Source organism: Scomber scombrus, chromosome 17 (assembly GCF_963691925.1).
Source record: "Scomber scombrus chromosome 17, fScoSco1.1, whole genome shotgun sequence".
NCBI classification, from domain to species: domain Eukaryota; kingdom Metazoa; phylum Chordata; class Actinopteri; order Scombriformes; family Scombridae; genus Scomber; species Scomber scombrus.
This window is the reverse complement of record NC_084986.1, coordinates 15707047-15929628: the sequence shown is the minus strand read 5'-3', so window position 1 is coordinate 15929628 and position 222582 is coordinate 15707047. Positions and strand designations below refer to the sequence as shown.

Here is a 222582-nt window from a genome sequence, read left to right as displayed (position 1 = left end):
CAGACGTTTGTATTCAATTACAGCCCCGTTGCATTTTCATTAGGATTTCTATAAGTCCTAATTTTTTCTTCTCAGTCGTTCTACTTGTAGTAGAGGTAGAGGAGTTGAAGAGGCAGTGAAGAATTGCAGACAAGCAAGAGGTAGAAAATAACAGATGCAATGTAATTATCCTGTACAATCCATCATCATGTGACATCTTATTTTAACATGACTTACTGGTAGATGAATTGCTTAAACTTCAGCTTAAAATTTCAGTCTGAATCTCTCTTTTCTGGATAACAGATGAAAAAGGGTCCAGCAAGAATCAGTCGAATGAGTGAAACCATGATTGATCTGATAGTCACAAACAGACCCAGAACTTATAAACGGGCCTCTCTGACCATAACACGACCCTGATTATCAGAAAACAGAGTCTACCAATTTTTATGAATGAACATGGGCCTGCACTCCCAAAAATAAAACGCCTCAATTTTAAAACAAAACTCTGATAAAAAAACACTCACAGACCTGACTGAGAAATGTACGCAAATATTTCAATGCAAGTAAAGAAAAGTCTCTATGCTGACTGAATAATGATATTCACCAGTTAATGAAAAAGTGACTACTCGCCACACTGACTACACTGACTATTTTTAAGGGTCTGAGAAATATGGTGGTTTGGGAAATGTGCAAGGTGAAAACCACATACTTTACAACTGATTGTGGAATCTGAAGGAAATAACACCTCTCTCTTGAAACACCTGAACAGTCTTACTAAATTCAAACCCAGTCAACGAAAGTCAATAATTGGGCTGGAAGTAAAATGGAGTGATTAACAGTGACAGTACAGAAATTGCAAATGGATTTAATAATTAAATCATTCAATCAGTGGAGGAGCTTGCTGAAAAGTAAAATCACCATGAGTTTTTGTGACAGAGTCATTGCAATATTTCTATATTAAGGTGGCTTTCCAAGAGAAAGTGGCTAAAATCATCAATAAATGACGTAATTTAAAGGCAAAGGATCTGTTTTGGTTGAATACTGCTCTCATCAAAACACACAGCTGATATATCTCTCCAACAGAACTGATAAATTGTGTGAACCATATCCAGAAATGTTAAAAAGAATCTTTACTAAATTAAAGCCCAAGGCCAAGGTTCACAAAATGAGGATGAAGGGAGCAGCTGAGAAAAGAGGAGGAGAGCATCAGGGGAAGTAGCCCTTTAAGCGTCCTAGTGTGTTTGTCCACAGTTTCTCAGCAGGGGTGCCTGTGCACACAGACAACTGCTGCCTTTAATTAGGAGCCAATATTTGGCTGTTCATTTACGACTCACAGCAAGAATCCAGCTCCGCTTTGGATTCGCATGAGGCCGGAGCACAATACTCGTCTGATTTGTGCTGGCCAAAAGCCCAGCACAGGCTGGGCATGTACACTTCTCCTCCATCTCAGATGGGAAGTTCAGAAGTGGATGCAACCTCACTTCCCTTTTGTCTTTGATGGTGAGCAGGAAATGCCAAATTCACTTAAACCCTCAGCAAAAAAAAATCTACTCTTGACAGTTTTACTCAGCAGTTTCTTCATCAGTGTTATCAGTGCTTATCATACAGCAGTGCTGTCTGTTCACCGGGACAAATCACTGCTGCAGAGCAGGGGTCAAAAAGGGGCCAATTCTTTCCTGGTGAAGGTAGCATCTGAAAAGATAAAGAGAGATTATCAATGAAAGGAGGCTGTGGTTTAATGAGACTACATACTGCTAGGAGAAATGTTGAGGCATGGGGGTGGTAGTATGTTTATGCTATATAGGGCCAATCTAAGCTATATTAAATGTCATTAATGAGATGATGAAATCAAAGCCAATCTCACAAGTCAAGCTTTGGAAAAGGTCTATCTATGACACAACAGTCCCTTACATAACTGTCTTCATTTATAGGCACATGCCTACAGCTTGCAGTGTGTCTTGGCTAGTATTATATAAGATGAGGAAAACACTTGTGTAAATCCTAAATTTGCACTTCCATATGTTAGTTACAAGGACAGTGTCCATAGGCGTTGTCTCTTTGTCCTTGCTCCAGAGTAATGGTGCATCCGTGTGAATGTGTGTGTGTGTGAGTGTGCGTGCTCATGTGTGTATGCATGAGCTCACATGTGTATCCCTCTGCATTTTTTTAGTGCTAGTGCAGCTGACTGGACCATAAGATGGCAGATGTGTGAATGTGATTCATAGCCTCAGAGGTCCAAGTGAAGCCAGCAAGCCAGTGAGCCAGCGAACTATAACTGTGAACCATCATCCTCTTGACATAACCACTGTTTTTATGAACGACAACACGGCTGGCTATCAACTGGCACAACACAGTTAGCTTGAATGCTGCAGAATGCTAAAATACAAAGAGTAAGATGGGGCATGTAGAGCATGTAGTGTGGACAATGATATGGGTGGGTACTCGTGGCTGAAAACTGTGATGTTTTTCTAGTTACCATGTCATTATTATATGATTTGTATGGTTTGTATGGCGAAACACTAAAAAACTATTATTTACTGTAGTTGAAACAGCTTTTGATATTCTGTTACTGATAGATGTTGATTGGGTTTTGTCTGATTGCACCAGTTGCTTTAGTAAATTATCTCTTTGCATTCCCAGTACATGGTCTGACATTTTCATTGCATACCAGCGGACGAAACAAATGTGGCAGTAAGTGTTTTTTTCTGGGGATTGAATGTGTGGGAATATATAATTTAAGGATGAATTCTGCTTCCAGGTTTTGCTCTACCTAGGTACCAGATCTGACAAACACATAGGGGCCACTTGAAGACCTTTTTGCTTTCTTGTAGTTCCAGTTCTTTATCCATGGTAAATCCAACAGGATGCACAACTAACCACACCTACTTTTACCTGTTACTTGCACCATTCCTCCATCGCTTATGCAGGTCCCTCCATTCCATCCATCATTTGCAAGGTGCAGGCTATGGCTTAGGATATATAAAGGCAAGCTGTCAGTGATGGTATGCACTAAGCTACCCTTTCTTGCAAATGTATGTATTTGTGTGTTCATATGTGTGTCTTAATCAGCCCTATCTGGCCAAATGCCATACCAGTGTTTGGAGTTAAACAAGCTTGGCGTGAGCTGCCTGGAGGAAAAGCATCCTCCTCCAGCTGAACAGTAACTACAACCCACGTGGGTCCATCCTGCAGTGTAGGATAAGGTCTAAGGTCATTTCACTGTTGTGTGTGGTTATATAAATGTTAGTGGCGACTGGAGGCAAGAGTCTGGTTTGCGTAGTGAAGCCTCAGTAGAACTGATAGGTGCTGACAGAGAGACCTGGCCTCACTACTGGGATGGCTGCCTTTGCTACTTCAGAGCATCTTTTTCTATCCATGTCTCACTCTCCATTGTATTTATTCTCCCTTTTCTGTCTTGCTCCCTCCACTGTCTATTTTCCACATGTCTATAGACCCTTCCTTCATCCTACTTTACATAAGCTGGAGCTGCACAGTCAGTGCTGACTGCGTCCGTTGAGGCTAATAATGACTGCCAGTTTTGTTGTCATCACTATGCCTGAGGGCTTGACCAGGTTTTTGGCTGGACCACAGGAACCAGCCCAATAAACGTGAATGTCTGTCCCTGACTCTCTGACTGAGTGATGAAGTTACACCATCGGTCGGCCCAAAGTTGGGACAGCCAAGTATCCCAGAATGCATTTTGCACCCACTGGCAGTCATGGTAGATTTTTGCCAGGCCAAATGCTGCTGTAATTATAACAGTAAGGCTGTTAACATGTCACTTTATTGAGTTTGAATATTTATCAGGTGAGAAATTAGCCATTTAGATTACCGGTATGTGTTCAGTCCAAAAATAAGTCCAAATATTTGTAAATTTGTTACAATGTTTTCAGAGATGTGAGAAGCCACTGACTGGGTGAGACCAGCCGGTGATCTCAGCTGCTGGCAGCCCGACTTCTGAGATGATCGGCTCGTCAATGTCCATCATCTTCCCACAGAGAAAATGAACCAATGAACTAATCTGTGCAGCTCTTTGATGATTTACCACCGGCTCTAATGTCTCCACAGCATTTTGACATATGATGTAATTCCTTTTGGAAGATAAATGTCTCACAGATGAAGACTAATAATTGCAGCTGCCACATTAGTTTGTCTGAATGTGAAGTGAAGCTTCATCACAGTTCAGCCATATTCTGGGTTTTGACCTTGTCTTGTTTAAATGCAGATTCACAGTGAGTTCAAACAAAGGTAACATTACAGTGAAAGAGAGGAAGAAGGAGCCAGGCAGTTTTTCAGCAGGCCAGAGCTCCAAATTGAAATTTCCAAAAACATCATGGATCAAGCGTAGGATCCATGCGTCCATGCATCCATACCTGCTCATTTCAGCAAATCACCAATCTAAAAATCTGCTAAAAGGCATTTAAAAAAACTGTGCTGTCATTAAAAAGAAGGAGATGCTGGAATGTCCTATATATGCCATCTTTAAGACTCATCTCGAACAATGGCTCAAGGTAAAGCAGGACTGTGATCACTTTTAACCGGATATGTGTACAATGTATTTTATCTTTGTCTATTTTTATATTTCTATTTGCATATTGTTAAAACTCTGTTTTTTGTTACCTGCCAAGGGACGACGGATGTAAATTAGCATTCTTGCTAACTCTGGCATGTTTACATCTTGTCTTTTACACTGATGTTTATTAATGTGCTCTGGCTCTGCCAATCACTTTAATGAAGAGTTTTTTAAAGTAGGGCAGCATGTGTTTTTCCAGCCCTTGATCAGGGTCAAAAAGGACTCAGGAGTTTCCTGAGGCGGGAAAAACTTTTAGTGGTGAGTTGGCCAAAGCATTGTCAGATTTAAATGATGTATATGTGTTTATGTACAGTAGAAAACAGTCAGATGGGTAAACAAACTTTTTAAATATGGATCTCTATCTAATAAGTATCTGGAGTTGCTTCTGTAGTGGTGAGGTGAACAGATCTCCTGTGTGGGAAACAGGAAGAGGCGGGCTGTGAGCAAGCTGAGTAGGTGTCGATCTAATTGCAGCAGGACTGAGAGAGCTCTTGGTTAAAGGGTGATGCAACAATGACTGTGACTAACAAGGGCACAATGACTCAGAGATCCTCACTCACACCAAAAAAACATACACAGAGGTGCAGTGATGAGGCGGACAATAGACAAGCCAAAGTCTGACTGACCAGGATAGATAACAAGAAATTGTGTCGGAGCAGTGATAACAGCTGTTGTTGATTCTGTCTCTCTTTTTGCTCTTAGTTGCAGATTTGTGTATACATACATACATACATACGCATGCACGCACGCATGCACAATATCACACCACGGTCACTTTTGGGGACATTAAATAGACTCATTCACCACAATCAGCTTTTTCCCAATTGGGGACACGATTTTTGTCCCCAGTTGGACAAGCTGACCCCAATTACCCCAGTACTTAGACTAAAATGTGTCCCTAAAAGTAGCCTATGACAGACCACCCATATAAACACATGTGCACAAAGACACACACGCTCATACACACACACACACACACACACACACGTCAACCTCACTCGATACTGAAGAGAACGCTTGGAGCTTGAAATATGCCCACTGATAAGAGGAATAAAATAGAGGCAACCAAGAGTAGAGAATTAGCTGCCGTAGCTGCAGGAAGAATTGGATTTGCTTCCCTTTCGAGATGTGTCGATTGGAGAGACAAGCAGGAAGCTTCACAATGCCTTTGACGGCCAAACGCAATAGAGAGAGAAAAGAACCGAGAGGTGCTTTTGTCTCCATCCTTGTTGTCTCATTGTCACCCTTATCGCCTTCCCCAGTGACGATTCACCACAGCGGGCTTGATTTCATGATCAAATCTATATGGACGAGTGGGATATGTGTGTCACTTTGGTGTGCGGAGGACTGCATTGTGTCTCGATTGTGATCCTCTGGACTCACACACATACACAGTATTCATTCTCCATCTAAATATAATGCATTGAATCATGCAGACACCTTAAGTAACACTCCCCCACAAAACAAAAAAATCTCATTCAGCTTCATGGGAAAAACTGCCCGGCAGGCACTGCAAATGGGTGTCTTTATCATTGTTCGATATAATGGCAGAGTAAGTGGATGACCGAGACTTTAACTGAGTCAATCTTCTATAGTGCTGTTAATACAAGCTTGTTAGGCCACATTTTGTCTTCTTTAGCCCCCTTCACTCCACAGAGATCCATCCATTCCTCCCACCACAGCTCTCTTTAACATTTACATGCAGAGAATGTTCACCAACCATTTTGCCTCGCAGTGGCATTTTAAAGCATAGCTGTCAGGACTGTGTGTCGGTGCGTGGGGTTGAGGGATGGTGTGGGGGTGGTGAGATACCATGAGACAAGGGTCACATGACCTTTTTGACCCTTAATGAGCATGCTGTGTCTATAAATTGGAAAAGGCCCTGAGGACAGTGACCAACCACTGCATGCTTGCAACAATGGCACCACCTATTGCCCTAATTTTATATATATGACGATGATACAGGGATCTGTGTAGTTTCATCCCAAAAATAACAGAACTATTTAAAGGTGTTTCAGATTTATATTTGACACAATAATTGCACTTTTATGGAATTCAGACTGTTTAAAGATGAACTTGGTCAAAGCTGCAACTAATGATTATTTTCACTATGAATTATATTCTCAATTAAGCTATTAATCATTTTGTTGATGAAATGATATCATATACAATCATGTTTCCATCAATACAGATTTCTTGAATTCTAAAATTAATATTGATATCAGCCTCAAAAATCCAGTACCAATGAGACTCAATTAGCAATGTATTACAATACAACTTCTGACATGCTTGCCTGTGTGTGCATTGAACTGAAACATCAAACTTACCACATGCTTAGTCTCATGAAAAAATTAATTTTTTTTTGGCTGACCGTAAAAGAAACAACAAAGACTCGATCAAACCAGGGTTTTGTGTCATCCCAATGGTCAGCCTTGCTGTTCTGTACCCACTGGCACTGCCTCCGGCCTCCTCAAAGCAAAGGCACCTTCACTAAGCATCAACACCCTCGTCTGCCAGCACTTTGTTCCTAAAATCATCTCTCGTGGACAGATACAGCCTGTGACATTGCACAAAAACTCAAGAGACAGCCTATGAGAGGTTTGCACAGTTGCCCTGGGCACTGTCGGAATGGTCCAATTTATCCCACAAATCCTCCTTGCTTCCCTTCTTGTCTTTCCTCCTCACACATCCATCCCTCCGCTGCTGCCAAGTTCCACTCAGTTGACTGAATGGTTGTGAAAAGGTTGTTTAATCTGTTTCTGGAATGGGATTGACGCTAATCTATCAGCATAGTTTTCTGGGACACGTTGACTTCCTGGGTGCAGGGGACTTTGTCTTTAACATAATTATAGATTTTTTTTTGTTTTCTTGTTCTTCTGTCTGTAAAAACTCAAAAGTCAAAGATGATGGCATTTTAACATTTTTACCGACCGAATCTTTTTGAATTGACATTTTTTGTGATCATTTATTTGGTTTACGGCCAATTTCACAAGACGATCACCAGTTGAAAAAAGAAGATATAATTTTGTCAGTCGTTGTTAAAAATGGCCAAGATATTGTCAACACCTTTTGAAGAGAGAGATTTAACAGATTTTTTTTTTTTTTGTGCCTGTGTTTACACATTTTCTCCTTCTTCAAGAGGCAGTGGTGCATGAAAGACCGAAATACACTTTGCCTCCAAGCTGTATCACCAGACTTTAAAACCACTGTGCTCTATTCCTTCTCTGACCGTGATGTATTTTTAGATGCAGATCAAAGGAAATTGATAGAAAAACAATTTGTCCAGTGTTCTAAATTCGTGACTTCCCATCAGAACCGTGTAGATACAGTATATGTAGGTGATGAAGTGATAAAAATGAAAAGGTGAGTGCTTAAAGGGCACTGCAGACGTAGAGAAGCTGGATGCCATGTCTTGCAATTCATGGCTCTTTACACCCAAGTGTAATTGATTTTGACATGTTCCTCTCTGGGATAATTATAGCAGTCAAATGAATGTGGAACAGCTATACATAGTACATTGTAAAGTATTGAATCACAACACACTGTATTGCAATATTTTGAAAAAAAATTGCAGTATCAATGAGGCATCACATCCTAACCCCCCCCCCCCCCCCCCCCCCCAAAAAAAAAAAAAACTCTCATTTTTATCCTGCCTCCCTGCCCTGAAACACACAGCCCGGGCATTGATCTCAATGAGAGAAGATGATCGATCTCTCTCTCTCTCTCTTCTCTCTCTCTCTCTCTCTCTATCGCTCCTTCTCCCCGATGCCACCCACTCTGCTTTTTTCCTTCTTTTTCTACTATGCCTCAAGCTCCCTCCTTCTCTCTCTCACTCTCTCTCTGTCTCTCTCTCTCTCTCTCTCTCTCTCTCTCTCTCTCTCTCTCTCTCTCTCTCTCTCTCTCTCTCTCTCTCTCTCTCTCTCTCTCTCTCTCTCTCTCTCTCTGTGGTAGAAGCACCCCGCCAAAGCTTTTGGACAACCTCAATCTCTGCACAGGATCTGGAAACTTTATTTCTAACATGCAACATGACTCCATATAAACATTAAACTCTCTGCCTCTCTTTCATGCAGAAATTACATCAAATATTACACATGAATATACATACAGTCATCAGTGGTATTGAGTGTATGGAGAGACTGGGTTCATCTTGTGTGACAGAGCGCAGTCGTATACTCTTCAGGGACAACACCCTTCCAATTTCCTATTGACTTCCAAATGAGGGACGCATGAATGGACAGCTCAAGTTTCTCTTGGCAGACATGTCCATTTTATTGAAGTGTTTTGTCCTCCTAACAGAAGCTTGTTGGCTGGCTTAAATAGCACTCCTGTGGGCTTGTGAGTATGCACGCTTGCTTTTTTTTGGTGTTTTTTGTTTTGTTAAGTTTTTTTGGCTTTTCTCGCATAGGGTTTTCAGTTGTTTCGAGCTTACAGGGGGTTGTTGCAGTGGTTAGTTTGTGTGCATGTCCTTCACGTCTGTATAGACAGCAAGGAGTTGGTATAATAAAATTTCCCTCACAGGCAAACAAACGCAGCTGCACAGTGCGAGCATGCAGACATTTATTATTGAGCAGCAGGCTTTCATTATTCATACCAGTGGGTTTCTGTGCACTCAGCAGATAAACTTCTTTGAGTCTGTTTGTTCATCAGACACTCAACTCATTGATGCCGGCACACAGATGTCCATGAATATTTAGTTTTGCATGTCTACAGTGGGATAAAGCATGTTTGCTAAATGAATGTCTAAAGCAATCTAATCTTTTTGTAACAAAATACAATGTGCGCTGTGTCCAACTACTCACTCAGTATGAGGTTCATCATTGATCATGCACTGAAAACAGTGTAGTGGACAGTACACCATTGTTGAGTCTCAGTGATTTCTATTCATACGCATGGAAACTATCTGAAGGGAAACTTTTGCTGTCTTTTCAAAGAGTTGTACGAACAAAAGAAGACAGTAGTGTTTCATGGCTGCTATGGCAGTATTACAATTACCATATAACTTGGCGATACATGCAGAGCAGTTTTTGTTACATTGTTATTGCTAATGATACAAATAACATGGATTGAAATGTTCCATTTTCAGCAATCAGCATTGCAGTTGTTTCTTTGTGTTTTCCCGGAGCAACTCCTGAAAATTGTTTACAGCTGGCAGCCGACATTAAAACAACCCAGAAAGGCAGCAAGTCATTGAAAACTTGCCATCTGAGTACCTGAGTACCATCTGAGTGCCAGTGTGCCAGCATGCTCTCTTTGATCAGTGCTGGCTCTGTCAAGAGGAGAAGCAGGTCGAAGTGTTAAATGACTGCTGCGCTTCACACCCCTGCTTGATGGGGACCGCTCGCTGTCTTCCATTTACATGAAAACTAGCGATGGACAAACTACAAGGGTGGACCTACTTAGCTCAGGCGGGGGAAACATAGAGAGGAAGTCTCCAGCATGAAAAAAGCTTCACACTCCACAGAACAGCGTTTGTTTATGTAGAAGTTAGATGGTGTTTCAGAAAGAATGTCATGAGAAACACAATGCAGTCAAAAAACGAGTGATTGAAGCAAGGAAATACGTTTATCATGTACTCATATCAGAAGCACTCTGTAAAGTTTCCCACCACTGGCAAACATAGTTAGCATAGCTGTCTGAGCCCAACCAGCCGCAGGTGTATTTTTAGCCCAACAAAAGAGGTCTGTGTTTGGATGTTACAGCACCTCACTGTTGAGAGGGCCTGTGAGGTGTCATCTCACTGAAAGGTTGCCGGGCAGGCTGGTACAGTATTTTAATTGGCACAAAGACACATTGGCACACACCGTTATATGTTCTGCCAACGTGATCTGCAGTGTTGGGAAGGGAGGGAGGTCGGGGGCTCAGGGGTTGTACTCTAACGGGGGGGGGGGGGGGGGGGGGGGCGCGGATGTGTGTGTATGCGAGGATGTTTTGGTGATATTGGTTTAGTATTTGCATAGAGCTTTGATGAGAACTTCTGCCAACCACTCAGAAAACTGCAACATGTTCGGGGTGTTTGTGCGTATTATTTCATTCTGCACATGTGCACTGGGAATCTCTTGCCATGTAGAGGAGCCAGCTCTCCTCTCCTGTCAGTTTTAACAGTTTGTTCCCACCAACAACGGCAAAGCATTAAAACCTGGGTTTACTCAAAATGAACAAGTGCATATTACGTCTGAACAGTCACTCCCAAAGGTGAGGCTGCCATCATAGAGATGGGCGAGGTGCGATAATTTGTCAAATGTTGATAACTATGCCCACTTTTGTCAATCTTCCTTATTCATTGTAAATACAATACAAAAAAAGTTAAAAGAATTTCAAAAAACAGAACTTGGGAGACACATTCCTCTAATGACAGCTGACCAGGTAGGTCATTGTCAGTCACAGCCCCGTATTCAACGCTTCAAGAAGTGCTTCACTTCCTGAGTTACGTTGCAGGCCTTCTTCCTTTCAGTATTACTTCAAAAATCTCTGTCTTTTTCATACTTCCCAACGACATCTGATTCAGTTGTATCCACAGAGGTACTGCAAATTCAGCATTTTATTATCTTGTGAGTGTGGCCAGTTGAGCTGTTTTTAAAAGGTATTATAGATGGAATTCAAGCCTGATGTGCTAATGAAAGAGAAAATAAAAGGACAAGTCACATTTAAGAATGTATTACTGCCTTATTGGCGTAACAAAAACATATGAGCTAGATATTATTTTCCCTATTGTCTCTATAGTCACAAAAAATGTCTTCTAACTAACTAAAAGGAAACAGCAGCCCCGTAAATTAGTTCTGAGTTTGACAATGTCCATTTCTTTGTTTTTCTTCTGCTTTGTTTTCTTTGGAAAATGAGCTGTGCGAGATGTCCTGCACTGCATATTTACATTGCTGATTTAAACCAGCTGCTGGTAAACTTTGCCAGTTTGATCTCTGCTCCTTCTGCCATTGGCTGCTGTGGCTCCTCCAGCTTCCCTGATTTGATGTCTCTGTGTTTTTTTTGTTTAAAGCTGTTCATACTGTTGGAAATAAAGTCCACAGCTGTAGTGCACAAGTTCCCGGATCACTAGACAAGGGCAGAACATGTTCAGGATAATTTAACATAGAGAATACACTCATCTACAAGCTGTGTTGGCTCTGAGGAAGAATTGTTTGGGAAATAATTTACCACACTTTTTTTGTGTGCGCTACTAAATAATGGACACAGGGCTTTTGCAGCAGGTGAACTGTTGATATCTTAGTTAGAGGATGTAAATAATAAAGGGCAAACCTGCTGCTCCTGTGATTGCATTTACTGCACTTACTGTACTAATGTATTCTGCATTTTGTGGCAGCACACAGTATGTGGGCTCTTGGATAGAAGCAGACACTTAATCTGTACCGTGTGTTGGATTCTGTTTCATGGTGATCCACCGAGCAAATCGGCTTGACTAACGGTTCAGACCATGAATTTTACATCACCTAATGATGAGATCTCTCTTGTTTCACAAGGCCGAGGCCATTTCACTTCACTTCCAACCAGCTCCCTTGCCGGTTTACTGCTGTTGCTTTCTCTGTTGCAACTTTTGTTCTTTTCACAGTTCTAGTAACTGTAGTACAAAACATGGGGTTTATAGAGTTATGGTTTTTTTGGACACATAATTATATTCATGTTTGAGATGAAGTTTTTGTTATAGGGGACATATCATGCTTTTTGTGATTTTCTATTATTTTTATAATGTTGTAAGGTGTCATGTTAAACATGGTGAAAGGTCTAAAACTTGAGGTGAACATATGTAAAGATGTTCCCTGAAAGTCACAAACTAGAGTACCGTTTGCAATATTACCTCTATTTCCTCCTGGTGGTTTCACTTCCACACTCTTTGTTTCTAAGGTTGTTGGACGGTTGTAATTGTGTTGTTCATGTTGTCCACTCAAATATTTCATATCAGATTGAGTCTTGTATGGATGTATTTGAGAAGTTATATATACTGTATTTCAAATGAAAAATGGGATGAAGAAGTGAAGCCTCAGGAAGTCTGCTGGTGGGTACAACCAGAACAGAGTGGGCTCATTGGAAAAAGGGCCTTAAAAAAGACTGTTGCTGAAATTGCCTGTTTCAGACAGATAGCTGAGTTTTTTTTAACTGTGAATGAGGCAAAACTATAGCAGTGGAGCCCCAGAATATAAATAGAGACCTAGAAATATGCGTGATACAGCCTCTTTAAAATAGCCTTTTCTTGCCTTCTTTGTAGAATTAATCACCCTTTCCTTATATAATTAACTGCAAAAAATTAACAGGAAACACGGGTTGCTTTTGTAATGACTGTGTGTGTATTTAATTCTAGATCATAGTGTATCAAGGGTCTGGTGTCTCTACCAAGCCCCCTAAATAAAAGGCCCCTTGACCTGCTCCGTATTGAGAGGTCCGTGGCTGCATTGTGTGACAGTGTGAGTGAGTAAATGGTCCATTAGGATTCATTAGAGGCTCTAGTTGGACATATTGTCCTGAGTGCAATGAGCCGCACCAGTGGAGGCCCACTGCTCTTCACTGGCACGTGCCGTCCCTCACCCTGCTTTCTGCTCATACAACAATGGATGAGCAATCCCCAATCTCTCTCTCTCATGTTGCATTCATTCATCAACTGCTATCGCTCCTTTAACACATCACCCCAATCTTAGCCCATTCATTCCTTCCCCTCACCCGTTCCTCCTGTCTTCTCTTGGGATATTACAAAGTGACCAATGACATCCCACTGCAACCGTTGCCATGGTGATGGGTGACAGCGGGAAGCACCATCCAAGATGAATGGACCGTAAAAGTAGGAGGACAGTGGTAAAGGGGTTTGCAGAGAGGAAAGAGGCTGGCTAGCCCATAGACTGGATGGAAAAATAAGGAAGGGGAAAGGAAGGGAAATAGCAGGTATGTGAAATATTTCTTTGTGCAGTGGTCATTCCTGATCATTTGATATTCACATGGGCTGCAGTGATATCCTCCTTCTGTTTTACTGGCGTGACACAGTCAGCGAAGGAGGAAAAACTAAAGGGAAAAGAAAGTAAACGTATGGAAAGTGCTCCTGTCAGCTGCCCTTTTCATTGAACCAGGATAAAATTGACATTGTAAGAGTTTAATTTTCTCACAGTTAGCTTTGTCAATCCTGTCATCTTCAACCTTTCTTTCCAAGAGCAGCTATTGTGCTGAATAGTCAGAAGTCTGTGTCAATGTAATTACAAGGAAGTTATAAATGCCTCATACGCTTTCAACCCGATAAGCCATTGTGGAATGGCAGCCGGCTACTATAAATGTCTGTGAACATGATTGTCTATTAGCTAAATGTGAGAATGGTCTATTTGTTAGCCTAAAAAAGAATCATTGTGAAACAGCCGAGCTGAAAAGGTTTCTGCTTACTCATTTTCTGTAACTCTATTCTCTCAAAACAGAGCGTTTTTCAAAGTGATGTTTGAGCTTAAGTTTGGTTGCTTTTAAATCTCAGCCCTGCTGTATAAATCTGTTGAGGGAGAGTAAATAAACACCACAGCTGCATGATATGTGGAGAAGAGATATGCTGTGTGTGAAAAATATTTAACCAAGAATATTTTGGTTAATATGCAAACGTTGTCCGCTAAAGTCTTTATCTGGGCTGTCCTGAAATGCCTGTGGTTGTGCAGATATGTAAAATCTGTTCACCAGATGATCATACACATAGCTTTAGTCAAACCATATCAGCTTAAGAGATGGCTACTTTATTTAGCTCTGTGTGGATCATTATGTGCCTCATATCAGCATCTGAGTCATTGCAGTTGCAGACTTTTCTTTCATGTAATTGATTGTCTTTCTGTTTGGTTAACTACAAATAATGAACTACTCTGCATCACTTCCAGTCTGAGGAAACTCCTGTCACATTAAGAATACAATGTCTCTATCATTTACTGTCTTGTCACACTACCCTTATTAATTAAAACACCTATTGTGCTGCATAAAATGTCTTTTGCTGAGTTTCAGTCTCATTTCTGTAAGGCTACATATCTTGTCTTTCTTGTACTCTCACTCAATATTGGACCAGTTTCAATAACCTTCATCACCATTAGTCACTTAGACACAAAATGATGGGAAAACAGGGTCCAGGTTGAAAAATCTTGAAGTTTCCCTTTAACTCCTCACAATGAACTTCCTGTATTTGTCAGGTGGTGGAGTAAACCTTTCATTTTGTGATCTCTCATTAAGTTATGTGTGTTGGTGTTTATTAAGCCCATTTGCCCATGCAGAAACCTGTTGTCTAGTGATTCCACCTTGTTAGTCACATCTGATTTTATGAATTTTAAATGAGTTTAACTTAAGCGTCCTCTGGTCTTCATTTCACAGTCTGTCTCTTTCTAATTCTCTCTTTTGCTATCTATTTGCTTTTTCCTTTCTCTTCCGATCAGAACAAAGTTAACGTGTAAGCGATTTCTCTAGAGAACCCATGAAAAATGACAACACTTTTCTCAAGGGAACAGTGCTGTCATATGTCATCATGTCATAGTATAGTATAGAAACCTCTGTGGACAAATGCAGCTTGTGTATGTGTGTGTGTGTGTGTGTGTGTGTGTGTGTGTGTGTGTGTGTGTGTGTGTGTGTGTGTGTGTGTGTGTGCATGTGTGTGTGTGTGTGTGCACGTGTGCGTGTGTGTGTATGAAGTATGTGAGTGCGTCTGTGCAGAGAAAATCCTCCCTTCCCTCCTGTGGACAGCAGTCTTGAATTAACGTTGATGTCCAATCATGGAGGCTAGCATATGTTTGCTGCAGTCATTAATCACACACACAAACACACATTTTTTTAAATAGCATGGGAAGTTAACTGTGTTTACCCGCTAATAATGTGCTAACATATATCATAAACATGTAATTGAGCCTCTTTTACTGTTAAAGAAAAGAGCTATCATCCTAATTTAATGTTTATTGGATTCATTATGTAGATAAACTTTCTTGCAACCATGCAGATCACAACAGGAGCGTCAATAAAGCCTACTCTGAGGCTTTCAGGCTGGCAGGATCAATACCATCACCTAAAGACAGTGAAATGATAAATATATTTATCAGTTTCTTATCCTGTGTCCCTGCATTAATCATTCATTTTTCTTCTTATCTTATCATCTTTAACCCAGGTGTGGTTACATAGATCTACCCAATCATCAGTGTGATTTTGGTGTGACTATTAAAGCACACTTGAGCCTTAAGTCAAGGGCAGCAAGCAGAGTAATATCTTAGTGTGTGTTTGGATATCACCTGGCAAGAAAACTAGTTTACATTCCCCCAAACAATGCAGCTGAGGTCCAATTTATTAATTCTGCCCCAATCCTCCTCCCAAATCACGCCGGTGTGTGGGAGGTGTATGGAGGTCAACACTGTATTGGAAGAGCCATGCCCACTTTGAGCAATCCAATCACGTCTGTAAGGATTTAATGTAAGTAATCCTTCTCTTATCCAAATCCTGCCCACCAGTTCAGTTTCACTTGAAAATAATGTTACGTTACTGAAGCTAAACATGCTTTCATTTCTGTTTCACTGCTACTAAAACAGCTATTTCTATGTGGTTTTATGTAAGGGGCTTATAGGGCAAGTGCGAATGATGATCCCCTTTCATGTACTCCTCAGTCATCTGTCAAGCATTTGGTTTCTCTCTTTTTTTTTTTTTAAGTCAGTTGTTTGTCTCCCATCTCTACCTAAATGGTTGTTTCTCTGTCTGAGTCATCTTCTTCTCTTTTTTTTTATCTGAAAGCTTCATGTCCCACCATTGTTTTTTCTATTTTATTTATCCTCTTAGACAAAGCATCCTCAGAAATAACTCTTTGGACCCACTAGGTAGAGGAAGGTTGTTAAGGACAACACATGCCTTTATGGAGAATGAGGAAGGAGAGAAGCCTTGAAGAGAGAGAGAGGAGGGGGGGCATACGGAGGAGGGGTACAAAAAACAGTGTGAGCTTGCCAGCAGATGCATTTGTCATCATCATCTGTGTGTGTGTGTGTGTGTGTGTGTGTTAATAAGCTAGTGTGCATGGACGGCTGAGGAATATACAGGGTCGTGATTGATTTTAATTTTCATTTACTTCTCTATATCTCTTTCTATGTCCTGTCTGTACACCTGTACCCAGAGACAGGTGCACCCTTGAAGCACAAAATATATTAAACTCTCTCATAAAGTACCCTGATTCGGTGAATACATACATTTTTGCCTCAGTGATTTCTGAGAGGAAGAATATATTAACATTTATCATTTTCAGTACTTCCCTCATCTTTGTGTTGTGTACACTACTTGCAATACATAACAGGAGAATGTTGTTCTCGTGTGTGTTTTTAAGTTGAGATCCCTGTACTTACAGTGGATGTTACATTACAAAGTGTTTGGCCTGTATGTTAAAGGTCAACACTGTAACAACTGAGTTTACACCTCTACCTTGCAAACGGAAGCTCAAGGGTTAACCTTACATTGCCAAGACTACCAGAGGCTGTGAAAATGTCAGCGAGCATCGGGTCAAGAGGTGGTCCCAATCAGGAGGGTTGGGGAATGTGTGTGTGTGTTTGTGTGTGTGTGTGTGTGTGTGTGTGGTGATGAGACTGTTGCAGGATATTAAAAAAAAAAATCCTAAAAGAGTAGAGAGAGAGAGAGAGAGTGTGTTGTTATTTTAAAGATGGGCAGGGATTTGGTGCTGTGTTTGGGTTTGCGGCGGTGACATCGCCCGCAACACCTCCTTCAAACTGACTTTAACAACAGCTTTGAGAGGTGCAAGCTTCTAATTCTTTCCTTTTATGGGCACTGATGCCCCCATTTAGACGCTTCAAAGATGAATCACCTCAACAAAGCCCTTTTACTGGACTCTCTCTCTCTCTCTCTCTCTCTCTCTTCTCTCTCTCTCTCTACTCTCTCTCTCTCTCTCCATCTCTTCTCTCTCTCTCTCTCTCTCTCTCTCTCTCTCTCTCTCTCTCTCTCTCTCTCTCTCTCTCTCTCTCTCTCTCTCTCTCTCTCTCTCTCTCTCTCTCCTCCTTCCCTCCCTCCCTTGCCTCTAACCATCCATAGCTGGGCCACTTCCTAGAATAGCTCTCCTCGCCCTACATTTTTATAGATACCGTCAATAATCATGTTTATTTCCTCAGTGAAGGCAACACCAGTAAGAATACAGCAGGATATTAAAGAGCACCAGATGTCAGTTAAAGTTCAATCAGCGCTTTAACGAGGCCTAATCACTGTCAAGCCCATTCAATCAGACAGTCTGTCTGAGCACCTGGTCTCCACATCACTACACACACTCGCTCTAATTATAAACAAACTACAGCAACGAGACATGGTGTTGTTAGCATGATTAACTAGTTTTGTCACAGAGGGAGTCAAGCTGCTAAATGGTGTCTTGCTCCATGCATTCCTGCTTTCTTTTTCTCTCATTTCCCAACTGTCTTTTCATTAAATGTTACCTTAAAGATTGTGTTGTTTAACTTATTACTGACAATTTTTGGCAGTATTAACCACGCTTGCGTCATAGCTCTATGGATGGCAATTTCAGTCAGTCCAAATCCAGACTGAAATGTCTCAACAATCATTGGATGTATTGCAATGAAATTGTTATGAAAATTATGAAATTTGCAGTACCTAGAGAATGAATACTACTGATACTGGTGATCCCTGACTTTCACTCTAGTGCCACCAGCAGATTGACATTTTAGTTTTTTTAGCGAAATGTAGCAACAACTACTGAAACATGGTGCACACGTTCACGTCCCTCGCAGTATATATTGTAACAATTTCAGTGATGCCTTCATTTTTAATCTAGCACCAGTACTTGCTACATTGCAATACTAATAACAATTTAAAGGTGGGGAATGTAGGGATTTCTGCAAGCATGACATTGTATTAAGTGCAACAAAAGCATGCATAAGTTGTATGATTGCTGTAAACATATTTTAGTTCTGGATCATTGCAGCATATGTGTCATTCTGTATTTAGCCAGCTGTCTTTTTGTCTTTTTTCGGTATTGGTGTGAGTTTCAGTATTGAGACGGCATTAAGTAGCCCGAACACTGAGCAGCCTTAATTCCATTAGCATGGATGAGTGGGCAGACAAAGTGCTGAGGTACGCTAGCCAGGTTATGCATGATGAAAAGGACAAGACACTGCTAAGTCAGGGAAACAGATGAGGTAATATGGCTCTTAGCAATGTCAAAACATTACTTCCCTGCTGTTCCATTACATTTCATATTTAACTATACTTCTCGCAATGAATCCCTTCTCCAGGTGCCCTTTAACGTGTCATGTTCAGTCGTATCTCTCTCCAACCCCTTTTCTTCTTTGCCTCACTCTTTAGTTGTGACATTTCTGTTGTGGCATGGGGAATGCAAGCTGTTTTATCCTTGCTATCTGTCTCTTCTATTGGTCTTCTGTTCGGTATTTTAGTAGGCAGAGAATTTTCATGATCTGTAACAAGGCTTGATGCACTAATGCAAGTTTTGCCCCCTCTCCTTTCTTCCTCTCTTCTCTTCTCCATCCAACTCCTGTAGGTAGCGGTGACGCAGCAGAAGGATGCCGTTAGTAAAGCGCACCATTGAGCCCAGGCACCTGTGCCACACAGTGCTGCCAAGGACCATCAAGAATGAGCTGGAGTGTGTGACTAACATCTCCTTGGCCAACGTCATCCGCCAGCTCAGCAGCCTCAGTGAGTAGAAGAGGGATATACACACACACACGCACACGCACACGCACATGCACACACACGCACGCACGCACACACACACACACACACACACACACACACACACACACACACACACACACACACACACACACACACACACAGTTATTTAAATGGACACACACAGCACACATACTGCTCACTATAATTTGATCAGCTGACCATTCGGCCATTATATACGGAGTCAGCCGTCTTTTCAGTCAGTTTTCATTCTATTCTGCCTATTTACTGAGAAATATTTCTACATTGCAGATATTACATGAAAAGACTCAGAAAACTATTTTTGACACATTTGATAATCCTCAGCACTCAAAATTGGTTTTCATGATTGCCTGCATTTAAGTTTATGTGGATTTAATTATACATTTTTGGAAAGACTAGTAAAGAGGATAAATAAGATATATCTTTTATGAACTTGTATTAGTTTTAAACACTAAAATGTACAATCCTTGAAGAAATACAGACATATTAAATATTTCAAGAAATTGCATATCATGGCAATTGTTCTTTTGGGATAATAACAAAGCCTGCAATCTAACAGATTTAAAGGATTTCAATATATTTGATAACTTTTCAGAATTATAAAATCCACTGCACAATTTTGGTATTCTTTACTAAAGCAAATTTAAAAATCTGCTTCATTAGTAATGACTTAACGTGGCATATTTTGGTTAGCATAGTCCTAATATAAAGCTGCGTTCAGGGGAAGGTAAGCAAAAACAGTATGTCATGCACCATATGGTCATGACTCATGAGCTATGTCATAAATTCTCTCAGATTTATAGAAGCTGAAGGGCTCTATTTTCCTGAAATAGGACGCAGGCGCAGATCCAAGTCTTAATTTCTGGCGTGTGGCACGTGTGGGTGAGGCCAACACAGTTTTGCAATTTTCACAACCATCAGCACTGGCGCACTCTGGGCTCAATGTGGAGGAGAGACTGAATACATTATTAGTGGGAAAATGCTTTATGTGCAGGTGGAGTCGAGGCAGGCTTCAATAATGACCAATCACATGTGCTTCTCTTATTCCTTTTAAACACAGCAACACGTGAAACGGGGGAGAAATGCTGAGTGAGGGAGAGAAATTAGTTCACCTCCGTGAAGCTCTTGAAGCCCCAAAATATACAGTCAGGACACCCCAAATATTTATATACATAAATTAAAATATGCTGGCAATTTTACAATGAAATTAAAGCTGATGTGTTCTAATGTGTGCTGCTGCTTATTTTGATCAAACAATTAATATAGGATAATTAATACATTTAAACTCCACAGTTTTACTCCTTCTCTGCATATTTGAAAGTTCTCATTTATGTTTTTAGGTGGATATAATATCCTTAAATAAGCAGATACAAAAATTGGGTTTGCAAATTTGCTGTTTAGTGTTTGAAAAGCGCAAAAGAGAACACACACACACACACACACGCACGCACACACACACACACACACACACACACAGCTGTCTACTGCTTATACATTTTGAGACTTCACTGTAAATGGCATAACTGAAAACTCACTGTAACAATCCTCATGACATGACAGAAAAAAACATTTAGATTCTCTTACTAGAGTTAAGTGTTACTTCAAATTATTTTATTGTTAAACTTGGAGTCTGTGAGTAACAGTTCCCCAGTCTGACATTTAAAAAAAGGCAGAACATTAATTACTGTTAATCCTGACTGATCCTGTCGCTGCATCGGAAGATTTAAATAATTAATGACATTTCTGCCGCTGCGCCATCCCTGTGTAAAATGATGAATAGTCCGTCCCTGAAATCAGAGACTGTAGATTAAACACACATATCATTCCTGCTGCTGTGTGATGAATACGTATTTCTGAATTCTCTTCATCACTGGATTATTCTCATGAAGATGATATTATTGGTTAGAATCTTCCTTAAGAATAAAATTGTGTTTTGATTTATCATATAAATCTGCCGTAGATGAAAAAATGTCACAACTATTATTTGCTATGTAAAGATATAGCGAAGTAATGGCATCCTGAGCAGAGAATAAGTCAAACTCACTGTGTGTGTTGTAGTCTGAGTCTCTCAGTTTTTTGTTTTGATAGCCAGTCCAGTCATGCATGCATGTTAGTGGACGAGTGCCTCTCTTTCCTCCCCACTGCCATCTCCAACATGATGGCCAGATCACAAATGTTCTCAAATTACAGCTAAACAGTACACTACAATGTGTTTCTGCAAACACCTGAGGCAAGAAAAAGGCAATGTAGGAACAGAATCTTGATCAATGCTTGATCGGCACTGCCTAGTTTATCAGTTTGATCTGAGTTTTGTTTAAAAATATAAAAAGCATATTCTGTGCCTGTGTGCGTGTGTTTTTTATGTGTGTTGCAGGTAAATATGCAGAAGACCTGTTTGGAGAGCTGTTCAATGAGGCCCACACCTTCTCTTTCCGGGTCAACTCCCTGCAGGAGCGCGTGGACCGCCTCTCTATCAGCGTCACACAGCTGGACCCCAAAGAGGAGGAATGTGAGTACCATAGCCACCCACACACACACACACACAGACACACACACACACACACACACACACACACCCTTTGCCTCTTTCTTTTAAACTTTACCCCTGAGTCACACCTTTACCTCTCCAGTTTTCATCTGTGTTGCTGCACTAAATTGGATGTGCACTTGTAGATGTGTGTGTGCGTGTGTGTGTGTGTGTACACAGTGTGCTCGTCCTGCCCCCCTCCAGTGTTAATGGCTGTTATTAGAGGAAAAGGCAGCTATTAAATGGTATCATTTTTCATCCCCAGTAGCACAACTTATATTAGAAACCTTCTGCCAGAGTTTTGCTTTGGCTGGATGCTCGTTTACCCACTAAAGGCCTTTTCTTTGTAGGGAGAAATTGGATCTATGATCAGGCTATATCTGTTGTGAGCAAATAATAAAAAGGAATGCGATAATCTGCGGGTGAGGGGAGGCGGGATGGCAGGGTAACGCAGTTGGAGGAGAGTGCAGTGGGTGCGAAGTAAAAAGAGAGAGAATCACAGCAGTGTAATGCCATGCTCCAAGGCGCCGTATCGATTTCCCATGGACCAGCAGTGTGTTTACGGCTTTGCACAATGCTACTCTAACTGTTTCCTTGTCACTGAGAAGGAGACAGTAAAACGCTTGCTGGGTTGTACTCGCACTGCTTATGGCTTTTCCGTGAATGCAAGCAAAGGCTTTGTCACCATTTTTACAAGGCAATGAATCGCTTCTTAGTTTTGTGCAGAGTCGCGAGTTTGTGTTTTAAACGCCTTCCAGGTCAAGATAACTCACAGATTTTTCATCCTGATCTTCCTTTTTGTTCTGTGCTCAATTTGTTTCCATTCTCTGAGTTGCTATGCACCCTGTCATATTACCTGTCCTCCTCCTCCACCTGCCATGCTCTGACTATTTTTTGCTTCCTCTCCCTACTCTCCACTGCTTTCCCCTCCTTGTCTTCACCCTGTCCACATACTGTAGCTGGGCTAATTCAATAATTGTGTGTTTGATCTGATTGTGAAAGTCTATGCAGGGTGTCTCTGGTCACTGGTAAGTGAGTCCAAATTATCCTTCAGAAATTGATGGTCACACACCGCCTGACATACTCTTTCAATTCTCCCCACCTAGCGTGTCTGAGTGGTGTTATTGCGTGCTCTGCCCAACGACACATGGAACACTTTCTGTTTTTCTCAGATCTTAACTTCATAAAGAAATGATCAACATTACTTTGGATAAGAGAAAAGAAACAAACATGTTCACCTAAGAGGTAAATTGAAATCGCGCCAATTTTATATCGAATTTAGGAACAGGAAAAAGCTATTGCAATGACGCACATTGAACATAGTTTGAATAATGTCATTGCTTTGCAAAAACAAGTAACTATAGCATTGGTTTCAGAGTTTTTCTTAGAAAAGTTGTTAAGTCCAGTGGGTGTGGCGTGCGTGCACAGTGTAGCCGAGTGAGACGTCTGTCCTCCCTCCTGCTCTCTGCTGTAAACACAAATAGCTGCTAGCGAGCAGCTGCTCTCATGTCTCTCTGGGTCTCGTGCTTGTTTTCAGCAAAAAACTCTCCCGCTCAGCCTGCTCTCAGATGGTAGCAGTGTTGTTTTCGTCAACGATGACGAAATCATTTCGTTGACGCCACTTTTTTTCACGACGATAACGAGACGGTGACGAGATAAACATAGCTCTCTGATGACGAAAACATGACGAGACGTGTGTGAGTTTTCGTTGACGAGACGAGAATGGACGAAAATGTTAGTGTGTGATCTGTCAGACGTTTAAAATGCATGACATTTCTCCTTATTGTGTGTGTCAATTAAAACCTAAAAAGTATCTGCTGCTGCCTACAGTCCAACCTTGTTTGGTCACGCCCACCACCTGGCGTGCAGCGCACAACGTGCTCAACACGTCACACTGTTGTTACTCATCAGACAATGGACCATGATGGCGGCGGCAGTTTCAACACATGGGCTCGGTGGTCGCAAAGGTACAGACGAAATATGGGTGTATTTTAAATATAACCCAGCAGATAATAAAACAGAGTGTATTGTGAAGGAAGACGGTGACAAATGTGGCCACAAAGTAGGCGGAAAAAATACGACCAACCTTAAGCGGCACCTTAAGGCTCGCCACAAGGATATTGTTTTATATATTTTTAATACACAATCCTTAGATCAGAAATTTGAACTTATAGATCTGCTGCTATTTTCACAATTTATGTGTGACACTGCCCAACAGCAATCTCCAATACTTATTGACCTAAATTAATTTGTTAAAAGACTATACTTATTTTTTCTGTTTTTTTTTTACTAAAACTAGACTAAAACCCTTTTGAGTTTTCGTCGACTAAAACTATCACATATAGAAGTGACTAAAATGTGACTAAAACTAATAAGCATTTTAGTCCAAAAGACTAAGACTAAGACTAAATCTAAGATGCTTGTCAAAAACAACACTGGATGGTAGGTGGTTTGCTCCGGTCCCTGCAGCCTCACCGTCACTCTCACTCTCTCACACTCTCTCTCTCTTTCTCTTTAAGTGTGGAACACATTTAAAAATACATTTTGTTTAAAGTCCCCAATGCTTAGGCCTGGCCCAGCAGGCTAATGGGCTTGCAATACACTGGCGGAAACCCTGGGTTACATCGGGGTGAAGGAGGGAGTAATTTTATAAGAAAATATTAGGAGAAATAGCGTATGATTTTCATATGAACAAATAGATCAGCCTGACTGGATACTGATCCAGTATCCTATGGCTTTAGGGCTGGCAGCGTAACTAACTAATTTATAGAGGGCTTTCTTCCTATTAGCTAAAGTGCTATCTTCTTCCTCTTTTGGTTGCGTAATGGTTGGCATATTTCCTTTGTGCCATAAATCGAGCCTTTATTTTGCTGTGAGATTATACCTGCTGGCAGACAGAATTGCATAGTGAAAGTGAGGCTAATAGGGAACCAGTCTAAACCACAGCGGTGTCATTATTCCATAATCATTACACTGTGCAATCAACATTTAACTCATAATGATAAGTTAAAGCAAAAAAGTTAATTAAATACACTTCTATGGAAGCACTTCGGGAAAAACCCAAGTAACAACAAAGACATTCATTGTATCATTTTGGCTGAAGGCTACTTGTTCATATTCCTGTGACACTTTAGAGTTCGTGTTTGTGAGCGGTTGTGTACGTCTGCATGTGTGCATGTGGTCCTCGGCTATCTCTACTCATAATTTTGCTCGGCTTTCCCTTTAGCCCGGAGTATTGGCTTGAGAGACAGCGGATAAGGATCAGCTCAGTTGCAGTTTAAGTGTGTGGTGGTGGGGGGCAGCCGAAGGGGTGGAGAGTAAGAAAGATGGAGGGATAGAGGGATGGGTCTGTAATACAGGGCACTGCAGCAAAAGCAGTGGAGTGTAAAAGGATTGTACCGCAGAATGTTCTGGGCCAGGTTTAAATGGCCTCATCTGCAGGTTACACAGATTTCCTCCACAGTTCAACTCCTCCACACTCATCTATAACCAAATGAAGTTTTCTTGTATATGTAAAAACTCCACTGTACTCCACTTTGTATTCATGATCTTTATTCAGGAGGATTTGTGAAGTCTAGAGACTGTAATGTCAAAGTAGTTCAGTAGTATGTGTTGACTGCTTCTAAGAAATGAAAAGTCAGATGAATGTGACAGTGGTGGGAGGGGTTTCCCGTGAATGCTACCCTACATCCCCCCACATCCGCGCTCTCTCTCTTAACGCTCTCAAATACACACCACTGTTTAAAACGTATGCTTTTAGCTCAAGCATATGACTTGCCTTGTAATTGTCCGTGTGGGTCTGTGGTCGGCAGAAGAGGAGGAGGAGGAGTGAAGGAGAGGGGAATGAGTGCAGGCTGGAATGGACCATAAATCAGGACTGTAGAGGGATGAAGATAGGAGGATGGGGGTTGGGTAGGATGGAGGAGAGTGGAGCACACTAAGTATTTTAAAAGATACTGCAACAAAACCCTGGACTAGTTTCTTTGAGGTTCTTTGAAACCCTTCATAACATTAAAATGTGGTTACTAACTGACAGATACACTATTGTACTTTCATGTCATTTCATGGAAGTAAATTGCTGCAGAAATGGTGTCTGATTCATATGTAAGTTACATTAAGCATATTAATAGGGGTGGACAATAGGAAAAAAAATATAGCTGCAATTATTACACCATTAATTTAAATTCAGTGTTTATATTTACTGAAATATGAATTGTTATAAAAGCTCAAATGCATTGGATTCCCATCTATTTAAATATTGGTTAATAATGAGTACATAACGAGTGGATAAATATATTAAAAAATGCTTGCCAACATGAAATTGTTTGCTGAATGGGATTATGTCATACTATAGTTAAATGAAGAAACAACACATTCTACTAATTCATTGTCCGGCTGTACATTGTTTCTGTAATCTAGAGCACATTGATATTAGATCAATAGAGGGATAATCACCAACTGTGAAAGGCAGCAGCAGTGAAGTGCTGTTATTTCCTGAGATCATCACAAAGGGGCTGGGAGAAGAAATGATAGCTGAACATGAGACACTTTATTGTAAAAGAACCCTGACGTATAATAAAACATTGATTACTATTAATTATTATTACAAATGCTAGCCGCAGAAATTCTGAATAACTATATATTCAAACTTTAACAGATGTCTAACAAGCACCTTTCATAAAGGAATACTTAATCAATCAGTTTATCTAACAAATAAAACACTGAAAATGACAGAAAACTGGAGCTATATGGTTTTAATTGGGCAGCAACACTAAAACAACTGACTGTTTTATCATTCAAAGGCTATATTTAAAAGTGCGTTTACATATCAGACATACTGTATGTGACGAATGGAAAAGTGTGACTTCGGTATCGGGTATGAAAATGAGTCACAGTCGGGAAATATCTGCACCTCTCAGCTCTGTTTGGTGGCTTACACAGATATGAGTCATTGGTAGACTTCCAGGATTCACACTGAAGTGAATTATGTTTTCAGAGCGGAGCATTAAGGACACTGAATGTAAGATGGTGGAAGACATGAAAGATGTTTAGTTGAAGGTCAGAGAGATGTGTGATGGGTAGATGGCCAGAATGATGTATGCAGTGTCATTGGTGGTGCAGTGCTTGAGGTCAAAAGTGCTTCATCACGTGAATTTATGCACATTCAATCTGATCCACACACACACTCACCTTGCCCATACCCTTCCTACACCAAAGCCTTTAAAAGGGTATCGCCCCTCACTTTGCCCTTTAGGCCTCGCTCACCACTCCCCTTCCTCTTTTCTCTCCTGATCGCTAACTCCCCTCCTACACCTCCTCCGTCTTTGTTGTCCTCTTCAGCCCTCTCTCATCTCTCTGATTGATCTCTGCTCTCCCTCCATCTTGCATGGATGCTATTTGTGTCCTGTCAGGCTCTCTTCCCCTATCACTCTAGCTAGCCAAACTAATGGCCTGTATCCCCTATTTAATGTCACAGTTATATCACCACATTGGCTGCAGGCCATTATGGAAGGCCACAAAGCCACCGTGAGTCCCTCTGGCCTCTTAACGGTTTCTTTATGTACTCCATAGTCTCTCTGTTGCCCTCTTTTTCTATTAGTCCTTCTGTGTCTCTGATTCTCCCTCTCCACATCCAATAAAGAGTTTCTTTTCCTTCTATCGCCAATTCTTCTTTCTATGAGTCTCTCACAAGGCATTTTGATCTTTCGGTGTTTACAATCTCTATTTTCCTTAGATTTTGTCTTTTTCTGCCTTTTAACCCTCCTTCATTCTTATTTTCTCTTGCACTTGCTCCACTCCTTTCCTTCCCCCTCCATGTCTCTCTCTCTATCTCTCTCTCTCTCTCTCTCTCTCTCTCTCTCTCTCTCTCTCTCTCTCTCTCTCTCTCTCTCTCTTTGTCTCCCTCTATTAAGGTCTATTCAAATAGACTGGCAACACTTACCAAAGTGGTACCTGTAAGTAAAAGGCAGACTATTAAACTACAAAAGAGATGAAGCCTCTCCTTTTCTCTGAAAGTCCTACTTGTTATTTGCAATCTTTGTTATCCTCTGTGATTAGAATGGAAAGACTGTCATGGAGCGGTGAGATGAGATTTAAAGGCACTTTGAATTTCAAATGATCTGGTTTACTGATGTTTACACACATCTCAGAGTCTCAGCTCGTGTGGCGGCGTGTCTTCTTACGAGATTCAGTGTGTTGATGTGCTTCCTTTCCCTCATATGTGCACACTGTACTTACATTTCTCATTTACACATTTGGTTAGGCACAGGAGTGACTGATAATGGTCTATGTCATGTTATGCAGTGTCAATAAATATCGTAAAGTACATTTTCTAGATAAACATTTACACTGTTCATGTATAAAATATGGTTAATCCAGCCTGACAAATTATGGTACATTTCTCTCATGTGGATTCTTGCAGCTATGTGCACATGGAAATCTGAATTTGAGCTTACGGTAGTTTATCCAAAAGCACCATTAAGGAAGACCTGCGAGCAGATGTAGAAAACACTGATACAACTTCTGAGGATCTTTCTGAAGTCCAAACCAAAATGGTGATGATATGCGTGCAGTTCCTCCACAGCAGTAACTCACAACACAACTGTGAATACTAATACGATGTCCCAACAGTGATTGCAGACAGAGGGCATGTATTCTGCAAAGTGAAGTTCTTTTCACTTTTAAACACCCTCTCTCAAGAACAACACAAGGCTTACTATGTTTACTCTTGCACTGCTGCACAAGACTGGTGATTTACAATGTTTAGCAATTCAAGAGGGAGAACATTCGGCTAGATTCTGGGACAGGGAGAGGACAAATGAAACACAGAGGACAAACAATAAAACAAGCTAAAGACAGGAGGGGTGGAAAAGAGATGGTTCAAAAACTGAGGGAAAAACATTAGGAAAGGGTGATTTAGGGCTGCAAGAGGAAGCAAGCAGGAGGGGAAATATAGGGCAACATTTGCATCAAAGTACAACAGAAGAGAGAGAGACTTGCCTGCATGCTAAAAGACAGCCTGGCCTCTGCCTTTTCTTATCTACAGTGCCTGTGTAGGACTGCATTTCTATGAGGCAGGGGGGATGAAAAGAGGGAAGAGGGAAAACATTGTTTTCCTGAAACTTTGAGGGAAGCTGAAGAAGACAGGTGTGTGTGTGTGTGTGTGTGTGTGTGTGTGTGTGTGTGTGTGTGTGTGTGTGTGTGTGTGTGTGTGTGTGTGTGTGTGTGTGTGTGTGTGTGTGTGTGTGTGTGTGTGTGTACTTCCTCACCTCTCTTTGGTTGAGGGTGTCTTAGCTAGATGCTATCTGTCTTAGAGAAAGATATGAGAGGGAGAGATAAACTATCCAACACCCATTTACTGATAAGAACCTTGACAGTCCGGGATCAGAGGCTGCCACTGCACACGGTGCCACACAACCTGACACACACACACACACACACACACACACACATTCACTCACAAATGTGTACACACTCACATTTTTCTCATTAGCTTAAATGTCTTCTCTAAATGGGTGTAATTGGTAGTTCAGCTGAATAAGTGACATTTTGTAATTAGGATGTAGAACATCATGTTAGGATATCCATCTGCGTGTGTGTGCGTGGGTGTGTGTGCCCACATTGATTAGTGAAGTGTGTCTCTCTCAGCGCTCAGTGTTGCTTGGCAGAGGTTTATAGGTGCCTCACTCCGCATGGTATGCACTCTGACACACACTTCTGTAGTGCCTCTCTCTTGTTTGTCGCTTTTGCACCTACTTGTCACACCATCTGACAGCCCTCTGCTCTCCCTAAATGCACTGGGGCAGCAGAGCACAGTGCTTTTGCTCAACATAAAACACTCAGCAACACCAAATTGACACTCGCTGGTTGGCCAGTGGCTACTTCTGGCCCTGGCAGGGTGTTATGTGTCTAAAACGGTCTACTCTGAAGATCTGTTTTGTACATTTGCGAGCAGTGAGAGGTGGAGTGTTGACATCAGCTCCAGGTGTACTTTCCTGACCTTCGCTCTAACCTTTTTGTGGAAAATGGCAAACCAAAAAGGGAAATATCCCACAGGGATCACTAAAGCATCACTTTAATGTTCATATCTCCTTTACCACATCATCATCCCTTACCCTCTCTAATCTTCTCATCTTGGGGGGAAAAAAAGACTTCAGCTTCTTAGATCTCACTATTTCTCCTACTTACCCCTGACATTTCTCTCCTCTGTGATCACAGTGATCAGTGTAATTGTCATGCCACTGTGGCTATGTCTTTGATTTTTTTTGCCTTCTTATCATTAGTCACTTCTTATGTTGCTGAACTAAAAACTCAAATTTGCTTTATTGCACTCCCTGATACAAACATGAATTAAATAAAGGATCATTCTGTTTTATTACAACTTTTGTTTTGCATAAAAATTCTCATTGGTAATAATAAGATTGTACTTACCAAGTTAATTACTGACATATTGGAATGCTACAACATGCACGACTAAGTCAAATTAGGCAAAAAAAGATTAGCAGTCAGACAAAAATGCAGGTCTTAATCAAACCTCCAGGTTAGTCAAATTTAGCAGAGAAAAATAAGGCAAATAGTAAAGCTATTATCAAAACTGTGTTGTGATTACAAACATTGCAGTTTACATACTCACTTCCTGTTTCAACTTTGGCATACTGTGTTACCATAGTTGCATTTGTGTAGTTGCATAGTTGCATCTTCCTCTGTAATAAGAAGTTATTAATGACATTATTGGTGTGCTCATGTTTCAGTCTTAACCTAAATAATCTAAGACATTCTTCATCACCAGTCATCTGACTCCTCATGTTTATTTGTTCCTTAGTTGTTCAACTTTGTGGCACCAGTTTTGCATTGTTCTCAGATTTAGTCCCTTAAATTAGTTTCAGTACATTATCATAAGAATTGAAATGATGTCCCGAGTTGTAATGCTCATGTTCCTTAGCATTCTAACAAAGAACAATGACAATTTTTTCCAACACTGAATAAATAACTAAAAACAATTAAAGCTATGGTTGTAAATATTGGCAGCCTGTTTTTCTACAAATAAACAAACAAAAAAAAGATGAATAAGTGAATCCAGTGAATCCAGTGAAACGCCCTTCTTTAGAAAAAAACGCCCTTCTTTAGAAAAAGCACGAAGAAGAGAAATGTATGTGGAACAATGCCAGTGAGAAGGACAAGCAGCAAGTACGTCTATTGTTCTTCTGATTCTGGGAAATATAATGCTAATTTCAGTAAGCCATAATACTACCTTTAGACTAACTGCAAATCTTCCTGAGTCACAGTCACATTTATCACAGATACATTAGTGTACAAAAATCATAAATACTGTCCTTTAACACCTCTGGCTGAGACCAGGTTTCTGCACCTCTCTCATGTGATTCGTGGCTCATGCCTTTACGTTTTTCCTCGTAAAAATCACACCGTATGTTTATATCTGTTTTTGTTGTTTCTCTATATCACTGCCCTCCTATTTATTTCTGTCCTGTTTCCATACTCCTGCCTTAGTCTTATTTTGTCCCTCTTAATATTCTCTGGTCTCCTCTCTGTCTCCCACAGTGTTACTTACCAAACCTTGGCTCGCTGACAGTGTTTGTTAATAATGAGACGACTGTGCCTTAGGTGGCTGGCCCTTCTCTACACTGAGAGTCTGTGGAAGTCATTAACCAGCTGTACTACTGCAATGTAGACTAGTGGATGGTCTTATCTGGGCCTTTTTATAGTACAATGACAAAAATGTGTCCCATTTTTTGATGGGATCTGTTGATTTCTGTCATTTCTGGATATAGTTTAAGTGTTGGACTCTATGCTATCACATTGTTTTGTGTGTGGTAGAAAGGCTAATAACAGAAGACTATAACAATACTTTTTCTGTATGCCACATGACTTTTTCAGTCTTCCCCTGGGCAACAGGGAAGTGTATCCATTTGTCACTCCCTCCTGTATAATTCAGATCTGGTTGCAACGCTTTGGATTTCTGTCCAAGACTTGCAGTTTCTTCCCTGCCCTACCAGATTGAGGGCTAGCATTTGTGTGGTTTGTTTCTCTCTTCCCCTCAGCAATTTCACCAACCTGTCTTTGTGAGTGCTTCAGCTGTGCCACATTGATTTTCTTCTGTTATTCTTCTTGCCCTCTGAAAATGTCAGCTGTTCCTTTATGGAAGAAGGTCAATTATTCCCAAAGTCACTGACAGACGACCTTAACCTAGCTTAGCCAAGCCGAACCATTGTGTAGGTTTTGCTTTCAGGGGGAAATAGAAATTAGCCAATTAGGACAACAATGTAGCGTCAGCCCGAGAGAAGATGATTAGTGGCTTCTATTAGGTTTAGTACTCCGTAATGTTGAATGTGACTGTTTGAGTGATGATGTCAATGTCGATTTTGATGTTAATAATGATGAGATGATGGTAATCATTGTGTTCATGACTACAGACATGAAAGAGACAGAGAGTCTGTTGGTTGGTATGTGTTGGTTGGTAAGGATACATTGTGGGAAAGTACAACCAAAGAGCAAAGAGAGTCTTAAACTGAACCTCATTTTCTCTCAGGCATATTTTACAAAGAATCTGACAAAATGATAATAACCTTTGATCTTCTCCTCTGTCCTCCCCTTTCTCTCCATCCTTCCATCCGTTCTGCAGTGTCTCTTCAGGACATCACCATGAGGAAGGCTTTCAGGAGCTCCACTATTCAGGACCAGCAGCTGTTTGACCGCAAGTCGCTGCCCATCCCACTGCAGGAGACCTTCCAGGCCTGCGAGCAGCCGCCGCCTCTCAACATCCTCTCCCCCTACAGGTCTGGATCCATGTTTTTTTCCTATCTCATGCTGCCCTGGAAAGACATTTTCAGAAAATGCTTAAGGGTTTACTGTGTATTATTGTGCTATTTATTTTTTGGGGGAAAAAAGTATGAGGAACACATTTCTCACAGTGTATGCTAAAATTGCATGAAAATACGCATTTAACAGCCTATTTTGGAAGTGAGATTTGTGATGAAGTTGTGCAATTGTTCCATTTTAATTAAAGAATGTGAAAACTACACGTTTGTGTTTGAAAGCAGCCCAGCATGACTCTTAACTACATCTACTTTTACATATATTTGTCCCTTTCCATGCTCTGCTGTCATTTGTGTTTTATTGATGGGCATAAAGAGAGACTGATTGCTGCCCAGTGTTTTAACACAAAGAACCTAAGTAGCCTAAATTCTGTCTGTTATTTGGCCTATTTATTAGTATTAAACTCCTGCCTGCAGCTATAAAAGCTTTTATTAAGCACAGCGGAGTGTTATTGATGGTCACACAACGCAACATAGGAAAGGTATCCTGAGCTTGAATAGCTGTAACCTCAGATTTAAAAAAAAAAACAACCATTGACTAGGTGTCAAGTTTAGAGTACGTTTGTGTGAATAATAGCATGCATGTTTTCAAACCCTTGCTGATTGCAGAGCGATGTGAAGATGCATATTACCTAAAAAATCTCTGCTAGTCAACACTCCATCCGTCTCTTTTATTTCTCTACCTTCTCACTTCTTTTTTCCCCCTCTCGCTCGATGTTTTCCTCCTCCAGCATCTTACAGGACCTGTGTCTGTCTAATCGTGTCAACCCGACTGAGCCAGTTGAAGGAGGTTACAGGCCAAACACAGTCTCTTTATTGTGTGTGTGTGTACTTATAGACACACACGCACACACACACTGTAGGGAGACAGGTGCAGGTGTAGGCTGTGGTATTTATATCTGTCGTGGGTGTGCTTTTAACTTCTGGGCCTTGACATGGCCTAGACCAAGCAAGAGGCAGGTGTGGGTGTCTGACTCATTGACTTTATTTCCCAACCTTATTCTAAATGTCTTGTTTTGTACCAGGTGACGGCTTCACCTCAGCTGTTATCCAGACAAGAAGATTTAACGCCCGTAGTTGAATTAGACATAAAAACCATGTTCATTGTAAGCCTGAAGGTCAGTGAGTGCATTCACCTCTCCCTCGATAACAGCTGTTAAGTTCAGCTATGTGTTATAGAGGACAGTGAATGGACAGTGTATGTGTGTTAATGTTAAGCTGGACATAGATGTATTAAAGCTCATAGTGTGTAGGCTTATATGTGACTCTTTCTGTACATCTGGGTTTCCTTTGTAGCCCAGAACTCAAATGAATTACAGCTCCCAGAGTTGTTTTGAACGGCATGGAGCAGCTGATTGAGCAAAGATTTCATTGTTCCGATTCTTAATTTAAAATACTGCCGGTTTTTTCATGTTTACAGTCCCTTCTCCCGTTTCTTCTCTCCCTCTCTCTTGTCCTCATCCCTCTGCTTGCTCTTACTCTCTCTCCTCTGCTCTCCTCCTCGCACATCACACCAGGAGGCTCCCTGGGACACCTCCCCCTCTGAGCACAGCTGCTATGCTTTCTCTCTCCCTATCTCTCTCTTCCTCTCACATACACTAAGCAAACACACACACACAAACACCCACCACAAATATGCACGGAGCGACTACCATGCATAATGATTTACATGATTTACACAGACACTCGAATGCTACCCGCAGTGCGTGCGTGCGTGCATACACACACACACACACACACACACACACACACACACACACACACACACACACACACACACACCACAGTAGCTCTCTCTTCACCCTTGCCTTATCCCATTGTTGAATTCTATTTTCTTCCCTTTGTTGTGTTGCATATCATTAAAGTTTCTGCTCTGCCTTTTGAAGCTTTTCTTTTTCATGTTCAGACTTCTTGCTCTTATCGGTGTTATCATCAAATAATTGCCTCCCATAGCGTGGCCGACTCTGAGTGAAGTTCAAGTTAGGACGACTGAATGGTCAGAATCCACCAGATATTTTTGGGTAATGAGTTTGAAAAGGAGACCTGAAATGCCCTTTCACATGGCCTTCAGACCTGTCTAGAAATGAGTTTGCGAAACACTGATAGTCTTCAGAGGAGATGTAGTTAATAGGTTGATTTGCATAACATATGTATAGTGTATTTTTACTAGTTTGCAGGAAATATGATTAAGGAAAGAGGTCATTCTAATTAATAGTGTGTGATCTTGCTAATCAAGCCATATGTAGATTGCCGTTTTTGCACATAGGAAATTGCTGTGTAATTCTGTGACTCAGATTGGCAGACTTTGTCAAACAGGATTGTTTGTGTTGTCCAGTCAAGTGGCTTCAGACCACTATGTACAGTGTGTTGATCCTGACCATAGTCTGTAAAAAAAAAAAAAAAAAAAAAAGTCAGTAACTGGTTTGTGGACTGCCGTTTTGAAGCCTCAAGTTTAAAACCAAAAGTCACTATATTTGGATTAGAGGTTGGAGCTGACCCTAACGCTAGCTGCCAGCTTGGTTAGCACGCTGTATTTACAGTCTATAGTTAACTGCAGTAATGCTAATGCTAATTTTTGCTAGTAAAAAACATGCTTAAAACTTCAGTTTAAGCTTAAGACTTGTGATTGAGACCATGAACTCATTAGAAAAACTGTTTACTGAGGCAATAAATAGAGCCGATACTGGATTTCTGGGGCCGATGCTAATACCGATATTAGGGGGTAATAAAATTAACTATATATTGACCGATAATCTTATTTATGCAGAATATATACAAAGGTTTTTTGGTTGTTGTTTTTTTGTTGTTGATGTTTTGTTTATTTTCATCCTCTCTATGCCGAGCTGAGGCAGCTCAGGAGCATGTTCAGCCACGTGCCTCACACTCAAAGCGCTTCAGGGCTCTTTCATACCATCACAGCTCCCATTACTAATAAGACTGAGGCTGTCCTTACTGTTTAATCCCAGGAACATTTCACACTTGTATACAGAATAAGGAATTTATGTATATTGCAGATTATATAGCCTAATTACAGATTATTTTAGAGATTGTTTATTTTATTAGTTTTTATTTTTTGTAACTTTTTTATTACTTTTGTAACTCAATAAAGTATACTTTACCGTACCTTACTTTTACAGTTTAACTATAAACTTTATTGTATAAAATGACTTTAGTGCACTGAAACAGTAAACTACACTAGGAATTTAATAATTATGAATAAAATAAAATTAAAAGGTGTATCAATACATATCTTTTATCGGTGATAGGCCAAAATCGGTCGATTATATCGTCATTTTCTCACAGACCTCCATACAATATGACTTGTTTTTGCAACCAGTGGAGTTTCCCCTTGCTGGTCATTAGAAAGAATGCAGATTAAAGGCACTTCGGCATTGCCTTCAATTTTTAACCAGGAGCTACCTGCTTTATCCTAAATAATGGGTCCAGAAACTTTACCTGCTTCCCACCACAGGAGCTATGGGTTAATTTTGCTCTTGATTGTTCAATGTGGAAAAAAGTCCTTTCAGTGTTTCAGAAACTGTTCATAGGGTTGAGTTTGAAGGGATGGATGTTGCCGATTGGTCAAGCACAGGCATTATTCACAAAATAAGGAAACAAAAAATGTAGTCTTTGTAAATGAGGATGTAATTGAGGAACACTGCAGCCTTCCAGCCTATTACAACATTGATGAGTTGTAAATAATGGTAAAAGGAAGACATTTGGAAATCAAAAAGAAGTAAGAGAACGGCATTAGCAGAACAATTGCAGGATATTTCCCTAATATTGATATTTAATTACATTCTTGGATAGCATGTGTGGGCATTCATGTATGATAATTTCCTTGTCAAGAGAGACCTGTAATGTGATAACTACTTGTGTCTGTCAGAAGTTCTTTTATGTTTCCCTCCATGTCATCATGGCACTGTTTCCCCTAGTGACCATGAACCACAAAAGCATCTGTAATGAGAGTGAAGGAGACAGAGAGAGGATCAGAGTTGAGAGAGAATGAATAACACAGGGTGTTAGCTATTATTCATGACAAACAGTCAACAGATATGATCTGTTGATGGAAAGGAGACTAAGACAGGCAGCGTCAAAGAAAATAAAAATGATCAACACAAAAGGTCAAATGAAGAGGAGAAAGACAATTTCTGGCAGTTCATCACTCTCATCTGCCCGTTCTTTATGTCGAGCTGAAATTATTATGGATTAGTTGATTGACTGGCACCTAATTTGATAATCAATTAATTGTGTGAGTCATTTTTTAAACAGAAATGCCAAATATTCTCAAAAGTGAAGACTTTCTATATTGAAGACATTACATTGATCACCTTGGGAAATTTTGTGACATTTCATAGGCCAAATATTTAATTAGTTTGTCAAGACAATGATCAGCAAATTGAACAATAATTCAACCAATTTTTTGTTACAGCCTTACCTTTTTATTAAGGCAAAACACTCATTTCAAAGTGAGCTGATTGTAGGCCAAATACTGTAAATAGTTTTATAGAAAAGGAGTGAATTCAAGAAATCTTCAGAGGACCAACGAAAATATAACGAGATTTATTTTGTCTATCCGCAGGGACGATGGGAAGGAAGGTCTGAAGTTCTACACCAATCCTTCATACTTTTTTGACCTGTGGAGAGAGAAAATGCTGCAGGACACAGAAGACAAGCGGAAGGAGAGGCGGAAACAGAAGGTATGTGTGGAAAATGACAAGCACACATACATTTTACTTGGAGTTGTTTGTGATGAGCACATGAACACCGAGAGCGAGAGTGAAGAAGAGGCTTCCTGTAACCTCCACAGATACAGATTGATGTGCGCTGCATGAATGAACTTGATAGATTCACAGGTCTGGCTTCATACAATGTAGCCTAATACATTAATTAGCCACCACTCATAGATTAATCAACTCTTCCTCCAGTCAGTCAACCCACTTAGTTATTACTTGTGTAATCATTAATTAATAGGAGCAGCTGCTGGTCAATTGCCCCCGCTTCTCTCATGGAGAGTACTGTGCGTCATCTCTTTGCCTGTACAGAAACACACACAGACACATAGCCTCATGAAGAAAATCTGTGTTCACAATCACATGCAGCTGATGTTGAACGCACACACACACACACACACACACACACACACACACACACACACACACACACACACACACACACACACACACACACACACACTCACACACACACACACACACACATTAAATGAAATAGCCTGCAAAAAATCGAGGGGTTTCCCACCCCCAGTGTCAGGAGCTCTAATCAGCACCAGCTGGAATTTCCCTGCGTGGGAAGCTGGGTGTGCTCCACATTTCGCCCCCTCACAGTCAATCAAAGATGGTAACAGTCATGTCAATGAGGAATAAGGACGGCGATATTACCAGCGAGAGTTCATGTGAATGAAGAGGATGTAATTTGTCGGTTATGAGGTTTTTAATGATTGTGGGAATGGTGCAGAGAGGATGGAGGGCAAGTTCAGCCAAAAATGAGTTGAGAGGATGGAGAGAGATTTACTTTTTTTTTTTTATATGCTAGTTTTGTATTCATCAGCCTTACATTAGTTCAATAATCAAATCCAGATTTTGAAAATGTAAAACAAAACATAAAGCTCATTTGCAACAGTAAATAGACCATATTTCCATCAGCGGGTTAGGTTGATATGACCGCTTGTAGCCGAAACTCATTCCAATGATTTCATTCTAATTAAAGCCCCGGGTGGGTTCAGCTTATAAAGCCATGTTCATTTCCCTCTTCGCCACACTGGCAGTTAGACAGACCCCATGGAAAGGCCTATAAGACATTCTCAGGGAGCAGGATGGATTAGAGGAATTACGCACACATATTTGTTGATTTGTGCAATCATCATGGCTCATGAAATGGTCTGAATGAGGATCAGGGCAAATACAGTGTGGAGAGTTTATGTGTGTGTTGGTGGAAAGCGTACAGAATCGGGCATTGAAAGGAGGCTGGAAAATAAGTTTTACATAGACATACAAATGCACAAATATGTAAAATTGAGTGTACAATACTGGTAGATTTACACCTCGTCACTTAGCCTATTGAATGGTTTTACCTTATCATCGTGTGTGCTGCTGTAATTATGTATATCCTTTGTGCTCTACCTTATTATTTCACCAGAAGATTACAGATTATCACCCATATTATACTTTGTTTCTAAATTGTAATATGAACACACACTCAAACAGACAGAAAAAGACAGACACATACAGGCATGGATGTGCAGTCTGATCCTTCCAAATGGTCGATGATCTACCATGCAGCTGCAGTGATGACGACCTAACAGGGCCTGCCACCTGTCAGTCAGTGTAATGCTATCTGAGATTGACTGCCAACACAATGTTCCAGTTCTCTCTCACTTTCTCTCCTCCCTAATGTCTGTCATGCAGTCTTTTTTTTTTGCTTGTTACTTTATATTACTCATTACGACTGCGCAGCATGGTTAAAAATCAATATAATAATGCTAATAAGAAAACTGTGCATTTTCACAACCTGGCATTGTGTATGAAAAGACAACATTCTTCAAGTAATAATATCTGTAAATCACTCTGAAGCATTCATTTAGACAACAGAGCTTAAAACAGCACAATCTTATGCCATCATATCATCACAATACAATACAATTGAAAGTCAGTGCTGTATTTTCAAAGTCAGTACATTTTCATTATTCAGAAATATCCAGCCTTATTAACCTGGGTTTCCAAACATTCTGAAAAGCAAAAACATTCAAATCTTCTCCACAATATAAAAAAAAAATAAGCAGAGGAAACAAAGCTGATACCCAAACAGTATCCATACACAACAACTGTAAGCCTAAAAATAACTGTAGGTGTACATGCAAAGCAGCCAGGATTTCTAATGTAGGTAATTAATTGTAAAGTAATTAACTGGGAGATGCCTGACATGTTTAATAGAGATCTGCTCTTGTCTTAGGGGAGCTTTGTGTGTCTGACTCTTCAAAGATTTCTAAAAACATCACCCCTTGAATCCACTGAACCAGGAAAGAGTGTTTGGATGCCTTCCAGCGAAAGGCAAAAGTAATTTGCTGAAGCTGGTGAGCAGGGAGACCCAGTTCACGCGTTAAGGTCAAAGTTTCTTCTTACAACGTAACAAATCAAATATTTAGTCCAGCGTGTTGAAGGATGAGATAGAATGATTCAGGGAGTGAAGCCGTGGTGAGGAAATTCATAACAGACGTACAGTTTGAACCAGAATAATGGAAGCAAGGTCAGACTTTAAAACCCTTTTTTAAGTCTTGTTTTGAACAGAAGTACATGGATGTTAAATACTTCTTCACTTCTTTTGTCCACTTAAAATAGGTCCACTTCTCAAGAAACCTTGACGTTTTCTCATGTCAAGTGTCAGTGTTCAGCATTGTATCATATATTATAGAGAATAGCTCTCATTTGCAAGGATTACAATTCAGAAATAGTCTATGATGTGTTTCCTGGAGGAGGATGTGCAAAATTCATAATGCAAAGTCAAAGTTTTTTTGTGTTTTTGTTTTTTTTTACATTGTGAAACATGATGTAAAAGCCTGTTTGAAAAAATAATGACCGACTCACATCTACAGCATCATAAAAAGGTTGCTTTGGAGTGTGAGAGTTGAAAGAAGTGGTGATGAGAAACTACCTGAATGTTTAAAACAAAAATGTCAGCTGAAATGAAACCATATTTTAGTTTAATTCTCCACTAACACATTTTACCTCTTTAAACTGGCAGCTGAAAAACGAAAAAGAGTGTATTATATTTTCAGTTTGGCACTTTTTGGTTGACTATACAGTATTTATATTTAATACATTTATTTGTATTCATAGTACGACTTTAATTCATCTCTACATTACCAATAGTAATAGTTATTCTGAAACCACATTTACACAATGACACACTACAGTACACACACAGGCACACACAGATTAGCAGCCAATGATAAATGAAAAGCAGCACAGAGCAGAGGGAAGGGAACAGAAACCTGCAGTGTCCTAATCTCATTAGCTCCTGTGTTAGCCTCTGCCTCAGTGGATTAGCAGCAGACTTTGCACTGAGCCAGTCAGTCTCAGGGAGATGGAGAGAGTGCGAGGGAAGTCCTAGGGACTTACTAGAAAAGAAGCTGATGAGACACAGAGAGAGAAAGTTGGCAAGAGAGGAGGAAAAAGAGCATCTCTGCCTCTCTTTGAGATCAGTGTTTGAGTCCACGCTACATCGCTGTTTGTCTTTAGAGTCGGAATCCCCTGTGGAGAATCCCCTTCGGCTCTGCCTCCCCTCCTATTGTCTCATTATAGCACTCACAGACATCCTAATGGAATATATTGACATTAAAGTTGCAGACTGTTTTTCTTATTTGGCCCAGTCTAAAAGTATCGCTGCCAGTCCTCATTAAAAACCAGTGGGTGTTCATCACAGACAGTATAAAAAACGCTTTCTTACATTGTTACAGGTGACTGGTGAAGAAATCTCTCCCGACTTCTAAAATGAAATAAAAAGACTGCCGGGGCTTACATTTGCAAAGGTGATATCAGATGTAGATGATGAGAAAACCAATAAAGAGCACATTTTTTCTTGTTATGCCTGTGAGACAAACCTGTATGTACAGGTTATAAATATACAAAAATTAAATTAAGTTGCCCTCCCCCTCCCTACAAAAAGAATATAAATATTTTTACACACCCCCCCCCCCCTTCTGTGGTTGCCATGGCAACTACTTGGGTCCATTCAAGAGATAGCAGGCTTTGAGCAGTGTAACGCAGAGATGGACCGAGACCGACACCCTGAACGGATCCCTGCTAAGGGCCACAGCAGCTGCACACATCCGAGGCTGCACCACTGTCGAAACAGACACACTGGGGGGTGGGTGGTGGTGGGGGTGTTCATGGAAGTTATTTGGACTAGAAAAAGGATTCTGTTTCACCTCAGTCTGATCTCAGTGGCTCCTGTGCAAAAAGATGAATTACTTTCATCCAGAGCGCGGTGGACCTGTATTGAGTATTGGAGCTGCGTATAAAGATCTTTTACTGCTCAGACACAGTAGAACATGAGGGAATTCATTTTAAAAGTTGACCTTTCATCTTTCAACAATTATGATGCTTTGGCAACAGTGGTCTCAGCTATCTTTAGTATATTGCAGCAAGTACATCTTAGGGTTACTGTTAAAGTCATGTTTACAAAAACCATTATCTTCCAGCAAAAGATTGTACATGTTAAATATTTTATTTTATTATAGCCTGTCTTGTCCACAACACAGTTACAGCATGTACCAGGCTTAATGGTTGTTTCCAACCAGAGAGAGATGCTCTCTTGAACAGCAGATTGTTTTTTCGTGAACAGCACCTTTTGTACACATAAGAATTAAGAGGTATGTTTGGAGTGTTGTAAATCATATGCAACTCCTTATTAAAGCAGCGATTTGCATCACTCCTGTGATTTCAGTATGCTTGCCTCCATCCTCTATTGGTCACCTTTGTATGCAAGAAGTTTGTCCATCTGCAGGACAGTGACAACAGTTATGAAGAAGATAACATGAAATTTGAATCATGGTTGGAGATGATCTTCCGTGACTTTGCAGTTATTGTTATACATGGACTATTTGGATGCTTTGCTCCAAGGGATGGGTTAATCTGTTTTGATGACATCAAACTAGATTTAGATCACAATGTGCTGGATGGTTTGTAATGAGCTAAGAAAGTAGACAGGATGCTGCATATGCACACTTCAAGACAGGATTTATTCTGCCAGTGTGCTAATAACTCATCTTATCATGTTGTTCTTATAGTTTGTCACAAGCAAGTGCAACTGTTTGAGTGTTTGTTAGCTTGTTATTACACATAACATTTAAAGTTTCATTTTGAAACATTGAAAGTGAGGCAAGACTGTAGTTTGGAAATGATATTCCGCGATGTTACTTTGGGCTTATTTATGTTTGGTGTGACAAAATGATATCCAGCCTTTGCTGTAGATAGCGCATTTGCACTAATGCTCCTCTCTTCCACAAGTTACATACACTATGTGAAGTGTCAGGACTGACGTGCACTAAAAGTAAATATAGAGGACTGAGAGCTCTATGTTATATCTTGGATACATTTTCCATTTTTATACAGTTTTCACAGTCAAAAACAGGGTTAATGTAGGTCATTTATAAGTTGTTTGAAAACATTTGAAGGTGTAATATTTTGTGGTGTTTTAGTGGCCCTGGCAGAAAAAAAAACAAACAGAAATACTGACGTAGGATATCTCTTCCTCTGTCTTCCTTCCTGTCAACCGTTGCTTTACAGTTTCTTTTCTAAATCCCAGTCTAACTCTGTCTAACTCTGTGCAGCTGGAAATGCCTTATCTTGTGTGTCCCAAGGGCCTTATAAGAGTCCTCTCTGAAACCCCTCCTCCCTTCCTCACCCCCCCAGAGGTAAGACTTTCTCCCTTCAAGCACCTGCCCCCCCCCCCACCCATCAGAGCATCTGCTCCCCACACAGTAGCCTGCAGCCCTCTAACACTAACTGATGCTCTGATACTAACAACCCCCCCCCCCCCCAAGTACCTATCCTGACTGCATCCCAGTTCTGTACTAGAGGTAGGAAACCAGGAGTCATTATACCTTTTGTCAGTAATCTTCCAAAAAGGTACACTGATTTCAAATGTAGTATTTTTTGAATTCTCACTAGATGTCTGACTACATGTAGCTCCTCAGTACATTTTTGCTCACAAAATACTACTATAATAGTTTTTGACATAATAGCTGCTAACATGCAGTTTTAACTGAAGTGGGTCGCACTAGAAAACTCTTAATTTATTTATGCCTAGTTAGTTTCAGCCAAACCTGAAACAACTAGGTAAAACATTTGTAAAATTCAAAATGAAGTCAATGACGGTTGAATGCCTTAAGCTGCTGTTCACAGTGTGTTTTGGCCAAATTTGTCTGTTCACACCTCAATATGTATGAAATAGGATAGGATACTATAAGACTGAGGAATTTGGGACACAGCCATGAATTAGACTCTTCACTAACAGCAAGAGATCTCACACCTCATATTCGTCATATGTTTGCTAGGTTTGAATGAACTGCACATTGCTGAGTGACAGGAACCCTCTTCAGCTGACTTATTTGCCTCCCTGACATCCTTTTGGTGGTAACACTAACACTAATTTCTTCCTCTGTGTCGACTGGATTGCTGCTACAAATATAACTTATATATATCAAAACATAATAGTTTCTGATACACATTTTCTTTTCTGTTATTTAAAAGTATCCAGCACAATACTTGATGTCACTGTGAGGCTTCATAATAATGCAGGATATCACAATACTGCAGTCAAACTGACTGCACACCCATCATTTTGTGTTCTTTAACTGCCCAATGATTATCTCATAAGAGGAACAGTCATTTCAGAAGAATGTACAACGCAAATCGAATAGATGATCAGCAGCAGTGGTGTGTGTATTGTGTTAAGGGTTTGTGTTATTGTCAGCAGCAGGGTGGTCCATTGGCCCTGCGCCTTTGCGGGCCTCCCTGTGGGGGTTATTTACGCACACAGCCGCAGTTCTGCTGAGTCTGTCACATTGAACATGCACACAAAACTACACCTGCAGGTACACACAAAAAAACTGTTCATACAGTACAAGTGTGTTTGCATATATGCACACAGGCAGGCACATGCGATTGCATTCTGTACACAGCATTAATCTGTAGCTACTGTATTACACAAACACACATACACACACATTACTTACTCACAGCGACACTCTCTCTGCCAGCACCAGTCCATTCAGATGAATGATGGCGACCTAGCAGAAGCACACAGCCTTCTGAAATTAGCGACATTTATAAAAGCTGTGACACACACACACACACACACACACACACACTACAGGCTACACAGTCCCTGTTTCTCATTTTCTCTCTGACATAAATACAGTGCACCCCCCCCCCCCCCCCCCCCCCCCCCCCCCCACACACACACACACACACACACACACACACACACACACACACCCCACCCCTGTTTACGCTTTGCTTTTTTCCCCCCAAGACTGTTGTCACATCAACATTGCTGCACTAAAGCGACACTCTGTGATGTTGTGTTGGACAGATGGTGGTTGTCTGGTGGCATTATGTGTTTGACTCTGGCTCTTTACCTGTGTTTCCTTCCCATGTTATCAGCCAGTGAGTGTGATCACTTATTATTTTGCTTTAATGCCTCTCTAAATATTGGCATGACACGATGACTGCAAACCTTTCAGGAAGTCAGAAGCCAGTTGAAGGAAAATTAATTTTCCAAATGATGTAGCAGAAATTGCAGTAGATTTTGAGGGCTCAGCACAGTTTGAGGAAATGTCAGTAACTTAAAATATTTGACCTTCTGACGCAGCTCCTTCAGCCTCCGCAGACAGCGTTGTCAGGACACATTGCTTAGTCATGTTTGGAATGAATGATATTCAGTTTGTCAGTCCAGATATATGAAAGTGCTGGAGGAGAGTAGCAGGCGGATGGTTGTCTGGATGTGTGTGTGCTTGAGCGCAGAGGCTTCCCCTTAGCCAATGCCTCATCAGGGGTAATGGGCCATGATGAATCAGAATCTAATCAATGTGCATTAGCATTACGATTTATCCCTGTGCTCGCTTTCAGCGGTCTGGCAACAGCAGTGGACGGGCAAAATCAACTTCATTTAGCCAAAGCAGAGGAGATGCTGTCCACAACCCACGATGTGTTGAATCAGCCGCCTGTTGGCCAGCATGTTTCATTTGAAGACCAGCTCACACACACAGAGTTATTTAATAAGCAGCATAGCCACCCCAGAGAATGTATGTGACATAAAAGAAATGAATTAGTATTGGTTTTAATGGAGAGTGCCAGAGTCGTAGGCTGGAAATGATGAAGGAAATAAACGCATAAACACAGGTGTGTACTGTACACACACATACACGATCTACGTAGTCTGTCTGCTATACTAAAAGAAGCTAGAAAGCCATCAAGGGGAAATGTTTGTGCAAAAGCAGTTTGCAGAATGTGTTAAACTGTTTTTCCATATATTGACTATACAAACAAATTCCATGAAAAGACCAAAACCAACAATGATTTGATTCGAACGCAAGTGTTGCCTATGTAGCCAAAGTCTCATAGCTTATTCCTCTGTGCCACATTCATTATTTAGCTTCTTTTTTTAATGAAAGTATATATTCATGACAATTTTTTATAGATTTATATCTTCAGGATAAAAAAAATGTGCTGCGGAAGTCAGAAAGTTTTGAGAGGCCAACTAAGACATTGTTGTTTTGTTCTTTGGAATTGTTGATAATGAAAAATATATAGAATGATGTCAAGAAAATGTGCTGATACAAGTAGAAAATGTGTTTTTATTTAGATGTATTATCTTACGATTGCATATTATTATGATGATATGAATGCATGACGTGGTTCTGGATAATGAAACTAATTGAGACGGTGCTTTCATGCATACTAGTATTTAGTTGAACTGTACAAATGCCTCCTTCTTCATTTTAGTGTCCTTGTTGTTCTTCTGCTTCAATATGCCATGTATTACTTTGAGTTAACTCACATGTGTGTTTGTTGTGCATTTCATTCCTCACTGTGTGCTGCTGTGATAGGTTTGTTTCATACACACATGTAGAAATACACCTTTGTAGTATATCCTCTGTTCCAGTGAGATCTCTCCCTTTGTACCTCAGTCTTCTTTCTTTCTGTGCCGAAGCTCGGCTCTGTTTTTTATCCCAGTGTGTGTCTGTGTGTGTGTGTGTGTGTGTGTGTGTGTGTGTGTGTGTGTGTGTGTGTGTGTGTGTGTGTGTGTGTGTGTGTGTGTGTGTGTGTGTGTGTGTTTGTATGTTCAACACTGGACTGTGTGTGACTGTGTTGCTGTGCTCTACCTGCATTGTGACGTCGCAAGCTGTGCACGTTGTCATTTTTTTGTTTAACAGCACTTTTCTTTTCCCCTCTTTCCCTTTGTCCCACTATGTCCTCGCCACCCACTGTTTTTTGTCCCTGTTGACTATATGCTGTGCAGCGGTGTTGTGCTCAATCCTGCGCCGTGTTGATTTTTTGACCCGCTCCCCTCACCCTTGGTGCTTCTTTTGTGGTTTTTGTTTTTTTTCTTGTAGTTGCAGGACCCCCGCATGTATGATCAGGTCTATAGGTACTTAGACCTTCCAGGGCAGGTATGTGAAAATACAGCGATTATTTCAAAACAATGTTTGTGATTTCTGCCATAGCAGCTCAGTTTCTTTTTTTTGTGTGTGTGTGCTGAAAGTCAGTCATGCTGAAGTTTGGGAGGTACGGAGTGCTATTTAACAATGGACTTGAGTAAATGACTTTCATTAGATGCAAAAAAAACTTTCAAATGTCAACTTAGTATTACTTTCTGAGTTCCACTTGAATAATAATTTTTCAGTCCGTTAGCGCTCCTTGTTCCCAAACTGGTATGATAGTATTTACTTTTCTGTGAAGTGTTTTATTGAATCCTGCCTCTTAAATGTGTGTGATATTCCTCTTCAGCCAGCTAGTTCAGGACAAACCATCTAGTTTAAGAATGCAGTTGTTCACAGTATGGAAACATCTAGCTGCTATGTATAGTCAAGATGAACAGTGCAGGAATGAGGCTTTGGTGTAATCTATATAGATCTTTATATGCCACATGGACAGTTGAATAAAAATGGTATAGAAGATGTAAACTTTTTGATTTGGTTTGTGTGTTTGGTCTATTTAAATAGTCAAAATGTTTTTCTTTTTACCTCTAAATCTGACAGCAAATTTCAGCCAGTTGTGATAGTATGTAACAGGCGATCACTTTCTGTTTTGTCTGATAAAATGAATGAGATTTACTCAACAGCAGCTAATCTGTCTTCTCTCTCTTCCCCTCTTCTTCTCATCTCTGTTCACAATTTTCTTTCTCTCCATCCCCAAACTATCTTTTGTTAACTCATCCTTTTTTTTGGCCTGTACTGTTTCCCACATCTCGCTCATCTTCCTATTCCTTCCAACCATTTCTTCCCGCACCATCATCACCATCGTCTCAACACCTCCTCCCACCAAAGCTGAAGGCAATAGACCGTCCGCAGGAGCCGGAGAAGATACCTCGGGCACCACACGATCGTAAAAAGGAGTGGCAGAAACTGGCACTGGGTGCAGAGCTGGCACAGGACATACCCGACGACAAACACAGAGAGGCCAACGGCTCCGCAGGTTACCACGACAACAGGTGTGTGAAGGTGGCTCTCCCAGTGTGAGGTTACGCCACATTTTAAACCTGTCTCTGACCATGCCAAAAACATTTAGGTACTTCAAAGCATATAATTACAATTTCTTAATCTAGGAAAGTCAACCTATTTAACTGCTATTCTGCCTGTTAGCAGTTCACATCAGGTGTCTAATGATGAGACTAATTTGCACATTTACATCCTCGTAACCATGGAAATACAGAATGTGTAATGCCTGATTTAAAAGAGCATTGAGCTTCAATAATACTGATTGGATGAACATAGATTTTTTTTTGCAGGATGTAATCACTCGGATCAACAAAAATAAATTGTGCCCATTCCACAGAGAATGGGCTCTTACAATTTACACCTCACTGGCACCAAGGAAACAACAGCAATGATTAAGGTCCCTCACAGTTGTGATTGCATTTATTGTGCCTCAAAGCTCCAATGCCACTCTTATTCAATCATTTCAGCCACTCAATGAGATTAAAGCTAAAAGGCAAAAAAATGTGAATTAGTGCTTTTCTTAGATTTGTTAGTGCCATAAGTAGTTGCCATAAAGTCTTTTCTCTGAGCAAAATTGAATATAAATTTAAGGTTTTGAGTTCATCTAAAATGATGTGTTTGAATGCCTTTTGGTGTTGTGGTCAAATAGACAAGGAGTGCATGATGGAAAGCACTACCAAATGTCACAAAAGGGGGGAGCTGGGATCTGATTGGCCAGGGGAGACACAAGGAGCAGGACAGGGCTAACGAGGAAAATGCAGGGCAGGTGTAAAGAGGATCACACGAGGAAAACACTGTGCAAACTGAAAATCAATACCCCGAAAAAACACTCTTACGAAACCCAATTATAAACAAGCAAAACCAAATGACTGAATACAATGATGGAACCCAAATGAGACTGGAAACCAAGAGAAAAAGAGTCCAAACAAATGAGGCCACGACACCAAAGAATCATCTCAGTTATTTTTATGGCTAAGCCACTCATACATTCACAGATCTCTGGTGACAGACAGAGCAGAACAAAATGTGTATGCCATGCTTTTAAAAATCTGAATAATCGTGTTTTTTGCATGAGTAAAAAGCTATTTTCTGTTTTTTGTTTATTGTTCTTTCTGTATCGAAATATCAGATGATAAATCAACAGAGAACTGCATGATGGCACACCGAAAAGTTGTAAAATGTTAATGTTGTCCATTCACAAAAAAAGAGTTTCAGCTTGTTGAAACAGATCTCTGGTATAGGATATTATATTGTTACTTTTAGCTCAATTGATTTTGAGCGGCAGGATTGTACAGTCTTCTTTTAAAATTCTTTTCACACTGAGTTGTATTTAATATTAAGTGGGCACTTACATCCTGTATACATGTACACCACAATCACTTTAAGTCAACCTCTGTATAATGACCTTGTTAATTCATTATCAGTGTTGATTTTAATTGTAAAGTTTCACAGGGTGGCGAGATGATTTACAGGTTGAGAAAGAAGAAGAAAAAAAAGGTCTGCAAAGTAATATTATTGTAATTTTTCTGACTTTTCAGAAGGATAAGAGGGAAAAGTCACCACTCATTGGCTCATGTAGATGTTTATCATTTTAAGGAGCCATAAAGTGATTAGAAATCATCGGTGTATTCAATATGTAGCATGAGCATAATGTTTTATATTTCCGCTCTTAGCTGATTTATTTTGTCTGTGATACAGTTATGACAGAAAAATGAATTTATGCAGGTTAGATACGACTGAAAGTGACAACAGACACTAAACAAAGTCCAAAGTCAGCAAGGGGAATTCAAAGAGTAACCTAGACATAACGTTGGATAAATGACAAGTGAGAAAATGAAAACCCCTCTCTTTGCTCAGGGCTCCCTTATACATGGAGCAAATGGACGGACCCTTCTCGCTGGCGGCGCTGCCCTACACCCAGATGAACGAGCTGCTGAACCGCACCGGGGACAGAATGTATTCGCGGCCCCACGACCCTCCGCCACCTCCACCTCCCATGCACTCCCTGGGAGAGATCAAGCCACCTTCTGTGATCAGGTGAGACATGCCACAAAACACAACACAGCTCTCTTTTTTTAAACTTCCTTCTGAAACTGTCGGTAATAGTTACTCGGTAAAAATTACTTAAAATCTTTAGTAGCAGCAGCGATAGCAACAGCGCTCACATTTGCATGCCAGAAAGTTAGCTTGCCAACTTACCTGAAGGATGAAGAAAATCCTGCTCAAATTGATTCAAACAAGTGTGAAAAATTGTTTATGATTAACGTTTCACACAAAAATGCATTCCCACCTCATCACTTTTTTTTTTTTTAATTTTATCTCCTCTTTTCTCTCATGGATCAATTGGTCATAGCGAGCGGCAGCCCATTACTTTTTTTTGTGTGTGTTTATTCTGTTGAAGAGGGGGGAGGATTGTCTGCTCTGTTAAAGCTTAGCAGACAGAGAAGAAGGGAGGGATGGATGGATGTATAGATGAATGTTTTGCAGATGGAGGGGGAAAAAAGAAAAGACAAGGAGAAGGGAAGGATCAATAAAGAGTTAAGGCCACTGAGCGTATTACAGGTTGTTATTCTGCTGCACACTTCTGCTGCATATGTCAGCGTTCGAAGGGATGGAGAGATCAGAGGGAATGATTAAAGCTATGGCTGCAGCACCGGGAAAATATCTCATTGATTTTTGCAGAAGTCCTTTCAGCTATTTTCTCTTTCTACTCAAAACCCCTCTTTTTCCCCCACATCTTTCTCTGTCCCCCTGTTCTTATTTACTTTTCAATCTTTTTCTGACCTCTGGTTCTGGTGTCATGCTGCTTCTTCCTTCTTTTTTTAACTTAAGTCATGTTCCCTATCTCCTTTTCTCACTTAAGTCTCACTTCATCCCCTTTAAAATATTGGTAGTGATAAAGCCTCAAGTGTGCTCAGAGGAGATACTCATATAATTTCCCTCCTCCTCCTCTCCTCCTCCTCGCTGTGATTTTTGTCTGAAGCGATTTTCTGTGTAGGAAGAAAATTTACTTGTGAACATGTCGGCCTTTGTGTAGCAATGTCCTGGTTAGTAGCTCAATCCACCCATACATCCTCAGCATCAGTGAATGGACACGTTAATAACATTCTCTCTCTAATGTAAGAGTTCCTGTCAGATATAGATGCTCTGTGCCTTTAACACTCCTCTCTGATTAACACCGACTCTCATTTGGCAGTCTAACATGATGCATCTTTTGGCACGTTGTGATTTGCAGTATTTTCTATTTTGCTGATAGAGTTAAGAATCCTCTGCAGAGGCATCATCACTCCATCCGAACTTCTAAACCTCTCTGACAGCACTAAATGTAAAAATCTGCTGTATATATGATCACTTCCACCAGTATTAAGTCTCCTTAACATCCAGTTTTCTTTTTTTATTCCCCTTTTCCCCTCAGGCACCTTTTAAGGTTGAAACCAATCATCTTATTCAACCCTGTTTGACAGTACAGCATACACTCTACACTCTGTATTTATTTGTTTGTGTTTCAACTCTTTAGTGAAATATTCAAAGCCAAGTATGGATTTTTTTTTAGTGCCGCATCATCAAATAGAAGCGAGATAACTTGTGCATCGGTTGTGCAAAAAACCCCCCCAAAAAACAGGTTTAGCTGAGTTTGTATGGTTCAAGAGGTCAAGGTGAGCAGCAGCTGAGCCTGATGTACTGCTGCACTTTTTTCAACTATAATTGCTTTAATCGTCTTTTAAAAAATACCTGAATCAAAATGAATGTCTTCTTCTGCAACACTCGCAAAATGACCGTGATGAGTTCACTCTGTATTTCCCTCACTCTTATTCTTTCTTATTCTTAATCTCCATCATGACCTGCTTTATCTCTCTCTTCTTCCCTCCAGCTCCAGTTCAGGTTTTTCCGACAGCAGACCTCAGTCTCCAGCCCGGACAGCAGGTCTCAACTCCACTCCTCCTCCTCCGCCTCCACCACTTCCCCCTCCACCTCCTCCCTTACCCTCCTCGGGCATGCGGGGTACACCTCCTCCCCCCATTCCCCCTCTACCACTCCAGCAGCACCCCCCGGCCATCCCGCCTCCCCCGGCCCCTCTCCAGATCGCCCCAGGGGTGCTCCACCCGGCCCCTCCGCCCGTGGCGCCTCCTCTCCACTCCTCCTCCCCGGCCCGTCTCCAGCAGGTCCTGGACAAGGGCCCACTCATGGGCTCTGCGACCCATTCAGACGGCACCATCCTTCCACCTCCCCCACCGCCTCCTCCTCTTCCTCTCCCAGGGGCACGGAGCTCCTCGCCCTGTCTGTCAGGCCCGCCACCTTTGCCTGCCTTCCCCTCAGCAGGAGCCATGGCCTCCCCACCAACCCACGCCACCCTCCACGATGTGGGGAGCAAGAGGCACCATCCCACCAATCTGCCACCCATCAGCGACGCTCGCAGTGTGCTGTTGGAGGCTATCCGAAAAGGTGGGTCATGTTTCACTTGGAACATTCCCCTTTAAAGCTGCACAAACTCCTTTTTCTTGGACATAGCAGCTGTTTGATTTTCATCATCAAATCATTATTTTTCTCTGTTGCCAGTAGCTTTAGCCAGCAATGATGTGAGACCTGTTTTTTATTCCTGAATGAAGCACTATGTCTACTGTTTACTCTAACCCTAACCCTAATCCGATTATTAAGTTTGATTCCTTAATTGTTTTATTTGCCAGTGACTCTGTCAAATGAGACACACAATTCAACATATATGAACAATGACAATGTGTATTTTGAAAGGAGTCATCCCTTGTGATGACCACAGATATGGATCATATCCCTACAGCGCCCCTTAGCGTTAGAAGCGTTTTAGCTCATTGTGTTTTGGTGTTATGGCTGCATCTTTACTGTTTTGGTTCACTCTTATTACCATCGTCGTCATCATTTCCAGCCACAGCTGTTTTCAGCAAAAAAGCTTTAAAAATCTATAGTAATGTACCTGTCCAGCAAGTGAGCTGAACATAGTGGAATATTTAGCAAGTACAGAGACTCCAGGAGTTTAGAGAGCTGAAAGGAGAGAGAATATGAGATTTGTCGTGTATAATTAAGCCAGTTTTCTGACAGGTTTCAACTTTCTGTGTTTAATCTGAAAATATATATCACAGAAAGACATTTCACTCTGCTGCATTCCTACTGATTGTGATTTTCTCTGATTAGACTGCTATGTTCTTAGGTCACACTTTTCAGAACAAGTCAATTATTAGTTCATCAGATACTAAAGACTTTCCCTGCCTGTCACTCCTTTTCCCTGCTGCAGGCATCCAGCTGCGGAAAGTGGAGGAGCAGCGAGAGCAAGAGGCTAAACACGAGCGAGTCGGCAACGACGTGGCCACCATCCTGTCACGCCGCATCGCCGTGGAGTACTCCGACTCCGAGGACGAGTCAGAGTTTGACGAAGGAGACTGGATGGAGTGATGGCAGTCACGGGGGAAGAGAAAGCAGAGCTGGCGGCAGAGGACAGACATGTTCAGGCCCCCCCGCCCCCCAAAACACACTTCTCCTCGCCATCAAAAAATCCTCTCTACCCCGGAAAGAAGAGAAACATTGTTGTTGCCCACTCCTCTGTCGAGCTTTTTTATCTCGTCATATCTCTGTTTCGTTTGGTTTGAATCTCCACGTCACCCATCGTCGGTCTTTCTAGTGTTCCAAAAGACGCTTTTACATTCATTCTTTTCTGCATTACCACACAACCTTGTTTCTGCTGGATTTCCTGTGAAGAAATCCTCCATGTTTACTATTGTTATTCATGAAAATAACTCTTTTGAAGAACCACTTGTTTTTGTTTCTTATCTGTATGTCAGTGTTTAAAAAAAACAAAAAAACAAAAGAAAATAGAAAAGGAAAAAATGATGGCATGTTGCATCTATTCTTAGTTCTCCAGCAGTTTCGCCACCTGGTGGCTGAACGTTGCATTGAGTGAATGCTGTTTATTTTACCGTCTTTTATTTACTTTTTCTGCTTAAACATTTGCAGTTTTAACAGGCCAGTAGCTGCCAATACAGACCACTTGATGAACATTCACTCAGTGTGAACACCAGCTGCGATTTCATCCTGCTGGCTTGTCTTTCTTTATCAGGACTGACTTTAGAACAAGCAAAAGATTGTGTTGGTTCGTCATGTGATGATTGTCGTATGGTTGTGGTGAAAATGAAAAAGGGGAAGCACACGGCTGTTTCAACCACATGTGTGCGTATCGATTCACTTACATCTTAACCTTTACCCCAGGGAAACGTATGCCAAGAGATTGGGCTTTTTCGTCTGTCCAGGTTCTGCAGCTTCCTGAGGAGTCACGTATGCTCCTGTTGACATCAGGAAATGTCAGAGATTAACACTGAGCCATTTAGCATTTTGAGCTCCCATCCTTTTCTCACGTTCTTCGCCACAAAAACGGACACAAGGAGAGATGAGATGCTGCAGATGTACATCAGATTTCCTGCCTCTGATGAATATTCAGCACGCCAAGGACTTTTGAGAAGGTGCCCGTATTAATGAGAGTCTGACCAACACCAGGTACAAACCACTCAACACCACTGAAGGCAGCTTTTCCCTCAGATCCCCCTTTACTGTGTACCTGCCCACTAACGAGAAGCCTTACATCGTTTGGTTCCGTCGTCGTTCATGAGAATACACTTTGCGTGATACTGCCTTTTTTAGGCCTAAAAGAGAAGCATACATTCTGCCTTGTTTTGGCTCATTTCAAAGAAAATGTCTGCCATCTTTTCCGTTCGTTCTTTCTTCTACTTGCCTTATTGTTCGTACAAAACGTATCGTTGAGTTGATGAATGTATTGTGCTGTTACTACTTACTTGCCTGCGCTTGTATGGATTTGCTGTTTCTATGTTTGGGGGGGAGGGGTTAAAAGGGACAGGGGGACAGAAACCCTGGTTTGAGAAAAGAAAAAGATTAGATCAATACTGTATACCATGTAACTTATGTAACTGTTGACTGTAACAGTTTGCTTGAATTAATAAAAATCTAATGTTACGTTTCAGCTCTGAATGTTAGCAGGTTTATTAACTAATCCAACATTCTTCTATCAGGATAAAATGATCCTGCTTATCCATTTAAGTTGATTTTTTTAAAACACAGTTACAGAATTGATTTTGTTAATCTTGGATGAAGTTATCTTTAATATCACTTTGCTTATATTTTGTCACAAAGACGACATGAGGAGCAATTTCTTTGATTGTCCCGATCACATGATTGCATGTATACGAGGCACAGCAACTCCCAACTTGCACTAAATACAAATATTTGTGTCCCTCTTTGTTACTGGTATAATTATGTTTAATATTGTACTCCACAATGTTTCCAGCATTGCTCTTAAACAATTAGTTATGAGATCATCACACGGCCAAATATCAACAAAGTATGTTTAGTAAACAATCAGACTTAAATACTCAACTAAACTTAATTAATACTTTAATTAACTTATTAGAATCCTAAATAAATTTGATGTTTAAATCTGAGTTTATACAGCCTGCAAGTACAATTAATACATTTTTGTGTTAAAATGACAAATTCCCCATTATAATATCATAATTAAATGAGATGTTTTCTGGCTTCATTGGTCTTTTAATATTTGCAACATTTTTAATTTTTTTTGTTTGTTTTTTTGTCATTTATAAGTATAATAATAACCTACATTGTCTCATCTGGAATCATCATATCTCTAAGAAAAAGGAATCATTTGTGTTTTTTTAAAAATGTGTCCGAATGGGCCTCTAAAATGTTTAGGATCGGTTTATTGGAGGGATTTTCCTTTATAATCTACATCTGGACCTTCCACAAAGCACCACGATGTCTTGAGCTTGAAGAACTGAAGAAACTTTCAGAGTTCAGAAACTCAGATTGAGTTTGCTGGATAAAGAAGAACAACAGTTTCAGGTGCTGTCACACTTTCAGTCTCACTTTCTCCTTCTGTTCGTGAATTTCTGATTCTCATTTTCCTCCAGTTTGTCCTTGCCTTTCCTTCCACTTCCTCCTCTCCTTTGTCTCTTTCTTCCCCGTTGTCTCTCCATACAGAGGATGCTCCTGGAGTTTTCGTGTTTGTTATCCTGTCACTCTCATTATAATCTTATTTTTTGTCCTGTCACTGTTTTATCCCCTCAGCCTGCCGTTTCTAAGACGCTCTGGGCATTTCATCTTTCATGTCAGGATGGCACATGACATCTGTGCCTGAAAAACATGTCAGCTCTGGAGCTGCATGGATTATAACTTCTGCACATTTTGCAGCTCTCACATTGTAGTTTGCAGCACACTGTTAGCAGGAAGCTTATTAAAAGTGTGAGAGAGCGTGTGTGTGTGTGTGTGTGTGTGTGTGTGTGTGTGTGTGTGTGTGTGTGTGTGTGTGTGTGTGTGTGTGTATGTGTGTGTGTATGTGTGTGTGTGTGTCGAAGGGGAGCTGATGAAAAAGAGATTTAATTACCAGATACAGTGTTAGTCGTGCTGGGATAATGTCCAACTGTTTCACCTTGGAGGAAATTGCCTGATTTGTTTTCTTTCCAAGATTAAACTGTAGTCAACAGACGTGAAATAGCATTTGTAAATAATCATCAGCTGCTTGACTTTAGTATCCAGCTAATGGCTTTTTCCACATTGGACAATCAGTTTTATAGCTTCTACTTTTGGCACAGTATTCCTCCTACCTGTTCTTACAAGTAATTTACCGTAAAACAAAAGCTAAAAATAATACTACGCTGCCCTAATGCTGGTAGCCGAAGTATTCCTCTTCACTGTAATCTACACAGCGGCAGACAGCTCATCAGAACAACAATCACACAGTGGAAATCATTTGTATAGAAAGTCTTTTGTGAGCAATAAACTGTATTTCACTTTTTAAAAATATTTTAATTACAGACGTGGCTGAAATTACCATTGCATTTTATATATGAAAATAATGCACCATTCACCCTGAACAGTGTTGAAATTAAAATATTTTTTTGTTAACGGTACATGTCTACGTTTGGTTTGCAGTGGAACAAAAGAAAGTTGTGAAAATAACTCATGTTTACTCTACAAAGACTTTCTGAAAAACTTGGATAAACTTATTGGTATCCTTTAGAAATTGTAAGAAATAATGGATTTGTAGTGATACTTTAAGCAGACTATTGTATTTTAATTAGTATCACAGGTGTTTTTAATCTTATAATCACTCATGCAGCTCGTTAAAAGGAGAAAATGACTCACTCTACTGTTTTGTGCCATCACATTGAAGATGGAAAACAAAAGGAAAACTAGAGAGTGGTTTGAATACATTAGAAAAGGTTACAAGACCATCTCCATAGAGTTTAAAGTTCCTGGGACCACTGTTGCCAATTTTATTAAGAAGTTTAAGGTCCATGGAACTGTAGCCAACATCTCTTGCTGTGGCCACAAAAGGAAAATTGGCCCAAGATTGATCAAAAGGATTGCTTGAATGGTTAAGATCCAAGCTGATCTTCAAGTTCAAGGTACAACAGTTTCAAGTCACACCATCCGTCACTATCTGAATGACAATGGGCTCTATGGTAGAAGACCCAGGAAGACCCCAGTTCTAAGAGCGAGACACAAAAAAGCCAGACTGGACTTTGCCAAAATCCAAAGTTGTTGACATCCCACAGTCTCTCAGGGAGAATATGCTTTGAACAGAAGAAACACAATTAGAGCTTTTTGGTAACTCACACTAACCCTATATTTATAGAAGAAAATAGGCGTTCAAGGAAAAGATCATCATATTTACTGTGACACATGGTGGAGGCTCAGTGATGTTTTGGTGTTGCTATGATTGAAACCATATATTTCTGTCAGTTTGAACTTAAAGCAGAGAAAATGTATTGTTTTTTTCAAGGTGAAAGAATACCAATATATTCAGCAACATATGTACCAAATGCCAGTGATTTTCCAGTAACAGTGATTTCTGTAACATGCTAATAAACACAGACACCCACATCTGCTGATCGTCTCTTTATTTCACAGTAATACTGACACCATATTCTACTGAGACTATCCTATCGAGGTGTTTGAAAGATGTGCAATGTCTAACCTAAAAAAAACGGAAACACGTGTTTTAACACTGAATAAACATAGCTGCACCCAAAACACTAAAAAAAAAAGTAAGGCATTGCTTGAGAAGCAAGTACTGAAATATATTATAGCAGAATACTTCAGTCAAAAAGCCTTTTATATACAGAACTGTTTACTACAGATATGATCTACAGCTTTACACTGTTAAACAACAAAGTACTAAATAAAGTATAATTACTGTCAAGTTATTATTATATCGTAACCAGTGTGTAATCTTATTGTCATTTACAGCTACTTAGCACTGTTAGTAAATACCAGCGTTAATTATACACTCATACACAAGTGTGTAGGACAATATATCTGCAGTTTCAGAAAGCCTGCAAGACATTTAATGCAAGTAAGATCTATTTAAAAAACAAATACACAGAAACAACACTGGCAAAACTAGTTTATCTCTTACTAAAAGTTACTACTAAATACTCTATTGAGTAAGAAAATGGATATCACACTCTTACTGTAGTTATTAGTGTTGCAGAGTTTAGGAGATTAAAAAACATCAAAAAACAGGTTTAATCCTGCTAATACACATGAGTATGCAGTGCTAAGTAACTGAGTGATGAACGAAGACATCTAATAACTGGAGCATAACATTGTTTTACTGTGTAAGGCTGTGAACATTGATCCATCTGTCTTTTCAAGGGCTCGTGTACTCTGTGGAATTTATACCTTCAAATCTGCTCTCTTGGCATGATTGATAAAGAGTCAATGATACTGATGTTAGCACATACAAAAGGATGAAATCTCTCTTTTAGTCTCTCTTCACTTAACTCTTAAGGTGTTATTCTTCTTTCGGGGCAGATCTTTCTGGATCTGGCGGGCCCGTGTGCCCAAGCCCAGAGACTGCAGAGACTCTGTGACAAAGCGCTGTGTGGGAGAGACACACAGCATCAGCAGCAGCTTTGCGTCGCCGCCTGGTGGACAAGATAGAGAAGGACAAGAGATGTTAAACTATAAAATAATGTATTAGATTACACACAATGTGCATTTTACATTTTTCAGTCATGAACAAAGACATTTTCAAAAAGGATTTCACAGTGTTAGTATGTATGGAAATACCGATATGTGGAATCGCAACCCTTCCCATCAGAAACAGACCTGAGACACATGAGGCACAGGTGAAAAGTATGTGTGCGTGTCTCACCTATGGCGTCCTGAAGAAGGTGGGTGAGTCGGCTGTTTCTGTAGGGGACATGTGGTCTCTGTTCGGCCAGAGCTCCCAGAACGTCCGCCAGAGCGGAGAGACTGCGGTTTATACAGGACACCTCCCACAGAGCTGCTCCCGACACTCCAGACATACCTGATACACACACACAATTATATTATCTTAAGCCATAAAGACCAGCAGACGTTGCAGTTGTACTTTGCTCCTCAGTCAACATTTCCTGGGTAAATAAAGGTAAGAAAAACAATAATTACTGTTCCCTCTTCTTTATTAGCACAAAACTAACATTTCTTGTGGAATTATCATTTGATATTTAATGTTTAACTGATTGAACTTCAATATCCCAAAACACGTAGCAAAGTCATCAACCTCAATACCGCACATCATATTGACAATACAAAACGATACAAACTAAATGAGAAAGGCAGATTTGTTATTTTGGTGATTTAAAAGGATGATTTTAACAATCTTTTTTCTTAAGAACTGAATCAACAGAGTAAAGATGTGATGCTACTCAACACTTGAATTCCATTTTTGGCATCATTACCATCTCATACATGGCTAAGACTCAGATTTTGCAGTTTGGTCTGTGGAGATCCTGCAAGTTGCATTCTTAAAGAACACTGTACCCATGTAATTACAAATTTAAAGTCTGCCACCACTCAGAAATGTGTTTGCTTATTGGTACATCACTTAAATGTTTGAGCTTTACTGTGCAGAATGATGTATGTACAGATTTGACAGTAGAAGGCTGTTTTCACATTCATCTGCTGAAAGTGAAAAGTTTCTCTGCACTGAACTTAAATCTTGCATGTACCTTTGAACATGATTTGTGAGTTCACAGTGGAAGCTAATCTTAGACCAATATTCAACTAAAACAAGTATGATGGGAGCTTCCCTCTTACCGACACACTCACTCCCTGCCAGGTCCACCAGCTGCAGCTTGGTCCTGAAGGGAGTCTGTGACATGCTGTTTCTGGGGGAGGGGCAAGGGGAAGTCAAGGGGGAGGGACATGGAGAGGAGGCGCTGCTTGAGAAAAGATGTTCATCCGATAAGTGGCGGGCGGCAGGGTTGGCACGCCGACATCTCGGACTCCACCACTCTTTCTGGGTGGTGCGCTGCATGTCCTTCTTGGCACTCTGTAGCCTGCGGGCTAAAGGAAAAAGTAGTAAAGACACGGTGATGTATAAAAAGGTCTAAATGTGGAGGTCTTTGAGTGAATGAATGCATCTCACCCAGGGCCAATGCGTTGGGGCTCTTGGAGGAAATGGTGAGTGTGACGATGAGGTGAGAGCGAGAAGAGTCAGTGTGGACGAGAGTGGGACAGTGAGCCCTTCGTTTTAAAACACTGCCGATGATCTGCATCACCTCAGAAGCGTTACTCACAGGCCTGTGAGACAAACAAATAAAACATGCAGAGACAGTGGTTAAAACTGGAATTGTATTCCTTAAAGCTGTTTTTTTTTTCAGAGAAACATTAACACATCCCTGTAGCTCTATTTTGGTCTCCACCAAAAACTGAGCTCGCTAGATTCTTCAACTGCTCTCTTCCCCTTTGCCTGTCTTTCACTTGGTGCTGGGCAAGCAGCATCCAGTGAATTTATTAGAGATTTTTTAGCTGAAAATAGTGTCCTGCTCCTGCTTGAAGTAAGGTCTATGAGACCAGAGTTTGCAGGACAAAAAATCAAAACAATGAGCTGAAAGGAACTAAAATAATGTAGCTGAGTCTCTTGAGCCATTGTCAATATAAGGTCATTAGCAGAGCATTTGAAGAATTATCTAAAAATTAATATTGAAATCCATGATACCTCAAAACTAACAGTCATTTTTTTAGTGGAGTCTTATTTCGAACCAGACACAGCTTCTCTTCAGCTCTGGCTGTACTCACGCGTATGTCAGAGAGGTGACCTGGCTGGTACCAGAGGAGGTGGTGATGACATCGCGGCGCTGGCCTGCAGCGTTGCCCTGTTCATCTTTGGCCAGCAGGTCGAACACCTCGTTGTTGTACACCTCCATCACTGACACCTCCACTGTGTGGCTCTCGACAGGCTTCTCAGAGATCAGCCTGGGTCACACACACACATGCCACAACAGATAAATAAGCATGGACAGGTAAAAAGAGAAGGAAAGGTCAAAGTTTCAACCAAATTATATTCCCTTTCACCTCACAGTGCATTATGGATTAATGGAATTAATTAATTACATTTCTGATTGATTAAATGACACAATAAACCAGATCTACTGTGGCTTTCAGTTTTAAATAAAGCTAGATGAAGAGCACAAAAGCTTTTTTTCTTCTAAATTTCAAAAAAAATATTAAAGACTTTTCTCCCTCAGTGAATCTGTAGTCTGTTACCGAAAGAGCTCAGCAGCAGCCTTGGGTATGATTCCCTGCTGTGCCTCCTGCTGTGTCACTGAGTGTTCCTCCAGCGGCTGGAATCCCATCATGGTGTGAGTTTTCCCGCTGCCTGTCTGCCCGTATGCCATGATACACACATTATAGCTGCAGAGAAGGGAGGCAGATGACAGTCAAATGATGCTAAATCCATGCAGCTTTGTCATGCTGTTTGTTGTGTATTTTAAAAAGTTTTCTCTGCATTCATAACCCACTTTCTCACAAATAGTTTTTTTTAATGAATATAGTGATTTAAATTATTTTTTGTAACTTGTGACGCTCACCCATCCAGCAGAGATGTGAGGAGTGGTTTGACTTCCTCAAACACAGTTTCCTGGCAATCCTCTGGTCCATGCACCCTGGAGGAAACACAGTCATCTCAGTGAGTTTTCATCAAGAAAAATTAAAATAAAATAGAATAATGCAAATTTCCCTATGTGTTTATTTTACCTCTCAAACTCAAACATCTTGTTTTGCACTGGTGTCCCTGTCTTTATACAATTCACCATCACTGTGTCCTTAAAACAACAAGAATAACGTAGTGAGAACACTGAAGCAGGCCAACAACCAAATAAAATCCAGCGCTAAGAGTACGAAACTCACATCACTTGTCGCATAGACCACTTCCTCTGATGATGCAGGCCTGAAGGAGACCAGGATTGGGTTATCTTCACATTTATAAGCAAAAATGTTTCATATTTCAATTATGATACAGTATTTTTTTAGCGTTGGTATATGACCCACCCTGATCCAGAGGGGTGGGACTGGACATGGTCGAAAGGCAGAACCGGACGCACCCTACAATGAACCCTGATGTTCCCTCTCAGTTCCTGTGGGAAAACAGAGAAACAAATTGGAGGAAGATCAACAATACTGGCATCAGATTTGCTCGCCCACCACCCTGTAGATAATTACTTCTTCCCTACATGACAAATAAATATCTTTCCTCACCACCACTGTGTTGTGAAGCTCTTTCCTCCTGTGCCTCTCTGCTCTGCATCTCTCCCTCTCCTCCTCCAGAGAGCGCTCCAGAGCTGCCACACGAGCCTGTAAGTCTGGTCACGGAGAACAGAGAGTTGATTGAGCGGAATCAGTGTTACATGTGTTTCTAATAAATCCAAACAATATCATAAATATGGATTGCTTTTACTTTTGACATCGTTAAGTCAATAATATGTTTATTTTGAGACAGTTAAACAACAACAAGAATGAAAAGCCTCTACACTGCATTAAACATTGTATTCCACCAGGTCAGAACTGGCAGCAAAACTGGTGCAGCACAGTGTGAAACCTGAAGCTCTACCGTGTCTTAAAGCAGACGACAGAAGTTGTGAATGAAAATCTGTCTGCAAAACAGTCTACTCCAAAGCCACGGGCACCTGTTCTCTGATGTAAACCTTTTGAATTCAGGCCAAGTCTTTAATCCTGGAGCACACAGGTTCACACATACACCTGGCACAAAACACCTCCATTCACAAAAAGCACTGGCTGAGACGTTGACTGACTAGGTCGGGTAGGTTATAAATATCATTGAATAGAACCCTTTTTTTGTCTTTAAAAGATTATTTAAAACAAAAACTACTTTCAAACTTTGCACACAAAAGTAAAAGAACAGCTACCTCGAACAGGCTGGGTTAGAGAGAGGAGAGGAGGGGAGGGACAGTGTGATAGGATTAGCAGCCAGCACAAACATCCTAATTAAGATACAGTCGGCACATAACCTGTAAGCCACCTTACAAGGGTGGAAGAGTGAGTAACAGTATGAGCCAGAAAATTTGAGACAGGATAAAATTCTCCCTTCAAGTAAGCTCTTTAAAGACCCTGGACCTTTAACTTGGGAATGTTTTTCTCTGAAGAAGTCCCAGTATGTTGATCTAATTTGACATTCTTTAATGTGTCTTTGGTTCAGATTCTTACCTTGAACCTCATCTGCACAGTGGCCATTTCGAGTTAAACTGGCTTGTCCCACCTTCTCCAGAAGCTGCTTGCTCTGCTCTTCCAGCTCAGTGGCAAAGCTCAAATACACTGCAAAAACCTCACTCAGGTCCTGCTTCACAGCCTGCCACAAAACCAAATACACACACACACACACACATAAAACACACAGAGCAAATATGAAGTGTGAAGTTTATGTGTATCTACTGAACACACACACATACGTGCATACACAGACACAGACACAGACACACGTTCCTCTAAGTGCATTTGTACCTGGACTCCAGAGAGGAGTTTGGTAAGAGTCGCCCGGGTTATCTCCTGTGCTTCCCGCTGGTGCTGATGATGGTTTCGGGCCCGGGTTCCTTCTTCATGGTCCCGACGCAGTTTCCCCAAACACTGAAGAGAAGATCAACATGCTTATTCTGCACAACTTTGTTCTGACTTTATGCCAAACTTCACTATGACATTTTTGGGAGAACAGTTGGTTTGTCAGCTGTCGAGTCGTTAAAAATCATAGAAAATTACAAATTTCTTTTATAGATTTTTTTACTCAAATGTGCTGATAAACACTCACAATGTTAAGACTGAAGGTAACAGGCCTTACAGTGTCTCAAATGTTAAAGGATGAGAACCTGTACAGTAGAGTCCCTGTTCCTACACAGTTGGTAATTGTGTTATTCAGCATGATAGCATCCTTTTTTGAATTATCTGGGACTACTTATGGTACTTGTTGTAAAGGATGTGAATATAATGATCAGCTTACTGTCCAGCTTCAAATGCTGCACAGAAAGTGAATCAATACACTGCTGCTCACAGGTGTAACTGAGCTACATTAATTACATGAGATCCAGCCACCTTCCTGAAACAGTGGGTGTTAGAGGATAATATATGACCTTATAATAATTGGGTTTAGGTTATAATTATTATAATTATTATTATTATATATGACCTTAGATAAGTCCTGTCCATACCTTAATCACTTCACGGAAACTGCTGTGGCTTCAACCATTTACCAGACCAGATCTGGCTAAACAATGAGCATTCACCTCAGCGAAGAATAAACTAATTAAATGACAGAAATAAAACGTGTCCCAGCCATGCAGGGTAGACTTTTGGCCTAAATGCGCACTCTCAGCTTTCCACATAGCTGTGGGGCTTAGCCTACAGCACTGCAATCAACAATTAACAATTACTTTTAGATACTTAACACAACAGGTGCACTTGTCTTTTGATTTCAATCATCATTCAAATCAAATCTTTTTGTCCCAGCAGTGAAAAGCAATAGGATTAAAGAACATGCGGACACATTTACAAACAAAACCCATGCTTATCTTGTCTAATTTTTTCAAAACAGACCACACAATGGCTATATCCTATGTCTATCCTACAACTTTTTTGCGTTTTACTCCGTGTGTCTGTAACAGTTGTGTGTTAGCCTTGTTAGCCTACAGATACTTATTCTACGCTTTAAGTGCCACTCTTTTGGCACATTGGCTCGTTTGATGTCGTTTCTGAGGCTTTCCATTTGAAGTTTACAGTAATATTATACACTAAACTTTGCAGAGCCAAATTCACCGGGTGCGAGCACAGACTGTACTGTATATAGACGTGTTTACTATGCACTTGCCGTCGTCATGGAAACGGGAACGCCATATTGGTTTGACGCAAACGGCACCAATTGGCTGAAGAGTCGTACCGTAGCAACGCCGTCACTCTCGACCAATGAGAAGCGCGTTTGGGTAGTGACGGAGCACAGGTGTACTAAATACCATTAATGATGTCTCTACTACATTCAAGTGGTCCAGTAAGTCCTGACAGTGAGCCAGCATACACAATAATAATAATAGGACACGGAGATGGCATTGTTAATTAATGTTATTAATTTCACCTGTGCTTTTCCTACAATGAAAATAGCCTAAACCCAATTAAGCCTAGTCATCTCACTTTTGGCATGCCTACTAACATCCAAACTAACCTGCAGTTAAAGTGACATTACTGGGATGCTTTTCGTCTATATCATCATATTACACACTCAGAACTTTGTACTAAAAGGTTAGTTAACCAAAAACCTGATTGTTGGAGGAAATAAAGTATAAACCTGCGGATAAATTTAAGGTGGGAGCTTGTCTAGGTGACACACGCATCAGTATCATCAAATGCAATTCTGAATACTTTACATACAGCAGTACTGTAGCAATGTGTAAAAACCTGGTGATGTCTAACACACACACACACACACACACACACACACACACACACACACACACACACACACACACACACACACACACACACACACACACACACACACACACACACACACACACACACACACGGAATAAAAAGTCATTCAGATAAACCCCAATCACACAAAAGAGCCATTTGGGAGGTCAAGTACTTAATTTAGCGGGCAATGCTAATGTATATTAAGATAAAATAGAGTCAATGAGTATAATAGATTAAGGGTTAAGTCTGATTAATGAATGGCAGAAAGCTTCTTACCTCGGCTAGTCTTAAATGAAGAATAGCATTCTCCGTCTCCAATTCAAGTATCCGCTCCTCTTTACTCTGAAAATGCAATGGAAAAATGACAGTATGTCTCAAAAGTAGTTATAACTTCTGGTTATGAAGCTGTATGTTTGTTTTTCAAAAACTACTTGGAAAACATGAATGGATAAGCTACAGTACAAGTCGCTCTACAGTCTCTGATACACTAATAATAAGGTCATATCCAGTAGTTTAAATGGAACTTACTCTCAGTTTGTGCTCCAGCAGGTGCACCTGATGTGCAAACATTCGATCCCGATTTATAAAGAGAGGCATTTTCTTTCCCCCTGAAATAAAAGGAGATAAAAGACAGGAGAGTCTGCAGCAGCCTCGTCTCCTTTCCTGTCTCAGATGATCAAGTCGTGTCCTCTCAGGTCATATAATCCGATTAGGAGCCAGCCAACAACACCTCTCTCACTTTAAGTGCTTACCTGTGTGCTTTACAGAGGGGAGGCTGATGAGAAGGACGCTCAGACAAACTACATGATCATTATGACAATTTATGACGAGAAAATAGTCTGCAAACAATAGATCTACTTCAACATGTCAATTAATTCATGCAACCATTGTCATTATTCGTTTGTCTTCTACAAACGAATAATTTACGTCTTAATGTAGGCACACGCAGGTGGCATGCTGTGACAGTAAACTAACACTAGAGGTCAGCACAGTTCCTGAGGACAGATGCGTGAAAGGGAATGAATGAAACGATGAAGAAAAATACTTCCGTGTAGTCACAGCTTCTCTCAAGCGTGACTCATTATTGTGTTAAAATGGCTAAAGTAAAAGACAAACGACGAGAAAAAATCAGCGTCGCCACTGAGGTGAGAAGTTGAAGGCATATGTGTTTGCTTTATGCTACTTAGTTGCTCTCTACTTTTAGCGAAGTTATACTAATGTTCAACGTTGCCTGTACACTCTCCATTCATTCATTCACTGTCATTGTCTGTTTTATTACATTTTTTGTATTTCACCCCGTTTTATATGTTCAGATTGACCGTCTGGAGGATCGGCGGGCCCGTTGCCAGGACAACTTGGAGAGGGCGGAGTACAGGAGCAGAAAGGAGAAGCTCTCTGAGAAAGAGAGGTGAGCACTGAGGATGAAGAGGACAGAGATGACGATGGCACTGATGCTTCAGTATTAATCATCTACTGATGGTCCTATATAATAATATATCAGAGGGATCAAACCACGGTGCAATACTTCAACTACATTTTACTGCTAATATAAATGCACTTTTACTGAAGTATGTTTTTGTATGTTTGTTGTATCTGTTGTTTTTACATTGCTTAAGGATCTGAATACTTTTTCCACCACTGGTTTAAAAAAACCCAATGAATGACTTTCTCACTTTTTTTGTTTATCCAGAGAGTGAACAAAACTTATTTGAGTCATTTTTGTCCTTTCTGCTCTACAGGCAGGAACTGGATGATGAAATGGCAATTATGAGTGAGAGGGTTGAAAAGTTAGGTAAGTCTGTATCCATAAAATGCACATTCATACTGTACAAGTGACTGCAATATATGTATATACAGAGAGCATGGTAGTCTTCTACTCTTGGCTTGGTGTCCCTTCTGTCCACTTGTCAAAAGTTGTAAAAATTGCTCCTAATAGCCAGACGAGCGCCCTGTCCACTACTGGTGTGTGTAAATGGGTGACTGAGCATAGCATGTTATTCTACCATCTATTACCGATTCCCAAAACCCAAAGTGATGTCCACAACTGCCTTCTTTTGTCCTGACTAATAGTCCACACAAGCAAAGACATTCAGTTTATAATAGAAGACTAAATCAACCACAAAATACTCATTTTTGAGAAACTGGAATCTGAGAATTTCGACATTTTTCCTTAAAAAATACTTGAAATGATTAATTGATTATCAAAATAGTTGACAATTAATTTTCTGTTGATCATTTGAACTGTAGTTTAAAGTTATTTTAGTGTATTGCTGTAGTCTGTATTTAGCCTGCTATTATTGCCACACATCACAAGCAGAGCACTTGCAGATTTCGTTCCTTTCATGATGTTTCATGATTGATGTAAATTGCCACAGCTGCCACACATTAGTGACATCATATTAATCTTGTTTTCTTCCTTTAGACAAGGAGCTGCAGATGTTAAGAGGAGAGAACCGGAGGAACATGCTGCTGTCAGTGGCTCTGCTGGCTGTCAGCACTCTCTTCTACTATGTCTTCATCTACAGTGAAGAGTAGACTCATGATACCAGCATCTCAAAGGGACTGCTCTTTAAGGAGCTCGGGACAGGCGTGTCATTAGGCATGTCATTAGAGAAGTGGTCAGATCAGGACTGTGCACATGCAGCAGCACATGAAACACCTGATGTGTGTGTTGAGGAAGTTCCTCAGCCCTCCCTCTAGATGGCATCTTTGTCATTTTCATGATCTTTTTTGTAGTTCTGCTGGGTTTATCCAGCACAATGCTCAAACCCAACAAAGTTACTTATTGCAAGTCAAAACGCCACCTGTCAGTATCCTCTTGTCATCACACAGTTATGTGAGCAAACACCAGAAAGATGCTGTATTGTGTCAGTAGCACTGTGTTTTGATAGTTTGTGTTAATACTAAACTATCAGGTGACAATATTGAATATTCAGTGTGTGCCTTGCCTCTTTGTCACCTCATGATAATCCTAACCTACTTAAAGCTGCAACTGACACAGGATCGTATAACCAGCGATTCAGTACATTTTGTAACACATACATGTATGAGGTTATATCAAGGCGAAGCGAGTTAGCATCTTTTGTTTCGCTTGCTTCACATCTTGTATTTTCACTGCTGTATAAAGACTTTACTTTATAAAATGACGTTGACATAAGGAAGCATGTATATAAATAAAATGTTTTTCACATAAATAACCAACAAACTGTCAAGTTTATGAGCTAATGCTTGGTACACATGTAGTTAGGATAGGGTGTGAGAATTGATTCATGTTCATCTTGTATTTGATCTTCTTGTTTTCATTATAACAAATGCTTCATATATATTTTGAAAATGTATTTGCAGGGAGTTCATGTGTTAAAATCACAGTATTTTCATTTACAAAATCTATGTTGTAAGCAGATGAGTAACAGCTTTAATAGGAGCCCAAATTTGTCAGCTGTACGTGTCATTTTCACATCGCTTGGATTCTTCCCCAAAAACATCAAACAAGACCAACAACACCACACGTCAGGAGATGTAATACGCTGATGGAGCAGAATATGAAAGTCTCTTATATAACTTTATTGTTGGGGAAGATCAGGAAGTTCATTGTTCGACAACGGAGGCAGTCGTCTGGGGGCCAGTCCAGTGACAACACCTTTCTGTTCTGAGGGGATTAAAAACAACATTCCTGATATTGATTCTTGTCACTTAAAAACCTGAGACTCATAATCATTTTAGCCTGTCTGTCTCATCAGCGATGGTTCCATTCAGGACTGAATACATTTAATAGCAGAAATTATGCTTCAACTGTATCCCTCTGGTCACACTCTGTCATATAATGAAAGGCACTAAAAGGATGTAAATCAATGGCCATTATCTGTCATTATTTCAGCTGTAAAGACATTTTCTTGACCCAACTTCACCTGAAGACCAAACGATTATCCCCATAAGTTTTCTTATCATGGGTTGCAGTGGTTCTCTGCTCCTCTGCTCTTATTATATCCTGTTGTTGAGCATTTTTCTCCTTTTTTAACACCTTTCATACAGGTCAGTGTTAATGCATCTGTGGTGATGGTTCACATTTTATTACTGTTCTGCTTTTAAATGTCTGATGTTGGAAAGCATATTAAACAATGTGTAGTTTTATAGCTGCCACCTTACCAACCTCTTTGTCATAATTCCAATTTATGCTGTTTTCTATTCATCACCGAATCCCATGAAAAGACCAACAATGTCTGATCCTAAATTATAGATGTAAACAGTTAACAAATATATACTTTCACAGGACCAAAATGTGCATTTGTTGGGATCTACTTTCAGTTGCCGCACACTGTCTCACTCATTACTGTTTGTATTATTAGGTTGCTGCAATGTTTTGGACTGTCCAACCTTCATCAGGCATATCACAGGCAGCATCATATCACTTTCATATATACACACAAGAGGTGCCTCAATCATCCAAAGAGAGGACTGGAAAGATCAATCTGACTAATTGATGAGCACTTTGGGTTAATACAAATAGTGTATTAGTGTATAGTGTGTGACCAAGTGCTCCGAAAACTGGTAGAGGTGTTGGAGGAATGCAGGCTCGAAGCCAACAAAACCAGCCCATTGTCCTCATTACCTCAGACACGCTTTGTCAGGCAAGGAGTTGAGGCCAAAAACATCAGCCAGTGGGAGTGGTCCATACTGAAACCCAGATGTGTGTGGCAGATGAGTGTTAACCTTAATCAGCAGTTGAAGTTTCCACCCGAAATTAACACAACTTCTCTACGGCCAGACATCATCCTGTTCATTTCTGCCAAGACAGTAATCATGGCAGAACTCACAGTTGCGTGGGAAGAAGGGATGGAGGCAGCCTTTGAGAGGAAGAAGGAGAAGTACAGCGAGCTTCTGCAGCCTGTACAGAAGCATGGTGGAATGCATTCACCTACCCTGTCAAAGTCGGATGCCACTCAACAGTTACTGAAAACCCTCGGAATAACAGGGTCCAAGCAAAAGAAAGCACTCAGGGAACTGGCAGAAGATGCATAGAAAGGGAGCTTCTGGCTGTGGCTCAGAAGAAGAGACCCTAAGTGGGGGAACTAAGGGTCTTAGGGCCAGCTGTGGGGAGCAGTAGGGAGACATCCCTGCCACTGCCCCACCATCCAGAGATGATCTGGGATAAAAGGGGCAAAACTGTGAAGGGTGGCTCCCAGCTGATGACCCTGCGGTTGGCCCACTGGCACCAGCAAAGGTGCGACAGGCAGAAATGCCCCACAGGCTACAAAGATCTGTGCTTCTATTTATGGTACAGTGGAGTAAGCTATATCATGCCTTGAGTATATATTAAATATTTGTTCAAAAGACCAGTTCATTACTGGTGTTGGTCTTTTCATGGGATTTGCTGACAACAAGAAAAAAACAGAATATCACCACACTTATCTTGTTAATTATAATCAGTTGATATTATTTGCTTTGAATGCACAGGGGAGATATTTTTATCATGCGGTGGGAATCAAGGTAACTGTATATGACAGGACTGCCCCATGAATAATTGTTTGTGTGCCCTCCCTCCTACACACTCTATTATCACAAACACAGTCCACGACACACCCACACACACTCATCCCCAGAAAAAACAAGTGTAAACAGTTATGCAACATTATGCATTATGCAACATTTCTGTGGGATTTAAAAGATGATTATGGCCACTGGATAGGTTTAAATGTAGGTTTTTACATTGCAGATGATATTATCATAATGAGCACTTCAAAGGTGAGAAGTAATACATTTTCAAATAATTCTCAATCATTTTGATAACAGTTCTAAGTGCTTGATTTTTTAAAACTTTGTATTTACTCATAAATGTAATGAAGTGAGTTAAGATTTCTCAATTACAAGAGGGGAAAATAAACAAAACTGTATACTTTCTGTGAATAACTCCTTGAAATATATAAACGTAACAGTCCCTCTGTTTGAACACATACTTGTGCACAGATACTGACCCTCTGTGCAGTTTATGAAAGTTATGAAAGTTCAAGAATTATTGAAAACACACAAAAAAAAAACAATTTTAGAACAGGTCTGTCTGAGCGCCAAAATGCCAGACGTCACTTTGAATTCTTTTGGATGTAACACAGCAGGATGTTGGAGCTCACCCACTGCAGGTGGACGTTCAAGTGTCTACATTCAGGTCAGATGTCATTACATAAGTTCTGCAACAGTTGTTTGATTATGTCTTCAGGTCCTTGTCTGCTGCCATTTGCTGCCAGATGAGTTGAGTCACATGACGTCCTGAAGGTTTTATATCAGATTGTTTGGTCATTTTTCAATTTAATCGGTGCAGTTTTTTGTGTCTTGTATAGATACATGTCAAGTAGAAATACTCAAGTACCTAGAATTGTACTTCAGCATAGTATTTAAGTAAATGTACTTTACACCACTGTTATGTGGACATCAGAGGTGTTGTGTACTTGTAGTTATATGACTTTATTTTACACTTGTAATGAATATTGAACAATATTTCTTGTATTGTAATTTTCTGATGAAAAGCAGTGTTTTCTCCTTTCGAGTGGTCTACCTGCAGAGATTTAATTTGATTTTACTTGAACAAGTAAAAATTGTCTATACTTGACTCTCTAAAACAGTCTTTTTCCATCTTTGATAACTCTAATCAACACATACAGCATGCAGTGAACTTCATAATAATTTAAAACCATGATACATCATTTTCACTCGGTACATCTATATATATTTTTTAACCTAAATCATTCACTGCTATCATGCTTTTGCTACATTTACATAATTGCATTTTATGCACCTGCATCCTGACTGATGTGCAATGAGTGTGAAAGTATCTTAAGCTTATTTCCTTTAAATTTCCAGCACTGAAAGCAAGCAGGTAGCTCCAGGTCTAAGAAGTGAAGCCAATGCGTAAGTGCCTTAAACCTGCATTCTGTCTAATGGTCAACTCCAAAAAGTCTGATTGTATGGAAGTCACTTCTCACTTGATTTATTACCCCAGTAAACATCTTCCTAATGAGTTTATGGTCTCAATTGCTAGTAACAAGTCTTCTTCAATGCAGCATAATGTTCATTTTGTAAATTATGGTTCCATGTAGATGAAATACACGATAAAGCAGTGTAGCTTGAAGATGCTACTTTGGGAATGACAAGATGCTACCATGGCGACAGTGCTGAAAATCTGAAGTAACCATGACGTATCTCAAGATTCACGGAGTACAGGCATAGCTATTGTCTGTCTGTGTTTTTTCAGTTCATGAAATGAACGTTTACTGGGGTAATAAATCAAGTGAGAAGTAACATTATGGTCGCCTTTTTTCTTTTTCTTTTTTACAGTCTATCATTAAAAACAGTTATTAGTGAGGAGTTAAAAGACCAGTGTGTTAGTGGCATCTAGCGGTAAGGGTTGCAGATTGCAACCATCTAAAAAGGCTATCAAAAGTTATCAAAAACACAACGATTCTTATTTTCAGGTGATTATAACCTACACTGATGAAAACATTTGAGTATTATATTCCATTTCTGCCAAGTCTGTTCCACTAGAGGCCACTAAATTCTACATTCAACAGTCCTTTAAGTCATCATGTCCAGATAATAATGCAAGTCACATTCTTGAGTCCTTAGACTGGTTGTGAAATGTATCCCCTCCACACCCAATAGCTTAGTTATCATGGCTAAGGTGAGCTGTCAGACTGTGGAGGTTAGGACTTCTCTCCTTGTAATGATTTTTTTATTCGTGAAAGTACATGTAGAGCAGCATTTTGTATTTAACGTTTTTCAACAGTTGGACTACTCAAATGACTGAGGTAGAGAGAGATGCATCAGACAAGGTAAAGTGAGGAGACTGAATGAAGGTAAGGTGTGACTAATAGAGTAGTAATACATGTAGCAGACAATGGGTGAATTGGTTGCAGTTACTGACTCATTCAGCTCCAGCATCTTTATCTGCCTTCTTAACCTTCTTATTATCTTGCAGGTCAAATTGACCTGTTTCAGGGGAGTATTTCATTCATCATGATTCTTTTTCTCCTTCATTGAACTGTTGTAATGGACTTCCAGTTTTAAGCATAGCTGAGTCCTTGGCATGTTTAAATAACGAGGTAATGTGTTTGGTCAAATTGACCTGGTAGCAGAGGAGGCTAAAGTTCTAAATTAAGCCAACATTTGCTTGATCTTTGGTTGGCCGCTTCTTGCTGTCATGTCCTTGATAAATATCTCACCACACATACACAGACCTTCAAATAGTTCCTCTCATAACAAGGAATCCAAATGCCCTTGTCTCACTCAGCTAAGATAATTGCTTCCCCTCCTTTTTTAATGTTCAGCGTGTGACAAGCAGTGAAATAGTCACCTTCATACTCATGGCACCAGCTACTGCACCTACTTTACCTGTTACTAAAAGTATCGGCATCATCAAGTATGTATAAGGAACACAACTGTACTGGGAATCTGGAAGATGCTGCAAAACTGCTCACAGCAGAGTATTAATTATGACACTTTAAAGTTCTTTATTTTTTTCATCACAAAGTGGATGGCAAACCAACGTGACACATTAAGACCTCTTTAAAGGTTTCTCTAATTGTTTTTTGTAGTGCATATCCAATTTAACTATTCATTAATTTTCACAGTAAATTCTCAGACAGTTAAATGAATCGAACATGACAGACACTTTGACATGTTGCAGTAGGAAAATCCCGAGTTTAAATAATAAAATAAATGATGGCTGAATATAATTTAGCTGTTTCAGTTTCAAGATACTGATTCATGCTGGCTTATTGTCACACTGTCAGGACTCACTAGGGCACGTGAATAAAACTGAGTCATTGTTAATGTTATTAGTAACACCTGTGTTTTCCTACAGTGACAAGTCAAAATGTCTGCTGTGAAAAAGACCTGTGGCACATTCCCAGCTGCTATAAAGGAAAGGCAAATGCTACATTGAAGAACGGTGGATTAACTATTTGTGTGAATAACATTTTTGCTTGCTTGCTGTAGTTCATTGTAAGGGTCAAGTGAAAAAACACTAGTAACTCACTGATAGCTCAAATGTGGAAAATAGTATTATACATTTTTTGTTGGTTGGCTTATTTTGCAGTACTTTAATATTTTGCATTGGTTTGGATGTGGATGAAGAAATTACGTACGAGAAAGATGTAACATTTAAGAGGACAACGTTTTCTAATGAACATACAGTAAGAGCAGAACAGTGTTTCTCTGTATGTGGACGTGCTTTATCTGGAGTTTTACCATTTTAAGTTGAATTAATAGTGAAGTACTCGTGCCATTACTTTAGAGCTGATACATTGATATACCTGGCAATATTCATGGTGATGTTCATGATTTTTACAGTTTTTACATGTTATTTACAGTAATACTCAACGTTTAAAAGTGCAAAAGTGGCCAAATAATTGGGTCCGTAGTCCGTTGAAATAATTCAATAACAGTGACAGCATTTTACCCTCGCTAAAATGTCTGCAAGCAGCCCCAAGAACATCCTGTGTGGCGCAAGCAAAAAGCTAAATCCTCAAACAGCATGTTGCTGTCCACAAAGCTTATTAAGCTCACTGTACCTTGAAAAATGTCTCTCACACACACTCACAATGTCACACAGTGTTTTTCTGAGAAGCCAGAAGGAGAGAGGATATAATGTCCCCTGGGCCAGGTTTAGGACTGGTCTCTCTCTCTCTCTCTCTACTAAACATACTCAATCATAGACACGTAGATGCACAGAACCTCACACAGCATGCGTGCAGCATATACAGCGCACATACAGACAGCACATGTACACCCACCCACAATCTGACAAGTTACACATGACAAATCCTGGTAGGAGCCAGGCTACTAACAAGCACACTCATTCAACGCAGTCCCGTGCCCACACCCACACCCACATCCACACACACACACACACACACACACACACGCACGCACGCACACACACACACACACACACACACACACACACACACACACACACACACACACACACACACACACACCCACACACACACACTGTTTGAACAGGCCACAGGGAGAGCAGCAAAGGCAAATGACGATAACTTTTATTGCGAGGCAGATTTTATGTAGCTGAAGTGGGCTTGTCCCTGCTTTTCCAGAAGATAAAGTGAATGTTTGCATCTATGCATGTGTGTGTGTGTGCATCTTGGTAAACACCAGCGTCTAATGATCACCATGTAGGCGGCTCTAGGTCTTCCCCAGATACTGCTGTGATTTCCATTGACAGTTATAAAAGAAATTGATGCCGGTATTGATTTTTTGTTTCTTATGCCATCTATATCTCAAACATTCCTGCAATGACACTTATTATATGAATATGAAATGGCAACCCAGGAGGGAGGGAAAAAAACAAACAGCAATCTGTGTGATTAACACAATCGATAACAGCAAAGCCTTTTCCATCGAGCTAATGGATAACTCAGTAATAGTAATGTTCCTATGGAGTGTATTTGTTTCGCCACTGTAATTATTGTTTTTAATGAGGGAATCATTCAACTGTGTACTTCAGTAATTGCCTGGAGAGCTGCTCAGGTCTGCCATGATCAAGCATTACATAATTCAAACAGTGCTACCAGCTTCTATTTAGTCTAATGGGTCTAATATCAAAGTGAAGGACTAAAGGGACATTTCAGTGTTGTTAATGTCAACCTCAGTAACAATACTGAGAAGTGATAACTCTGATTTAGGAATATATTTCATAACTTATTATTCATCTGAGGGTTAGGGTTATCAGACACAACACAGACATCTGAAATCAGGATCTGAAGTGTAAATAAATACAGGTGTGGAGGAAAGAAAAACAGTCAAAAGTCATGTCTTTATAACCTCTCAGCTATGAAGCACTCAGCCCTGTGCTGAGCACCTCCAGGTGTGATCTTAAAAGGTAACCAGAAGAAGAGAAGCCCCTGTTAAGCAGCGCGAGGAACAAACTTTGGCTCCAGTAATTGTTGCCACAAATCATGACAGTGACTCAACAAGCAACATGTTACATCCCAAGTGTTAAAGCTGGTCACACAGACAGGGTTGATGTTGTCTACGCCAAAGGTGCACAAGAGGAACAGATAACATGGGAAGTTTGTGGTTAAGAAAGAGTACGCCACAATTTAAAATAGTACCTTCACGATACCTGACAGTTAGGCAAGGTGTCACGCAAAAAAAAGTAACTATTAGCCTGTTTTCCCAGGAAAACATATTGTTCTGTGATATATGGGGTTGTGGTCAGGTGAAATAAAGAAAGGAAAGGACACTTTTACAACCGGGTTATAAAAAGCAGTTATAAACCAAAGCTGAAATTGCAAAATCTAAATATAACAATCCATCTTATTATCTTTTCCAATATATGCTATAAACGTGACATTTTAGAAATGCAACCATTACACATTTTTATACAGTAGCCTATTGTCATGTGTGAACTTTACTGTGTACAAACAGGTGGTTGCCTGTTTTGATGGGTGACCAAAAGCAACATCTGTTGAGGCGGAGCAAAAAGACACGATGAACAAACATCTTGTGCTTTCACAGTGTACAGGCCTCAGCAGACCATTAGTAGCCTCCAGCAGCATCCATCACCTTTCCCCCACTTTGTGATCAGCCTCAAACTGGCTGAGACAATCAAACTGGAGACTTTTACAGTTGATATTCCAGCAGCAAGTGCAATGACTCCTATTTTGCTATTGTAATGGAGCTGCTGTTTAGACATGAGTGAGACAGACAAAACAAGAGAATGACAATGGTTGAGGGCCCTGCATTATTTTCTAGTCTTGAGGCTCTTGTGTTGCACAGACCTCAATCAAAAATGACACTAAAAGGTTGAAGGTGCAAAAGAAAACAAAAATTTACCCCCCATTATATTTCATTTTAAAACTAATATAATCAGATATCAGACAGATACCTGATTATGTTAGAGATGCCTTGAGCAATTGAGCATTCACAATGACAATATTAACATGCTGATATTTACCATGATCACTGTCTTGATTGATTATTTAGTATGTTAGCATGCTTGCATATTAACAAAGAACTCTGAGGGTGATGGAGCTTTCATGTGTTTTGCAGATATTTGGTCATACACCAAATATTGGACAAAGTCAAATGCCACTGCATCACTGATGTCAGATGGATTAATCCTCTGGGGATCATGAATGTCTGTGCTGAATTTCATCAATCCATGCGACATTTGTTGAGATATTTTAGTCTGGACCAAAGTGGCTATAAAGAAGGCTATACTTAGAGTCACACTGCTTGCATGACTAAAATGACTGCTATGCTACTCCTGTATTCACTTAATTTTTTTAATAAAAAGTTGTATAGTCTCTACATTTGCAGTATATTTGAATATTCATGTGAATATGTCTTGAGTACTTCATCCAATAATTCATTGAGCTTTTATGTTCAGTAATTACATAATTATGCTAATGAACCAATGACACGCAGTATACCAAGGCCATGTTCAAAGTAGGATTCATCAAGCTCACACAGTTTGACATCCAGTAAGATAAAACAGGTTTTGCACAATGTATGAACCAGATGTAATGTGAAGTAATGAGTGGGGAACATTTTTACAAAGAACATAAATATGACTGTTTGAAAAACACTCACATAAGCCTTGTAACAGTTTTGTAGCTATATTCAGATTAAAAGATGTTTTCACTATTTAATTGAAACACTAAGGAATCACAAAGCACTTGGTGGATGTCATTCAAGATACATCCTTTTTTTTTTAAATGTTTTTTAATTTTACAGTATCTCTAAATATTACCCATTACTGGTCTGCATTAGTGTCATCATCCCTGTGTGGCACTCTGATGTCCTGAACCAGAACCTGTTTAAACAGCCTGGCAGATAAACGGCTGTGTTTGTGGCTGCTGTGGCTGCCAGATTCATTTAGTCTTAACATCACAGCTGACAGGGAGAACAGACAGACTTATTAGCATCTCTCATGTTGCTCTGTCACACACACATACATGTGCCTGCAGCTGCTTTACTGTACCATGACTTAAAATGCTGATGAGATAAAGTGAGATAAGACACTACTCTACACAACCTTTTTCATTTCCTGCACTTAAAACATATAGTGCATCATATCTGATCAATGCAACCATATACCAAGGTCAATAATGACTTACAATGATGAGATACATGGAAAAAATGCTCCTTTGCCTCCTGCAGCTTTAGTAGTTGGGCTCATTTCAAATAATCATGAAACAGGTGTTTATTATTATTATTACACCTGCTCATCCTGGAGAGGAGGTAATCAAAACTCCAAGCAGGCACATTGACCACATGGCACATGTTTTCACACGTTTGTGGTATCTCTCACTCTCTCTTTATGTGTCTGCCTCATTCACTCACACTCTTTCTCTGTCTCATACACACACACACACACACACACACACACACACACACACACACACACACACACACACACACACACACACACACACACACACACACACACACACACACACACAGCGCAGACACAGACTGAGCAAACAGGATTCAAATCTGTCTAGGTGCAAATTGAAGCTATTTTCCGGGGCAAGGTACTTGCTTTCTCAATGTGCCATTAGCCTCTACAAACAGACCCACCTGCGGTCCGAAGGAAAAGGCTGGAACGACTGATTGTAAAAAACAAAAACAAGTCAGGTGTAATACACGGAGCCCTTCAAAAAAAAGGTGCCACAGTGAAGACACGTGATGGAGCCACAGCTGGATTTGATCCTTTTATTCCTCTTGTAAAAAATGTACATCAAAGACGATACAATACAAAATATAAAATGGCGCATGGCACTCACAAGTTCAAACGTTTAAACACAAGAAGGGCTATACAATACTGCTTTGGCATTTCAAAAAACATTAAGTAAAGTGCAAGTTTTTCCATTCCTTTTCTCATTGAAGTACATTCACAGGTTTTGTTTTTGTCTTTTTCACAGAAATTTCTTGTTCACAGCATTTCCAAAATCTCCTAACTTGTGTTGAGACATAGTAAAGTGCAGACACAGTATGCATGAGAGACACATTTTCTAGCATCACACCCTCTTTGTGTTAGTAAAGCATTCACTGTCAACTGAAAGCAGATTGTCGATGGTCACAGGATGGTTTGTTTTTTGCTCTCTCTCTCTTCTTACACATTTACACATTTACACTCACACAAACACACACTCACTCATACTCAAAGAGCCCTAGCACCTTTAGACTTCACTTGGTGACCTGGACCGGTAGGCCCCGTTGGCCTGAAAGCAGCCACAGAGAAGCATATAGAGGGAGCGCTGGATCTCTGCATTTCTGTAGGCGTAGATGATGGGGTTGATCATAGAGTTGTAGGTGGCTGGCAGCAGTGTAGCATAGGTGTACACTGATGGATACTCCCGTTCTCCCACCAAGCAGTAAATGGCGAAGGGAAGCCAGCTGGCACCAAACGTCCCCAAGATGATGGCCAGAGTGGAGACCCCCTTCTTGGTGGCGATGTAATGGGACGTGGCAAAGAAGTGCTGCTGGAGGGCGATCTGGTGGGCGTGGTGGCACACAATCTTGCAAATCTTGAAGTACAGGGTCAGCATGAGCATGAAGATGATGAAGAAAGATGTGGCCAAGAGAGTGACGTTACTCCGGGTCAGAGGGCGGACGATGCTACAGGAGGCCGGTTCATCCAGGCAGTTCCAGCCGAGCACCGGCAGCAAGCCCAGGAACAGAGACACCCCCCATGTGCCCAGTAACATCAGGTGCACATACTGCAGTGTCTTCTCTGAGAAGTATGTCAGGGCGTTGTAGAGGGAGAAGTAACGGTCCACTGTTATAGCCAAGAGGCTGCTGATGGATGCTGTGAAGGAGGCCACCAAGAAGCCTACTGTGATAAGGCTGATGGTTTCAGAGGAGATCACATACTGAAACACAAAGTTCAGGATTAATCCCATGCCAGCCAGCAGATCTGCTGTGGCCAGGCTCCCAATCAGCACAAACATGGGAGTCCTTAGTGTCGGCGTGTAGAAGATGATTGCTACCACTATGGCGTTTTCGCAGGCGATGACAGTGCCTGACATGCAGAGCATAATGTCCCACGGGTTGATGGGAAAATCTAGCGGAGCAGTGGAGAACTCCAGGCTGCTATTGAGGTCTGGAGAATCAGCCTCCAACCATTGGAGAGCTTCTCCAGCCACAGGACTCGCAGAGGAGTCATTTACCAGCAGCGACTCGTTCATATCTCCACGTTGTCTTCTCTTTGTCCTGTGGGCAGCAGAGAAGAACAAATAGATGGGTTTGTTAATGTGATGTATCAAGGCAAAATTCTCTTTTCACAAGTCTCTTTTAAAGGAGGTCAGGATTTATTACATGACAGAACCTCTCAAGTTGGTAGGGATTAAAAGTCTTGCTCACTGACACTTCTGCACTTTTTCTCTGTCGGAAAGCATTTGCTTAATAAGCCTAAACTGTCCTTCCCAGTGACTCTGAAACTCTGAGACTGAAAAATTCACTGCTGCCAGATACATACATCTATATTACAAATAACTATGACAAATGAGATTTCTAAAGTGAGACAATTACATTTGTCTTCACTGTAGTCACTGTATAGATAAAATCATGCAAAACTGTCAAGGAAAATCCACCTTGTAATTCTATAATATGTACTATACAGCTCAGCTCTTACTTGTACATTTGAGTAGAATCACATAAAAATAGACAGTAGTGATGAAGCCATTTACAAATCTTGGAGCTGGTGCATATTGAATAAGTGCTGAAACAACTCCCAGGACAGATTTTCTCGTGTAATTTCACATATGAAAGCCCAACACTTAGATAAATATGTTTACGAACAAGTTATTTGTTAGGTGTTGACTTTATTGTCAAAAATTATTGTCATAACACAATCTTGTGCTGTTTTAAGGTGGATTTCTTCTTGGAACGCTACTGAGATAATGCAACAGCAGCAAAAGGCACAAGAGCTGTCCGTGGTGCTGAAATCACAGCAACTTTAACTATAGAAGACTAAATACTTTCTAACTGAGCACCTACTAATCAATATTTTGTATGTGTTTTAATACTTTTACAGAACATAGTTGCTTGATACTAATTAAGCATAATAAATACTTTCATTCCCTAAATTACCCACAAATGCCTCCCTTTCATATCCTATATCTTTTTTTTCTTATCCCGTTCATTCTCCTAAATTGGAGAGACAAAATTAAACAAAACAGTGGGACCGGACAGTAAGGTTCTTGTATCTTTTCTATCTGGTAAATACACACAAAAGTTTAGGATACCTACCTCCGTGACAAAACGGAATGAGCTGAGATTTTCTTTGAAGTAAGAGCCCCTCGTCCGAAGGCAAAACAGAAAAGCAAAAGACAGCAACGTTTGCCCCTTTTTCTCGCTCCTTCAGACCCTCTCAGGTGAAGCCCTTGATTTTGTTATGCTTCCCACGCATGGGACAGACACTCAGGGCAGGGGTGGTGTGAAGCATTGGCCGATGTTCATCTCGGCGAGGAAAGTGAATGTGAGGAGGAAGAGGAGGAGGAGGGGGGACCGACCGCAGACGTGTACGGAGAGCTTTAAACACAAGTTACGTCATGGGAGGGGAAGAGAGAGAGAGAGAGAGAAGCTTCTGCATATTATTTCACTGAGAAAAATTAACGGTTCCCCCACCAAGCCAGCACACCTCTGCAGAGACGCCTGAGCAATGTGAATTCAGGCAGCAGTTTGAGGAACGCACATAGTCCCAGTTAGGCCTATTTAAGCATCACGAATAGTGAGAAATAAAGGGCATAAGGAAGCTCTATACCTTAAAGTGACATTCGCTTATGAAGTATTTTTCGTTTGCAGTATACTCTTAGATACATTACAGTAAATGTTCTTTTTGTATCCCAGTTTTTTACACAGAGGAGAATCTATGCATAGTGTTATTATGACCCATACATCAATAGCAGGTATTGGCATCTGGGAATACAGTTACTGACAGACCAACCTGGGTTTACTGTAAAGTGGAAATCTTAAATTGAGTGCATATATTCTACTGAGCACATCTAAAGACAGAGTTTCACATTGAACATGTGGGTTGACTCACGTTTTCTGCTAATTCATGAACAGATTTCAAGAGTTGGGAATTTCAGTGTCTCATTATGTATCCTGTCCAATTGTTTTTATCTTCTTTCCTGCTCGGAGAGAAACTGTCAAGAACAGAAACGTGGCTGAAATTACTTGTTATCAGCAGCATTAATCTAAAACAAGCTAACATTTTGCCACCGGCAGTTGAGCCAGTTAAACACTGTGTTGCTATGGTGATATTGGCTAATGGCGCCATTGCCTAATGCCTAACTGACATCTTTCCACCCACTGTTTCTTGATAACAAACACATTTTATTAGTTCTCCAGATACCCTAACTGAACAACAGTTATAGCTATCCCGTACATTTTTGCAGTTCTATGTGTGTGTATATAATTTGAGATGTTAAATAAATAAATTAGATACATTTCTGTTTAGTGGTATTGCCTAACCAAGGCATGTTAGCTTATTTAGGCTAATGTTGCTGATTAAAAATAATAAGTAGCCTCACTCTTATTTAACTGTTATAAGTCTTTTGTGTGCTCTAGGTTTATATATACTACATTAATTACTGTGCTATAGTGTTCCTTTCTAGCCTGTCATGAGTGTTCACAAGTTTCTGTTGACTTTACCGTAATAATTCAATATTACTGTATGATTTTTACTCAGTAGCCTATTATATATTATATGTATAACATCTGTTTATATTCTTGCATATTTTTCTAACGTTTAACCATATGGCTGTTTTCCCCCGTTTTCAATTATTTACAGTTTCTTCCATTAAGGACTTCAAAAACAATCCCCCACCTTGAACCCTTAATGTAAATATGTTTAGCTCACTGCATTAAGTAGCAGTCAACCTACACACACAGTGAGGACAGACGATTATCTGTGGAGCTCTTGTACTGATACACCAAATGCTGAAGTACTTTTAATACATAACAAATACTAACCCAGAGCTTTTCACAGCATATATTTTTTACTCAGGTGCAACTAATATCATTAATGATAGCTAAACTAAATGGAATGCATCCTTTAGAAATGCTAATACATTGTTTATTAAGCCAGAAGGTCTACTGTTTGTCTCACGTGTAAGTGCAGCCAGGGAAGAAAGTTAGAGTAACGGCAGCACAGGAGAGATGGAGAGACTTATTAAAGCCACTGTAGACAGATAGAGGGTGCTCACGTAGGCGTAGCAGATGGTCTGCACACAATTACTAATGCACTCTGGGAGAAGGAGAACAATCCTATACGGTATGCAAAAACTGCAAGAAATCCAGCCCTGGTAGATGACCCATCTGTGTTCAGCTTCTTGTACAGTATGTATATTATCTTACTGCAGAAACATACCCTCCTCCGTGTGATCGGCTTCTAAGCACTGTGTATTCTGCATAACTGCACCTTCTTATAGTAACTCACAACCAAAGTCAGCACACACTGGGCTAAACATGTGATTGAATATGTCAAGTAAATATTGTTCATCTGGAAACAAACACCATGGAGCCCCTTTGGTCCTTTTTTTTTTTTTAAACCCCATAAAATACTAAATAATAATAAAAAATAAAGAATATGCTGGTTGGAAATCCTCTTTCTTTTTCATTTTCCAAGACTTATGTCTCAAATTAAACTGTAATACACCCAACTTATGCTTTACACTAAAGTAAAAATAAAGAATTGGTTTAGGGTAATTCATATGGACATGAAGTTCAAACAATTCAACACAAAACACTCAATGTGGAAATATTATAAGTATCTTCTGTTGCATTGATACAAGGACAAGAGATAAGGCATCTGAACAACAATGTTTTTGCATAATGTTTTATGTACTTTTTTAAGAGAATGTGATATTATAGTTACAAATATTGTTGCATTCATGTCCCACACGTTTACAATTAAGTGTAAAATAATAATGGATGAAATGTTGATTGTTTGTATGGGTGGGGGGGGTGTGACAGGGAGATTCAAAGCAGCATAGCAATATGGTAACCGGTTTTGGTTTCCAGGCAACAGCTGTTTGGCCACCTTTTTTCAGTGGACCAGGAGCTGGAGAGGGGGTTTTTCTTCATTCATAAGCTAAGCGGTCATATGAAGTGCTTAGTGACTCATATCAAAGACCAGGCATATACCTAACCTCACCACACACATGAAGAAAAGACAGCTACAATCATTTTTGATTGTTACCTGCAAGGTGCACAAAACAAAACAAACAGATTTTTCACAAAAAAAAAGAGGCACCACACAGCTTACACCACACACAAATATTCATTCCTTTCTTCTATTTTCTAGGTCTACCAAGAACAGGCCGCCCAAAATATCAGTGGCTAAGTGCATTTATTCATTTATGTGCTAAGAGGTTTCTGTATAATGAGACACCTGCCATTAGGAACATAAAAACATGAGAAAAACACGGCCTTACATTAAAGACCTCTTTAGCCTTCAAAACAGCCCTTTCGGGAACCAAACTGTCTACATTTCCCCTTTCCTCAAACACAGACAGCATTCATCTCATTTTCAAGAGTGCAAACATGCTATCACGTGCTCGCATGCGCAAACACACAGGCACAGTGACTCATCCTTCAATGTAAGAATACCTTTCTGCAGATATTTACTCTGGAAAAACTGAGTGTGACCCCAATTAAATCAAGAAAGGGCCATTAACGAGTGAGCAGAGACAAAAACAATTCAATGGATGGAGGACAGTAAAATATGGGAGATGGATATAAATTTCAGAGTTGTGGTTCATGTGGGGAAGCATAGCTAGAGTGTCAAGTAAGGTGACAGATGGGAGACTCAAGATATAAAAAAGGGATTTATTTACATGTGCCTATTTTAGTACATGTGTAACACATTTGAAAAGAAAAACAACGAAATTGGTTTAATTTGTACTGTCATTTTCATTTGCAGTGAATCTCAAAGTCCTACAGCAGTAAAACATATTAAAAAATTAAAGATGACTTCCTGAATAAAAAGGTTTTTAAACCTTACGAGTCTGGGTCTTTGCTGCCCTAAGACAGTTAGGAAGGCTGTTCCACAAGCATGGTGCAGCAGAGGTTAGGAGGAGGAGTAACTTGCTGGCAGATCTTAGTGTGGGTTTTGGTATGATCTGTTCCTGTAGGTAGGGAGGCACATGTCCATTGATGTCCAAAGGAGGGTTGAATCGAGGACAACTAGACTTCAGGGCTCTATCTGCTCACTTTGGAACTGAAGAAGCCCCTTGGCTGAGAACCGAAATATCTTCAAGTATTTAGAACCAAGTCCAGCTGCACTTGACCTACTGAGAATCTTCACAGATATGTCCATACAATAACAAACGGAGATAACTTAATAAATACCAACTATTAAAAAAAACATAGAAAACAATTTAAACAATTTGCCCGGTTGTTGGTATGTAAGATGCATTCTGGGCCACAACTGGCTCCAAACTAGTTGTGATGTCACAAATCATGCTCGTAGGTACACGCCTTTAACGCCACATAGAGGATAATTAAACTGAAGTTACATCATGAAAACTGTGAGGTAGCACTCAAAAGTGATGGTAGGTTGGGTAACTGTATGTGCTCATTATTACTCTCAAAATGTGGACATTGTCAGAGGCCATCAGACACATATGAATGCATCCCAGGAACAGTAAAAGCAAAGCAGCCCAACTTGATCCATATTCCCCTCTAGCACACAACATAGAAAGGGTGAAAGAAGCCCCCCGATCCAACACTCTGATTATCATGACAGCGCTGCAGGGTTTTAAAAACAAACAAACAGCATGAACATAACATTTTCTCCTTGCCCATGGTTTACTGTCTTGGGTTAATATGGTTTCAAATACAGTGTAAAAGTTTTTTTTCTTTAATTCCCCTGCCATTCTCTATCACATGCTGAAGCAAAACTCCTCCACTCCATCCCCTCACTATCCTCCCCCCGCCTTCAGGCTCACGAGGCACAGATGCAGCAGCCAGTGGTCAGTCAGTATGCTGACTGTTTGTGTAATACAGTCTTCATTACATTTCACATTTCCTGACACCTGTGGTTGAAAGCCGAATACTAAGAGAGTGTGAGAAAGAGAAAGGTGAAAAGTGTGACAGGCAGAACATACGGTGATGGGTGAAAAAGAAAGTGGAGAAAGAGGAACTGACAGTTGAGAGTGGGAGAGATGAAGAACAATTACAGAGGCTGCGTGAGGGGAACATTATTCAATTTTGCATGTAGGAAGAATGAAGAACAACAAAGCTCTGATATAAAAGTAGAAAAGTGAAATATACACAGTGAAGAAAGCTGCTTATTTGCAAGAGCAATGCAATCTACCACACAAATTTAATAAATAAATGTTTAATTTAGAATTGCTGTACATAATGATCACCTGACATCTCAGAAATGCATTTATAAAAAGCAAAAATTAGAAGGCAATCTTGTTAACTTACAGTGAAAATATCAGGGTATTAGTCATGAGTTTCATCCATAGAGAAACACCATAATTCAGGTTTTATTATATTGCATAGTGCACTGCTCAAAAGGGAAAAGAGTATTAACTGGACATTCAATTACTTGTACATGTAACAACTTACATCATGTAAGACTGTTGGTCAACAGTGTTTTCAAATGACCTGAAACTGATTCAACAAAAGGAATAAAAACAAAAATTAAAACCTGAAGAACATCTGTCACTGAGGTAGGACCCTTCAGGCCTGCCATCACATTGTTTTCCATTTTTTAAGATTCAAAACAATTTACATTAATTTACATGTTTGAAATTTACATCTATCATAGTTAAATAAACTTTCTTCTAAAAAAGTCGCAATTAAAATTTAACTGATAAAATAAAAAGCACTGTAGCCTGTTAAGGCACGTCTGACTGAAGAAATAAAGAATTAAAACACTAAAATGACTTATTAAAATAAAAAAATCAATTCAAGCATCATTTTTGTCCAATGGCAGGACTTATTGGTTGTTCATGCACCATTACTGTCATTATGAACAGTCTTCTCCCAGCAGAAAGAAGAAAAAACACGAAGAAAAGGGTAGTACGTACAAAATGATTTGCTAATGCAACAAAACTTGTTCTGCGTTATCTTAGAGCCACAAAGAAAGAATCGTAACTTAAATGTTAAAGTCGGAATGTTCAAGCTGATGATCCTGAAAATGGATAATGGTAACATAAATCCATTCCATGTTGTCATTTCACATGTATCTGTTCTTGACGTACTCCCTGTACATCAACATGTCGTCCCTGCACAGCGCCCTCACATGTCCCTGGCCTGTCATCACATGACTGTCAAACACATCGCGGCTGTCTCTGTCGACCTGCGGAGAAGAAACGGCGTAGATGCTGTCCTCTGGGAAGCAGGAAACTGGCTCCCTGAGAGAAAGAGACAAAGCACGGACTGAAGAGATATTTTTAGACAAATCACATTGTGAGTTTAATTTTCACATTAGGGAAAAATGGTTGCTATCTATAGATGACCAAATAATTCAACAGGAACCAGAAAAATCTTTTATTTCAACCAGCAGCATCCAGTAAAAATCTGCTGGAGAAAGTGAGTCATTAAGAGGGGCTGTTAATGGAAACAACACGAGGACGGCATAGATGGACGCTTTTAAAGCAGAATTACTCATATTTTCGCAGAAGGTAGACTCTGAAGCATGTCTCATCATCCTCAGGGTGGATTATCAACTGCATGTTTGTCAGGTCATCAACTCAGTCAGCTAGTTCAACAGCAGCTGAGGCCCCAGTGAGAGGCTGCCCAGACACATGGCTGCATTTTGAATATTCTTCCTTGATGATCGGCTGCAGCAGGGCCACAACAGAGGCAGGCGAAAGGAAAGATGAATTAGGAACTCAGTTTTATCATGGAGTCCTTAACTAAAGGGGTGAAGTAATTAAAGCTATAACTAATTCTGCAAGTATACCCATGTCCAAACATCCGAGGCAACCCAGAACCAAACATGCATACATTTGTTGGTATGTTTGAGCAGGCTGGGATGGCCTCCTACAATACACTCTGAAAGGATCTGTTCTAGCCTTGAACCTCAAAGGATGTAAAGGTCTGTCTTCGCCAAAACTCCTCAATAAATCATTACACGTCTCAGTCACAAATGTTCTTGTAAACGGTCCAGTGCAATTAAAACTAAATGAAAGCAGGAAAAGGCATAAACAAATTTGTAGTTTAGAATAAAGGATTTGTATGTTGCAATACGTGGTTGTGCCCAATATAATACAGTACACTGTACAATGACTTCAGATTGTAATTTTTCATAAAATGGCGTGAAAAAAGCCAAAAACCTGAATGATTGTTTGATGTTGTGGTTTTAAAATTTGCTCAAAAGCTTAAAAAAACTACTGAATTATTTTTGACTGTCGTTACAATCACGCATCCTTCTAGTTATTTATAAATTTTTTTGTAGATATAATGGTCTGAAATTGGATATGTATGTTTTCTGAAATACATTAGAGCAAAAATGGCACATTCTGAAATCCATGTTTCATTAATTAGCCAGTGTAGCGTGTGAAACCATTTTAACTAAAACAAGAGATAGACAGTGTACAATTGATATTAAAGCCCTAAAATGGACATGTTAAATACTTTCTGGTGAGCAATTAAAGTCAGTGAAGATACAAGAAATGCATGCGAGAATAAAGCATTGCAATAAATAGCATACACAAACTACAGAAAGGTACTTTATAAAGGAATGAGGCTACAATTATTCCAAAATACGACAAAAAAGTGTAAATCTGGAAAAACTGCTGACTTCTAAATCTTGTGTGACCACTTTTGTATAATTTTAGTATAAATCCATGTTAATTTTGATTCATGGTGGGTTTTTTCTGACTATGTGTATGAAAATGTGCAAATTTGCTTGTTTTTGCTTATAATACATAATGGATTTATTGATTAAAAGCCATAAATATGATTTAGAAGGAAACAAATCACCACACTTCACTGATGCTTCTCAGCAGGAATCTGCCACAACATTCATATCGTTTCCAATTTTATCTCCAGCAATTGAGTCAGCTTTGCCTTTGCCTGGTGGGTCAATGGAGGAACTACACATAGGGGGGTGACAGACTAAATGGCTTCATGATTGAAAACACATTTGGGGTGCGGTAACAGCATCTTAAATTAGCACTGTTGCACAACAGACACACCTGCAAGACCTTGTGGACCTAACATGAGGATGCCAATAACTGACAGATGGACTAATGAATGACCAGAGTGATGAAAGGTGAAGCCACTGGCAGACAAGGAGAGATGCAAACAAGGTATGATGTTGGATTGAAAAGATTTAACAAGATTCCCTGCTGAGCTCCAACACACAATAAAATATCTGTATGTCTGCCACCTTTTTGTGATGGGTAATATCTTCCACCTGTGCCATTTTTTTTCATTTGAGAAAACATGTACTGTGTATGCAGTCACATGTTCAATGAGAGTCATGTGTACAATAGATAAGGGTGGAATAAAATACATCTGAAACATATCCAACATGCTTTCCTCCAACCTTCCTTCAAGTCGCTAATTTTCATCTTATCATCATCCAGTTAGTATTCAGTGTACCTGTGAGGCCTGGGTTGCAATAATGTCTTTATTACTAATGACAACAGCACAGTCCTCATAGAGACTGCAAATGGCAGTTATGAATATGTACAGTATATATAATCTGTTTTCCTTCACACTTACAGCACAGCAATACTTCAAGTATTTGAAAATGATTTAGAGCCATGTTATCAGCACAGCAATAATAGATGCTAATGTCAGTTGATCGGTTGGCCAACCTGCAGCTTTGGTCCAGACTGAAATATCTCAGCTATTTCATTGACTACCATAAAATGTTACAATCAATCTTAATGACTTTGGTGATCCTGTGACTTTTCCTCTAGCAGATCCAATTATCAAGTTCTTTCTTTTCTTTTCTTTGTATTTGCAAAACTAATGACATTCTGGTGAGTCTCCCTGCTGGATTTGTGTTTAGTGCTAATTACGCATGCTAACATGCTAAACTATGGTAGTGAACATTGTAAATACACTAGAGCAACAGCAAGAAAGATGTGTCTATCCATGTGCAAATAATCTTTTATCAAGGATCTAAACTATTTATAAGGATCCCTTTTCTACCAAACAAATTAAGTTTAGCAGGATGACATCTATTTGGCACTCTCACTTCAGAGAACATCAGATATGTCAGCAATGCTTTTTTGATTTACATCGGTAGTTTATTACTGCAGCACTCAGAATGACAGAAATCCGACCACAGAAAAATTATATCTTTGCGGTATGCCACTTTTTGCCGCTCTTCAGTGTGTTTCGGTGTTAGACTTCTTTATATATGTTGGTATAAAATGGATAGCTTCTGCCTTCAACCTTCAAACACGTGGTTCTTTTATTACAAAGCTGGTCGACAAACAAGGCTTTCATGTAGAGCAACATGTGCAGCGTGAAGATCACGTTGATGTGATTTCATGTGGATATATTTTTGTCCTTCCTTTACGGTTTTGATAATTTTGCACAGGTATAATTTCACCCATTTCTGTTTATGTTCCATTCTGTTATGATGCACTCAGCCAAACACCAAAGTCCATGTGGATACCTTGATATATTTTTAGAGCAAAACACTAAAATAACCAATTATTCCCCCTCATGCCTCTGCTGTCACTTAGTCCTTTCTCAAAATCGGCATCTCTCATGTTGAGTGAGGTTTAAAAGGTTATTTTTCTTCAGTCTAGTTTATATTTATAGGAAGACCATTCCTGGGTTTTTTGCACTCTGGCCTTTATTGGCATGTAACAATGGACAACTGAGGACTTTATGCATGCTTGGACTTTCTGCGTCCTAAAATATGGAAATATTATGTAATGTTTCCTTGCATTAACAATAATTTGTGTAAATGTGCAGGGTAGCATTCAGTATGTTAATCTGTAATGTACTATATTAGTCTATTAGTCATGTATGTGAACCCACTAGAGTCTGTATGTGCTGTGTCTGCATTCACATGGTATAATAACAGAAAAACACTGGAACATGTTTGGTAGGATTCCCAGAGGAGCTGCAACATTAGAGAAGCAGTTATGTACAGTGAATCTGTTAGGAGGAAGTGAGTAAAAAGGGGCATTTGTCATTGACATGCTGTATAAGTGCGAGTGTGTGAGAAAGTTGGAGCTACAAAGACAGATAGCAAGAAAAAGAGAGAGAGACTGCTTCTGTGTCTGTAGGGCTGCACATTGCCAATCCACATGTGAATGAATTTTAAATTTGTCTGAGAGTGTAAAACACTATTCCTATAAAACAATATGTATATAACCCCCCAGACCTGCTCTACAGTGATCAGGGAACTGGGAAACAGCGGGATTACAAAAACTAAAGAAAGAGTGGTTACATAGCACAGCTAGAAATCAAGTGTTTTTTTACTGCTTTCAAATGTCAAATGGGTCAAATTTGACCCAAACAGTATTGTAAGGGTTAATAGGCTCATATCACGAATACAAACAAATATTGCAACTTAATGCTTAACATTAACCCAAGTGGGTGAAAATAATTGAGTTTGGGTACTTTTTTTTTCTGTGTGTGTGTGGGTGTGTGTGTGTGTGTGTGTGTGTTAATATACTGCATGTTTTACTCACAAGAAGCTGATGTTTGCCAGGTTTATGTGCTCAGTTCTCTCCACCCTGTGCTCGCTCTCGCCCAGTTGTGCAAACCTGCAGAAACGTACATGAAATGGAAAAAGGTGAATACTCCTGTAAAATAAGCCAGACGTAGTGTACAGTATAACCACAAGCTGTGCACATGTTTGTCTCTGCCACTTGCTGCTTATTCCATCTTCATCATGTAAAGAGTGACTAACAAAAGATGATTAGATAACAGTCTCATTAGAGTCTATTTTACAATACAAACACTCAGCTAACTGTGTCTCCATGGTTCAAATCACATCATCAACAAATCTCAAATTTCGTTGTGGGTCATTTTTCTCTCATGAAAACACAATAATGCAATAGTTGAGAGATACCCTCTGGCTCTTGCTTATGATTTTTAATATTAATGCATTGATTAGCAGAGCTCTAGCCGCAGCTAACATCTCTGGAGCCGTTTCAACTTCCATCCTCAATAATGAATGCACTTTCCTTCTCATTATGTGCCACTACAGTAGGAGAACATGAACAACATCCTTCACTTCAATTTGGACTTTTTTAGAAGTCCATTACCCTGCTTTATACCCGTGTCAAAACGGTGCCTACCATCAGATTCGCAAACATAAGATATGAAAACTAAGCAACAAGTGTTTGAACATATTGACATATATTCCTTTATGATAGCTGATTAACAATATTTGAGAGATTATCCCTTAAAAGCTGATTTCAGTAAATTAATCACACATAACAATGCAACAGAGCAGATCTGATGAAGCAACATATGAAATATGTAGTTTGCTCCTTTTTTGTTTTTAATGTTAATAAAAAAGTGCCAATCCTAATATCCTGAGTTGCACTGGAATATGGATTTATTGGTTTACTGTGGTTTAATCTACACCAGCTGGCACCCAGGAGAGAAGCACGGCTGTGTGTTTTTGAAAAAAAATAATAATATATATATATATATATCCATACATCATCCTCTATCCTTATAAAAAATATAATAAAAAATAAAAAATGTCCCCCCCAAAAAACCCTTTAACAGGGGAAAAAGAAACAGAGGAGGGATCCCTCTCCCAGGACAGACAGATATGCAATAGAAACAGGATGAGAAACTTATATGAAGAATATGATTGGAAGAACGTCGAGCACCTACAAGGTTTTTTTCTGCTGTCACATGTTAGTGTAGCTGCATTTGAAGAATGCATTTTAATGAAGGTAGGAGTTAATTGCAGGCCTGTTGTGTAAGACAGCACAAGTTTCAGCTTGGAGAAAGGACAAGGCTTTTATCAGAAACTGGCATTTATTTCTAATTTCCCCTATTATATACATATGTTATCATATTATAGAATACTATAAAAGCTCATGCTTAAGCTGACAGGGATTCAATGTTTTGTGAAAAAACTCCTCAGCGGTCAACACTTACTAGACAGTAACATGATATTAAAAAATGTCCTAAAAAACACAAGTAGAATAAAAACAAAACCAATTAACATTTAATAGTAATGTGAATTGGTTTTAACGACATGCACATTGAAATGAATGGTCCTGAAAATGGATCATCTTTAACATGAGTCACGTTTGCTAAATGATGAAGGGCACTTAATGATCCACAAATGGGAAAAAAAACACAACACACTGGCAAGTGAAATAATACACTGGACCAGTTATCCTCAGTGACACATGAGTGTAAGAAAAAGATATTAAATGTCCATCAAACACATAATATCAAACGTGATGTTCACATCCAAAGAACAGATAGTAGTGTTCGGATTCAAAGGCTGATGATGGCCATTCACTGTAGCTCATCGACATTGTGGAGAACAAACAGGGAGGAAAGGACAGAATGAAACAAAAAACAGACAGACAAAAAATTAACACAGAGCAGTATGGTCAAAAGTGTGATGCACATAGCAGGACAGAGTTGACCATTTCCCCTGTACCAACTGACCCCTATTACCCTGAGGGGGCTACTGACACTGACTACTTGTACCTCGGCTTTTTGACTTGGGCACCAGGTGCATTGTCAATAACAATAAAAAAGACCAGAGTAATGGGCAGAGGCAGCCAGAAAATAAAACATGCTAGACACACGGGGTACTAAGTCCTGAAGTCCTGAAAAATGTACAATTATGGTGAACATACTAGATATGCACTATTATATGCTTTTTCTTATCCCTTAGAACTGATTTTGTATTTTGTGGTTAAATCATATGTGTCCTTGCAAGATTAAATGTCAGCTACAGTATTATTTTACCACTTTAAATGTCCTAAAAATTGCTGTACACTGTAAGTGTCGTGTCATACCTCTTATAGGTGAGCAGATCTTGCTCAGAGGGAAACTCAGCCAGATTGATTCCGTAGGGCTCTTTAACAACATGCGGCTGGATCTCCTGAGGAGGGAAAAGGGGAAAGGTAAGAAGTCACAAGTGATGGAGACAAAAATGGAAAATTTTTACACTTCGCACGCACAAATAAACTCGGTGGCCTTTCAACCAGCCTCCACCTCCTCCAAACAGTGAGTCAAGTAGCTGCAATGTGAAATATAAAATCATACAGACAAGGTCATCAGGTTCAGCTGCTTCTCTACAACTGATCCACTAATTAGATTGGACCAAGGAGTGTAATCTAAGCAACTGAACATAATATGATTCTTGGTGTTTGATGAGATGGTTTCATGTTCTTAGGGAAAATGCCCTCCTGGGGTCCTCGCACAGTGTCCAAGGTGTTTAGACACAAAATAATCGTAATTAACAAGAGATCAGATTAAAAAGGTCAGACCTGTTCAAGTTGGCAGATGCTTTGAGGCTTCATGTAAAAGGGCAAGAAAGAAAGAAGGGCACAGTGTTTCTTTGTAATGGTATAAAAGAAACTACATTTTAACAAGGTCATATTGGAATAGTAGTTTTGGCAGGGACAATTCATTATTAGCTCTGATAAGAACAGCATATACAAACACTATATTTATATTTTATGCAATATTTCTAACCAGTTAAAATTATATAGAAGTGTTTTCCTCACAAGGACATTCTATCATTTACTGTATGTGAAGGTAGCTTTATTGTTGAGACATTTAGTGCAGTGTAGTAGTGTGCAGAAAGACAACTCTGAAAGCACAACTCGTTAAACCTTGAAGCAGATTAGTGTCTCTCGCAGAATATGGCAGTTAAAATTCCTTTAAGGACAGTGCACACGCTCAGAAAACTGGATGACTAAAGGAGAGGAAAATGTCTGGTCTGATGGATTTCAGTTTCTGTGTCCACATGCTGGTGGCAGGGTGGGAATCTCATGTAAACAGCATGAATCAATCTTGCCTTGTGTCATGGTGCAAGATTGCAAAGATTGTGTTATGCTGTGGGGAGTGTTTTCATGGCACGTGTTTCTAGTTTCATGATTAACTCTAGTACGTTTTCTGTACATTCATTTGAGAAACTGACAAAATATTCTCAAGGGAAGGTCTGCCTTTGGTTATTTCTGTGTATTAAATACTTAACAAATCAGAGTACTTCTTTACATTAATGCAACAAATCAATGCAATCTTGTCATGAAGAAGTCCTGCTCTCAAATCCGAAATTTCATTTGAATCATGCATGCAATTTCAATCATGCATACTGTAGTTTAATATGGTCCAACCTTACATCTAAAGGCAGGTCTTATGGCATCAACTAACCTAACTAATAGTATTTTAAGTGAGAAACTCATTAACCTTTACAGTAGGTTATTTAAGATGCTCCTCAGGAAAATGATTACTTGAATAAAAAAAATGGAAAAAAGAATCCTTCGATCAGAAAACTACATGAACCGAGAGAACCTGTTATGTAACAGCGTGCACAGTGGTGGCCTTACAATCATTGATCTCTTAGATGGTTGCCTGACACTGCAGCAATATGCTAAACATAATGCATTCAATTTTCACTGTATTTGTAATGATCTGAGCTGCAGGGAGACAGAGAAAGAGAGAGATAAAGAAATGAGTGTGTATCAGGGCCATGTCCAAGAAACACCAGCTGTGAACACACACATACACACACACACACATACACAGACAGATACAATCCCAAAAACAAACACACACACATACATTGCAACATACACACATTCATATGGCGTGTGAGAGTTCAGCGTAAAAAACACAAATTTGCTTTAATGTACACATCGCAAATCCATCCACACTCATGCGAACACACGTATGCTCATATTGAGGGGAATATGAAATGAGCATGTGTAATTACATGGCAAATGGAGTAATGATCTGATGTTTAAATATTTCAACAGTTTTGTGTTCTGCTGGCACCCCTGCAATTCATCCTGAGGGACAGGCTCGGAGGCAGCGACACGAGACACATGCGAGCGAGGGTGTGCGCCCAACACGTGAGCTCGCTGTCCAGACCCAAATATTCATGACCAGCTCATTGCTCGAGGCTCCCAGAGACAAGGACAGAAAACCTAAGTGAACAACATCATAAATCAGGAGGGGAAAGAGACGAACGAAGGGAAAGCTTTCACCTCAAACTATGAAGGTCAAAAAAAGCTTTTAGAAAAACGTTTTTAAAAGTTCTCTTGTACAGATTCTCTGCTCAGTTGAATTGAGCCAAATTTGCTTTTTGAATAAATGATGCTGTTTATAGAAAGATGAAGCCAATTTTTGCTATTTTCATTATTCCATCTGTGCAATTAATGGAGCTTCCTTGGGTCTTGTCATCATTGCGCCTGGCCAAGAAATAATTACAGCATGTAATTCACTGTAAAACCACACTTTGTTTTTGGTTTATCCATATCCAGTCCCTTCTTAGTACTTCAGCTTTCTGTATGATGGAAGCTGGTAGACCACTGACCCTTTCTACTTGAGCAGTCCAGGGTGCCAAAAGTAATCACTTAGTGAGGCTGGGTCACCTTTAAATTCCTTTATTTAAATAATTTCCCTCAAACACAAGATGTCCAGACAGTGTAAGAAATATAGCTGCTTTCATTTCACTGATTTGTTGTGGAGTCACCAGGCAACACTTGGGACTGTGGCCACAGACACAGTCATGATTTGGAACTGACAAGTGTATTTATGAATCAGAGTTATGTAAATGATGTAAAATGGAGCAGAAGGAGTCACTTCATTCCTGTTGATGTCACACTGGCTGTAAATAGCGCTTGTAACCATCTTAACATTAAATGTTTACTATAGTCAACAGCTCGCTATACATAAGGGTCTCTAAGGAGTCATGAAAGACATTTCTTACAAATGAAGAAATTCTAAGAAGATATCATTTCCTGGTGTATTTGATTGATTCTGTTGACACACTGACCTACTGCGCTGATTGATGTGCTCATTCTCCACGCTGTGGTCTGGAATCTGGGTCAACAGGAAATTTAAACGTGCAATCAGTCCACCTGGGGCATGAAATAGATACTGATATAGTGATAGAGGTTTCTGGGAATGTGTCAAATATACTGTACTCTATATAGATACACATTACCGCGTATGGGTGAACTATATACTATAGTGAGAGGAAGCAGTTGAGATAGCCGCTATAGAAGCTTATACTGTATTTATCAATTCTGGAGAATGACATTACACAGTGACTTCAATAAGAATATCTTTTCTACTTTTCTCTGTACTTGTTGATATACAATGACTCCAGGTTTAAAATACAATTTGTATATTTAATTTGAAGTTTTTCCAAACCATAGTAGATAGAGAACAGAACTTGCTACAGTATTTGGCTAGATATTGTTCCTCTGTGCCAATATGTCCACAGGGAAAATTAGTACAAGGAATCAACCAATAGTGTTTAAAACCATAAGCTAATTTTTAAATTGTTAGTACTTTGCTTCATTTATTCTATACTAAAGAGATAAATGTGTACAACAAAGTAAAGGAATCAAACATATCTGATCAGAAATAAGCCTTGTTATTGTAAAGCAGACTACGACTGTGACTTAGCAAGAAAGAGGATATTAAATGAGTCATCCAAAAATTAAGGCTGTCAAGCCACTTGCAGGTGAACACATATCAAATGATGTCCCTCTGCACATGTCCTACATACAGGCTTTAATGATACCTGGGCCTTGGAGGAGGAAGACACAGAAAACACACCACCTTGTTAAATTTCCCATGAAAGCAACACAATGCAAAACAAGAAAAGTAATATTTCTATCAATTCCCAACAACATCTTGATAATGTTGGGCCTAATAGAGAGCTGGAGAAGGAGAGGAAAGGAGGAGTAATGGCATTAATACAGCTCTTATTATCTTATTCTCCCTCAAACTAACATTAACACAAACCCACATCATTTAACCCTCCGCTCTGGATACCCCTGTCATTGAAGCTGATTAGGTTGACGTCTACTGTTCCATCTGACGCAAACAGAAACACAGAACTCATTTCTTTTCAGATACTCGGGGGAGGTAGAGAGGAGAAAACACAATCAAGCTGACATATTCGAATAGGAATGCAAGATGCTTTTGAGGTACAAAATGCAGGCAGGGGGCATCAACACAGCCTGAGGTCCTCAGAGGGGATTACATATGCTTGAATCATTATTGGATCTCATTTGATAAGCTGCTTCCTTCCCTTTATATCAGACAATAAGGCGCTGAAGGAAAAACAAATTTAGATTTTATTTTCTTTGTGTTTTCAACAAAGCATTGTTTATTCCATGCTTCAGGTGTTCCTACCTCTTGAGTGCGGTTGCTCTCTCCAGACTCTGTTAGCAGTTTGATTGGGGTGGAGCGCTGGGAAACGGATCCGTCGTCGTCGCGGTCCTCCTCTGAGTCATCCTCTGAGGTGCTAGAGATGGCCTCCTCACTTGGGGGAGGAGGTGCACTGGCTGCAGTCTTCCTCTGGAGCAGAGTCTCCTCCTTGTTGCTCTTGTTGCTGCCAATATCCACACACAGGCACAGAAATGAACACACAAATGCACAACGACAGAGGAGAACCATGAGTTTGATAATTATAGTTTTTTGAAGAATAAGCTTGAAGCATGTATGCTTTAAACTGTTAAATCGTTTTTTTGTTTTTATTTTCTTTCAAGGAACATGCTAAAAACAGCTGGGGGCTCAAATTTCCATTGGATAACAGGCTAAAGGCTAAATTGTGTTTGCTAGGATTAAAGTCAATTTCAAAGAAAAAGACACAAAAGTTGGCAGGGACAGACTGGGACAAGAAGACCCAGACTGGCCTGAAAAGGAGGGCAGCTGGGTCGACAATGCATCTCTCTCACAGCAAGTGGCATACTTGCTCTTGTTTCTGTGAAACAGCGTTCAAGCGGGCCACATAGTGATCTGCCCACCAGGATTTCTCCCAGTGCCCCCGATTGCCAACGGTCGACTTTGAGTGCAGTGACCCATTCTGAGTGTCCCATAGTCGGGCAGCCCTTTGGGCATTTGCCCAATTTCCAGTTGGCCAATCAGTCACTGAAAGTGGGTCAAAAATAAACATAAAGAGTTAACTATTAAATGGAAAACAGCACAGAGCACTTGAGTGGTCATGAGTAAAGGCCCGAGCTCCGCTACAATAATGCATAGCCAGATATGAGCCACAAGCACACAAGGTTTCCAATGCAGGAGAAGCTCTGTATTAATCACATTTCAAATAATATGTGTGTGTAAGTGTGTTAATTTTACACACACACACACACACACACACACACACACACACACACACACACACACACACACACACACACACACACACACACACACACACACACACACACACACACACACACACACACACACACACACACACACACACACACACACACACACACACACACACACACACACACACACACACACACACACACACACGAAAAAGGACAGCCTTGCTTTTGGTTACCTGAGAATATTATGTCAAATGAAGCTGTTTGTATTCAGTCACAGTGACATAGAATGTACTGCAGCAAAAGAATAAAAACATATCACAAACATGGTCACATACACAGGCTAGAATGCACTCACCCAAGCACTGATTTCCCTGTTTCCTCTGGCTTCCGAACTGTGAATGGGCTTGGATCCACTCCTACTGTCTTGGGCATAAATTCCCTTTATGAGCACAGATGAGACAGAAACCCATTAGAACCACCCCATGCACCAGAATTGCAATAATTGGTAATGAATGTTTGGTAAACCGTTTAACAGAGGTATTTTTCATCAACAAAATCTAGTTAAATTTCTTTATCCATGTCTATGTCTACAACAAAATAGATTATATGAGTCCTCCATCAGTGCTGGTCACTCATTGATATGCACCAGCTGTCAACATCGAACTGAAACATGCACTATCTCTCTGAATCCAAGTTTTTTTCTTTTGGGATTTATATGTTTTTTTAATCATTTTTCAGGGACTTCAATATATATCTGTATCCTTTCTGCACCACCGTGGGCTGGGAGGGATAAACAACTGCAGTTTCTTTCAATCTACAGCTTTCTACAGATTAAGCATCTGTGTGTAGCCACCTTGCAGAGTTGGTCATGGCGATGCAGAAGGTGTCGTCAAAGGAGGTGATTTCATAAGGTTTAAAGAATTCTGTGTAGATGTCAATACTCTCATCGAAACGGTTCACTCTCTTCACTTTGACCTTCTTCATAGTGTCAACACAGGGAACTACAGGCACACACAGAGCCATAGACACACACAAACAGAGAAAAAAGAAAGTTTACAAGAAATAAATCCACATGCTAAAAGTACAAGTGTGGTGACATTTTTTTCAACGTGTTCCATGAAACCACCAAAATCAACATTTAAGTGATCTTGTGAGTTGTTTGTGTAGCTAATACAGGTTATAATCCAACAGGGCTCCCTTGTTGACCAGAAACTATTAAAAACACATCAATGACTCAAAAGATGAACAAGTACTCTGTTTTTTATTTTAAGCTCTGTTACTTTATTGTAGATATTGCAGGTAATATATATTTGGATATACCTTCATCATAGGCCACAGGAAGATAGGACAGGATTCCCTCTGACCACCACAGTGTGTAGCTGGAGAAAGACAAGATACACACTGGTTAGAAAACTTTCCACTGGCTGATGTGTGTTCTGCAGTCTGCACCTACTCACTTGGGACTTTACATAACCTAGATTTGAAAATTGACTTGGCTGGGCCACATACTGCACAACTTCTGAATACATCAGCCTTTTATTCAATATGACCAATTTGTGTGAATGCAAAGATTACAATTTAGTGTGTGATGTCCTACAGTACTTAAATGACTTTGAAAGCCAAAGCACAGTGTGAGGCTGCTGAATTGAATTCATCTCCAGCGATGCTAATTTCTTGGAATAATGGTTGAGCTACTGCGGCCCATTGTACTCACATACTACATACACAACTAGCAGCCTGTAGGAGAAAACTGGGTTTACTTTTATGTAAGCATGAAGGCAAGAGAGAGCAAAGAACATGCATAATAGTATGCTCGCGCACACATGCACACAAATTAAACAAGACTAGGTCAAAGCCTAGTATACAGTGCCTTGCAAAAGTATTCATACCCCTTGAACTTTTCCACATTTGGTCACGTTACAACCACAAACTTATATGTATTTTATTGAAATTTTATGTGATAGACCAACACAAAGTAGCGCATAATTGTGAAGTGGAAGGAAAATTATATGTGGTGTTCAAGATTTTTTACAAATAAAAATCTGAGTGTGACGTGCATATGTATTCAGCCCCCTTTACTCTGATACCCCTAAATAAAATCCAGTACAACCAACTGCCTTCAGAAGTCACCTAATTAGTAAATAAAGTCCACTTGTGTGTACTTCAATCTAAGAATAAATACAGCTGTTCTGTGAAGGCCTCAGAGGTTTGTTAGAGAACATTAGTGAACAAACAGCATCATGAAGACTAAGGAACACACCAGACAGGTCAGAGATAAAATTGTGGAGAAGTTTAAAGCAGGGTTAGGTTATAAAAACATATCCCAAGCTTTGAACATCTCACGGAGCACTGTTCAATCCATTATCCAAAAATGGAAAGCGTATGGCACAACCGCAAACCTACCAAGACATGGCCGTCCACCTAAACTGACAGGCTGGACAAGGAAAGCATTAGTCAGAGAAGCAGCCAAGAGGCCCATGGTAACTCTGGAGGAGCTGCAGAGATCCACAGCTCAGGTGGGAGAATCTGTCCACAGGACAACTATTAGTCGTGTACTCCACAAATCTGGCTTTAATGGAAGAATGGCAAGAAGAAAGCCATTGTTGAAAGAAAGCAATAATAAGTCCCATTTGCAGTTTGCCACAAGCCATGTAGGGGACACGGCAAATATGTGGAAGAAGGTACTCTGGTCAGATGAGACCAAAATTGAACTTTTTGGCCTACATGCAAAACGCTATGTGTGGTGGAAACCTAACACTGCACATCAACCTGAACACACAATCCCCACCGTGAAACATGGGATGCTTTTCTTCAGCAGGGACAAGGAAGCTGGTCAGAGTTGATGGGAAGATGGATGGAGCTAAATACAGGCCAATCCTGGAGGAAAACCTGTTAGAGGCTGCAAAAGACTTGAGACTGGGACGGAGGTTCACCTTCCAGCAGGACAACGACCCTAAACATACCGCCAGAGCTACAATAGAATGGTTCAGATCAAAGCATATTCATGTGTTAGAATGGCCCAATCAAAGTCCAGACCTAAATCCTATTGAGAATCTGTGGCAAGACTTGGAAATTGCTGTTCACACTCTCCATCCAATCTGACTGAACTGGAGTAATTTTGCAATGAAGAATAGACAAAAATTGCAGTCCGTAGATGTGCGAAGCTGGTAGAGACATACCCCAAAAGACGTGAGGCTGTAATTGCGGCAGAAGGTGGTTCGACAAAGTAATGACTCAGGGGGGCTGAATACATATGCACGTCACACTTTTCAGATTTTTATTTGTAAAAAATCTTGACCAAGACGTATCATTTCCCTTCCACTTCACAATTATGCGCTACTTTGTGTTGGTCTGTCACATAAAATCCCAATAAAATACATTTAAGTTTGTGGTTGTAATGTGACAAAATGTGGAAAAGTTTAAGGGGTATGAATACTTTTGCAAGGCACTGTATGGCTGGACCGTGTATGAAACGCTAGAGGGATTTTTAATTTAAAATGACGGACACAGAAAGTGGCAACACTCGGCAGAGTCGACTGATAAAGTTACAGCATTGGTCGGCCTCAGTCACTCACTCATTCAGTCACTTACAGTAAGGACAGACTTTCGTGTTTATAGACAGAGAAAAAGCCAGGGTTACTGTTGGTCAAAACGCATAATGAAACACAAAAGTCAGCTCAGCATCATGATTGAGCACAGACCGTATAACAAACCAAGCAAACTGCAGAAGTGAAACACACATAAATCGCACCTCAAGGCCAAAGCACTGTAACCCTTGCCCTGGTAAAAAGGAGTCTAGTTAGTAGCCAATTAGAAGGAGAACAAAAGCAGTCACATAGAAATCCACCCACACACTCCTGAGAACAATCTGAGCCTGCATGGCATAAGAAAAGCCATTTCAGAAACAGCAGTGCGGGTGCAAATCTTGTGATTGTGATTTCCCACTTAGCAATTCAATCAGCACAAAAAACAAACACAGCACAAACATTTCCAAAATTAACGGCAGTTGCAAAAGGTGTCCGCGCTTGTTCATGTAATTACAGTATATACTGTTTTTGTATTGCACAGATTTGTGCTTGGATATGCATGTGTGTGCACGCTTTTGTGCGTGTGTGTGTGTGTGTACCTGCGTCTGTCTTGGGGGAGGGCCATAGTGTTCCTCTGATGTAGATAGAAGTCAGTGGGCAGCTCCCACAGGTGCGGCTTGGTCTCCAATGGCTGGTAGACTTGGAGAAACAAGTTGATGGCATCCTGTCTGTCAGCGTCTGGGGCAATAAATAAATACAACAGATATTATAGAACAGCAAAGAAAAACAAAAGAAAAATGGTAGCGGGGATAATAAATATACAAGAGAGATTTCTGAAGACTTTTAGAAAATAAATGTTTTTAGTATTTCATTATTGGTCACTTGTGATACGTGTGATTTTGCATACTGAGAATAAACTCTAATTTAGAGCTGAAATGATTAGTCGATCAATAGATTAATTCACAACAGAAAATAACTAGAACAACTTATATATATATATATATATGCCTTTGGAGCATTTTAGGCCTTTTTATTCAGTATATTTAATCGACAAAATAATCTCAACACAGTATCCACTTGCTAGCTTTTTACGAAGCTTTCAACCATATCTCATGTCTTCATCAGCAGATGGATTTAGCGCAGTTGTCATGGAGACGGCTCAGGTATATTCTGCATAGATCACACTCGACCTCCTGTCATCATGTGATCGAACTAACACATGTACAGCAGGTCATGTGAAGAATGCCGAGCCACATCCATGACAACCACATGAGCCATCTCCCTGAGTCATGCTATTCATCAGCAGGTGAATAGCATGAGATATGGTTAAAAGCTCTGGAAAAGGATAATAAGGGAAGATTATTTTTGACAAACTCCTGTTTTCGAGGTGAAGAATGAACTTTCATGCTTAAGTTGACTTAGCTTAACATTCTGCTAATGACAAGTGAACTAAACGACCTATCAAAATCACACTTGCATTATTTAACCTGAAAATTCAATGACCCTTAAGATGCATTTCACCAGCCATTTGTCAAAAGAGAAGAGAAGACAAAGGTGTCAAGTAATGAGACTGAAGTAAAGCTGAACTCACTAGCTCACACCTCCTCCTTACATGAACAACGAACTTGCTGGTAAAAAAATCTTTTAACCGACATTCTACATGTTTGGGAGCGTGTAAAGATAATCTCTCTGAGTGTTTGTGTGTTCAGCATGAGGCACGTGTTTTCCATGTTGCCTAGTTTGGTGCCATTTAATCTATCACATGACTGTGAAGAAGCCACGTGCATGCTACTCCAACAGTCACATTAGATAATTAGAAACCAAATTGGGTTTCATTACAGTCTGCCACCAAGCCTTATCTCTAGGTAATTGTCAGCCTGAGATTCATTCAATACATCACAAGATAAGTGTTATGGATGAACTATGAACATAATATACATGTGCAACAGAAATCATTTTAAAATATAAAATAAAAAAAGCTTTGTCTGACAAGATTATAAATGAATGAAGCATTATGAATGATATGCGCACAGTCAAATAAGTCAACGGGTCTGTTCAATTTCAATGCACTTTTCCTCTTTAGACTGGTCTCATTCAAAACAGTCATTCATATTTTCTCAGACAATGCGAGAGGCCACAAAGCACATGACGTCTGTGTTTACGGTCTGTTTGTTGTGTCCAAACTGCTTTTGTGAGTGAGAGAGAAACTGTCTCAGTGCTTGGCAGAGATGAAGTGTGTAAAGTTTATCATGAAGAAAAGATTTTTGGTGTGTACGTTTCTGAAAAATATCACAAAAAAAACTATCTTAAACATATTTGATAAAAAAAAAGTGATATAATACAATAGTCAATAAAATTAGTTTGTTTACCGCAGGATTCCCACAACACTGATGAATGATATAATAATTACATTTGGTATTTGGCTACCCTGGTCTTTCACACCAAATCAAATATTTTTGTATAAAGATTTTTTTTTTTTAGATTATGGACTATAAGTTTGTTCAGACATATGACTGAGTAGAAGTCCTGTCCATAGACTGTATGTAAAGAATAGATAAATAATTAAAATATTTGGTCCTGATTATTCTATAGCCCAAAATCAGGTAAGTGCATGTACAGGTCACAAGGTTACTATAAAGAAACGTTTTATTTAGTAATATGTAAGCAGTCATATGCTGAGGAAACATTGAGAAGGAGGTTGGGCAGTCAGAGAATCTAATATGGAAGATTAATGATGGTTTCTATTAGCTGCACTGTCAGTCTGTCTGTATGTTGGTCCAGATTAAAATATCTCAATCTCAATCTCTTATGACATTCACTGACCCCAGATGTTGTATTCTTTGTACGACTTTGGTGAGCCTTACATATTTTCTCACAAACCTGTGGTGATGCTTTGTCATAGTAGATAGCTTGGGTTTTATTTGTCCAGGTTTTTAGATGTGTCCAATGCAATGGAGGTGATTGGAATTTCATTTGTGAAACTGAAAAATGGCATGGTGATAAAATATTTTACTGTCATAATTTCCTTTTTTTTGAACATGTATATTCTTTTTTTAAGTGCCTGGCAGGGTGCACACATAAGGTTGCAGCGTTACTGAGTGAGCAGTTCATGGACTATTGAGTACTTGTGTGTGTGCCCTGCATTTTATGAGCCTCTCTCACTTGACATTTCAGTCTGAATAAACAATGTGCTAGTTTCCTTCCCCTGCTCTGCAACCAACCAATGACCCCATTTTTCATATTGAAGTGAATGACAAAAAGTAAAAAGCGAAGACACAGAGAAGAGGTCGACTCACTAGATCAAGGAGAACAGCTCTATTTATCTGGCCTGATACACAACCTCGCTCCTCACTATGAGTCCTTTTTATGTGGAAAAGCAGCTAGTGTGTTATGAGAAAACGGCACATTTTCATACACACATTGTGTCTAACTACAAACAAGGGTGTAATTTACAATTATTGGAAATACGTAATGTAGGCATAGCAAAGCTGCATTGTCAAGCACTGATTGGCAATTACATCCTAGTTGCAAATTGGAAGAGAGAAAATAAAATGTCCCTAAAATATCTCTTTTTGCAGCTGCTGTTGTCTATAAAAAAAACTGCATGTCATTAAAATTGCTTGAAAAACATTGTTTCCCAGCACCCACAGTCCTCAGGGAGCTTGAATCGATGTAACAATAACAGTGTGGGCTTAGCTGCAGAGGCTGAAGAGGGGCTGTCTACACTTTGTCATTTTAAAACCTGAGAGACTATAAGTACCTTTGTCATAGACATATCAGAGGGCTTGTGTATGTTTATTTGTATGCCTGACAGTACAGTATGTGTGTGATCCATAGGTGTATGCAAAGGCTGAGTCTATGTTTCTACGGTAACCTGGAGGGTGTATCGGCATGGCAGGGTTTAATATGTTTGCATCTGAGACAGAATTGATGGAGAACAAAAAAGACTAAATTGGATTATCATAATCCCTAGAATAATTAGTGGGGGCGACTGTGTAGAAGTGGCTTGAAAAATGCCAGCAGCACACAGGTCCTTTTGTATTAGAGAAGCCCATTTGGGTAAAAGAGGAACATTATGTGCCTGCCTGTGTCCTTGTAACATACACACCTGAGAAAGCATTGCTGTAGTAACGAGACAACGTCTGCATGATGTCTTTGGAGTGCTGTGTCCAGGGGGCAATCTTCCGGTAGGTCTTGACCCTGTGGACCAGCTGGGAGCCGCCGTACTGCAGTGACAGAGTGTCTCCATGGTCCTCATACAGCTCCTCAAACAACCTGAACCAAACACAGAACACTAGAGCTGTAACAATTAATCAATCCAGCAACAATTTTCATGAGCGATTGATGGTTTAAGTTATGTCAAAGTAAAAAATCCAAACATTCTCATGTTTAAAGTTCTCAGATGTGAAAATTCACTGATTTTACTGTGTAAGAGTGTAGTAAATTGAATATTTCTGGGTTTTAAATTAATTTGGCTCAAAGACATAGCAACGGGCATTTAAAAAAAACTGTTTTCTGGATGTTGTATTGGCCAAACAATTGAACAAGAAAATAATTGGAAGATTAATCAATAATGACAGTGGTCGGTAAATTAATCGATAATGAAAATAATTGTTTGTTGCAGCAGTACTAGGGCTGGGTATTGGTACTCGATATCTTTAAGGTATCAACTGAAATAAATCGATATCAAGTAGTATCGAAATGTGTCCTGACATACAATACCTGCAATAAATCCTTTTTGCACCCAGTGCTACAAAAAATGAGTATTTGTATGGACTTGCTCACAGCCAATCAACGCAACCATTCTTCGATTAATAAAACGTAATAATTTGAAGACTTTCAAAATGTAAAAATCGAATAATTTAGATGTGGAGGAGTGTTGGCATTTTATGCAATTTAATGCTTCTATTGAAACGATGGATATCGAATTAAGTACTTAATTGGTATTGGTATCAGTTTAAGGGTGCTTGGCTTGGTACTGGAATCATAACTTTTTAAACAATACCCAGCCCTAAGCACTACAGGACATATGAAATCACACAAACAGAGAGATGCGTATCACATGTATGACTCATACCTAATACCAAAGAGCTCAGAAATGTTATTTGTAATGTGAATATACGGTAATAATAGATTTCCATCTGCTTGTAAAGGTCTCATGGGGATAAAATGAGATGTAGTCACACACGTGACAGATTCTCGCTCACAACTGCGCATCTGTACCCACACAACCCATTAAGTCTGATCAGGTCATCTTCACTGTGACCACTGTGAAAATATAGCTGCAAGCAGAAATTTATAGTCTGAGCAGTATTGGACATACAGTAATGTGGTAGAGGTGCAGGACTGGGGATAGATATTGAAAATAAATGGGGGAGTCTATAAAAGTTGGTGCAGCTATGTGAGACATCTGGGTTGATTGGATTCAGTGACCATCATTTTTCATTTCATTCAAAACATTTACCTGTATGCCATATCAATATCATCACTGTAGGATACTAAGGAAATATAATTCACTTAGTTTTTTAGATGTATAGTTTTAGAGTTTTGATTATATTCAAATGTGTGTATTGTGTATACATTTTTTAATGGTTTATCACCTAGTCCATTAGGAAACACTTTACTTTTGTTTGAGAAATTTTGCTGTATGCTTTCACCACACTGCATTTGGGCTGTCAGCACTGTCATCAGTAGCTGTAAAGCCAAACTGACAAGTCTGCTAAAAGCTAATGGACTCTGTAACCACTGACACTAAATTTTACTGGTTTGTATAAAACTTGCTTTTGATTGGTCAAACATACACTTGTATACACATGTATTACTATGTGTAACTCTTTATTATGTGCCTGGTTTTTTATTTTATTTTGTTTAGTGCTGTTCTGTTACTGTGCATATACTTTCATTGTGACTTGCCACAGCTAATGAAATTCAGCTTTAAGATAACTCTGGTTCTATACATCAAATGGCAACATTTCATGTTTAATATTTTACATGTAATCTTACAACTAAATAAATACTGTATTTGTTTAGCATTTAATAGCAAAAATGGAAACTTTCACAAGGACACCATCATATATGAATAGACCTACATACACAAACACATGAATACGTTTTACCTCACACAGTCAGTATCAAACTGGAGCTTGGGCTTGTCAATCATTCCCAGTGCATAAAGCTGATAGGCAAGCGCACACTTTCCAACCATGAACTGTGCGGTATTGGTCCGGTCCAGACAGTCCACACAGTTGGTCCGCAACACACCAGTCTACAACAACAACAATAACCACAGACTTATGAAATGTGTTGACAGTGCTCCTGTATCTCCAGCACAAACTACATGAAAAGGCTATTAGTGGCATCGATAGCAGATTCCTCTCCTTGTATTCACCTTCTGTAAGTGGTCTTACATAAGAAATTCTAGACATTTATATTATTGTTCATAGCTTGGCTCATTCCAAGGTGATCACCATATAGGCAATCAAGGTCTTCATGAAAACCCATGAAACCTCTCTCCTTTATCTCATTATTATTATTATTATTATTATTATTATTATTATTATCATCTAAGTTTCTCCTGAATGCACTGGCCTAGTTTTGCAGCTACAGCAATGATAACCAAGTCACCTCTCAATCCAACATTATAAACAAAAGCCATTACCTTGGCCTGGTAATCTAAATGCATGAATTGTGTGTTTGTGACTGTTTGTGATTTAACTGAAAAACAGTCCCCATTTCGGTACCCCTTTTTTTTCTTAAACATTTTAATATGTACAGAAGATGCAAAGGAGTTGAAGAAGATTTAGTGCTTTCAGAAAAACAAAATTGACAACAGTTACACCAATCCTTGTTTGTTATCTGGCATACCTGCACCCGTCCACTGGCTGTGATGTGTCCACCCACATCTCCCCATCTGTAAGAAATACATTAAATTCAATTTAGATAATGGGATGTTGGAAATTGAGAAAATGCTCAAAAGCAAAGAAGTGTGCATCAATTGAACTCCTCTGCAGGCGTATTGCCTCATCATGTCCTGCTACCAAAGGGTGTGATCACAGTTATAATCACCAATTCAAGGCTGAACGTAATGGACTAGATACAAACATACATTGCAGACATCTAAACACACTGAACCCCATTAGGACAGGTACAGAGAGAGATATTCAGCAGACAAGAACACACAGAGAAGACAGTGTGTAATACATGTTCTCATGTACAATATGTTCCTATGCAAAACTGTTGTGCCTATGTGAAAAATCCAAGCCAAGGATGTGGAATATGTTTATTTAACATTAAAATTAATCATCAAAAGTTAAAATATCCCAAAACATGATTTTAGGTATAAATGATTTAGTAGATTATTGTATAAAAGGAATAACATTAGAAGAATGACATTTCTTGTAAATGCTTGCTGGCTTTCTTGCAGAGTAGTTTATATGTATAGTATCTTTCAAGAGCACAAAGTGCTGCATAATAAAAAACAGTAAAAAGGGCAATAAAACACAGAGCAACAGGTAAACGGTAAAATTCAGACATAAAAACTAAACACTAAAAATGTATCACTAAACAAAAGAAAGTCTACACATGTAGGTCGCTGCTTTTTAAAGGTCTCTACAGCATGAAGAGGTTTTAAGTTCAATGGTAAAGAGTTCCAAAGTTTAGGAGCTACAACCTTATAAGCACAAAAGTTAAGTTTGTTTTTTACCAAATCAAATTTTACCAAAACAGTCATGAACCATGACAGGTCGTGGTTCATGACTTCCCTGAGTCTTGTCATTAGGCGACCTGCAGACTCCAGGAGGTCACCAGCCCATCCAAGACACAGCAGATCATCTAACCCCTGAGTAAAGCCACATCGTCTCATTTTTACATTTTGTGAAGATTAACAAACAAGACATAACACGTTAATTAGTGAACTTTAGAGGTTCTGGTAGGCGGATTTTGCAAGATCCATGTGTGGCTTTGCGTTGTCTGTCTTTATTAGTCCTTTGTTCCCCCACTTAAATACTCTCTATTCATCACTTTCTTATTAAAAGGAGCAACAAGCAAACCAAGAATCACCCAGTGAGGAAAATCTGCCTCTAAACAAAGGTGGAACTCTGAAAACAAATTCAGTGGTTGCCGGAGGGCCAGAGAGGAAAGTGACATGAACTCAGTGATCTCACTGAACCCAATGAAAAAGGGTAGTTAAAGTACAGTACCAGTCAAAAGTTTGGATGCACTTTGGGAAGGTGTGTCAAAACTTTTGACTGATAATGCAAGTTTGTATGTGTGTGGGAAAATGTATGTCTGCATGTAGAGAGGTGGAGAGAACAGATGAACAGTATTATCAGGCAAAAAACAACATTTAGGAATCTTTCTGATCACCTTCAATGTTTATAAGCTAATTTATGTACATGATAAAGGCTACAGGGGCCAGAATCAGCAGAGTGGATCTACATAAAAGCTTATGAGGGTTTTGTTTGTGTCTGAGTGTGAACCGAGTGTGTATTACAAAAAAAGTGAGATGCAAGAGAAAGGGTAATAAATACTGGCCATAGCATGGTCGTTCTGTTATGTAATAGTATGGTAATGCTGGGTGAAAGCGATTAACACATGCAGACAACGGAGGAGCCATGCGTTAAGTACAAGGACGGCAATCTACTCCGCTCATTAGCAGAAAACTCTGGGCGACACAACTGCCATCAGGCATAATTTCCATTAAGAATTCATATCTGGAGAGTTCCAAAATTAAGCAGTCGATAAATGTATGATTCTGAATATGTATGAATACAAAAATGGTTGATGTGGCCTCTCAGTAAAAGAGAAGTCTGATATGCAAATGCAGGAAAGACGGTGGTGCGGTCTTCTAGCACATGGTTCCTGGCAAAAGTTTTCCCTCTCACAAGTCACTCATTAACAGTGACTAAGGATGTTTAGTCATGAGCAGTTTCTGAGGATTTCACAGTGGATTTATATGGAAGTGTATTGCAGAAATAGGTGTTTGTATTGCACACCACAGCTGACTAAACAAAGTTTGAAGTCTGTTCAAAAAGAGTCTGTGTCAGCTTCCTCTGTATTTAACGGGATCAACATGAGCAATGTAGGAAGAAAGAAATGTCTCACCTGTCATCTGGTCTGATGGTATGACAGTAGAAGTCTGATCGATTAATGTAGAAACCTGTTCTCTTCACCACATTCTCTGCTATCATACCCAGACGGTCCAAGACATTGCACAATTTACTAAAGAGGAGGGAAAAAAGGTCACATTAACAGATGCCCAAGAAATTAACCACATCTGTCATGTTTCTAAAGCTGTTGGACTTACAGTGACAATGTACCATATCTGGGGCTATGGTCTTGCATATTTTTTTATTTTCTAAGGCATTAAAGCCCTTGAAAGTTCAATTTCTTGATAATATGAAAAATTATTGACTAAATAAGCCACAACCAAAGTTAAAGTGTTCTCACTGAATGGACCTCTTAACCCATATATTGTTATAAAATTAACAGTGCCTTATCTGTTGGTTTCCTGTAAAGGATGTATCCTGTTAAAATCAGCCAAAAAACATCCTGTTTTTTCTACAAAATTGCCTTGCCATTGCCTCTGTGGTTCTGCAATACTGGCTGGTAACATTGAGGGTTTTTTTTGTTTGTTCAGGTGAGTTTGACATTTTCATGGCAAAAACATCCAGGTTCTTACAAAAATGTAAAGTAAGCTGAGTACATCGGTGCATTTATTTTCACAACCTCTTGGTGTAGCGGGCCATGTCCCAGGCGATGTAGTCGATGCAGTGGTCTGGAGGAAGGAACTGATTGAGGTTGATCACAGCTGGATAAAGCTCTTCGCTCAGAATCTTCTCATGTTTCCTTTTTTCTCGTTTCTGTTATGAAGCAGAGCAAAGAGACACGTATCACACATGTGATAGACTTTCGGTTGTTTAAAAAAGGTCTCTTGAAGACACAAGCAGAAGCAGTCATGACATGCTCAAGTGGCAGATTCATGTTCTCTTTGACACATTTACCAAGATCCATTCAGTCTTCATTCATCTCCACAATGACCTCAGAGAAAAATAGTTCTACAAGAAGCAATTGATCCAAGGAGAATTGAACATAAGGTAGAATTGAAGACTGATGATGCAGATAGACAGTGAATCTATGAATCAGGTATGTTGGACATTTGCACTGCAAACAGAGGGATTAAAGGCTCAAATACAGAAACTGTTGCATTTGCTACCACTAATACAGTAATAAAAAGAAAGAAAGAAAGAAAGAAAAAGCAAATTAGCACAAATTTGAGAATACAACGTCCTGCATCTAATGTTGTGTTCATGAATGCATTTTGTCAAGAATGCTGCAGGCAAGAAAACAGTTTGAGCTATATCATGTATATACTGTATGTCTTAACCAGTGCTTTGTCTATATCTCACCTGATTGTGATGTTTGGGCAAATAATTACTAGCACAGAGGTTTTTATAATTAAATGCACACAGAAAATATGTCAGAATAGTGACGGCCAACATGGGAAGTAGGAAATATGTTGGGGGTTTTTTTATTTTATTTTTTAAGTATGTTTTCTAGATTTAGTGAAACTGTGAAAAATAGTTCCAGCCTAAAAAGGGTGCGTCTACAGCATTAACTGCCAGATGTAAATATATTGAAATGTGCTGAAAAGCTCACCTGCTAAAGGTTTTATTGTTTCTTAGGTAGTGAGAGAAAAAAAGAATAATGAAAATAAAAATAATGGAGCCCATGGTGGTCGAGCGGTTAGAGCGCATGCCATATAAATACAGCGTCCCTGGTTCGAATCTGGCCAGGGACATATGCTGCAGGTCATTCCCCTTTCTCTCTCCCTGTTTCCTGTCAGCCTCTCTGCCAAACTGTATGAATAAAGGCACAAAAAAGCCCAAACATAAATCTTAAAAAAAAATATATATATATATTTTTGTTAATAAAAGTGCATGCACACTAGTCATTCTCTGTGACCTTTAGTTACACTGTCCATTAAGTTATTTCTCCATGTACTGTACTAAACCCCTCATTGTGCCTTTTGAGTGATCACCCTGGGTGATAATCGCCTTGGATGCATCATTTAACAGCTACAATCGCAATCCACACATCCAGCAGTGGCAAAGCAGCACGACGGCCAGTCAAATTACCAATGCATTTCCTCACGCCTCTCAGCAGAGTTTGTCATTGAGTCTGGCAAAAAAAAAAAAAAAAAAAAAAAAAAAAAAAAAAATCACACTTTCCAGGCACAGATGAGATACTATGTACTTACAAAACCACACGTGCACTGTACACAGGTCTAATCCGGCATACAAATGCTACAGTAATAATCGTGGTCCGAGTTGTACAAAGATACAGATCATGAACGATAACGTGAATCCAAACCATCACACATGTGCTCATATACAGACAGGAACATGTCATAGGCAATTTTAATGGTGGAAATACTGTAATTATTTTAATGTGTAGCTTTGTGCAGAACAGGGCGTGTTTAATGCAACGCTTTTATGCTTTTCCCATCTTTATTCCTTTTCCTTTTAAGTGCCAGTTCAGTGTTGTGGGTTGCAGCTTCAAGGACTCTCTTTAAAGAGACATTTTAATCATAAAAAGGTTAACCTTGGTTAAATCTTTTTTTTTCATTTTTATGTGGAGAGGGTAAAAGTTAGCTCCAATCTTTGAACTGAATGGACCATAATTAAGTTAGTTGGTTGGGGAAAGTGATTCACATGCTTGGCCACGTGCACTCTCTTAATATAGGCTACACATACAATAATGCACTAACCCATGAAAAAACCTGTTGACACGGCTATGCGACTCCAGTCACCACTGTGAAGAGATGGACTGTCGTGATTTTATGGTTAAATGCCCATTCCTTCTCCTCTCTGTCTACCTGGGATACGGGAGAGGGTGTTCTGTATAAGCAGGGGGTCCCCTCCCCTACTCCCCACAGTTGCAGATATCACATGGCTGTGGCTTGTGCGGAACTCTGTGGTCTGTGATTGGTCCCTTGTCTCACTGCTCCCCTTGTGAGTGGCAACGTGAGCATGAAGCCCGAGCTACAGAGTGTATGGCTGTGTGCCCGTGCATGTGTATGCTGAAGGCTATGCAAAAGGTACTACTGCAACTGAAATGTCTAACAGTGCACACAGGGATGCAGATGGAAAAATAAAATGCAGCATACAGTAACTCGATTTTGACAATGAACCCTTTGTTTATATTCTTATGTTTTTTTGTTTTTTTTTTACATATTGGATGGCTTGGAACATTTTATTAGCATCATACTTTTCAAAGCTCCATCATTATTTCTTGAGATCTAATTATTCATCTTAATGTAATTGCTTTTCATAATTTAAAAGCAATTTGATGATTGATGGAGATTTTATAGAAATGTGTATGTGTAACCCCTCATTGTTGCTGTCTCTGTGTATTTTGAGAGCGATGCCAAAGGAGATCAATATTCGAGGTACTATTTCAACAGCTAGTAATCACCCATCACTGGGAAAATCTCCTGTGACTACTCTGCTCCGCAATCACAGCTCCCTGTACAATCTCTGCTACTCCACAATCACTGCTCGCCCTATCAGATAACTACCTGGTGAGTGACTCCGAAGGCCCAGCAGACGCTTGAGGAATCCACAGCACCATCTCACAAAAACCCACATCATATAATTCACACACTAAGAAGACAGTCTTCTAAAAGAAACTGGTTTTCTTTAAAAGATCATTTTCTTTGACTTTATTGAATAACTGATTGTGAATAGGCAGGCATGAAGTGACAGGAGAACGGGAAGAGTTTGACGACCTGGGTGCCCTTACTGATGTAAAATTTGCAGATATAACTTTAGGTTGGCAGCTACCAGTAGTGTTTTCTTGCTGGCTATCTCTCCAGTGTTGTGCTAATCTATAGCTATGTTATGTACACATTTTAAATTCTCTTTTTGAATACATCAGTTACTTTTTCAGTGGGCTTTCAGTGTTGTTACTATTATCTAATTACATCTTTAAAACTAAATCAATATATTTTGTTGTTGTTACACCTATTCAAGGAAAAGGATAGTAATACTTTCTTTGTAACTACTGAAATTAGGGCCTCAATTAATAAAGTGTGGGTTGTGTGTGAATGACTTTAGTCACTTTCAGGGACACAAAACAGACTTAGGACGTGTTGATTGTAGATAGCTTGTACAATTAGTGACAAAAGCTGTGCCCCCAATTGGTAAAACGCTGATCTTTCGGTCCATGGTTAAGGTTATGGTAAGGGTTGGGTTTAGGCAAAGTAGTGGTTATGATTATTGTTAGGACAACTCTCCAGGAAATTAATGTAAGTCTATAGAAATACCCATTTTGTGTTTTGCACACATTGTGTGTGTGTGTGTGTGTGTGTTCGTGCGCATATGTTACCTTAACCAGGTTAAGGATGATAATAGGTGAGCCAAACCGCTGCAGCATCTGGTCAAAATGGAGGCCAGCTACATGGGCGTACGGGTCAGCTTGGTCCACTGAAAGAGAAGTCAAACTGTTTTTAAATGCTGATTATTTAGAGCAATAAGAGTGTTAAAGGTCACTATGGGGAAAAATTATAATTGATAATGTTTAGTGCCTCTGTGGAAATGAACACAATGTATGATTTACATTTATGAAACAAAAAGCATAATTGTTCAATTATAAAATACAGTTTTTAGAGTCATAATTAATTCATGCTTCGTCAATAACATAATTTGTGATTTTGCCACAACAAAATTCGAGCAAAAAAACATAACAACTTGGGTTGACTTGTGTCATTCTGAAAATGTGAAAAGTTTGGTTTGAGTTTTCAACAAAACTGAAGGTTTAAACAAAACTGTTCTGCAAACCCTGCATCTTCTCACAAAAGTGGGATAAAGCAAAAGTGGGGAAATAAGGTAACTTGTATTAATAGGGCCAGTCTGTTTCATAAAGACACATTATACTGTACTAGACAATATAACACCACAGTGAGCACACACAGTTAGTTCTGACTCCTCCTCTTATTGTTCACTGTTTCTCAGATTCACTTCCATTTTCACTGTATATGTATTCATTCTTTAATTTAAAATCATGTTTAATGTCTCCATATACCACTCATGCAGATCCTACACCTGCAGCTTGCCATCAAATTGGACCAGTCAAGCAGCCAACAGATAGATTAGAAGAAAATAGGTCAGATCGTGCTAAAAATTCAACCCACACAGTCACTTGATGTTAAACTGACAATACAAACACAAGCTCCACCACACAGTGTTCAACTTCACTCCGCCGCCATTACAACATTACTTTGTCGACTATACTTCTACTGAGGCCTTTGGGGAGATGAGAGTTTATGTCAACATAAAGAGACGACACCCTGTAACATTCTAAATGTACCTTGGGATGGAAATGTTGATAATGACGATGATGATGAAGATGCATTGCCCATTAAGGTCATCTCCTTCACAACCAAGAAATTTGCCCACTTCAGGGCCATCATAAACACATTATACATATAGTTATATAACAATGAGTAGACTGTCTTGGCAGAGGCGAAGCAAAGGACGGCACATGATGTGATATGGACAAATGTACTGACACTTCAAACTATCTCTCTGACCTAAATTCATCTAATAGATGTCATTCTACTAGGCCGAATCATGATTGAATAAATATTACAAATATTTTGAACAAGACTTGATTATCTGTTTGATGTGAGCTGCATCTTGTTGTTTAGACCGCAGCACAAAGAGATGTAAATGTTTGACATTAAAGTCCAACTGAAACTACAATTTGTCATCATTGTTGCAGATCCTTAATTTGGGCGATTTCCACCAATGAAAAGCTATATTACAATAAAACAGGCTAATCCAAGTATTGGTAGTGCACTGAGGTGAGATTAAAAGAGCAGATATGTTTGCTAAAATTAAAAAACAAAACAAGCAATGTAATTTCATTTTGAATTGAACATAGAAATGGACGAACATGTAAACAAGAAACCTTCACTGACAGAAAAAATATATAAAAGATAAAGTATACCAATATCAAAACAAAACTGTGTCAAACTACTTATGTGTGCACAGTGACATATAAACTGATATGTTTAAATGGTGCAAGAATTGGGCAACATTTGGGAAATGCAGATAAGGTCTGTCAGTAAGGATCAAAGGGGGAGCAGGAAAATGAGGTAAGTTGATATACAGAGGGATCTAAGGAACACGCTTCATGTCTCTATCTCACACAGGTAAATGTCATCTGAGGATGAATTAAAGGGCAAACTGGGGAGAAATGATTATGATTTAATACAGGCATTGTCCACATGCAAGCAAAAAAATATCTTCCAGTGCATGCACACACACACACACGCACACGCACACAGCAGTCTCCAATGTCATCAGTCTCAGAGACCTGATCACCTCCCTCTGGCCCTGGTTTTGTGTTTTTATCCTGCTCATAATGAGATCAGAAGATGGATACAAAGATGACGATCAAGAGGGGGGCGTCCTAGCTTCACCTTTTTCTTTATTTAAATCTTTGTTCCAGTGGTTGAGAAGAATGGTCGCTGACTAAATCCACTCTTATTCTGGCCCTACAAGGTTATTTCTGGTCCTGAACAGCTGCTAGAATTAATATACTGAGCATTATAAACTTAAATAAGTATCTTTCATTTGTTATCTGTCTTTAGGTCCATCCTAATGCTGCTCTTTAAATACTCTCTATTATAAATTAGATATTGGTATATCAAAGGTAATAGCCAGTATACTACATGATGTTTGATATCTCAGGCAAATTATTCTGACACTGAATAACAATAAAGCTGTTGATGTATGAAGGTGAAACATGCATTTAGTTCACAGCAGCAGTCTTACATCGTATCGGGGGTTTCGGCATCATGGTGGAAATGTCCTGGGACCAGTAGAGCGGCACTGAACCTCGCACCTGGACGTATGAGGAGTAACTTCCTGCTGTGTAAGACATGACTGAGGCGTCGTGGACGATCTGCTCCGTCTCCACCTCATTAGCTACATCCCCCTGAAAACAAAATAAATCACAAAAAAACGCAAAAATGCTGAAAAAGTAATCTCACCACGAGGTCCATTTAGTGGCTGACTGTTCTGGAGCTTTTTATCGTATCATGTGATCGTCATTACCAGATGGAGTTCAAAATTCAATTTATTTTCTGAGCACTGGCTTCAAAGCTGGGGTTCAAAGATCAGTTTTGACCTTTTAAACATCAGTTGAGACCTTATGGTGAGAATCTTACCATTTAGTTTAGTCCAATTATTAGCTGTTCTGAATCTTTCAATCATATCACATGGTCTTCATAAGCAGGTGGGCATGATTGTGATCAACATGGGCAAAAGGTTTCTTAAGTGTTCAGAAAAATGGAAATTTTAACATCAGCAATTTCATGCCAACTGGGTGAACTCCGTTTGCTCATGAAGATCATGTGGTATGATTAAAAGCTCCTGAACAAATGCTAAATGAACCAGTGAGATTGTTTTCTTATCTGCTGTTGTAAAATCAAGAATGAACCCTGAGCCACAGGTGTGTTCATAAGGCAATCCACACTTTTGGTCCACAGGTCTTTTTGACAGCAGACATGCTGAGATGAAATAGCAGGAAAACCACAGGGTTAATTAACAATACCTAACTGGAACAGACCAGTTGTTAACCATATTAATTATATTTGTGATTTTTCTACAATGGCAAGTCAAAATATCTGCTATCAAACTAGAGCTGCAACGACTGCTTGTTCAACAGAAAATTATTCAGTGACTACATTGATAATCGATTTTTTAAGCAAAAATGCCTCAAATGTATTGGTTCCAACTGGTCAAATGTGAGAATATTATGGTTTTCTGTTGGCCTGACAAAAAATAGGATGTAACCTCAGGCATTTTTTCACTATCTTCTGACATTTTATAGCCCAAAGAACTAATCAATTCATCGAAAAAATTATCTGCAAATTATTAATAACTTAACTTAATATAAATTGATAATAAAATAAAACTTAGCAGTAGCACTATATTAGACAATGCTAAAATGAACCATTGCTACAATTTTACATCTATAGACTATTATATTTGCCAATGCACACAGTAGCAAGAATTTGTGAAAATTGTGCCCAATCTAATCTCTGTGTAGCAGTGCAAATAGAAAAGGGAGATCTATGTTTGTTCCTAAACTTCCTCCCACAACACACACCCATGCTGGCACTCATGCATACTCAAGGAAGAGGCAGTGGGGTCAATTTAACCCCCTGTGATCAACATGACTGAGTCATCTCAATCATTCAGGTGGCCCTCGGCCCTGCCTCCGCTATCTATTCTTCGCTGTTGCCTTGGCAACCACTGTACCTCACAGTTGGCTCCTCTTTTGAGGAATCGGGTCCCCGCGAATTTACTGGAGCGCCTGGCAATGAGGGTGATGTGAACCGGTCGGCCATAGATCAGAAGCTCTGTGGTTGGTGGGTAAAGGAGGAATAATGGCACACTGCTGAGAACACTGCATGATCACCTGTCTGTACACGTACACACACACACACTGCATGATCACCTGTCTGTACACGTACACACACACACTGCATGATCACCTATCTGTACACGTACACACACACACTGCATGATCACCTGTACACACACGTACACACGTACACACGTGTGTGTACACACACACACACACACACACACACACACACACACACACACACACACACACACACACACACACACACACACACACACACACACACACACACACACACACACACACACACACACACACACACACACACACACACACACACACACACACACACAATGTTTAACTTAAAAAATCTTGAAACAGCACATTAATAGGAACATTAACAAAATATTACTCTCACTTCATAGTATCATATCTCTATTATCATTGGCAAAAGTGGTGAAAATGATGTAACCCACCCTCTCAGTTTTTTTCTACTTTAAAAGATCGAACAATTGTGAAAAAATATATTTTTGAAGTTTCTCCAACATCAGTGGTGTTTCATGTGCCATAAGAGATTAATGATGCTCTTACATACAGGATGTCCATTTTGAATCCTATGATATGTTCTTTATTAATTCATGTGCCAAATTGGTGCTTAGGTACATTTCAATAAGGCCAATTGTGTCCTAATTATTTTCCACTAACACCATCATATCCTCTTTCCTTCCTTTTAATTGTTATCATTTTTTTCCCCACTGTCTTGCTTCTTTAATGTTCCCTCATCATCCACACATTTCTTCCTTTACACCATCTGCTTAGTCTCCTGTTACTGCACCCACTGGTCCTCAAATGCTCTCAGAAAAACAGCACTGAAGGCCAAACAGTTTCCAGGAATCGTCTAAACTCAAAGCGCACCCACACAATGTGTTGATAAGACAGGAGGCAGTATTGACAGCAGTTTACTGTTCAAAGCTTTGGCATTAGGCAAAAAGTACAATTTAATTCCTTAAAAATAATCAATAACAGAATATAAAATACTTTTTCTTTTAACAAAAACGCTACATTTTACTCTGCTTAGTGTGATCTTTGTAAAGGGGACTTGATGAAAAATGATTAAATTCTTTGGTTTTGGTAACCCAAGGCAGATTTTTAACATAATAAATCAGACTGTTTACTCAGCTCTAGTCAAGCTGAAAGCGCCTCTGCAGCAGAAACCCATGCATCAATACTACAGAAGCTTCTCAATAAGGGCAGAGGAAATTATTCATGTAGAGCCTAATACTAATCTTTGGTATGCAGCCTGTGTCTAGTAAAACTTGAAAGCAAAAACGCTACTGTAGCACTAAAATGAAAAGACAAACAGAGAAACAAAAAACATTCAAGCAAACAAAAGAATATTTGTGTGTGGATGTACAAACAGAAGAAAGAAAGACTATGTAGCTCATTTTATTCAAAATATACAATGTTGCTGCTTTGTCTCTGATGATACCAGATGGGGAGATTATGTCCAAGTGCCAGTGTTTACATACTTGATAACCATTGCTTAATTGCGATCATACTTTTTTTCTAAAGCCCTAAAAGCAAACACAAATTGCTTCTGCGTTTTTTTCGTGGTGAATCACACACACACACACACACACACACACACACACACACACACACACACACACACACTATCTCTCATCGTGTGATCCACGTGCTCTGCAAGCACAGCTCAACAAGTGAGCTGATGCTGAGAGATGAAGGGGAGTGTCAACATTGTGTGATGCTGACAGATGTTACGGCTGAGCATTTAAATCGTAATATCTAATTATATTTACACAGTGACAATGTTATAAAAATAAAGAATGACACACAGACACATAAAAAAGCAACAGCTGCACAGTTTAGCATCACAAAATGAAAGGATACTGGACTGTCCGCAGAAGCCGTGGATTATATACATGAGCCAGTCATGATGCACTATGTCCTTGACTCGTTCCAGCAACTTCCCGTTCCACACATATTTGTAGTACGGCTCGTTCTGGAGGCCATAAACCACTGCGGCAGAAAAGAAGGGACACATGAAACCTCTGGATCATTTTACTGAACTGGGATCAGACCATCAAAATGGAAGAAAAAAAACAACAACAGAGGCTCAACTCAGAGGAAGTGTTCAGTGGAACAAGAGCATATTTAGCAACATGAGCATTAAGTTGCTGTAACCGGGATTAAGCCTGTGTAACTGTATCAAGATACACATGTTGTAAAATGAGAGAATGCATCTGTCAAGGCTGCAGTGTCTCTGCACGCTATTTTCAACTGATTTTTAATGGACTTTCACAAGGTAAGACAAACCTGCAATAAAGCAGATACATAATTGCATCTTAATGGGAATCAATTGCATCATTTACACTCATTACCACTGAATTTATTACGTAGGGTAATAAGTTTAACTGAGCTAAGATAACCGTGACCTGGATGAATGAGAATCGTCACAGACTCGGCTATGGCAGCTTCTTCTCTTTCCTCCTGCCCTCAGCTTCAAGCTGCATCTTTGCCAATGTTGCTCATGTTCCAGGAACCCCACCACCAAGCTCCTCCATCAACTACAAGGTGGAGCGCCCTGCCAAGGACTTCTCCAATCAATAGAACAAACAGGACATGAAAACTATTGATTAACTTCCACTCACCTTGCGTAGGCAGCCCCTCTTCTTCAAAGATGTCGAAGCTGTCCTGCTTGCTCTGCGTGTGTACCTCTTCCTCAGCGGAGGAGGCTGTTGACGTCCACAACTCATACGGCCTCTGTAGCAAAGTCAGGTTGTACTGCAGCGAGTGGCTCAGATCATAACTGTAGCTGTGGGTAACAACAATGTAATTTTAAACAAGTACAGCCTGTACAGTCCCGTAGCAAATTTAGGCCATACTATAGAAACAGAGCTATAAACAATTTCATGTTGCATTGTACAACTGGAGACATGAGGTGTAATTTGTGTCAGGACAGTGAACTGAATACAAGAAGTGCTAGTAGTTGTTAGGATATATATTTAAAATGAAACCTAAGAGATTATTTTCTTAGTTGTTGATATTAAAAAGACTCATAGTAAAAGTTGTATTTGCAGCTTTTTTTCTCCGTTTTTGTAAAGCTATTCAAAATCACAACAGACATGGAGGACATGGAAATGTTTGTGTGAACTGTGGTGAAAGAACTCATGACCTTCAATAAACTCTACAAGCTGTGTGCAGACTCCTCGTGACAAATAAGGGCAAACTTGTCAATATAAAACACATGAAAATGGAGGTTCAGTACTGTTAACCTAAACTACTCTTAGATATTACAAGGTCTCATCAGAGCTCTGGACAGCATCACACATGGCCAGCTTTGTGTTGAGTTATTCACACTTTCTGCTGCATTCGTTCTTCTTCCATTCTTCTGTTTAATAACAGAAAACTGTTAAATCTGGATCAGCATCACAATACACGATCATGACCAAAAGATATATTTAACAAAATAGAAAAAAAAAAGTTCTATATCATAATTTTGAGGAATCGCTCCATGGTATGTGGGCAATTTTCCACCAATTTTTTGATTTATATGCTCCCTAATGGGGCTGAAAAGTGAAAAAAAAAAAAAAAAAAAATGTCAATGTGTAGCAAGCCTCCTCAAAGCTGGCATATTTAATTTCTATATTTTCTACATTTTATGTGTATTAGTAATAAATACTGTAGTCTGAGTTTGTTTTCCCCCCCAAAGAATTTAGATTAAGAATTGTTCTTACCTGAAGTAAAAGTTGCTGGATAGATCCACATTTTGAAAGATCCGCACATATCTACAGTAAGAGAAGAGAGCAAAAACTCAGAAAGTCAGATGCGAAAGATGTTTCAGGAAAGGAGCATCATCTTTGAAGGCAGTTTGTTAATACGTTTAATGTGCTAATCTTTTATAATATTAGTCTGTCACAATGATTCTGTACATTTGCATTGCCTTCTGTTGAATCATTAATGTGAATATGAAGCATGTTTGATCATCTATGATACTGTGTGAACTCAGATACATCAAACTGTAACTACATTCATATTTTACATTTATGTTTGCTTGTATCGTGTTTTTACTGTAATTTTCTTTAAATTCCCCTTGTTTTATACTTTTCTTGGAGGTTCATGCTCAGAAATAATGGATATTTTATTGGAATTACATTTCCCAGTTGAATACAACTAAGAAAACATTTCATCTTCATTTTCGACAAAATGGAAGATGTCCTCATCTTTAAAGACTATCGTGTGTGAGAACAAATGCGGGTGCTCATTGCAGTAGTGCAGAGATGCAGCATTTTATCTTCAAAATGTTTTCGACTGATTCCTCAATGCTTTGTTGTGCAGAAATTCCTGTCAAGAAAGTCAGGCATCTTTCTATTGCAATGTCCATCCAAAATGTAATTAACATTCCCATCATAACAGTGTATCCAATGAGGGCGTTTTTATAAATTGCTTGCGGTAGTGTTTATGTGGATATATGGCAGTTACGAGCTGATGGGGACTGGGCAAAAGGTCTTCAATGGCACCCTTACACATGTAAGTTTGGAAAGATAAGAAGAGAACAAGGCAGTACCTTGCTTCATCTGGGTGTGTGACCCTGACCGAGTCATTGGGGATATATATCATGCTGGTGTCTTCAATTTTGTAGATGGAGTGGCCACCGATGTCAGCCATCTTTCTGCGCTTGGTGATCAACACAATGTAGTAGCCCTCGAGGAAACGTACGAACCCTGTCAAGAAGAAACATACAGATTTAGAATAAACTAACTAACTAACGAAGCTAAATGCAGTATGATTTATAAAGCATGAATCACAATGCAAAACTTTCCATTCGAGGACCGCTTTCTTTGTCACCTTGGCACTGATATAACCAGGTGATGTAACTCCTGTTCAGAGAAAAAAGTCCTGAAAAGTAGGTCAACCTTTCTGCAGCCTGAATATCAACTTCAGGCTTCGACAATACAAACAGCTCCTCAATTAGTGGAGGAGGATCATGAGTGTTAGTGTGTCATGTTTCACTATATTACCTGTATTCTGCAGGTCATTAATGAAAACCTGACCCAGAAAGTATCATGCAACATACTCATTGACTTGCCTTCATCTTGATGAGCTTATTACTCTGTGATATTATGATATTATATGTGATATCTGGATGAGTGTGAATGATGTCTGCATGTTTATTTTACAGTCTATTATTAGTAATACTGCATCATCAAGGCCAATAGTTTATGTAAGCGCAATACACACTACTTTCCCCAATATCTCTGCTAAGATGCAGTTAAATCAGAAGACCTCCTATTTTGGGAATATTTTAATCCTTGGCATTGTACTGTAAGCTTGCTAGTAAGGACGATGAGGTTCATATTATGTTTCCACATACAAAGAGAGGCTACAAATGCAGGTGAATATAAAGTATTATGTAAATCAACAGATGAACAAACAAATACAAATATCAACACAAATCCCCTAAAATAAATAATTAATAAATATTTCAGTGTTTGCATGTGGTCCTTCACTTTTTTTAGACACTATAAAATGTATGCTACGCTATGTAATGGATGTGCTCCATTGGAACAACGGAGGTGGTTGATTTTTAAACAGTTGTATACTGTCTTTGGTGATTCGTTAGGGAGTTTCATCATATTTCAAATTTTAACCAAGTCTGCATTACAAATGTGGGGGCATTACAATCTTGTACAAAAGATGTTGCATAATGATGAGGGTAGGATGCAGACCTTTTGGAGCTTGACCCATTCTACGGATGCGGTTGTGATAGTTCTTTCTTTAATGTGTCTTACAAGTACAATACTAAACTGCGGGAGCACTCTGACATTTTACACTTACATTTTGTCACTCAGAAAGAGCCATGGTATAAATTCTCAAGTAGCGGACAAGGTAAAGTACGATGAGAAAGAGCCATACAGAAGGTTTTCTTTTTTGTTTGTTTGTTAGTTATTGTTTAGTTTTTTTTAAAATATATCATTCAAGTCAGAAATAACTGGAGGTATCACTGCATAAGAATAACAAAAATAAAGTGCAACAATCAACTAAGTGCTAAAATGTTACAGGGGCTTTCAGGTGTTACTTGAATGCACCATTGGGTAGTTGATTCCACCATCTGGCCTCTGTCTCTTTTCATACATTTCATAACTTGTGGTACAATAGTCTTTTTTCATTACAAAAGGAACCATGCAGATATTCAGCTGAACTGAGTGTCTGATATTTCTCACTCTGGTTTAGTTGAAACATTATGAGCTGTAAGTATATCCAGTACAAACAAAAAACAAAAAGGGTGGCTTGAAAGCACTGTTATTTGTGTTTCTCAGATGTTCTTACAGGATATACATGAGTCATTCTATCAATGTGAGTAAAACATGTGTCCACTGCAAGACACTTAAAGTGACTAACTGATCAATATAAGTGAGAGCTAATACATCCAAATTTGCAGATGTGAGGTATGTTTCACTGAACACTCAACTGAGCCTATCAGTGATAGCCTTGTATGAGAGCCAACTATACTTTCACAGCCCACATTTGTGGCTTTGCAGACTGACAGGTCCTACATTCATTTTTTGTGTTTCTTCCTGCCAGAGATGGGTCAGACTGACAAAACTGATGATGAAAGCGAATAAAAATATACTTACAATAATGGTACTCATTACATACTGTAATAAGAAAGGTCCCAGACAAAGGGCCTCTCAGGATAAACTGTACCCAACATGGCTGCATCAGTCTTTTATTCCATATATGACACAGTGACTTTGCCAAATAGCTGCTTGTGAAAAAAAAATGGCATCAGGTCACAGTGGAGGAAAAAAGCATCTCATTTATTTAAGCAAATGTCAAAATCAGGGTCTGTCTGTGTCAATGTGACCGACCAATCTGCTGCTTCAAAAATGATACTGAATTCAGTCTTAAAATACACTTTTACAGCACTTATTTAAAAGGGAACACGACTGAACAGCTTTGAAAGAGTCGTTAGTTAGTAACTGCTAGAATGTAACTTTGCCAGCATTGGAAACGGACACACACACACACACACACACACACACACACACACACACACACACACACACACACACACACACACACACACACACACACACACACACACACACACACACACACACACACACACACACACACACACACACACACACACACACACACACACACACAGAAAATTCATGGTAAAAAAGAAGACCACTGCAATTATTTTTTGGACCTGACAACAGCACCGTGAAGGCTGGATGTAAAAGTTTAGAGCCACTTCGCAAAAGCTAATCAAATCTGGATTTTGTTTCCAGTCAGGAAATAAAGTCTCATGAGCAGTAACATGTCTGATATAAATCAGTTAAGATTTTGTTTAATTGATTTTGGCTTAAAGAGGTTTTGGATGGATTTTTCTCAGTACTGATTGTAAATTCTGAAAAACATTCTTTGGATTTCAGCATGTTTTACAAAAATTACGATGAAAATTGCATTCTTTAACTGCTAATTGGTTCATTCCAATAAAACCTACATGTAAAAATGTAAATAAATACTAAACTGGCTTTAAGGTTAGTTCATTCTCACCGTCATGAAGATCATAAACTGTTTAGAAGCAATTCACCCAAAACTAAAGGTGACACAATTTTCTGTGATCAATAATCTGATGAAATCATCAAGACAGGTTGTCGACAACGTCAAACCCTCCTTGTGTGTGTATAAGAACATCCGTAGCACAAAATGTAGGTCATGACTTGAGTACTGATAAGGCAGCACAAGCAAGACATTTACAGCTCTGTCACACCAATAAAGAGTAGAAACTGGGGTGAAAATGCTGTGAGAGGACCGTTCTGCAGGTGCTACACAAGTGATCAGTTCTGATGTTACGCAGCCTCCATTTTTATATACAGATGAAACGGACAGATAAGCTCAGAAAGTGCGTGTGAATGGTGTTTCATATGTTGGGTCAACAAAACGTCAGAAGAGAGACACCATGAGTGCTTTTGATGAATCATACAACAGTGCAAAAAGTAATAAGGTCTGTAGGGCCACGTCCACAGCACAGAGACATTGGCCATGACCTGTTTTTTCAAGAATCATGTGTTATACTGTGATGTGAGTTAGCAGTTTGTCATCAAACAGAAACTAATTTAATTATTTATTAACAGTCAATTACATTACATTTCTCTGATTTTTAGCGTTAATAAGTGTTGAAATGTAAAGGTATTGACTACTGAGATGTGTTAAGTAACACAGTGTGGTTTATATATTAAAATACTTAACATGTTTTATTGTTTCACAACATTGAAACATTGAAGTTTTGGAAGCAGCATGGATCTAGGGAAGGATGGTAATGTTGACCTGGAACGCAGTTAGTCCATCATTTTAAGGATTGACTGCTGTGAAATTCTGTGCAGACATTCATGGTCCCTAGATGATGAATCCTTATGATTTTGTGCAATTATTTTGATAATAAATTTGTGGTTTAGGTCATTTCCTTAACCAAAAATCTCAAAGATTTGATGGTTCCAGGTTCTTAAATGTGAAAATATGCTATTCTTTTAATCCTACATGATAAAAACATGTAATGACTACACCTTGTACTCTGGGATATTGCGATGGACATTTTTTACTGTTTTCTGATGTTTTACAGACCAAACAAATAATCGATTAATCAAAAAAATAACTGAGATTAAATGATAATGACAATAATCATAAGTTAAAGCCTTCATGTTTAGTGCTAATTATCAAATGCTAACAAGCTAAACTATGATGGTGAAAATGGTAATTGTCATCATGGTTAGCTGCTGAATTACTTTTGTAGTTACCGGCTGTCCTCCCAAACAATATTGTTACAGTTTCTTTTTATCTGCCTTTCTACAGAAGAAGAGGGAAAGTAATAAAAATGTGAAAAAGCTTCTGGTTGCCTCCGAGTATGCCACTGATTATTTGAAACCTGAAAATTGAACATTATAAGCTTCACAAAAGGTACAAGTAGTAGTGTTGGCTGGGCTGTATTGTGGTGGATTGCATTATCCCACCAGGTGTTCCTTTTATTTTATGTGTTTCCATCTCCTGTACTTAATATGCAGAACCAGGTCAATGCTTTGGAGGTAAAGTAAATGTTGCCATCATTGATTATTGGTGTTCCAGTAAGGATGAGGGTGGAGGGATTGCACTTACCCACAATGCCGAAGGCTGAGACTGCCCTGGACAAGCCAGACGAACCCTTTTGGCCAATTTTGGTGCGGTTGCCCAGGTCCAGGCGGCCCAGTAACTCCCGCACCTCTTGCTGGTTGTAAACATGCTTCAAACATACAAATACACATAGAGATATATACAGATATACACATTTTAGTTTATTTACTTATGTTCATAATTGCCATATTGTCTATTCTACCTTGCAGCATGAGGCAGGAGAAAACTGGGCATGATCTATTTGTTTCTCAAAAGAAAAGCTCCTTACTCAGGAATAATTTTGGACTGATCAGTCATTTCCAGTGCAATAATAACTACATGACTCACAGGCCTTTTACATCAATTGCCTCACATTTTCTGCAAAAAGGTTTACATTGATGTTCAGCAAAGCAATTACTCCAAAAATAGATTAGCTGCTTTCAAAATTATTAGTGCAATATTGTAATATATAACCAGTAAACATGTTTTTATTATCAGCAAGGTTTTTCATCCTTATGCATTTCCTCTCTACTGAGCTGCACAGTAATGCACTGTAAATGCTTATATTTGTGTGTGAATGCCCTGTTCATTTGGGGAAATTATTGCTTTCCACTGAAAAACACATCAATCTAGTAGATGTCCAATCTCCAGTTATTTATGATCTACAGCTTGCTGTATGATCTTTATTTATCTCAGAAATCTAAGGAGCTCTAAGCAGCCTTTTATTCCATTACACAGGCCTTAGCTTACTTTACATACAGTATGAACCGAGAGAAAGTGAAAGATTAGGCAGTATTTTCTGCTTCGAGCCTCCCCCACTACAATTCTTTATCACATTCTCAAGCATCCAACACACTGTAAAATACTAAAGTAGCCACTCAAATGAAAAACAAACACCGTTTCCAGAGGTCAGCGCAATATTTGCAAGAACGAGAGCGTGGGGTGATGGATATTTAGTCACAGATGCTTCATAATAACAAACACATCATAATCATAATCATCTGCAACACTAACAAACAAATCAACTCCTAGCTCATAGATCCTGGTAATGAGCAACGAAGAAGAAAAGGAGGTGCACGCAGCACTCATGAGCTAAGCAGTCATCTGCAATACTCATGGGACAGGCTGACTGATTGTACAATCCCACCCCCCAGGCGTACTGTACAGTATTACATAAGAATATACATTAGTATTGTACCGACTCTGGTGAAGGCTTGGTGCTCACCTTATCATCAATTATGACCAAGTCCTTGGGTTCTGTGCGGTCAATCTTCAGGACACGGTGTTTGGTCTGTGCCTGATTGCTCCCCACCAAAAAATACCTCTGGAAAGAAAAATAAAACCATGTTTGCACTATATTGCATTTGCATTTTACATTACTTCTGTGGTTGCGTAATATTTTGTGGATACTTGGAGAGAGTAGCTTTATCGTGGGTGACATTCAGAGCAGACTCAGTTTCTATAACCAGTTTTGAATAAGAGCACAATGGCATGATGTGTCCAAGAGAAGACATGTAGTTTTCACAGTTCAATAGACATAGACAGTCTATGTTATTACAATCTGGCCTTATACAGTGCAGTCCCATTATTAACATCTCAGGGACATTCAGGGCACTTTTTCCTTATAAATGTGCACAATGGGACCCAGGTAGAATGAATGTGATAGAAGCCTGTCAAATTCGACAAAAAAAGGAATTCAAGGCAAATATGTATCATATAAATTGCGAGTGATGAGTTTGAATGTACACTGAATTAGAAAGTACATGTAGGCACAGCATGTATTTGATCACACGGTTACATTCTAATGTCTTCCTTTGTGTCTTCTTATCTTATTCTTTCAAGTCATTATTTTTCCTCACACTGGGTTGTGAGATGGCTCAAGATTTTCTGTCCACTAAAGACCGTTAAATTGGTACACCATGTATCAGCACAGCCCAAAACCTATTATAGCCAGTTTGTCCTGTTCCACATTTCCCAATATACCATAGAGCCCCCTTTGTCCAAGAGTTACTTTTGTATCCACTGTTCAGCAAAATGGTCTGAGAGAAGTTTAATAAAATATTACGGTAACTCAACTGTGACCAATGTTTTCCTGTCTAATTGAGTGTGTTTACTAGAGATGACAGGTACTGTACTTTTGTAATAAGAAGGAAACTGCATATTGGCAAAACAACCCACAATAAAGACATAAGGATGACAACAACTCATCTCTCAAGAAGAAAAATAAACATGGCAACAAGACTAAATCAAACCTAAATTGTTATTTGCATTTAATTTTGTCTGGCCAAATGTAATTATTCTAACTGTCTAGACAATTATGATGCAAATCCTCATAATAATTGACTTCTTATAGGTCATGGTCAATCAAAGAATCAGAACTGGTACAACAAACTACCATAAACACTCTTTTGCTGCCATCTAGTGCTTGCTGACAAGTACTCACACTCCTACAATATCTAACCATCCCTCTCCAGTCTTATGAGTATGTCCAGTGTTGTTTTAAGTGTTAAAATTTTAAATTGAGCATGCTTTTCTCACTAAAGTACAGTTAGAAAATGCATCATCAGAGTCACATTTCAGCATGAATGATAAATTCTTCTGTTCGAGGTGGAATTGTGAATGTAAGTGAATTGAATATGCAGACTGGCTGGGAAAATGACTTCTCAATATTGTGTGTAGTAATAAATATTTTTAAATAAAATAATAGTGCCACAGTGTTCTTAGCAAGTCACTTCCATCAGACCTGGAAAAGACTGGTTGTGTTTGGTGGTTCCTCACGCTAATTTGTTGTTTCAAGGTGAGAATTTGTGAAACTGTAGTATCGAATAGGTGGGTTCAGTCATCCTTTCTTTGACGCAAGGGCGTGTGGAAAAATTACAAATTCCCTAATTATGTTCTAGTTAGCACATATTTCATGAACCAAGCATCAGGACAGCCAAAATGTAGTCCTAAACATACACTGAATGAGTTATGTAATTCCTGTAAATTCTGTTGGCTACCTGCACCCTACAAGTGTAAATCCATGCACAGACTGAGCTGAAGTCATAACGAAACAGTCATAATAACAGCATATAAATATATGTCAGACTTACGGCTCTGGTTTCGTACAGAACCATCCTCTGGATCCCACTGATGGTAGCTGCTGACTGAGGCATTCTTACTCCTTTATGGTCCAAACAATCCCAGTCCAGAGGAGGTAACACAAGACCTGAGTGAATATAGACACAACATGTAAATCAACAATAACTTCACGTCTTGAGATGTAAAAGACAAGCTGTACAAATGTAACTCTGATAATTATAGCATATGCATTATTTTGGCCCTCTGCATTTCCTAGCTTTACTCACCGTTAAACTAGCTAGCTCTAGCTGCGTTGTAGCCACCAACCGTCCAAAAGGATGACAATGCGCATCTCCTCTGGCAGTCAAAATATCAGGTTTGAACGTTATTATTAATTAAATATGATTGTAACCTGTCTAAGTATCTTTCGGCTAGCACAGAGGAGCATACAGCATGAATTTGTTTTAGTCAGGTGACTGTCGATCTCGTGTCAGCTGATACGGTGTCTCGCAGAGTCCAAAATGCGAATTGATATATAATAATGAAAAACATGTTACTCGTCGTTGCCTTTGTTTCTTGTTTTCGCAGATACCAGCTGTGATCGTTATAATTGTTCATAACTACAATAAATGTAATTATTACGTCGCAAATATATGCTCAGTCACACCATAAAGTAGCTTGTTAATCGTTAATGCGGTCCAATTGACTGATTAACCCTTTAGTTTGTTTGTTGCTATGGCAACAACATTCTTCGTAACCTTGGCTAGCTATTTAACATTAGGTGACACAGTTAATGCTACTTTCTTTTTAAAGAAACAATGATAAAAGTTATAAAGGATAGCAAAATGTCCCAAAGTAATGGTAAGTTAACTTCTGTTGAAAAGTGAACTCTTTCTGTTCGTGACATTTAAAAATTCTGTTTATGTGCACTGATGCTATCCAGAAACTAAAATGGACCATTTAACGTTAGTGGACAACCTAATAGAGGATGACGCTGAGAGAGAGAGACTTCTGGCTAAACCTACCTGCTTCATGATAGTTGGGAGACCGGTAATTTCACACTATTACACACACACACACACACACACACACACACACACACACACACACACACACACACACACACACACACACACACACACAACCACAAATGACCACATGTGGATATTAGTGATTTAGTTAAAAAACCTTTCTCTTCAATGAACACTTCTCTTCCTCTTCTTCTGCTCAGTCTCGATTTTTTATTTATTTTTTATTTTTTTATTGTTTGTTTTGTTTATTGCTTGTTTTGTTTATTTGTTTGTTTGTTTGTTTTATCCATTGTAAAGCGTCTTTGGGTTTGTGAAAGGCGCTATATAAATCACACCTATTATTATTATTATTATTATTATTATTATTTAGATTTGTTTCATGAAACTCAATGTAATTAAATACTTTTCAATCAGATATGTAATTTAGTGTGTAGCTACACCCATACTTAAGGTGTTGGGTATCAAATATTCAAATATTTAAACATACAAACAAAAAAGAAAATTGCCTAACCCTAACCCAGTAATAAAAACACATGGCACAGACATCTATTTTCCTAAAAATTCATCCTTTATTTACCATAAATTCTTCAAACTTATAAAGTCTTAAAATATAATAACATTTTATTGGCATTTTTTGTTGCAGGGTGTTGGCAAATCTACCTTGGCCAAAAAAATTGCAGAGTCCTGGAAGTGTATTTTGATTGACGGTAAGTGCAATTCATGTATTCTTTGGTCTCTGTCCCAACATGTCATTCATATGCACATCAATTCGGATATTTATCATATTTTTCTGTATTACAGACACAGATCTGCTGAATACACATATCAAAAATAAAACAAAGGAAGGCAAAGAGGTGAGTATAGAACACGTTATTGTCCCTTTTCTGCATTATGTTTTTTAAATATAGTCTGTCTGACCATTTTAGCTCTTGGATATCTTGTCCGAGGGGAGAAGCATATCAGAAGACATAGTGCTCCAGCTCATACTCGCCAAACTTAACTCACCAAATGTGGAGCACTACGGTAAGTCATGCAACTCAGCTTTTTTAATCACTTGCGGTACAGAAAGTGCATATATGAGCAGCAATGATCACACAGTAAAATGTTATTGAAAGCACCAGAGTGAGAGCATTTAATAATATACAGTATGTGTTGTGATACAGGATATGTACTGAGCTGCCTGCCGTGCATGTCAGAGGAGTGTCTGAAGATTTGTGAGCAGATTGAGCTGATCAAAAACCTCAAGCTAACACCTGATTTCATCATCAACATTAAGGTTACTCATGCAGATGCAGCTTTTTTCATTTAACAAAGTGATTTACTTATTGTATACCTTTTATATGGTTTTATTTCCATGTAAGATAATTGATTAAAGCTAACATAGTATTATAATTATAATGAGCCTTTTTAATGTTTGAATTTTAAAAGGTAAGGTTTTGAAAACTATCACTGTATCACTGCATTTGTGAATGGTTAGAATTTGAATCTATGAATCTGCGCTCTTCCACCAGTGTGCAGACAAGGACCTGGTCCAGAGGCTGTCAGGGCAGAAGCAGCACCCAGAGACAGGGCAGTTGTACAACAGACATCAGTGGACACATGAGGATGTGTTTAACAAGAAGAAGGAGAACAAAGATGAAGAAGTCGAGGACGAGGAGGAGCAGGTACGGCTCATGGAAAAACACATCTCGCCAATAGGTGTAATTAGTTCTTATAATCAAAAATTCCCCTTATGTTGTATCATTTGGAAACATTAAAATTGTTTAATTTTGTTTTTTCATATTGTTAACGATATTTTACCTAGTATTTCTAATAAAAAAAACAAGTGTGTACCTGAATGGGGTGTAACAATCAAAAGCTGTATTCCTTTAATTGTTTTCACATGTCAACAAGTATGCAGTGAAGTCAGGATCTCTAACTACACTCATAACATGTATTATAGTTGCAGGCTACAGAAGAAGAACTCCAAAAGGATATTGTTGACCAGATGGTGTGGACACCAGAGAATCTGGCCCAAAATGCTACTCATAGAATCAACACATACAAGGATACCGTTCTCAGACCACTGGAGGTGAATCACCTCTGCTGCACAAATTCTCAAACATTATGCCTCACACATTAATTAAGAAATAAAATAATGTAATTCTCCACGCACAGTGGAGCCATTGTTTGTTCTTTGTTTTTGGATTATGAGTATTTTCATGTTGAATGTCAGATTCTATAAAAGTGTTCTGGTCATTTTCTTTATGTTATCAGTGTAATACATAATAAAGGGGGGTAAATATGGTGTATTATTCCATATTCATCATCATCATCTTTCTATATTTTATAAAAAATAAAGTCACCTTTTCTGATATGTTAAAGAGCGTGCCCCATGCAGTGTAAAATATGTATCAAGTATGTCAGAATCAGAAAGTGATGTCTACAAGGCGTCACCTGATATGTTACTGCTTAGGAACAGATGTTGGGACAGATCCAAACTTCTGGTCCCTATTTAAAATTCTGTTTAAATGATGAGGGGTTAAAATGAATCACCCCACTAATACAGTTAAATACACTCTGCTAACTAGATTAAACTTTAAGCCCAAATAACTGGTATTCTTGTTTCAGGACTACATGACAGACCACAACCCCCTCTACCTGTTGGAGCTGGATGGAAACAACACACCTGAAGAGCTGCACTCAGTAAGACACAAAGATAAATGAACCATAGTCAGAAATAAATAGGAATAAGTTCTGCTTGACTATCCATTAATTCTCCTGGCTGACTATAGTTTGTCGATTGTTCACCTCTAGTCTGTAATGTCACGTGTTGGATCCATGGCAATACAGCGTGTCTCCATTCCAGTCCTCCTCCACCAGCAGGATGATGAAGAATTGCCAGAAGATGTTGAAACGGTCTCCCATTATTGACCATATTCACATTTTGTACCTGTTGGGGATTTTTATAAACCTACTCTCCCCATTGAATCAACTCCTAATGTAACTATGTGGTTTAATCTGCGTCCATCTCTTTTCAAGGAGGATCTACTGAGAATCATGTCTTCCTCCAGGGTGGTGGCCCCTAGCTTTAGGTGGAAAAGGAGCCGTTGGGGCCGAACATGTCCTGTTGCTCTGAAGGAAGGCATGATCATTCGTGGCAAGCCTGGATTATCTGTGGGGTGAGTGCTCATGATGACAATCTATGCAGTAGTTTAAAGTGAGGCTGGTTGAAAGTGTCAACCATCTCTCTTATCGACCCCTGTACAGCTTCCAGGACAAACTCTACATCCTTTCATCTGAGGAGGCCTACCAGAAATTTGTTACAAACCCCAGACGGTACTTGCTTACTCCAATGCCCAGACCCCCTTGCAGGGTTTCCATAATTGGACCCCCACAGGCAGGCAAGAGCACCCTATGTAAGCTTCTAGCTCAGCACTACAACGCACTGGTGCTTGATATGAATGAACTGGTGCAGCCAGTTCTGGCCAAGGTTGAGCAGGAGAGACTTGACAAGGTCAAAGAGGAGAACACACAGGTTGCCATAGAGAAAATCAAGATGAAGATGGATGACGAACAGAATTTGGGTAAGTTGAGCTTGGTTGATATTGATAATGATTACTTTATAGTACTGTTTTTTCTTGTATAAAAATGACAACAGAATAAACGTTTTGCAATAACTGTAATACAAAGTTCTTCAGTTTACTAACTATTCTACTGAAAATGTAGGTTTAGAAAGTACAACATTATATAAAGCGTTACAGTTCTGTGTGTTTGAATTACTGTTCTGATATTTTATTTCATCAGATATAACCAATACTGTGGAAGGTAGATGTTAAATATTCTCTCTCTGACAAATACACATGCAGACAGACATGACATTTTTAACTTTTTTCAATTCTTTAAACATACTGCAGTATTTACAGCTGTGTTTGTGTGCAAATGTTTCTGCTATCCTCAGTGACAGAGGATCACCCAGAAGTGAAAGCCATGGTGCTTAGTGCACTGGAGGATGCTAAACATATGAGTACATCTCCCTTAGGACTGTATGCAGAGGTGCTGGAGAAGCATATAAAAGAGGTATGTCAAAAGGTGTGAAACATGGCAGCATGTTTAGGCAAGGCAGCTTTATTTATACATACAGATTAATATAGTATGCCTCTGCTTTCAAGGATACAAAACCATTGTTTTTGTCTGTGGTTAGAACGTTCTCAAATTGATTGAATCAATCTAAAATGCACATAACAATTAAACTCTAAAATAAACAGAGATATGACACTGATAAGGACAATATTATATTTATCATATACAGTCAGTAAATATGATGTTGATGTTGAGTATAGATCTAAATCTAATTTTATATATTTATGAAATACTTTGAAGTGATGTTGCTAATAAGATTTATGTCACAGATTGAAGAGGCAGACACTGATTCAGAGCTCAGGACTGGCTGGGTGCTTGACAACTTTCCCAAAAACCGTTCCCAAATGGATGCTTTACAACAAGCTGGAATCCTGCCAGACACCATCTTCTGTCTCAAAGACAGTGATGGAAATCAAGGTACGAGACACAGAAACAACTCATCACAAGCATTTTTAAAAATATATTTGGGCTTTAGCTGTCCTTCACTGTTCATGATACATGTTAGACGCTCATGGTTGCACTCCAATGTGTTTAAAGTTTTGAGCAGATTGTATGAGAAGAATAAGGAGAGCGTGGACAAGGCAGTAAGGATGAGGTTGCAGTCGGAGAAGGAGAAAGAGGCCTTGTGAGTGAAGCTGAAGTGATGCTATAAAATTGTGAGATTTCAAATTCAGTCTGAGCTGGATTGTATTCAGCTTAATTTTCTCTCCATTTAAGAAACCACAAGGTGCAGGAATCTGAGGTAGAGGACAAGCCTGCAGATCTGGTGTCAAATCTAGACACAGTTGTTGAAGAGCCTGAAGGTATTTATTGTCTGTCAATGTCAAGCAGCCCAAATTCACATATGTTGCTTGATCCTGTAGAATTTAATTAGCATTGTTTTTACTACATTTATGGATTTTCTTTGCAGAAAATCCCGAGCAATTGGAGACTGACAACACAGCACAGTCTGACAGAATTGAAAAGGAAGGTAAGACATTTTTATTAAATGTTATATTTACTTAGTTTTCCTATATATAAGTGCTCCAAAAGTAGAAGTGAACTTTTCCTCTATGACTCTCTTCTTCCGTGTGTGTTGCTCAAGCTTTGGTACTACCAGATAACTGGAAGCTGGGTCATCCAGACGGCCCGGAGATGAATGACTATAAACTGCAACTGCAACAGTTTGTGTCAGAATGGGAGCCAATGCGATCCATTTTACCTGCCAGTCACTCAATACTGGAAATTAGCAGCAAGAAACCCGAGGACCTGCTTAAAGAGATGATTCATCAGATGGAGAGTGAGTATAATCCTTTAAAATCTCAGTCTTAATTTTCTTACACCTGAAGAATCTGTGGTCTTTCAGGTTTTTCTAATTTAGGTGTTTTTAATGTTTCAACTACTGAAACTATTTTTGTAATAGGTGCACTAGTTGAATTCATTAGCATCATTTCTGGCACTGCATAAATAAGGAAACAAGTAAACAGCTATGAAATTAATATTAGTGAGCAGTTACATCAAAGTAAAGATGTGCAATTTGCCTGGTTAGTTTCAGGTATGAAGTACATATATATATGTGTATATATATATATATATATATATATATATATATATATATATATATATATATATATATATATATATATATATATATTTATGATAGATGGTTTAAAATGTTCTCTAGAACCCTTCAAGTATGTGTCCTGGGAGGTGACAGGGGTGGACCTGGACGAGGAGGCGGAGGATATTGAGGCCTTAGCAGAGGTGGAGAGAGCTGAGGAAGCCAGCAATGACAATGACACAGCAGAAGAGGATGAAGTAAGCAGAAGTCTTTTCATTTTAAAACCCCAATCAATATTTTTTTTTGCATTTTTTTCTAAACTACAAGTTTATATTTGTATTTACAATTGACGAGCTGAAGACTTTATAAATGAAGATACAGGCCTTTACAGCATCAGAAAACAACACACAATTTATATTTTTTGCTTTTTCTCCTCTGTCTAAATGAAACCAGGGGGACACAACAGCCAAGAGATTATTAGGTGATACACATCATTTCTGCCCTGTGACCTTAAAAAACCACAACATCCTGCGGCCCTGTACAGAGGAAATTGCAGCCAAGTACCGACAGAAGACCTACTATTTCTCCAGCGAAGAAGCCAGGGAATCCTTCCTTCAAAACCCTGAACAATTTGTTGCACAGACAGAGCCTCTCAAGGTACAATCTGATATGAGAAAAAAAGAGGAAAGTCATAAAAAAAAAAATTTAATAAAAAACCTGATCCGCACTTTTTTTTAATCCAAGCCTCCTGCCCTGCGGATCTTTTTGCTTGGCACCCGAGGGTCAGGGAAGACTACTCAAGGTGAGTGGCTTGCCCAGCAACTTGGCCTCTTCCATATTCAGTTCAAGGAGCAGCTCCAAATGCTCATAATGGCCAAGACAACGCAGCGGGTGCCTTATGCTGATGAGATAGAATCTTCAGAGGAGTCTCCTGAGGACTTGGATGTCCTGATAAAGGAAGCCAGGGGGGAGGAAGAGGAGGAGGAGACAGACGATACCTCTCTCAACATGGAGGTCAGTGTTCTCTGTACCACCTCTGTTTTCCAATGTTATGGTTAGCCTTTAGAACCATTAATCTGTGAATTATGATTTTGACACTGAATTCAACCTTGGTCACAGTGGCACAATAGTGTGCATTTGTGTGTCTACAACAGGAAGTGGATCTGACTGATGAGGAAAAGGCCATCAAAGCCTATTTGTCTGATGGAGAGCCACTGCCTCCACAGATCCTGGATATGGTTGTTGCATCATACTGGAAACAAGAGCCTTACATGTATTTGTACACACACACACACACACACACACACCGAACACACACACACACAAACACAAATTTCCTGCCCCATTTTTCTCCTCCTTAATAAATAAATATAAACTTATCAGTCCCCTGTGCTCTCTTTCTACTTTCTAGTTATTTGTTTATCTGAACGTACTCTTTTAGGTCTACAGGTTTTATCTTGGAGGGATTCCCTCATATTCCTGATGAGGTGGAGTACATGTTGCAGAGACAGCTTTTCCCTGATGTTGTGGTAACCATGACGGTGGAAGTCACAGATGTTCAGAGGCGTCTGTTGCCGACATATTTGGAGAGGTGGCGCGTGCGCCGCAGCCACCGCGAAGCACAGCTGAAACTCCTCAATGAACTACGAAAGAAGAATCGAGTAAGCAAGTGACAATTTGGTAGTATACATTTTCTACCACCTTCGTTACCAAACAGATTTAGTGACTATGTGGCACAATTACAACAATGTCTTTGGTATAGGAGGAGAGCATTGCCAAGAGAAGGGCTGAACTCATGGAAGAGAAAGGCGCTACGTTAGTCAAAACTAAGGTAAGCAATCCCATCATAACCACTGTCATCCCCTCTCCATCACTGGTTAACCCCCCTCTCTGCCATTCCCTGTGTCCTAACCGAGCAGCTTATGGAGGATGAAGAAGATGAGGAAGAGGATGAAGCAGCAGACAACATAGAGGATGAAATAGAGGCCATGTTGGAGGAGGAGTTCCCTCTGGAAGAGGAAAATGATGACATGGAGAGTGAGGAGACTGAACAAGCTGCTACTGAGAGACTGGAGATGGAGATAGAAGAGCGTTTTGTGACAGATGACAACAATCTTGTTACTGTGACGGTACAAAGACACACAACACCATGAAGGCACCTAACTAGTCAGATAAGCATGCATGTATTTGTGCTAGCATTTCTAACGATATTTATGTCATGGTACAGGTAGCACAAGTAAAATGATTTGTTGTAAGGTCTAGGGAATTTCAATACCAAGTTACTAAGAGGCCACTACATACAATATACTTAATGCCTTGATTGCCAACAGGAAAAGGGATCCACAAATCCTCTTCTTGGCATTGATTTCATTTAGATTAACAAGTAGATGTAGACAGACAGACAACCGTAACCAAAATACTTCAAGGATGGAGGTTACGATTCATTGTCCATCCCAGCATCAGCAGAAAAGATAAGATAGCTAAGATAAGATAAGATAACTTTATTGTCACAAGTACAATTAAATGTTGTTTGGAGCAAGCTTATGGCTGTCTAATTAAGAATAAAAACCAAATATAGACACTGTACATTATAAGACACAAAAAATGTAAATCGATAAGAAAAAATACGGTATATACACAACAAAAAAGTGAAATGTCTAGTATTGTGGGGCAAGTGGAGAAATATTGTGTACAACAGATTAGTTAAGGGAGGGAGTGAAATAAACAAAAACAAAGGGTGTCTGCCCTCTGACAGGCTCATATTAGATGAGACCCGTCCCTCTGTTCCAATCAAAATGACAACCTGTGACCATGACGTGTGTTGGGTTTTTGTTTCAGGAGTTACTGAGTGAACAAAACATACCCAAGGTGTCTATCAGTGCATCCCGCAAGCTGCGGATTGTGCGGCATCAGCTGCTCCATAAAATCCAGCCTCTTCTGACCAACAGAGAATCGCTCTTCCAACAATGCCAACCCATCTCATACACCCTGGCACTTAAGCTCCTGTTCTCCTCTTACAAGCAACACAGTGCCTTCGGTTGCTGGGACCCAATCAAGGTAGACATGACTCTGAGATGACGTCAACCTTTTTTTTAGCATCTATGGGACAAGGGGATTATTATCATCAATAAAAGCTCAAAATATGATTTTAGATACAAGTTTCTCTCTTGTGCTGTGAATCTGTACAACACAACACAATTTCCTGTACTTGGTGTATTGTAACATGGTGTTGTTATATCCACACAGCAATACAAAGACGGAGACTTAATTCATCCACTGCAGTGGCCTCTCAATTCCACGTATCCCCTGCTCTTCTATCAGTATATCTACTTCTTTGCATCTAAGGAGAACCGCAACACATTTATGCTCAACCCCTTAAAATACCTCAGGCTGCCAAAGCCCATCTCATCCCTTCCTGTGAAAATAGCTGTTGTTGGACCTACCAAATCTGGCAAAACTACTGGTAAGCGATGATCTGCTTATGGTTAATGTTCCTTTATGCTTTCTCATACTCAATCTCCTCTTTCTTTTATTTTTTGTCTGCATTTTTGTCACTTTGTATTTATCCCTCCACAGTGGCACAGATGTTTGCTCAGAAGTATGGCTTGGCTCGGCTGTCCATCGGTGGTGTTATACGTATGGTTCTTAACACTTGGGAGCACTCTGACCTGGCTATCCAGCTGAAAAGGCATCTCTTCCAGGGCCTTGTTGTGCCTGATGAACTGGCCATTCAGTGTCTGGAGATGGCACTCATGAGCACGGCCTGCAGCACTCGAGGGTGAGACGGAGATGAGTGGGTTTATTTACATCCTCACTCCATTCTGACTTAAGTGTTTAGTGTCCCTATAATTCCTTACATAGGCAACGAAAAAGGGAAATCAGAATATGAAAGGCAGAATAATGCTACATAATGGTCCTAAATTTTGTCTTATAAAAATCACTTCAAGAGACTGTATTCTTGCTTATTATGAAAACTGCTCATGTTATTTTCCTGTCTGACAATGTTTGTGAAGACAATAATTAATTTGGTATTTCAGATATGTGCTGGATGGTTTTCCAATGACACGTAAGCAGGCAGAACTAATGGGGTCTTGGAGCATCATCCCCATGATAGTAGTTGAGCTGGAGCTGGACACAGTGGAGGTGTTGAAGAGAGGCCTCGTAGACAAGATGATGCCCAACAAGTCAGAAAACACACACACACACACACACACACACACACACACACACACACACACACACACACACACACACACACACACACCCAACAACACATAACAAATCATGTCATGTCAAGTCTAAAAGCTGTTTCAACCACAAACCTTCCAACATAATAATTATTTTTTTTCCTGTTCCTCCTCTCTCCTCCCACTGCAGGCCTCACCTGATGCACGACAGCTCAGAGATTCTTCACATTCGTAACTCCTGTTACAAGCAGGAGGTGGAGCATGTGAGGCAGCACTTCCAACAACAGTATCAGAACTGGATCCTGCTCAGTGGATTAAAGAGTAAATGGTGCATCTGGGACAGCATCTTAAAGGAGGTCAGCATAAGCATGAAATACATCCACAGCTACCTGGAGAGGACCCGCAGTGGTAAGTTCTTGAGGAGCGGAAGCTAATATGTTTGTATGCAGCTCAGCAAGGTTTGTGACAGCAGGACTGTCTAGTGGATAAAGATGCGTAAAATACTGCAAAATGATAACACATATTAGCTAACTTTTACCATACATGTTAATTTTGCAGGACAAGCAGCCTGCATCAACAAGTTGTGCATTACACCTAAAGAGCTGCAATGTCGACTTGGCGAGTTTGGGGTGTACTGCCCAGTCTGCCTGGCTCTATATCACCATCTGGTGGACTGCTTAGAAACTGCATCCCTGGCACATGCAGCTGAGTACAGAGCACGTTATTACAAAATGTGTGGCATTGACCATCTAGAGGTAAGTGTGCCGAAGCTTTAATTATAAAACAATAGACACTTGGACACAGATGTTTAAATAGACAATTTCAAGCCAAATTAGTCAGTTAAACAGATTTTCTTCCCTTCATATTCTGTGCATGATTTCTGTCATTACCCAGTTGATTTCATTATTTACATATCATACAGTCAAATAGTGAAGAATGAACAGAATACACAAGATGTAGATATAAGATACATCTTTAAAATAAAAATGAACCTTTGCATCTGGACTCATTTGCACATTGAACAGTTAAATAAATCTATGTTGAAACTCTAACATTTTTATGTTACCGTCCCAACGACAGAGGTTCCTTGCATCTCCAGATCAATTTGTGACTCCTGGCTGTCCCCACACTCTCCCAGAACCCCACCTGCTACCAAAAAAGCTAACTGAGATTCAGGTGAAGAACAAGTTCCCACAGCAAGTTGAGATGAAGGGCTTCTGCCCTGTCACTTATCTGGATGGAAAGCAGAGGTATACTATTCACTCTTGCTGGAAAGTATGTCAAAATACTAAAAATAAAAAAACAAACAAACTAATAAAAAAAAAGCTATGTGAGTACAAAAAGATTCCTTCCTGTGCAAAAATGTATGTTTTCAATGGACAGTATACTAACAATGCACACACTGCTACTTTTTAATGGATTGTATTTATAAAAACGTTATTAATTGAAGAGCGGTCTTTTGCCCTATTCACTAGATGGATCATTCAAAAGTCTTTTTTGAAAATATGTACTGTAAACATTTTCATCATAATCAATAAATGTTTTAAAATTGTAATTGAAATTTTTGGGCAGAGTCAACCTACAGAATTTCACAATGTTTACTTGTCATTAGGTATGAAGCCCTGGTTCGAGGAAACGTGGAATATGCTGTGGAATACAGAGAGCTAATTTACATTTTTGAGACAAAGCAAAAACAGGACAAGTTTTTGAGGTGTGGAACCATATCTTTGTACTCCATGTTTCAGTTGTGAAAAACAGTGCTATATGTGTTCATGCATTCATGAGTCTCTTTGCTACTTTTCATAAAGACAGTGTAATGATATTTGGCAGTGTAATGATATTTGGCTTTGACAAGTATTGGTCTATTCAGTGAAACTTGGTGTTGATATGTTTTATTTCAAGGGCTCCTGAAACCTACTGGGACCAGAAGTTACCCAGTAAAGTTCCTCCTCTTTGTGAGCCTGTACCCCTCACCTCCCTTCCGACGTTGGGCTACCTGGAGCAGGTCAGATACACTCACATACTCCTGAAAAATAGAGTGGTATTCTGTAATATTCCTGTCTGCAGAGATTTGTACCAACATCAACATTTAACATACATTTCTGAAATGTATCTCTGAGATTTCTGCCCTGCTTTGACTTAAATTTTAGGGTGTGGCAGTGGCAGTCATCAAGGCCATGACAGCTGTTGGGTGTCTCAAACCAAAGTATCCTTTCCTCAGTATACAGAGATCAGCTCTCCTGTATGTGGCCTACTATCTGAAAGGTAAACAAGATGCCAAGGTTCACCTTTGTAAAAAAAAAAAAAGATGTTTGAATTTCTTAAACTTAATAATAATAATAATAATAATAATAATAATAATAATAATAATAATTAAAGCCGCAAGCGGCGATGGCGGGCCCTCGCTCACCCATGCCACCGCGGGGCCTGAGGCATGGCGGGGCTGTGGCGTGAAGCAGAAAGTGAGAAAAAACTTGGAAGGAGGCCAAAAATGCAATGTTTCGTTCATCCAGTAGGGGGCAGTCACAGGTAGTTACACATATGGTCTGGTGTGGTCTGGTGCGTTCAGGGGCGGCCCCTCATCACTCATGTGAAGTTTGGAGTGAATCGGACAAAGCAAGAGGGAGTTATGAGCATTTGATGGTTCATCCACCAGGGGGCAGTAATGGGATGCGTGCAGGTGTGTTCAGGGTCAGTCCCTCATCACACATGTGAAGTTTCGTGGAAATGGGACAAAGCATGAGGGAGTTCTGAGCAGTTGATTGTTCATCCACCAGGGGGCAGTAATGGGATGCATGCAGGTGTGTTCAGGGTCAGTCCCTCATCACACATGTGAAGTTTCGTGGAAATCGGACAATGTTGATGCAAAAAATGGCATTTCCTGTTTCCACTAGGGTGCGACATGAGCTACACCCCTATCAGATGGAAGAGGTCTCCACCCTGGACCTGTGTATCAATTTTCATGATGATACGTGTTCAATAAAGCCATCAAAAAGCCAAACGTATTTTCATGGCGAGGAATTGATGGTAGCCACGCCCCCACAGGGACGCCATTACTCGTAGCTTCACAGTGTTCATAATGTAGCTTCACCAACTGGTTCTGCATGTTTTAGAAGTGGAATGAAGTTGATGGGGTCAACTATGTATTTATCATGAATTTAAGTTCACTTCCTGTTACCACCGGGGGGCGCTATGAGTTACGTGGGAAGTTAATATATCGGGACGTTCAGGGCGGAGCCATCATCATGTCCAGCAAGTTTGAAGCTGATTGGATGAAGTATGTGGGCCTGAGAGCCACTCGTATGTACATGGCGAGCACGCCAAAGTTAGTTGAGCCCTGGCAGACACGCCCTTTGACCTACGGATGCGCAGAGCACAACTTAAGCTCAGCTAGGTCTGGAGATGTTGCGTACCTAATTTGAACTTGATCGGGCGAACGCTGTGGGAGGAGTTAATTTTAGGCTTTTAGGTTTTTTTGCATATGTGGGTATAATACATATGTGTACCGAATTTTGTGAGCATAGGACAAAGTTAGCAAAATTCCCTATGGGCATCTTTGGACTTTGTAGGGGGCGCTATTCCGCCATTCTGCGTCGACCATGTGCGACCACCCAAAAATATCGAATTTCGGATGAGACTGGACGTCCGTGCAAAAGTATAAGCATTTTCGCATTTGGGAAAGGGGCGAAATTGGGGCACGAAATGTCGGAAGAATAATAATAATAATAATTAAAGCCGCAAGCGGCGATGGCGGGCCCTAATAAACATTACAATTTCAATATAGCATTTTTCCCCGGGGGTCTTCCATACCACATGATTACTTGATTACTTGATTACTTTGGGGTCACTTGCACTTTGGGGTCACTTGCACGTTGGGGCATGAACAAATTTCAATAGGGCTTTCGCCAGGCGACTTGCAGTCGCCGCTCGGGCCCTAATAATGTTAAGATCATTAAACAGTGTCCTAGATATGGGTATCCATTTGTTCCAAGGAGGGCAGTCCTTCATAATGAGTTATTTCACTTTTGACAGTCAAGTACACTTTTGTCTTTATGATAATTCTTAACTGTTGCTTCAATCACATTTAAATCCTGAATTTTGAGCTGTAATGTAATGTAATGAGTATTTTTACATCAGTGCTGTTTCTTTTGTTTTTCTTTCGTCACTTTTCTACAGCTTTCAACACCAAGAGCCCAGATTACATTCGCCAGAAGTACAAAAAGCAGCTGGCCACATTTGAAGAGAACTGTGCACTCATTCCTTACCTGAGCTCATCAATGAGAGGGAACTACAGGCCTCCCAGTGAACGTCCCATTGACTTTGAGTTCAAACTGATCAGGTTCCTGGCCTTGGAAGACCTGCCAGGAACAGTGGTGTGATGTGGCTTTGCCTGTTTTGTAATTTTGATAACAGAGTGTTATCAAAATGAAAAAATGTGTGATGAACTGTTTGACAACAGCCATTCCTGATATATTTTAAAGGTAACCTCATATTTTATGTTATTGAGAGTTGTATGTATTAGAGTATTCATCATCATCAAGAAATAAATATTTTGCTGGGGTCATTACTTCAACCTTGCTTCTGTATGGCTTGGCCTCTTGTAGACAATACACTTTCCCTTTCTTGCATCTTACATGGAAATGACAGAAACATTTACCAAGACCTTATTTTTTGTTAAATTTGATAAATTACAGTTACTTATGAAAATGATGATAACAAAGGGGGTTACATCTTCTCAGGAGGCCTTTTTCCTCATTTTTAAAAAATATTAAACATCTTACTGAATACATATATTAGCCTACTGTTTTAAATGATTTGAAAACAATATATTTTTTAATATTTTGTAAATAAATCATGACGTGGGCTCATTTGGAACACAGATGGGCTTAAATGGTATCACTGACAGAACCAATTTACCCCATGCCAGACTTTTGACTTTTTAGTAAAATATATGTTTTCTTTATTCCAAAGTTTACATGAACTAATGAATACATTTTCAAATGAAAGATAAATCTTGCTTTATAAGAAATTATCTCCCTTATAAATCATGTCACTATCCATGAAAAACACCTGAATTTAGATTGTGGTGGGCTTAATGGGTACACTTACCTTAACAGTTGAAAACATCCATAAGGAAATTAGAAAAGTAATCAAATGTTATAAGGTACATTACTTTGATGAAGTTATTGAAACGGTTGCATTACTTATTACATTCTAAATAGGGTAACTAGTCATCTATAACCTATTACCTTTCCAAAGTAACCATCGCAACCCTGGGTACAGGTTTGCGCCTTTATTGTGATTAATTATCCTAAATAAACACTCAAACGTGCTTCAACAGGTTTCGATCTCGTTTATTCGCGCGATATTTTACTGGGAATACCAGGCGCGAATTCGACAACCAGTGGTCTGGTTCTCCTCCCATCAGCTGTGTTGTGCTGAACCGGCTGCCGTGAGGTAAGTTAGGAAAAGTGCCTTTCCAGAAGTTACCAGTGCTTGCAGCTTCTTATAGCGATTTATAGCTAACTACAAAATACCCATGTGCAGTTTGAGCCAGCCGTTGTTTTGTTTAGCATACGGCGCTAGTTAGCTAGTTAGGTAACGTGGCTAACTGATCTACGTTAGGTTAACAGCTAAGTTGTAACAGTTGTCATTGTTTTCGTTTAACGATACCTAACATTTACTATACGTTCACCACTTGTTAGTGTTTTTTTTTTTTTTATCACAAAGAGGTTGGCGGAAGAAATCTAACTAGCTACCTAGGTCAGCAAAAGTTGTTACAGTGTTGTAGCTGTTGGACAAAAGTCGCTGTTAAACAAAGTTATGTTGAACCAACAGCCTGACTGGAAGTCAATGCTAGCGATTTTCTTCGGTTTCACTTTCATTTTGCCCACACAGCACCGTGGTGTAGGCGCTCAATATGTCTAAAAGGAAAAGCAGCTCGGTCAGTGACAAACCCCATAAACGGGCTAAACCCGTGGAAGAGGAAGATGAAAATGTTGATGATAGCGAGCAGGAAGATCCTCTGCTGAGTAGACAGGTATGTAAATGTCACTGTCATGTTGTGAAACATGTCAGTGTTACAACAATAACAAAGTGACAGCATATTTCCCTCGTCTCATACTCTATATATGTATATAATGTATTCAAGTGGAATGACATAACTAACCTGTGTTAAGATGCTACGTGCCGGCGAGGTGGTGAGCGATGCAGGGATTGTGGAGAGCATCACACTGAAGAACTTCATGTGCCACTCTCTCCTTGGCCCGTTCACTTTTGGTCCAAATGTCAATTTTATTGTTGGCAACAATGGAAGTGAGTAAAAACAATTGAGCAATGTGTTATTTCGGGAAAATATTAACAATATTATGCAGTGTTATCTAGAGTTGAAAATGTGTTTTCTATTTCAGAAACCAGGTTTTCTGAATGTCCTGTTTCTATGATAAGCCCTGGGCTTGATCATGTTAAGTTGCTATATGGCAGTTCTCAGGCTCCAGCGCACTACCATGGGGCTCAAAACTGTTAGGATCTTTTAACCCGAGTGAAATGCAGCATGTTCTTTGGCGTTTTGTCCCATGGTTATATGCCAGATGGCCCATTTCAACGTAAAGTTAAGGATCATATCAATGTTCAGCCCTTGCAGATCACGTTAGTAAAACACACACATTTCTTGATCTGATGATGATTTTTTTTAATGAAATAGATAATAGTTAATAGCAAGGCCATAGTCACATTTTGAACGAAACATGATTCCCATTTTATAAACCGTACAGGCTAAATAAAAGATACAAAACACTTACTTTTTTAGAGACTAGAATTTAAAAGGGGCAGACTGCCATCATCACATGGATGCTGATGTGTAAGCTACTAAGTGATCAAACTGGTTCAGTGCTTGTATAGCAACATATTTCTCTTGGAACCAGAAAGTACTAATTATCTTTTCACACAAATAATTTTGCACATTATAGGTGTCTTTTTGCAATAGGTTAATCTTCTCTCTGGAATATCCTTTAGTATTTTATTGTCTGTATTGTCCATTAAGCTTACTACAATGTCTAAAACATTTGTTTTCTGTGCACAAATTGCAAAGGTGGAAAGAGTGCTGTCCTGACAGCTCTCATAGTTTCCCTAGGCGGGAACGCACAGGCCACAAACAGAGGATCGTCACTGAAAGGTTTTGTGAAGGAAGGAGAAAGGTAAATATCTCAATACATCATTTGATGTACAATCTTTTTTGTGAGGTTCAAACTTGAAACAGGTGGGGTTGTTGTCTTTATAACATGACCTTGTGGCTCCTCTGGCCCTACTCTGCACTATGAGAAATTTTAGTGCAAACAAATATTCCCATATGTCAGGTCTTGAACACCGATGGGGGAAAAAAACTCTTTAAAAGTTGCATCTTTTCATTCATAATACACTCAATGTGTGTTTTTATGTTTTTCAGCTCAGCTGATGTATCAATCACACTGCGTAACAAAGGAAAGGATGCTTACAAACCTGAGGTGTATGGTCCATCTATCATGTTGGACCTGAGAATAACACGTGAAGGGTTAAGAACATACAAACTCAGGAGCAAATCAGGTAAAGACAATGAAGAGTTATGGTTACTCAATTTCAGTAGACACCACATTCTCTAAGTAAGTTTAAGGTTGACTGCCTTAAAAATACTCACTATTTATTTCACAATTTCTAAACACTGCCAAAAAGTTTTGAAGTACCACTTTCTTCAGCTACTATAATATTTCTCAAGTATTCACAAACATGTTTTTTCTCTTCTTATAGGTAAAGTTGTTTCAACAAAAAAGGAAGAGCTCTTGTACATCCTGGACAATTTTAATATTCAGGTATGAACTGTGTAAATCTTATAGATGTACAGTGTTGAATGTGAAATGTATCTGTTGACACTTTTGTATGACTGAGTATGTATGTGTATGGTTGTGTGTGTAGTATATATGTATTTTATCTCGCCCTATTATTTTACTATATTACTTTTTAATTGAGCTCTGTTCTCTGCCTTGGGTTTTGAATTTCGTTTTATTCTACACAATGACAATAAAGGAATCTATGTATCTTGTTTAAACATCATTACTTGAAATGTACATCCCGCCTCTTCAGAAGGAGAGCACTGTTGAACCTGCACCTTCCTCTCTCCCTAGAGGCATGAAGCAAAGTTGGGTTGCATTCACTGAACCCATTCAGATAGATCATTAGTGCAGGAAAAACCTGTGTTATAATGTTGATTCGAAGGTGTGTAACATGTTTTCTTCTGAAGGTCAACAATCCTGTGTCAGTTCTCACTCAAGAGATGAGCAAGTACTTCCTACACTCCAAAGGAGAGGGGGACAAGTACAAGGTTTGTTGAAAGTGATTACATATGATGACAATTAAGTGAAAATCTTTTGTTTTTGTGATCTTTGTTTTGGAAGTACAAAGCAGATTTTATTTCAATTTTTGTTCGTTTCCTCTTGCTCAGTTTTTCATGAAAGCTACCCAGCTGGAGCAGATGAGAGAAGACTTTATCTACATCAAAACTACCAAGATGGCCACAGAAGATAAAGCATCTCAACATAGTGAAGTAAGAATCAGTTTGCGTGACATTTTCATATTTAACTATATTTATGTTAACTATAAAATACCATTAATCTATTTTTAGGCTTCCTTGTAGATAGGAGTTCAGTAGCAAAGCTAGACATAGTTACCCCTCTTCATTTAATACCTTGTATGTTTCTATGACTGTTACAGAGTTTGAAAGACACAAAGCGGAAGTACCTGGAGAAAGAGGACCGTTACAAGACCCTGGCATCACTTGATGACATGCGCACCAAGCTAGAGCAGTTACAGAAACAGATGGCTTGGGCTTTGGTGAGATCCCTTCTTCCTTCTTTTTTTCGACCTCAATTTTGAATTCCGAACCCCTTTTATCCACTGCCTGTGCCCTTATGCAATTGTATCAGTGCAGTAATTACTGAAAATAAATAATAATCTGAGGATTACTAACTTTGACTTAAACGTGGAGGTCATTGAGATGGAGAAGGAGTTGGAGCCAATGACAGACAAGCTGCGGTCAGACAGACGTTCTACCGAGAAATTTGATGAGAAAGTGGAAGAATGGAAGGTATAAATATGACTATTTGGTTCATGTCATTAGTATTGAGTGAAGACCTCTTTTTGTGATTCTGGTTGTGGTTTTTTAAGGACAACACTACTTTCATTGAGTGTTTGTGCTATAGTATTACTCCTCTTCTACCCTCTGCCCTCAAATACTACTTGCTCTGATTTGCTTTCATGTAATCCTGTAGAATAAGGTTGAGGGGGCCGAGAAGAAGTACAAGCAGATACAGGAACAATTGGAGGGGATCACCCAGCAGGTCCAGGAGCTCCAGCCCAAATGTGCTGAGCTTAAGACAGAGGCCCAGAGACGAAATACCCTTCTCAAGTCCAGCGAGGTCAGGTTTTCAGAGTTTTGTATAAGAGGTGTAAATCCTTTTAGGTGTTACTGTTGGCCTGCACTAAGTCAAAGTAACTTGTGTATGTTACTAAGTGGCAATCAACGCTTTATTTACAGCGCAAAAGTGTATCTAACTTTTTCTGCCAGTCGCATACTTATGCTCTGATCTGCATCCTTGTTTACTGTCATGAAGAGATATAAGATAAGATATAACTTGATTAATCCAGTAGGAAATTCATGTGCCAGAGATAACATAAGACAATAGAGTAATAAACAGTAGTGTCAGCTTGTTAGATGTAATCTTGTGCAGAGCTGTTTAAATGTACTGTTATTCTGGCTGTGTGTGTTGTGCGACTTTGTAAATGACCAGTATTTGTATTCTTCAATTATTTGGGAACTATAGGTCACAGTCCATAGATGCAAGGCAAACCTGAGGGACCTGGAAAAGGACAAGGTTCAACTGTCATCGAGAATAAATGATCTCAACCTAAGGTATCAGTTGTGTCAGCTGAAACAATGAGCGGTGATCTGTGATGACCACTCTCTACTTTTTGTCCTCCTCCCAATTGTCGTCATCACCTTTTTTATCCTTCTAGCATCAGTCAGACATCAGGATCAGAGAACCAGGCCAGGAAAGAGCACATGCAGCATATCCAGACTGAGCTGGACCAACTGAGACACCATATCTCCACTCTTGGCCAGCAGATTGACCAGTACCAGCACGCCTGCCACCGTGCCAAAGAGGAACAAGGAAAGATGAGGTAGGGAGTTCGAAACTGGGCATAACCAATGGTGTTAGTTACTGTTGGTAGCTTGAACAAAACCTCTCACGATAACTACTTTTGCTGGTTGATACATTGTTCAAGAAAGCTAAATCTATATCCATTTATCTATCTATAGACTGCACACTTGCTACACACCTCTCTTTTGTAAACAAACACATAAACACAATGGGTAGTATTGAGGTAAGCAAAAAAAAAACATTGATGTTTGGATCAACACAAGTTCAAAATGGAAATAAAGGCCCATTTTAGGTTATTGTCTCTCTACCATCCCGTAAAAATAAACCACAAAGAGACCTACAGGTCTGTAGTATTCACATTGCGGGTTGGATCACTGAAATGGGTATAGCCCCTAACATAAATGAAACACCCACCATCCACCTCTGACCACAGGAGGGAGCAGGAAGTATTCCAGAAGTCTATTGAAGCCAACAGCAGAAATCTGCAGACAATGGAAAGCAGTCGATCCAATCGTCTGCGGCGCTTTGGAGAGCACATGCCCCCACTCCTCAACGCCATCAATGAAGCTCACAAAAGGGGCCAGTTCAAGCACAGACCCCGAGGACCTCTGGGTAAGACTCAGTATTATTCAGTCATGTTCAAGTGTCTTTCAGACAATAAGGAGCAGAATATATTGTTCTCACAGTGTATATTTCCTTGTCAACTATTTCACGTTTATTGGTGAATACATACATTCAAGGATAATACATTAAACAACAGTGTCTACTATAAAGTGAAGGAATCTTATAAGATTTCTGTATTGACTGTGTTGTAATTCTTTTAGTTATTATAAGACTTGTTGTCCCATCCAAGCAAGGCATGACGTCTGTGACAAACTGCACTTCTAACTTGCCTTCTCTCTTTACATGTTTCTGTTCTACAGGTTACCTTATTAGCCTGAAGGACCCAGAACATGCCCTGGCTATAGAGGTATGTCTTAAAGGCCAGCTGCATGCTTTCACTTGTGACAACCATGAGGATGAGAAAGTGCTGTTAGGGATCATGGCCAGAGTGTTCTCCACAGGCCGAAGACCTGCGATCATTACCAGCCATTTCCTCCAACACGTCCATGACACAAGAAAGAGGTGAGGGCAGGACACTACGCTAACGCTAGTCTCAGATTTTGCAGTATATTGCCTAGAAAAAAAAGCAGTCGGCTCAAAGAGAACAGTTGTGTTGTTCTGCTTGGATTAATGTCAGTTATAATGTAATGCAGTGATAACATGTTTTCAGATTTACACGATCTCATAAGCATCAAAAAGAAAAGCATGCTTGGAATGTACAAGAATTGTTTGGAACACACATTAACACACACATAGAAAGTTTAAGGATTACGCCGCAGGAGTGGTTTAAAAAAAGGGGCACTTTTTTGAAATGTGGAGGTTTTCTGTACATTTATGCTGCTGTAATAACTTGTTAGAGTTGATGTACATTAACCTGACTTTAAACTGACAACAGAGTTCTTTGTTTTTATTTCTATCAGGGCCGTGAATCACCCTGAATACCCCTCCGTGCTTCAAGCTCTAGAAATTGAGGACCCGGTTGTGGCAAACTGTCTGATTGATCAAAGAGGGATTGAGAGCATTCTATTAATAAAGGTTACAAACAATTCAAATTTCCCATAACATGAGTGTCAGTATGATAATAAAAGCTGAGGACTGTCTGTAAAGACTGGTTAGACATGTCTATGCTGACAATGTAATATCATATGCTACAATACAAATGCATTTTGCAACCTTAGCTGTTGGACAGTGACACATGATGACATACAAATGATTTGCTATGTATAGATATTTTTGTGGTGCATTGACATGAGTTTTGTTGTGTGTTCGTATACAGAATCGCACCGAGGCTCGGAGAGTGATGCAGGCCAGAAACCCTCCTCAGAACTGTAACCAGGCTTTCTCCAAGGAGGGAGATCAAATCTTTAATAACCGCAGTTACACTGCCGAGCAGACCAGATCCAACTACCTCTCAGGAGATGTTGAGGAAGAGATCAGGTGTGTATGAGACCCTAACCCTTGACTTCTGGAGATATTTGTTCAGGAGTTTCTCTAGGCTTTACTTCTTTGGCTGTTGTGATTATCTTGTCCTATTTAGAAAGTCAGCAAATAAAAGCTGAACTCATTTAGCTACAGTTACTAAAATATATAGCACATATCACAACAGGGAATGGTTGAATAATGCTGTGCTATTGTTTTTTATTTTTATGTCTCTCTTATCTTCTATTTTCAGGCACTTGCAGAGGGAGATAGAGAACCAGAAAGGTCAGGCAAATCGCTTCCAGCAACAAATGAAGAAGTTGGATGATGACATCAAACAGAACGAAGGGCTGCAGAGAAGAGCCCACATAGAGCAGAAGACCACCAAAGTAATGTTTTTACCTCGCATATTATCATGAAATTCTCTGGTTATTATGAAATGATGAAGATAACAGCACATACTTGAACATGATTTCATGTATAAAGGTTTACCCTCTCTTAATATCAGAAACTAACCGCTTCTACTCAGTACGTTTTCAACATTTGAAAATGTATTTGAAATGCATTTTTTTCTTACTGATTTTTAAAATGATTATAAATGTATGCATTCAAATGGAAAATGGTAAATAATCAGTACCTTTTACAGTTTATTCTGGATTTTTGTTGAATATAATTTCATACTTTATTGTCAAATGTAGCATCAATATTATGCCACATCTTTCCATACCAGTTGAATACATAATTTAATAAAAACTGGAATTACGTATGAATAATAATAATAGAAAGTAATGTTTAATCAAATATGGAATGGAAATGGAGCTGCAACACTTAGTTGATTAATAAGTAAGTAATCAGTAACTGACAGAAAATCTATTTTAATTGATTTTGATCATTTGAACAGTTTATGTAAATATTTTCTGGTTTTCTTGCTCTCCTATGACAATAAAAAGACTCGGAGAAATTGTGATAGGCAGTTTCATAATTTGTTTACATTTTACACCCTGAATGATTAATCAAGAAAATAGTTGGTACGCTGATCATTAATGAAAATAACTGTTAGGTACAGCCCCATTTCTGCTCTGATATTACTTTGAATGTGCGGTTTGTGAGGTTTATGCATGTCTTCTAGGATAAAGCCACAAAGCTACAACTGGAGCTGACAGACCTGCAGAATGTAGAGGAGCCACAGTCCGAGGATCTCAAACCCCTGGTTAGTACAGAACCCCCCCCCCCCCCACATTATAGTGAAATACTCAGGCCTGATTCACTGCACCTGTACTAAGCTCAAGAGATAAACATATCAACTGAACTTATTATTCCACTTTGAAAAAATGTTGGAGCTCCAGAGAATTTACGTTCCACCTACTGACAGATACTATTTGTGATATGCTAATGTCACTGCTCTACCACAGGAGGAGGATCTTCAGGAGATTGTGAGTAAAATCTCTTCAAAGCGTGCAGAGTACGAGGAGGCACGAACTCAGATGGCCGACCTCAAGGCCTCCTATGAGAAGGCAGAGAGGGAGTACAATCAGCACAAAGAGAAGATCAACACCATCGCTGAAGAGGCCGATTCAATCAAGGTTATAGCAGACCGACTCAAGATTTTCAGTCATTAGAATAAAAGACAGTTTTTGATTAACAACCTTTGCTTTCACTATATGTAAACCTTGTCAGTCTGTATGTAGAATCATCGAATCCCAACATGTCAGACTTATTAAATGGCCTTTTCTGCCTTCCAGAAATGAAAGAGAAAAAACTCTGTAAACTTGAGACAGACATAATTGCTGAATTGGCTGTAAAGCAGCTACAGGAAGCTTTCTTTAAGTTTGCATTAACATAAGAATAACATTGCATTGTTACTTGAAGACCTTAATCCAGAGGTACAAATCTTTTCAGCTGAAGAAGTTCTTAATTGTGCCTAAAGGTGACTGTATCCCTGTTATTTGGGTATGGTCTCATTCACTCACAGCATCCAACGTCCCCTAACTATTATTATAAAGTTTATTACACTAAGATTGTATTAAATGTTGTGTGCCTTTTTCCCCTGTCCTATTACAGGATGAGCTGAGTAAGATTGATCAGGAGGTGATGAAGTGCAAGCATCACAAGAAACACTACGACGAGAAGCGCAGTGCCCATCTCCGAAACATCCAGAACATGGAAGGCACCGTTGAAAGCAAGGAACAGGAACTGCAGGTATGTTTAATAAATCAACTTCTATGCGTTGCCTCTGCCTGTTATCAGACTCCAATTTAGCTTTATGGCACTCACTCAAGTTCTCTCCTGACTAGATCTTTGCTTGTGTTGTATCAGCTCTCAGATTCACGTCACTTTATTTCAGTGGAGGTACTATTGTACTATTCACCTGCTTTGTATCTTGCACATTGATTATTTGTTTCACTCTGCGTTTCAGGCATCTATATCCAAGGCCCAAGAGATCTGCCCAGAGCGCCTGGAATTACGTCGGACGGCCAGGAGCCTGGACAGTGAGATCAACCGACTCAAGGTTAAGATTACGACCCAGCAGGAACAACAAGGTGACCGTGAGGAGGTTGTGAGGTATGTTACATTGACCCTTCTGTCTCATCACAGTGACATAACTGCTGTTGTAGTGTTTTAAAATACATGTGATTAAAATTTTCACTGACACTTCTATGAAATGTTGCTACATCTATTACTAAACTCTTAAACCTGGCAAACTACAGTACCATAAAATACTACATCCTCTTTAACATTACCATTTCCCTGCTTGTTCATCTTCACATCTAGGCAGTACCGTGAGGCGCTGGAGAGCTACAACAACTTGGCACAGCAAATGAAGAACCTCAACAGCTTCATCAAAAGCCTGGATATTGTCATGAATCAGAGAATCCAGGTTTACTCTGAGTTCAGGAGGCAAGTTTGAAAAGACATGTCGCTGTTGTCATTAAGCAGTGATAATGCAACCTGTGCAACAAATTGATTATAATTGATGAAATGTGTTTTGGAAAATTACCTCTAAGTTGCCAATGTGACATGATGCTCTTTTAATTGTGTACCAGCTGTATTATATTTGCTCTATGCTAGTGAAGGACATGTAGTAGTTATTCTGTAGTAGTTAATGAATTAACTAAAGAAAGAAAAAAAAACAACTGTTAACTGCATTCTTTGTGCCTTCCATCTTCGTCCATCTGACCCTTTTTCTCTGTATCTTGGTGTCTCAGGTTCCTTTCGGCCCGCTGTAAATACTACTTTGATAGCATGCTGGCTCAGAGAGGATACACTGGAAGTATGACCTTTGATCACAAAAAAGAAACACTCTCCATCTCAGTAAGAAGATAACTTGTATTCCATCTAAAAATGTACTTTGAAGTGTTGGTTTTTTGGTTCATTGTGTGACACGTGGAATTAAAATCTACATGAGAACACAGTTAATGTTTTTTTTTATTAATTGTCAATACTCTAACTTTAAAAAAACAACAAAACATACATGACTGCAACTGTCTCCTCTGTAGGTGCAGCCAGGTCAAGGAAGCAAGGCTGACTTAAGTGACATGCGTTCCCTGTCAGGAGGCGAGCGCTCCTTCTCCACTGTTTGCTTTGTACTATCTCTTTGGGCCATCACAGAGACGCCTTTTCGCTGCCTTGACGAGTTTGATGTTTACATGGTAATAAGAGTCTGTGTTTATCAACATTATATGTTTGTCTGGCTATGAACTCATGCTAAATGCCTAAATTGTAAACCTGACATAAAACCGGTATTAAAGAGGGATGAGGTTGTGAGAAAGTCTTATTTTTAAAAAGATGGCATTACATTTCAATTTTGTTTTCTTCAATTAGGATATGGTGAACAGGAGGATATCAATGGACATGATGCTGAAGGTGGCTGCCAGCCAGCGCCACAGACAGTTTATTTTCCTCACCCCACAGAGTATGAGGTAACTACTGCTACAACATCAGTTTATAATTTGTGTATCAAGGCCTTTAGATCACCCACATGTGATTTATTGAATTAGTTACTGTATATTAACTTAGTAAATTAGTTATGATGAGAGCACAGGCTGTTTCATTTCAGTAAAGTAGTTGGTGTTCCTGGGAAAGGCCGCTAGTTCATTCAGACTCAATGGTACACATTTTCATGTTTGTTTTCTTTACTCTCTTTTTTCAGTTCCCTTCCTGTGAGTAAAATCATCCAAATCCTCCGTCTCAAAGATCCAGACCGCAGCAACAGTAACCAAAGAAATCAAGACGAGGATCAGTAGTGTTACTACTTGTAATTTAACATTAAATGAGGTAATGAGACCACTAGCTAGGACTGTCCATGAGAGCAGGATGGGCCACAGCAGGCAAGCTAGAGCTGTCCAGTGATTCCCATTTGTAGGGAAACTGTTGATCTCTAGCCATTTGGTTCAACTGCTGTTTTTGTTCAGAGCCAAGAATAGCTGTTCAAAGTTTAGGAGTGTCATAAATATTTTGTACTATGACACTGAGTGTAAGCACCTGTTTTTCTACATATTGCCAAAATACTTGTTAAATGCTTTGAAAACTAGCACATTGATTGAATCGATGTCATTTTAAGCTGATGCTGATGTTGTTTATAAAATCAAACAAGTTAACAGACAAATGCAGGTTTGGGTGTTGTTTTTAAAAGCATCGTTAGTATCGTGGTGACAAGTCTGTCCTCTAAAATAATTTAGATTTCAAAAGTCCAGCTGATCAAAACATAATATAAATCATACTCATACTTGGCGGTTGTTTCAAGGAAAAATCCATCTGTCTGAAGCGATCAGTCCCAAGCACGCTTGTTCCTACTTACAGTCAAATATAAATCCAAATGAAATGGTCACAAATCCAGGGTTTCACCATCAACAATCATCACGTAAAGTCCTAAACAGGAGTAAAGACTTTTTTTGAGCTGTAGTTAAATGCACATTTATTCTAACTAATGTTGGGATTTGTTGACTATTAGAAAAATATAGACTATCACCAGCCTGATCTCTTCAATAATTAATTGGATGTTTTAGGGTTTTTTTCTTAACCACAATACCACAGGACATGGTAATCGCATAATCATGTTTTTCTCAGTTACACTTATTATTCCCTGGATAAAAGTCACTTTGATTAAGGTCTGCGTTACAACATTCAACTTGAAACTTTAAGACCTATTAAGGTCAGCCTTGTGAGGAAGGAGGATTTGCACCTTTAAGGGCTCTGTGCCAAATCCTCCACACAAGGCGGTCCACTGGAATGCACTTCCACTCATGCACAATAATAACTGTTGACAACATACCTGACCTCCTAAGGGAAGCAGTACTTTTTAAAATTTCATCTCTGAGAGCTGCAACAAGCAGACAACAATGAAGCCCAAATCTCTCTCATCGAGGTTGTTTGACATAAATGCAGCAGCGACAGTTGAGGCACTGAGCATACGAGGAGCAAAGTATCAACGACATGTGGACTGCGTGGATCATATTGACAGCCAGCAAGTGGCAGAGGATGACAGACAAAATGAGAAAAGCCACAGAGAAATACATTTTGCCTTTTTACCAGAGAGGTATGAGCCACTGATGGATGAAGAGGCACAAATGAAAGAAAAAGAAGAGAAGAAGAAAAGGAAGAAAGAAAAGTACAAAAAAGTGAAGAAGGTAGGTCTTCTGTACTATTTTGCTAAAAATATATCATGAAGATACTTTGAAATGAGAAACTTGTTCAAACTATTGGTTTTTTTTTTTGGGGTAAATTAAAATGCTTCAATCAGCCTTGTTCAAGTCATTCTAATACTAATACTTATTATTAAACTAATCAATCTATGCAGTTTTTTTTATTTTTTTTATCTAGATGCGGTGATCAAATAATATAGCAATGTAATCACCTTCATTCTAAATCATGAACAGTATAATTTGGTAATGTGTTTTTACTGTAATGTCGTCCCCATTATCCCTATCTGATGAAACTGGGCCCCTGTGTCATGGTAATATCTAAGAAGAAATGCACGTATAGCTGAATTGTTTACAGTTTCAGAGTTCAGAGATCACTGAAACATCAAAATCCTGAAGTTGGACAGTCTTGATCACCTAAATTCCATTTAGGATAAAAGCTTGAAACAATGATCACATAAATATCACAGCTGCATTCTCTTTGGCGAGCAGCAAAAGCTCATCTAGGATTGCTGACCTAACTTCTGTGCTCCAATTGACCCAGCTAGACTAAAGCCAGAGATTACTCTCATTAAAGAGCTTTAAAGCTTCATAGATGTCACCTCTCTGGTCTCTGTCTGGTGCAAAGAGAGAAAATCCTGACAGATGATGAAGAGGTCAGAACCTGCAGCTCACTTATCAGCTGGTCACTCTTCGATCTCTGGTTTTCTGGTTGTTATTAAGTTTTAGGCAGCACAGAACAGTCAGTAGAGTAACTTATCACAATCAGGTGAATCCCTTTGACAACATCAGTGGCCTGTTTACAGTATATCATTTACTTTACTATCTTATGAATTGTGACCCCATAAAACAGACTCTTATCAGCTGCACGTGTTTGTAAAATTCAGATAAACAAACCATAAATGAGTGGCAGGCTTAATGCTATTTTGTATTATCAAATTATTATAGTAATTACAGTTGGGTATCTGACTCAATGTCCAATCTAATGCATATGGTATATTTAGCAGTTCACTAGTGGGTATGGTAATATTTACACAAAGCAATGAGGAAGTAAAATGTAGCTTTTGAAAAGTGCCATACAGTTAACTGAAAATGACGGTTTTACTTGAAATGTTAATGTGCAAATACAGTGTGTGGCTTGTAACCTACTTGATCAGATCAAACTTTTTGTCTTTTCTTGTAGATTCAATTTGGGTAAGTTAAAAGTTGTTAATTTTCTTAAAGACAAGTAGGGCAATGAATCTCTGCTCTAGAAGTTTTCATCCAAACTCACGTGAAACAAACCAAACAATCAAGATAAGTGTAATTCTCTATAAATCATCCTGAATTATACAATTTGCATGTGTCAGGTGTTTTGTTGGTCCATGTTGTGTGTTGTGAGTGCTTGATCATCCCCAGTGTTCCCAATACTGTAAAATAAGGTGTAGAGGTCAGGACATGCTGCTCTATAGTGTTGTCCACTTGCTTAAAGCAGTTGTTGTGTCTTCAACATTAGGGATGTATTTACTGGGCAAGTGTCTTTATGACCCACTCTCACACGTGATTGATAAGGAAGTAATATTACCAACAAGATAATCAGTGACCAGGCACATGTGTTTACACTGAGCAGTAATACACCCTTATCAGTCATCATAGCCCACATAAGTCTGTCAATGATTATTAAGTTGCTATCATTCTATTTACTGCTTCATATTAAATTAGTTTGATATTTGTCTCCACATAGATTCATGTATAATATGCAGTTCAAATAGTTGATAGGGTTGCACATGTTGAATTGAGGAAGTTGGATTTTTTTTTTCTTTCTTTCTTTCTTTTTTTTTTTTCAAAAACATCTTACTTCCTGTCTCCGCTTCTGCCGGTCAGCCCTTTCCTTTTCACAGAACTCAGGAGACAATAGTGTTCACGGGATTCCTTGTGTATATTTAAGGAGTAAAAACAGACTGTGCTTTTTCCCCTGCTGTGCTATTGTTCCAAAACACCACATTTGCTTTCTTTAAAAAGTGCCCTGTCCCCATTCGTAAACCCATAATTTTTTTGAACCTGATTCTGCCAAAATCACTGAATAACCAAGGAATGTAAATCATTCTAATGAAATGATTCAGTGAAGACGAAGTGACTCAGCCATGATCCATGTCCATTTCCCTTCTCATCCTCTTCTAAGTAACCAAGCAGATGACTAAGAATGTGAATTTTTACATTAACAGAATAAATGATTAATCTGTGGTTGTATGACTGTCTTTCAGAATGTTGGGAAGGCACTGCGCTCCACTTGGAAGTGTCTAATGCTTGGTCTGTACAATTTTGCCCTCGGCTACTCTACTCCGATCACAGTGGCAGCTACCTTTGTCCCTGACTTCCACCCAGGGAGAAACCGGACCTGAGCTGACACACATGCACCTCCTCCAAACTGTAATTCTCTGTGAATACTGACCAAAGGCTGTTTGACATGTTTATATTGTTTTTGTTTTTATATTTGTTTCCAAACTGTAACCAAAAATTGATCCATATTGTTGTAAATTGTACTTATGGTGACTTAACATATGTATTTTTTAAATAGTGGATCTTATTGATTAAAACACCTTTTTTCAAATTTTGACACTAATGCTGTTGCAGAAACTGTACAGTGTGAGGATCATAAAATTAGTTTTTTCAGTACGACAGTGAATGATCTCCTTTAACCTGAATTATATATTGCTCATGCATTTATTAATCCCTAATGTAGAGACACTGGAAATATGACGTGCCTTGGAAAATGTTTTATATCAAGCATCAAGCAGGTGTTTGCATGTGTGTAGAAGTTGAATGTGGGAATGTGGTCCTACTGAAGTACTGTCATGACAGGAATATTAACTGTAGCTATAGATGAGGTGAATAAGGGCAGATGCTTCTCAAAGGGATTTATAGGCAGGAAAGACATAACAGGCAAGTGAAAAGATGTGTAAATCAAGGCTATAAGAGGGAGACAGGAACTGTGAGTCGTGCCATGAGAAACCAGGCGAGCCCTTCATCCCAGAGTGGAGCAACTGGACCACAGATCTCAAGAGTATTTCTCAAATTGTCTGAGCTTTGTAGTAAGATCAGCAACAGACTATGGATCCTTCAAGGTAATGATGATTAAGAGGCTAAATCACAGTGAGGTGAAAGTTTAAGAAGATTCACAGTCTGGGGCACAAACCTGAGCGTGTCTATAGACATGAAAGCTTGTTCAGCTGTGAAGATTTTGCAAGTCATGATATGTGTAAGTTGGAGTGTAATAAAATGTTCACCAAACCCATTTGTTTTTCCTGTATTTATTTTCTATTATTTGTCGTGTGTTTGTGAAATACAGTCAGCCTTTACTCAGTGACAGAAATTCAAATACACAAGGTTCATTGTATATTGCTTATTTGTATATGTACATATATGAACAAAAAGAGAAAACAAAGTGCCAGGGAATTCAATTATAACTACATAAATAAACATTCAGTGAAAGGATGATGCAGAAAGCTCTTTCCAACCCCTTTTTTAAAGACTTCAATCAAACATTGCAAATGGAAATTATAATTCTTTTTTGTAAGTTTTTTGACAGGTAATACAAAACAGGAAGGACAAGGACAATAATAATAATACAGTTGATTAAAACATTAAACTTAAATTAAGGCAATTCTACATGTTTCAAAAATGTAATTATAATAATTAACTGTAAAAATGAGTTAAAAAAATGTCCGAAATACACGAATTGCGTCTGTGACGTCAGCTACGGCGAGAACTGTGCTCCTTCCGCAGTCGCGTTTTTTGTCACCTGCTTTCTGCGATGATCCGCCCTCCTCAACCTCTGGTTGGCTCTTATCCACTGACTATAACCAATACCAGTCCTCACCCCTAAACCAACCAATGGAGGCAACGAGTAATAGCCAATAGGAGGTAAAGTAGGGCGGGTCTTCGTGGAATACGGGTGGGAAAGTTCGGTCTTCTTGTTTACATGAGACACCAGCTAAATCTAAAGCTAACAAGCTACAGTCAGTGGCCAGTTTTGTGAAGATGACCGATCAAAAAGCGGACAATATTAGCTCCATCCCGATTGATGGCTACAGTAACTTAAGAATTACATCAATATGGACTTTTCTTATGTCTGTAAGTTACATTTTAATCCCGATTTTAAAGGCTGGTTAGTAAGCTAGGAGTTTAGCGAAATAACATCAGCTAATAGTTATCTGCTTATCTATCGGGTTATTTAACACTTCTGTCAGCAGATGCTCATGATGTGTTTGTTACTGTTTGTAGGTGCAGTGGTCGGAGCCTTGGATCATCAGTTTGTTGGTGTTTCACGTTGTGTGTCTGAGTTTGACTGTAGTGACCTGCAGGTATTACAGAGCTCAGATCTGCCACTTCCTGCTCATGGGTGAGTAGATAATACAGATATCCTGCAACAACTAGTCCATTTAGTGAACACTCACTTTAATAGCAGCCAGAATTGTTATTTGGTCTTGAAAACTTGACTACTTTTTATAAATCATGGCCTGAATAAATCAGATTATTCAGTCACACGTCTTTACTAGAGATGTACCGACTGCAGTTTCTTTCCCATTTTCTTTCTTTCTAAACATTGTCTGTATAAACATAAAACACAGTATTTCTCACTACATGATGAACTTTTGAGTTCATTCAAGACAACTCAAGTAAAGAACTGATCAAATGTATGTCAGTGGAGCAGATAAACCCTGGTGGGTACTTTCCCACTCTGTTTATCACCTATAATATTTTGCAATTTCCTGAATATAATTTTCTTGTGTGTAATCAAAAATCACTTTACTTAAGCAGGAAATATCAACTCTCGTGTCATATTAATAGTAATATACAGCACTCAATGGATGCACAATGTTTTAACTCTACTCTACTTATTTAATCATCATATGTAGATTTACAATATTTATCAGCTTTATATTTTTCCCTACAGATTGAAACAGACAGCAGGATTAATGTCAGTGTGTCAGATAATGAGAAAGAGGTTAAATTAAATACGATACAAACAAAGACAGCAGGAGTATTAACAGCAGAGCAACACCTCAGTTGATTTTAAATAAAACATTCATGTCAGACTTTTTCTTAAAAGATAAAATCACCTGGTTTCAGGTAAACTGCAGCTGAACACATCCCAGTGTGTAAACTCTGTGTTTTAGGCTATTTTGGCATGGACCGACTCACCATCTGTCCCATTTTGAACACGGGCTTCATCCCGACCTGAGTGTAGCCTGTGTTCAAGCCGCTGTTTGAGTCCTGCCTGATGGCCCTGTCAGTCGGTGCATCTCAGCCTGACTGCATCTAAAACAGATGTGTTTTAGGAGCATTACTCACAAGATCAAGGTCTAATATTGGTAACATCTGGATTGTGGACATAATACTGTGTTCCTGAATCTGCTACCTACCAGCTAACGATTATTGCAACCAATTGTCACAGCTCTATAAGAATGTTTACTAAGACACACACTGAGCTGGACATTTTACAGGTGAAAAACAAACTTGGAGATTGTTTGTAAATTTCGTTAAACATAACTTTGATATCTCTGTTTTGCAAAATGAAATGTTACTCATCAACTGACATATGCATTGGTAAAAATATAACTGGCTATGTCAGTTTTGGAGCCCAACCACCCAATTTCAGTGTATGACAATGTAAAGAAATGTCAGAAGAGTTGGGTAACCAGCCTACAAACTGTATTGTTATTGGAGTGCATGTGATCAGACTTCTCATAGACTGCCATTACCTCCCTCCACAGTTGGTTTGGTGTATACTGCTGAATATGTGAATGAGCTGGCAGCCATGAACTGGAGGTAAGGCTGATGTTTGGCAGTAGTACAAGAAGATTTGAATACCATTATGTGTGTTGTAGGAGCTGTGTTGTTTGTGCAGAGAAACAAGGCACCTGCAGCAATTACCAACAAAATGTTGACCTCAAACCTTATTATCTACCGCAGGTCCTTTTCTAATTTCCAGTACTTTGATTCCAAGGGAATGTTTATATCTTTGGTCTACTCGATCCCTCTTCTGCTCAACACAGTCATCATTGTGGTAGGTTTTACTGCTTATTCTCAAGCTTGTCACATCAAGTGTGTTTCTATTTTGTGTGTATCTCAAAGAAAACACCTTTTCGTGGGTTTGTGTTACACTTTGACAGATGGTGTGGGTGTACAGGACCTTTTCCACCATGACTGAACTGAAGACACTCCAGCTCAAGCGAAAGGCCCGCAGACAGAACAGAGAAAAGACTGACTGAGCTCTGATATTATGTCCGTACATGGGCTTTACTGGGAGGAATTAGGAATCCTTGTCTTTCCTATGCTAATCCTGAATTTTGGTGGGAAAAAAGGAAGGCAGATTCCTTCTGATGACTGTTAAAAGGATTGTTGGACGATGTCAGTAAGGACTGGAATGACTGTTGAAAGGTGCTGCTGAATGCACTATGAGAATAATGGGGACCAAGGGGTATTTACTGTTTTGTATTTAATGTTGTTTTAATGTGTGCTGAATTGTACAGACTGGTGAAAGATAAAAACATTTTTGAAAGATTTTTGCAAGACTGTTGATTTCCAATCCTGTGAATGTTGCAGTGCTTTAGCTGGCTTTAATGAACCAGGGCAAGCAGAGTAACTTCTATGAAATTCCTGGAGCATCAATATAATTTCACAGTGGCAAAATAACAAAAATGTGTCACTGAAATCTAAAATCTGATGCCCTTTGAGTTCACGTTTGGCAGGAAAGCACTTTATTCCACTAAGTAGTGCCACGCTAGTCTAACTGGCTTGGTTTGTATCCCGGAATCGGTTAAACCTGTCTGACAGCTCCCATGCAGCTCGTGCTCTCTCAAGAGTGCGGGGGGTCTTTAAAGAGGTCGCACGGGGTAGTTGTGTCTTGTGACCTGTCAGTAAAGTCCAAAGGTGCAGTACAATCCTGCGTGACACGGGGTATAAAGCTTCAACCCTTTCGCCAGCTTTTTCCAACCTCTTCTGGACTCTGCAGGGCTCTATCCAGTCACTAATCAGTTTGGGCACTTGGCCCTTGGTCCTCTGAGGTTTGCCCACTTGGATTTAATTGAATACCAATCATCCTCTGGCATGCACATTGTTTCTCTCCTAATGACCGTAGCAACACTCATTTTTCCTTGTTTTTTTGACATATGCACCTATATGTTGCTTCTGGGATTGTTATGGAGTAATGATATTCCTACTTATTGATTATTTCTTAATTTTGCTTCAATTATCTGTTTATTAAATTTGCTAGATGTCCCTACTTGTAGATGTACATCATGCAGCAATTTCGAAGCACCAAAGGACATCTACTGTTCTGTGTTTAGTGACACTTTAAAGCCTTATGGTTGGAGTAAATGGCACAAGTCAACAGTGGGAAATGCTGTATAATGGGATGTCAGTTCACCACTAGAGGGTAGTATGGACTAAACAACTTGAGAAAGGTAGTGCACCCCCCATCCCCTCAACTCAACTCAATCCATATTTTACTTTTTTATCTCTGAAGAGAGTTGACAGGATGGCTTACCTTGCGCTGTTTTTATCTTATTGATATCAATCCTTGTTTGTTTTCCCAGATGCACCCGATCCATGTTGGTATGTTTTGCCTGCATTAATCTGTCAGTATCAACCAAGAGTGGACATGAATTATTGGATTGCAGTCACGAGCAGTTGTAAAAAAAAAAAAAAAAAAAAAAAAAGTTATCTTAGAAGACAGGGAGGTAGGGGAAAAGGGTGTTGCATTGGTGGAGGTGGGGATGGTGGTAGAGTGTGGGTGTGTGGAGGTTTAGTCAAGGCTCCATCTCTTGTGTAGGAGGCTGCCTGTGAGATGCTTTATCACATGAGTGTATTGTGGCTACTTTACTGTATATTGCACATCTCAGCACACGTGAGTCACATCTGAATGAAAGATTAAGTGTAAAAGCACCTAGACAGGTTTGAGACGTTCATTTATCTCAGTTCAACAAAAGATTGGCGTGGACACTATCCTCGATTTAAATGTTCTGGTCTGATTGGTGAAACTGTTTTCCAGCCAAACACACCAGTTCATGCATCTCAGACATGGCTCCTTTCCTTGGGTATGTCATGCACAACACTGCATTGCACAACAACTAAAACACATCCAGTCAGCTGCAGTCCTGTGGGTGAAAACACTTTGGATGAAAGAAAAACCACCTGTTCGAGAGAGGTCTGAGAGATGACTGCTCTCAATCACGAACAGTGTACGTGACAAAAATCCAAGTTATGAGACCACATTTTAAAGCGCATCTCAGACCATAAAACTCACTGAACCTTTATATGGAGGTATTACTGTAGCAGAAATATTCGCAAATGTGTGTGGAGAGTTGTGTAAGTGCCATGGCAGAAGTGCAGCAAAAGCCACGAGTAAAAAAGACAGCCAATCAAGAGGCCTGCCTGAGTTGTGACTGATGATATAGACATTTACAGAACTACATAGGCATTTACAGACCTGTCTGCACTTTTTAAAAATCTCAAAACACTTGCAAATTTGGACACAGATTTAAGGATTTGGATTTTTATTTTTATTTTTTACACGTTCACATATCTGACTACACACACACAATTCTGAATACACATTTACAGATTCTTGAACACCTTCAGAAATCTCAGAACACAATTAGGGTTTTTTAAATATATATTATGATTACACACACATGGATTGAGATACAGTTACACAACTCTCCATAATCTTTTGCAAATAATTCTTCTACAGTAATACTTCCACACCCTGAGGCAGATGAGCTGTAGGATTCATACAGAGAAAAAGAAGCTGAGTAGGCATTGAGGAGTGGAGAAAATATACAATGATACCATTTTTCTGCTTTGAGGTGTTGATGGCAGTGTATTAACAGTGCTGACTATTAAATGTAACCCCTGACCTTTATTAAACATTTCCAGCACCCTGGAGAAGTTATCATTAAACCATCGATGATAAACTGGGCACTTGTGTTGTAAAGAGAGGCTGGTTTGAAAATATAAAGTATTTATTTACTATAGTTACACTAGTGGGGATAACATTCACAGAACTTTAAGGAATATTGTGGCTACTTGCCCAGAAACTGACATCCTTATCAAAGATGAATCACTTCAATATGGCATGTGAGCAGAGCCTGAGGTTCTCTTTACGTGATGGAAGATGTTTAAACATTATGAAACAGATGGGGGACTGAAGCATGCAGAGGTTTAAATGTGATGTATGTTAGAGGTGTCTGGTCTGTTCAAAATATGATAATTACCTCAATATGCATGATACACATACAACCCCTTAACATCTGTGTATCCCCTTTTACTCCCCTGTAAGTACTTTTATGGGTCATCCGGCACCCTGGTAGCTGGATGGTTAAGGTGTATACTGTGCTGTCAACCTGCAAGGGGTTCAATTCGAATCAGGGACCTTTGTTGCATGTCACACCCCACCTGTTTCTCTCTCTCTCCCTCTCTCTTTTTCCCCTTATTTCCTGTCTGATCTCTTCATTATCGTGTATATAAAAATCTATAAATTGTGTATCATTCTGCTGCAGCTCTTCGTTGAATGTTCTATATGTTTTGTGCATCATTTCATACACATTTTTACCATATTTCAGCCTTGGTATCTTTGGAAACATTGGGATCTCCGCTATAATTTCAAATACAGTTCTGTTTGGCTGCAAAGCATGAGTTTGTAGCCAAATAACTGAACTTCAGGTGGGCTGCTGCTTGTCATCGTCATCCCATTGAGACTATTTTAGTATTATTTATGACCGCATGCTTGAATACATGTTGGTAAGAAGAAAGAATTTTCTCTGTATGACAATTATGTCATGAAATGATTCTATAAAGGGACGATAAATGATAATATTGCAGCTCTAAATCTGTTTTTATTCAATTCCCATAGAATATAAACTCATTTCGACACTATTTATACATATGAAACACATTTCACTACCTATACAAACTTTTCATCTAGATTGAAGATGAGCTCTTGCAAGCCAACTCTCAAGTGGCCCAAAGTAACCTTTCTATAAAACGACAGTGAGTGAGATCCCTCTGTCAGTTTCTATTTCACACACTCTCCAAAAAATCCTGACATAAAGACACAGGCATTGTTTCTGACTCCTTGTGGATGTTTTTGATTTTGAGTTGCATGTCGGGCCAACTGCCAGCTACGCCTCAGATACAATTTCTCTTTCCATATGAAAGAATGTGAATAAGCAGATGTTGCATGGGCCACAAACTGTCATGGGCACTATAAGTATATATCTGGAGCACAGGAAGGAAATGAACCCAAGTGATGACAGTGTTCTCACAAACTACTTCTATACCGTTTATGTTGGCTCCTGCTGTATTTCTCAACATCTGTGGTTGTATAATCAACGGTAGAGATGTTTGGCTTGGACTTAGTGTTTACTACAATATTATGCTAATGCAGTTTTATCCGTTTTTCCACAAATCTTAAACCAATGGTCAATATACATTCCTTCATGGCAGCAGAGTAAAAATGTATTAGCTTATTGCAGTTTTTTCTCCTCCATACTGTACCAGGTTTACATGTGGATTCTACATTGTGTCATTGTGCAAACAGCTTTTCCGCATGAGATTTGAGGTAAATAAATAAATACATTTACAAAATGGATAATTAAGTATGTTAGAGCTACAGTTTGGTGTTCACATAAAATTAGTTTGTCTTTTATGCTTTATTGGGGTCCAACACCTATTTTCCAAGATCACTTCTCTGAGATCTAGGAATACTTCAAATCAATATATACTACGAAATACCATGATATAGTTTTAAGCTAATATTAAGTTATATTATTAAGTTTATTTATATGATTCTCAATAACTCCTTATTTGAGGCAATGATCAGTTACATCATATTACATACGTAGATGCATATTATGTCTTGTTCTGGCAATTTTGTATTAAAGATCACAAAGTCGTTTGTTGTCTTTCTGAGAGTTTATTCGGTCGCCTGCAGACGGACTCTGTGAGATGGCACGAATGAGCCCAGAGCAGGGGAAGTTGTCAGATTATATACAATACATTATCTTGTGAAAAGGATGATCTTGTTCTACCATCAGAACAATGTCAGCACAATAGGCACGTCATAATGTGTTGTACAATCAGGACAATGGTTAGTCAGTAGATTTTAACATACATGATGTTCACTTAATCAGCAGTTTCTAGCACAGTTAGAGACAGTGAATGCTTACGATTGAATATGAGAAGATGAATAATAAGAATTCCCATTACATTCTTTATGAGCTTTAAATACATACACAATTTTAAACATCGCTATGATCGATATTTTTCATATAGACAGTTAATAAAGGCTTTATAACATGCTGTAAGGTTCATCATATATTATATAAAGTGATATATAATGATGGAAGCAGTGTTATCAAGCATTGATTAATTATGAATACACAGCCGAAGTTATAAGAGCAGTTATAGCTGTTGACAAATACATTAATAAATGTGAAAAAATGTCTGTACAGCTATATTGCAGTGGGTTATAAGCATTTATTAATGTTTATATATTACTTATAAATGCTAAAAAGGGAGGACATGTTGAAATAAAGTGTTACTATAGCTTCGAGCACTGAAAGCAGCATAGATTGACCTGCTGGTGGTGTCCTGTAACAGCAGCAGCAGCAGCAACTCTCGTCTGGTTGAGTCACGCTGTGACTGGGCATGCTTTGTAATACAATAAAGAGAAAGAGAAAGGGACAGAGGAAAAACTGGAGTAACTGATACAGAGTGATAGATGAGTCATTCAGTGTGTGTGCTTATAAATGACTCACTGTGATATACATGATTATAAAGATATATTCTATTCGATATATTCTGCATACTGGTGAAATATTAAACCTGAAGCTGTCTAATAAGGATTAAATAAAAATAACTCACCAATCATTACAGTTAATATGCTTTTCTTTCATTGATATTTCAAATATGACATATACAACAGATAAATTATATTGATCTAAAAACTTGTAATTCATGTATTTTATGCGTTATCAAATACAATATGTCTGCAGCATACAGTCTAAAAGTTACAGGGTTTGAACTCAGTGACTCACATGCAGGCTCACATTCAGTGAGTCATCGATCAACCTGTATCAGTTACCACAGAGATTATGATGGTTGCTTTTTATCATCGCCTGCTTTTATGGTAAGCTATTGAAAATTCGGTGAACATCAATGTCATTGATAAACAATAGGGATTTTAAATTTAAGTTATCTAACCCTCAAAGGAAGTTTCCTGAACACTGTAATAGAAAGTAATTTAGACATTTTTTCAATTAATGCAAGCAACTCTGAAAACAATTACATTTTAACAACCTTAATAGAATAATTGCATTTATGCAGGAATTTACTAAAACTAATGATGACGTACTGTACACCCTTCATGCAGTCAAATTGTAAAGTACAAGAAAAAAAAGATAAAATAAGTGACCTGAACACTGCAACCTGCAAAGACTGTATTTCCTCAAGGGGCTTAATGATGTTGACTGTAAATTAATGGTGCTTTTATATAGAGCTTTCATTTAGTCATTTTTAACCTTTTCACAAGGATCCAGGCATGGCAACCTGAATGTCCAAAACTAGCAGCTGGCCTCCTTGTCAAACATATTTTATTGCCAAGTCTTCACAAAGGTAGGATCAATTTTATTTCAAATTTTAATAAAGGGTTAAACCCCTTGAGATGTACCATCTGGTTTTCAAGGAGGTCCTCAGGGAGCCCTCAGGGAGCCCAGATCATTCTGTCTTTGAGGTGTTTGATCTTCTTCCTTCAGGTCAGAGGTACAGGGTTCCCAGGACAAAAAGCTATACACACATTCAAAAGGTAATTGTTACCTTGCACGTACACACTTTTTGGTCACACTTAGCACTGTGACACTTATTTTATCCAATCCTATACAAAATCCATCTTTTTTACACATTTTGTTGTTGCCCTGTTAGTATGTAATATCATTGTCTATCTGTGTCTGCTGCAAGCTGAAGCTATCCCCCCAGTGGAACAATAAAGTACTGAACTGAACTAAGAACAGGAAAATCTACAGTAAATTAACTCAGACATAAGGTTGCATTGGAAGAAGCATGTCAAATTTAGAGAACTTTTTCTTTTCTTTTTTTTTAAGATTTAAAAGGCAGAAACCGATATTGTAAGGCTTACTGAAAGTGGCAGTTTGTTGTAAATTTTAGTGTCTTCACTTGAAAAGCTCTCTGACAGAAGTTTTAAGTTCAGAAGTTTTAAGCTCTTTTTTAAGTGCTGTGTTATTAATTTATGCAACAAATACTCTATGTCTCAAAACAGATGTGTCCACTTCCAGGAAGAAAACTAATTTCTACAGTTCTGTTGTTTTTCAAATGTCCAGAAAGTGGAGAAAATTAAAATACTCAACAACAATCAACTGATGTTGTTATATTTATGTTATATTTATGTTCAGGGGACATCATACTCCTCAGAGTACCTCAACTTACTCACCATTCCCTATTTTTGTATATGCCGGCATCCCCCTGATGACTGGTTCCTCTTTGTTACAGATATCCAGTGGCATTGTGGGAAGCTACTGTTGTGAAATGGGAGCTCTATTACAAAGGTTGTTGCCAAGTTTCAGATAATACTCTGGCATCGCTATGACAGGCAATTTCTCCTTGATGTAGGGACCAACTGTGTAACTAAACTAAACTAAATAAGTTACCATTATTGCTATAGAAAGATTGTCAGGGAACCCAGATTCCTACAGGGAGTATGCAAAAGTCGTTATAGTGTCGTACAGTGTTTCCTAACAAGTTCTAACTTTGCAAACATAAATACAGCGAGGGTCTGAGCTCATCAAATTAAAACACATTGCACAGCTCTTAAGGCTTTATGCAAAAAAAACCTTTTCAGCTATCTGGTCTTCATCAGAGTCATGTCTGAGGTTGTTTCTGGTTTCTTTATATCCAGTTCAATAACCTGGCTCCACCATTGATCACCCTAGATACCAAGTGCACAACATTATTATTACCATGTTTTCCAACTGAATAACAATATTTAGTCCTGTGGAGGCAGAAATGTACAATAATTTGATCTATAACCTAGAGATTGCAATTACAATATTTTCTTAGCAACATTTTTTAAATTCTGAAGATGAAAATCCCTTTCCTGCACCAAAAAAAACATCAATCAGAGTTCCTTGATTTGGAGACTTGTTTTAATGGTGTGTCTGGAAAAAGGGTTTGGTCCCACAGATGGCCTAGAACTCAGAGCCCTATGCCAAAAAATGGTATACAACAAAAGAGCTGCCGAGGAGCGAAACATGACCCAGCCAAAAAAGAAACGGAGGTGTTGAGGTGATGGAGATGAAGTGACAGACAGAACTGGAAGAAAGGGGACGTTTTTCAACTAAGTGAAATATGGAAATTCGGAGAACAAACAAATGGAACATTAGGAAAGGATAACAGAGGTCATTGGATTATCTAAGGAATTTCAGATGTTAAAGTTCAGATGTTAGGTGCATTCACACCGGTTTATCAAACAGGCAGGTTGCTGTTATTTTGAATATCTTTTTAAACAGACTTTTTAAACAGACCCTGCCAAGTGTTGACTCCCAACCTAATGTCATAAATTCATGGGTGGACACAAAATCTGTTATATATAAACACACTTACATAAACACACAAAAATATCTGAGGTCTATAACAATACATTATTTATCAAAGGAAAACTGAAGACAAAGGAAAGTCAACTTTAAACACAGTCCTGCCCAGTTTCAAAGGAGAATAATAGCTGAATGCATAAAAGTTGAGGCATAGATGGAGGATCTGCTGAATGAAATAAGCCTATTAATGTCCATTCTCACACATATCCCTCTGTCTGGACAATGTGTACACTCAAGGGACAGTGTCTCCATTGTCACTTATACCAATTAGGTGCTCCTATCTGAAATGCATGAATCATAGCCCATTATTGTGATGAATTATAGAACTTTGTCACTCAGTGTGGATGCCTCATTTCCTCTGTGCAAGTGTAGTTAGCCTTGTCAGGGGACAATGGAAGACGGAAAAAGATGGAAGACGAAGATGCAACCTGCAGACCCTTAATCTCCTCTAGCCCACCCTTCCTCCAAGATATTTTGTTCTTATATATGTCCTATATCTGCAGACATGCTTTCAAATGAGAGATAAATTGTCAATGGAAATAGATCCATGACTACATACTTTGGCCATCTCCCTATATGTCATTGTATATCATGCTATGACTCACACTATGACTCATCGACTCTTATGGAAGTAGGTTAGGTGGTGGTGGTGGTGTTATTGTGTGACATATTGCGACATCACACCATAGATGTGCTGTAGTGCTGAATGTCACCATGAGGACCCATGGGAGGGTTCACTAGCACTGTGGGTGGCAAGCCATAGGACACCCTGAGGTGGTGTGTATGTGTGTGTCTTCTCAGTAGAGAGACCTACATGCAGCGTGATCCTGTCCCTACTTTGCATGCATTTTAATTAGCTACGCTGACAGTCAGGCACTAACTAAATATCTGGCAGCATCTAACTGCATATAACAGATGCTAACTTGTCGGCGTCTAAATTACAAGTCAATGTTTTAGTAACTCTTCATTAGTAATTCATTAATACAAATGTTTCCTTAAGCAGAAGGCCAATCAGAAACAACAGATCTTTTTCACAGCAGATATTTTGACATGTCAAAACAAAAAAACACAGGTACTATTAATAACATTATTTATAGCTCAGTCCACTTTAGTTTTTTCTTCCTTGTACTTGAATGGAACTGAACTATTGTTAAAGGGGGCCTATTATGCTTTTCTTTAATTTCAGACATATATATATAAACACACACACACACACACACACACACACACACACACACACACACACACACACACACACACACACACACACACACACACACACACACACACACACACACACACACACACACACACATATCATGTCACAATGTTGGATGTTCTTATAAGTGGTAAATAATGAGGTAGACATATGTAGAAGTAATCCCTGTGACCATAATGCACTGACTTCAGACTGCCCTGAATGCTCAGTTTCCTTTTTTTAACCTTCAGCCCGAGCTGACGTCAACTCCTGATATATTCTTTTATATGGTCACCTGCACAGTATGCAAGTTCACTTCATGAACTTCAGCTCTTCATCCAACATAATCACCACTGTGACTGTTTCTGCTTGTCCTTTTCCCCCCTGCATTATTTCTAACTGAACAAACAAATGCCTCCAAATATATCCATATGCTGTTGTATCACCTGGTTTTTAACATTAACAAAGCTCTGCCAGTTCAATGAGGAACACAATTAATTTCCTGTAAATTCATCACAATAAAAGACTCTATTTAACATTATCATCACTTCCATTTGTGTGTGTGTGTGTGTGTGTGTGTGTGTGTGTGTGTGTGTGTGTGTGTGTGTGTGTGTGTGTGTGTGTGTGTGTGTGTGTGTGTGTGTGTGTGTGTGTGTGTGTGTGTGTGTGTGTGTGTGTGTGTGTGTAAAACCACCATGACATGTCAAAATATCTGCAATTAAAAAGCTATATTAAAATGTTTGTTGCCAGACATTTAAGGAACAGTTTAACATATTTTGGAAATATAATTATCTTTCTTGGTGAGAGTAAGATGAGAGGATCAATACCACACTTATATCCGTATGCTAACTATGGAGCAAGAACCAAGCGCTGGTTAGCCTAGCTTAGCTTAGCACGAAGACTGGAACCAGACTGTAGTTTGGGTTTTGTACCGATTGAAAAAAGAACATGGGCTATACTATAGTATTGCAACTAACCATTTTCAATATCGATTAATCTGGTGATTAATTTGATTAATTGAGTGGTCTATAAAATGTCAGAAAGTACTGAAAAAGTTACAAAAGGCTGCAGAACACAACACAATCACAACCACAATAAGACCTATCTACTGGATTTTGCATTGCTGCAGTCTCACACTCCATCTACACATCCTAAGCAGTCCCTTCTCCCCCGCCTGATCATTACTCAGTTGCACTTAGAAACAGGGTATAAAGCTTAAACAAGCATAAGGTACTGGAATCAACATGAAATGTGCAATACTATTTTAATGTGTCGCTGGGCGACTTATACTGTGATGTTATGACTGTTATGATTATTTATTGTAATTGACCCGTATATATTATGTGTAATGTAGTTACTTTTTTTTTTAGGAATTGTGCCGGTAACATCTGGCAGGGGGGACTGCCAATGGAAATCAGCCCTTGGCTGCAATTGGGTGCATTTACGTTTTTAGTTCTCTGAAAATGTTTAATGATGTACATTGTCCCTGTGGAGAAATAAATAAACGTACAAAGAACAAGTGAACCCAGATACAGACACAGATGAGGGGATTGGGAATTTGGGCTTCAGATTTGGGAAGTTTGGGCCGCTAGCTTAGAGTCAGAAGTTGAGGCCGGGGCAGGGGCAGAGGCAGATAGGGTCAAAGGAAGTAGTCCAGAGTGAAATCCAGGGATACTGAGTTAAGGCTGAAGGCAGAATAGCAAAATTTGACCAGAGGAGCGGCAGGAAATTCAGGCCAGAAGCAGAGCAGGCAAGACTGCAGGGGAGAGAAGACAAGGGTCACAAAACAGACACATTGAAAAACTAAAATTTGCCAAGAAGCGTCTCTAAACATCTCAGCACTAACTGGTAGCAGAGACTACAATCTGGAAGAGTGGAAGTGGCAGGGCTGAATATTTGTAGAGGTCTTAATCATTGAGATGAGGTGCAGCTGGTGTGACTCTGCTCTGACTCCAGCACACCTGTAGACAATCAGACACACGTGTAGAGAGGGAGAGACCCAATTAGGTAGTGGCAGTAGGTTAAGGAGCTGTTGAATTAGAGATAAAATAGCGCAGTGCCTGATTGGAACGGGACGATTGTTTGGCCTCCGGTATTGCTGCTTCAGTGCACAGAAAAATTGATACTGTTGATGTGAGGTGTGAATGAGTATATTCATAAACAACATTAAAGAAAAATAAAATTGTATTATACACAAATGTTATACATAGGCTAAAGAGGACTTTAATAGTAAAGAAATGTTCTTGTCTCATTTCAAGTAAAATAAGGGCAAGCTTTTGAAGAAAATGTGCATCCTAAAATAAAGTGCATCGATCTTATTAGATTCTTCATTTCAGATTTGAGAGGTATGTTTATTCAAAAGATTTAAAATTTTGTCTAATTTTTTCTTTATAAAGTGCGCCATGTAAAATTAATTTTTTATGACTTGCTTATTTCTCCAAGTCACTCGTCTCTCGTCTCATCTCTCCACTTTGTGCTTATTGGAATGCACAGACTTGATTGGCTGAGTAGCATCACGTGAGATGGTTTACAACTCATACAATGAGAATGGTCTATCTGCACGACACAACTTTACTATGACATGCCCATACTTGTGTTGTATAGATACATGCAATTTCTCTGTGTGTTTCCTGGGACAATAAATCAGTACTATTAAATGCTGTAAGGCTTGTGCTGGTTAAAATAAAAAACAAAACTGTCAAAATTTAATAATTCTGAATATTTATTGGTTATAATTGTTATAATAACTGCTCTTCCTTGGGTCCCCAGCAATACACCTGCCAAGTGTTAAGTTGAGGAGATTAACAGTTCTCAAGGTTTGCGTAAGACACACATTCATACATACATACATACATACATACATACATACATACATACATACATACATACATACATACATACATACATACATACATACATACATACATACATACATACATACATACATACTGTACATACAGACTGTACATACATACATACTGTACATACAGCCTGTACATACATACATACATACATACATACATACATAAAGACAGACAAACAGAGAGTGCTTGCTTTATAGTTTGATTAGATTAGATACCATTCAATTACAATTATCTGAAACACAAGCCAAAGAACACATCAGCTGTCACGTACAGTACATATTGAACACTGAGAAAGATGAAAAGAAGAACTTTGGGTGAATGATTATGTTATAAAGGCTAACATCTGGCTGAGGAAGGTGGAAGATGAAGAAATAAAGGGTGTGTGGGGAATGATTGTGATAGTGGAGCTGGGGGTCCGAATGTGTCTGGTTTCGTCAACACTAAAGTTTATAATGAGTAGCTTTTCTTTCTTTTCCTTTTTAACTAAGAAATGTCATGTCTGTCCAGACCAACAACTCATCATCCTCATCTCCATCACATGTCCAAGATCCACATGTGTCAAATCAGCTCCGACTAGCAAATTATTTTACTTTGTGCTTCTTCCTTTTCTACAAGGCCTTCAAAACTCTGTCTGTTCTCTTATACCAGGTGCATAAATCCATTCATTGTAAATGTGAAGCAGATGCAGTGGGTGGTGCAGATGGAGAGTGTGGTGTGTTCACAGCCGTCATCAAAGTTGGCAGATACACTGCTATGGTTCATTATCCACACATGTGTCCATTTTCTGATATAACAATAGATCAAGTCAGCACTATATAAAATACTTAAGAATATTCTGGAATTAAATTACGATATTTGTCAACAATAGTAGGGGGACTACTATTCTACTATATCTACTATACTACTCCACTTCTTTGGACATTGATTGCAAAAAAGGGAAAACAAAAGAAAAACATCAAACAGTTTGGAGATATTTATATGCGTGACCCGGACCAGTTCATGCAAACATTTTTTTAAGTTAATGGTACAGTATGCAAACAATATGTAGTACAATAGAAGTTTTATTACATTTTATGCATCAAAATACCAATACATTTCCTTACCAATATGCATCAGAGTCAGAGTATTTCACAGGATTCATTCGATCAGTATAAAGAACCTTTTTAGCCATTTTTGAACAGGGGCTGTTAATACCCTTTCCAGTGTTTGTGGCACAGTTGCTGATCCCTACCCTACCTGATGTTGTGAAAATGCAATAAAAATATTTGAATAATACAATTCCAATAATGTAATTGCCTGTATCATATTGATCTCTGCATGCACATGGCTAAAATGTGCCATTAAAGTGGATTTTCAATCATTCAGGACATTTTGGAGCAGACAGGCAGGCGAGTCACAAAAATGAAAGGGTTTTCAAAAACAGACCTTCTCCAATAAATCACATTCAACATACCACATAGTGCCTTAAAGGAATAAGAGCGGAAATAAGTGACGTAACTCCTACGCACATATAAATGTAAAACAGTTGCGCACAACTTTCCCGCTATCTGTTTTACTATCTGTTCCATCATTCTGTCAGTCTTTTCTTTTTACGTCCCCATTTTACACCATGTACTCTTTTTCTCACTTTTCAGAAAACAAGATCAAGGCAGGATGCTCTTTCGCAGCGTGACTCCTCTTCCACTCCACAGGCAGAGACTGCTGGATGCCTACTCTTCCTATAAAAGAGTAATGCACAGCGCTGTTCCATTCATTTCTTTGTCATTGTTGGCCCGAATTTGCTGAATTAAATCTGAATGCTCCCCACTGATCACCAGGGATAGCCGACAGGAACTTGTCACGATGTTTGATCTTAACACACAGATCGGGATGACCCACTCAGAGCAGGAAGAAACAACAGCAACAACGCAGTGCGATGAAATATGAAAATGTGCTGTTTCATGATCTACCATGCTTGTGAGGCTGCCTCTAAAGATTGTGTTAGGATGGTTGCAGTTGGTTACAAAAGCGTCTCTACTAAATATAAATTAACCATTGAGAGAGTGCCATTTCCAAAACTGTGCTTTGATTCAGACAGTTTCAGACAGACAGACAGACAGACAGACACTTTTTAAAGGTTTGTTGTTTTTTAATAATCTGGTAATTCCCATTGGAGTCAGAGCAAGACCTGTCTTGCAAAACACATATGGCACTGCTGCTAGCATGGCTAAAAACAGCACAAATGGACAATAACAAGTACCTAAACCAGAAGATGTCAACATGTGATGCTCAAACATTTTATGTCACACATATTATAAATAATTTACTATGGAACTAACTGAGTTATCAACTTTTTTTTAAACTTTCAGTTCTTGTTCCAAGTGATGAGAGCAGAAAACATAAAAGCTTTATTTTCTATCGTTGTTTGAGCATTAGGAACAGACGGCAAGTATAAATCTTTGGCTTTGAAAGAGGGTTTTTACTTCCTTTTTGACATCATCTTGTAATGTTTCCCTAAACTCTCCTTATTGTTCATTCAGATGACTTTTACTATTAATTTCTGGGTTAAGCCAGCTTGGAGCCAGACGTATTTAAGAATACACTTGTACTTTACTTTGGCCAATTTGCAGGTCCATCACGAACAAGGAGAGGCAATCAGTCACATAAATGCAGACAATCCCACCCACACATAACTGTGTAATGTCTGGTCACAAGGAGGACCGCTGCTAGAAATTCAGTTAAGGCCCCCCGAGAGGTGACAATAACCACTGAGTCACATAATTTTGTCATGAATTCATTATTGCTCCAATCTCCTCTGCCTGGATTTCAGACACAAGATGATAAAGCATCAAAGGCTCTGACATGTGATTCTTCCAGGTTCAGTCGTTGCTAAGTCTGAAAATAAGGGTGAAGTCCTGTCTTCCCCTCTGTTGAAGCCCTCCTGCGTCACCGGACATGTTTGCTGAGGTTTCCGTCTGGGATGAGGAGACTTTTTCTTCCTGACGCCTCCCTTGCAAAGACATTTTTATCACTGTGGGTAATTTCCCACTACAAGACAGACCGCAAACACCCATAACCCAAAACACCTCTTGAAAGCACAAAAGGGTGTGCACTCAACGGAGATGAAAACAGAAATGAGAGAGGGATGTTGGGACCTCAAAGGTCAGATAGAAAATACCAGAACCTTTTTTTCCTTTAAAAGGATGAGATACCGTCTCCCTCCTAAAGAGATATATTTACCCATTTATCAGGCACACAAACAGCACTTGGTACACACATAGAACAAGTGTGAGCTTTAACCACCATGACACTATAATATAATTTTATAGATAATAGCATTTGAGGGAAACAGAGACCTTAACTTTAAATTAAAATGAATGAACGCAGAAGGAATGATGTCATTGCTAATGTGATAAGCCAAAGCAGTTGTCTCAATACAATGATGGCATATCATGACTCAGACAGAGTGAAAGAAAAAGAAGTCATGATAGTAGAGAAACAAGCACAACGCGACAACAAAATCATACATCCATCCTCTTATATTACAATTGTAAAACTTTGTTAAAGCAGTTTGATATCAACTATGTCACTCCACCTTCTATTTGTAATATCTCTGCATTATTGATGAATAAACCAGGTTCAAGAGCTTGCTGTTAATTTAATTTAATGATTGTCTATATGCTACAGCCTATACAGGGGTATATGCATTACTCTATATGTGCATTTTGTTAACCTGTACTTTAACCTGCATGAATTATTGATAAATAACATAACCCTTTCCTGTGCTGTGCTGAGTTCAAGCCACAGAGGAGTCAACATTATGCAGTAAGATCACAGCCTGCCTGACCACATGTTCTGTTAAACAAAATGCATGTAACGTCTCCCTGACTAAGAAATCAATATGAAAGAATAAGTTTGGTCCACTGTAGTTGTAGGTAAGAGGAACATTAATACATTTCGAAAGGGGATGTAGATTGTAGCAGAAACATATCTGTTGGCTGTTTTAGTTCTTCCCCTTTATGGATTCTGACCCCTTAATATGAAGCAATGTGTCTTGTGACCCCTCATCACAGGTTATAGAAGAAAAAAGTTAATTTTGTGTCTTCAGAACAGTCTCATCACAAAGTCCATTTAGTAGCTGTTCAAGTGCTTTCAATTATACCACATGGTCTTCATCAGCAGTTGAGCAATTTCCATTTCTATTTCTATTTCTTTTTCTGAAATCCCTTAAGGATTTTGCTCCATGTTATCATAAAAATAAAATTCTGTGTGCAGAAAAAAATGGATATTTTAACATCTAAATTCAATCAGGCTGGGCAAACTGCATCTGCTGATGAAGACTGTGTGATCTAATAGAAAGCACCAGAGCAGCAACTAAACGGGACCTTTTTTTTCAACATGTAAACTTTTAAAAAATTAAATGGTGAAATTGCCTTGCTCATTGTTCAAGAAAATGACATAAAATAACTTATATTCTGTAGAAACCATTAGAAAAAAATTTAACAATCATATAAAAGGCCTGTATTTTTTTCCATTTACTTGGCAAACAGTTTATTTAACTCACTGAGTGGGTTGATATCTGGTTTTAAATAATTGTCACAATCTAATGCTCCTCCATAGTTTTTAGGTCTGTGTTCAGCTCCTGTCCTTTACTATCTCTCCTCTCACTTCATACATCTACGTTTAATTGTCTCTAGTCTGAAAAATGTGAGCATTCGTCTTTTAAGGAAGGTGAATGTTTATTGTTATGACTGTGATACGTGACTGCTGGCTTTGTAAGAGAAACCATTAGGCAACAAGTTGTCAGACAGACAGCTCGTCTTTGTGACAAGACACTGTCTGTGTCCTCCCTGCTTGTAGTCTGCTCTCGTCTGGGCCCCTGATCTATGGGCACAATGTGACTCAGCTTATCTACGGGAGATGAGGAGGAAACACACTTGAAGAATGGGCCCTTTTGGAAAAGGAAAACATAGGGGAGAAGGCAAGAGAACAGATTAATATAAAAAGATTAAAAGAAAGAAGTAAAGAAATGTGTGCTTTATACCACTTTCCAATCCAAGTGGAACTTTTCTTCATGTTCTTCACGTTGGAAAATTGTGCACATGACTTTGCAGAAACGTGTATTACCTCAAAATTCTGCTTTTGTTGCATTTTACATTTGAAAATGTATTTTAAGATTTGGTCATGAATTATTTCAGCAGAGTTTGACCTGTAAAGACTATGTAACTTTTGAAAAAGAAATATCACAAACTTCCTCCTTCAAATGCACCCTTACTCAATCCAACACAAGCTGTGTCTAAAATCACTCCCTTGTTCACTCATTCACTATTCCCTAGATAATAGATACTAAATAGTTTACTCAATAGGGAGAAACAAAACAAGATTGCAGATGCTGACTAATAATCAGCGTTTTGCATCATCACTAACAGCTGTAGAGTTCCACAACAGTAACTTTTGTGTCTTTAAAATTCAGTACTTTTTTCCACTGTGAAATTTTGAGGGCACTATATAGTGAATATATTTATACCCTAAAATAAAATAACCTAAAAAAGGGTACATATACTGCACTATATAGTAACTGGGGAGTAATTTTGTGAAGTTTTAAAGGAGCAGTGAAACATTTGGGGAAATGCCCTTATTCTGTTTTTGCTGATTTAGATGAAAAGAATGATACCACTCTCAGCCGGTCAGCTAACCTTAGCATAAAGACTGGAAACAGTGGAAACAGCTAGCATGGCTCTGTGAAAAGGCAACAAAATCAGTCTAACATGCCTCTAATGCCTACTAACTATGACCTTTTATTTCTGTTTGTGTGTTTCTTTAATTCATATACAATTTAAAGTATAGAAATATCAGTTTGCTGTTTTACAGGTGGTGATGTGCTGAACTAATTCTTTGCTCGGAGCAGTAACTTCCTGGAGTTATGTCGTCACCATGAGGTTGCCAGGCAACCACCTGAGACGACAGCGGAACTGTGTCAATGGTTGAGTAATTTTCTATCATACACTTAAAAATAGACTTAACCCCCCCCCCTCATTTTTTGACCCGGGAGGACAACAGGTGTTAACTCAAAAATGAGGTATAATTTCATTTAAATGGGGCCTATTGACAATCATTTCCAAAAATATGTGTAAAACCTGTGGTGATGAATTGGAATGAAGTAAGCTAACACAGTCTATGCAACACTCAACACAATAGACAAATGTATGGATAACACTCAGTGATACCCATATTATCCATATATCTGTGTATTTGTGTTTTACGTAATGCATTTTTCATTCCTGTCTTGTTGCTTTGCATAATTCATCTTCTCATAACAGTTGCCATTTACTTGACTTCCTGAGGTGAAATGTTTATGTTCTTCCCTTTTTTCGACCTGTTCATCAATAAATAATGAAGCGTTTCATTGGGCTTGCACTGGTGGGGATTCCATGGCGCACTGCAGTGTTTTTTTACATCCTCTCTGATGTCAACTAGCAAAATAACATGAGAACAAGGTCAAACAGAGAAATTCTCCTACTCAGGATAATTACATTTGTATTATTACATATAAGCAGATATATATGACTTATTATATGACACCCAAGAATGATCCACTTTAGAAAAAAACAACGCAACAAAACATTGCATTTAATAAATGCAAAAATTACAATTAAATACAAATATATCACACTCATAAGAGTCATAACCAGCACTGTACCACTGTACAGAAGTATAAATCCAGAAGTATAAAGTATCTTTTACTGCTGTCTGAACTGGAAGTGGGTGCCTCCATATGGTTTGGTTGGGGCAGTACTGGAGAGTTTTCCTGTTATCATGTTTATCTGGTATCACATGAATCATAAAAGTTACAGTATGCTATGTTGTGAGAAGCCACATTAACTGCCACATCTCTTTAGGATAATCAGTGATCAATTCTTGTTTGCCTTGTGGTTAACTTTGCTGCAATGTTTCATACAGATCCATTCAAAAACAATTAACTAACCCTAACCCAGATTTCCTACTAACAAAGAAAAAGCAGTGAGTTACAGTTTCAGTAAGTTAAAGATCTCCTCTTGTCTTGTTTTAAGACTATGATTGGAATGATAAATTGTGTTTCATATGATTTTCCCCCCAAAAAAGTTAAAATGGCTTGTTAAATATCCTCAAAATGACATCTTGTTCTTCCTCAATTATAAAAATCCAGAATCTATGAATGCAAATATTGTACTGTTCAAAAGTCGACTGCACACTTGTATATAGTTGCCTATTAGACCGCAATTGGCTCCAAACTAGCTGTGATGTCACAAATCATAATCGTAGATACATGCCTTAAACTCAGATTTAAGGTTAGCCCAGAGAAGCTTTTCCTTTCAGCAGATGAATGAGAGTGTAGTGTCATACTCAAACATACAACTGAAGAAAAACACATGTTCTACTGGAGGGGGATTTTAAGTAATGGGATGAAAATGGCACTAAACCAAACCAAAGCAAGAGGATCTCATTTCATTTGGAACATTGGGTATTTACTACAGACACGATAGTTGCCAAAACAAAGACAACATTATAGTAAAGCTTTTAAACTCCCATTGTACATGCAATTCTTTCCACTAATATTAAGACATGCCTGTTTGCCTTGTTTATTATTTTAACTACCCTTAACAATTAAAACTGATTTCTGAAATACAGTAGGAGATTTAATAACAAACAGGGCTTACTCATACTTGGCTCACAGGGGCTCAATCCTGCACACTCTGAGTGAAAAAAAAGAAGAAGTTTGACCATGATGTTTGTGCATTGAATAATAATGTAATGTCTAACTCAATATACTGTAAATGTCTATCTAGGGCATAAACAAAGATATGAAAGCACAAGCAAGACTTTCAATGACAGTGGAAAATAATCTTTACAAGTAGATGTCATTTTTGGTGATCATTTGTTTCCCATACTGTAGGTGTCTGGCTATGATTGTGATGTTGGGCAGAGCAATGTTATGTCGCCATGTGGCCACAGCCCTCAGTGGCCCTCTCTTTGGTCATGATGCCTTATCAAATTTGACAGCCTTTGAGGCCAGTATTGCAGTAGTTCTGCCATGTTTTGAGTCAGTGTGTGTCTCTGTTATTCGCATTTTGCGTTGGCCATTGTCAAAATGCAATCTATCAGCATTAAAAACAGTAATCCCTTTCATTTTTGTTTTACAGGACAGAGCCAGTTAAAGATTACAGTTGCTTTCTTTATTTTCCAGTTCCATCATGGTTGGCAAATGTTCAGATGAAGTTTGCTAATGTGTTACTGAGGGTTGCTGGCGAGCTTGGATAAAGAGATGGTTGTTGTTCAGTTACAGAGGAGGTCAGACATTCTGCTCAATACAGTTTATCTTCTGTGAGCCAGGGGGAGCTAATGACACTCCCACTGCATCCGAAATTCCACACTAACATGCTATTTAATATGCTAAAACAGTATGTGAGATTTTAATTGGGAATGTTTGGGGGCTTCCTGTACAAAGTGCCGGACTTTTAATACCAAAAGCCTGAGTTCACATTGTGACTCCCGCATTTGGTTAGGCTTACGCAACAAAAGCACTTTTTTAAGGTTAGGAAAAGGTTGTGGTTTCAGTTAAATATCAATATGGTAAACATTTCATATTCAGTGCTTCAAATCAGGCAACTTTTCAGGCAAGACGATTAATCCTAATGACTAATGACCCTGACTTTTCCTCAAGCATCAACATAAGGGTGACATCAGAAGTTTAAAGTGAAATATCTCAACAACTGTTGGATTGCAATTAAATTTTGTATACACATTCATGTTCCCCTCAAGATAAATTGTAATCACTTTGGTGATCCCTTAGTTTCATCTAGCGCCAACGTAAGGTCAAACATTTAATTTGTCCAATTCAATTTGTTGCTGATTAGCAAATCTTAGCACCAGAGGTGGAGGTAGGTCACACATGTGGGAGTCACAAGCAAGTCTCAAATTACTATAGTGAGAATCAAGTAAGTAAAGTCGAGTCCCTGCTATAGGTCAAGCAGCACAAGCTAAGTCAAGCAAGTCACAAATCAAAATTCAGACGAAATTCTGATGATCTACTCCAGTGTGATGGTCCCCGTCCCCGATGGCTCATGCATATATTCTGTTTCAGGTACCAAGCGGGTGGGGAGTTGGTCAGTCTAGTTGGAAGCACCTGGACCTGGTGCTCTCATTCTATAAGACCCTTTCTAGCCTCTCCTCCTCCCCGTACATTATTATTTTATCCATCCAACATTTCCTCCTTACACAACACTTTGTACTCATGCATACGCCACCCCATATCATTGAATTTACTAACGTCCATGTATCATTTTATTCTTAGTTTTTTTTTAACTTACTTTACTTCTTAGTTAAATTACTCAGTATTTGCTTTCAGCCTGCATACCTCTTTTTTGTCATGACTTCAGAGCCAAAAAGACACCTAGTTTCCACGTTGAAATCAGTTAAAACACAGCGTGAAAAAACTGTTAAATTGCTACAGCCTGCTTACAATTGCTTACTTGCTGTTTATTACTCCCTTCAGGAGGGTTAAACCATTTCTCCTTGGCCTGTTATACATCTGTCAAAGGTGCTTCTTACTGTATATGATACTGTGTCATTGTTTTCCTACTTACTGTATAAAATTGAAACAAACATATAAAATAAGATAACTTATCAAACTTACTAAATGAGAACTTATTCAACTTACTCAAGCATGATGGATTTAGTATGCCACAAAATACTGACTTTGCAGAAAACCATGAAAACCTATTCAAAGTATTCAAGTATAATGGTTTTAGTATGCCACAAAATTGATTCTTCAAGCATGCCTGGTTTTTACGAGACACGCTATTCATCTTATTTTGTCCTGTCCATATACACACTAGTTAGCATCATTGCCACAAATTTGAAGGGATACATTGCTTTAGTATAACCTGTCAAGTCTTACCGCCATCTAAGTGTATCTACAAGTAAGCTAGCAACCACTGTCGACCCTGTCATGCGCTGTCAACACCACCATTCCTCCCAGGTGTCAGGCTCCTCATGACGGCCACCCTTACCCTTCCACCACCAGGTCGTTCCAAATCTCAGATTCAAGGCCATGTCCTGGAAAACATGTAGTGAAAGCTTTTTCCATGTTCTTGATCTGGTACTCCTCACATATTTTCTCAAACTTTTAACAAATACTTTCCCTTTCATGGGAACCTTTGAAGCGGTTGCACGCAAGTAACTTTTAACTGAAGACTGTCATCTTCGATGTTGATCCAGTGACGCCAAGAAAGACTATAATCCTGCGGTTTGACCATATGTCTACAGTCACTGACACATTATCTGCCATTGCTAGTTCATTTTTCAGCTTAATTTGCCTATCTGCCACCAGACTGTCAAGCTTTGAAGTAATTGTTCTTGGACTCACTGGAGAGTACTTGTTGTCCACTATTGACAAAAAGCGATGAAAGCTTTGCTCAATTATAGACAATGGCATGTTGCAATTTACAATAAGGCCTGACAATAACAGTTGAGTTTGTCATGGCTTTTTGCTGGGGGTGTTTGGAGTTGTATAACTGCTCAGTCCTTGGTTCAATGAATTTGGAGACTGGAGGATAGTTAAGATCCAATGTCACTTCAGTTTAGATTTACTCTTCATATAGGCAGTGAACAGAGGAAAAAGAAAAAATAATTAGTCCACATTATGATATTCATTTTGCAGTTAATCATTAGAATTCTAATTTAGACCCACAAATATAAAAAAAAACAAATTATATTAATTTTAACCCTGGAATGGCAGACAATTAGCTATATACCTAACACTCAATCAGGGACTTTGCCCAGGTAAGAAAATCATATATACAATTTGCCACTTCACATACTGAAGTTCAATTTCTTTAAACTGATTGTCAGACTGCTAACTTTTAACCAGCCAATAAATGAGCTAAGGAAACATTTTTTTTAAAAGACACATTTTATTCAGAAGACACATGAGATACATGTTTTATACTAGGGTTAGCAAACATTAGCTTTCTAACTAACATTTGACCAGCCAACAAGTTAGCTACAAAGACACATTCACATACTTTTCTTTGTAAGTTTTGTAGTGATGAATGAAATTAGATGTTGTGGTGGTGTCACTGTTTTTTGAGTGGCAGACCTTTCACATCACTGTTCTCTTATCATTACCATTATCAACAAAATAATCCTTGTATTCAAATTGTATTACTTTTGGGTTAGCCTCCTCCATGATAGCTGACTTGTGCATTAGCATCTGCTGGTGTGCTGCAACCTAGTGGGTTTGCCAGGTTTGCTGTCTCAAGTCTAGGTCAAGTCTCAAATGATGAATACCATGTTAAAGTCGAGTCTTTTATCAAGCAAATCTCAAGACCTCAAATTTGTGATTCAAATCTGGTTCAAGTCAAGTCATGTGACTCAAGTCCCTTACTTCTGGTTGATAACACAATTTTGTTCACATTATGTCATATTTATTTGGGGGGGGTTTTTGGTAAGATTTTCCGATTTTAAGTAAGAGTTTTGATTGTAAAATTTGATTTAAAACTTTTTCTTAGGTTAGATGGGACGTGGGGGGGTGTTGGGGGTTGCTTACCTAGAGCACTGAATGTAGGAGGTCCAGACCTGATGACATATGACATAAAACAAAACCACCCCACTCACAGATTTTCAACCCAAAGGAAATCTTATTAGAGATTGTGAAGTGGTGACTCAGTCAGTTAGAACTTACACAACAGTGTACTGAATTGTCTGTAGCAAAAATACTGCAGCTTTTGGGATTTTTGAATGGTGTTCTAATATGATAATTTAATTTATTGGTTGCTTATAACGGTCATATATTTGTTTTGAGTGCAGCAGTTTTAAGAGCAGTCTTGTTAGTTTCCAAGACAGCTTTGACATCCAAGACAGGCATTATCCTGTGTGTAAACTGGCATGTTTTTAAGTGTTATTGCTCACTGTGATGACAGCTTTGATAGATTTAAATTCAGACTCTGCAATATATAAGTCCCGATGTTACGTTCAAAACATAGACATCTCCGATTACCCTGCGGTGTGCAGCCAAGTTTTCATACAAATTCACACATATTACAAACAACTGCCATCTTCAATCGTTACTAAGTGTTGGACAGCAAAAACAAACTTGAGCGTAACTCCTGAATTTTCATTTCAGTAGTGCACCGTTAACAGTAGCAACCTCTCCCTCAAACTTTTTCAGATCATATTACAATTTCATTTACATATGAGCAGATAATTTGGGGTAAAGTATCCAAAAGTTTTGTTCATGTTATTAAAAATCTACTCCATACTGGATGAAGATACCTTTGTTTCAGAGCAAAACACCACAGTACAATTTCACTTCCTCTGCAACTTAAGTAAATAAAGACAAAGATTCATTTTACTCCCTAAAATTCCAAAATGTCAATGCATGTCTTTAGTCAACTCCCTTGTATAATTATTTTGTCTTAAGTATGTCTTTAGCCTTTCGAACGAAAAGTGGAATACCTACACCACAGTTATGTCCTTTGATTCTGAGGAGTGGACAGGGCTGTGTGAGACTGCTGAGATTTATGAGATGACTTGTATCTCATGAATCTTCTTGAAAGAGAGGGAAGAAACCTCCCACTCTCAACACCCCATGTACCCTTTACACACCTTTCTTTAAGAAAACATTTGTGACCACAAAGATTGTGGGTTTGTGTGTGCTTTGTAACCCTTGAATGAAGTGAAGTCAATAGGTCAGAGGAAGTGGTGTATATCAATGCCTGATAATGATCAACTGCTCTCTATACTCTACTACCCTCCTCCCTTCCTGGGGGACAAGAGGAGCTGAAAGTTTAATGTTTAATTTACACCTGCACAGCGCTTGAGCTGGAGTGAGATGGCAAGGGACTGGCGAATAACTGAGGAAAAACAATTCAGTGCAAATTTACATTGGTGTGTACAATGTTTTATGTTAATGCCTCAGCTGAAAGTTCGTAATTCATACTTTTCTGAAGATGTAAAGCATACATAGCTGATAAGTAGTTATAATGTTGTAGCCATTTAGCGAGTTGGATGTTGAGTCTAACAGGAATATGAGTCTGATATGACTGTGTTTGCAGTTTACATGGTTGATATTGTAATTTTTAAAATAAGGGACAAAAAGAGACAAAAGAACGAACACTCCAATGCTTATTGAGCATGTCCCATTTAGCTATAACAGCTTATTTGAATATTGTAGCTATGAAACTGGGTATATATATATATTTTTTTTAAGTAAGACCACATGTAAAAGACCACACAATACATTAAAAACACATAGTCTGAACATTCTTATGGCAGTGTTTGCTTTTACTTGATAGAATAAAAGCAAAGAGAGACAGGAAACAGGGTGAGAGAATGGATGATGACATGTGACATAGGCTACATGGTATGCATCTTAAACCACTGAGCCACAAAGACAGATCAGAGGGGTTAGAGAATAGTTTCATATAGAGATGAGTAATGTAGACATTATTGTAATCAGCACACTATTGTCATTAAAAGGTTTTAATGGCACTTTGAAATGCTGGTGCAGAATCTATTTAACATAACAATAGTCATTTCCAAAAGATTCTTGATATCTAATCTTCCTATGCAAACAATTTGACGGTTTATCTGGATTATCATCTGCAAAATGATGCGACTTTTACAAGGTCCAACCATTCTCTTCTTGTTCAGTAGTGTACATTTCTTCCAAGAAAATTGTTGGCTTATAGGACTTGGCCTCGTGGAAATGTACAACCTGAGGATGTGCAGGAGAAAGCAATATAAAAGGAAAGGGAGCTGCTGTGATGTCTGTGATGAAGCTGTCAGTACACAGACAGAAAAATATGCAATGAACGAACATACACTCAACTTAAACTTCAGAGTGTTATTCTGTATTGGCATGTTTATGTGATTCCTAGTTTTTAATATATATTATTTTAAGTTTCCTGTACGTATAATTTGTCTATTTAAAAGTAATTTAGCTGCACTAAATTACCTACAGTATATTTTACAGATTATTTTCAAGCTGTCTGAATTCTTTATGACTTCCACCTCATACTGTACCTTATTTACAACTGTTTGTATCTTGTTACATTGTATTAAATTATGCTTGTGGACCAGTGTGCTTTGCTCTTGTGTCGCAGCTCATAAAACACTTCATATAACATTATGTAAAGAAAATTCCCCTACAGCTCACGCTGTCACAGTTCACAGATATAGACTAACATATATCTATGCTTGAATAAAGATCAAACTTAAAAATATTACAATGTGGGTTTTCTTAGCAGCACGTGAAACAATCACACACAAGTACCCTTCATTTGCATATATGCAGCAAGCTAATCACTCAATAAAGGTTTGAAGCAACAGTTGGCTTGCGATTTTTATTTTTACAGGAAGCCATTGTGAAACTGTGACAACATAATATTAACAACAAATCCAGTTATTACACATCAGAAAGAGATGAAATACCATAAGTGAGAGTGAGCTAAATCAAATATGTTATAGGCTAAACCAACTACAGAAAAACTAAATCAACAAATTACAAACTATAGTCACAAAATAGCTGTAAGAAATAAAGATGCAACAATTACAGTAATCCTTCAACAAGAGCGTCTGGGGAGTAAGTAAAAGATGCTCGTCAATATTTAGTTAGTCACAGATCTGGCAAAATGATTGGTGTAGGGTAACTGTGGATGTATTAAGAAAAACTGGATACCAGACAAAGATGGCGCCCTATTGATTCCTATGAATGTTGCTCAGTGGTGCATGAAGCCAGAATAAATTGGCTTCTTGCTGCAAAGAAATTACTCAGATGTTGCTCACGCTTCCAGATTTTTTGGCCCATGGCACATGTACACTAGAGACTTCCGCTGGCCGAGTTCACTAACTTGAATGGGGATAAAATAATTAAATTGTGGTTTATGTTTTCAGTAACATTCAAGTAGATATGTTTATCAGTTTCACATGGCTTTGTAGGGCCAATATATATTTTGTAACATCCTGCACTTTATGTAATGTCAAGCAAATTGTATTTTTCCAGTATTTTATAGCATTTATTTTGACACTTTTTTAAACAGGCTGCTAATGGAGCCTTCTGAAATAACCAGATGCAAGCAATGAAGTTTGTGAGTATAATACTGTCATATCTGATAAGAATGATGGTAAAAACTCTACAAAAATGTAACCAAACTCAAAAATCATTCTACCACAACACTAATGAACAATTTCTCAGATTTGTATCTGCTTTTTCATCAAAACAGCTTTGCTCTCAGTAAGGGTGTTCCCATGCTGTCCACATCCAGACTGTTTTTTCTGGCGTCTATAATCACAAACAAATGGGACACAATAATACCACTCAACAAAAATAAAGTTTGGTCCTCTGAATCCTCATTCCCCCTTTCCCTTATCTTGTTTGCTATCAATGCTCCTTATTTTGTACTTTCTCAACATCTTTTTCCTTCTCCCATTTGTTATTTTATGGTCTCTCTTCAGATTTTTGTCCTTTTATTGGCCATTTTCTCTATTTCTGTTTCTCTGGAAGCATAAAACAAGTACATTTTGTTTTGACTAACTGAGAATGGGTCAATTCGAATTACACGTTTAAAATGTCTGACCAGAACTAAGAGTCTTTAGCATGCTTTGCTAATTTGCAAATAAACACAAATAAAGATTAGAGAATAAATATCTGGCATTTCTATGCAAATTTGTGTGTGTATGATTCTGTTACTGAGTGATGAATATTTGTTTTTTCTGTATTTGTGTACACAATGTTCGTGAGTCTGCATTACAGCACTGAGCATATCTTGTTTCATGTGTGAGGTCAGGGTATCCTGCTCTGTCATCACGATGAGCAGATGTAACGGGAATTCAGCAAGGCTTGACCACGAGACTAGAGAGAATGGTACCCACAAGAAAAAGAGAATGATGGGAAATGTGTGCGTCTTTTCGTGTCACATACCATAACTAGATAATATACTTAGTGTACTTACATTGTAACTGGCACACCACAGAGCTCAATGAATACACATTCATATGAAAAGGATCAGTTACTTCTCAGGAATGAAGGCTTACTGTAAAGTTGTTTTTTCCCAACAGACAGATTAACTTATGAATGTGGCGTCCTGTCTGGGACTCCTGAGGGCATAGAAGTGAGTACATGCCAACTGCCAAGACAGTGACGTCAATTAATCAATCAGTCAGTCGATCAACCCCAAATTCAGCATTAGAAAATATAAATATATTTCCACATATAGTCAAATATGAATCTCTCAAACCCATAAGGGGAAATACTTTTTCATCCCACCATCCCCAAACCACCCAGTTCAGCTTTGACCCTTGAGTTTTGTAGTCACTGCCATGGCATGTACACAGTTTAACAATAAAATGCATGTTTAATTCACATTCCAGGTGCCACAAGGCTCTTTTTTCACAGAAAAGAACTGAAAATTGTTTTGGTATTTTCAGTGGGCTTATTGACAGTAGATATAGAGTAGATATAGTAAATATAGAATATTGTCAACTTTATCCTTTTAAGTGAAAGTGAAAGTTTCGGGTTTAAAAAAAAGTTTTCTCACATATTTCCATGAGCTTTTTGATTATTATTTTAAGAACTGTGCCATTTGCACCAAATGGATAAAATATCAGCAACAACAGCAGGAAGTTTACAAATACTTAATAAATCAAGCAAATGTAAGTGGGCTAACTATGCTATTTGTGCTTTCTGGAAGTGGCAGGCTACACATAACTTGCTGCTTTTTGTAATCCCTCCATCAGGGTCACATGGAGGCCTATAGAGTGTCAGAGGATTATTATGTCACCCTAATCTAAAAATAATGTCTGGACTTCACTAATTTCTTAAACTGTTAGTCCCTAGTTGAGATAAGGACATAGACTGACTTCTCGTCATAAAAGAGAACGTTGAAGGTTGGCTCTCTTAATTGGATTTTAATAAAACCTTTGTGTACATGTGGAGTACAAATAATGCCATCTAGGAATCATGTAGTCATAGATAATGGTTTGACTACTTCAGTTCTTCCAAAGAACTGGCTCCCAGCTGATGGCTGCAGCTACAGTAACTGATCTATGCCTGAGTGCATTTTCCGCACAGTGATGGTGTGGCCTTTTCTTGAGAATACACTATTGCCAAGCAAAGGTCTTCTAGGAATTAATAATATCCTGATTTAACACCAAATCTAATACTAAATGTATTACTTGGAGAGAATTTCAGTTTTTCCTCTATTTCGAGAATGTTCCTGTACTTCTTATCTCTTACATTCTGACTGTCATTTTCCATGTTAGACATATGAATGTAGCTGACACAGGAAAGCACACTTTCCAATGTAATCCAATACAAAACCATACCGTTTATTCTCCCGAGGGAAATTCCATTTGCAAAGCTCTCACTCTCTCAAACATTTACAAACACTGAGCTGACGCAATCTCCTTTCTTTCTCTCTCTCTCTCTTTATCCTTCCTTTGGTTTTTCTCTCTCAAGCTTTTAGATCCCATGTCAGCAATGTTGAGTGGTCGGGGCCCTGCAGGAAAAGTGTGTTAGTATCAATTGCTCTCTGGGGAAACAACATCTGGGAAGAGCTCCTTCGCCTTTAAACTATACAGTGTGAGTTGAGCAACTGGATCCTGGACACTAGACAGAAAGTATAGTTTTTCAGGAATGCTGCAGCAGATTACAAAAAGCCAGCTAGTTATCTTGACCTTCAGCAGTTGGTAGATCTGCTGATGAGGGATGACTAATCATGTGTAAATACCAAAGGAGAGTAGGATACTGTATGAGTAAAGCGCTTAGATTAGGGGCTACTGTAAGGATGTTCTCAATGACATTTCCAAGGGTATTATCTAAGCAGTCTTTCTGTCATATTCTCAACTCTCTAAAATAAGTAAACGCTTAAACCCACAGCCCGGAAATTAGAAATTAGGAGACACTGGAGCCTCCTGCCTAAACTAACAAATTCCACAATGTTGTCTCATTTGTTTTGTAAGACTCCACTACTAAACCAACACACTATCTGCCACATCTTTCAGTCATCACTCTCTTACTGTCTGGTATCCCTGCGTTTCATACAGATGTGAGAGGTACTTCAAAGTTTGCTGAATACAAGGCGCAAAGAGTAATCAGCCATTGGTATTAATAGCGTGCTGCAAACATATGCTCTCTCTCAGTGTTGGCTTGAGGAGAGCTCCAGCACCTGATCTTCAGCCCAAGAATCGCACACAGGCACTCAGCGGGATAATAATCTGATAATAGCAAACACATATTAAGAGTTATTATGCATAGACAGGCACACAAAAAAATAGCTGGATGATCAAAAGAAAAGGCAGCCAACAGAGTGGAGAAACAGAACAGAACTGGCTCAGACTGAGATTATTTCCTTCTTCTTAATGTTTTTGTTTTGGAGCTGGTTGAGAGGAAATTAAATCCAGGCCTCTACTCATGATGCAGTTTAAAACGAGAATACAACATAAATTTAGGCTATTGTTGTGATTATTCCTTCATGACTATACTGGGTACATATACAAAAAAAATCAGAGTAACAAGTTTATGTAATTTGTTTTTATGTTTCAAAGAATAGCAATACTGTGTACACTTAAGGACATCACAAGAAAAGGTGTTAAATCTGAACTTAAAGTCTGTAACTTTCCACATGTCCACAAGAGCAAAGATAACCGAATATGCATGTGTATTTTTCTCGTTGTGTCAACTCTGGTGAACTGTGACGCATGAATTTATCACCAATATCAAGCCAGCTTTCCAGCTGACCTTTTAAATAAAAGATAGAGCCGAAACAGAGTTCCAAATGGAGAGGGCTATAGTAGCTTGTTAGCTGTGTTGCATTATTATTTAATCCCCCTCTGTCGTAGTCCTCTGAGATCTTTTTGTCTATTCCAATAACTATATTGAAAAAAACAATGTCCAGTCCTGAGAACAACATGCCAGAGGAGATTAAACAGGCCAGTACAGAGAAAATAGAAAGACGCTCCCGCAGCTATTGTGACTCACTGGTGCTAACATGTTCCTGGCTTGTTAGCGGTTAGCTCACCATCTAGCCCTGCAGGTACAGACACGTTGCTTTTTAATGTGACCAAGCCTTTAATATTGTTGCCCTACATTTAAATGCAATTTACAAGTGAAATTTTATTTTCAATTGTCAGTTAATTGATCTCCACTATTCTTTATAGCCTAATTATGTGCTTTACAGTTTCACCCCTCACTATGATAATCTGGCTCATGTGTGAAGGTACTTCTAAAAAGTATATTAACTTCTTCAACACCATAGATAATAAATAATGTATTGTCTAACCCAATTTCCGAGATCCAGAAAACAGGCCAATCAACATCTGCCACAATAAATATTTTATTGTCTTGGATGATAAGGATGACTGTGGTCTCCTTTTATTATCACACTGTCTCTTTGGGAGGACATTGCCTAAATGGTCATTCCTGACTCAAAAATAATTTCAGTGATTCCCAAAGTGGTTTGAGAAATGTGTTTTGCACATTTACAGAGTCATAAGTAAAAATCTGTCACAAGACTGTAAGCTGTGTTTCAGTGCCAATGATGTTTCAATTATTGGAGTATACACTTGTCTCACAAGTTTATGAGTTAATTTGTAATGTCACACACAAATCATTCTGGTGGGGTTTTACGCCTTTAAAGATGGGCAGATGGCCATCTCAGTGACTACAACTGGCTTGACAAATTATGTGCATATTGGCAACGAGGCTTAAAAGCAATCACAAACATTTTGTTTGGACAGCAGAAAGCGAGTGACCTGTCTGTATGACCTAATTGGCCCAGACTATTAAAAGCTCTATAAACACACTCAAAAATAGTTGGCAGAGAATAATAAAGAGCAATTAATCAGATTAAAAGATATGATTTTGTCTACTGGAATCTGCCATACAAATATTTTCAAAATCTTGTTACTAATGTATTGCCAAAAGTAACAGACTTAAGAGGCAACTATGACACAAAATGTTTTTCTCAATCTTCAATAACTGGCACTGATCAGTGATATTATTTATCTAAGTTGGTAGAAACCAAAAATAAGGGATCTCTTGATTAAAGGATAGATTCATAATTGTTCAAGTTTGTCCTTAAACAATAGTCAGGTGGTATGCATGATCTTGTGTGCCCACTTTGAAACTGTGGTGATTGTATAGACCTTCTGTGCTGCCGGGCTTAAGACATGTGTGAAGCATCCGTGTTTTAGAATGTTTAGCTTTTTTTCAGCAACATCTATAGTATTGTCTACTGTCACAGCTACAACTTTGTGTTCAATCAGAATCAGCTTTATTAGCCAACCATGTGGACACATACAAGGAAAATACAAATATTATATGAGTCCGGACAGACTCAGACAAACTTCAATTTGTTGGGTGGAGGGATAAAACTACAGGTTGGTATTTTAAGTTCTTCCTGTAATCATTCCTTCTGTTCATACTGACCATTAAGAGATCACTTCATAATTCACTATTAATGGTAGGTGCATAGGTAGATAGATAGATAGATAGATAGATAGATAGATAGATAGATAGATAGATAGATAGATAGATAGATAGATAGATAGATAGATAGATAGATAGATAGATAGATAGATAGATAGATAGATAGATAGATAGATAGATAGATAGATAGATAGATGAATGAGACATCTCCAGCAACCTCCTTCGTCCCTTTATGTGGAGGAACATAATCATCACCATAATCATCAATGTAACTAATGCAGAAGACTGAGCTTTGAATTCTAGTGAGTCATTAAGCTAACACACAAGACTGAACCCAAATGACTCAACATCCCTTAATAATATTAGGGTGAGGAAACTGTATGTGCGCGTGTTTGCACATGTGTGTGTGTGTGTGTGTGAGAGAGAGAGAGAGAAAGAGAAAGTGAAAAGTGGATGTATATCACATCTATATCGAGTTCTGTCTAACATACTTCCTGAAACAATTTGGCTCAGTTGTCATCCAAACTGGGATCAATTTATTACTTTACGTCAAATCAAGCTGAACAGTGGGAGCTTGATCAGGGTTCTTACTGAGGATGTATGGTTAACATAGACCACACACACACACACACACACACACACACACACACACACACACACACACACACACACACACACACACACACACACACACACACACACACACACACACACACGTCATATAGGCAGACTACAAGCTAGTGAAATGGTCTATTGACTTTATGTACGATCACCCATCTGAATAAGCAAAATGGAGTGTAATGGGGTTAATACACTGCAACCTGGCACTAATATACCTCTCTATGTGGTTGTTGATAAGTTATTCTTGCCGACATACTAATCGCTTGAATTTACATCCTCAGTCACCTGACAAAGAGTCACCAGGCAGGTGTCACACTGATGCACACACACCACCTTCAATAAATGTGTGTTTTAAACCACCATCTCTGCACATAACTTATTTCTTGATCAATTACTTGAAATGCAGTTTTCATTAAAGACACTAACTAAATGAGCTTTGTCCCCAATCCCCAGTAATTGGACTGTTTCACAGCAGTATGTTTACATGTCATAGCACTAAAAAGCACAGGTGTAATTAATAACATTATCAATGGCTGAATTAAATTTAAGTTAACCAGTGGCAGGGCTAACTTTACAGCAACACTATTTACAGGTGTAAATTATTCACACCTTTGCTTTTCCTTCTCCGACAAATCAAACAGTTTGCTGTGGAAAAAAAAAGAAAGAAAAGAAAAAAAAGAAAGAAAAGAAAAAATGGCCTCTGACCACACAGTTTTTTGCCACCTTGATCCAAAAATTTGCTCAGCAACCTGCCCAACCAGCATTTATTTTATAGATGACACAAAAGATAATAGGATGTTACTGCTTTATTGTTTCATTTCCACTCATTTATTAAGATTTTACCCTTTAATTTGTGACCTGTGTGACAAAAAGGATTATACTGGATAAAGTCACTCAGTTTATCCCCAGTGGTACTCAGGTGTCCTAATAAGGAAGCCTGTCTGATAAAGAACTGACTTGCAGTTGTTATGTCCAACACTGCATGGGAACAACAGAATGTACCAAAATTATAAATTTTTATTTTCTTCCCAGCAAGGAACTGTCAGGTTTAATGACAAAGCAATACTGACCTCATCACTTCTTTTTTAACAGACAGTAAAAACGTCAAATTAACCAAAATTGTGCTCTCCAACAACTAGTGTGCCAAAGGTCTGGAATTATGTGCCAAAAGTCTCCAGAGTCACTGCACTGTGCACAAATCCCACTTAAATCTGACAGCCAAAGTGCCATTCCTGAGCTGTGAGCTAGTCCATTACAAAGCAGAGGAAATAATACTTCCCACGTTGCACTTGAAAATTCATCAATCATGCTCACTCTATGTTACTGTCAACTATGTGGGTTCAAATACTGTTTGTGTGCTTTTACATAATTTGCATGTTTCCGTGCCTGATTATGCAAGATTCAATGAATGAGCTGCTTAAAATGAGATAATAATCTAATGACACAAAGTATTTTACAAAAAGGTAATAAAACCAGGCAAGGCAGATTTAAAACAAATAAAAGTAATAAAACTGATAAGATCAAATAATTAAAAACATATATAAAACATTTCCAAAAGCTCTCACAAAGAGACATTTTTTAAAAGAGCCAAGAGTTAAGTGCGTCTCAGTTGAGCAGGCAGAGAGCTCCATAGTTTGGGATCTGATCACCCTTAGTCAGCAATCGTGAACTGGGAGTAACTAGCTTTGGTCCATCCACAGATTTTGATGGCTGAGAGTGCACATACCAGGTCAATAAATCAGAGATGTATGTAGGTGCAAAGCTCTTTTAAGTCTTAAAAGTGAGCAATAAGATGCTAAAATCAACGCAACATATATCCAGTGTAGAGAGGCAAGCACAAGGCCAATGTTTGGCAGCCAGGTGGGGATTGCAGCAGTGGTGCTGATCACAACCCAGTCATCACCAACCCTGACCCATACATGCAATAGACAGACTGGGTTTGTCTGAAGACATAAAGTGTTAAGAACAATACTCTCACCCACCTCTCCTTTCTTGACTCCAAGTTCTAATAAAAAACATGTGTATCTTGCATGGAGGAAAAATGTTTACTTTATATTTCTGGACTCTTTCCAATCAGGAGGGAAAGAGGAGTATGTAGTTTTGAATTCCTATTAGATTGCAATTTAAAAAATAAAAAATAAATAAACCAGCATGTGCACGTTCAGCTAATTTGTGTTTAACCCATTTTGACTGTTAACTTTTAGATTCCTTTAGGATGCAGAAGCAACAGCTGTTTGACGCATATGTCTTGGTTGAAGTGCAGTAAATGATAAACATAAAATATTTCTTGTGCAACACAGAAACCACCAGTTCACAGAGTCATGCAGCAGCTGCATGTATGAATCCACTAACCACAGGTTACTGTGATTTCACAGCAAAACCCTGTTCAAAACAGAAACCTTAATAGCCAATGACATTAATATATGTGCAACTGTTAAGTCATATGGTTTTCATGTTGGCACAGTATAGTTGTGGTTATCACCAAGTCTGAGGTTCCCCTCAGCTCATTTGTTGTTTTTACAGCCTGCAACTTTAATATTTTGGTTCACTCTCACCTCTCTATTAGTGTGGTTGCAGCAGGCAGCTGCAAAATAAGCTCTAAAGACTCCCTGTACACCATTAATCCAGCATCAAACAGCAGACAGACAAACTTAGTGACCAGCTGGGGAACAGGGTTGTGCATTTAGTAGCTAAAGAGCCAGCTATTAGAGCCAGATATAAGAAGTTGGCAGAGATCAAAAACAGAGAATGAACACAGAACTTAATATTCGCCAGGTGGCCAGAAACACAACTCCAAAAACATGCTAATGTTTCTTCACATCTGTTCGATGCGTAAGTGGGCATTCAGATCAAAAATAGCCCTGCATTAAAACAATGGATAGGTGAAGGTGCTGCTTTAGGTAGGAACTTGCATTAACACTTATTTCACTGGCCAATGCAATGTCTTGCCAGATGAAGCCAGTTGAGCCTGTTCCAGTTTTTGCCAGACCACCCTGCATTTTTGTTTTAATTTACAGCCAATTTTTCCCAGGGCCCACTCACGATATGGCAGCAAAAAATACCCCAGCAGCCCAAAAAACATTTTCTCCATAGACCACCATTGTAAAAGAAACGTCTGTGAAACTGTTGACAGGACACCTCAACTGCAGATAAAAGTCAATTATGACTCTTTCTTTTATGACTTTTTGATGCATGGCAATCGTCATTACAATGTAAAGTCTATGGGTTGAGTGGGAATTTGTGGGCAGGACCGGTAGGGGAAACATCATGATACATATTCGGTGGGATGCACAATGCGAAACCAAACCCAGAAGCTAGAAATGTTTTTGGGTGTATGTGCCTGCCAAGCAATTTTTTCTGGACTGAATAAATGGACGGAATTTTCAGTACTGTATAAACATCCATGCCTCAGATCGAAGTGAACATTTGCTTACGCTGCATTTACACCAAATCCAGCTATGCGGGACAGGCCTCCCATTTATTTGAATGGGGGTAGTGCGTTTAGGTTGCGGGAGTTGGGACCGCACGGGGCTCAGCAAAAAAAACGCAGCGACCAACCAGCAAAAAGTTTAACCAGAATCAGCTTTTGCCAAAACGTAACTCGAACTCGCGTTGCGATGGCTAATCACATAAGCCTGCAATCAGACTGAAGATGCCCACAGGAAGAAGAGCCTTGTTTACTAGCTGACTTTGTCAACATTCTGACTCATTTTAAAAAAGATAAGAGAAAGAGAAAGAGAAAGAGAGAGAGAGAAAAGTGGTGGTCGAGCGAACTAGTCAGTGAATGAAGAGAGGGAAATGAATCAGAGAAATAAAACGTTATTTTGAGATTGTTTCATGGTGGTTACGTTAGCACAAATAAACACGGGCACACCTCCCCGCGGGAAGTTGCCACATTACTGTATTCTGATTAAATGTTTTTCTTATAGAGACCATGTGCTCAAGTAATCCCAACACATCCCTGATCTGTCCAGTTCCACATGAAAGGAAAATGATTTATGATGTACACATTCTTCTCTTCACACACACACAGACATGTACAGTATTTGCGCAGGCACACCCACACAGAGCAGATTGCATTGCTGAAAAGATATGTCTTTTTCTAACCTTTACTTATCCAATGAGAGCTGCTGCTTCGGGCAGTTTCTCCTTTTTTCGCACAATTCTCAGTCTGGTGTCAAGTGTTTTCACATTGCCTTTATTCTGCAGCCCTGGATGTGGAACACATTTCTTATTGGCACAGTAGTGGCAACTCTGCAACCAAAACCCTGCAATTTTTCAATAAGGAAACATTAACTCATTTTTCATTTTGACAACACAAAGCAATGTAGCTTTAAAGTTTATTGAAACTGAACAACACTTCATATGAATAGATGGCAATTGTACGTTTGTCAAGTCGGGTGAATTGTCCCAAGTGAAGGCAAGATTGAGGACAAAGCCAATTTCTTGTTGGCTTGTGCATGTGATGTCTGTTCGGCTTGGCATATTGTCTTATTCTGTTGTCTGCTTTGTTGTTCAGCTAAAGACAGTCAATACTAATGCTAAATGCTAATACTAATGATAAATACTAACTAGATAGCCCTTAAGGATCTGACCACATCCAACCCATACATCTCCCTGGGATATCGCAGTCAAGGATATAAAGCCAGACTAGTTGAAAACACCTGTATGGCAGAAAAAAGCTTTTAATAATTTGTTCCATGCTGCATTATTCTCTTGTTAACCTCCCAGGTTCACCATGTGATAATTGGTTTGTGGTGATTTAATTATATGAAAATGTCTTTATAGTGTGAATAGGTGTTGAAGCCCATTATTAACCTACATGATTGGGGCCATGTTGCAACACCTGCATGATATACTGATATTGAGTTAAAATGTAGTTCTAGGTTCTCCTTTCTGTTTGGGTTCATAATGTGTTTGCATTGTAACACTAAATAAATGTGTGCTTAAACTACCACAAAGCAATTATTCACTAATACATACACAATGCAAAGAGAGAAGGGAGAAACAGGGTGGTTGAGAGGCCAGGAGGGGACTATGGCAAATTTTTGTGCCTAGTGGATTTGTGTGGCCCTCACGTTCTTCCCACTTCATATGGCCAAAGATCCATACATAGGTCAAATGATGATAGCAACAAAACAAAGTGCATCCACTGTGGGTTGAAAGCTCCAGAAACAGCTATGTGAACCTTGAGTTAAAACTTTTTTTTTGTCAAACCATGATCACGCTCAACCACCTCTCTATTATCTTATTCCATACATTTATAATCTTAAAAGGAACCCCGACTATTAACACTTGTATGCCCTAATACGCTATAATTGCCCCCTCCTACTAAAATCTCTTTAGAAACACATGAAATATTTTTTGGTTATTTAAAAATCCTCAGCATTTAATAGATATTTTGACATACGGAGGCCGCCATTACACTACGTGGGCAATGAACTCTGGGTTGATGAAGTAAAATGGTTGCATTCGAGAGGCGACTGTGCTGCTTTTGGTTGTAATTTCCAGTTGAAATGAAACAAAGCAAGTGATGTAAGTCTTCACAGCTTTCCTAGCGATAAGAAGGGGAGAAAGAAGTGAGAAAATGCATGTGGACGAATACTACTTCCCAAAGACCTGTGGCTGTGTTCTCACCTCTTCAATCTTGATGCGTTTGATGCATTTAGTTGCCCACAGCTGCTAAAAGAGCTTAACGGATGCTGCTGGTTAGAAGTGACCAAATACCATGCCTACAATCACATTAAATGCCCTCGGAAAGCAAGTGATATCTGCTGTAAGAAACATCAAAGACAGGAGATGCTGATAATGAAAACACAATTATTCTTATTTTCAGTTGAATGCACTGATTAAAACACACATATGAATATTATATTCCATTTCTGCCAAATCTGTAGATATCACTAAAATCTGGACACTGCACCTTTAAACACTGAATGGTGTACTGCACGGTATCCTAACATGGCTCTGCTTTGAATACAGTGAAAACGGCTTACACAGCATATTTGTCATAAAAACATTGTAATTGCTTCCTACTTTTTTGGTCATAACACAAGGCAGCTACATGACAGAAATACAGCTCTTGGTGATTTTTAAAAGAAACTTGATTGTTAGTATTCAGTTTAGAATAGATTTGACATATTTTTATTTAAAATGTACACAGTATTTTATATTGGATATGATTACTTGACTTGTGGTACTTGTATTTTCTCTTACTTTGTATATTTTGCTTGTTATGCACCAACGTGCCAAATTCCTTGTATGTGCAAACCTACTTGGAAATAAAATTTGAAAATAAACTAATTGAAAACAAAAGGTCCAGCTACTGAGTGGATATTGTGGTGAGGATCTTATTTTAAACTGCTGTTTGCTCAAGAATTAACTGTCTATCTCAACTTCCATCTCCATCTATCTCAAGCCAGCATGGACAAAAAAGTCTATGAAGTGGAAACATCAACATTTCCATGACAACTGGACAGATCCAAGTAAAAGATTGTGTGATACATTGGAAAAGTCCAGAATAGAGTGGATCTTGTTTTTTCTGTCAGATTGGACCTAATGGTTCAAACTGTTTACGTTGCATGTGTGAATTTTCCTTATAGTTTTTCAGCCATTAATTTAAATATGTGTGTGTTAAAAAAAAGAAAGAAAAGTGTTTTGGGAAGTTTTGACTTTGGCCACTACATTAAATGTGATGCTGGGGACATATTTTCAGAAAAAGCCACCAGGCCGTAATTTAACAAGTATTGTTTATTTTACTCCCCTTGCCAACAGACAACCTAATTGGCAAATGCAATGCATAACCTCACCAACCAGACAGGCTATTTAAGCTGTCAAATGTCCTTCTTATTCTGTGCAGCTGCTTGCTAACTACTCACATCCCTCTATCACAGCTGTAACCTACTATGAGTTGGATTTCATCATGGGCGGCTAAAATGTCCATATTCAATACATGTGTTGACTGACTTAACAGATGCACAGCAGGAGAATCTACTGTCTAAATTCAGCTCAAGTTGTAGCAAGGTGAAAGCCAGCTATCTGCTGAAAGAATGAGGGAAGAGAGAGAGAAAGATGATGTGAAAGATGAAAATGAATGAAATAAGAATCTCAAGCATTGAGAGGCATGAATGATCTATTTGATCTATTAGGGGGATTTTCTCACACCAGAAACACATGGAGAGAAAGTCTCGCATGGATGGCAGCAGCAGGACGGTGATAAGTCACTGCAGGCCTGAATGTTGTTAAAGGACAAACGGTTTCCAAACTGAGATTTCACTGTGGATTTTAATCTTGCCCCCAAAAACAAATTATTCTGTAAATGAGAGTACATGTTTCCTATTTTCACACGATTCAGGATGTGTTGCCCAGGGTTTCATCGGTCCCCTTAAAAGTCACAGCCGACAAACCCAACCTTGTTTTTCTTGAAAGTGTCAGTTTATCTGACCCCAACCAGTGAAAATATTCTTAACATCCTTGATTACAGAAGTGGGTTCCTTTTCTGCGGCTCAGATCTGAAAAGACTGTGCTCTTTGACAGAGTTGAGTAAGTGCCCTTGAATAACGCCTTTTAGGAAGTGAACATTTTCCACTTGGACAAGAAGTTCAGGAAGAACGAGGCATGTTTATGGGAAGACTATCACATCCTGCGCTAATTAATTAATTAAACAGTCTCTCAGAAGAAAAGTAACACCAAGAGTTCAGGAGGAAAAGGAGAATGAGGCATGTTGAGCGTGTTGAAATCAGTGACCATAACACTGCATGTGTGAGGTTTACCACATGCGGTTTAATAAAAGTCATATGCACATGACTCATTGACCTATAGATATTGGACACATAGTTACACATGTGACTTTATAAAATTTAAAAAGGTCATACAACTGCCCAAGGTCAAAAAAGGGGGTTAAACAAGGTTATTTGCAAACATCACATAAAAACATCAATTCTAACAAGCAACCCTTTTACTGTTGTGTTCCTGCTCACAAAAAAATTACAGCAGTAGTCAAACATAATGAATAAAACTTACTGAAGTGGATAGAAAGCAAACTGCCAAAGTACACAGTTAAAATAGCTATTCTTCTGTCTTAACTCACCTGCTTGCCAAACCATTTAAAATAATACTGAGATTTATGAAAACATCAACCTTCCTTTGTCTTTCTTTAAAACCACTCATATTTTTTTTTTCTTTCTCTCTAAAAGTCAGACTGAATTTACAGCTATTCTCACTAAATTAAACAAGAATGTTCACAAACATTGTCCTTTACTTTGTGGTGTAAACTGATATGTTTATTTAGCACAGTGATGTTGCTTTGAACTATATGGAAAGATGAAAAGAGTCAAATCCAGCCAAAATGCAGGCTAAGTGTGTTGTGGCCAAATGGCACAGTAGTACCAAGTGAACATTTTTATGTCCAGTGTTTGCAGAATGACGCCCTCTGCTGAAAGTGCTCGCTCTCTTTGCAGAATAATTCATGGAATAGCAAATTCAATGGGATATGTATTCTGATATCATATTTGCAGTTTATCATAAGGATAATACATGTAAGTCCCCCTTTCAGTGGGAAATATATCTATATCAAAGACTTGGATGGTGAAATCTCATTTCTAATTCTGCATTTAATAGAAAGGATATATCAGGTTTAACATATAATGTAAACATCATGGTTGTAGCTGAGGATGTCAGTGATGATTATTGTAACTTTATTGATTTTTGTGAGACAATAAAGTATTCATTTTACTCTTACGCAGTCACGTCAGGGGTCCCGCTCTGCTACACATGCTGTTTTTCCCTCAAGTATTTCAACAACCCCCTTAGTGGGGTACAAGCTTGGATTGTCCCCCTTCTCAGACTGATAAATAAAGTGATTTCCATTCATCAGAAAGAGGAAATGTGATCTCTTGCAATCTTAAGACACATCTGCCATGCATAGAATACTGTAGAATCTACAGTATACTATGCATGGCATCTACAATGTAGATGTAGGCAGGTCTATGGCTGGACCTTTCTTAAACATCACTGTTATATGATGTCACTGGATTTCTCATTACACCTTAAAAAAAAGTTGGATGCAGCCTCTCTGCTCCTTAAAAAGTCAAGATAACTTATCCTATTGTAAATCACCAGAGTCCATATTTTTTGTCGTCATTGTGGTCGATAAGATTAATCAGCGTCGTGCTCTGCCATTATCACTTAATCTCTCCTGAACAGGCGCAGAGCATCGCCTGTTCAGAGGAGGGGACTGGGGCTGGGGCTGGGTGACAGTGCGCGCTGTCCTTTCAGCACCAAGATTTTACGCACGACCAAGAGTTACTTTGCTCAGCAGGAAAACACCAACAGCCTTTTTCCTAACAGCCAGTCATGATGATATAATGGAACATACAAGATATAAGAGATGTTATTATTTGGTGTATTTCCGGAAAGCCCCAAAAAGTTTAAAGTTGTGCGATTCGATTGTTTTAAACACCTCTATTGAATGTTTTTGAGTTGTGGCGCTGCATTAAATGTAATTTCATGGTTGTGAAACATGTGCTTTCCCCTATAATAAGCAAACAACTTTAGTCTGAGGCAGTCACATTTGAGGGGGGAGCATGCATGGGAGCCAACAGAACGCCCTGACTTAAAGGAGCTGCACTGACCACAGAACACTAGTACACACTAATCTCCAATGAGAGAGAACCCTTTTGTAGACCTCAACTATGCTGTGGAGTCATTTGGTCAGAAATGAAACCTGCGCAATGAGCTTTAAACCCCGTGCGTAATTAATTTTCATAGAATCGGCCTTAAACGGTGCGTAATTGTGTTTTCAAATCCCACGATGGACCTAAAGCGCGCAATGGCTCTAAATGAGGTTATGATAATCGCAAGAAGGATATAGGAGCATTGCCATTGAGATGCCGGTATCTGCGCTGTATGCTGTACTAATTGGAGATTTCAGTGGAAGTATTAGTAGAAAACACGCTTCCTGTAACAGCGTATCGCACAGATAAATGGAGCAACGGAAAGGAGGGGGGCGCAGAAAACTTCTAACGTCGTTCAAGTGATGGTCAGCAAACTCAAGTGGACTTTCCGCTTCAGGAGTGCAAATAATGCGTCTTATTATTATCACAGACACGGCGGAGTAACCCACAAGGGACAGGTCACCACGTCTGCGAGAGAGAATAAAAAGTGAGCTTTACTTCAGGGCGACTGATCCGCTACTTCAACGAGGACGCACACGGGACTTGGAGCCGTTTGTCCACTCTCTCTCCCTGCAGTCAGACGGTGATCAGAGGGTGACCACAGATGCTCAGTGAACAGTCGTACGACTTCAGAGGCGTTTGTTTTTCAGACTTTAAAAGGGACATATTTCGGACCGGACAGGATCAGGGAACTGGACTGAAGTTGCAAACGCTTCCTTATTTCCATTTTCATCCTTACTGGACGCAGAGGAAATATACATATTCGCTGAAGAAGCTACATAGGCCTTAAGGTAATTATTCTATATATATTCAGACTTTGGACAGATCAAAACTACATGTGCTGCGATCTAGTTTGCATGTAGTTTGTTCTCAGCTCTCTATTTCTTGCTAAACAAATCTCAGAGTTCCCAAACAAGTAGCAACTTCACTAAACCACAACATCAAACCCTTACTGATATGGCCTGGCCAATAACCACTTTCACTAATTGGCCTCTAAATCGATTTTAAAGAGTTTATAGCAACATTGACACAATCACAATATGAGAAACTGACATATGGATAGAAAAACACATTTGGACAGCTGGGAAAGTGTGACCGTAGTGTTTATTATGGTTTTAACGATGTCATACAGCAGTTTAGAGCTGTTCTTCACGCTCTCAGTGGGTGCTATGGTGTTCTGCATCATTTAATGGTGAATGATTTGTGAGACAATTTGATTTGACATTCCTCTTCGACCTCTCTTGCAGGTGTCCGGTTAAACCTTTTTACCCGAACCCCCCCCCCCCTCCTCCCTCCCAGGAGGCGTCGGGGAAGGAGTTCACTCCCCCCCCCCCTCTTTCTCTCTCACTCCACGGGAGCTATGAGCGGACAGCGCATACACTTCACTATGGGACTGGTGCTACTCATGTGCGCGCTTACCGGCCACTGCGGCCAGAGCGCGCCCTCTACGGCCCCCGCGGCGGCCGGCAGGGAAACTCAGCGAGACTTGAGGCGGATGGTGGAGATCATGAAACACGTGGAGGAGAGCCGGGGTCATCACAGCGCGAAAACGGAAGCCCCGTTAACAGCGAGGGCGAGGACCACACCGGTGGAGCCAAAGGACTTAAGCAACTTGAAAACAGACAGAGGGGATCAGGTTGTCGGTGAGTGACGACTTATGAGGCGGAACCCTTTAGCCTACTGGATCGATGCTGCACACTAGAGGATCTGGAATATGTTACATATTATTGCAAAGTCATTATAGACTGATGAATTAGGCAGGATGAAGTCAAAGGGTTGTTTCACCCAAATAACCCCAAAATAACATATTTTCTCTTGTAGCTTACCGAAAGTGGTATCAAAATGTGCATTTAAAAGTTTGAAGGCATATCAGATATCTTAAATCCTTGACGAACAACTACCTTCATGTCTAGATACCACTACAGGGGATTGTGAAAATATGTGTTTTTGTTATTTGTGTAAACCAACCCCTTAAATTTCCTAAGATTTTTGTTAGTTTGTGGCTATAGGCTCATATTCCCCCAGTTTGTACCAATACATCCAATCTCAAGGCAAGCTTGTAAATATCCAGAGATAATGAATGTTTATAGGCCTTTTAGTGTATTTCACTACTTCGCAGTGTTTAACCTGATACTCCTTTCCCATCCTCTCTCTCTCAACAGTTGTATTCCCCAGAGATCTCAGAAAGAAGGAGAAATTCATAAAACATATAACAGGTAAGGCATCACTGCAAACTACTGTATTGCCGTTGGTTGGTAACAATCAGATTCTGTGACCTGCAGTGCTGGTTAGGTTTAATCATGAGAAGTGAGATGGTTAGGGTAAGAATATCTGGGCAGGCACAGGTTGTAGTGGGTCACCAAGTACGGCATAACACTGGTGCTTACTGCAGGTGACTTTTTTCAAAAGTGTGATAAAGTCAGAGAGGAACTTTATGAAACAGACAGAGTGGGATGGGAGCGAGAGGTGAAGGGAGGGATGATGGCTGAGGCAGTCAAAAATACAAGAAATGTGAATGATAGCTTTAGATAATGGCTGTAAAACAGATGTTAGCACAGGTGGTACTAGGTAATGGAAATCTTCTTACAGCTTGCTCTCTTTCAGGTCCACTCTACTTCGGTCCAAAGTGCAGGAAGCATGTGTACAGACTCTACCACCACACCAGAGACTGCACGATACCTGCGTGTAAGCTTGAAACCACACTATTAAAGTATCATAAATTTATCTTCTTGTCCAGTGTCAACACTGTGTGTGAAAAGCATCCACTCATGCGTCTCCATTTCATCTTCTCCTCGCAGATTTCAAAAGATGTGCGCGGCTTCTCACACGGCTAGCTGGCAGCCCGCAGTGCACAGAGGGGTAGCACACACAAGGTACTACAATACAGTAATTCTACCATGAATGATATACGTTGGATTTGTTTTCAACAGAAGATGTGCACATAAGACACATGGTCAAAGTGCTTGTGTGTTGCTGCTTGTTAGACAGTGAAAAGTTGAAGCAGGTCAGAGCACATGATACTGTGTGAGAGTAATAAAAGTGAAATTATTTAAGTTTCAAAAGATGTGACCAGCTGGTTCAGGTATAATTTGTGAAAATCTACAGCATAACTGGAATTTACTACCATACAATATGATGTGTTGGACAAGTATGAAAAGGAATTTAGTAGGAGATTTATTAAAATACTGTACCTTTTGGGGTACTTGTCAATTTGCAATTTTTTTATTACCACTACATAAACTAGACAACTAGTTACTTCACAGATTAAACCCAGCTGCCCAGCAGTACACAGATTAGTTCAAATTATGACCAGCAATGACTCATTTGGTCCAACAACATTTGGAAAGTCTAGAAGAAACGCATAGCTGTATTATTTTATTCCCATTAAAGTTAGCGGGAGGCTAAAGTGCAAGTTAGACGGCTCAGCTGGTGGCAGTCTCTGGTGCATGTGCCGTTGGGAGGCGGGGTTAAAGGAAACAACATCCATGGCCCTCTTCAACAAAGCCTACTATATTGCACGTATTACGTATTACGAGTTACGTGGCCATCGTAGGCTCCTCTACACTCTTGGAATGGGTGGGGGAGGGGTATTCAGTTGGTTGCAAAATGCAGCCTCATCGCTAGATGCTACTAAATCTTCCACATCTTTACACCCTTTAAAGATCAGAATACTTTTTCTACCACTGCATCAGACCAGTATTAAAAGTGAAGGATTAAGACAGACTCCTGTGTATACACGGAGCTAAAACACGGATCACTTGTTCTCTCAGGTTAACTTCACAATGTAAAGATAATGTTTGTTTTTTTTTGTCTGGAAACATCGAGACAATGGTTCACAGTAGTGATAGGCTATGCGTGCTGTGTTGATACACACAGGCCCTCGCAGCAGCACAGCTAGAGCAGCAGATCTGTGGCAAATCAAGTTTTATTGTGCGTGATTCTTTTTGGAAAGGAAAGCATTTGTCAGGTGCTGCCAAGTTGGAGACGGCACTGAATTTCACTTCCTTTTCATTGCAGGTTGAAGCCAAACACAAGTTATCCAGAAGACAAAACTTGGGGGAAAAAAAGTGCCTTGGACAGAAAGAGGGAAGCCTAAAATACTCTGACCAGCCCTAACTGATATTAGGCACAGTATTGTCCTTCAGTGAGGTCTGTTCTACTAAAGCGTGGATTACTGCCACCCACTGCTCTGGCTGGGCCTCGATGACTGGCTGTCACCGCGAGGGAGCAACCATGCAACAACACCAGACCATGATAAAGATGGTGAAACTCAAGTGTGGAGTGGAGAAGAAAACAATGAGGTTGAGAGAAAATAAACTGGGGCCTTTTTTTCCTGCTGGCATCCAAAATGATGTTGCTTAAACAAAAAAAGGGATATTTTTATTTTGTTCATTTCTTCATGAAAAGAGCAAAATCCAAATTTAAAATTTTTAGTATGGGAAGGCACAACTCGCCTTCTGCAATTGTTTTGTGCTGTACAAGGCTGAGCCCATCCCTTGTACTGCACTACCTTATTAAGCAGACAAAAAGCTCTCACAGACCCCACGGCAGTCACTGCATAGTTTCACTCACTTGTGTTCACACTGAGAACTATGATTAAATTATTAAGTGCATGAACATTTCTCTGGGTCTTTGTAAGACCATTTAAAAAAAAAAAAGAAAAAAAAGTGGCTTCAGTTAAAAGTCACAGCCCTCTTGTGGATCTTGTTTGAGCGTGATAGTTTATATTTATATGTTTGAATTGTCACAAGTTTCCACTGTACATCAAGCAAGAGTAAAATGTATATACTGTTAAAGCATAAGAGGAATCCACCTATCTACCATAAATTAAAGTGACTGGCATATATCAAATGGGTGTTAAAGACATATATATATATATATATATATATATATATATATATATATATATATATATATATATATATATATATATATATATATATATATATATATATATATATTTAAAAATGAAATATATTTAAATAAATTATAAGATTGGTACAAATATGAATGGTCTTTGTTGTGCAATCTTTTTTCTTACATTCCCCTCTCAATATGTGGAATGACCACATGACTGCACTGAGTCTTGGGACTGCAGATTTGGTGATCTTCCCACTGCTGTTACACACGGACCGTTTGAAGAAAAAAAAAAAAAAAAAAAAAAAGGTCAAGTCAGAGATTTAAATGTTTTTTGGTAGTGATAGAGGTTATTGCAAAATATTTTTTTCATTTGAAAGCCTCCCAGAATGTGAGTCAACATATCATTTCAGCTTTAAAGGAAAGTCATTTATTTTAAAAAGGGGTCAATTTGCCCAATCGACAAAGTTCACCCATTTTTTATGTGCTTGGATCTTTAGATGTCTGAGATTTCTGCTGCCAAACTAATAACAGAGTTTAATGGGATTTTCTATCTGGCATTCAAACTATTGAAATAATTACATTCAAAAACATCAGTGTCACTTTCCAGTTTTTATTGGATCTACTTTCCACTGAAGAAATAGTCCCTGTGAAACTTTATGGGAAAGACTGTGGATTATCCAGAGTAAGAGGGAACACTGTTCCTTAAAAGAAATGCTTATTTTTTTAAATGCAATCTTTTTTTAATGCTGTGAGTGCCACAAACTACATTTCACTTACCTCCACTGTGTTTGGGTTGCAGCATCATAAATCTCAGATTTCACTCAGGGTTATAGTTAGAAAAAGCACAAAAGTACATCACTTAGTTTTGCTGGTGTTGTGTATGAAACCACACCCTAAAAAGATGCAACTGCTGCAGAACAAATATTTTCAGGGGCAAGTAGTTCTTTGGACTATTTGATATATTCACACTGCCTGAAAAGCTTAAAGATCCCCTCAAGATGTGTTTTAAGAAGCATGTAAAATACTCTATTTTGAATAATGTCTTCTATGGCTTGTCCACAAGAAAATGTCAACTATCTTGTTAAAATTCTTAAAATGGCATCTACTCCTTCCTCATTCAAAATAGCTGACTATCAATATGCAAATACATTTCGTTTTAATTAGTTGAACAATTGGACAGAATACTTTTACTTCACTGTAAAGTCCATTCTCAATGTATGTGCACTGGAAGCGTCATGTTTTCACATCATACATGTATAAGCTAAATATTGGACCAGGACTGGCTCCAAACTGTTTGTGATGTCTCAAATCTTTCTCATAGGGCTGCCCCTTAACATTGAATTTTCTGTGAGCAAAGAGAAACTTTTCACTTTCAGCAGATGACAATATGAAAACAGCATTCTAGTGTCATCCTTACATACATCCTCCTGCACAGTGAAGCTCAAATGTCGAACTGTAGGAACAAGAGGAAAAACATAATTCTGAGTGGAAGGGGACTTAAAATAAACTCTGTAGTCAATATTTCCTTCCCTCATGCCAGAGTAGGTTGTTCGCCAAGGCAATTAACTGCCACCTGAATTCAGGACCGTAGGCCTTTTTCACAGCAGACATTTTGACACAACATTAACAATGGCTCTGGTGTATTCAAGTGTCTCAGTAAGTCAGAACAGTGTGATGGTGAGCCAGCATGCACAATACCAGGACCTGAAACTGAAGCAGCGAAATGGAAATTAGTCATGAGTTTTATTACTTACACCTGTGCTTTTGCTACTGTGATATGTCAAAATGCTTTCTGTGAAAAAAGACTATTCCCATTTTGTGTATCCTTAATGCCATTTGCTCTTAAGACCACTGTGTCCAAATGACAAAATATATATACTTTCTGACTGAATCAGATTAAAGGATGTCGTCTCCCAAACTACAAAAAAGCCTTAGTGGTTTCTAGCCATAAAGTTACAGAAGTTTTCACTTATTTACCCAAGGTTTGAGATATCTGCCTATGATATTTCTCCTGAGAAATGTTATTTTTGGTGTTCACATTTTAAAAAACTAAACAGACAGAATCCATGTTACTCTGGATGATCCGTGTAACGTGCTTTCAACAGTTTTTATTGGAAATACTTTCAAGCAGAGATTTACTCCCTGTGGAATCTGATGACGGCCTGTTCTGAAGATTATCCAGAGTAATAGGGGCACTAAGGGTCAGTGAGAAAATGTAAGAAAATACACCTTTTTGAGCATGTAATGTTGCCTTTATTTGATAATGATAGTGGTGAAAGAGAGGTAAGTTGTGGTCTCCAAGGGATTTAAAATACTAGACAACCAGGGTGCCAAATTTTCAATTTTTAAAACTTAATTCAGACACTGTAATTGTCAATGCCATTTTTATTAAAGCTGCTAGTGCCACCCATTCATTTAAATGATTCTGGCATTTGGAATATTAATGAAGTATCTATATCGAATTTGTTCTGGTTAAAAAAGACACCAGTTGGTTTACTTAACATTTAGCCCCAGCCTTATTTAATTTACAGGCCTTTCTCTGTCTTCTATCACTGATACATATGGGCAGTGGTCGGACCCTCTGGAGGGTATCACCGTTTAAGTACTAAGTAGCAACTTGCAGAAAATAGTCCAACTTTCACGTCAGTAAAGAGAGGGAACACTGAAGAGAAATGAGTGAGGACAGATTTCATGTTCTGTTTTTAAATATCCATTAATTATATTTGATGTTTGATCTTTTTTTAGAATAACTTACATGTTTGGTATAAGGTGATTTATCCCAAACAAAAGCACTGCCAAGAAAGTAGCCTATACTAAGTATCGAACAAAATACCCAGGAAGATTAGCATTTAGAATAGCATTAACTTTGACCCCAGTGTTGGCCTTTGGCCCGTAAACTTTCGAGTTGTCCAGTCAGGCATTATCATCTAGAGGACGTCTGCATACATATGAATTCTTGAGCATATTCACAAAACAAGGATGAATGATTTGTGTGAAAAATAAATAAAGAGTTGTATTTATTTATTTTATTTATCATCTGAATTTACAGTCTACAAACTTGTCATTGTTCCAAATGTACACAGTGTGGCTTGTATAACATTTACAACACTGAGACAAAGCCTTCTGGTGGTCTTTCAGGGACATCCACAACAGTTTTTATGTTGACGAGTGTTTATAAGACATGGCCAAAGAATATTTGATTGATTACTCGTGTTCATCCAACAGATTGACCAAAGATTGCTTAAGGTCAGATGTTAGGAGTTCTTCTCCAGAAACACTTTGCAGCACCGTACACACTGTTCGTACACCTTTTCAAAGTCATCGTCACTTCCCTGAGGAACAAAAAAGTAAAAAAAACAAATACATTTTAAAAAATGAAAGCCAAGCACTGATACATGAAACACCACATATATTTTTTTAACCAGTAGCAAAGAACTGAAACAAACTGCTGATATTCAATACAGCCGTACGATACTGTATATCAAGTGTCCCATTCTACGATGTGGTTTTAAAAGTACAATAAAATGTCAGTTTCTTACTCAACCATTTAACTATTTTCAAATAATTGTCAGGTTTCTTTGAGAGAAACATATCCCAGATGCCAACTGGCTTCAACTGTACACTTAGTGTGTACTGAACACCACAATAGCATTTCACAAGGGAGAGATATATGTTACTGCCAAAAGCATCAAACAGTACTTTGGAAATTCTGCCCTTGACAGTTAAAAGCAGTGAGCTTTTGCAGGCACCCCTTTTTTTGTGGAAAAAAACCTCTTCTTACCCCATGGCTTAAAATTTTGTTCTGTGATTTGATAAGAAATTTGATTTGATACAAGATCATAATCTGTCCCAAAACAGTGGCTCACGAAGAAACTGACTGAAAAAATAGCAGCTGTGGGTCAATAACCACCAAGAAGAGAAGCCTTTCAATAAAATAAATGATGCTATTCAACGTTTTATTTCAAGATTTTTACACGATCCCATGTAGTAACTGACACAACAGAACAACGGCTGCAGCTAACAAGAATCTCCATTATTAATTAATCTCCTGAATATATTTTCAATTTATCCAACAATTGTTAAGAATACAACATGTGGAAAATAGCTGTCACAATTTCCTAGAGTTTAAAGTGGAATATACTTTATCCGCTGCTTTCTCTAACAAACAGTCTAAAGTCCAAAGATATTCACTTTGCTGTCATATAAGACAACTAAATGTAGCAAATTCTCACTTTAGGGAGGGTGAAACCAGAGGTTTTTTGGCATTTTTGCATGGAAAAATTACTCATGTTTCAGCAATTATCGAAATAGCAACCAATTTCAGCTGTAAACACAAGTAGGTCAGCCATGAACGCAAACAGCAAAAAAAAGGCTATAAGAACACAACTGTTGGCACTGCTAATATTATTAATATACAATTAGTAACTTTATTACATCTTAAGAAAGGTGCTTTGGTGCTTTGGTGCTTCAGCCGTGCTGGGTGTTCGTAATTACATTCACACTAAACTGACAATAAAACTTACATCTCCACTTATCTTGACACATTGATAGTGACGGCCTGGCTCTTTTTTGCTCACTTTGCTGACATGCCATGTGGTTTCTGGCGAGGGACCACAATCCAGTACTGTTAAGTGTCTAAAGTACTTACATGATTCCAAAACCACATAGACTGCAGATAGAATCTGTCCACCCCTTCTTTTGGCTAACAGAGGTACACAAAGACGCACTCATGTTGACCACCGGACAAAGAAATGTGGTGTTTAAAGCCAGAATCTGAGACAAACTAACAACTGACTACAGTCGTGTAAACTGTGGTCGACCACAACCTCTTCTTCCAGCCGCATCACTAATAATACAACTTTTTTATCTTGCAATCCTGGTTCCACAAAATGTAATACAGCGCCGCAGAAAGGCACAAATACACCATTATTAGGCCAACCGGACTTTAGCTGCACATCCTCCATCAAGACCACATAGGAAATTATTACTTTTGAGCTGCCAATCTATTTGTTTAAACAAGTTTGAGCACCCACAGTCTTATGAGGAAGTTATGATTTTTGACTTATCATCACTAATCAAACTTTCAAGCCAAAATGAACTTTTACTCCTTCCACTCCTCCCTTTCTTGCCTTTGTCACTCATAACCCTGAGGTAGATGTCCAATTCACTCTTATATTAAAAAAAAACAAAACAATAGCCATGTCCAAATGATATGGCAGAGCGTTCAACTGCAGAGAAAGCAAGAAAAAGAACAAAGCGCATGAGTGAGCCATGGAGCATGAAAAGGCAAACCACTATGAAACCAAAAAATACGTCAAATGGTGATGTCCAAGTAATTACATTACAGTTTAGGAAGGAACTGACTGTACTGCCATTTTACTGCTCTAGTCCATTCTGTTTTGTTTTGGTGCTGTTTACTCCCTGAAACGTGACTGGAATTCATCCCATATCTCCCTGGAGTGTGAATTCTCTCCACATCTGCCATATGCACCTCAAGACTGACATGTTCAGTCCAAACTGTGCTCAACCGCTAACTGACTCCATTGTTTGACATTTCCTGTGTGTTTTCTTGTCTGTGAGGGCCTTTCTCATGATATTTCATATCTGGAACAAGTGCACAGAGACCGAAAGATGAGTTGGACGTAGCATTTCATTCATAATGCTTTGCTTTAAAGGCCCTGAGAACATATTTTCGTTTCCAGCTTCTTCCTATGAGCCGTTGGATTCTACACACATGAACTTTTCTGACTAAGTTAATAGAGTTTATTGTTCCACACGCAAGATTTTATGTATTTTTTCTTCCTCTGCCTGTGTTCTTCGCACTGGTTTGAAATGGCTGGGATTCATTTCAAATACAGTGATGTCACAGATGTGGGGTTCTTCACTTATACTGCCACTGTGAATCAAATCTGATCAACCCACACCCACACACCCCTAGTGTGTCATTTAGTGTTAAACTCCCCCCCCCCAAACCTAAAATCTGATTGTTGTTTTTCAGTCATGAGTATTTAAAATTGAGAAATCTTTAAAAGACATATTGTGGTTTTTGTGATTTTCTGTTATTTTATATTCCCTGCGAGTCAAAAGCCCAGGCTGCAACCTGTTCTGAACACTTCTTTTGCAAAATGATCTCTACTTGAATAGCCTTTGTTGTTAAGTTACTAATGTTAATGTAAAACATGAAGGTTGTTGCTAAGGTTGTTCTCCATGTGTTGTTCACATAGTTTACTAGCATATTTCAGATCATATCCAGGCTCAAACATGTATGGATGTATATGAGAAGTTTCCATTTCAAGAATGAGAACAAGTGGAGTGAAATCCAACTACTACTGTTTGTGTAAGTAGCCTCCTGAGCTGCTGGACAGGCAGCTGCCAGAAGCTGGCCAACCACACCAGAGTGTGCTCCTTGGGAAATTGTCCTTAAAGAGACAGGAGCTAAAAACAGCCTGGTTAAGACAGAGGCTGAACT

General features: G+C 39.0%; 11 protein-coding genes across 13 annotated transcripts in view; 7 read left to right on the top strand and 4 right to left on the bottom strand.

Moving 5' to 3' along the window:
• The first annotated feature begins 19059 nt into the window (after positions 1 to 19059).
• On the top strand, positions 19060 to 53662 carry wasf1 (WASP family member 1). The gene is made up of 8 exons (XM_062437341.1): positions 19060 to 19192; positions 21585 to 21719; positions 32377 to 32530; positions 37152 to 37269; positions 47640 to 47803; positions 49668 to 49847; positions 51682 to 52253; positions 53077 to 53662. Exons 1-8 carry the CDS (start codon positions 19060 to 19062, stop codon positions 53232 to 53234), a joined length of 1614 nt encoding a protein of 537 aa, XP_062293325.1. The 3' UTR covers positions 53235 to 53662.
• Positions 53663 to 58643: 4981 nt separating this feature from the next.
• Positions 58644 to 66203, bottom strand: kif25 (kinesin family member 25). Its single transcript, XM_062437668.1, has 15 exons — positions 66135 to 66203; positions 65883 to 65948; positions 63654 to 63776; positions 63360 to 63501; positions 62394 to 62497; positions 62187 to 62272; positions 62046 to 62085; positions 61893 to 61960; positions 61727 to 61801; positions 61404 to 61550; positions 60936 to 61112; positions 60283 to 60437; positions 59952 to 60200; positions 59026 to 59181; positions 58644 to 58795 (listed from the first exon to the last, which is right to left on the bottom strand). The coding sequence occupies exons 1-15, from the start codon at positions 66201 to 66203 to the stop codon at positions 58644 to 58646; spliced, it is 1809 nt and encodes a 602-aa protein (XP_062293652.1).
• A 444-nt stretch (positions 66204 to 66647) lies between these two features.
• On the top strand, positions 66648 to 68811 carry ccdc167 (coiled-coil domain containing 167). Its single transcript, XM_062437499.1, has 4 exons — positions 66648 to 66751; positions 66920 to 67014; positions 67346 to 67398; positions 68029 to 68811. Exons 1-4 carry the CDS (start codon positions 66701 to 66703, stop codon positions 68139 to 68141), a joined length of 312 nt encoding a protein of 103 aa, XP_062293483.1. The 5' UTR covers positions 66648 to 66700; the 3' UTR covers positions 68142 to 68811.
• Positions 68812 to 79804: 10993 nt separating this feature from the next.
• LOC133997857 (G-protein coupled receptor 6) lies at positions 79805 to 80812 on the bottom strand. Its single transcript, XM_062437574.1, has one exon. It carries the CDS (start codon positions 80810 to 80812, stop codon positions 79805 to 79807), a length of 1008 nt encoding a protein of 335 aa, XP_062293558.1.
• Positions 80813 to 86963: 6151 nt separating this feature from the next.
• Positions 86964 to 133537, bottom strand: fig4a (FIG4 phosphoinositide 5-phosphatase a). 2 transcript variants are annotated; one of them, XM_062437027.1, is made up of 24 exons: positions 133356 to 133537; positions 133101 to 133216; positions 131234 to 131332; positions 130015 to 130138; positions 125417 to 125573; positions 124587 to 124637; positions 123501 to 123664; positions 122740 to 122868; positions 120720 to 120820; positions 119229 to 119391; positions 116776 to 116873; positions 113116 to 113249; positions 112492 to 112608; positions 110254 to 110299; positions 109506 to 109654; positions 107498 to 107664; positions 103989 to 104127; positions 101183 to 101241; positions 100716 to 100863; positions 100218 to 100301; positions 98934 to 99132; positions 94571 to 94656; positions 92258 to 92332; positions 86964 to 88000 (listed from the first exon to the last, which is right to left on the bottom strand). In XM_062437027.1, exons 2-24 carry the CDS (start codon positions 133161 to 133163, stop codon positions 87823 to 87825), a joined length of 2730 nt encoding a protein of 909 aa, XP_062293011.1. In that variant the 5' UTR covers positions 133164 to 133216; positions 133356 to 133537; the 3' UTR covers positions 86964 to 87822. The 2 variants fall into 2 exon arrangements, with proteins under 2 accessions (XP_062293011.1, XP_062293012.1); XM_062437028.1 differs by lacking the exons at positions 86964 to 88000; positions 92258 to 92332; positions 94571 to 94656; positions 98934 to 99132 and adding an exon at positions 99215 to 99671.
• Positions 133538 to 133913: 376 nt separating this feature from the next.
• ak9 (adenylate kinase 9) lies at positions 133914 to 148327 on the top strand. Its single transcript, XM_062436939.1, has 37 exons — positions 133914 to 133929; positions 134012 to 134118; positions 134743 to 134806; positions 134901 to 134953; positions 135026 to 135122; positions 135263 to 135375; positions 135611 to 135763; positions 136048 to 136170; positions 136710 to 136784; positions 136896 to 136997; positions 137121 to 137260; positions 137349 to 137665; positions 137886 to 137906; positions 138046 to 138158; positions 138491 to 138638; positions 138759 to 138846; positions 138939 to 139024; positions 139132 to 139191; positions 139306 to 139500; positions 139885 to 140018; positions 140215 to 140418; positions 140506 to 140775; positions 140916 to 141034; positions 141203 to 141422; positions 141524 to 141592; positions 141678 to 141890; positions 142600 to 142818; positions 143008 to 143224; positions 143338 to 143539; positions 143799 to 143945; positions 144139 to 144356; positions 144507 to 144703; positions 145029 to 145198; positions 145561 to 145659; positions 145851 to 145953; positions 146099 to 146213; positions 148125 to 148327. Exons 1-37 carry the CDS (start codon positions 133914 to 133916, stop codon positions 148325 to 148327), a joined length of 5190 nt encoding a protein of 1729 aa, XP_062292923.1.
• A 1009-nt stretch (positions 148328 to 149336) lies between these two features.
• si:dkey-119f1.1 (Structural maintenance of chromosomes protein 6-like) lies at positions 149337 to 160753 on the top strand. Its single transcript, XM_062436694.1, has 27 exons — positions 149337 to 149405; positions 149847 to 149988; positions 150128 to 150263; positions 151039 to 151144; positions 151393 to 151529; positions 151731 to 151792; positions 152221 to 152301; positions 152422 to 152523; positions 152691 to 152810; positions 152965 to 153063; positions 153248 to 153394; positions 153800 to 153888; positions 153993 to 154157; positions 154572 to 154750; positions 155062 to 155263; positions 155662 to 155776; positions 156018 to 156178; positions 156414 to 156549; positions 157290 to 157370; positions 157573 to 157743; positions 158222 to 158359; positions 158577 to 158722; positions 158933 to 159058; positions 159367 to 159472; positions 159658 to 159810; positions 159983 to 160080; positions 160311 to 160753. Exons 2-27 carry the CDS (start codon positions 149869 to 149871, stop codon positions 160402 to 160404), a joined length of 3270 nt encoding a protein of 1089 aa, XP_062292678.1. The 5' UTR covers positions 149337 to 149405; positions 149847 to 149868; the 3' UTR covers positions 160405 to 160753.
• A 611-nt stretch (positions 160754 to 161364) lies between these two features.
• On the top strand, positions 161365 to 164237 carry LOC133997158 (required for drug-induced death protein 1-like). Its single transcript, XM_062436693.1, has 2 exons — positions 161365 to 161787; positions 164043 to 164237. The coding sequence occupies exons 1-2, from the start codon at positions 161500 to 161502 to the stop codon at positions 164178 to 164180; spliced, it is 426 nt and encodes a 141-aa protein (XP_062292677.1). The 5' UTR covers positions 161365 to 161499; the 3' UTR covers positions 164181 to 164237.
• A 1540-nt stretch (positions 164238 to 165777) lies between these two features.
• tmem18 (transmembrane protein 18) lies at positions 165778 to 168322 on the top strand. The gene is made up of 5 exons (XM_062436692.1): positions 165778 to 165912; positions 166063 to 166180; positions 167556 to 167610; positions 167755 to 167848; positions 167955 to 168322. The coding sequence occupies exons 1-5, from the start codon at positions 165820 to 165822 to the stop codon at positions 168051 to 168053; spliced, it is 459 nt and encodes a 152-aa protein (XP_062292676.1). The 5' UTR covers positions 165778 to 165819; the 3' UTR covers positions 168054 to 168322.
• A 44291-nt stretch (positions 168323 to 212613) lies between these two features.
• On the top strand, positions 212614 to 214116 carry LOC133997361 (ALK and LTK ligand 2a-like). Its single transcript, XM_062436937.1, has 4 exons — positions 212614 to 212896; positions 213416 to 213469; positions 213858 to 213938; positions 214052 to 214116. The coding sequence occupies exons 1-4, from the start codon at positions 212614 to 212616 to the stop codon at positions 214114 to 214116; spliced, it is 483 nt and encodes a 160-aa protein (XP_062292921.1).
• Positions 214117 to 219119: 5003 nt separating this feature from the next.
• The window catches only part of acp1 (acid phosphatase 1), an 11986-nt gene continuing 8523 nt past the window's right edge, over positions 219120 to 222582 (bottom strand). For both annotated transcript variants that reach the window (XM_062436691.1, XM_062436690.1), the window contains exon 6: positions 219120 to 219445. In XM_062436691.1, coding sequence (XP_062292675.1) covers positions 219368 to 219445 — 78 coding nt within the window. In that variant the 3' untranslated portion in view covers positions 219120 to 219367. The remainder of the gene's footprint in view (positions 219446 to 222582) is intronic.

What these genes read in the sequence shown, in the direction of transcription:
- wasf1 (XM_062437341.1), top strand. Translation starts at nt 19,060, where the DNA reads ATGCCGTTAGTAAAGCGCACCATTGAGCCCAGGCACCTGTGCCACACA. An exon ending in CCGCCAGCTCAGCAGCCTCA is followed by an intron (nt 19,193 to 21,584) that starts GTGAGTAGAAGA and finishes TGTGTGTTGCAG; the next exon opens with GTAAATATGCAGAAGACCTG. An exon ending in GTTGGAGGCTATCCGAAAAG is followed by an intron (nt 52,254 to 53,076) that starts GTGGGTCATGTT and finishes TCCCTGCTGCAG; the next exon opens with GCATCCAGCTGCGGAAAGTG.
- kif25 (XM_062437668.1), bottom strand. Translation starts at nt 66,203, where the DNA reads ATGCCTCTCTTTATAAATCGGGATCGAATGTTTGCACATCAGGTGCAC. An exon ending in TTCATTTAAGACTAGCCGAG is followed by an intron (nt 63,777 to 65,882) that starts GTAAGAAGCTTT and finishes TCTTCTCTTCAG; the next exon opens with TGTTTGGGGAAACTGCGTCG. An exon ending in TCCCACCCCTCTGGATCAGG is followed by an intron (nt 62,086 to 62,186) that starts GTGGGTCATATA and finishes GGTCTCCTTCAG; the next exon opens with GCCTGCATCATCAGAGGAAG.
- ccdc167 (XM_062437499.1), top strand. Translation starts at nt 66,701, where the DNA reads ATGGCTAAAGTAAAAGACAAACGACGAGAAAAAATCAGCGTCGCCACT. An exon ending in AAATCAGCGTCGCCACTGAG is followed by an intron (nt 66,752 to 66,919) that starts GTGAGAAGTTGA and finishes TTATATGTTCAG; the next exon opens with ATTGACCGTCTGGAGGATCG. An exon ending in TGAGAGGGTTGAAAAGTTAG is followed by an intron (nt 67,399 to 68,028) that starts GTAAGTCTGTAT and finishes TTCTTCCTTTAG; the next exon opens with ACAAGGAGCTGCAGATGTTA.
- LOC133997857 (XM_062437574.1), bottom strand. Translation starts at nt 80,812, where the DNA reads ATGAACGAGTCGCTGCTGGTAAATGACTCCTCTGCGAGTCCTGTGGCT.
- fig4a (XM_062437027.1), bottom strand. Translation starts at nt 133,163, where the DNA reads ATGCCTCAGTCAGCAGCTACCATCAGTGGGATCCAGAGGATGGTTCTG. An exon ending in CAGCCAGTGGACGGGTGCAG is followed by an intron (nt 109,655 to 110,253) that starts GTATGCCAGATA and finishes TTGTTGTTGTAG; the next exon opens with ACTGGTGTGTTGCGGACCAA. An exon ending in CTACAGCAATGCTTTCTCAG is followed by an intron (nt 104,128 to 107,497) that starts GTGTGTATGTTA and finishes TTATTGCCCCAG; the next exon opens with ACGCTGACAGACAGGATGCC.
- ak9 (XM_062436939.1), top strand. An exon ending in GAGAAGGAGAAAGAGGCCTT is followed by an intron (nt 138,847 to 138,938) that starts GTGAGTGAAGCT and finishes TCTCCATTTAAG; the next exon opens with AAACCACAAGGTGCAGGAAT. An exon ending in AAACAGGACAAGTTTTTGAG is followed by an intron (nt 145,660 to 145,850) that starts GTGTGGAACCAT and finishes TTTTATTTCAAG; the next exon opens with GGCTCCTGAAACCTACTGGG.
- si:dkey-119f1.1 (XM_062436694.1), top strand. Translation starts at nt 149,869, where the DNA reads ATGTCTAAAAGGAAAAGCAGCTCGGTCAGTGACAAACCCCATAAACGG. An exon ending in AAGCATCTCAACATAGTGAA is followed by an intron (nt 152,524 to 152,690) that starts GTAAGAATCAGT and finishes TGACTGTTACAG; the next exon opens with AGTTTGAAAGACACAAAGCG. An exon ending in ACGAGTTTGATGTTTACATG is followed by an intron (nt 159,811 to 159,982) that starts GTAATAAGAGTC and finishes TTCTTCAATTAG; the next exon opens with GATATGGTGAACAGGAGGAT.
- LOC133997158 (XM_062436693.1), top strand. Translation starts at nt 161,500, where the DNA reads ATGAAGCCCAAATCTCTCTCATCGAGGTTGTTTGACATAAATGCAGCA. An exon ending in AGTACAAAAAAGTGAAGAAG is followed by an intron (nt 161,788 to 164,042) that starts GTAGGTCTTCTG and finishes ACTGTCTTTCAG; the next exon opens with AATGTTGGGAAGGCACTGCG.
- tmem18 (XM_062436692.1), top strand. Translation starts at nt 165,820, where the DNA reads ATGACCGATCAAAAAGCGGACAATATTAGCTCCATCCCGATTGATGGC. An exon ending in TATGGACTTTTCTTATGTCT is followed by an intron (nt 165,913 to 166,062) that starts GTAAGTTACATT and finishes TACTGTTTGTAG; the next exon opens with GTGCAGTGGTCGGAGCCTTG. An exon ending in CTGCCACTTCCTGCTCATGG is followed by an intron (nt 166,181 to 167,555) that starts GTGAGTAGATAA and finishes CTCCCTCCACAG; the next exon opens with TTGGTTTGGTGTATACTGCT.
- LOC133997361 (XM_062436937.1), top strand. Translation starts at nt 212,614, where the DNA reads ATGAGCGGACAGCGCATACACTTCACTATGGGACTGGTGCTACTCATG. An exon ending in CAGAGGGGATCAGGTTGTCG is followed by an intron (nt 212,897 to 213,415) that starts GTGAGTGACGAC and finishes CTCTCTCAACAG; the next exon opens with TTGTATTCCCCAGAGATCTC. An exon ending in ATTCATAAAACATATAACAG is followed by an intron (nt 213,470 to 213,857) that starts GTAAGGCATCAC and finishes GCTCTCTTTCAG; the next exon opens with GTCCACTCTACTTCGGTCCA.